A 287,103-nucleotide genomic window follows, 5' to 3' on the forward strand; every position below is an offset into this window, starting at 1 on the left:
AGCCTGGATGAGAGGCAGCGTGTTTGAGCGATGTATGCCTGCTAGCTGAACTCGCAGGCGGAGAACACGCCTGCTAGTGGAACTCGCAGACGGAGAACACGCTGTAAGACTTTCTCGGTTCCCCGAGAGGCCGTCGACGAGGGAACAGCTGATCCAGTTTTGGATGTTGGAGAAATTAAAAGATTTGGAGATAGAAGCAGACTGCACACAAGCAGATATTTTCAGAGAAAATGATACTTCTGCAAGTGAGTAGTATCATAGCTGCCATATCTCCCTACTTCCTTAGGCAAATTGGACCACTCCTCAGCTATTGCTGTTTCCAGTCCAGACCCTTTAATATGAGCACATTATTCTGGATTGAGCCTTCCATATTGTAATGTGTTCTTAGTGTTTACATAAAAAATAACTCATGGGAGTTTTACTTGTTCTGAGGGCAGAACGAGAAAATGATTGGTTTGGAGGGATAGCCAATCAGATTGTAGAGGAGGTGGGTCCAAGCAACTAGAGGAGTTGGGACCAACCAATCAGATGTCTCTAATTGCTTGAACCCACGTCCTCTTCAATCTGATTGGCTATCCCTTTGAACCAATAATTTTCCTTTCTACCCTTAAAAAATAACATTAACAATTAAGTCCTCTCTTTAGGAACAGGAAGAATCTATAGAATGTGAACATGAAAAGGCCTTCAAGGATATTGAGTCCCAGTAACATTACATCTCAATATACCTATTCATATTTTGAAATAGCATTGAAAGGAAAGATGATAACTTTGTATACTTCCATTTTGAAGATCCTATTATTTTAATTGTATGCCTTCTACCCCCGATTTATCTTGCCCCCAACAGACATTCTTGCTTTGTTAGCCTGCCTTTGCCTTGCGGGTCTCATTTGTTTGTTTGTCCATGTTCATCCTGCTCAGGGTAGCGGAATGTTCCTCTTTATTTATTTGTTTGTTCTTTGTTGGGGATTCTGTGTCTGTATATTTTCCCCTTTCTTGTCAGTAAAAAAGGATTACCACTCTAAGAGTATAATGAGTGAAACAGACCTAGAAGTGTATTTACAGGAAAACATCCTGAAATACAATTTATAATTTAAATGTACACATACTCAAAGTATTTTTAAAGTATGTGCAGACTGCTTAAGGGAGAATGACAATTCTAATCTTATGTCAGCTAAACTAACTGGCAGGATTTGTTATGGACATCGATTTACAGACTCATGGAGTGATATTGGAGAACCTGATGATGGCCAGTGTGACCGTGGAGAACCTGATGATGGCCAGTGTGACCGTGGAGAACCTGCTGATTGGTTGGTTTCAGCCTGTAGTGCCTCCTATGAAGATGCTGTCCCCTGAAATGTGCATTAGCAGGTTTGATCCGGGAGCTGTGTGATAGTGCCCCCGCCCCCCCCCAGATACTCACTGTGCATTCCTTTTTGCTCAGTCTGCTGATCAATTGACACTGAGACACTGAAAGACTATTTCACTTAAAATGCAAAGTGTGAATTTAAACATTCGCTTTTGTTTTAGCACCTGCCATGTCTGCACGACTTGGTAATTATTATTTAAAAACAACCAAGTTACATTTATCCACTTATGCTGATCATGTTTGACATAACATATCCTAAAGCAGAGGCAGCAGCTGAGCAAATCTGACATACAGGCCCAGAATTTTCATGAGGGGGCATGAGCGGCATTAGCAGATGCTATACTGGGCGGGGCTTTTTTGGAAATGCTGGATGGGCACCAATGATAACAGAGGAGTGGAGGCGTGACTGTGGCAGAAGTCGTGAGAGTGGCCCATCTAATGCAGCCCGCTTAAACTTACCCACGGACGAGAATTTTTAATGATGTGATATTAATGATTCTAAATGGCACTGACCTTGTTTTCCTTCCTCGATGGAAACCAGCAAAATATGCCTTCTTACACACTTGGCTCATGGAAGATGGGAATCTAATCAGCAAATTGAGACAGTGACTGCAAGTAATTCTCCAGATACAGTACATGTCACACTGTTCATGACTGCGTTTCTTGACATCATGTAATGTGAGGTAGCTCAAGTTCTGAACAGAGGGTTGTTAATTTCCACGGCTGAGTTTGCGTGTCATTCCTTTTCCTCTCCATTTACCCCAGGAAAGGAAGTATATAGATAACAAGCAGGAGTGTGGGAGAGTGACTTACAACCTGCAGACAAATATGTTCTCATTTCGGGTTTCAAGCAACATGATGTTATAGGGAATATCTGGTGGACAGCAGGCATTGCTGTTCCCCACAGCTGACAGCTGATATAAGAAACTTGTTTTCAGGGGCCTCATGGAGTGAATTACCTAAGGATGGTCTCCTATCTACTGCCCAAAGATGATCTCCTGTCTGCTGCCCAATGATGGTCTCCTGTCTACGGCCCAATGATGGTCTCCTGTCTACGGCCCAATGATGGTCTCCTGTCTACGGCCCAATGATGGTCTCCTGTCTGCTGCCCAATGATGGTCTCCTGTCTACGGCCCAAAGATGGTCTCCTGTCTACGGCCCAATGATGGTCTCCTGTCTGCTGCCCAATGATGGTCTCCTGTCTGCTGCCCAATGATGGTCTCCTGTCTACGGCCCAAAGATGGTCTCCTGTCTACAGCCCAAAGATGGTCTCCTGTCTACGGCCCAAAGATGGTCTCCTGTCTGCTGCCCAATGATGGTCTCCTGTCTGCTGCCCAATGATGGTCTCCTGTCTACGGCCCAAAGATGGTCTCCTGTCTACGGCCCAAAGATGGTCTCTCAGGATGAAGCTTTTGAATCTAGTGACATGTAAATTATGGTAAGTAAGGAAATGTAGTACTCAGTGCTTCATATTGAATATTGCATATACAGAGATACCTGTACCCACGAGCGTAATTGGTTTGAAGACACAGCTCATGGGTACAATTTCTCGTGGGTACAAACAATTTTTCCCATAAGGAATAATGGGAACGGGATTAATTGGTTTTACGGCCCCAAAATACCCCCATACAAAACATTTATAGGCACAATAATTGAGTTTTTAGTGACAATATAAGTAGTATTGATTGAGAATGTCATATGTTTCAGCATATTAGACACACGTTCGTCTTTAAATGCATAAAAAACTGCGCTATGGCCATACACGAAAGAGACCTGTAGGCTAGGCTGCTCGGCATACCCTACAGCGAGCAGAAAAATTATTGCTAACAATAAAACATTGAAAAACAAGCCTAAATATTATAGTAAATTGTGTTACTAATAAAAATGTAGAAAGAAAAAGGCAAATTAGTGCTATCACAAATTTACGAAAAATTGCTTACGATACGGTCTATGCGGGAAGGATACATACCTCTTTCCCGTATTGTAACGCACATCACAACACAAGATGCTGTGAGGGACTGACCTCCGCGGACCCACGTGGGCAAGTTTCCCGTGTTCTCCATTGTTTATGCATATAGAGATGACGAGGTGGGCGGGCTCGCGGTACCGCTCGTGGCTCCAAACATTGCTCGTGGGTACAGTGAGATTTCATTAAGTAAAAATGCTTGTGACTCAAGTTACTCGTGGCCTCAGACGCTCGTGGGTACAGGTACCACTGTACTATATTTCGTAGTAGGAAGTTGTTTCGGTCTCCTTCCATCAATCCATGCTCCTTTGATATGTTACCTATGCAAAATTAATCTTTATTATCTGGCAAATTTTCAGAAATAATATTTCAGAAATTTGATTTATTCATTATGCAGATTTGTATTTAGTGGTGGGTCAGGATTGATTTAGTCCAAATGAAAGTAACATCTCTAAAAGGAGGTGCACGTGAGTATAGGGTTCAGTGCTAAACCCACTGGATAAGCTTCACTGGAACAAAAAAGCAGAAAACAGTAAATAAAACGATGGGTGTGATGTAGGGCGGAACGCAGGGTCCAGGGTTAGAGTTTGGTCAGCCCCTTTGCTACTGAGTGCATTAGTTTAAAGTTTGCTGTTAAAGAGACTTCAGAAGCAGGACTTTGGCTATGATACTTATGAGTCTTATCTCTGTGGTGTTACTGTATTTTTGGTGTAATAGCCGCCTTGGGTGCTGAATTACTTAGTAAGGTCTGGTGGGGAAGCGAAATGCTTGAGATATGGGTTAGGAACTGGTTCTGAGATGCATATGATCAAAATCAATTCTTCCTTTAAAAGCAGAAAATAATGAGCAGAGTCAGACTTTTGGCCAGACTAACTTTGGTCTAGGTCTGTCATATTCTGTTAGTGCTACGGTTAGTCAGACATCTGGCCAGGCTAGCTTTGGTCTAGGTCTGTCGTATTCTGTTAGTGCTACGGTTAGTCAGACATCTGGCCAGGCTACCTTTGGTCTAGGTCTGTCGTATTCTTTTAGTGCTACGGTTAGTCAGACATCTGGCCAGGCTAGCTTTGGTCTAGGTCTGTCGTATTCTTTTAGTGCTACGGTTAGTCAGACATCTGGCCAGGCTAGCTTTGGTCTAGGTCTGTCGTATTCTGTTAGTGCTACGGTTAGTCAGACATCTGGCCAGGCTAGCTTTGGTCTAGGTCTGTCGTATTCTGTTAGTGCTACGGTTAGTCAGACATCTGGCCAGGCTAGCTTTGGTCTAGCTCTGTCGTATTCTGTTAGTGCTACGGTTAGTCAGACATCTGGCCAGGCTAGCTTTGGTCTAGGTCTGTCGTATTCTGTTAGTGCTACGGTTAGTCAGACATCTGGCCAGGCTAGCTTTGGTCTAGGTCTGTCGTATTCTGTTAGTGCTACGGTTAGTCAGACATCGGGCCAGGCTAGCTTTGGTCTAGGTCTGTCATATTCAGTTATGAGAGCTCAGAAGTAAAGGATTCTTTTGGCTCCAGGCAACAGGAGAATCTGCAGAAAGGGTCACAGAAGAGCATCACAGGAAAAATGAGGCAAAATCTAACTGCCCTCTGGAGCAGTAACTTCGCAGAAATTCTTGTTACTGGATAATCAGCAAACAGCCGTAATGTAACCACAGTTATGGTCCGATTAGTGCCCAAGGAGGCATTACAAGAAGACAACAGGGCAGCGTTTCCTGCATTTTATAATCCATGTGAGTGCGAAAGGGGGAGAAAATGGTTTTTGATAAAAATGCTTTCAGATGCAGTTTACATTTTCTGAAATGACTTTGTATAATGTAGAAATACATTTTTATTATATTTTGTTCAGTGTATTTAAATCCCTGCGATGGGTTGGCGCCCCATCCTGTCCTGGGTTGTTCTCGGTCTTGTGCCCGTAGCCTCTGGTGACCCCCTGTGACCCTGAATAGGTCAAGCGATTACAGAAAATGGATAGATGGATGGATGGATTTCAATCCTGGGTTAAAAAAAAAAATCACAGTTATTTATTGTGATTATAAATCTCTGGATCCAAGATGTAAGCATTTAATTGGCGAGACTCAGAGTGAACAGCAAAAGCCAAAGTGCAGTATCGTGGCAGCGTGACGAGAGGTACCAGCCAATGGAGGCGTTTCTGAAGAGCCCCAGTGTTCTGGGGGCAGGTGGGCAGAGATGCATGGAGACACTGGGCTTCCCGCCCTGACAGCAGCAGCCCCCTCCTTCCTGCACTCCGGGTCCGGAGCCACACTGTTCACAGCGAACCAATGAATGACGCCGGGGATCCCAGGCTCCGCCCCCACTGTCGTCCACCCACATAAATTGATGAAGCAGACAGGGATCGGACCTGCTAGGGGGATCAGTCTAATCTCCTCATTAGCTCTGACACAGGGCACATGTCAGCAGTTTCCTCTGGGCTGAGCGAAGAGACGTGGAAAATAATTGCAGGAGCTGGTTTAGATAAGACTGGCCATTTGCAAATGACCTAGCTCTCTGAATACATACAAATAACCTGCCGCGTGGCAACGTGGCACCATCGCACAGAGCTGCCGCTCTATCTCTAAATCCCAGAAATAAATATATAACAGATGTTGTTAAGGCAAACAAACAAAAATAGGTACCCCGCCCCCTCCCTAAAACAACACGATGCTGCTATTATAGAATTATGCACTCCTCCTGCTTGTTTTGATTTCCTCCCTGTGGGAGATTCTGAATTCTGGTCTTTTACACTCACATTTTGAAGCCTCAAAAGCCTTTTCTCTGAAACCAGAGCCTCTTCAACTAGCCGGTAAACTCGCAAAGCCCTGCCTCCTGCATCGTTTGTGATCGTTGGCTCGTTCGACAGGATGCTGCCCACTCTATGGACCTGAGAGTTGGGCTTGGGCTGGGTCCCTCTCTGCTGACGGAGCTGGATCTTCAGCACCATGTTCTTCAGGTGTTCTTCAGTGCAGCTCAGATGAGGCAGCCCGACTCACCCCAAGCAAGTCGTTTAGTTAAGTGCTTATTAGCTGCCTTGCTTTGGACACCCTTTCAGGCATTGTGGGGGGAGACCTAAATGGCAGAACCGTCGGCCCTTAAGCATATTAACACACTCAGTATTGGCTCTCTGAGAGTGCAGCTTCATCACATGGGGCAGACAACACCCCCCTCCCCCCCCCCCTCCCGGATCTGACATGGTCCTCATGAAAAGCATCATTAGATTCCAATTTGACCTCAGACTTTATTTTATTTTTTTTAAATAAAACACTTAATCGTCAGCTTCTGTATACCCAATGACAGAAAATGCTTATCCAATCAAGGCGGCAGTGGATCAGGAGGCATTGTGGTGAACACGAGTCAATCACGCACACACACAGCACGTCAGAACTCCTCCACACGGCCGAACTGAGCCCTGCAGCTCTGGGGGTGGTCGGGAGGGGGGGGGGGGTCACTGCTCTGAATTCATCAGCTTCTAATGAGCTTCCGTTCGGAATACATTTTGTTTAGACCTCTTTTTAAATTAAGGGGATCATTACTATGCAGGACAAAGAGCTAAGAGCTAACTCATATGGCAGCATAAATCCTCTCCGTGAGCCTCTGCTTCCTTGTTCTCCGCCTGCTTGACGGTGGCACCATCTCTCTGTGGGCATCTCCTAGGAGCTGGCACAGTGCTGCCATGTTTCGATGTGTGACCATGTGGCGCTTTATCAAGGTCGAAAACGTGCGGAGGGAGTTGTAATAAACCACTTTCATTCCGGTAAAAGCAGAAGATCTAACAAGCCTCTGGAACCTTCTCATACGTATTTCTGAATACCAATCCGTTAATTCGTTGTTATGTATATGCTGGCAAATTTCCATCTTCAGAACATATTTTCATTTAAAGCAAAAAGAAAAAAAAACATAGTGGGTAATTAATTAAGCACATTAACAGATAAACCGGAATACTGAGTGCACCAGATACAAGGCAGCTGACAGCAATGGTTGCTTTGCTCTAATTACGGGAGCCAGTGGAAACAAACAGATCTATAAAGAATGGAATCTGATGGACAGATATGCAGGTTTCAGTGGGGGAGGGGAGGGCAGTCCCTTTCCAAATTGCATCCTGAAAACCTTTAAAAACAGTACATACATAATGGGGGGAGGGGGGAGGCGTTGTCACAGTATTGCTGCACAGAGGGTCAGTTAATGTGGAGTCAGTTAACAGTGCCTCACAGTACCGACAGCTAGAAAAGTGACGATAGCTAGAAAAGTGACGATAGCTAGGAAAGTGACGATAGCTAGAAAAGTGACGACAGCTAGAACAGTGACGATAGCTAGAAAAGTGATGATAGCTAGAAAAATGACGATAGCTGCAATAGCTACCACATCTATACAGAACAATCTGAAATCTTAACTGTTAACTAGAAATCTTCCACTGGGAGATTATTATGTATTAAGCTCTCTCTTCCAAGGAAAAACCTATACCTATACTGGGTTGGACTGGAGTCTCCAAATTGTCAGTCAGACTGACAATTAGGTTTCCACGTGAAGTGAAGCTGCGAGACAGTCGGTCGCCGTCACGAGTGTCTGTCAGTGCCGAGTCGTCGCTGCTCTGTGTGAAGATCAGGGACGTGTCACTCGGAAAAACGAGACAGGGCCCAAGCGACTGTCAGCCACCGCTGATATTCTGTCCTTTCTTCATCATGGGAACAGTCAGCACATTTACAGAGCAGCCTTGAGGTGAAAGTGAGAGAGTTTCCATACAACACCTACCTGTACGTCGGTTGTCGCTGGCTCGGTGGATAGCAACTGCTGCCTCACACTGCCAGGGGGTCATGGGTTCGTGTCCCACCTCTGTTTTATGAATTCGGTGTTTGCATGTTGTCGCTTTGTTGAGTAGGTTTCCTTCTGGTGTCCAAAGACGTGCGGTAGCTTATAGACCCCTGTGAACTAACCCTTGGTGGGGGTATGTGCCCTGTGACGGACTGGCATCCCGTCCAGGGTGTACCCCGACCACCCCCCGCCCCCCCATGCTGCCTGGCTCTAGCCAAGCAGCTGGATTTTTCACCTTCAGTTTCTTCCATATGGGAATACCTGTTGGTTTGGAAGTTAGAATACAAGCCCATCTTTTTGTTAACACTCGTAATATCCAGGCTGTGTTTTCAATAATCCAAATGAAGGTGCAGATTAAATATTGACTCAGATAATTGCTTAGGAATGTTTGCATTTAGATTGGCTCTAAGCGAGTGATAAATCGGGGAAAGTAAGATATCATTCTGGAATAGAGTGAAAGCATAAGCAGCACGGTCAGCGCAGAGTCACATGAGCATGGTGTCACTACGGTTACCCCTGGGAAGTAAGCAGTACAATTAAACTCCAGACAATCAAATTTGCATCACGGAGTGTCAGCAACATTTGTTTGGTGTCGGGTCATATTCAGTTCGCGTATAGCACTGAAGGCTGTGGGTTTGCATCCCCGCATCGCTGCAGGAGATTTCGACATTTATAAATCGCACATTTACCTGGAGTATGTTTTTGTCTTTTCCTCTGAGGTCAATGGGGCTACTCATGCTTGAAATTAGTGATGGGAGATATGAGGCTTTGGACGCCACCAGGCAACTCTCTGTGGGTTTACCTTTGGTACCCGACGGGAAGCAGATGAAACCAGGCGGTGATTGAGGCCGTGCGATAATCCCGGAGAGTGTGGAGTTTCAAGCTCCATGCCGCCCAGCTGTGCTTGTGTCAGTATTTGGTTTTGGTGGCAAGACTTAGGGGTGTGTGATTTGATGATAATAGATCGTGAACAATTAAAATGCTTCCACGATCTGTCTTTACGGAGAGATTGTTAGAATCATGCCACAGTGCACATTCTATCAGTCGCAGTTCTATGGCTCATATGCGCAACTTAAGTTGTTTTGTCAGCAAAATCCTTTTCGACACGCCAATAAACCGATAATAGATATTTGCACCCTCTTCCCAACATGCAATGCGCAACATGAAACACATTCCCTGTTTGGCAACGTAGTGGCGTGGATGACAATAAGGACCCTGGTCCCTGAAAAAGAATTTGACAACAGTCATATGTAACGTAGAGTTTATATTTTCAAAATAAATCACTGGAAAGAGTATGCTCTGCTATTTCTTCTTTTAGGCTTTGTTACCTTATAGGGCTATATATATTTTTTTTAAATAAGGGAATTACTTTTAGTTGTACTGTTCAATAACTTGCAAAATAGTCAACATGAAAAATAATCATATCACGGATCGTGATCCTGTCAGAAAAAAATATATAAATTAATATGATATTTTTGACATATTGCCCACTCTTGCAAGGTTCATTCCAAACGGCGATCACGTAAAAAACACAGACGCTGCCTCCGTGCCCTTTGAAATAGGGGCAAATGATGGTGATGAAGACGGCATGCCTAAAAATAATCAATATTCCAGGTAGACAGATAGGGCATCAAACCGAAATGAAAATGATCAGAAGCAGTCCCCAAATGTAAACAGTCCCCTTGGTTAATGGCCTTTATTGGCAAGTAGCGTTTGCAAGTACATTGTGCATCTTATCTTAATGGATCCCGCCTTTCATGAAAAATCAATGGGAGAATTGAGATGGCATGCCGCCACCCCCATCTGCGGCACGAGCACCACCCCTCGCCCACAACACAGTTCTGTTATGCTGTCCTTCTGAAAAATTGGAGACTTTCTCCCATACCTCTGTTTGTCACATTAGTTCAGGTGACATAACGCTGCACTCCTGTTACGCTCTGCTATAAATTGCTTTTGGTCCAGCTATTAATCTAAAAATAATCCAATAAAAAATGGCGAAATACCCTTTATTCTACTTGAAAACCGCTTTTAGTTCCATCCATCCTCCCACCGATAGGTAATATTTAAAGCAACAAACTTAGTTGGCAGCAGTTTCAATCCCAAATATCTTTAATGGTGTCTAACCCCAAAATTGTGTCTCCAGATGACATCTTGGCAGCCCTCTTTGGGTCAGAACCATGGCCCGGAGAGACAAGGCCAAAATGGCTTCCGGCAAGACAGGAGGTACAGTAGGTGACCTTGACACAGTGGCCTGGAAATTGCTGATGTCAGCATGCTACATGTGTCAGCTGCTCCCCCTAGTGCCTGGAACCCACTCCTTAAGCCCAGAGCTATTTCTCTGAGGTTTGGGATGCCGTCTGAAGCGCATTGAGAAACAGAGCCATTTCATATGGGCAGTTTAGTAGGGAGATTAGCCCTGAAACGGAGCCAGGGTGTACATTCCGATCACGAGAACAGAAACAGTTGCCATCCCCTGAGCGAGGCACCTCGTCCGGATGGCCATGGTGGATCCAGCTGCACGCAAGAGCCGGAATGTGCTAACGTGCGAGCTGATCACTATTTCAGTGCAAAAATGAAGCAAATTACTCTTCTGATGAAAAGAAAAGTATGTGTCCAAAAATAAACAATGGGGGGTAGCAGTTAATCCCCACCTGCATTATTTAGATCAGGGGTGCCCAAATCCAGTCCTGGGGCGCCGGAGCCCTGTGTAGCTTAGTTCTTTCCCTGTTCCACCATGAATGATTCAGCTGAAGAGCTGTGTGGTAATTAGCACAAGGAGTTGAATCAGGTGTGTTAAATGAGGGGAAACCTGAAAATGTGCAGGGCTCCGGCCCCCCAGGACTGGAGTCTGACACCCCTGATTTAGACTCCCAGCTATGGACATGTACACATCCATCCATCCATCTTCTAACTGCTTATGTTGGTCAGAGTTGTGGGGTAAAATGTTCTTATTGTCAGTTATATCATTTTGACCTTAACCAACATCTGGATCTCAGCTGCAAATGTGAAATAATTTCTTACATATATATTTTTTTAGCGACGGTTATCAGCTGTGGTTTGGCTGATCCAGCCCCCACTCACAGGCCCGGCCCTGGATCTGTGACGTTAACCCCCATGCCAACATCTGCCTGTAATGTAACTGAGGATATTCCTGCTATTTGATCTTGTTTTCCCTGGGATACCTGTTTCCCAGGCAATTTAGCCTTCAATACATTGCTGGGAGATACTTTTTTCTTAGCATTTTAAATTAAAATGCAGATGTGAAGTAAAATATACATTATTAATATGATTTATAAACTGGTGCAGCATACTCACACTTGCAGGGCCCTGCTCGGCATGACGTCATGTTCTCCCCGTGTCATGTGGTATGTAGTCCTGTACTTCAAAGTCATGCAGTTATAGGTAAATCACTGACTCTAATTTGCCCATTATGCATGTTCTGTCATGGATTAGCATCCGGTCCAGGGTGAACCCCAGCCTTGTGCTCTGGGCTGCTCGGAATAGACTCCAAGCCCTCTGTGACCCAGTACAGTAGGCGTTCCCAACCTTTTGTTGACTGCAGACCAGCTAATGCTGCACAAATCACAGACCCGGGGGGTTGACTGTGGGGGAGGGGGTCGAATTCATTAAACAAAAAAAAAGCATGGCTTCAAAATATGTCTTTTTTTTTTTTATTGACCCCCAAACCCCCAATGTTCCACAGTCCGGTGGGACATTCCGCCACAGACTGGCCAGCAACAGGGTTTGGAACCCATGCTATACTGGGTAAGCATTTCCCTTTTATTACTTTACAACTAATTTTGCTACACACATTGAAAATGTCTCTATTTGTAGTGCAGGAGCACAAATAAGTTTAGGAAAACAGGAAATTAAACTAGGTTACAAGAGACAAGCCATGATTTGTCTTTTTTGGATCGAGTTGCATCAAGATATTCCTTGAGAAGTACCTGTGAGAGTGAATCAGTGGGGCTTTATGTCAGAGATCCTGCTTCTCCACCTGTGACATGTTCCCAGCCTGGAGAGAAACCTGAAGAAACAGGCCAGCAAAACACTGAGGAAATCTCCCATGTCTCCCTAAAGGACGCACTGTTTTGATTCGTGAGTTTGAATGTTGGTACGGGAGTGAAAGAAGCTCAATCCTGAAATGGGAGGGGATGGCTGCCAAGGTTACAGGTTCATTCAGTGGCTTTTCAGGCTGTCAGTGGAGGGGTTTTATTAAAAAAAACCAGCACAGCAGCAGCATCGTTAGCTCTGTCCTTGGTGACGGTTTTTGTAAACAGCGGCAGGAAGGTGCTGACTTTTCACAGCTGGTGTTTTTAAAAGGAAGCTCAGTGGACTGATGCCTTCCTTATTCATGTGAAAAAGGCAGACCGTGCCCCCCTCCTCGCCCAGGACGGGTTTCACAGGTCCCCCTCCTCGCCTGGGACGGGTTTCTCGCGTCCCCCTCCTCGCCCGGGACGGGTTTCTCAGATCCCCCTCCTCGCCCGGGACGGGGTTCTCGCGTCCCCCTCCTTGCCGGGACGACCATCACAGGTCCCCCTCCTCGCCCGGGACGACCATCACAGGTCCCCCTCCTCGCCCTGGACGGGTTTCTCAGGTCCCCCTCCTCGCCCGGAACGGGCGTCACAGGTCCCCCTCCTCGCCCGGGACGGGTTTCTCGCGTCCCCCTCCTCGCCCGGGACGGGTTTCTCGCGTGCCCCTCCTCGCCCGGGACGGGTTTCTCGCGTCCCCCTCCTTGCCAGGACGGGCGTCACAGGTCCCCCTCCTCGCCCGGGACGGGCGTCACAGGTCCCCCTCCTCGCCCGGGACGACCATCACAGGTCCCCCTCCTCGCCCTGGACGGGTTTCTCAGGTCCCCCTCCTCGCCCGGGACGGGCGTCACAGGTCCCCCTCCTCGCCCGGGACGGGCGTCACAGGTCCCCCTCCTCGCCCGGGACGGGCGTCACAGGTCCCCCTCCTCACCCGGGACGGGTTTCTCGCGTCCCCCTCCTTGCCGGGACGACCATCACAGGTCCCCCTCCTCGCCGGGGACGGGTTTCTCGCATCCCCCGCCTCGCAGGGACGGGAGTCACAGGTCCCCTGATCACTCTGCCTGTCTCTGCATGGGTGTGTTGGCTGCATCTCTGCCATAAACACAAGTGCCTTAGATCTGCTTCCTCTACACTGTGTCTCTCCTGATGCTGACAAACTGATGCTACTCAACTGTGTCCTCCCCCCCTCCCCCCTCGACACAAAACTCTGGCAAAGAGCATCTGCCAAACGATGAATAATAAATAAAAAATAAAATAAACAAAGGAGCACATAAATAAAGAGCTGCAGACTGCCATTTATCACTGACTGGAAACACACCTAATACATTTGTTACTCGTGCTTATTTGTTAACGTAGCATTTGCACAGATACCGGGCCACAGTAAATATCACTGTGTGCCGACACTTTCTGCCGTTTCAGGCTGCTGTCTGCAGCTTGACTTCTGTGTGCATAATGAACTAAATAAATGTAGCACCACCGTGTTTTATCTGGGTTCTTCTAGGTTATGCTGTGTTTATTCTTTTTTTATGGATTATTCTTGCTACGTGATTTGTAATGGTTATAAGCCACTGTGAAACAAACATGCTAATGAAGACCCATACGCTGAATGTTATTCCTGTATGCTAAGTTTCTCCATGAAGCAGAGACCACATTTGGATTCCTTACTCTTGCTACTGCTTTTGCTTCTTTTATCGTTTATTTGTTTGCTGTTTGTTTGTTTGTTTGTTTGTTCGTTTTCTGGTGCATCCAATGCCAGAACATGATGAGCTCTGTTCGCAGTGCAGTGAAGGCCCAAATAACCCAGTCAGTGTTACCCAGAGAAACAGCAGAGTACAGCTCCTGCAAGTTTATGGACAACTGCTAAGTTCCACTCCCTGCCGCTGTAGCCATACGCAAGGAAATAATGAATAAATATCAACCAGTCATACTGTGCATCTTAAACATATGGAATGGCACACTGACCAAGAGAACACCTTAATTAAACCCTAGCTGATAGAATATTTACAAACAAATCAGTGACATTAACGCACTTTACTGGTGTACAATGAGTGCTTGAATTTGGCCAGTACTCACCGATATGCACCGATATCAATAACAAGGGGAGTACCGGCACCTGGTACTCAATAACAAGGGGAGTACCGGCACATGTTTTTCCCCACTTCAAGCACCGTGTATAATAGTTTGGGTGCAGCTGCTGTCACTAAGGCAGATATGCTGACCGTTTCCATTGCTCATTTACGAAAATCGTTTGCCTAATTTTAGTAGAAATGTTAATGGTTAAGATTTGTATACATCAGCATGTGGCTAAATTACAAACAGTTTTCACAAAAAATGTTTCCCTGGGAGGGTGTGAATGACGAGGGCAGCAGCGCATCAGTATTGGGGCGTTCTCCTGTAAAGCTGTCATCCAGGGTGTAATTAGGAATTAATACAAAACTATAGAATAGCGGTTGTGGTATAGCAGTGAGCTTTCATGACATGAACAGCTCATGCCAGGATGGCCAGCAGCTCTCGTCAGACAGTTCAGACTAACAGTCCTTTTTCCCCGACAGCCTCCTTGAGTTGCCTGTGTGGCACTTGCTTGAGGTTTGTACATCACAGCACACTTCTCAGTCTGCCGATTCAAAGACCCAGACAGACTGGAGAGAAAAGCAGCAGCAGAGCCGATACGTTTATCAAAGAAATTCCAGTTCTGATTAAAAAAAAAAATGGAAAACAAAATTTGAGACAAATACTAGTGAATCTGTGCTCTGTTCCTCCACACAGTTTGTCAGAACCATCTGAAGATCACACTGTCTTTGCTGTTCATATTGTCTCTGCAGTGCATTTGATTTTCCTTGTGTCGTGCAGGACTCTTCATGAAATCCCCAGATTAACTGCAAGCTGACATCCTCTCTTCCAGAGCTGGCCAGTGAGTTAGCTTGGCAGATCCTGTATGGTACATTAAGACGTCTGAGAAGGTTGGACTGCCATGCTGGGCTCACCCACTGACCATCTGCGTTCTTGTCTCCATTGTTGACCACATAGCTTCAGCTCGCTATTAGAATCAGAGTCCGACAGTGTTGCATGTTACCAATGGAGTCAATCCCCATGTTACAGCAGGGCATGATGGAGGAGGGGTGGTCTGTGTAGCAGCTCTCCACAAACAGGGTTTTATTAAATAAAAAGGAACACAAAGGGAGAACTAGAAAACAAAAGGACCACAAGGGGTCAAACCAAGGCAGAGTACCACAAAGGAAAAGGAACACAGGTAAGTCATAAAGGATAGGCACAGGGAGCAAGCACAGAAATACAGGAATCAAAACACACACAAAACAACGACCGATTGAAGAACATGACACAGGCAGGCGACTAAAGGACAACTAATGTCGCAGGATGAGGAACAGGTGTCGGCCATAGTCAATTAACTAATCACTGGGAACTTAGGTAACAAGGGACAGGTGAGGGTAATAAAAATCAAACACTACAAATTCAAACACTAAGGCTTTTAAACTGGATTTGATCAAAATTTATCTACTAATCCTGTTGCACCAAACCTTTTACAATTAATCCTGGTTAAAGCTAAACCTCTGGTAATCTTTCCACTCAAACAGGGGTGTCAAACTCCAGTCCTGGGGGGCGGGAGCCCTGCACAGTTTTTGTATTACCTTCATTTAACACACCTGATTCAACTCCTTGTGCTAATTACCACAGAGCTCATAAGCTAAATCATTTGTGGTGGAACAGGGAAAGGATTAAGCTACATAGGGCTCCAGCCCCCCAGGACTGGAGTTTGACACCCCTGCACTAAAACCTAGATTAAATTCAAGTCTGTTGCACCAGTGAATTTAAACCTAGTATAAAGCTGGACTAGCAGTCATATTTAACCCCCCCGAGGAGCTTTATGTCAAGTCTGTTTCAGTTTTATTGACAACATGGCTACATTTCTTTGCTGGATGGGATCAGAGGAAAGAGTCCCATGTAGGAAAATTTTGAGAAAGGTTAGACCCAATTCAGTTTTTTAAAGCAATAGTGAGTTTTCCCAGCGGTATAGATTTACAGTACAATAGTGTGTCATATACCCCAGTGGGAAAGTTGGACCAGCTATCATGCATGTAAGTGAGAGGAATTCTGCTGTACCTCCACTTCTCCAGCTCCTACTAGCTTTGTGTTTTTATGCTACAGGGAGTTATCAGACTGTGGTCAGGGATCTTTTTGGAGTTTGCAAGACCATAGTCTGCAAAAATAGGCATTTTCACACTGCCATGGCTTAATGATTGGTTGACCACAAGCACTAGTGCTGTCATGGAAGTTATGTGGAAGTGCGGAAGAGGTATAGTGGAGCAAAAATTGAGCAGACTGAATTATTTTTGTACCCTAATTACATTTAATGCATCAATTAATACATTTTTGCTTGCGTCTCCATATTTCTGCATTGGAAAATGCGATCGTGAACCAATATACTTACTGTATATCTAATATTGCGGGTGCTGGCAGTGAAACCTGCCAGCGCTTATTAGAGGGATAATGCATTTTATTCTGTGAAAAATGAAAAATCTGCTGCCGAAATTTAATAAGAATCATGAACATGGCGTGGGTCATACAAGTAAAATATAAATAGTAGACTGTGTCCCTTTTTGATTGCGATCGATCCCTCAATACCTAACAAATAACTAACAAAACAACGTTTTTTGTCCTCCACTGTTTTGGTGTGGTGGTGTCGTTTCATATGAAATGTGTGAAGTTTAGCCTTTCTGTTTCTCCCATGCTTATTTTGATTACTAACCCCGGTGGTGAGAGTGGGGAAATTTTTCATAAATGAAAGGATTACTGCTCGATTAATGTCCAAGCTGTGTGTGGAAAAAGTAAAGTAAATCAGCATAACTCAAGCAAAAGTGTGGTAAATGTAGTGGCTTTTATTTTTTAAAAGTGCATGATCCATTTGCATTAACTTTATTTAGGACCATTGAACCCAAATAAATATTTTTTTAATCATACTTTAAACTGGTTCCACTAATCCAGGGTTAAAATTAAGACGTACAACACATCTGATTAATCACACACCAGTTTAAACCTAGATTTACTAATCCTAGATTAAGTCTAAACCAGGATTAATTTAATCCATGTTGGTGCAACCCAGCCCAAGAGATATTTGGAAAACAGGTAAAACAGAATATAACTAAACTAGATACAGAAGGAGTAAATCATAAACAAGGACACAAGTGTAAGAACTTAATATAGTAAAATAAACAATTAACAAGGGACAAAACCAAACTCAAAACTAACAATGGTGGGGATGCCTGGATCATAGCCACACGTTCAACCCAAACAGCTATGCGGTAGCCCGGGTAGTGGGGGGAAAACACTAGGGTAAAACCAAATGGAAATGCCAGCAAGACCTGCAGGGGGGGGTGACGTGACCCATGGGACAGGGCCGGTAAGGTGCCGATCCTGACACCTCCCTACCATTCTTCCACCCCATCTAACCCTCAATGACCTGACTCAGATGCTTTATTATCAATATATCAATGAATGTAAGAACTGTTATGAGGCTCAGATTGAATGCACGCATGCTAAACCTTCACTAGCTCACACAAAGACACCACCTTGTGGGTTTTACAAAGCATCCAGTCTTGTTGAGCGTGAATCCAGTCTTGGTCTATCCCCAGTTCTACTAAAGGAACGAATGAAGAGTAAAATTCCAGGGCAGATAAGTGATGGGTGACGTTTGCAGTGCGTGCTTAAAGATGTGGTCAGTAAGCTGAGGTATCGCTCAGCCGTGACAGCCTATCAGGATGATCTATGTGCTCTTTCTGTCTGTCGTCCGCACCACTGTATAGGAATGAAGTCCCTGAACAGTGTTGCTTTGTCACAGACAAGAAGCCACCCAATGTAATTCCAGCATTAATGGATAAACACAAGACACATGGGCTGTGAGGCTTTGCACAATAACCCACTCCTTTTATTTTGCATCTGAACACAAATATAGATGTAATTGTTCACAGGACTGTTGTAGAAGTAGAATATTGAACTCCGGCAATTTACGAGGAGGATGTTTTATTGTTTGAATTGCAGTGTTTCAGTTGTACCCTGTTGCCACATTTTGCCACAGATGTTTCAGTTGGGTTTCAAAGAGCTCGAACAGCTCATAAATCCAGAGGAGGCAGTGATGACGGCTTGCTTAAAGGCTGCACCTCTGGCTCGGGGCGGTATATTAATAAATGTCAGTGTTGCTGACTTTGTACAGTGCTGAGTCTGTGCACTCACCCCAGGCCAGTGACACCTCCCGTCAGCTCGAATTAAATGGCACCCGGGCAACCTCCTGATGGTGGTGGACACGAGGTCTTTATCCACACTGGGTAGGACAAGGCAGCAGCTTTGACACAGAGAAGACCTTGGCAAAGGTAAGGAATTCCCAAACTGAATGACAATTTTCAGAGTATCAGTCTGGTAAATGGTTTTCTTTTGCCATAACTGTCACTGTCTATCCATTTTCTGTAACCTCTTGTCCTATTCGGGGAAGACAGATTGCAAGACAGATTTACAACCCAGGATGGGGCACAAACCCATCACGGGGAACACCGTTTACACGCACATGCACACCTACAGGCAATTTGGTAACTCCAATTAGCCTCAGCATGCTTTTGGACCCAGAGGAAACCCCACGACGACACGGGGAGAACATGCCAACTCCACACACATGGATCCATGGTGGATGACTTGAGCCCTGGTCCCAAGGTGTGAAGCAACAGTGCTAACCACTGGACCACTGTAGCACTGCACCACCCCATAACTGTCACTGCTTAATAACAGCTTTTTTGTTCATTATATAATCTGCATCTCTAGCATTCCCATTTAGCTTGCCTTTCTTCCTAGACCTTCTTTCCAGTCTAGTTTTCCTTGTATTTCTACGCTTTTCAGGACACTGCTTTTTTTTCTTTGCTTCTCTATCTGTTGGGGGGGGGGGGCTTCACATGAAGCGTCTAATTTGAATAATGTAAATGTCATAACTACTCGCTATTAAGAGTGGCAGTGGCTTCTCTGAGTATCTCAAAGGGCGATACTTTGCTTCTGTAACACAGGAAGGAGACACGTGACGTTCGGTGAAACCAGGCTTTGTCTGACTATAAAGATACACTATTTGGCCAAAAGTATATATGTGGATACCAGCTTTTGCAACACGGAATCCAAGGGTATTAATATGAAGCTGGTCCACCCTTCAGTTCTATAATAGCCTCTGCTCTTCTGGGAAGGCTTTCCATTAGATGTTGGGACATTGCTGGTGGGATTTGCTGCCGTTCAGGGTGGGTATTGATGCTGGGTGATCTGTGAGCTCGTGTGACCGACCACTTCACAACTGAAGTTGCTGTCAGACGGTTTGACCTTCACAGTCGCTTCGCTCGTGGTTGGCCATGGGGGTTTGACCTTCACAGTCACTTCACTCGCGGTTGGTCAGGGGGTTGATGGAATGATGGCATCTTATGATAACAGCAGTTGGAAGGCTATTAACCTCTTCTGTATAAACACCCATTCTGCTGCCATTGTTTGATGCTGGAAACCGATGGCTGAGTGATTAATTATACCTGTATGTCAGCGGTGGGAGTGGCCATTGCCTGGAATTAATAGGGGCGTCCACATAAGGCTGCGGACGCTGGGGCACAGGAAGTCACCTCTTCCCACATTTGTTCAGCCTGTTTCATTGGCAGAGTTTCTCATGTGTTATCTGGCATTGCATCTGTACTGTCTTGGAGAATTTTACCTCTTATTCTCTCCAGGAATTAATCAAGTATCCATCCATCTATCTATCTATCCATCCATCTATCTATCTATCCATCCATCCATCCATCCATCCATCCAAACACCTCATAACACAGTTTTACTGTTTGTCTGGCAATACTTATTCCAATCATTTCTATATTTTTATTATTCAGTGGAAAGCGATACAGTTAATTAAAGCTTAAGCAGACCAGTTCAATGGTTAGGAATGAAATCCAGCGAGCCAAAAAACTCACACAGTATTGAGAGCGTCTTTTCTTGTCCCGCAGGCTAATATATTCCCCTCTCTGAAGTTCATTTTTTAACCTCGGTGGTCCTGCGTGACTCCTTAGCAGAGTGGAGGTCTGGAATGTGAAGTGGACGCTCTCTGCTGCATTGTCTGTGATCCCTTAAGCGGCCGAAAGCGCCCCTCTCAAATTATCTCGTTCTCTGCACCAAACCTCATCTGCATAGTCGCCATGCCGACACACAGAAGGAAACGGGATGTTAGCCAGGTGCTAAACGTGCCCTCGCACCCTCACAATCCTTTTAATCTTTCATCAATCACATTACGATACAGAAAGGACCAGGCCTTATTACCGCATGGTGGAAATTGCTATTTCGGAGAGAAAACAAGTCAGAGAGAGGAGAGGAGGCCGTGAGTGACAAGTGTGATTTGGGTGACTGAAGGACGGAGCCATCATTTGGGTGACATTGTAATTAGAGAAGATGCTCATAAATAAGGCAGATGTGAAATGGAAACAGTGTTGTTTCTCTTCATGAAGCTGTATATGCTGATTTTGAGAGGCATCATGGGTGAGTGTGATTTTCAGTCTTACATTATCAGGCCACACATGATCATTATCAGGCCATACTGATCATGCAAGCTTCCCAGCTGTTGCTGAAATTGGAATTTGTTTACTGGTTAATTCTTAATGGGTTTGAAGTGTGTTATCAGAGGGCTTCAACAATAATGTCTATAGATTTTATGTTCAGTATGTTTTCTTTGAAATATACAGGCATCCTGAAATGAGTAACTGCTTAATTTATGTGTTTATAGATTGGTATTTCACATTCTCAATTATTCTAAAGAGTTGTCACCCCAAGGTTATGGAACAATCTTCCTCCATCTTGCAGATTCTGTTAAAGGTTTTAAAGGTGGCTTAAAACTTTTCTCAGGCTTTTGGGAAAATATGATCCTGTGAAATTGTGTTTTGCTATGTATTGTCTATTTTTAATAGGTTTAGTACGTTTTCTCTGTTTTATGTTTTTTTCTGAATTGTAGTTTTGTACAGTGCTTTGTGACTATTTTGCCTCCAAAAGGCACTTAATAAATAAAGTTTACTTACTTAACAGGTTTGGATTGAAGACTTAAAAACTTAATGGTTCCTTGGATCTTGGCTTGATTCCCAACAGGTTCGTCTCTAATATGTTGCTTATTCAGATTAATTTCTCGTGTGTCTTTCAAATGAGTAATACACACTTAAATTAATGTTTCAGTAAATGCCTTAGCCCTTAACAACCACTTTTCATAATCCTCAACACAAATTGAATGAATTTGCTCTAAGCTTTACTTTGATCTTCATCTTCATTTATCATGCTATAGCAAAAGTATCATTTTCTGAGTAAGAAATTTAACAATTAAGTTACTTGCAAAAAAAAAACTGAATATTAATTCACCAAGGTTGAGAAACATTTTACTGCATGACAATCAAAAAAAAAAGATTTTCACAAACTTTCATAAAACTTGGATGGGGTGGGAAGAATTTGAGCGTGCAGAAGTGTAATAAACATTTTATTTGCTCAGTTTGGTGTACGTGCTTTCGGATTACGATGGGGGGGCGATGCTGATGAGAAACATCACTTTTAAAGTAGGTTATTGGGATTTCGGCCATCTGTAGGCGCCGTGTTCCAAGGGCAAGAAAAGGTGAAGTATCTCATAAACGTACCGCGTGTGGATGTGGATAGAGCTCTGCATAAATCATTATATTATTCAACACTTATGGCTTTTAATTAGCGGTTGTGTCTGGCATGGGTTTGAAGTGTGTTATCATAGGGCTTCAACAATAAGGTCTAAAGATTTTATGTTCAATATGTTTTCTTTGAAATATACAGGCATCCTGGGATGAGTAACTGCTTAATTTATGTGTGTTTATAGATTGGTATTTCACATTCTCAATTATTCTAAAGAGGAAGAGAAGCGAGGGGTAATCAATGGCACTTAATTAAGCAGCGCCGCTACAACGTTTCACTACAATGGCATCGTCTGATGCTAGCGACGGGGGGAGGAGCTTCTGACTTTACAACTCGAGTGATTTTAAACAGTGCAGCTTCACTCTCTTAATACAATGGCTCAATGAAGTCTCAAAATTCATTCACGTAACAGGTAGATGATGACCAATGCAACTTTACGCGGATCCCCAACCTCACCTAGCAAATACTTAAAAAAAAATAAAAAATTATGAAAATCACAGAATAATACAATTTAAAGCCAGTGGATAGTAGAGGTTGACTCTAAGATTCTTTTTTACAAATGGCAGCAAAAGATCATTTAGCACACAACAGCTAAAATGAATATGAACAGTCATTGTCCTAATTATCTAATAAATCTCAACGTGCCGATAAGCATAAATTAAATTATGCTGCCTGAAACTTCTTCAATTAAAATAATACCACATCCCTGCACTCCGACATGGGCTACATTGTTATTTGAAAATGTCACCACAATCTTTGTTGGATTTCCTAATGATTAGCTGTGATCATCTCATTAAGAGACTGAGATCAGTATTGAGTGTGGAGTAATTAAGGGTTTTATGGTGCATGTAATTCAAGTTTCTTGAAGCGATAACCTTGACACAATGTCACCACATGACCCCCCTCCCCCCACACCCACCGTTATCTAGATATCCTACATTTCTTCTGGAGTGTGAATATCTCGAACCATCTTAGTGTATCTGACAATGACTCTGCAGAATTACACATGGCTCTATACTGTGCAAAAAATGTTCAGAATAATAATGAGGTTGACAATTGAAGCTAAATGTGCAATTCCCAGTAATTTGTTTAAGTTCAAGATTTCATTTTTAAATGTTTGTTTTGTTTATCAAAAACTTGTCTATAAAAAACTTTGTTACCCTGATCCCACAGGTCAGAGAACCAAGAAATAAACCGGTGATATCAAAAGACTAACCAAAACCTACCATTTCCTTCCTGATCATGTAGCCAGTATTGTGCTTCAAATTGTGTGTTTGTGAGTGTGTGTGTGCGTGTGTGCGTGCATGTGTGTGCGAGCGGGTTTACCTATCCTTATGGGGACATAATGTCCCCATAACGTGATAAATATCCATTTTTTTTCCCTTATGGAGACCGGTTAAGGTTGTCATAGTTAGCGTTAGCATTTTTCCCATTGAAATGAATGAGCGGTCCCCATAAGGATATGTTTACCCTACATTTGCGTGCTTGTGTGTGTGTGTGTGTGCGTGTGTGTGTTTGTGAGTGTGTGTGTATCTGTGTGTCTGTGTATCTTGGTCTCTCCCAGTATCACGGCCCAGTGACACTCAGCATCATAACAGCAATTCAGCTGCAGCCTAATAGGTTTCAAAGTAAATTTAACTTTTCACACATCTATTCAAAGGCTGTGCGTGATGAAAACTAAATACAGCCAAGCTGAAATTAGCTCCTAGGAATAAAGCCGTGAATTTAATCATGCGCAGGCCCCAAACCTCCGTCTTGTGGCCAGGACAGGTTGAGGCAGAGACTCTCACCAGTCTCCCTGACCCTGGGCAGAGTGTAGAAGCCCATTTCTCAGGGTTAGGGTGCACAAAATATCTGGGAGAAAAAAAACAATACAAGACGTGTATCCTGTGAATGGAGAAAATAGGCTGAATAAACTAAAAACACCAAAACCATGCAGCATTTTACATGTGTTCTATATCGTGCTGTTTAATATGACGGGGTAATTCTAGATGACATTACTGTGCTTTTTATATGGATAGTCAGAAACAGCTTTCTGATCTAATATAGCTGTGTTCCTGGACGAACCGTCTCTCCCTAATGTAGCCTAAGCTCTCTGCTCTTCGCAATTTGTGTGCGCTTTCGACGTGCTCACCTTCGCTGGACACTCCTCTCTGTTTCAATGCCAATCATACATCATTTCTCCTCCACAATAAATCACACGGCCCCCGTGGCGAATCAAAATGCCAGATTTGCAAACACTTCAATACATCATAAACTGTCAGGAGTGTCTTCACACATAGAAAACACTGAAACACAGCAGTGTCGTGTTATCAAAAGGCCCAGCTGGGAACTTACCCGTCAGACTGGTGGAAAGCTGGTGAGCTGGATAGCCTTACTGGGTTGAACCTATGTTGTCTCAGGTGTGAATTTCACATGCTTTCTCTGTTTGTGTCAGATAATTCTGGGGATCTCTTTTACTCCAGTGAGTGTGTGAATGTTTTAATGTTCTGATTCCAGCCAGCCTGGATCATTCTGCCTATAACATAGTGCTTAGGATGGGTTCTGATCCTAACATTAGAGATGCTTACAGAACATTTAAATGCCACTATTTAAAAATGGCATTATCTCAAAGGTTACCTCTCACACAACTGTCATTTAAACTAGCCAAAATCTGAGGTGCCAAGAACACAACTCACAATAAGAACACCCGAATACTCACCTGTCCTTTTTAGTTTGCACTGTACATCTCATTTGATCTTTTTTTGGCAGTGAAATACAAATTAGTTTTGGAAAATACCTTCATAGGCTGTGCATCAGGTTTCATGAAAGTGATCAAGGCTACATGCAAAAAAAATAAAATAAAAATAATGCTTATGTCAGCAGCTGTACAGTAAGTTACCCTCTCTTGAGGTGAATCTAAGGGACCTTTATCCCATGAACGTATTATCAAGCTGTGACCAGATCTGAATGACCCTGAAGATGCACGCGAGGATACTGGCTTTAAATGGATACGAATGTGGTCTGGAAAATGCTGCCACTTGCAGGTATGGATGATTGACGGGTTCGCTTATAAAATTAGCTCTACTGATCTGAGTTACGGAAGAAGAGAGGAGAGCTGCATTCGGCGTTCAACCGCTGGGATCAGATGAACGCAGTCTGTCAAATGTGAACCCTAGTGGGATTCCGTTTCATCTTTCGCTCATCTAGTCTCTTGGCGCAGAAAGGGTGTTTTGTTCCACTGTTCATAATGATTAATAAGGAAAGTCTATATTTGCGGATAATTTTGTAAATACGAAACAGAAACCGCTTCATAAAGAGCGGGTAGCCTGGGTCTCCTCCGAGGAAAACGTGGATTTCGAGCTTGGGTCGAGTCCGTGTCGTGGGCCGGTGAGGGCTTGAGAATACGCCGGTTTATCACAAGGTGTCCTTCAAACCCGTGGGAAATAATAAAAGACCACCTCTCACGGCGTTTTGTCCTGGGATTTAAAGCACATTTTCAGATAATGAATAGATTGGGTAATGAAATGGGCTCCCTGACAGGTCCATAATAGATGCACATAATTAAGCGGCGCGCACGGAGGCGTAGAAACTAATCCGTTGATTTGAAATCACTGGTAGTAAAAATGCTGGTCCTGCAGTATAACATTCATCTTTGCGGATGAGCAGAGTAAGCACTACGTGTAAATGCGGGAAATTGTTATTATTTTTTCATTATTATAATTTCGTAATAGTTATTTAGTCCAGTAACAAAATAATAGACTATCTAATCTAATATGTAATCAAATTTTGCCTTTGAGTGATATAGGGATATGGCATAATGGTATAGTCTAATAATGTTTTCTATCATTAATGTTTAACTTGGCCTTTGGAAAAAAGTGCGCGCCTCCAGCCTGACTTCTGTAGGGAAATGCTCATATATTAATTGTTTCTTCGTCCCAATCACATCCTCGCACTAAAACTATTTCCCGAATAGCTCCGTTTAGTCTGGTCCCGGAGCATCAAGGGCCGGTAATGCCATCAAGCGGCCCCTAACGCTGGCATTAAGGTCCCGCCCGCCTCCGCACGCTGTACCGGGTCACTCCGGCAGCCCGTGTGTGATGTGCATGCTGTTTTCAGCCCCTCACACCCCCGCGGCCCGGTGGTACAGCCGGTGTGGGACGTAGCTGTCAGTCTAGCCCTGCACCGCCCCTCCGCCTCCCATCCTCATTTCATCCTTGTGCGGCTTTTGCGGCTCGTCGGGATCTCACGGCTTGGATGCTGCGCGCCGCATCGCGCTTATTATTATTACTACTATTATTGCTGTTACTACAATCAGCATCATCATTATTATTATTACAGCGGACTGCGGCGTTTTGAAGACCCAGTACTAGTTGGGTTTTAAAGACATCTCTAAGGTCCGATTGCGTGTGAATGCTTCGCCTTTTTCCTGATGATACGGCGTTTCTTAGCGGTTCTACGGCACAACACGGGAAAAAAGTGAAAAGGCTGCCCGCGTTTTGCGTATAAACGGAGGGGAGCGACGGACAGGCGCTGGATGTGTCTGCAGAATGGTAAGACCGTATTCCTGTAGGGGGGAAATGCAATAGTTTGCAAAAACGACCGCCAAGCCCCATGCAGGGGAGAGGGAAGGTTATACTCCGGCTGGGGCTGGGATGCATTCCCGCTTTTGCAGCTCTGAACCGCGGGGCTGAAGTGGGGAAACGCGGCCAACTGCACCTCGGCTCCGGCTCGTTCAGGCGGACTGCGCCGAAATCCGGGGATGGGGAGTGTAATCGGCTTGTTGAAGGCTCCATGCACAACCTGTGGTTCCCACGGCATGTACTTTAGGTGCAGGCGCTTCTACCTCGCAGGGTAGGGAAACGGAGGTTAAGGATGGAGTCCGGTCTGTTAAATTATAGACCGTAAAGGTAGCATCATGCTTAGGGATGGCCGCTTATTATGTGTATAAGGCTGCTTTATACCGCTCGTAGGGCTGATTTACTACCATGTGTGGGGATGCTTTGTACCGTACAGGGCTCCTTTTTTCCACCATGTGTGGGACTGCTTTTACCGTGCGTGGGGTTGCTTTGTTGCCGTGTGTAGGACCGCCTGATCACTGTACCCTAATTAAGTATAAACCAGGCAATGCGTCTAAGCCCTTTTTACTCGCAGTCACTATTTGTATTTTGCAAATGAAACATTCGGGAAATGTTCAGATTAACACCAAGATTGTTAATTATTGTCGTTGTTACTGCTTAAGCTGAGTTCTTCGGGGATGTATCTGGTTAGTTGCCGGGTCAGTGTGTACTAGTAAAGGTGTTGTTTTCCCGCAGATTGGCACGGCTTGGTAGAGTATGTTTCAGACGGGACCATTCACGTATCGCTTCACTCGCGCATTTCAGCAGACCTACCAGCGTGCTTCCCCATACATGCAGTCGCGTTGCAGTAAACAAGCGTATCAGTCAATAACTTCGCAGTCCAGGGCGAAAAATCTGCCTCAAAGCCGCGATAAGCCTTCGAGAAAGACAGAAATCACGATGCTCTGACTGTGTTGGAGCGCAGCTTCATCGCGCTGCCATCCGATGCCAAGATCGACCCATTAATCGCGCTGGGTTGTGCTGCGCTCCTCAGCCCGATGGTCCGCCGTAAGCGCGCACGCATCGCGGTTACTGCTCCAGCTGAAATAAAGACAGTGGCTAAAAGGCGGTGTTTACCAGCGAATATCCACAACATTGTAATAATAATAATAATAATAATAATAAGATTGATTTGTAACACATGCACGCGGGGGGGTGGGGGGGTGGACACACCCACCACAGTGTGGGTGCAGCGCAGCACAAATGTTCACGTTGTGATTTGTCAAAATCCTGCTCCATTATAACATTTAATTTGCCTTCTGATTGCATAATGTCCTCGAAATGTTTCACCATATTTAATGCTTTTTGTAGCAGCCATTCGTAGCAGGCCCTAATAGCCCCCAAGCGTGACGGGCTAAGGCTCTGCGCTTGTATTGTTATTCAGCATATTCACGGGCAGCCTGGCACAATGCAAATTGCACTTTGTTCCGTTATCCTGATAAAATGTTGTCGTACTTTTTAAATGCAAAGCGGCGCCTCCCTGGGCTTTCATTGGCTGCAGTGTGGGGTGCAGAGGCTGGATGAAATCCAAAGCAAAGCGCCCTGTCAGTGCAGAGGGCTGTGAAGCAGTTGGGGATTTGCCTGTCCTCATTGTGGGTGATCCTTCGGGGCGGCGTGGTACATTCATAGGCCCGTCGCCGGCAAACTTCAGTTACCCACACAGTGTTTTTGTGGCTATGGGCGGCACATTGACTGTCTTGGGAGATTTTTAACTTGCATTGTGTTTGTTTAGCGGATGCTTTTATCCAAAGCGACGTACATTTTTGAGAGGAAGCAGGGTTAGACTGTCCCTGGAGCAATTGCTGGTGGTTAAAGGCATTGTTCAAGGGGCCCAACTGTGAAATTACTCTTCAGAGTCGGGGATTTGGACCGATGACCTTTTGATCACAGTCATAGTGTCTTTTCCTGCCGAGCTGCACGCTGCTTTGTTTTATAATAACTTTGTTAGAATGCCTTTGTCTTGTTACATATACGGTCGAGAGCAAAGCTTGGCTCAGGGTCAGCCATTTATCCAGAGCCCCTGTAGTAGTTGGGGTTAAGGCCCTTGCTCAAATGACCAATGAAAATATGCTCACTGTGCCAGTCGCTGGATTTGAACTGGCAACCTTCTGATGATGGGCAGAGTCCTCACCTGCAGGGCCAACACCCCACCTTATGAAAAGCAGATTTATCAGGTGCCACTGAAGCGATATGATGAATTTACGGACAACAATAACTAGGTAATTGTGTATGATGTTGCTTCTGTCACAATTTTTTTTTTTTTTAGCTGACTATTGTTTTGTATTAGTGACTTGAAGCTTTTACTACACAAACAATCGTATTCGTTGGATTTACTTTTTAAACTGGAGAATCAAAGTGAATTCAAGTTAATGCAAAAATCGATATGGTGAATTTGCTGCTATTCACTTTCAGACGAATGAATCAGTCAGTGTTATGTTTCACATAGCTATGAAAATAAAAATCATCGTATTGGTAAAATATAGACTCGGTGCGGCCTGAGCTAAAGGGTATCTAATTATCTTGAGTCTCTCTCCCAGGACAATCGCTAAAGGAAGATAGAAGTCAAGTAGTACCTGACTTACCTTAAAAACCTTAAAAAGACCTGGGAGATTAGCAGTGGCTAGGGCAATATCCGAGAACGGAAGGTAGCCCATTCTCTGGATGGTTAGAATGAGAATGGCTGGTGTAGGTGACAGCATGGCCAGGATGGAAACGGTGGAGACCTCATAGCTGAAGAGGTATGAGCAGGTGACTTCTGAGGCGCTTGTTGTTAAATAGGAGGGATTATGCAGTCTTGCGGGAAGGCCGAGGATGTATGTGAGAGCCTAGGCTGAAAACAGGCAAGATGTTGATTTCCCATCGGACCCCGGGGTAATCATGCGTCCCGCAGCGGGGAACCGGCGTGAACTCGCTGGGTTTGTGAGCCTGGTGAGGCTTTAGCTCACATGGTGCGACTGACTGCAGTGTGAAATAACGCACTATCGCCCCATTCCTCTTCCTAGTGCTGTAGCTTTACCACCAGTCTTCCATGGAAGGTCAACAGATATCTCTAGAGCCGTCTGATTGTAAGAATACCTGGGTGACTAATCATGGCATAAATGCCAACAGCAGGAAGAATAACAACCGTTAAGGCCCTACGATGAGTGGGCTCAAGGCTGCGTCATCCCAGCTCAGCGCCCGGATCCTGCTGGCTCACTCCTAGTCTTGAACAGGATTTTGACTGGAGTAAAGGCCCAACTGTGAAACCGCTCTGCCAGCCGCAGGATTTGAACCAGCAACCTTCCGGTTACAGACTCCTAACCTGCTCAGGACATATTACCTCCAAAAAACGGACTCGAGTCAACCAGGACTCAAACCTGGAAACTTCTGATGCGTAGTCAGATTATCCGTTTTGCCACCAGTCCTGAATATACCTTACAGTACTAACGTTTCAGTCCTGTTCCACTTAGGATGCTGAAATGCAGGACCAGGAGGGAGCTAGATTCCTGATTCTCCAGCCTGTCCATGTGGTCCAGGTATATTCTGTAGAGCAGGGATAGGTGGCCCTGATCCTGGAGTGTTGGTATCCAGCAGGTTTTCTATCCTGCTTGGTCTCTGATGAACCACACCTGATCTCAGGCAAATAATAACTCACGAGGTAGGATGGAAAACCTGTTGGATTCTGGCACTCCGGGATCAGGGTTGCCTATTGTTGCTGTAGAACATTGGGTGCTTAAGTGTTTAGGTGGGAAGGAAACCCACAGAAAGACTGATCAGGCAGAAACCGTGTGTAACAGCAGTGCATGGCCGCCACTGCGTTTCGTCAGTTCACATTTCAAAGCGAACATCATTATCCAGCGAAATTCACAGAGACGCCGTGTGTATCATGTTTAACTCAGAGGGGCTCCCGTGCTCTGAAACACAAGATTATTAAAATTCCGGCTGCTTGTTTCACGTTTGGTGTTCTGTTCTCGGTTGAAGTTAAAGAACCGAAGGCCTCGTCTGACAGAAAGCTGACACCGCGAACATGCGCACACGTGCAGAGAGAGCGAGGGGCATCACAGGCGTGTGAGAGACCTGCGTGGGGTGCTGTGACAGAGCCACGTAGCGTGGGTGAGCACGTGCTAGTGTCTGTGGTGAACTGTGAACGCATGCGTTCTCCTTCCCCTTTCAGCACAGTGCGGATTCTGACGCGGCTCTGTCTGCGGTGACCCGGAATTCCTGATTATGTTCTATGCCTTGTTTGTCTTGCGGCTCTGGGGACTGTTGGAGCGTTTACAGATTTTCAGAGACAAGTCTGGCCGGCCATGACGTTCTGAATGAAGCCTGTCTGTTAACCCTTTCATTCTGCCCCTTTAAGATGCAGCTTGCTTTCATTAGATCTTTAAACGATGACTAATAAAATAATGATCAAATGTGAACAAATGATCAGTTATTTAAATTTAAAAGTCTCCTTGCTCCTACTGAACATAGTTTGCCTCATTTTCCAGTAATAAAGCACTAGTTTTTTTTGTCAGTTATAAATGGTGATTCAACAATAAGGAAATAACTTCTGGCTTATCTTTCAATTATACATATTAAGTCGTGCTTTTTCCCGTTTTCATATTAAAATAAGCAGTGATAGAATGTATAATATATTATTGAAGTTATAACAAAAGTACCTCTGTCTATAAGTGACATTAGAATGTACTAAACCTATTCTGTTAAAATGCTTTAATCATTACAGCATTCTGAATGTGTTGCAGTGAAAATAAAGGAGGTAGTCTCATCTGTGACTGACTTTCCAAACCATTCCAAATGCTGTTATTTTTCTGTACTTTTCTGGGAACGATTTAAAGATTATCTGGCATGTATGCTTAAAAAAATCAACATAACTGAGCCAGTTGTCGCATAATTAGAGTGCGGGATTCTGTTTATTAGTGTTTCTGGAATAATACTTTTGAATGTGACGATTTTCTCACCACACCTGTCCATGTGAGATGTGATTTAATAATGTGGAACAGAATGTTACTTTTTTAAAATAGTGATCTGTATTCCACCTAATTGCTTTTGCCTGATTATTGGGAGGGGAAAAAAAAAACACTCGATAAATTGTCTTTGAATTGCTCGCCCTTAGGCTGAGATGCAGTGCGGTCAACGATCAATGCAAATACAAAGCAGGTCGGATGGTATATATACCGCCAGATAAGAGCCAATCGGATGGATTCGGCCCATCAGAGACTAGAGTTTCTGAGCTGTCCATCGCATTTGTAGTCATTGAATATATCTGGAGATGGGCCTTTGGCATCTGGCAACATGAGCAGCGGTAAGATAGTGACACCAGCTACTTATAGGATCCATCTGTTGTACCTTTAATTAAAGGCATTCAACCACTAGTCCACTAAAATATACAAGTGACTATAAAACTATATAAACAGCAATACATTTTTCTGGTTCTATGGTCACGTTTTTGTGGAATTTGGGTTTTTTTTTTGTCTGTGTTTGTGTCTGCATATTATTTATGATATAGCTCTTGGGTACACAGCGCAAAGCATTCTCTGTTTTAAATTCCTAGGTACAGTTTTGCATATTTTTTCACCCTCAGAAATGTAGCAGTTTTCATATTCAAATGTTTGCTCTGATTTTGATCTCGGTGTTGATTATTAATCTCCTGACTGAATCTGTCTGCGAGTTCACTCCGTAAAAATAAACTTAAAAAGGAGAGGAGGGCGGACAGTATAGAATACTGCAGTAAACAAACATGAAACAGAGTTACCTCTCTCGTTTGGCCCCCGGCGTCTCCATGGAGACTTTGGGTAGCACCTGCCTTCCTGTGTGCCCAGATAAAGTGACATATTGGCCCTGACTCCAGACTGTTCATGAACCTACAGCCCCTACCGTGATGGCTCATGTGGGGATGGGTCCCGACCGTGATGCGCTTTGCCCTGTCAGAACCGCAGTGTGTCACTCGCAGATTTATCCTGTGTCACCCGTGGGCTGTCACGCCGAGGCAGATTAGACCTGCACGGAGGTAAGGCTCTCTGTAATTTTCCCTCTGACTGCACATCGTCACGCCCATCGTGACGTATTGATCCACAGGCACGGCTGCTCTCGCCGATAACCCGTGGACCCAAAAGACTGTGCACCCAAAACTTCCATCCTTCTGTCGAATAACTTTCCAACGTGATCAGAACTTCCTGCGCTTCCCTACATTTTTAGAACAATCCAAAACACAGATTCCGACTTGACGAGTCGTGCGAAAGTGAAAAGCGCAGACAGCTGACATCAGGAGCACTGAGGGAGCGCCAGGCTGACCCTGCTGCTCTTGTGATTTTGCACAACACTTAGTATTGGCTGCTCCAGGTGCTGAGGGATGTGCTCCTGTTTAGCTCTGAGCCGAGACTAGCTGCACCAGTAGGACGTTGGCATTTGCACTTTTGATTATTGCTTTTTGACCCAGTTCCTTTGCTTCACCCCAACCCTAACTAGAGTTTACCCCGAACTTAACATGGGTTCACGTAACCATAACTAGGGTTTATCATAACCCTAACTTGAGTTCACCCTTATGCTAACTAAAGTTTATCCTAAACCTAAACATTCACTCTAACCCTAAATAGCATGCACCCTAACCTTAACCCTAACTAGAATTTACTATGACCTGAATAAGGATTCACCCTGCAGCTCTAACGCGGGTTCACCCTAAATAGATTGTACCCCTTCCCTAAGGAGGATTTACCCTAACCCTGACCTTGTCCCTTCTCACGCTCCCGCCTCCGGGGAATGTGGCATTCCTCCCTCCAGCCCCCTCCCCATCTTGCTCCTGGTCATTGTGGTTCCTGCCTCGTCCCCTTGACCTCATAATCATCTTTGGATCATAGCCCAGTGCTGTCAGTAAAATAGACCATGTTAAGATTAGACCGAAGGAAAGCAGCACAATGGAATCAGCGGCTGTTCTATCAGGCCGAGCAGACGGAGAGCGATGGCGGTACCGTGCCCTGCAGATCAGCGTCGTTAGACCTGTTATATGGGTCTGCTGCACGGGCCCAGTGCACATTAAGGTCAGTAATGGAGCATCCACAGTCACTCAGTCTTACTCTTTGGTAGTCGGAGGATTTGTGGAGATGCTCGTTCCCTGCCTGTCCCTGGAAATGAATTCCTCCCACACCCTATAACACTTTCTGTGCTTGTTTTGTTTATCCTGCCCTCAGAATCATAGGCTGTTCTTCATATTTGACAGTTTGCATTATGCAGGGCTGAAATCTATTAACCCCCCCCTCCCCCCCAAATCAGCAGATTATATGGTGCTAGCTGGTTTATCTCTTTGGTTTAGGTTTAGTGTACCAGTGATGCTCTACTCCATTTAGGGGTGTAAGTAAATGGGAATACATATGTGATTATGTACTTGAATGTATATCTCTTTAAGTTTTATCTATTGAATGTAGTTCAGTAACCATCACAAATACATGCAAAGCCTGAGAAGGTAAGCGTGTCGGGCCGCCAGTTCACCTACAAACTGTCTGTCAGGCTGGTTTACCTTCTCATGACCAGGCACAGGTCAGTCTGGGAACCTAATCTCTTCCGAGCAGAGTATAGAAAGAGCAGACTTCAAGCAAACAGCAGGAAGATAACGAATTACCCTTAAGGCCTTTCTACGCGTGACTGCGGCACGCCTCTCGTACATTAGTGCCTACAAAACGCCTCCTGTTTTTCCCCCCCTGGAGATTGAGCCCCCCTACATGAACTCATTCCCCCTGTGGCATTTCGTCATACACTGGATGGTCTTATGCAAGACAATGAAATGGCAGTTAATTTGTAGGTAATTAGGACCCAGGTGATTTAGCGTTATTGAAGGGGACAGTGCGGAGTGCAGCCGGGTTTTAATGTCACGACGCACCAGGAGAATTTAGAAGAATCATCTCAAGAAGGATCTTTTGCCAGTCTCAGTCCAGACTCTGGGTACTGAAGGCTGTTCAGCTGGTAGCTGGGAGTACAGTACTGAGTGTTCAGTTTCAGTTTTAATGAGCATAAAACATCTCCTGGGCAGGAATAAATAAACAAATGCTTACAGGAGTTTATATAATTCCCTAAATGTATTGGATTTGGTGATTTTTAATTTTGGAATCTGGCATCTTTCAGCACGTTAGAATACCAAAATGCATACACGAGCTTGGGAACTGAAATTGGTTCCTGTTGTCATGGCGACAGATGTGTACTTAAATTCCCATCAGGTTTCTTTTTTTCTTAAAAATTTTGGTATTTGTTTAATTTGGCGACAGCTGGCATCCCCCCCGCCCCCCTCCCCACCCCCAGGAGTTATACGACTTTTTAAAAAAGGTTTATTATGTTATAGCTGTTCCTTGCAGATTCTGACACGCGGTCTTTGTACTTTATCCCGGTTCCCCAAACGCTGCTGAATGAAGAACCTCAGCAGCCGAAGATTCAGTCTGGATCGCTTGATGTCAGCATGTAGAGGTTCCTATCAGCGGATCTGAGGTCTGGAGAAAATGCTCAGTAATTCAGCTCCGCGTTAAGTGATATGGATTTAAGCAATGACATTTCCTACAGCTGTCCCCAAGCAAATTAATAACATGGAGGACTGGCTGATCCGACAAAGTGGCCACATCTGACATTTATTTTAACAGCGGGAAGCAGCCGCGGGGGCCGGTCGGGGCCTGCTGCATGCCGCCCCCCAGTTCCGGGGCTATGGGCTCGGAGCAAATCCGGTTCATTTGATTGAATTATAAATAGTAAGATTCCTTGCGTTGCGTATGAGGTGTGATTCAGTTAGTAATTAGACTGGAAGCTGAAAGACTCCAGTCGGCAGTAAGGAGCGGCCTGGTTCTGAGCTGGTCCTGCCAGATAAACGCCAGGTGCCCATCAGCCCACGGATTAGCGCTGATGAATTCACAGGAAGAGTCGTTTGCAGGATGTAGGAGTGTCTGTCCTGCCCGCGCCGGCTGGCTCTGCTTGATTCTGCCAGCCGATGTAGCAGGTCCTCACTGCCGCGGGGTAGCAGGTCCTAACTGCCACGGGGTAGCAGGTCCTCACTGCAGCGGGGTAACAGGTCCTCACTACAGCGGGGTGGCAGGTCCTCACTGCCGCGTGGTAGCAGGTCCTCACTGCCGCCTGGTAGCAGGTCCTCACTGCAGCGGGGTAGCAGGTCCTCACTGCCACGGGGTAGCAGGTCCTCACTGCAGCGGGGTAGCAGGTCCTCACTGCCGCGGGGTAGCAGGTCCTCACTGCAGCGGGGTAGCAGGTCCTCACTGCAGCGGGGTAGCAGGTCCTCACTGCCACGGGGTAGCAGGTCCTCACTACAGCGGGGTGGCAGGTCCTCACTGCCGCGTGGTAGCAGGTCCTCACTGCAGGCTCCATCGCTGCGTCTTCTCTCTCACATTCTGCCTCTTTTGATGCCCGTGAGCTAAGCAGGCGGTGGAAATGGTGTCAGTGGTTTCGGTTTGCATCCAGCCAGCGATGCGGCTCAGTGGAGGGGCGGCTGTGAGACTCGAAGCAGGAGAGCTGCTGGATGTCTCCCCCTCAGTTGTTTTTTTTTGACATTTCAGGGTGTAAACAAGCATGATCTCTGGGTAAAAATGCTTTTTCCTAATGAAAATCTTCTTAAATAAGCTTTAAAGATTTTATCTGTTTTGATCTGTGTTTTTATCTGTTTTTATTTGTGTTGAGTCACGCACACATGTGGCTTTCATCCTCTTATTGGGGTGGGCGGGGGGGCATCGTCCCAGGGAAGGTCCTCATTATGTGACAGGGAGGAACAGGTATGCAGGTGCGACCTCAGTAACGTCGAGGTACAAAACGTCCCGAGGGCAGAGGTGTATACAGGGGCGGGGTCACAGGGACATTGGATTGCATGGATGGATGGATGGATGGAGGGATGAAAGAGTGAACTGTGTTGGTTTACGGAGATGTATTGCCAGCTTCTCACCTTCTCCAGGGTCTGATATTCTCCGTAGTGATGATGTCATATGGGTGATGCTGGTATCACTTTGGTATCCACCTACCTCCTCTCATATGTTGGTTTATAATTTCAGCTACTGGCTAACCCGATAGCTACCCACAGCCTGAAGGATAGCTTCTCACACACACACACACACACACACACACACACACACACACACACACACACACACACACACACAAAGTTGGTCTTCTTATCTAAATGCAGACCGTCCGTTCAATATCTATGGGAAAAACCCTAATCCCAATCACGACACCCTTAACCTCTACCCATCCCTAACCTTAATCATAAGTAACCAACCCAAATACAAGACTTTTAGCATTTTTACTTTTTTGATTGCAGTCACAGATTTTTATAAAACTGAGGTTATCCAAATGGGGACCTCAAAAGATGTCTCCAAAAGTAGGGAAATTTCAGGATTTACTACACTTTGGGGACAATTTGGTCCTCAAATGTGATTTATGCAAACCCCCCCCCCCCCTACTCCTGTACTCCTATCATTCATTTCTACAGGCATAACCCAAATCCCACCAATGACAACCATAACCTCTACCCAGCCATAGCCTTAACCACAAATAACTAAACAAAATACAAGTCTTTTGGCATTTTTTAGTTTTTTGATTACAGTCTCAGATTTTAATAAAACTTAATCTTAATAAAACCTAAAAAATTGTCTCCACAACATCAAAATAACAAGTTTTTATGACATTGTGGGGACCAAATGTCCCCACAGTGTAATGTATATCTGGACCACACACACACACACCCTCATCCTCAAAAATGTCACTTTGATTTTCTGTCATATCATATATCATATAGCATACCATGTAATCCTGATCTTTGAACATACATATCATTATTAGAAACCTAGTCAGTCGTCAGTTATGAAAATGCTGAATATGGCACTTAAGTTTATAATCCTTATATCCAAGAGATTGTTGCGTTTCATGGTGAATTTCCGACATTCACAGGAGTTATTTGAGAAACCATTCACTTCACACACCTCACAAAAGGTAGCTCTTTCTTCTCGCTGATGGAAGAGAAGACATCGACTTGTGAGCTGAGATGTGTAGATGGGGACGGCTCTGTCCTCGAGCAAGTGTGCGCGAGGGTTTCGCTCCAGGATATACTATTCACTCCAGCTTCACAAAGGATGGTGTGATTTTTATGCAGGTTTCGGTTCTGAAACTAAAAAAAAAAATAGATGAACACTTAAAAAGACCGCAAACGAAGACACAGAGTCATGCGGCAGCATTTAGCCATACCCATTATTCTGGTTACACAGCACAGACACACAAACAATTACTCCAAGTCAATTGAACAATGTGTAAACACAGAATGCAATTAATGACACAAGCTGCAGTATTACATATGCTAACAGTAAATAGAATTAGACGTGCAGTGTGCCTAAACAGAGCTTAGAAATTTGTTTTCTGTTGCTGTTGCTTTTACATTCTGATGATAGCATTTATGTATTAATGATGACCCGTAAATTTCCTAATAAAATGGCATATGTGTTTATGTTGTATTTGCCCTTGTGGAGTAAAAGAATACAATGCTTTTATTGTATCTGTGCATAAAGCGAGTAGAGGTGTAGGAACCAGCTGGACGATACGAGCATCTGCCCCCAATATTTATTTTGGCTTCATCTCCTCCCCAAATAAATAGACCTTCGTATTTATATTAATAAGTTGTGCCCCCCCCCCATAACAAATTCTCTCCTACGCCTCTGGAAACAAGTACAATAGATTTTCTGTCTTTGCATGAGGCTCAGTCATGTAGGACTTTGTACCTGTGAACAAAAGGTTGCTGGTTCAAATCCCATGGTTGGTAGAGTGCTTTTACTGTTGGGCCTTGAGCATTTTTTCTAAGGACTGACCGACCCTGTTTTCTGAATTGTAAATCTGAGAAATAAATAAATGTAAATGTCAGAGACACATAAACATAGTTCAGTGCCAAGCAGCTGTTTCTCATGCTTCCTATTCTGCTGTCCATGATTTGAACCAGCATCCTAACCCTCAGAGCCACACACTCTGCTGTGTGTTGCGCAAATGTGTGTATCCATAGCTAGTGTTGCTCTAAGAGCTCTCCGAGTGAAGGACCTGTCCTGGGCCCTACGACTACTGAATGGTACAAAAGGTCAGACTCTGCTGCTGAATAGAATGTTCTTCACAGAATGAGGTAGGAAATGGTAAGAGGCTGACCTGAAAGCCGGGTGACATTTAAGTCATGGGCTTTGTCATCTTCGAGGATGCTAACTCTCTGCGGTTTTTAGCCCAGAGGACTGAAAAATCCAGACCCTTCTGTTTTTTGGGGTGCGAAAAAGTTGATTGTTAATGGCCGAGTCGGCTTTTTGACCTCATTTCTGTCGGGTGACTGTTTGCACAGCCGCTGCGTATTATTTAATCAAACAATATCAGCTTCTGCTATTCTGTAACCGAATAGTGTGGCATTGTAATGACTGACCTCTCTTGCTCACAATGACAGCTCAGTTCATGGTTGCCGGGTGATGATTGTGTGTAGGCATGATGTGTTTGGATAGGAGATCCCACTATGCACAGCGATCGTGTGTAATAACAGCCCAGTCCCGTCGTGCCTTATTTTAATGCAGCCAGAGCACAAATTATAGCTAATCAGTGTTTTTTTGATTAAGGATGTTGAAAAACAGATAGAATGCACATTGTGAGGTCATGGAGACCAAAAAGCCAAGCTGCTGTGTAATTTACTCGGTCTTGTTCGAGTGCTGAGATTATTGTTCATGTGTCTGAGCAAAACGTCTTTGGGTGGTTCATGTTCTGTCTTGCATGAAATGGACAGTGTCCATTGATATCATATATCAGGGTCTGGGGGCGTTTCCTGGGGTCAGGATGAAGCAAAACTCTTGATTACCTGGAAGATGGATGGAACAGGTGAACTGGTAAATTTGATGTCGCCCCCCCCCCCTCACCTCCAGTTGGCAAAACTCATGACCCTCCCCAATCCTCGAAGGAAGCTGCCAATGGCATGGGAGGGAGTTTGATATTTGGGGGGCACAACTTAATCACGTAACAGCAAAGGTCTGCTTTTAAAGGGGTATGAATCAAGCTAAATTAAATATTGGGGGGATGTATGTCCACCCCAGTTCCCACACCACTGTATACTGCCGGCTCATCTTGTTTATGCTGTTTATTTGTTTATCCTTAATTCTTTTGCTTGAAAATACATTTTAATGAGCATAAATGCTACTTTTTAAGAGGAATGAGAAGGGAGGAGCCAGTGAGTGGGGATTGAATGATCTTTAGCTGCGTAACCTGGTGTGGTGGTGGGGGGGCTGTGTGCCTGCAGCTCCCTGGGGCTTTTAGGGGCAGGGGTGTTCTGAAAGGGGCTTTCTGGTAACTCTTAGAGAGTGCTGGTTGACGGGGTGGGCTGACAGTGCTCTGCGGCTGGCCAAACGTAGGCTTCCTATGAGTGTGAATGGGCACCACGATCCTAGTTGGAAGCGAGCTAATGAGAGCGGCTGCGTGCTGGCAGGACTCGAGCGCTGCGTGTTGTGAAGGGGACGGAAGAGGCCATCCTTCCTGCCTGTGTGTTTTTATTGAACCTGCACCTGGAGCGGACCTGCCTTGAGTAATTCTCCAGGTGGTCTGAAAAGCGCATATGAAAAGTTGGCGGCCAAAGAGATGAATATTGTCACTGGTTGGAGGCCATTGCTGGTGTACCAACAGATGTCGCTTCAAGTCTGGAGTTGGCCGAATCAGTTGTTGGGGTGGTATGTGACTGTGGTTTACAACTCTGTACCCATGATTGGAAGGTCACATGTTTACATTCCATAGTCAGTAGAGTGATGTCACCGTTAGGTCCTCCAGCGAAGGCCCTTAACCCCGATTGCTCCAGGAAGTGTTTGATCCTACTCTCTCAACTGTATGTTGCATTTGATAGAAGTGTTTCATAAATAAAAGTATGACATGCACTTTGCCATCTGATGACCTGCTCATTTGACCCTCTCCTTGATACAGCTGTCCTGTTGCTTTCTATGAGTGTTGAGCATGTTAAGCTTTTTTGTGTTTGCCTGGCCCGGAGGGTTGAATGTGTTGAGGTTTTTGGTGTTTGGCCAGCCTGGAGTGTTGAGCATGTTGAGGTTTTTGGTGTTTACCCAGCCCGCAGTGTTGAGTTCGTTGAGCTTTTTGGTGTTTGCTCGGCCCGGAGTGTTGAGTGTGTTGAGCTTTTTGCCGTTGGCCTGGCCTGGTCTGATTTTCTGGGTTAGCTGTCCGTCATGCACAGGCTATCCACGGTATTGCTTTTTGGAGGTCGTCTCTCTGCTGAAAGGGCACAGTTTTGCACCTCAGTGTGTTCCTCTTTTGCTAAATTAGGGTTATTCTCTTAGTGAGCTTAATGGTTACCTGATGGAAGCTGGTGTGAATGCGATGATGCTGAACTCACACTGGGCTGTGTGTGAAAGCGGGCTATTTTAAGCCCTTTATTGTTAATGCATAGAGTTCATATTGATGGGTTGATGAAGCCTAGATTTAGAAGTAGGTCATTTCTTAATCTGCTGAATGATTTCTGAGGTGCTCCTGGAAAAGGTTAGAATTTGGGATTGGGTTAGGGATAGGTGGGGTTAGGGTTAGGGTTTGGCATTGGGTTAGCGATAGGTGGGGTTAGGGTTAGGGTTTGGCATTTGGTTAGGGATAGGTGGGTTTAGGGTTAGGGTTTGGCATTGGGTTAGCGATAGGTGGGGTTAGGGTTAGGGTTAGGGTTTGGCATTTGGTTAGGGATAGGTGGGGTTAGGGTTAGGGTTTGGCATTGGGTTAGCGATAGGTGGGGTTAGGGTTAGGGTTAGGGTTTGGCATTTGGTTAGGGATAGGTGGGTTTAGGGTTAGGGTTTGGCATTGGGTTAGCGATAGGTGGGGTTAGGGTTAGGGTTAGGGTTTGGCATTTGGTTAGGGATAGGTGGGTTTAGGGTTAGGGTTTGGGATAGACATGCACACTGGAGGCGCTTGGTACAGACGATGGTAGGCCAAGGCACAGCAGGAGACATACATAATTCAGAGAGAATTCACCATAAACACGGAACTATAGCAGTGATACCAGAGCCCCATGAACACAAGTGCCGTGTGACCTCATCACTCTGTGCTGCATGAACACAGGGAGATTTTGACCTCATCATTCTGCGCCATCTTTTGGTCCCCGCAATGTAATATAAACCTAATTCATACACAGACATACACACATACACACACACTATAGGCAAATTAAAGATGCTGTTTTATCTAGCTAGATGTCTTTGGGCTACAGGAGTAAAGCGGAGAGCAAACTCGACACTCTGCCTACTGTGCGGCCTTAATGTTTAAAGCCTAAACGCTGTTGTGTTCAGGCATATCTTTGTGGTGCACAGCTCAGCAAATCAGCGCTCTGTGCCTGTCTCCAGAAGGTCGTGGGTTCAAATCCTGTGGCCAACAGAGTAATTATATCGCCCTGCCCTTGAGCGAGGCCCTTAAACCCCAGCTGCTCCGGGGATGCAGGCTGACCCTCCGCTCTGACCGCAAGCTTTCTTCACTTGTATGACAAAAGCATTGTTGTACAAAAGCATCTGCTAAATGAGAATAAACAATTTGCATTTTCCTTAAAGAATATAATGAAAACATTTATACAAACATAGATCTGGTATAAATTATGCATGACAAGGTGTTCTGGCACCTTGGAATATCGAGGACACTTCATGCTGAGGCAGATTGTGCATTTAAAGACTGCACCTACGGTCGTGTGAAAAAATTAGGACACCCCATTAAATATTTAGTTCTTTATTAAGAAATATCAACATATCAATATTAAATCTTATTTTAAGCTATCTGTAGATAATGGTGATGTAATTTCATCACCGATGCAAAAACAAGAAACAAATTTCCTTATTTAACAAATGAAATTAACTAATTTCTAATTAATTAATTCCAATTCCTACTGAGGAGAACGTTAGGATACCCTATGCCCTAATACAGGGTTATTCAAATCACGGTCCTCGAGGTCCGAGCACTGCGGGTTTTCCAGCCTTCCTTTACCTTTCAGTCAGGTGTGAAGCCTCTGACCAATCAAGATCAGTAATTATTAAACTTACTACCTGGGAGAACTGAAAACAAGGGCTGGATTTGGAATTGAGGTCCAGATTTGAAGAACCCTGCCCTAATAGCTAGTATTTCCCCATTGACTGAAATAACCTCAGTGATACATTTCCTATAACCATCTATCAGTTTCTGACATCGACTGGCAGGAAGTTATCACCTGATGTGGTGCACCTGAGCCTGATTCTAGGCATTGTAATCAGTAATGAATGTGGGGGTGTCCTAACTTTTTCCTCAGTGGAAATTTTCATCTTGGTTAATTTCTTTTGTTAAATAAGTGAATTTGTTTCTTGTTTTTGCATCGGTGATGCAATTACATCACCATTATCTACAGATAACTTAAAATAAGATTTAATATTGATATGTTGATATTTCTTAATAAAGAAGTAAATATTTAATGGGGTGTTCTAATTTTTTCACATGATTGTACCATCAGCAAGCGACTCCATGGTGACGTATGAATGCCGCGACACACAGCAGGATCTGGATTTCAGCGATAAAAACATGGCAACCGACCATAACCGGTTAATTTGGGTAGCTGCATGGTTCCATGACTGTTCACTGAGCTGTCATTGCATCATGAGCTGCGGATGCAGGGGGGAGGGGTGCATCTGGGCCCATGACCCGGTGACATTTGGATCATCATTGAGAACGCAGTGAACAGTGAACAGTAACGAAAAAATTACCGACAAATAATTTCATGCAAACTGATAAAGCTTTATTAACAAAAGCTTGAATTATATCCTTGTATCTGTAGGCTGTATATTTAATGTTAGCATTAGCTAAGCCTCAACATGCATTGTGAGGCAAACTGTGTATCGACAGGTACAGCAATTTAGAAAACGAAATGAAGAGGCAGAAGCTTTTCAGGATCACACGCTTTAAGTCCCACCCTTACGGTGTCCCTCTACGGTTCCCCGCACTGGCATCTTCTTGCAGGGTCACACTCCACGTTGTCATGAGCATCACTAGGAAACCATGATAAACTCCATTTGCTGCCATGATCTTTCTAGCCGTTTCTGCGCTGGTTTGCTCCGCCTCGGACTGGTGCAGCTTGTTAGGTCATAAATCCGATATGCGGAAGCGCTGACTTCTTCACAGCTTCACACAGCATGGAAATGAGGCATTATTTGTTGTTAAAAGTCTCACTTTGGGGCTAACAAGGTTGCCGGCACTCTCTGCTTTAATAGGCCGTGTGCAAGTGTGAGTGTTTGTGTAAAGACATAAACGCTTCGGCTCTGTGTGTGGTCCAGAGTCACCTGCTGTCCATTGACACTTTCCTCCCCATCTGCCGGGTCGGCCGTGGGCGTGTTTGTCTACATGGATGTGAATGTTTCGCTTGGAGGTTGTTTACGACTGGAGCTTTGCTCCGCAGTCAGTGTCCTCGCTGCTGCTCTCCGGCCTCAGTGCTGCATTAATCAGCACGTGGTCGAGGATGGGAGGCAGTGGGAAAGAAGCTCCACTGCATGGTCTACAGCTAAGTACTTTTGCACGATTTTTGGTTGAGTACCGTATTTTTCGGACCATAAGACGCACCTAGTTGTAGTGGAGGGAAATGAAGAAAAAAAAGATTCTGAACCAAATAGTGTCCTACAATATTTTACGTCAACCATGTACAGTGAACAGTAGTCAACAGCAGCATTAAGAACCATTATCACTGTTATTAACAAATAAAGTCAGTAAGAAAACAATAAAAGTACAAAGAAACAAGGAGACACTTCAGTAACAAAAAACTTTCATGTGTATGAATGATCCATTGACACCTGGCCACACCCCTCCCCCCTTTTATGGCGCTGATGGGGATGTATTTGGATCGTGTTTCACCGTTGCGTTGTTCACCAAATTACCATGCGAATGCGATTTGAATACGCGCTAATGCGGCTATTTAGAATGTGAATAGCGATCTTCGGGTGACAGCGGTACTACACGCCCCCGATGCAGGTAAAACAAAGTAAGGGGACATAGTTTATTTTTTTTGCCGATTTAACCTAATTTTAAAAACTGCAATACTTCCGACAATGGACGTTTTGAAAAGAAGACAGATTACGGATTTAGCCAGCGTTTTTTCATGATTCTACATTAAGATTTCAGTGAGAGATAAACTGAAATAGACGTGAGAAGTACGCTGCGTCGCCAACTATGCATTCGACCCCAGAGGGTTAAAGCATGTGAGCAGAGCAATATTCGGACCATAAGACGCAGTGACTTTTTCTCCCCTCTTTTGGGGGAGGAAAAGGTGCGTCTTATGGTCCGAAAAATACGGTAATAATTACAGATAGAAAGAGGTGGAAAGTTCAGGTCCAGAAAGTAAAAATCCAGACCAAGATTTTTTTTCAGCCAACCAGTTGAGTACTCTGTGACTGTGACTCTTTATGCTCAGCTGGTTGGTTGAAACAAAATCTTGGTCTGGATTTTTACTTTCTGGACCTGAACTTTCCAGCTCTGCAAATAGCAGCCCAAGATCAAAAATTATTTAAAGGGCACTTTTAAAACAACAGAGGTGGACCAAAGTGCTGCACAAACATGCAGTAAATAAAAACACAACAAACAAACAAACAAGATACATTGGAATTAGAACAAAAACAGTAAAAGCTGAGAAAAAAATCAGTCACCGCATGCGTGTAACAGTGAATCTCTGGTACACAGCCCCTGTAAGATATATCTTATACCTGTGTGTGTTTGGGAATTAAGCTGGTGATGAAAGTCCGGTTGAGTTGGAAAGATACTGTAGATAACCTGCAAATCCCTGAACTGCACCAGTAATCACAGTCACAACGGGCTTTCTGCAAAACTTACAGCCGCATTGCTGTTAAGTAGTAACGGTAAATGAGCCTGTTATGATTTGTAATTAAACATTCCATATTTAATTAACTGATTTTATCATTAAAGTGCTTTTTATGTATTTCTTCCAGTGTGTTTATTCGGCTGTTCCCTGAAACCAAATTATGCCACGTGAGAATAATCTATCTATATACACGGCAAAACAGGTAATTAGTGTTTTCCTTTCGTTTACCAAAAATAAGCATTGTTCTTGAAATATTCAAATGGTTGTACAGTAATGTTGAATCACGCATAAAATAAAAACCGTCCGAGTGCGAGTAAGCCAACGTGCGTAGGTGTGAAAATGCACATTGAGGGAATGTCTGAGGAAAGAGGGCGACCGTTTGCGGAGAAGTGCCTGTTTCTGGGCTTTCAGATTAATGCTGAGCTGGGAGCCCCCGCCAAGGGATAAATATATATTATAAGGGATTTTAATAGATTAGAAGATTTGGGGGGGGGGGCTTTTCAGTTTAGCTGGGGGTGGCGGTGGTAGTGGGGGTTTAAGCCTTTTTTCCTTTGTGCATTTCAAGGCCCCCAGCCGGTTGAAGCTGCAGTTATTTGATTGTAGGTGGTGAGTTTGTGGGGGGGTGCAAGGGTTTGAATGGGGGATAGGGGGCGCTGCTGAGCACTGGTACCCCAGTGGCGGAGGTAAGACTATGGTTGGTCAGTCAAGCTCATGTGAAAAGGGGAGTGAATTTGGTCTGTGTTCCCGAAGGTCCCCTGTCATCCACGAGCCATCAGGCAGGACTCAGGCAAGCCCTCTCAGGTGGACCCACCTCCTGTTCCTCCGTTCATGAGCTGGAGCATTATGTACCACCAATCTCCAGCCCAGTCTGTCGGCTGTAAGGCAGTGGATTCTGCCCAGAAGGTGCTCCTGTGATGTGGCCGCCTTGACGGCTGCACAGCACCGCCAGAAATATTAGGTCCCCGGAAGAGGAGCAGACATCACCAGTCGCTGTGCGAGTACACAGATGAGCACCTCAAAGTAGACCGGCCAATCTTGTCTGCGGTGGGACGCAGATTCCTATCGTTTGATATGTCTGAGGCAATACGGGCTTTTCCTTCAGGAAGCGAAACCAAACGAAAAGCGGGTTTGATTCGTAAAGAGTCACATAAGGCAGAGGCCAGGAATCCTGCTGCTGCTGCTGTTTTGAAGAGAGCATCTTAAATCCAGCTTTGGGTTGCTTAACTCGTGCCGCTGGCTCACAGAGTCCTTATCAGCGGCCACAGTCAGAGTCAGTGCACAGAGTCACTTCTGCAGTGTTCATAGTTAAGGCACGATTTCATGGACACGATTAAATCCAGAGAATATTTTTAGATTTTATTTTTTATCAAAAACTAATCTTAAGCATCTTATTTAGATTGTTTTAACTGTTTGTGACATTTTATAGTTATTTATTAAGTTTTTACCTTTTTGGTGATTCATTCTGTTTTAATATCTGTATACTCTTGCCATGAATATAACCATAGTTGCTGGCATAGCAGTAAAAGTTAACATGACAGACTAACGTCATTAAATCTTCAGGCATGTTTAGAGTACAGCTCTGAAGCGCAGTTTGATTTTGGTCTTTTAGAATGAATTTAGAAGGAGCTTTAAGAATCTGTTCTTGTGGTGAAAATCCTGTTACATTTTGCTTGGTTATTTCTGTGCTAAAAGTGCGACAGTCAGTATGAGACCTGAAAATCAGCTTGTGCATTAACCTGCGCTAAGTTTAACGAAAGGCACTGAAAATGCAGAGGTGCAGGAGGTGATCAGTAAGTCATGAGAAAATGGAGGAGTTGAAGCTGACAGTGGCTTGATGAAGAAGTCTGCGATGTTGAAGGCTTAAGTTAAGCAGAAAGAAAGGGTCTTTAATGACCCCGTTTGATGTGAATTTTGATGAATTCTTTTCGAGTGTAATGTTGTTTCCCTTAATATCAGGGACAGCTGTACAGTTGCTGGTTTTAAAGCGATTTTGGTCATCTGTTGGCTGCTAGGGACCGGTGGGATTCGTCTCTGGGCCGATTTGGAAATGCAAAATTAATGAATGTTCAGATATGTCCTAAAATCAGACAGGTCCTATTAAGCACTTTGAAATATCTGTCACATCTTTTAATAGACAAATTCACCAACGGAACTCGGCACGACAACAGCTTGTGGGCTGCAGGAGAAGCTTGGAGGATGGATTGAGACGGGGAAATGAGGAGATTAATGACGCGTCGTCTGTGGAGGGTGTCAGCGCTTTAAGAGTCCAGCGGATGATCCGCACCGTTATAAGTGATATCGCAGTGTGTAATTACAGTAACCATTAACTGGTAATGACCTTTACGTATTCAGCTGCCCGTGAGCTTTCTGAGGGGTAACGTACGTCTCTGATAGCTGCAGGAAATTGATTTAAACAATAATAGAAGGAAATCCATCTGTATTGCTGGCTTGGATTAACCACAGCCTGATTTATGGGCTCTGGGCCTGAAGTGAATACAGGGCTTCGAGCCCCTCCCCCTTGCACTCTACTTGGATTCTACTCTTGCAAGTGCAGATACTTGCTTCTCATTGGTTGATTCATTGGTGCAGTCGTCTGGTACTCGATTGGTTCAGTGGTGCAGTTGCCTGCTTCTCATTGGTTGGTTTATTGATGCTGTTAGCTGCTTCTCACTGGTTGGTTTATTGGTGCTGTTAGCTGCTTCTCATTGGTTGGTTCATGAGTGCAGCTACAGTACCTGCTTCTTGTTGGTTGGTTTCCATCAGCTTAAACTGGACAGTGATTGACAGCTCACAGTAAATTCAACCTGGCGTGGGTTTTGAGTTCTCATTTCTCCCATCGCTGGGCAGACCTGTGCAGGAATGACATGGAGGTAATATGTGCAAATCATCTCCTTTGCGCCTCACTGCCAGAGCTCGTATCGCGTATTTGTGGCATTAGATCCCGGCCTGCTATTAACCTGCCACGTAATGTGGGAGTTGGGTAGCAGGGCAGTGTGAAATTATTTGCCACACAGTGCAGCTTCTTCATTTGTGGAATGGCATTCAGCTCAACTGTGAATATTCAATTTGAGTAATCTTCGTCTTCGCCTTTGTCTGGCTGTCGGCTTCAGGCTTTGTCGATAATGCTGAGTAATGGCCCCGCTTCCCATCCGGAAGCGCCCTGCTCTCTCGGCCACTCTCTCCGCGTGGGCGGAGGCGACGGACGAGGAAGCTCAGGGCTTCCCTCTCTGTAAGATCATCCTTGACCTCTGTTCATTCCCACCGAGGAAATTCGCTTTCATGCTCCAGTGGTAAGTGAAACAAAAGGGGGCCTGTATCTGTGGGGGAACAAAGGGATTCTGGGCCGGACTGCTTGCGGGATCGTCATGTGAGCCCCGGTGCGGCTCCAGTCACAGGTGACACTGTCACATTAATAATCCTGACTGAGGCCTGTGCTCCGGCTTTGTCTTCAGTGTTACTGTGTTCCATTTTACATACGCAAGACGCGACGTTGTGGGTCAGGGCTATGGGACACTATAAAACATTTACACACTGCATCTCAGGGCAAATGTCATAGGAAATATCAGTTATTAAGCTGGACTTGCTGATTTTGGTATCGTGACTATTGACAAGCAGAAATTTGGCTGTAGACTGTTTCTTGTTTGGTCTCTAACAGGGGTGTATACAAGGGTGGAGCCACAGAAGCACTGGACCCAGCTGAAAGTTGATTGGTCCCAAGAATACCCCCTCCCCTGTCATTCACAGATCCAAAATGTATCATTGGCTAATCATAAGGTTGGCCCCTCTGCATGAATTTTGGCCCCTCTTGTTCCCCTCCGCCTTAAAAAACATCCGAGCATAGCCTTGGTCTGAGAAAGACCACAGAGAGTCTACCTGTGTTTTTATTATCGCCCAGCACTGAGGGTGAGGCAGGCACCATTTTAGAAAAGCCAGAACAAGTCCTTATCGCTCATGTCCCCTCCCCCGTTAGTCGGCCGGCAGCTCGCTGAGTCAGAGACACGCTGGCCCTCTGAGCGGCTCCCCCAGACGCGCGCAGTGAGCCGTGTCGGGCGGACATGTGCACGGGGGCTATGCTGCAAACTGCACGCGGTTCACCGTGTACCCAGAGCGCGTGACACGCCGGCATGCACCACGCAGACAGCGATTATGACAATGGGCTGCCCTCCATCGGGCTGGGAGACGCCGGCCAAAGGATGCTGGGATATGTAGGCTGCTCTGGGATGGACGTCGAAGTACCTGTCACGTGACACTCCGTAACGCGACCGCGTGATTGACGCCTGGGGGGGGCAGTGGAGGGAGGGAGCGCGTCCATTCTTTTGTACCAGTTGCTTGGTGTGCGATGTTGTCCCCGTTTAATTATGCGTCTTCCCCTAATTAATTAGTCATTGAAACTCCGCACGTGCACGAAGCTGCACGCTTTCCGCACCAGTGAGCTTTCATATGCAGACCTTATCAGGCTGCCTCAAACCCCCCCCCAGACACTGCATTGAAATTCGCTGGAATCAGGCAGCGTGTTTCCTGTCTAGCTGAAGTTCTGAAACATGCATACGTGATGCAAGCTTCTGAATAAGGATATAGGTATTCCAGGTACGCGGAGTCCTGCTTTTGACGTGATGCAGACCTACGGTTTCTTCCTGTGCAGTGACTACTATGCTGCACTTTCCTTTGACATCACCGAGCGGACGGCCTTGTGTTAATTAGCAAAGCTGTCCCGTGATTCAGCTTCTGTGTCGGTGTTTAGCACAGCTTACCTCGGGCTAAAATGACAGAAGGACTGATTTAGAAATACTTGTACTCAGCCTGTACTGCATGTACATCTCGAAGTTTAGCAGTCAGTCTCGCCGTCTGGATTACACCCTGCTTAAGCTCTAGCTATCAAAATATTTGATATTTTGATATATTTTGATATTTGAAAATATTCGACGTGTTAACGATCAGACTGATTGTACGTTGCATTACTTTTTGCAACAAGAGGAGTGTGGATTTAGTAAATTTAAAGGAGAAGATTGCTGTCATAGCTGTTGTGATTATGTGTCAGCAGACGTCATGCAGAGATCGCTGTAGGTTGTGTCCGCTGTTCCCGGTGTTAGAGGTAGGTGGCGCCACTCGTATTGACAGAGTGGTGGCAATTTCCCGGGTCATACATGCTTCGCTGAGCGGCCATGACACCATATGATGCTGAAAACTGTAATGGTCCGGTGTGCTTAGTACTGGATTTTAAACATTAATGCTCAGGCTTTTTTTAAATAGCTTATGCTTTTGTTTGGGGGGGGGGGGGTCATGTTCTTCCTGTTTACCTCTTACACCTGATATCTTCAAACATTTGTTTTCTGCTCTGGATTGTGTTTGTAACCTGAGATCCTGCCCCCTTTGTGCACAGTGTAGCTCATCTTAAGATGCCTGGCCGTAACCTTTGAACCCCAGTTCTGGGCTCGTCGATTAGCAGGAGGGCTCCTCTGCTGTGCCGTAATCTCTCGGCAGATCTCTGTCTTCCCACACGCGTCCTGTGGGCTGTCCTGCCACACCTTCGCCTCTCAGTCAATCATCGAGTCATCAAGGCTGTGTTTGTGTCATGATAAATGCACGCTAATCCCACGTTTTGTGCTTAAATGACAAATGATTTTGATAGCTTGAATAGTTAGGCGGTGAATCGGCAGATGGTACCAAATGCTGCCGCTTTTCGAACCCTGTGAGCTGTGGTTTGCAGTTCAGCCCTCAGGCTGAAACAGGCAGCCACCAGCAGCCCAGTCATCAAAAAAGAAAACAACTGGATCAGCTAAAGGTAGCTAAATGGAGGGTAGCTCTGACTCTGTGCCACTGTTCTGCCGTTCAGCCACGTAATGCAGAACCTCCCCGACATCAGCGGGTTGGACAGATCCCGGATCAGCAGCTGTTGGTGCTCGACCTGTATAGCTTGTTTAGTATAGAAACCGTAGGGAGGTCTACATCTCAGGCAGCTCCAGATTAGGAGGAGACACTTTAAATAAACAATGTTTCAGAAGATCAAGAAGGGGTGCAATTATCCCGAAAACATTACAGACCAAATACAGGCTTGCTGCTTGAGACCAAACAAACTGGTGAAGTGGTAATTAATGGTTGGACAGCCCTCTGTATTAGAGCAGTGCTGATTATGCCAGACAGATCTGTGTGGAGGCTTTCCTCTCCCCAGCTTACGGCTTTAACATTCCTGCCATCTCCAGGTCCTGCCACAGCGCTTTGTACCAACCGGTGTTCAGTCAGTCAAGTTATAATGGAATGAAGCAGTTTTGGGGGACCATGGTGGCCTCACACCTCCGGGACCAGGGTTCGAGTCTCTGCCATTGGCTCCATGTGTGTGGAGTTTGCATGTCCTCCCCATGTCTTCATGGGGTTTCATTTGGTTATTCCAAATTTCCCGCCACAGTCCAAAAACATGCTGAGGTTAATTAGGGTTACTAAGTTGCCCATGTGCCTCGTGTGAGTGAGTGTGCATGGTGAGGGGTTGGTGACCCATCCTGGGTTGACCCCTGCCTTGCACCCCTGGCCTCTGGGATAAGCTCCAGAGATCCCCCATGACCCCAAACAAGACAATTGTTACAGAAAATGGATCAAATAGCTGTTTTTTTCCCCAACACATTGTCACAATGTGCAGGTAATTTATGACGGATTTATAAAAGTACTGCCTGTTCCCAGAAGATTTGTCTTAATCTTTTCATGAATGTGATTGTCGTAGACATACTCCGGTGCGAAAATGTGACGGAGGCAGGGGGGGGGTCGATATTACCCGGCCGCTCCCAGTATGTCTGCAGTTTGGCGGTTGGTGAGAATGTGAAATGGGAGCCCCCCCCCAGGTTCTGTTCGAGGTGGACTTCTCTTTGTTCCCCTCGATGTCAACATTTTAAACATGGTGTGAGCATTTAGCCTCAGTAATGGTGCCTCCCTGGCCCTCCCCATGGCCGGGCTGCTGTGTTGAGGATCAGGTGGCAGGACCAGGTACACACACGCCCACCCCCCAGGATGCTTGGGTTACCTGCGCTGTGTCTCACTGCATTAAGAGGCCGCAGTGAAATAAATGGCCGTCATCTGGATCTGCTCACACCGCCTTAGCTCTGCCTCTGTTCGCTGCCTCTGCTCACTGCCTCTGCTCGCTGCCTCTGCTCGCTGCCTCTGTTCGCTGCCTCTGCTCGCTGCCTCTGCTCGCTGCCTCTGCTCGCTGCCTCTGCTCGCTTATGTGCTATTTTCTCAGGAATATTAGTCCTGCTGTTGGAGCCACCCTACAAATGCATGTCTTCGGCAAACTTATTTTGGAATCAGTGGGTGTTTCTTACTATGTGTACTTCACCATACACTTGTGCTTGTTTACCCATTTTACGTCATTTTCCATTGCTGAAGACCAGTTCCAACACTCAAGAACAGAAGTATGGAAGATGGTAAAAATCCCTGGATGTTGTTCTTGTCCTGTTCCAAATATCCAAGATACATCAGTTGTATCCTCGCCGAACAAGATCAATCACATGATTCTTTGCACCCTAAGTTTGTTTTTGGGAGGCAAGTTAGCAAAACCACGAGTATGATCTTCGTGTTCATTGGTATTGAGAATCATTCGCTGTTTTTTTTCTGCTGTGTGTCTGCCTCTACAGGCAGTTAGCATATGACATTAGCTTTGTAAATAATGGGTGTTTTTTCCCATTTTCTTGACTTTCTGCTTGATAGATGCCCTGCTAGACCCTTATATGACGGGCAGGTCATGCTGACGTGGATCGCTACAGCATGGTAGCCCGCCGATGCCTCATTGATCGCCCGTCGATCGTGCATTGACCTCATTGACCACAGGCAGTGTGAGCTGCACCGGCTTCGTTCCTCGTTTTTGCTGACAAGTGCAGAAACATTCCACCTTGGAGTCTCACTGCATGTTCACTGCATATCGAACAGCATGGGGAGCTGCACTGGGCCTACGTACCCAACAGCTCCATGCTGGGTACACTTACCGATAGATGACTACCCATTTCAAGCTAAATTAATGGGAATCAAATTCAAATTCAAATTCAAAAAACTTTATTTGTCCCCGAGGGGCAATTAAGGCACACAGGGCAGTTGAACAAGGACACAGTGACGTAAAGTGCAACAGTGATGCAGTGTTTAGAAGGTTCTGTGCAAAATTGCAGTCAATCAGGTAGATGGGAACTGAATAAATATGTAGAGGGGGGGATTGTTAGTGGGCATGGGGGGGGGGGGGGGTCAAGTGCAGAATGTTTTAGCAATACGATGTCGTGTGAATGGTCATTACTGCGTATCACTAATGCAAGAGGTAAATATTTTTTGTTTGTTCTAATCCCACCCACTGTCTGCAATTGGCTACACAAGACATCCTGTTTCTTTCGTCACCAGTGCCCTGCAATGTTCGGGAAGTAATAACAAAAGGCTTTGCAATCATGGATGTCTTTGAAGGAGGACTCACTGAACTTGTGCAAAGTTACCCATATTTAAGTGACAGGTCATGTTGAGATTTTAAAGATTAAAGATTTAAAGATTAAAGATTTTAAAGACGCGCAGACAACCTCTCCTTTAGTTGTGTGTCCTTCACCAGTGCTGTGTTTTTTGGTGGCTGACGTGCATTTATTTCCGCTCTGTATGTGGGTCTGCTGCATTGAAAACATTCTGCGCCCTCCAGTTTTGTGGCACGAACAGGGCAGCATCGTATTAAGTATGCGACAGATTGTTTTCACCAACGTGTTCAATTTCTTTTTGTCTGGGCGCCGTTTCAAGTGTCTGGCCACCTTAACACGGTGCAGAGAGACCCCAGGCCTGGACATCCTGATTCTGCCGAGTTTGATTTGTCCCTGGAACGACAAGGGAGGGTCTCCCGTTTCACAGCCGCATTGGTCTCAGGGCTTCCAGCCATCCAGCTAGCAGCAGTATGTGGCTCAGTAGGCTAAGCCCCTGTGCTTGAGATCGGAAGGTTGTTGGTTCGCGCCTTAATATTATTATTATTATTACTGTTATCATCATGAAATAGACACACCCTTACATTGTTCCATTCAGCCTTTACAGGTAAGCATATTCCTGTTTTGTCTGTTTATCCATGACATGTCCCTTAACTAAAGGCATACACACCAAGACATGCTTTACAAATCTTTACAAATCTGTGCACCTTGCTGCTTAACAGAAAACACTGCTTTTAATCAATCGCGGTGATGTCATATGATGAAGACTGTGATTCAGGGGTGTCAAACTGCAGTCCTGGGGGGCCGGAGCCCTGTGTAGCTTAGCTCTTTCCCTGTTCCACCACAAATAATTCAGCTCAAGAGCTGTGTGGTAATTAGCACAAGGAGTTGAATCAGGTGTGTTAAACGAGGGGAAACCCAAAAATGTGCTGGGCTCCGGCCCTCCAGGACTGCAGTTTGACACCTGTGCTGTGATTGGTTAAGGAAGTGAAACACAAGCCCCTCCCTCACTGATCCAGGGGGACATCGAACGCAGCAAAATCAGGACGTGCCCCTAGGCTCCTCTGCTCTCAGCAAGCGGATGTAGTAGGGGACAAGGATGTCCAGTTGACTGCTCAGTTCCTCCTCAGCATACCAAGTATGTTTCGGGGTCTTAATACAAGCATTCTGAGCCAGAGGGTGTAAAAGACTGGTTTTTACCAAACAGGAATTCTGAAAGCCCCCCTCCCCCATGGTGCATGGTATAGCCCTTCCTGCTTTCCTTAATGAAATGGTTTAAACATTTGGGCAATCTGCACCCAAGCCATGATGGACAAATCTCCGGAGCCGTATGAGCCAAACGTGACTCACAGGAGTCTCGCTGTATTTCTGATTTTTAGTTTCTTCAGTTTTCTTTCACATTCCCTAGTTTTCAGATGTTCTTTTTTCCAGAATAATTGTTACTTTTTGTTCCAGGGTATTTTTAGACATGATTCATTTTCCAGGTGTTTTAAACAGTGTGAAAAAGACTTAGGTGTCAGGGATTAGATTTGATGATTTTTGGGAAGTGACAGAAATGTGTTTTAACAGCCCAGGGTTGTGCTAATTGAAGGGTGATTAGGGGGCTTCAGCAAGTGCCGATATACTGTATCTGTGTAACTGATGTATTGTTTTTGCGTAATGTTTTGCATTTTTACAATTGCCACTTAGGTTACTCTGTTTGCTTAGCATTAGGAAGTAAGCATGCGTGCCATTCGCTGATAGAGTGAGCTTGGATGAAAGGAAGCTTGCCATTTGCTGAGAAGGTTAGGCTGGATCACTAAATGGAGGCGGTCAAGGAGCATTGTTTAGGAAGCACAGGTTTATCATGAAGGTGCCCGCCGGCCCTTTCGAGGGGGGGGGGGGGGGGCATTCAGGGTCTGTAAGGATGCCCTCGCACCTCCTCTGAGGTACTGTGATGCACATTTATTAGCCTAGTTGAGATCATTATCCAGAGTGACCTACAGTTTTTACCCGTTTAAACTGCTTTGTATTTTTACGGGAGCGATTCAGGTTAAGCACCCTGTTCTCAGGTTCCTAGTTCGTGTCCCTCCTGGGACATCAGCTGCCAGCAGGCCCCGCTTGTGTGTCCCCCCCCCACCTCCTTGCCTGCTGCCTGACCCCCGGCTCATCGCTGGGACAGGCCTCTGTGGAAACGGCACACATTTGCGGTGATGCTTCCAGACCGTATACAGCGAGAAGCCGCGGAAGCCGTCCCAAATCCCCCAGAGCTGTCGAAGACAATGCTGCTTGCTTGACCTCCGCTCCCGATGGCTTATGGACATTATTATTTGCATGGCGAGGCACTGCACTGCTGATTCAGCTGACTGTCAGCTGCCGGTTTCACGTATATATTCAGTAGGAAAGGCCCCTGCTGTCCAGGGTGGGTCACCCCACTATCTGGCACTTGCACCTACCATGCCACTATGATTATATATTTGAGGCTATATTTGAGGCAGTACTGTTTTCCGGCACGGGACTCAGACCGACAGACGCGAGGCCCTTTCCATTTCCTTTAAGCCGCAAGCTTTCTCCTCGCTCCCTTGCATGTGGCTGTTTGATCTGTCACACACAGCAGTAAGAGAGTGCAGCCGCCGCCTCACGTCTGGCCGCTTTAATGGCTGGATCAGGGAGCGTCTAAAAAGATTCAGTCTCCGGAGAGTGGGGAAGCACTCTCCCATGTGGCACCGTGTGGAATCGCTGGGCATGTGCTGACGCCACAACCCTGTAAACACGGATCATGGCTGCTGATGCAAGCGTGATGTAAACAAAAAAAAACAGGGGGACCAAATCATATGGTTTATGCCTGAGTGCCTCTTTCTGTCCACGCAGCCTATGTTAGCATCTCCCCGTGCAGCCTGTGTCAGCCTCTATCCGTGTAGCTTCTGTCTGTGCAGCTTGTGTCAGCCTTTGTCTGTGCAGCCTGTTTCAGTCTCTGTCCTCGCAGCCTGTCCACACAGTCTCTATTAGCCACTGTCTTTGCACCTTCTGTCAGCCTCTGTCTGAGCAGCCTGTGTCAACCTCTATCCACTCAGCCTCTGTCCACACAGCCTCTGTCGGTCTCTGTCCACGCAGCCAGTGTCAGTCTCTATCCATGCAGCCTGTGTCAGCCTCTGTCTGAGCAGCCTGTGTCAACCTCTGTCCACGCAGCCTATGTTAGCATCTCCCCGTGCAGCCTGTGTCAGCCTCTATCCGTGTAGCTTCTGTCTGTGCAGCTTGTGTCAGCCTTTGTCTGTGCAGCCTGTTTCAGTCTCTGTCCTCGCAGCCTGTCCACACAGTCTCTATTAGCCACTGTCTTTGCACCTTCTGTCAGCTTCTGTTCATGCAGCCTGTGTCAGCCTCTGTCTGAGCAGCCTGTGTCAACCTCTATCCACTCAGCCTCTGTCCACACAGCCTCTGTCGGTCTCTGTCCACGCAGCCGGTGTCAGTCTCTATCCATGCAGCCTGTGTCAGCCTCTGTCCACACAGCCTCTATCGGTCTCTGTCCACGCAGCCGGTGTCGGTCTCTATCCATGCAGCCTGTGTCAGCCTCTGTCCGCGCAGCCTCTGTCAGCCTCTGTCCGTCTCTGTCCGCGCAGCCTGTGGAGGTGGAGAGGATCATCTCTCTATTACAGCATGCCAGCGCTCATATCTTTAAATATATATTTATGGAGGTACCCCTCCAACTGCTGTCTCAGTCCGATTAGATCCTGGAAGGCGCTTGTGGTTCAGGCCGGCGGTGATCAATCCTAATTTACTGCGGAAATTAGATTCATGTATAAAAGATGCAGTGAGCTGACCTGGGAGCTGGGAGGACTCTCCCCCACTGAGCCGTCACTCTGGAGAGGAGCGAAAGGGCCGACAGGTTCGTTAATAGGCCCTGCGGACCTGGCGGGGCCTCTGCCCGGCCACCAAGCCCCACTTTCCTGATTGATTTCGGGTCACCTGAAAGGCAGCATGAGTGCCTGTCTGTCCATCCGTTTGCGTGATGTCTGAGGGACTCTCTGCTCTCCTCCCAGGAGATTGCATGTATGTATCTGCACTGATCTGGGCAGAGTGGGTCAAAAAAACAAACAAACCTTCACTTCAACAGGAAGTAAACTCATCTGTGTCAAAACCTTATTGAGATTATAGTGCAGCCTTTTGTGGGAATCCTTTTAAAATGCGAATAGGTAGAGGAATCTGGGCGGGCGGCGAGTCGTCCAGGAAGCAGTTTCATCTCCGTCTCCAGCCTCGGAGCGATGATGGAACAGCGGAGCGCCGTGTCGTGCCTGGGGATTCGCGGGGGTGGCACTGACACGCGCTCATGGCCGGGGGACGCTTCTGCTCAACTTTGCTAACTCCCCCCATCCCCCCCCCTGCCCGCCTGCCCGCCCCTGGACCTTCTGCCTCTGAAAGGCCTATTATGTTGACTTGAGTGTCTTTGTCCTGTGGGGGCCCAGGGTAACTTTGGGGTTTCGGTTACAGGTTGGCCTTTTTACTGTGTGTTTCATGCTATAGGCAGATGGCCTCGTCCATCTCGCTGACCTCTTCCTGGCAAATAAAAGTTCAGCTTGAGAACTATGTGCTCTCTGTCTGATAGGCTGTCCGGACACAGATCGGTTACGTGATGTGACCCCTTCTTTTAACCCATTAATGTCTGTACCCACATCGTGTTGCATTGTCTGGTTGAATAGGGTAGTTATAAACCCGTAGAGCGTATAAAACGTTTCCCAAGCAGCAATGAGTGAAACTGACATGCAGTTAAGAATAACTAACCTGGAAATTATAATAAATGACTGACAAATTTGGTATATTGTGATATTTTTTTTTTAAATGCACTTTTAGTGTGGTGTCTGCCAACTGCCAGTGTTTCTCCTGAGACGTCTTGATGTTTATTTTCAGAGAAGGCACCGGTTATCCAAGCCTGGCTCTCCAGCGTGATTCATCAGTCTTGCCAGTGCTACCTCCAGCGCTTGTGTGGTTAAGGATTCCTGAAGCAAACAGATAACAATTAAAGATCATCAGAGCCTGTCCTCCTTCCCGGAATACCCTCAACCTCAGTTCGAGGCCAGTGTGTCCCGCTGACTCTCTCCTCGTTAATGTCATCGTTAATGAGAATCCTGCTCGCGCTGACGGTGTGGCGAGAGTGTAGAGCCGTCACAGCGATGGCGGGCCGCCCGCGCCGCACGTTCGAACCGCTACCCAGAAGGGTCCTTGGTGTCAAATCCCTGCAGGGATGTGACCATTTCGTCCACTTTCAGCTGCGTTTGCCCAGAACAGAATTTGACTAGAATCGTGGTTCATTTCAGTCGCATCCTTTCATACTCGATTCATTTTTATTTTAGAATAAAATAATTAATGCTCCTCCCTACTGCAAAATTTCTGTTTGGTGAAATAATTAGCAGAGTTCTGATTTTTCCGGGTATGTGCCGGGTATCTCGGCGTTTCCGTAAATGAGAGCATGTTGCCCTCAGCTATAGTTGGTTTAGATACATACTGTACTCTGGCTGTTTATACAGTGGCTCTGAAACTGTTAATTGCCATCAGCATCATCTGGCTATAAAAAAGAATTTCAGATAATTGTGTTTTTATTTTGCACGTCAAGAGAATTCCGTTATTTATTCTGTCTAATCCAAGGTACACGCGTTTCTCGTGAAACAGCTGTTTACACCAGAACGCCTGGTCCCCGGATTTTGATCCTGCAGCATCTGAATGCTGTTAGTTTATTTCAGATTATTCCTCAGCTCAGGATCTGTTTTTGTCATTTTTTTAAAGGGGCCAGCTTTGATTTGTTGCATTCACGAGCAGCATCTTTTTAAGATGCACCGGAGCATGAAGCCTTTGTTCTGCCACAGCAAAGTGTCGCTTTTAACTAATGTTGTCGGAATGTCAGAATTTGGCATTGAAAGTGGGACGTCTTCAAGGATGGTGTAGCGCGGTCACTGGGGTCACGCTGACCACATTGGCGCAGCTAAATAAACCGCCGGCTAACAAGGACAGCAGGAAGGCGACAGGGCACCGGGTGGCGTCCTCGCTTGATTTACAAGAGTCTGTATAATCTGTGGGGTCTTCATTAGCACCGGGAAGCACCCCTGATGAAACTGCCTGAAAACGATTGCACATGCGGTGCACGCTGCTCGTTAAAAACACATGACGCCACAGGGCTAACGAACAAACAGTCCCGGGCTGGGGAATCGGCAGGCGCAGACGACGGAGGCACGTCCACGGTGGACGGAACGGCAGCCGCGTCTCTGTCGGGTTCTCACTGGACTGGTGGGTCTGGTCAATTAATTAAAAAAAAGCTTGTCATCTCTGGCGTGTGCGAGTACAGAGTGAAACGAAAATATGTCCCTGTTGAAGCCTTGGTGCAACGTTGATGGCAGGACAGACATTGCAACGCTAAAGACTTATTTACATAGTGCAAACAATTCCTGTATAACAATGTTTCCCAACTCGGCCCTTGGGGACCCTCAGATAGCCCAGGTTTTTGCTCCCTCTAAGCTCCTGGTAAAAACGTGGACTGTCTGCGGGTATCCCTGAGGACCGGATTGGGAAACACTGCTGTACAATTATCAATAATTTAAGGGAAGGGGAGACAGAGGCAGAGACAAACTCCTACCTGCATTCACTACCTGACATAAATGTAACAAACACCCCGCATTTAGACAAATGATAAACAGGGACACTACATACACTGGGAAATTAGTGCATGGAAGTGGATGTCTCTGCTTAAAGGGACAGTGCAGTCTCTGCTTAAAGGGGCAGTGCAGTCTCTGCTTAAAGGGACAGTGCTGTCTCTGCTTAAATGGACAGTGCTGTCTCTGCTTAAAGGGGCAGTGCAGTCTCTGCTTAAAGGGACAGTGCAGTGCTTAAAGGGATAGTGCAGTCTCTGCTTAAAGGGATAGTGCAGTCTCTGCTTAAAGGGATAGTGCAGTCTCTGCTTAAAGGAGGCAGTGCAGTCTCTGCTTAAAGGGACAGTGCAGTCTCTGCTTAAAGGAACAGTGCTGCAGATGTAGACAACATTTTGCAGTAGTTTTGCAGATATGGGCAGTACGAGCCTGACAGCCTGTGAGAAAGTGGAGTGTTTATCACTGGGGGCCCAGGGGCTGTGAGAGCCATGCGTCTGTTCCGGGGGCCCCCCCGGTTTTGGGGGAGGGGTAATCCCACCCAGCAGAGCAGGCAGTGTCAGAGGTGAGTGATGCTGCTCCAGACCGCACCACCACCACCGCCGGCAGGATTACTGCCGCTTGATTACTCCTTAGCCGGTATTAGGGCCAGTTTGATCAGAGCCCGCCGTGTAAATCGTATGCGGCTTTGGCGGCGGGGTAATGAGGCCTGATAGGGGTGTGTGGGGCCGCTCCCCGTCTGCTGGGGGCTTATGCGGGGGGGAACGTCTCCTCCGGCGCAGAGTATTTCTGGGGGATTACACCAATTTAATATAAATAATATAAGGTTATGATATGAATATGGGGGTGGTGTGGCTCAGCGGGTTAGGCCTCTGTGTTTATGATCAGCGGGTTGTTGGTTTGAATCCTGTCCTAAACAGAATAATCCTGTGAGGGTTGGGCCCTTGAGCGAGGCCCTTAACTGTCTGAAATGGTCCAGGGGCCCCAGATAAGCAACTGACCCTGTGCTCAGACCCCAGGCTTCGCTCTCAACTGTATGTGTGTGTATATATATATATATATATATATATATATATATATATATATGTCTGTGTCTGTGTGTGGGTCAGAAATACATTACATTGTGGGGACCAAATGGCCCAAAGATGTGATTACAAACCTGTTATTTTGACATTGTGGGGATCATTTTTCAGTTCAATTTTATAAAAATCTGTGACTGCAATCAAAAAACTAGAAATGCCAAAAGTCTTGTATTTCGTTTGGTTACTTATGTTCAAGGTTAGGGCTGGGTAGGGGTTAAGGTCGTCATAGTTGGGATTAGTGTTTTGGCCATAGAAATAGAGAGTCCTCACAAAGATATGAGTACAGGTGTGTGTGTGTGTGTAAAAATGTGTGTATTTGTCTCAAAGGTGAGCATGATGGGATATTCCAATGTACCTGGACCTGCTTTTTCTTTGTCAAATGGCAAACACAAAGCAGCTGGGGTGATGGTGCAGGATGCCTGCGACCCATTGGGCCCGTTTCCTCTGTACTCTTTATCTGCAGCACGGTTTCTAAAAGCCACATTTAAAGCGTCTTCCTGTATGTCCTTTATAAACCCGGAAAGGGCCAGCTGTTCATGCCCCCCTCCACCAGTCGGCATCGGCCTTTACAGAAAACACCTTTCTTCTGGCCTCGCGGTCTGTCCTGGGGGGCAGGGAGTGATTTCGTCAGGGGGCGAGCGACTTTCAGTGGTGCTCAAAGATCCGTGCGGACACCATTCCGGCCAGTCGGGATTCCTTTATGTCCGTGTGTCTCAGATCCTTTGTGGGTCTCTGGGAGGGGGCAGGGGGGCGTGTCTGAGGGGGGCGGTACCCGGCAGCTCCAGCGAGCTGTGCCCGGGAGTCGAGACAGGACCCCCCCCCACCGAGAACAGAGCTCTGCCGGCTTTTGTTCTGATGAAAAACTCATTCACCTTTAATTTGTGAAGTTTGCCGCTCCCCATATCCGGAGGCCGTCCGACCCCCGGAAAGGCGCCTTCGGCTGTGGGAAGGAGCCTTTGAGGGGAACGCAAACAAAACGCGGAATTAAAGGGGAGCCGGCGGAGCAGTGAGCAGGAGAGAGTCGTATCCCGGCAGCAGACAGGACACTTGCCGATTTCTTCTCAATCCCACACGGCACATTTTCCCCGGTGGAGAACTTCTCCGGATGCAGGGGCGTGATGAAGAGTTGCCGCGACCCCAGCAGGTCTGGGCCAAACCCCCCCCCCCCCCCCGAAATCGGCTCCGTGTTACGCACCTCTGGCCTGTGCAGGAGCTTTTCCTGAGCGTGTGTGAGGTAACCGCTTCTGTGATCCTCATCCATGCTGTGACGTGCGATTTTGCTCACTTAACAGATTATTCCTGGAGCTGTGGATTTTTTGGGGGAATACCTCATCTTTTGGTGGGCTTCCTCCAACGTGATCCTGGAACGGCGTTTCCTGCTCTTCATATCTTTCTTTCAGAGCTGAGGGGGAATGATCACGTGTGGACGACCAGGTCCTGTATCCCGGGGATCTGCTCTGTGCCAGCGTCTGATATAAGTCTTTAACTCTGTCATGGCAGCTCCTGTCAGCTTATCCCTGAGTTGCTTGTTTATTTTCAGTTCGTGTCCATGGGGTATGTTTTCCGCTGAGTGTACATGTACAGGTTGTCTGTCAGCTCCGCTGTCAGCTCATACTGGTTGTTTTACCGACAGAGTGACTCCAGCTACCTTTGGGTTTTGTGTGTCTGGGGGCCAGTTTAATCCCCCATCGGTCCCAGAGGTACCATACTGGTGGAGCTGGCTTGTCCACGTCAGTCATTTTGTTAAATCTTTTGCTAATTGGTGAGTTAGCACCCGTGCCGCTGCTGCAGCGAGACACGAGGGGAACCATCTGTCTCCAGCGCCTTGGATCAGCTACGTAAAGCGGATCTTGGCGTATCCGGCTTGCGGGCCGGGGTGCTGGCTCTGCGGTGAGTGTGTGCGGAGGATGAACACCCCAGGCAAAGGGCAAAAGTACGAGGGCATAGTCGCAGGAAGCCGATGTAGGGCAGGACAGAACTGGGAAGGAGTCTCTGTGTTGAAAGGGCTCCTTCCCTCAGCAGCCACATGGTGGCGCTGAGCACAATTCGTTGATTTGCACTGAACTGGGCCAATGCGATTTGCATATACATGGCTCTGTTCAGCCTGCTCTGGGGACCCTGTTCTTCACAAATGGGCCGAGCTGCAGAGAACCGGTTCCATCCCCTGCTGAGCCCCCCCACACAGGGACCCGGGCAGTCTGCACCAAGTAAGCAAGGACCGCCCACAGGGACTCGAGTACTGTAACCTTTGTGGGGGGGAGCTGTGTGGGGTGAGCTGTGTGGAGTGATCTTGGTGGTGTGAGCTGTGTGGGGTGAGCTCTATGGTGTGTGCTGTGTAGGGTGAGCTGTGTGGAGTGATCTTTATGGTGTGAGCTGTGTGGGGTGAGCTGTGTGGAGTGATCTTTATGGTGTGAGCTGTGTGGGGTGAGCTGTGTGGAGTGATCTTTATGGTGTGAGCTGTGTGGGGTGAGCTGTGTGGAGTGATCTCTATGGTGTGACCTGTGTGGGGTGAGTTCTATGGTGTGAGCTGTGTGGAGTGATCTCTATGGTGTGAGCTTTGTGCAGTTTGTGTGTGGGGGGACCTGTGTGTAGTTTGCTGTGTGGGGTGAGTTTTATGCTGCGGTCTTTGACATTTATCCCAGTAATCAGTCTATAGCTGAACTGACTGCAAATCCCAAACTGAAGAAGGTAATTAATTTATCAGCACATTCTCTCTGATTCAATAGTCCCAGTTATTTTTTACCGGCTGTTGACAGCATATTACTTACATCACATGTTCGATTGTACAGGAGCGCCGGTGCGGAAATGATCAATGTCGAAGCACCGCGTCTCTCCCTGTGACCTGCGATGTCTGTTTACATATTCTCCACTTTTAATAAACGGGAGCCCAGGTTTGTAACTGAGCGGCAGGATCCGAGCCACAGTATCCAGAAGGTGTCACTGGGGTGGGAGTGTCACACCCTCCCAGCACCGCATGTCATCTCACACCAGAGTCTTGGTGCTTAACGATCCCGTGAATCTTCAGGAATAGCTTAGTCTCCTGCTCAGGATCCTGATTTCAGGGGCACATCATTACTTCAGACCCCGGGAAGAAGAAAATCTTGGCAGGCAATGAACAGATAGCATGATCCCAAAGAAGAGTAGCACTTTGGCTTTTCACATCCGAGGTTCTGCGGCGCCTCCGCGCGCGGTTCTCCGCGCGCCGTGCCTGTCGCCCGTTTCTTTGCTGAAAGCCTCGTCTGCAGTCCCCTCCGATTCCCATGGCCCCTAGAGTGGCAGGCTTGTCATTTAGAGCTGTTTGCAGTGCCTCTCACCCAACTGCATTTTTTTTAAATGATAAACAATGCGAGTAAATCTTGGAGGGCTCTCCGGTCAGACTGGTGAGGAATCCCGGGCAAGAGGTAGGGCAAGGTGGCATGGAAGTGACCGGCCTTGATTCAGCCCAGGAGAAAGGCTCCTTTTGACGACGGCGAGTGTTCCCCCCTTCGGGGTCCACGAGTCATTAATCACCAGCATCTTTTCAGCCGTCAGCACCAACAAAGGATGACCCGACGCCAACAAAGCCTTCAGCGATAATGAAGACCTTGTTTCGATACAAAGGAGCCAGATATACTTTTCAGAGGCCTGGCGAATTATACAGTATTATAAAACAAATTAATCTGAGGAAGGAGACGAAAGGATGGTAGCTAAGCGTCCCTTCATTCTGGAAACTTCCTATTCAGCTTCATTCAGCCTAGATATTACAATAAGGGTCAGTCTGTCTCCTCTGTGTCGTTTACTCCTGGTAAGTTCAGCTCCGCTGAAAGGATGTTGAAAGCCTGTTTTTTTTGGGAACGGCTTCAGATTTTTTCCTCCCCTCCTGTTTTGTCTGAGTGAAATGCCCGGGGTGCCAGTCTGGGGGGTCCGCTCCGGCCGATCCGGGCCCTCCATCCACAAGCCTCTGAGTCACATGTCATCAGGCTTTTCCCAAACCTGGGGTTTGAACTGCATCCCATGGAAACACACTCGAGTCTGAAGAAAGGCTCTCGTGTTTGTGAACCTTGTGGAAAATGGGAACCCCCCCCCCCCCTTCCCACCCACCCCCTAGGCCTGCCTGAGGGTGTTCAAACAGCGGTCCAGCGGGCAGGCTGCATCTCCTGCTTCAGTGTCAATGGTATACAAGGAAACAGAGGAGCAGAACTCATTAGTATCCAGTTACACATGCATTTAAAGTCATTAGTGCAGTGGGACGGGGGGGAGGTTGATTGTCATTACAATAAGCTGGAGATTAAACTGGAAATGAGCCCCTTTCATTCGGCATTCGGTAGGTGTGATTAGACTTTGAGAACGGGCTGCGTTTCTCTCTAGGTATGAGATGTTAAAGTGGATGGAAAATGGAAGGAACTGCAGCTGCGTGTGAGACTGTGGTGAATCGCGCTAATCATTGGCCGTTACCGGTTCTTAAACACGGCCATGATGGGAGGGTCACATGGAGCGGACTTCTGCCAGAGACCTTTGTGTGATTAATGGGGCATTTTCACAACGCTTAAAGCTGAACAGGTTAATTTAGGTCCGGGTTATAATAATGATTCATACCACGGGCACCTGGCTGAAGTTTTAATGCAAAAGTTATTTCAGGATAGCAGCCAGTGGTGAATCATGAAATGATTAAAACATGGCTGTAATTGAATAGCCAAAACATTTCTTCTTTATTTCTTTGAAAAACGGCACCATGAGTTTAACTAAATATATCTCATCGCATAGGTAAGACGGTGTAATCGCTGTTTGTGTCATGTTGTCCTGCTTTGTTAGGAATCCTCACCCCTGCTGCCCTTAAAAGGGCACTTAGCATCATGCAAATTCATGATTAGATGGATTAATTGGGGGCGGGACCACAGCCCAGTGTTGTTCCTTGTCTGGTAAAACAAACTTGTGTGCGGCCTTATGCTGCAGGTTGCGGGATTAATCCTGATTGATCCTTGCATTTCCCAGATCCTTCCGGCTGAATATCTGGCTCTTTAACAGGGAATTAAGAAGGATAACAAATTATTGTTTGAAAATTGCATTCAGATCCACTGTGTAACCGAGTGCGAAACATTATAACTGGACCAGATTCCGCATCCTTGCACATCCAGGGGAAAACAGGACCACTTGTAGTGGATTTTCAGTCAGTCTCGATACATATGCATCTCGTCCACTCAAGACTTTCCATATGTGTGACAGGAAATTCCTCGTTTTCCCAGCTTGTCCGTCATTTTATCTTGCTGTACATTTCATTTAAAAAATGCAGCCAAGTGTAAATCGCCCGTGACACAATGCAGCCTTGCCAGAACCTCTTCTGTAGCAGCAGAGCTCTTAAGCTCTCTGGAAGGTCTCGTCTGAACGGAGAGCCAGTGAAGGACAGTGGTTCTCTTTTGGATTCCCAGTCTTGATCTTCTTTGATCAACCCCCTGTCCTTTCACAATGGTTATTTTTATTCATGAGGGCTTAGTTCCAGACTTTCCCCGCCTGGGCGCAGTTTGGCTCTTGCCAGACCATCTTCTCTCACGCTTTCTGGCTTATTTTGAGGTGTTATGTTGACTTGAGATGCATCTGCGTAGGACTGCTGGCTTCCTGTCCGTCACGTGATGGAGAGGAATGATCATAAATAAGTGTAAGAAACGGACGGCGTGAGCTGAATTTCTCTGTGGAATTAGCGGCGGCATGCATGTCGTGCAGGGGGAAGGTTTTTTCGAGTGAGTAACCAGCACAGGCTGAGTACTGATATCTCTGCGAGTGAGTATCCAGTACAGGCTGAGTACGGATATCCCTGCGAGTGAGTATCCAGCACAGGCTGAGTATGGATATCTCTGCGAGTGAGTATCCAGCACAGGCTGAGTACAGATATCTCTGCGAGTGAGTATCCAGCACAGGCTGAGTACGGATATCTCTGCGAGTGAGTATCCAGCACATGCTGAGTACGGATATCCCTGTGAGTGAGTATCCAGCACAGGCTGAGTACGGATATCTCTGCGAGTGAGTATCCAGCACAGGTTGAGTACGGATATATCTGCGAGTGAGTATCCAGCACAGGGTGAGTACGGATATCTCTGTGAGTGAGTATCCAGCACCGTCTGAGTACAGATATCTCTGCGAGTGAGTATCCAGCACAGGGTGAGTACGGATATATCTGTGAATGAGTATCCAGCACAGTCTGAGTACAGATATCTTTGTGAGTGAGTATCCAGCACAGGGTGAGTACGGATATCTTTGTGAGTGAGTATCCAGCACAGGCTGAGTATGGATGTCTCTGAAGGGTACAGACAGGCTCAGCTGTACAATGACTCCTCCCATTTAAATGGCCACATTCATAGGCTGTTGAACAAACAGCAAAGAGGCATGTGCTTGTTTAGTCCCAAGGAGGCTGGGTCCTGACTGGCTGCTGTGATTCTCTCTCCTAGACTCTGACTGGCTTCTGTGACTCGCTCTCCCGTAGACTCAGACTGGTTGCTGTGACTCCCTCTCTCCTAAACCCAGACTGGTTGCTGTGACTCCCTCTCCTCTAGACTCTGGCTGCTATGATTAACTCTCCCCTAGACTCAGACTGGCTGCTGTGATTCCCTCTCTCCTAAACCCAGACTGGTTGCTGTGACTCCCTCTCTTCTAGACTCTGGCTGCTGTGATTTCCTCTCTCTTAGACTCTGGCTGGTTGCTGTGATTTTTTTCTCTCCTAGACTCAGACTGGTTTCCGTGACTCTCTCTCTCCTAGACTCTGACTGGCTCCTCTGACTCCCTCTCTTCTAGACTTGCTGGGACTGATTCGCCAACCTTGGACGCTGAAGCGTGTGACGAGGAAACGATGGACCCAAACGAGCACAAACTCTTCCGCTCCCTGACGGCGCGCCGGGACCAGGAGCGTCGCTACGGTGACCCCCCGGCTGATAGCGAGGGCTGCAGGCCGCAGCCCAAGTCCTACAGCTCCAGCGAGACGCTGAAGGCCTTTGACCAAGATGCCAGGCTGGCCTACGGGGGCCTTGTCAAGGACCTTGTGCACCGGGAGGCAGATGAATTCGGGAGACAGGGTGAGGCCCTTCGCTCTCCTTCTTGTTTAAGCGATATGGTGCCGGGACAACGAGAGCAAATGTCATTGTGGGTTATTATCCCCATCACTGTGGTTTTCAGTGTTATGACCTTTAACAAGCATGGAGGAGGGAGCGGAATCATTAACGTCCATCAGACACAGGTTCGATTCAGACTCCCCTGGCGAGAGGGTCTCCATTACTGCCCCCACTGCCTGTAGATCATGCTGTCCAGCCCACGAGAAAACAAACACGGAACTTTCCGGAAAAGTGGTACCAAAGGCTCTGCAGTTCCTAAGATGGGGCTTTAGGCCGCAGAATTTAATTAGCAGTAAATAAGAGGAACACAGTGTTTTTGCGGGAGTTAAATCCTGTTTAGACATTTAGTGCGGCTGAAGCCGAGCTTTATAAATCCACAGGGGGGTGGTGAATGAGAGTTAGAGGGCGGGGACAGTGACATCCGTCAGCACCGAGATGGTCTGCACCGGCGTGGACAGGGAAGGGAGGGCTAACAGAGCCCAGTGCCGCTGAAGCAGTCCAGTCCATCGAGGAGTTTTCTGGAAATATTAGGAAAATCAGGAAGTTATCCCCTGATTTCATACCTTAGAGGTTGGAGCTTAAGGCAAATTTATCCGCTTTCCATCTGTATATACTGTTAAAAACATGTTAGTAATTAAAAATATCAGAGTACACGGTGAGTACCCTCGCTGGTGTCTGGAAAAGCTGGGCTGTGCTCAGCCTGTGTGAGTCGTGAAGATGGTCCTCCTGCCGCATCTGAGAGCGAGCTGAGCTGGACACGCGGGCGGCCACGTCACGGCCTCATGGGTGCATGTCTTCATCCTCGCCCACCGCTCACTGAGGCGTCGCACACACCCTGCACCGCAGCGGGCCGTGAATCTCCTCAGCCGTTACCCATGACATCTGAGCGGCCTCCCCGACCACACTGGTCGTACGCCGTTCGCGATTTCGCACACTGTTGCCGCTGGTGGCTTCAGCGGGTAGGCTTCGTGGAACAGCTGTGCCATGAGAATTAGCATGGGGGGGGGGGGGGGCGTCCCGGGCTCTCTCTGTTTCGCTACCGTACGGACCACACAGGATGATGGAGGTCCAGCAGGCTGTAAAACGTCTGCCGGCTCTGCGCTGAGAGCTCCTCTGCTCATCCCTCCCTCTGGCTGTTTCCCATGGTTACCTGGAGCATTTGCCGGGAATGATGGGCTGTCAGGCTGGGCTGGGGGTGGGGGAAGGGGGCCATTTCACCAAACACACATCCCTCACGCTGTCACACACAGAGGAGGGAGGAGCCACCTGCGCCATGTCCATGGTCCTGCTCCCCCCCCCCCCCATCCCCACCCCCACACCCCCACGCCAAACTGAGGCACTCCCTAGCCCTACACAATTCAGTGCTTTCAGGCCAAATTCAGCATCTTTTTAGGGAGGGGGCAGCATACCCCCTAGATGAGTGCCAGGCCTACAGCTTGATTGGGAACCAAGGTAAGGTTATATATAAATACTGGTGCCAAAGACAGGGGGCACTAGAGAGTAGAGCAGCTGCATGAGGCTGTTTAATTAAAGATCAGCGGTTGGGGCGTGACAGGACCGCGGTGACTGAACATGCCCCCGCTCTGTGCTCCTAGGGGCGGACTTCTCCCTGCGGGACCTGGGCTTCGCGGACGCCATGCCTCCCCGCGTGATGGCCTACCGGACGGAGGTGGGCCTGTCTCATCGCGGCTATGCGCTGGGCGCCGGCTCCGACGTCGACACGGAGACTGAGGGCATGGTGTCACCCGAGCACGCCGTCCGCCTCTGGGGGGGGAGGGGCTCCAAATCGGGCCGGAGCTCCTGCCTGTCCAGCCGGGCCAACTCCAACCTGACGCTGACGGACACGGAGCACGAGAACACAGAGAACGGTAGGCGGGCGCCTCACGCTGGTGATTCCTCACTTTACGCCTTCAGTACTCTGCTCCTGCTGTCTTGTTCGAGTTCGGGTGTCCCGTGTGTCGGGGGGCAGCTTTCTGTTTTGGTTTCATGGTATCGGCCCCAGGACAGTACCCCCGCCAAGCCATCGCCCTTAAGGCATCCGCAAAGTGTGTGTGTGTGTGTGTGTGCGGGAGGGGGGTCTTTGTGAGTTCACATCCCTGTGCCTCTGTCGCTGACCCAGACTGCAGAGGGTCAGATCCCCACGGCCTCGAGTACAAACAGCCCCCCTCCATCTCAGTAAATTTTTTTATATATTGCTTTTCACAAAAGCATGAGGTATTCCGCTGCACAGGATGGTGCATGAAACGGGGAAAGGGGGAAGAAGGAAAGAAAGAAACCACAAGACAACGGAGGAGAGGAACAAAAAATTACAGTTTTAAAAAAACTGCCGTTGTATCAGCAGAGGGAGTGTGCCATCACACGGCATTATCCATCACACGGCATTATCACGCACATACGTGTGTGAGGGCAGCCAGTCACACCTCACAGCAGCTATGTCCTCCAGTAGCAGACAGGACTGTTCAGACGTGGTCCGGGCAGGACGGCAAGGCCCCACACTGGCCACCGTCTCCCGACGCCGGCCAGTCGAGACGCACATTTCAATCTGCTTATTATATGTTAATTATAAGTCTCTCAGAAGCTTAGCCTTCCAGGTCGAACCCGTTTTCCCCGACACGCCGTCTCTTCCTCATTGATGTGCTTTGCTTTAAGACGTTTTCTCTCTTTCTTTCTGCTTGTGTGACTTTTTTAATCAGCAGTGTAAAAGACATAATGAAAACTGACCATAAGACAATTACAGAGTCCCAGTCTCTCGTCTAAAATCGTTTAAAACGATGTTATGACTTAGTGGGCAGCAGTGTTTTAATTAACCAGCCAATTAACAAACACTGTATTTTAATCTTTGGATTCATTGGCCATAACGGTATTATATTGTAATGCATGAGCTTTATTTGGCGGTCTGCTTTAGACGAAACGCCTACTTAATGAATCTCGCGTCAGTAGCTGTGATACAAACACTGCTGCATATCCTCTAGGGTGATGACATCACCACGATGGGCAGAACTTCCTGTGCTTTGTTCAGCCATCTCACAGACCTTCCTCATTACGGGGAGTACTACCAAGATCCCTTTGTACCCACAATGCACTTAAGGCTTTTTTTAAATTAACTTTGCACATTCATTGATTAAGTTCCCAGCCCTGGAAATTAACCCTGTGCGGTCATTCTAATGGAGCGTGGAGCAGAGGTCACTGGCCAGACCGCTCGTTATCACACAGACGGTTCTGACCCATATTAACCCAAAATGGCGGCCTGGGTCACCAATCCATTTAGATGGGACGTGACTGGATGTGACAGAAACAGCCGTCACTGGAAATGTCACTGAGCAAGCAGAAACCAGCAAAACAAGGGCAGGGGCTGACCTCAGATCAGATCATCCGTCTCTTGTTTCCATTATGCTTCACGGTAAACATTTTGCGCCAGTTCGGATCTATACGTAAACGTTGTGGTTGTCGGAACTGTTTTGATGGGAAGGGAAAATTTGGCTGATTTTTAACGACGCCCTCTCACCCCAGCCGAGCGGAGCTGCAGATTAATTGCGGACGAGCCATCCAGTCCGCAGCAGATTTATTAAAGGCAGGTTTTCATTTAGTGGTCCCCTTCTCCCATATGATAATGCGGGGCCTCGCTCCTCTATCTGTGTGTCTGACACTGTCTGCAAGCGGCAATGCAAATTAAGCAATTTGTCTCGCGCAGACGAAAGGCATGCGGGGTGGAGGCTTGATGAGCCGCTCGGTATGGATAGCGCGCGCGGACCACGGCCAGACCAGATAATCAGCATGCGGCATGAGCGCTCGCCACGCTAAACTGTAAACAGTCATTACCAGGCACTAAGTGGGTGTGGGTTATTATAAACATCCTCCGCGGCGCGGTGCCCCCCCATCTGACGCCCGCCCTCACGGGGCCTTCAAAGCCATGTCAAGCAGCGTGTCTGTCACGGTGACCGGGTCCCTCAGTTACAATGGCCTGCAGCTGGCCCAGTAACCGTCGCCTGAGAGGAGGATCTATTTGACTTCTCATTAGCATCGGTGAACTTGGGCTCGTGTTTTCATGGGACTGACATAGAGGCCCCCCCCTTTGGACCCCCCCGCCTCACCATGCCCCTAAATTGTTCTCTGTAATTGTCAGTTGTCATTCACAATAAGGTACATGTACTGACTATATCAGGGGTACTGAACTGGGGGATTCTGGTCCAAAACACATTTTAATCTAAGACTCACGATCCCCTCCCCCTCTCCCGCTCGGCACATTTTATCATCAGCAATCTGCTCAGCCAATTTTATCATCGGAAACCCCCCCTACCACCCCCCTTGAAATATTTTTACTGCTCCATCGCTGGCTGCGGTACCGGCTGGTGAGGCCCGAGCGTGACTCTCATCTCGTGGTTCTGCAGGCCTGCCTTAATCGGAGCTCATCTGGGACGTCGCCGTCCCACTGCGGTTTGGCAGAGCTGCCGCTGGCCTGCGGAATATTTTTCTTTCTTTTAATTTCATTTGCTTTGCTAATGCGTGACCCATAGCGTAACCTGTGCTTCCTCTGAGTCCCAGTGATGGAATGGCTGTGTGTTTGTCTTGTCACTTTATCCTTAAGCCAACATCTGTCAGTGTTTACAGAGAGGCCTCAGAGGGCTGACGACAAAGCAGGCCCATTTTTAAGCGGCTCAGACCTTTCTTCGCAGTGCGTTCGATACCCATTGCAGCGTATTAATTAGATCTCCCGAAATGTGCAGTCATTTCGTGCTGAAAGTTATCATTGACGTTTCCTTTCACTTCTGGGCAGTCTGGGGATCCTTAACTGGAGGTCCGTCTCTGTACGCCAACTAGGGCTTCATCTCACATGAGTTTGAGCCTGATGAGGCAGGCAGTACCTTTAAAAATATGATTCAGTTTGAATGGGAATATGTAAGTTACCTGAACACCTTTAGACAACATGACAACAGATGGCTGCACTGGCCATCACTCAGAGGCATATATAGGGGTGGGGCTGCGGGGCACAGGCCTTAGCTGAAAGCTGATTGGCCCTCGGAATGCCACCACCCTTGTCATGCCCCGTTTTGAAACATATCATTGGTTAATGATGACGTTGGCCCCTCTGTATGAATTATGGCCCCGCTTATGCCTTGGCCCGACCTTAAATACTCAAATACTTTTGACGTACGGGATCCATTCGGCAGCCGTAAGGAGCCACATTTACATCGGCAGGAAATGGCGGGAAATGGAGGGTGGATAATCCCCCCCCCCCCCCCCGTTTCATTTGTAGGGGTGTCATGAATGATGGAAGGAGGTCTGAGCCCCCAGAGAGTCCCTGTGAGAGCCAATAGCACGCTGTCAGAGTGTTAAGGGGGGGAAGCGGCCAGGCGTAGAGTCCCTGCGAGAGCCAATAGCATGCTGTCAGAGTGTTAAGGGGGTATTGAGCAATCGTAGAGTCCTTGTGAGAGCCAATAGCATGCTGTCAGAGTGTTAAGGGGGGGAAGCGGCCAGGCGTACAGTCCCTGCGAGAGCCAATAGCGCGCTGTCAGAGTGTTAAGGGGGGGTACTGGGCAGGCGTAGAGTCCCTGCGAGAGCCAATAGCATGCTGTCAGAGTGTTAAGGGGGTATTGGGCAATCGTAGAGTCCTTGTGAGAGCCAATAGCATGCTGTCAGAGTGTTAAGGGGGGGTACTGGGCAGGCATAGAGTGTGTTGCCAGGTTGTTGAGGGGGGGCACTAGGCAGGAGTAGTTCCTTCAGGGACGTAGCGAACGTGTTTCATGGCCTGCATGTGATCTCCATTAGTGACCCTCATTCACGCTCTCTGTTCATCGAGAGTCGCTCTCTATCTGCAAGGGCTCTAGTACAATAAACCCCCCCCCCCTTTCACAGCTAAAAATGGGCGTATTCTGTCCTTCTGGAAGAGAGCTGCACGTCCCTGTGTCTGTAATTCTCATTTTAGTTTCCCAGTGAGCCTCATGTGGTGACGCTTGCAGCCCATCAGTCACCGTCAGTCAGCGATCAGCTGGGCCTGGTCACAATGGTTTATTTAGCCCTTTTGAGATCTGCTCATAGCCACACAGGGACAGGCCGCACTGCACAGGGACAGGCCACACTGCACAGGGACGGGCAGCAATACACTGGGACAGGCCGCACTGCACAGGGACAGACCGCACTGCCCAGGGACGGACCTCACTTCACAGAGACGGACCACACTGCAGAGGGATAGACCGCACTGCATAAGGACAGGCAAACATCAGTGCTGCTAAATCTCATCTACAGCCTCGCAGGCCTTGATAACCTGATAACTAGTTAATCCAGTTACCGCTGCTAATACGGGACGCCGTACATGTGTGTGAGGCATGAACTAGCTGCCGGAGCAAGAATGCCGGCCGACGGACGGACAGGCACTGAGTCACGCTGACAGACGGCGGATGGTGTCGCTGTAGCTGGAACGTGGTCTGAGAGACGGCGCTGTGACATCACATCGCTCTCCAATCCGGTGCTCTCTCATATACATTCCCTGCCTGTCGCGTTAAAACTCCCAATAAGAAACTTCTAGAAGAATTTGCCTGTCTTCATAATGGCTTATTTTACAGCCTTGTGGAACCATAAATTTTGATTTCTCCACATTACCCGGTCCCCAGTAGATTGTGGACTATAGCATTACTGGAGAGCTAGGGAATCCTGCGGAATGGAGCGTGCGCCCTGCTTCTGGTACTCCGCAGTGCATTTAGATGAAATACAGCCCAGAACGCAGTGAGAGCTGTAATGCAGTGTGCACCCTTCTTGCCTGGGTGAGCATCCCAGGATGCATAATGCGTGTTTCGCGTCGCCCCAGGCCATCCTTCACAGGGCCTGTGGTCTCACTCGTTTACATGTAAAATAAAACCGAAATTCAGTTAAGCAAATGCGCTGTCTGGGAAAATGAACTCTTAAATTGAGAGTTCTTAACAAAGTGGAAAATGCACATTTCAGTCCAGGATATTAGGTAGCATTTGCTGTCTCTGTTAAACGCTTCAAATTGTAAGTAACGTGCCACAATATTTGTCATTTGATCATCTAGTTCTGTCTTTATTAATTAATGTGTTGGAATCGGATATTTGATGCAATATCTGTGTTCTTGAAGTTATGGGCTCAAGTTGTTTGTTGGGGTCAAATTATCAAAGGTTCTTGCAGTAAATTATCATATTTCTTTTTTATTTGTTGTAGCATTTTTTCCTCTCTTCCCCGAAGCTAAATACAAAGAAGTTTGCCAGAAACATCACCCCCTTTTAAAACAAAACTAAGTCGGATTATAAAATACCACTGCTGGAAGAGAGTGGGTCATATAGAGCAGCATTCTCGAGGGATCCCCCAACGGTCTATGTTTCTGCTCCCTCCCAGCTCCCGGGACCAAAAACGTGGGCTGTCTGGGGGGGTCCCTGCAAACCAGGTTGGGAAACACTGCTATAGAGAAGCTCAGGACCAGGGGAGGCTGGTGAGGATTGTCAGGAGGGCTGTCTGTATCATCAGGGGGTCCTGCAGTATTTGTCAGCAGAGCTCAGAGATCAGGAAATAGCATTAGCGCCCACAGATCTGCGTGTTCCTTAATTCATTAGCTGCGCGACTGTAAAAAGATAGACAGAGTACTGCTGTATCTCTGCTGTCGTACCATGTGGCTGGAAACGGATGGGACTGAAGACACCACAGCCGTCCCATTGGGTTCCATTTGTTTTCTTCCAGTATGGAAATAGCTCCGGGTTTGAGCTGGCAGTCAGACCAGTCTTAATTGCACCGGCTCATTAAATAGTGTTTTATTACCTATGGGCGTCATTTGCATCCCCCCCCCTTCCCCGTCCCTGAAAAAACACTCCTGCCTTGGTAATTTGTGCCTAACCCTAACGTATATTACGCCCCCTTGCTGATATTACTGTATCGATCCTTCACAGTTTATGGCCGTTGTCAGAGACAATTTATTAGTTTTCCGATGGAGATCCATTCCCAGGCTGCATTTCCAGCGTCTCCCCTGGATGCGGTTTCCGGCCCATATGCCAGCTCTGTGAGACTGTCCCAGCCTGAATCCCGGCCCGTCAGAGCATCCCGGCCCGTCAGAGCATCCCGGCCTGTATCCCGGCTCTGTCAGAGCATCCTGGCTTGAATCTCTGCTCCGTCAGAGTGTCCCGGCCTGTATCCCAACTCCGTCAGAGTGTCCCGGCCTGTATCCCAACTCCGTCAGAGTGTCCCGGCCTGTATCCCAACTCCGTCAGAGCGTCCCGGCCCATCAGAGCATCCCGGCCCGTCAGAGCATCCCGGCCTGGATTCCAGCTCCATCAGAGCGTCCCGGCCTGTATCCCAGCTCCGTCAGAGCATCCCAGCTCCGTCAGAGCATCCCGGCCCGTCAGAGCGTCCCAGCCTGTATCCCAGCTCTGTCAGAGCATCCCAGCTCCGTCAGAGCATCCCGGCCCGTCAGAGCGTCCCAGCCTGTATCCCAGCTCTGTCAGAGCATCCCAGCTCCGTCAGAGTGTCCCGGCCCGTCAGAGTGTCCCGGCCTGAATCTCTGCTCCGTCAGAGCGTCCCGGCCTGTATCCCAGCTCCATCAGAGCATCCCGGCCCATCAGAGCATCCCGGCCCGTCAGAGCATCCCGGCCTGGATCCCAGCTCCATCAGAGCGTCCCGGCCTGTATCCCAGCTCCGTCAGAGCATCCCAGCTCCGTCAGAGCATCCCGGCCCGTCAGAGCGTCCCAGCCTGTATCCCAGCTCTGTCAGAGCATCCCAGCTCCGTCAGAGTGTCCCGGCCCGTCAGAGTGTCCCGGCCTGAATCTCTGCTCCGTCAGAGCGTCCCGGCCTGTATCCCAGCTCCATCAGAGCATCCCGGCCCGTCAGAGCTTCCCTGCCTGTATCCCAGCTCCATCAGAGCGTCCTGGCCCCTGAGCAAGGCCCTTTACCCCCAACTGCATCTTAAAAAAACATGCATCACTTTGGATAAAAGGTTCTGCTAAATAAGTAAAAAGAAACAAAGTCGCAGTAGATGTGTTATTTATGCAGCATGATAGTATCTCGAAAAGTGAGCCTTTGCAAAGTTGCCAGTGAACCTGTGAGCATTGCTGTGCTAAGAACACTTACAGTATGATGCTGCTCTGAATCTGTAGTGATGAGAATGTCGGCGTAGTTAATGTTTATTTATTTATTTGATTAGAGAAAGCAATTTTCCACTCGAATACTTTTTGGTAGAAACATCTATCAGATAAGTCCCACTTGATGAGGAATTGATTAATGGAAACCTTGGGAGATGAGGGGAAAGCTTAGCTAATTTCCATGAGGTTTGTTGAGTGCACAGTAAACATCTCATGGAGACGTTCGGAACAAGAAGGTTTAATATCAATTAAAGCTCATTGGAGTAAATTACAGCTTTCGGATGAAGGTCTTCGGTGACGATATAACGACCCATTGATATGATGCAGGCTCAGCAGAATTGCACACAAAGCAGCGTGATTTTTATTGAGCCCATTAAAACTGAAGACGTAGACACAGATGCTCTCCATAGGGGGCGCCGACATAAAGGAGAGAGAGAATACTGTGATTTTGTGGCTTTCCATCCTGACCACTCAGCCAGGGCAGACATGCTGGTGTCTCTGATCTCCTGCTGACTTCTGGGTGATGCTGTAACAGACTCAGGCGATGACTGCCTGGCCACCTTCTTGTTATTATACCTTTGGTGTCTAGTTGGACTGATGGGTGTGTCCAGGGCAGCCATGATTAGAAAGCAGGGAGCCAAATGGCTGGGCAGCAAGACAGATGCCGATGTGTCTGCCTGTCACTGTCCTCAGTTTGCAGAAGTGGCAGGCAAGGTGTGTCGCAGTGACTGTCACTGCAGGAGGCCTGGGCTCTGTTTGTGTTACAGTGTGGCCTAAATGGCTATAGCCGTCATACCACCGTAAAATGTTTCCACATTCCCAATAAGGTGTCTCAGTGTCAGTATCCTGTACAGTGTTTGCCATCTTCACAGATTCTGGTCACAGTGCTGCTTGTGATTAGTAGGAACATGCAGTGCAGTGTGGTTAGTAGGAACATGCAGTGCAGTGTGGCTAGTAGGAATACGTGGTGCATTGTGGTACTGTAGGAACACACTGCAGTGTGATTAGTAGGAACACACGGTGCAATGAGGTTAGTAGGAACACACTGTGCAGTGTAATTAGTAGGAACACATGGTGCATTGTGGTTAGTAGGAACACACGGTGCAGTGAGGTTAGTAGGAACACACGGTGCAGTGTGAATAGTAGGAACACATTGTGCAATGAGGTTAGTAGGAACACACGGTGCAGTGAGGTTAGTAGGAACACACGGTGCAGTGTGAATAGTAGGAACACATTGTGCAATGAGGTTAGTAGGAACACTCGGTGCAGTGAGGTTAGTAGGAACACTCGGTGCAGTGTGGCTGACCGAAGCTCTCTGGTAGGTCAGTGAGCAGATCTCAGTGGAAGGGAAGCACATGGCTGTTGACATTTGGGGGGTGGCAGGTCCTATCAAACAGAACAGAACAGCAGAACACAGCAAATACCTTGGGGTGAGGGAGGGGGGGGGCAACGAATTAACTCCCCCCCCCCCTACAGGCTCCAGCACAATTAGCTGAAATGTATCACTGATAATGTAACATTTCCCTTTGAAACATCTCCGTCAGTGTCGCTGTCTCTGATGCTGTGGCTCACGCACTTCAGTCGTCTTTAGAGCAATGCCAAGCTGTTTAATAGGCAGACAGGTGGTTGGTGATGGTTTTGCCCCCCCCCCCCACATTCAGATATGCACCCACCGCACTGGGAGGTGGGGGGCAGTGCACAGGGTGAGGGCTGATTGCTCGGTGAGCTCTCTCATTCTGCGAGTTGGGCTGCAAGACACCAGGTATAGCCATGGGAAAGAGAGCCTGTGTTTTACAGTGACCCGTCCACAATGGGGGCGAGATTCACACCTTCTGCATCTTTAAATGAACTCTGCTGCTTTGCACAGATCATAAATGGTTAATCTCCCCAACCCCCACTGCATACATTGTCTGTGAACCTGTGATTTCCCTCTTTGAATCGGGTAGATGGCGTTCCGTGCCGGGTGCGTTCCGTGCCGGATGCGTTCCGTGCCGGATGCGTTCCGTGCCGGGTGCGTTCCTGCGGCCCCCCAGCTGGTGCCCCCTGTCCAAGGTGATGCCATTCACACTTTCAGCATCCCCTGTTTGTACAGCTACACATTCTGTCGCGTCTTTCCGGGCCGAGTCTCCGCCACAGTGGTAACACCGTGTTTATTCTCCGGCCGCCCTGTGTTTACACTGGGTAACATTTGCTCATGAGGTCAGAGAGAACAGGGGCAGAGAGCACGTCAGCACAGGCACGTCAGCACAGGCACGCCGGTAAGTGCAGGGACCCTTAAGCTGAGATGAATGCTTTAAATGCTTTTTTACAAAAGCAGTAAATCATCCATCCATCTTTCTTAACCACTTACCCAGTCATGTGGTGTGCATGAGGCAGAGGAACTCCCAGTCCATCACAGGACTCACTATGCACTGTTAGGAGTCTCTGATTTGCCTGTTTTTGAACTACGGGAGGAGACTCCCACAAACCTGGGGCAAGATATCCTACCTCCACCAGATTCGAACCCGCAACCCTGGAGTTGTCAGTCCAGTATGCAGGCCAAATACTGCATTGTATTATTCCATTAACAGGGTGGTGCTGATGCTTTCGGATTTACGCTAAAACCTTGCGTCTCTTTGCTATAAATAAAGGATGACGCTCCTCTTTCGATATGTCTGTTGCCTGACGGCGCGTTAATAGGACAACGCACATCAGGGGAGGCGGAGTGTTGGCTGTATGACACTCAGCCAGCTCACACGTTACGACGCACATCCGCTGATTTACAGTTTGACTCCTTGGTGACGTTGGTGGTGCTGTGGCACCTGTTTGCTCCCCCCCCCTCACCCCGCCATGTGCCTAGGGGTTAAAAAACAGTACAGGACTTGTAATTCCTCAGGATGGCTGGAGCTGTGTCTAGCGGCAGAGTTAAGTGACCCTGAGTTTTTCTAGGTGAGGTATGATGGTCAGGTGGCTGTTATTGAGTCTCCATCACCCTCACATTGCTGCTCAGTCCGGCGTTCCCGGTGTCTGTGGGGCTGGTTTACATCCCCAAAGCGATCCTGGGATCACATTCATGCATGCTCCCCTTCTCCCTTGTCCCCATATCCAAAATCACAGGTTGTGTATAATCTGTCTACCTTTCAGCATTTCCTCCAATAACGAAACTTCTTGTCTGGAAATTGCAGAATGGTATTTGCATTAAAATACATACCTTACCTTTAACAGATACTTTTATCCAGAACAACATGCTTTTGAGGAAGCAGCTCAGACAGAACCCAGAGCCATGGATTAAGGGCCTAATGGTCATTGCACTGACCCTGGGATTGAAACCAGCAACCTTCCATTCCCAGGCACAGCAGCTTAACCTGCAGAGCCACATGCCTCCCGCTCGTCTCGTTTCTGTTTCTGATGAACCTGAGCGAAAGCGAGACCAAGGAGGTTTCGCAATTTGAAAAGTGATCCTTGTGTAAAAGCAGCTATCACATCTGATCTGACCGTATGTCTATATCCGGCCGGCCGTTCAGCTTAGATCTCAAGTGTCTAGCAGCCCCCCTTTGCCACATCCTGATCCAAAAGGTGTGCTCCCCCCCCAGCAGAACATCCAGAGCGCTGGCTGGGCCTCGCTGGCACCGTGTTCCTGCCGCTTGACCCGCCTAAATCAAACTGGTTAAGGATTGCCGTCTCAAACTGGATGCAAAGGGAAGATCACTCCGGGTGATGGTCTTCCGGGACTTGTGTTTAACCCACAATGCTTCTGTTGTCTGCCAGCTGAATATATTTGCATATATAAATGGCTTTCTGTGCTCCGGAGTATTCTTGCACCTATATAACAGTTTGAAAGTGACTCCTTTGAGCACTGCCTACACAAAGGCTGAGCCATTACTCAGAGAGCAGCGCAGCGTTGCCGGTGCAGGCCATGTCTCCATATTGAAAGCCATATTGCTACTATCATTGTTTATAATATTAGGAGATGATTCTGCACTGGCAGAGCATCCATGTCCGCAAGCTTTTGCCACGTCACTGATTAACTTTCACACAAATCTAGCCTTGTGGCTCATGCACCGTAGCCGACAGACATCTGCATCCCCCCCCTCGGGGGACTGGTCCACGGATAACCATGGAGACCACGCTCCTTGTTCCCCTCTATCTGCTAATCATGGCCTGGCCGCTCTGCCGGTAATTAGCTGTCTCCCAGGCGGATAGAGATGTGCGCTTCTGGCTGAAGGCTTCAGCTGGCCGCTCCCGGCTAGGCGTCCCTCACAGCAGCCTTTGGGGGGCGCTGCACATGCTCCGCTGACCCGGAACGGGGTGAGAGAATGGAGGAAGAGGCTCATAACAGCTGGCAGGCTTTCTTCCAGCAGCTCGGCTGCTCTTTGAGATGTTATAAAGGCGTGTTTTTCAGCAGCTCTGCAGGGTGAACACACTGGGTCACGTGGCAGTGCTGGGTATAACACACACTCACTGCTGGGCGTAAAACACACTCACTGCTGGGCATAACACACACTCAGTGCTGGGCGTAAAACACACTCACTGCTGGGCATAACACACACTCACTGCTGGGCGTAAAACACACTCAGTGCTGGGCGTAACACACACTCAGTGCTGGGAGTAAAACACACTCACTGCTGGGAGTAAAACACACTCACTGCTGGGCATAACACACACTCAGTGCTGGGCGTAAAACACACTCACTGCTGGGCATAACACACACTCACTGCTGGGCGTAAAACACACTCAGTGCTGGGCGTAACACACACTCAGTGCTGGGAGTAAAACACACTCACTGCTGGGAGTAAAACACAGTCAGTGCTGGGCATAAAACACACTCAGTGCTGGGCGTAAAACACACTCAGTGCTGGGCGTAACACACACTCACTGCTGGGAGTAAAACACACTCACTGCTGGGCATAACACACACTCACTGCTGGGCGTAAAACACACTCACTGCTGGGAGTAAAACACACTCACTGCTGGGCATAACACACACTCACTGCTGGGCGTAAAACACACTCACTGCTGGGAGTAAAACACAGTCAGTGCTGGTTGCAACACACACTGATTGTTGAGCGTAACACACAGTCTGTGCTGAGCACAGCACACACTCGATGATGAGTATAGCACACACTGGGTACTGAGTGTAGCATGCACTCAATGCTGACCATAACACACAGCCTGTGCTGAGCGTAACATACTCAATACTGAGCGTAACACACACTCGGTGCTGAGCGTAACACGCAGGCTGTGCTGAGCGTAACGTACTCAGCGCTAAGTGTTACCCTTGGCTGCTGCCTGCCGATCTCCCCTGCCATCTCCACCCCAGCTAATGAGCCTCTCGATTGGCTGCACTGGCCCGTGTTTCTCTGCTAAGTGTCCACCGGCTCCTGCGAAGTGACTCTCCACAGGCCCCCAGCTCTTTCTCGCTCGCTCTCTCTCTCGCTCTCATGCTGCTCCTTCATCTCTGGCTCCTGTTGTCCTCGCGAGGAGAGAGGGCGTCGTTCAAACCGGCCAATCAGCAGGAGATCCAGCGCTGCACTGGCGATGTCAGCTTGCGGCAGCAATCGCTAGAACTAGATAAGAACACTCTTGGCCTTTTCGAAGTCCGTGTATGCTGTCCAAGTCACAGGATGAGAAGAAACCTGAAATGCCAATTAACAGGGAAAGGCGATTAATGGAGGCAGAGCTCAGTGACGTGGACAGAAAGTGAAGAGAGTCTGCAGTTCACACTACAACACAGGAAGTTGTACTAAGCATGACTTTATATCCCAATTGATGTCACTTGTGAGCAGTTAGAACATTTTCTCTATAACTCTAAGAGAACGCTGGCAAATGTACCTTAATGTCAAAGGCGACCTCATCAACTGGGGGGAGGAGTCCCATCCGTGGGACTGGGGGTGTCCTACGCTTTTGATAAACTGTGGCATTTCACGCTCGTCGACAGTACACTCGGGCTACTGAATTCGGACCTGGCGAGACTCCGTTTTGGGGTCCCCCGATAGAAACAGGTCGCTGAGACACGCTGTCCAGCCTCTGGCTTTTATGAAGGGAAGCTGTGGGCCGCCGTCACACCGAAGCTCAAGCACAACCCTCTTAAAAAGCAACATACGTAGCACTTATGCTAATTTTGCTAATTGCGCACGCTCTGTATCTGCTGCAGAGCGACGTGATGAATGCTAATTCTGAATCCGTCGTCATTTAATCTGGCCTGCTCTCGCCTGCGCAGCCTGCGCAGCCTGCGCAGCCTGCGCAGCAGGGGGGCGACATGGTGTGAGGAGCCAGGAGCTGCTTCCCTTGTGTCGGTGTTTCCGGAGTGAGTCACGCTGCTGCGTGGATGGGATTGCAGCGGGCCGTGTTTATGCGTGAGACAAGCGCAGCTGTGATTTTTATTTTTATTTTCTGGCCCCGTGAGCAGCACCGACTGTGTAATGGGGTCTGGACTGCAAGACGCAAGGCCGCTAATCTACAGATATGCTGTATGGTGACCATGGAGCTCATGGACTTGACTAATGCAGTGATAAGGAAGATAAACAAGGTCTTCCCCACGCACAGTGTACTTTCAAGGGTCCTTGCAGTCAGGGGGGTGGGGGGGGGGGGCTATGTGAGAGGACATAATTAAAAAAAAAAAATGAGCAGAGTGAAACGTGCCACACGACAACCACGGTGACGGCCAGCTATACTGTGTGATGCTGTAGCACCTGTTCCCAGCATACAGTGCCGGCGGTGAGTGCGCCCCCTTCAGGCGTAGCCTAGCTTTGCGTCTAACCTAATGAATTACCCTCCGACGTGTACAGACGGCCGGGCGGGACGTGTGATAGCGGGTAGAAGGTTCCTCTGATTAGCTGTGTAATGCAGATACACTGACCTCCCCACGCCCAGTACGTTCCTCCTCAAACTTAAATTAATCACAGCGATATTGCCATCTAAACGTATAGCGGAACCTTTAAAATCGAGGATGATTAATGGTTTCCCCTTGGATGATTAATTCTCTTAAGTAGCTCTCTCCGTGGTGAGCTTTCTGTTTATTTTATGCGCATGCCTGAATTGTATTTATATTCCCCGTGCGAGGCACATCTTCCAGCAAACAAATCTGTCTTTATTCAGAACTTGAGACAAACACGCCCAAGTCTTTGAAAACATTGGCGGACTTGGCCGGCGCCCCAGCGATCCCGGTCCAGCCACCAGCCCGATCTGTTTATTCAGTGATGCATGACTTTGTCCATCGTCTGAATGTCTGCTATGTTGTCGTCCTTCTTCAGTGTGTGACTCTGTCCCCCCTCCCGTGTTGTCTCTGTTTGTGGTCCACAGGTCCTCCACTGCCTTGCTCATCCGCCTCATCCTCCTCCCCAGTCGAACAGTTCCCCTCTCTCCCACTCCCCCTCCCAGCCAATGAGAGCCAGAGAAGGTTGCTAGGTAGCCGTGTGGCTCAGCCAAGCCGGGACACTGACTCCGAAGATGAGTTTGGCCCCGATTCGTTCTTAGTTAAAGCGGGCCCTGGGAAGCGGGGCCCTCCTTCCACTGCCTCGGCTGACGGTGAGTTTGCCCTCAGACTCTTTGCCTGCTGCCGGCTCGTGAGGCTCCCCGTCGGTGCTAATCCCCCATCTCTCGTGATTGTGGCCAGGGGTGGATTCGCTCGCCGCTTTTTAGCGATGCAGATGGAAGTCAAAATGTCAGCTCTAAGTTTCACCCGGGGTAATCTGGTGGGGGGCTTCTGTGGGGGAGGGCGAAGATGAAAGGCAGGGGAAACTTCAGCCAGAAATGAGATGTTTCCTCTTGAAGCGATTGGCTCCACACAGTGTCTGCATGCCGCCCGGGGCCAGACATGGGTGTCGGGGGCATTATGCACCTCCCTGGTCCTGGTGAGCCGTGACCTTCTCACTTTGGGGGGGGGGGGATTTGCCCTTGCGGCCGTCTGCGGTGCCTCAGGCTTTTCGATTCCTTTATGTCCATCCAAATCGTCACGAGAAACTCGCCAGATGCAGGGCACGTTTTCCCTGTGTCGTGCCTTCGAGACGAGAGGAGCGGACTTGGCGGAACAAACAGAACGGCTGACTCTGTAGTCAGCGAATCAGCGTCCTTATGTTCTCTGGCTCTACGCTTGTTTTCTTACAGAGCTCTGCTCTTTGGTTTGGAAAAAAAAAATCAATAAGTAATCTACCCCCCTTGTGTGCGCGAGCGATATTTTAATGAAATTAAAGCCTCCTCGGTTTCGTCGACTGTTTTACGGCTGGCGTTTTCGTCTGGCGTTTTCGTCTGGCCATCTGGCTGCAGGGTTACTGCCGTGGCAACTTTTTCCATCCTGCCAGAATTTATTTGCTTTTTTACGTTTGTGTGGCATGGAGGGGATTTGTTGCTCCTACATTTCGTTCTCGGTTGCCGTTTGGTCCGAGGTGGTTCTGTTATTTTTTTTACTGCCTGAGGATAAATATGTAAAATATCGTGTGAGGCATGTGTGAAGGACGAAGCCATCGCTTCGAATCGGAGCTTTACGTACGAGCGTATGCCTCGTTTGTGGTGCTACTACAGACAAGCTCCATTAATGACATACTGATATTACTTTAAATAAATAGATTCTCTCCCAGTATTTTGTGAATCACTGGAGCCTAATATGAGCTGAAGGTTAGTCGTGAATTGGTTCTGTTTGTTTTCTGACATTTAGCTAAATCCTTTCAGCACCGGGTGAAGGTGGTGATCGGGTGATCGGCCCGTTTAAGGGCGAGTGGAACAGCATCCGTTTTCCGTGCAGAACCTGCGGCGGGCTCCTGCCCCACCCTCCGTCTGTGGGGCGGGGGGGAGGTGCTTCTGTGCTGTAATTCCAGACTGCCGCCTGTGGGCCCGCAGCCCGGTATCGTTAATGGGATCCTTGGACGATTATGATGCTGCAGAGGTCACTGGAAGCGTAAGCGAATGCCTGACTGTGTGTGTGCCACGTCAGGCACGTGTGTGTGTCTGTGTGTCTTTGTGGGTTATGTATATATTACAATGAGGGGGCCAAATGTCCCCACAATGTGATAAAAGCCTGTTGTTTTGACATTGTGGGGACCAAATCTGTGACTAAATCTGTGACTGCAATCAAAAACATGATGCTAAAAAAATGCCACAAGATTTTGCTTGGTTACTTATGGTCAGTGTTAGGGCTGGGTGGGGGATATGGTTGTCATAGTAGGGATTAGGGTTTAGCTTGTAGAAATGAATGGACAATCCTTACAAATATGAGACCAGGTCTGTGTGTGTGTGTGTGTGTGTGTGTGTGGGGGGGGGGGGGACTGCAGTCATTACTCACTGAGCTGAGCTTGGAGATGGGGGTCTTCTCCCCCCCCACCCCCCTCCGGAGTAATTGGAATCTGCACACAGGCAGCCTGTCCTGAGTGCGTCTTACAGAGTGAGCGAGGTACGTAAATAATTCAGCGGCCTTGGCGGTCGAGCAAAGCAATTGCCGAAATCGGATCGAACTCTGGGGGAGGGGGCTATGGTCACGTGATCCCCTGCCATGCGGTGAGGGCGGGGGGCAGGACTAAGTGGACAGTGATCTGTTCTTGAAACAGCTGACGGCTTAGGTTCCCCCCGCCACACAAATGACACGTGAAGATACGCCTGGAGCACCCTTCCAGAAAGCGCTTCCCTGGCGGGGGGGGGGGGGGGGGGCGGGATGGCACTTCCAGACTCCTCCATCGCAGGGCGAGCGGCCCGCCATGAGAACACCTCTCAAGCATGCACCCCCACTTCTGATTATATGTAAATAAGCAGGATTTATGCTAATAGCTGATTCTGTGAGTCGCTGCTGTGTCACTAGGCATTATTCCTCTACTTAACGGCCTGACCCCATCATGGTCCTTTTTAAATAATAAAGAGACCTTGGTATTTATTCACATACGCACACAAATTAGTTATTTTAATGAATTATTCTGCCTTAAAACGTGTTCTGTGAACCTGCTACTCGGTCCTGCGACACTAAACAACCCTCTATGTTTTTTTTATATATCTCTGTATTTCTGGCACTTGTATAAGTGACACGTTAAGTGCGGCTCTCTTCATTGGATGCTGCCGGAGCCATGAGGGGGCCCTTTTGTGGGTGGGGGGCCCTTGCCAGTTCGTCGTTTCTCAGCTCGGCTACCTGTCACTCACATTAGAGGCTTCCTGTGTGCTGAGGCCTGAGCTATATGTTGATGTCCGTCCACCCATACAGCCATCTGTTATCCGTCTGAAGGTCACTGTGATGCCTGTGCTTTACAGGACACACCATATTATTATTAGGGATCTACGCACCAGCAGTGATGGATCCCTTTCGTTATTATTATTATTATTATTATTATTATCAGGCCTGTCAGAATTATTACATAATTGCGTGATCGCGATTATTTGAGCGACCGTGATTATTTTGCATAATCGCTAGAATCGTCTCCATTCATCTGTATGAAAATAGCGGGATGAGACAGAACTGTCATATTTTCACATTTTCCATAATTATTTCCATGTCTACCGTGTAAGGTTTGACTGGCGCTCGTTTATGACATCATCTCGTTGCGCTCATGAATCAGTCCGTACCACCTACTGTATCTGTACCTCACATGTCTGCATTATTATTATTATTATGATTATTATGATTATTATTATTATTATTATTATTATTATTATTATTATTCAGAGTCCTGCACTGTGTGTTGGTGGCCTGTCTGTCCACAGAGCTGTCGCGAGATTAGATCAGGGTTAATGGCTTAGTGGACGCTTTGATGAATGCATGTCTCTGGCTCTCTGATAAGGGGCTTAGTGTGCCGGCCTTTTAAGGAGGGCTTGTTAACACACCCAGTCATCCCTCATCCCGTGTGTGTGTGTGTGTGTGTGTGTGTCTTTTGCTCTTCAGTTTTACAGGCTATGTAGTAGAGAACCACATGTGCACCTAAGATTGGAGGAGTCTGGAGCTAATGCAAATTACAGTTACAAAATCCAGTTACAATAATGCAGAGTACAGGATGACACAGTACAGGTACTCAATGTAGAGTACAGGATGACAGTACAGATACACACTACAGAGTACAGGATGACACAGTACAGGTACTTAATGTAGAGTACAGGATGACACAGTACAGGTACACACTACAGAGTACAGGATGACACAGTACAGGTACTCAATGTAGAGTACAGGATGACAGTGCAGATACACACTACAGAGTACAGGATGACAGTACAGGTACACACTGCAGAGTACAGGATGACACAGTACAGGTACTCAATGTAGAGTACAGGATGACAGTACAGGTACACACTGCAGAGTACAGGATGACACAGTACAGGTACTCAATGTAGAGTACAGGATGACAGTACAGGTACACACTACAGAGTACAGGATGACAGTACAGGTACACAATGTAGAGTACAGGATGACAGTACAGGTACACTGCAGAGTACAGGATGACACAGAATAGGTATACACTACAGAGTACAGGATGACAGTACAGGTACACTGCAGAGTACAGGATGACACAGAATAGGTATACACTGCAGAGTACAGGATGACAGTACAGGTACACAATGTAGAGTACAGGATGACAGTACAGGTACACTGCAGAGTACAGGATGACACAGAATAGGTATACACTGCAGAGTACAGGATGACAGTACAGGTACACTGCCGAGTACAGGATGACACAGTACAGGTATACACTGCAGAGTACAGGATGACAGTACAGGTACACACTGCCGAGTACAGGATGACACAGTACAGGTATACACTGCAGAGTACAGGATGACAGTACAGGTACACACTGCCGAGTACAGGATGACACAGTACAGGTATACACTGCAGAGTACAGGATGACAGTACAGGTACACACTGCAGAGTACAGGATGACAGTACAGGTACACACTGCCGAGTACAGGATGACACAGTACAGGTACACACTGCAGAGTACAGGATGACAGTACAGGTACACACTGCAGAGTACAGGATGACAGTACAGGTACACACTGCAGAGTACAGGATGACACAGTACAGGTACACACTGCCGAGTACAGGATGACACAGTACAGGTATACACTGCAGAGTACAGGATGACAGTACAGGTACACACTGCAGAGTACAGGATGACAGTACAGGTACACACTGCAGAGTACAGGATGACACAGTACAGGTATACACTGCAGAGTACAGGATGACAGTACAGGTACACTGCCGAGTACAGGATGACACAGTACAGGTATACACTGCAGAGTACAGGATTACAGTACAGGTACACACTGCCGAGTACAGGATGACACAGAATAGGTATACACTGCAGGGTACAGGATGACAGTACAGGTACACTGCCGAGTACAGGATGACACAGTACAGGTATACACTGCAGAGTACAGGATGACACAGTACAGGTACACAATGTAGAGTACAGGATGACACAGTACAGGTATACACTGTAGAGTACATGATGACAGTACAGGTACACTGCAGAGTACAGGATGACAGTACAGGTACACACTACAGAGTACAGGATGACACAGTACAGGTATACACTGTAGAGTACATGATGACACAGTACAGGTACACAATGTAGAGTACAGGATGACAGTACAGGTACACACTACAGAGTACAGGATGACACAGTACAGGTACTCAATGTAGAGTACAGGATGACAAAATACAAGTATACATTGCAGAGTTCAGGCTGATGCACTGCAAGTACACACTGCACAGTCCAGGTTGACACACTACAAGTACACACTAGAGGACAGGATGACGCAGTATAAGTACACACTGACACATGACAAGTACATACTGCAAAGTACAGAATTACACACTGTAAGCAGAGTATTTTCCCTTTACTCCCGCCCGCTAGATCCTCCCCTTGCTGCAGCCAGGGGCCCAGCAGGTGCCTCCCTTACACAGTGTGCCTTTAAGAGTATGAACACTGACTGGGCATAATGGAGCTCTTCCCAGCACGGGCCCCGCGCCTCCGGACACCCCAGCACTGTGTGGTGGCGCTGCCTACCGCTCGCCGCACGCTGTGTCCTCCCCGCTTTCCTTTCCTCTGTTTTTCCGCGGTACAGAGATGCGGATCCCAAGTTATTCAAGCAAATTTCCAGATAATGTCGAATGAGCTCCTCCATCCATAGCGACGGTTACCGAGGAGCGTCCCGAATATTAAACAGATTCATGGAGGCAGTGTAAGCCACAGGTGCATTCTGGGAGGACAGCGCTGGGCCAATGACCTGCCAGTGACCAACCGCAGGCATTTCACTGCATCAGAAATAATCACTTTCTCTTTGTTTGAACGGAAATATCAGTATTAGCACAAGGAACATTTTGAAGTTATATCTGGAAAGACTCATTGGTTCAATGTGCAGATAAGGACAAGATTTTGGAATTTATTTTGGAATTTTATCTTTCAAAAGACAATTGTAAGGTAATTTTCTTCCATAATATGGGTGGAGTATTTGTGAATTTATTAACAAGTCACAATTATTCTAATTCTTTGGGGACTTACCTATGTAGTCATTAACTATTCAGTATTTCAGTAACACTTTATAGTATAGTATTGTGCTATTACTTATGTATTAATTAACCCCAAACTAAGTCTTAGTTACTTATGTTAATTCATCATTAATGAATCGTGACGCATGATTTATTAGATTAGATTAGATTAGATTAGACTTTATTAATCCCACAATGGGGAAATTCTTTGAGAAAACAGCAGCAATAATGAAAAAAGACAGTACAAAAAAATTTATCAAGCAGATACTATACTTGTTACTATATCTATTAATTCTGTAAGACTTCTTGAACCACTAAGGAACTACTGAAGGAACAAGTCAAGAATAACACAATTTAAATACAGACCTCAAGTTTGTTGATTAATGAACAGTGATGTATCTCATGCAGCAGCTATATCTGTACATGACTTGTACTTCAGTAGTAACTGAGTTATTAAGTATTATTAAGTATTTGAGTGTTGCCAGTATTTCTTAGCTGCTTTAATACTTTGTTGTATGCTTCCAATACAGAAAGTCACATATATATATTTTCATATGCAGAGATCAGGTCTGACAGGATCTGCCGTTGGTAGCGTTTGTAATCACTCCAAATATGGAAAGCTGTTATATAGTATTTCATATCTCATTCCTATCGGATCGAATTTAATTGTTAGCTTGTGAATCGAAATCAAATCGAATCAGGGTATCTGTGCCAATACTCATCCTTAGCCTGTAAAGCACTTACCGCCAATCAGCTGGGTAGGCGGAGCGGCCCTCCTTCCTTCCTGTTACCGCCCAATGTTTTATCACTTGTGTGAAAGTCTTTTTATGGAGTCTATGAAAACGCACTGGCTGTTTTTCTCCCCTTTACCCCAAGAGGGACACTGACACAGTGCTGCTGGACACAGATAACAGGCGTGTGTCTCGCCCCCGGCGAGTGAGTCCAGACGGGCAGTAATGCAGCGCTGCTTCGCAGGGAATTTGTCACTTAAGTAGCGAGAGGATGCTGGAGGCTGACCTACCAGGCGTGGTTTTCTGCAGATCTGCATCCTGAAATGGATGCTGTGAAGGCAGCTAGAATTCCCACACGGAGCCACTAATGGGGGTGAAAAATAAACACCCCGGTCAGCAGAACAGCTGGGCGTGGCCCGTGCCCCCCATGCACAAAAAGCTCTTCGCCCTCGCAGAGAAAACGGCGCCGGGGCTTCCGGCTGTTGGCCGCCGGATGGGAGACTTAACGGTGCATTAATCCCTCCTCCGTGAGGGACGCTTAACAATGTATTAATGCATCATCATCAGCGTGGAACAATTAGTGATGCATGACCCCGGTAAGATCTTGACGAGTGCTTTGATCGTTTGTCTGCCGTGTGGCTTTAATCGCTTCCCCTGGCTGCCTGGGCAGGCTAATTGACCGGTGATTCTGTGACCATGTGATCACGCTCCAGTTGGTTGCTAAATGCTGTTTTCCAGGTGCCGGTGTTACCGTGGCATTCCTATGACCATCCATCATCTCGTACGCACACCATCTGTGTTGTGCAGTACGCTTGGGATGCGGGAGCGTGTAGTTATCGCAGAATAGCCATGGCCACTAACGCCGCCACCGCCCCCCCTCCCCCGCCCCGGACGTGTCTCGCGGAGAGCGGGCCAGCCGCCTGTGAAGTTTGATGGCGTGTCTAATCCGCCGAGCCCGATTGGCTCGCCTGCGTGACGCCGTAACTCTGCTGAAGGGCATTCGCAGCCGGCCGCGGGCACTGGCCTGAGTTAGTGACTTTTTTGTAGGGCTCATTAGTTTGGGACGTGCTTGTCTCCCTGAGGTCCTCACATCCATAGGGCGCCCCGACCAAAGAAGGGGGTCAGGAGGTGGCTTCAGGGTCCGACGTTCGCTCTTTTCTCGAGGACAGATAGGAAGTCTTATCTCGCGTGCCATATTTATGTCGCCAGACGATACGGGGGAGGGGGGGTTCAATCAGCAGTGGCCGAGCGAAAGCTACGGCAAGGTGCCAGTGCTGGATCATTGAGCCTCTTGTTATGGGATGAATATTTGCTTCAAGGACCCGCCTGGTACCATGACTGTTATGCCATCCAATAAAAATAAACCCTCGACCTTGAACTACATTTTACTGTGTCTGTGAAGCTGCCTGAGAGAAAATGACTGAAGCCGTAAACCCATGTGGCCGGGAAACATGATTAGTGTCATTACTGGGGTTTCAGGCCTGCAGCTTTTCTGAGTTTTAATTTTACAGAACCATAGATCTTTTAGTGAATTAGTCAGTGAATCAGCAAATACTCTCAGTCTATCAAAAACCAGGCTTGGTTTAATTATTAATCTGTTTTTAATTTCCCACTTATACACAAATAGAGTACTATAATAATGATTCAATAAGAGGCTTGACTGAACTAAATGCTGTATTGTGGCTGTGTGTATATCCTGTTTATGAAAAGACCCCCAAAAATCCTTTCAGCTGCCTTGTAATCCCGTTAATTTATTTTGTTTCATCGCTTTTGAAAACAGCAGCTAAAAAGATACGGGCTGCTAATTAAGACACCCCTTTAATTTTAAATTCACAACATAAACAACAGTTACAGTGACACCAAGCAAGGTGTAATGACCCACTGTGACTCCTTCCGGGCTGTAGGTTCGAATGTGTGGTTCCCAGTCATTTCCTCCAGAGGCCTTTTATGCTTCCACACCCTACACGCCTGGGGCATCGCTAGCAGGCCAATGGGAACATGAGCCAGTGCAATATGATAGCATGTACAATACCAGTCAAAAGCCTGGAGACACCTACTGAAGCTACTGTGTTTTTCAAAAGTATAAAACGACCCTAAGCACAGCTCGAGGTTATGTAGTAAGTATTATCCTGTGAAACAGGATAGAGATGGAGTGCTGTGACAGATGACCTGGCCCCCACAATCCCCCCCAACCTAAACCCTATAGAGCTGGTTTGGGATGAGTTGGATCAAAGAGTGAGAAAGCCAACTTTTGCCCAGAACTCGTGGAAACTCCTTCAGGACTGTTGGAGAAGGAGGCTACATCTGGAAGCTGGTTGAAAGAATGCCAAGAGTCTGCAATGCTGTCATGGAAGAGTCTAAAATGTGACAGATTTGTGAGATGTTGAACACCTGCTCTTGGTCATTGCAATTTTTGACATGTATTACTTACCTTGAGGTCTGTGACTATAAAGTTAATAACATAGTCCAGACTTTTGACTGGTATTGTGTCATTTAGCTAATGGTGGACGCACCCCTGGGTCTTGCCTTCCTGAAGGTTATCTGCAAATATGGACTGTAAACAGTCTCTTGTTCTGGAGGAGTCATTAAGTCAGTTTTCTGTGATCTTTAGAAGATCCACTGCAGAGGATCTAACAGTACGTAAATTTGATTGATGCTTGGTAGCTGCACAGTGCATTTGTATGTGTGTGGATTTAATACGGATCTCCTACTGGGGACCGAGCAGCATAATAACGTGCAATCATGGATAATTATCCAAGCCAGCATTTATAAGTGTCTCCTGTCTGTCTGCGGTGGTTTGTAAAATATGAGCTTTGCCACCAGTAACACATTTGTGTTCCCTCATCCTGACTCTCTCTCTGAGAAGCTGTAATTCACAAACTGACTTCGATATCCAGAGCAACCAAAACAGGAAAATCAGGGGCACAGTCTCTTCTGACAGACTGACTATACGGCATGAACAAGCTAAAGAGCACTTCATGTAAATGAAATGTTTTAAACCTCTTATTCCTGGTTTTCCAGAACGCTGTGGATTACTTTATTTAAAATTGGTTTCCTTCCCTTTCAGCCTGATTTCTGTCATGCTTACCAGTCAGGCTGCCCCTCCTGGTACCTGTTCCCATTCCTCAGCTCGTCACTCTCCTTTTGGAAGTGAGGAGCTGCTGATTGGTGTAATAAGAAAGCCTTCATTAGTGAGGCAGCCCGTGGTGGGAGCTCAGGGTGGTCTAGCTGCTCATACGACACCTCTCTCTGTTAACGCCTTCTTCCAGTAGCAAATTTGTAGCTGGCGACTTGATTTCCCATCATGCTTTGTGAGCCAAAGTTTCCAACTGAAACTGTTTGGCTGTTTTCTGTTTACAAAGCCTTAAGTTGCATGTGATTGTAAACTGATAAGATAAACTGTTTTTTTTTTTTTTACAATTGTAATACCAATACTTATTTATCTGGCGCTTTTATTGAAAGTAATTTACAGTAGAGAGACAGGTTATAGTTTGACAGGTTATAATGTGGGATTTGAACCCATAAACATTGCATTGTTAGCAGAATACTTTATTTGTCATCTACTTCACCATCTGCTTCTGTTATTCTTACTGTTCAATCCTGCCTAACAGTTATTTTGTCACTACAACCATCATTTTATTATGATTTGCTACTTTTTCAGACGATACATGAGATTTATGTATTTTTTATTTTTATAGATTCATTAAAGAGTGATCCAGTACTAATGTACTGGTTTTCAGGTGCTTTAGGATAATCCACTTTGGTTACAACAGATAAATGATGATACCGTCTGCATCATGACGGTACGGCAGCTCGGGCTGGTGAGGCACACGCCGCTGTCTGACCGTGCGGCTCAGGAAGACCTGAAGCTGAGTCCCACCTCGGCCAGTTCCTCTGCATATTAAGAGCAGTGTACTGAATGTGTACTGCCCCCTCCCGTGTTCAGTAGATGCTGGGATCAGTTTGCGCTGGTGCCTGTGTAAACTCTGAGGGGCATTTTGTTTTGTGTGCCCATGCTGTGCGGTGGCACTCCGCTAGCTGCCTCGCATGCTAATGTCTCTCTTCTTGTAGGGCTGTGCTGCAGCTCGCCGGGAAAGAGCCGACTCCATTAACGGGTGAAAATAGTGTGAATTCCAATCTTCTTTAACTTTCTCATTGAGGAGCACACCGAGGAATCTTGGGAGCCCCGTCTTCTGATGCTGTCCTTAGCGTGCTGAGAGTGACCTTGAGTTATGTTGGGTCTGACCTCGCTGGAGGCATGTTGGGTCTGACAATGATTGTGATTCTTTCTCCAGTTGCTACTGCATTGTGTTCTTGGGTTTGCTTCTGACAATCTAATAGCAGTGGTGAGTTCAGCTCTGAACACTGTGGACCAATCCCTAAACACGGAGAGGCCAACTCTGAGCACTCAGAGGCCAGTTCAGAACATCGTGAACCCATCTCTGAACACTTGGCAGGCAATCACTGAACTCTGTCAAGCCATGCAAGGTTGTCAGTGTTGAGCAGCTCCCAAATAGGAAATAAAACTGTTTGTGGACTAGTGCCTGGTGAGCTGAAGCAAAGATATTATTGACTGGTTTGTTGTACCGAAGCGGGTAAATCTTTTAAACCAGTATCCATCAAGTTAAAAATGTCAAAACATGGACATTTTCTACTCATGACGAATCAGATGGGCATGAGATCAAATGGAATGGGGCAAGAAACGTATAGGCATTTGCACAAAGCGATGTTCTCGTCCTGACCGTGCGCGATTACCGTGCGTTGACATGGCCGTCAATGGCCCTCATGGCCTGCAGGGGGCGAGCTAACGGTTCACAGGCAAAAGTGAGGTAGCATTCAGCCCCATGCTGGAGAACATAGACTCAAGGCCAGAGGGGCTCTGATGTACCCTAAAAAATCCTGAGCTTTTCCAGGCCGATCTTGTTGATCTAAATGGTGGGGGTGTGGCCTGGAGGGGCAGTCTTCCTGATGCCTTGTGGTAAACAGCCTGTGGGGGGGGGGGGGGGCTCAGGGCTGCTATTAACCCCCCGCAACGCCCAGCACACCTGCTGCCTGAGCAGACCGATTCACGCGGAGATGCGGCCAGCATGAGTCATGGCGCTGCAGGCTGGCTGCTCGCTAACGGCAAACCCGCCGGGTCTCACTCTGATCCCGCTACTTCTGAACCATAGACACCACATATCTCTTAAGATCCAATTGGACAGAAAATGACATATATTTAATTGAGTATGAACTCAGTCGTCCATTGGTGTGGTTAAAGATTGTAACTGCTAAGAGTTGATTGTAGTTTTGCCGCCACGCCCCCTGCAGTCCCGGGGGTGTTACGACCCCCAAGGAGAGCGGAGGAGGATACTCATTGTTTGAAAGACAAGCAGAGGATGTGAATCATGGGAAAGATTGGACATGTTTGGCAGTTTTTTTCTAATAATGAAAAACATTTTATTTTTTTATTAAAATATCTTATACATAAACAGTGAATTTACCGTAAATGGGGATATTCAGCACTGATTTAGGTAACATGAAGTGCAAAGAATAAAATGGCACTAACTGTTGTGTTGTTGTGTGTTGTGTCCCCCCCCATATTCTAGATGGTACATTTCAGAGCCACCCCCGACTCCGGAGCCCACCGCCCTCCCACTCCCACACGCCCAGTCAGCACCACGCGGCCTCTGCCAACTCTCTCAACAGGGGGAACTACACTCCACGGAGCAACCCCAGCCCTACCCCGACAGACGGCTCTGTCCCTGCCGAGGGCTCAGCCAGTGTCCAGGAGTCCGGCAGCACCCAGGACAACTGGCTCCTCAACAGCAACATACCCCTGGAGACTAGGTACCGAGGAAGACCCCCTCAATGAACTGTGTTAATCTTATGGTTTCCGAAGGTCACTCCTGGATACCAAACCTCTGTGTCCATGTCATGGTTTCAGAAGGTCACTCCTGGAGACCAAACCTCTGTGTCCATGTCATGGTTTCAGAAGGTCACTCCTGGAGACCAAACCTCTGTGTCCATGTCATGGTTTCAGAAGGTCACTCCTGGAGACCAAACCTCTGTGTCCATGTCATGGTTTCAGAAGGTCACTCCTGGAGACCAAACCTCTGTGTCCATGTCATGGTTTCAGAAGGTCACTCCTGGAGACCAAACCTCTGTGTCCATGTCATGGTTTCAGAAGGTCACTCCTGGAGACCAAACCTCTGTGTCCATGTCATGGTTTCAGAAGGTCACTCCTGGAGACCAAACCTCTGTGTCCATGTCATGGTTTCAGAAGGTCAGTCCTGCTGGCCAATCCTGTCGTTTTTTTCCTGTCTGCTATGTGGATTTTGCTTTTCATTGTGACACCACTAAAGAAGATGTTTCCCCAATATTTCAGACGGGTTTCCTCCAGTCTGGGCTCCATCCTGCCTGCTTTGCTGTGCAACAGAAAAACACTGTTTTTCTTTCCGTTGGAAAGTTAGCACGCTAACAGCCTGGAAGGCAGTGAATTCCTTCAGCTGTGTAATTACAATCATGTTGCCTGCGAGGCTGCACCTCCCCCCCCCCCCCATCAGGCATCTGGCTTTTATTTATTTGATATCAATCGACTTTCAGTTCCCCCACCATATTTCTCAACAGGAGGCTGTCATGTGAAGTAGATCAGTTGAGTGTTGTTCTAAGTGGAAAGGCGTCTGTACGATTAATTTGATTCTGAGGGGCTGTTCCCGAGTACGGGGATGAGAATTCGTTGACGCCGGGCAAAGATACAAGGCTGCCTGCCCGCCCCACGAGAAGCAGGCTGGATTTAGAGGGCATTTCAGACCCACACAGCTCGTTGGCACACTGTAGCCAAGCAGAGCAAATTAGACTCCTGTTGCCTGCCAGTGCCAACGTTAGCAGGATGAGGCCACTTACGGATGAGCGATGGGGAAAAACCACTGAGATCTTCACTGCGACCAGGCCATGGGATTCCTCTCGCTCCCTTTTTCACGCTCGCCGCCGTACAATAACTATTGGCCTCCAAAGAGACTTAAATTGACAAGAGAATTACTGAGTTAATTTAGCGGACGATTAATCCGGCTACAGGATTTCAGACTGTTCCCCTCACGCCAGCGGATATCTGAGATGGTCCAGTCAACAGGAAAATGAACATTAATGCTGGTTTTGGAGGGACAGTCAGTGGTGTAATGAACGATTAACTTGGAATAATATACAAGGCACAGGTATACCCAAAGGAGTAAAAAACAGATGGCGAGAGAGGAGTAGGGCGTCACTGGAAAAATGCGTCTGAGTGATGTGAATTAACCGTTTTCACAGAATACCATCAATTATTAGGATACCGCTGGAAAAAAATGGGAGCCATTAGCAATGTCCACAAGGACCCTGAAACATCTTCTGTCATTTTGATGTCGTTAATGGCGTTATAATGACTCTGCTCTGCCGTTTTATAAAGGGAACAGACTGGTCCTGATAAATTTTGCGCTTCTGTGGCTAAACCTGGCCACCAGAGAAAGGCCCGTCACTAGGCTCTCTCTACCCCCTGTCAAGATCCTTTCCTTCGTTTAAGATCCGAATTCTCCCGCCCTGGCCCGCATCAGAGGTAGCAGCCATCGCTCGAGCAGAGAACGGGGACAGGCGGAATGCAAACAATCCTGAAGCTGATGAGTCCTATCGCTGTGTGACAGGGACTCATTTCTGCAGTGTCACGGAGCGTGATTTCCCAGAAGGCACCGCGTGACACGTGCGGCTCGCCCTGACTCTTCTCCCCTATATTGTATGCCTGCTTCTGCAAATCAGCAACGCTGTCAGATGCGTGACATATGTGTCGTTTATAGCGTTTGTATGCTTTGTGAAACCTGTGTTACACGCTCTGCTTTGTGCTGTTGAACTGTACTGTGACCCCTGACGGCTAATTGAAAGCGATGCCTTTTTTTTCTTCTGACCTCGACCACAAAGGAGCCAGAATACTCTATTGTTTATCAGAGAAGAGCAAGAGGCATTCAGAAAAGGGCAGGGATCATTCAATGCAAGGTACGGGGCTTTGCGGTGGGCTGGTGACCCCGCCCTTCAAGGCTGGCAGCGCGGGGGCTGGATGTTAACCGTGCGAGTGACACGCCGGCGGCACAGCTGTCCGCGCCGCGACATCCTTGTCCATTTCACCGTATTGTCTTGTGTGTCGACTACGTAGGTGTCTCCTCTCGCTGGTCGTTCCCCACACCTGTGTGTCTTCTTGCATGCTTATCTCATCCCAGCACCTTCCATCTCTCCCATCTCTGCATAGAAAAGTAGCAAAGCAGACATTGATAGAAACGTTGGCGGCCAGCGTTGTTGAGATGGACAGTCTGGCGGCCGGCCGCCGTGGCGTCGAGCGCAGCGACGGGTACGTGGCACAGCACGTCCTTCGGACCCACCTCTGCGTGTGCTGTCCGCAGGCTGCTCTAGTCTGGCCCCTAGTGATGTGGTTCCACATAAACATCACGAGCTGCTCTCGCCACAACTGCCTCTAATATCGTATTTGTGCCGTTATTTTTTTTGGCATGGTTTGGTAACGGGATTGAAAAGCTCTTTATTAATGCCAGTGTGTGAATTATTAAATACGATCCGTGTACCAAAGCTAATTGGATCTATTATCACAGTTACGGAAGAATTGGTACTGTGAGTGGCTAATGCATGAAAAGCTCATCTTTTCATTTAGAATACGTTTCAAATTTATTTTATATTTGCAACACACTTTCCAAATTGCTGATTGGTGACAGGCAGGTAGGCAGTCAGACAGACAGACACAGTTAGACGGACAGACAGTTAGACGGACAGACAGACAGTGTCAGACAGACAGACACTGTTAGACGGACAGACAGTTAGACGGACAGACAGACAGTGTCAGACAGACAGACACTGTTAGACAGACAGACAGTTAGACGGACAGACAGACAGTGTCAGACAGACACTGTTAGACAGACAGACAGACACTGTTAGACGGACAGACAGACAGTGTCAGACAGACAGACAGTTAGACGGACAGACAGACAGTGTCAGACAGACAGACACTGTTAGACGGGCAGGCAGTTAGACGGACAGAGAGACAGTATCAGACAGACATACAGTTAGACGGACAGACAGACAGTGTCAGACAGACAGACACTGTTAGACGGACAGACAGACACGGGCAGGCAGTTAGACGGACAGACAGACAGTGTCAGACAGACCGACGGGCATTACAGTCTCAGCTCGTTACGTAAAGCCCCTTACATAAGTGACCTCTTTCATAAACAGCAGGGGTCTCCTAAGGCATCATACGGGACTGTCATCAGACCATGCCTGACAATCCACTCAGTTTCAGCCCCCCCCACCCCCCACCTGTGCTCCCTGTCAGGAAATGTGCCTCCAGGTGGTTCCATGTGTGCCCCGTGTCATACGCCCTGTATCTGTACTCGCATCCATATCCAGTCCATTAAAACAGTCTGTAAATGTCAGACGCAAGTGACCCTGTTGCTGTGGGCTGGGGGGCTGGAGGCAGGACTTCTGACACAGATTGTGCGGTGTGCCCCCCCCCCCCCCCCGCCCAGTAGAGATCAGCTATTAGCCCTTAAGTACAGCAGCACTGTGTTCCGTTTGCAGACACTTCCTGTTCAAACCTGGGGGCACCTCGCCCATGTACTGCACCACCAGCCCCGGCTACCCGCTGACCTCCAGCACGGTGTACTCCCCCCCGCCCCGCCCGCTGCCCCGCAGCACCTTCTCGCGGCCCACCTTCAGCCTGAAAAAGCCTTATCAGTACTGCACCTGGAAGTGTGCCGCTTTGGGCGCCATCCTCATCTCCGCCATGCTGGTCTTCCTGCTGGCCTACTTCATCGGTGAGTGTTTTTCCGCCCCCGTCCCCGTCGTTTCCCCCGAGGGCAGAGGCCTGGCCTGCCCCCCTCCCGTCCACAGGGCTCAGCAAACCCGCCGCTCCTCAGCACAAACACGCATCCGGCACGCTTCCCGCGCAGTGCGCAGTGCGCAGTGACCCGGCTCCCGCGTCTCCTTCCAGAGGTGCCACGCCGCTTCCCTGGGTAACAGGCAGCTGCAAGACGATATGGAGTGAAACCGAATTAATCTGAGGGATATTGTGTAGTTTTACTTTTCGCAGAAAAGTAGGAAATGTGCTTTGGGCTTCTACATAGATAGATCGTTGCGGGTACGTTTTGGGGCTCAACGATAGGGATCCATCGAAAGTCCTTGTTATTCAGTCAGGATGCCATCCCTGAAAGAAAGTGACATTAAACCATAAAAGCCAAATGGAAACGCGTATTTTATCCAACATGTGAGCGCGACCTAATATCCTTCTGGCTCTCCCACTGTGGCCCAGCTGACTCTCTTAAGCATAAACACAGCAGGTACTCCAGTCTGGGTCAGGCGGGCTTTACTTCCTGAGGTTTTTGCAGACGCAGGATGCCCCAGATCCAGCTGCTATCCTGCCTGTTGCCGTATGTGATGTAAGACGGACGGGCCGTCCCTGGAGAGATAGCGTACATTTTAAATACACTGTGCTCTGTTCAGACTGGGGCGGGGCAGGGGGAGCTGAAATCCCAGGCATGCACGGGGAGATTGAGCACACCTCCAGTTAGACGTGGAGCACGCTCTGACCTGGCAGTGAGCCAGAGAAGCACACTAGGTTAATGGAGCTAAATTACGCGATGTAATTACCCCAAAAAGATGGAAATCTGAGACCGTCTCCCCTGTGCACCACAAGTAAACACTTTGGAAACCTGAAATCTGGGTTTAAAATCAGGAATAAGGAGCGTGTTTAATTAAACGGTGATGAGAAAAATATATTTAACTTCAAGTGCAATTAATTATTGAACCCCGTAATTGGTGACTCCGGCTGGGCTGCCTAATGAAGCCGCGTACTGCGGCTGTGACGGATGTTTTGACTAGGACTCCGTTTTCCTCTGTTGCTCCGTGACACGGCTTCTCTTGTTGGCCTTGTGAAGCTGCAGATGTAGCCGTTTGCCATTTTGCACCATTAACTCCCGTCTTGGGATTCTGGTTAATAAGGACAGCTGGGTCTCGCTGGGGTCCATCCATCCCATTGTTGCTGAGGGCTTGACAGAGGGTCAGAAGGATCTAATCGCTTCTTTTAAAAAATACAAATACATCTGAATTGGCTGGGTGTTCCCCATTAGCATGGGCTGAGGCTGATGGCGTTGGGGCGTCTTGGGGCTCGTTAATAAAAGGTTGCTGGTGTTTATTTTTAATTACCCCTGACTAATGAATGAACCGGTCAGCTGTCCTGCCCTTTGTTTCACAAACGGTCCGGAAACGCAGAAAAGAAAAGGAAATTCAGTAGGTGGATCTGACGTAAAGACCAGGCGTCTGTCATCCCCCGGACAGCTGGATGAATCCTTTATAAGCTGTCAATAGATTCATAATGAGTAAGATGAGAATGTCATGACAGGGCAGCCTGAGACATCAGCACTAAGGCTCACATTTTCAACTCGAGAGATCTTCACCAGCATTAGAGAAAGACAGATTAACGCTTCAGATTCGCTGGCATGCTTTCCTGCTGAGAGTCTGCTTTTCGCTCATGTTTTTCAGACATCAACCCTCAATAGTGCCCCTGAAAGATGAGGGACTTTTGGGGTTTGTCCCAGTGAGCTGGTACCAGTGGCAGAACGTCGTTCTTGTGAGACAGACACACGTGATCTCGGAAGGTCTGAATGTCGAAAGGCTCCTGTTAATGGTTAATGACCCTATAACCTGCGTTAAACATGTTCATGTGACGCAGGTTCCATAAATGCAGGACCGACGCTGATGTTTACTTAAAGAGATCACTGATGAATTGAAGAGCAAATTTCTAAATCTCGCTCAGGCCCTTATTTTGTGTTCCAGTGACCTAAAGTCAGGCTTTTTCATCATATGTTACCGAATTGGGAACCAAATCTCAGTCAGTCCTCATTTAATCCAGCAAAGAACCGAGGGAGTCCACAGAGATCTTCTGAAAAATGTATCCTGTGGACTGAGTGAGTGTTGTAAATTTGCTCTTCAGCTGGGTGGCGCTGTAGAGCACATTGATACTCAGGGTAGAAGCCCGATTCGTTGTTGACTGCGACTACATCAATTTTCCATATACTGCTGGGAAGTTTAAGGGGTCCGTAAGTCATTATTCCCGCAGTGACATGTGACCGCGTACATCGGTGTGTCGGAATGATGCTGGAGTCGGCTCCCTTTAAGGGATCTGATGAGTCTTGCTGCTGTGAGTTACCGCGGTAACCCTGCTCATCACCGCTGTGCATGCTGATGACCCTGCTGGCGTGCCGGGGCGGTCTGGGTATCGGAGCGTGGGCTGCCATTCCCAGCTCCGTGCGACAGGAGCAGTTGGGCGCGCTGTCAGAGATGCAGCAGCCACTCATGCGAGGAAGGCAGATGAATTAATTAGCCATATGCTTGGAAACATGCGCAGTCCACGTTTGGGCCGATATCAGCGGGCCGAGGTTGAGGCCCATTTCGGCCGCCCTCCTGCCCCGTCCAGCAGCTAATACGCCCACGGTTAATGGAGGCTGGACTGTGACCAGCTTCAGAGCGGTCGACTTGCAGGGGGTGTTTGATGTGCCCCCCCGGCAAACAGGCTGTAGCACTATGTCAGATTCACGCCGGTCACCAGCCTCTGCATTTCGCAGGCACTCTGTGTGCCGGCAGGGCTGCCGTGGGGGGCAATGTGTGGTAAAAATGCGGTATTTATCGTGATACTGTTTGGAATAAGGACCCCTGTGTGGTGAATCACCGTGTTTATGGTGGTACTGCTTGGAATCCAGATTCCTGTGTGGTAAAACATGGTGTTTATGGTGGTACCGCTTGGAATCCAGATTCCTGTGTGGTAAAACATGGTGTTTATGGTGGTACTGCTTGGAATCCAGATTCCTGTGTGGTAAAACATGGTGTTTATGGTGGTACTGCTTGGAATCCAGATTCCTGTGTGGTAAAACGTGGTGTTTATGGTGGTACCGCTGTGAAAGCGTCCACAGAAACCTGGAGATGAAATAGAGAGAAAAATGAATCAAGTGAGGTGTCGCCGACGAGCGTGTAATTAGCATGACAGCAGAATTTTCTTGGGAGCCACTCATTTCACAGAAGAGCTGCTTCGTTTCACGTTTCCATTGGCAAAACAGACATTGCGGGGGGCGAGGTGTGTGGGGCTGATGTTTGGGATGCTGGACGGCCAGTACCATCTGCAGGACTGCACTAGAAGTATGTGGGGAAGTTATGTTTCCGGGTAATGTGTGGGGGAGCAGATGGCAGGCTCCATAATGGCCCTCCAGAAGAGCGGTTACCTGGACACCAGCTGGCAGCTGGCCTGGGGGAGGGCTGCTCCCCCCCACCTGCAACCGTGGGTGATGTGAAGCCCCAAACCACCACCAAAGTCAAGGGAACAAGATGGTGCAGCAGGCCATCTGTCTCTCAGCAGGGTGTGCCAGGCTGACCTCTGCAGCTGACTCCAGAGTGACCGTACGGGGCGGGGCCTTGCCTTATGATCACTCCATCTTACCCATAATTCCCGGCTTTGCTTCCGTTTTAGTCCGCAGGCGCAATTCCGCTCGTTAGGAACATGCGAAACTTCTGAGTTTGAAATCTGATCGGGGAGCAGTTTGTAGCGGTCTGCAGAATGACTATTGATTTAGCCGACCTGAGGAAATTGCTTTTATCCTTCATTGCGGCGTTTATGACCGACCTCATAATTTCGGTCGGATTTTGAGCCGTGCGTAAATGAGGAGTGTAGCTTCCTGGCCTTTAATGAGAGGAGGGTCTGTGCCTCCCTCCGAACCAGCGGCCTCCCCCTGTCTCTCCCCGTGTCTCTCCGGTTTCCGTCTCCTGGTTTGTTCACCGGCAGTGCAGCCAAGGTCGAAATACTCGTATGGCTCTCGGTTAAAAACGGGATGGTCGCGGAGGCGTGCGTGTGCAGATCAGGGTAGCCGGCATGAGAGGCTACTGAACAGCCATCCGTAGTAAATAGTAACAAGTGCAGAGTCGATCATGAAGGTCCGAAGCAGTGGCCATTATTTGGGGTGAAATCCCAGCGTCACCAAGTCAGCAAGGGCCATCTTTAATCCCTTTTTACGTCCCATGAAAGCTACAATAAGACATGTTGGATTTTACTATCCCCTCTTCTGCAAATACATCCCGAAATCAATATAACCATTTTTCACACGTGACGTGACTTATACTGTATATGTAATTTTAATTCAAAGAAACATTTGTGTGCAGAAATGTGTTCATCTGTACATTTTTAAAATTAATTTTAATGATCATATGAGGCAGTACAAAAAGATCAGTCTGTCTTTTGCCCAGTTCTGCATTAGACATATGGCGCCGTCTTCACATTAACAACTTAAAATGCTGCTCAGTGGTTAATTACCCCGCCGTGGCCTGTCTCCTGTGTCGTTTCACACTCAAAAACACGTAATCGGGGGGAGGGAGGGTGGGTCATGTTCCACTACCAGCTGCTCTCCTCGGAGACAGAGTAAAGTTAAGGTAAACCAAGGTAAAACGCATAGTGAAGCAGTAAATCCAGGTTAGCGGCTGAACGGCGCATAAAACGGTGTCACAGTTTATCCAGCGAATGGAGTTTATTCAGGGTATGCCTAATTAAAGCCAAGTGAAGGAATGAAACTATTTCAAAAGACAATTTAATTAAATTCAGTTGCATTCATATAAATCGTGACTCTTCAAGGTATGATTTCGGTCACAGCACTGAATGTGCGTCTTTCTGCATTTTGATTAAAAAAAAAATCACTTCAGTTTTGAACTGAAGGCGAAGTAATTAGTGGCTGGTAACGTTTGGGCAGCGCTAAACGACGGCGTGTCGGCAAACGGCAGCCCCTCTGCCTTTCCCAGTCTTTCCCAGTCTTTCCCAGACTTCTTATTTTACCCGTAGCTCATTTGCCTGCCAGTCAGTTCAAGACCCTGAGACAATGAATGTAACGTCAGCCCCCCCCCCCCCGCCACCCCCCACCTCTTCCATCCTCACCGGCAGCTGCGTAGTGAACCTCTGTTCACCTCTGCTTCACACGCTCGCTCTCTCTGGGGCAGCCCCCCCCCCAGTCCGGGCCACACTCCATCACCATGCCCCCAAAGAGTCCTCCGTCTGTATTTCGGTTCAGTGTAACGCCCTGCGCCGCCCCTCGCAGATCCGCCTTTGTCTCCTCCTGCTGATTTCACCGTTTCCTTGTGTTCCTGCATTCAGGACAGGCCTGTGACTGCGCAGCATTTTGGCCGAATCAGCGAAACGCAGACACTGAACGCCTTAGGTCATTTATTACTTTGTCACTCCTCTACAGTTCCCTTTCTTCTCTTGTTTGTCACTGGATCGTCACCCCCCCCCCCCCCTTCAAAGCTTTCTGCCCTGAATGTTTCCGTCCGCAGTCTTTGAGTTTCCTCGGCACTCCGTGTTATCTGTGGGATTTTATGACGCTAATGTGGTTTTTAATCGTCCTCTTGTACAATCAAGGGTTTTGAATAATGCAGAAGTCGCCTGCAAACATTTCACCGGCGTCTGAATCTGAATATGGGCCGGGTCCACCCTGGCGCGTCAGCTGGGCCTTTCAGACCCGCCCCCTGGATTCTGATTGGATGACTGTGGTCACCTGTTGCAGCCATGCACCTGTTTGGGCTCAACTGGCACCTGCAGCCTGTGCAACGGCAGGTATTCCAGCTGGTGGAAGACGGTACAGGCGGCGCTTCTGCACCCACGGACCTGGGCCTGCCGCCTCTGGGGAACACCGCCCTGGAGCTGCCCGACCGGGGAGACAGGGAGGAGGGTATGTAGCTCCTTCACGTCTGCTTTGCATCAGCTGACATATATCCATGGGTCAAAGGGTAAAGGTCACCAGGCATAACAGTGCGCTGGTGTGGGAGATCCATGCAGTCAGACCGGGTATTTCCTGTTACGTACTACCCTGTGCCGCAGTATAAAACCTCGTGCGTAACATCTGCCGGGTCCTGAGCTTGGAATCACATGTTTATATATCTCCCGAAAGGCTCTTCTGTTTTTCAGCTTTTAAAAACCCCCAGTTGCATCCGTAGAAAAATCCAGAAAGCCGGCGCTGCCGGAATATCACTGTTTATTCTTGCTGGCAAATGAGGCGGCTCTGGTGACAGTGCGTCCAGGAGATGGAGCGCCGTTAGAAGTGCCGTTACCCTGAAGGGATGCGCTCCTTTCATCTCTTAAATTGGGCGCGTCTTCTGGCAGCAGAAGAAAGCGGCTAACGAACAAACGGCGTGGAATGATTTACGCTCAGAGAGCGAGCTCTACCCCGCAGCCTGAGAAATGGGCCCCGTTTATGTAATTAATAAGCTCCGCACAACGGCGGGACATTAGGATGGTGCTGCTACGGACAACGCAGAAAGGTAGAAAAGTTTGAGTAAATAATGCTGAGGGCAGATTAAGGTCACAGCGTGTTTGCCAGCCGAAGAGGTGAGTAATCAATAACCGTTTTATTCATTGTGTTGCTTAAGTATTACTCGGAGGCCATTTAATCCTGCTTCGTGCTGTACGAGCACTAGGGAAGGTGTGGCACTTCAGTTTTGATTTGCTAATCAATCCTTTCGTTCGACTGCCTTTGATCTCCGGAGCAAATGTCACGGACGTTTTTGCTTTTCCCCGAGCCCGGGTGCTGAGTACTTTAAGCTGTGAGGACGGAGGTCTGTAGGCAGACTCTGTAGGCAGACGGGGACCTGCGCATCGCAGCCCGAGTGGCGAGATGGAGAGCGCCATCTGGCACTGCGCAGCGCGTGACCGCCGTCTGTGGCCGGGCCCCGCGCGCTCTCTTACGAGCATGTCTGCTTTAATGGATATCACTGCTGCAACGAAGCCCTCTACATATGTAAGCAGATGGCCGACTCTCCATCAGGTCTTGTGAGGAAGGTGCCTCACGAAGAAGATGGAAGTCTACACCTGGCCATATGCTTGCTTGCACTTGTGGGAAACCCTTCCCATTTCCTACGGAATACGAAATTGCGTTTATGACTCACTGGGTCTTTGGGAGCCTTTCCTTCTCTGCATGGCTAATGAGATTAATTAGCAGGGTGGTCAGGCTGATTGGCTTCCCTGTAGACCCCCTCGCTGTTGTATTTAGCCGTTACTCCTCTGGTCGATGGACCGAATGCGCTGACGAGCGATACGACGCCTCGCTTGCAGATGACAGCTTCATCGACTCGGGCGAGATCGACGTGGGCCGCAGGATCGCGCACAGCATCCCTCCCGGCGTCTTCTGGAGGTGCCAGATCTTCGTGGACCATCCCATGTACCTTAAGTTCAACGTGTCTCTGAGCAAAAACGCCCTGGTGGGGATCTACGGGCGGAGGGGCTTGGCCCCCTCCCACACACAGGTGAGGCGACGCACGTGCTGGAAGGTTGTTGGTTTATATCACAATCCTAACCACCTGCTGTAGTTGCTGTAAATGGGCTACTTAGCTGAGCTGCTCCAGCTGCGCAGACGGGGCTGCCGTCTGAGTGCAGCACAGCATCGTAAGACAGACAAGCAGACACTGAAACATTCACGTTCCTAAAAGCTGCGTACCCCACATGGGTTCCCAGTCCAGGGAAATGTTATTTGGGTAATCTGTACTGAATTAATGAATTACTAATAATCTCATTATGTATGGTTAGTTAATTAATTGAACGATGAAGAATGGCTCGATGAAGAATGGCCCCCCCCCCCCTCCTCGTGGGCTCCTCACGCCCTCCGCGGCTTCACGCCGGCCGCCCATGTATCAGCAGGAATCATCCGTGCCGCACGTTAACCTCATCGATCGTCTCGCAGCCAGCCGTGGGTGCTCGTTATCACCGCGGATTTGGGGCGATCTCTCAATTTCACATATTCCGACCGGCTGCGATCTACATTTATTCGGACGGAGGCGATCGATTACGGACCGAAGGTGTACGTGCGGGGACTGGCAGAGAGAGGGACCATTTCCCGAAATAAATGCACATGATGAACAACAGCAAGCAACGTCGTGATGCTACAGTAGGTAGCAGTTAGCAGACCTTCCTGCTGAACTGGGATCTGTGGCAGCGGTCGCTCCTCTTACTGCCTGATAAATGTGATTTCTGCCACTGCTGGTTCTGCCCCTGAAGAGCTGCTTTCTCCTTCAGTAAACACCTTGTCTTATAAAGTTGAGCAATTCTGCATTTAATTCTTGGGGAGGCAGTTTCACCTTGGCATGATTAGCGCTGGCTGCGATTAGCGCTTGGCGTGATCCCCCCGGTCCGGTGCGTGACCCTGTCTCCCTGGCTCTGCCTCTCCCCAGTTTGACTTTGTGGAGCTGCTGGACGGCCGTCGTCTCCTGGGCCAGGAGGCGCGTGCCCTAGAGGCCCCCAACACACAGCCTGTCAGCCTGGCCCCTTTGGGGAGCCACGACACGGGATTCATCCAGTATATGGACTCAGGAATCTGGCACCTGGCCGTCTACAACGATGGCAAGGAGGCCGAGCAGGTCTCCTTCATCGCCACGCCTGTAGGTAAGCTCTGCGGGGGGGGGGTGCAGGATGATGCAGGATCCAGGTCAGGCCAGGGGCAGGGGGTTGATGGGGAGGGGTGGGGGCATTTGAAGCAGAAAAGGAGCAAGCAAATTTAGACGTCAAAAAAGCAGCGAAAATGACCGACCCCCCCACACACACAGGTAGATGATTGCAATAATTGACTAAATTGTTTGGAACTGAGGATTTTTCACAAAAGCTTAAAAGCTGTTCTGTGAAGGAAAAAAACTCTGATTTTGGATTTTCTAGTAGAAAGATGTAATATCATGTAGCATTTTATGCTATAATACAAATTGGGTATGGGCTGTCACGCTACATATATACACACAGTGGTACCTTGACTCACGAGTGTCCCAACTAAGGAGTTTTTTGAGATACGGGTCGTCTCCCGGCTGATTTTTTGCTTTGAGTTGAGAGCTAAAAATGGGGTTAGGAGCCAGCTTCAGATACCCCACCGCTAGCTGGCGCAGTGAGCCAGCTTCAGATACCCCACCGCTAGCTGGCGCAGTGAGCCAGCTTCAGATACCCCACCGTTAGCTGGCGCAGTGAGCCAGCTTCAGATACCCCACCGCTAGCTGGCGCAGTGAGCCAGCTTCAGATACCCCACCGCTAGCTGGCGCAGTGAGCCAGCTTCAGATACCCCACCGCTAGCTGGCGCAGTGAGCCAGCTTCAGATACCCCACCGCTAGCTGGCGCAGTGAGCCAGCTTCAGATACCCCACCTCTAGCTGGCGCAGTGAACGCCGCAGTGAACGCCGCAGCATCTACACAGCACCCCGTGTCTCACTCGTTCACTTTAAGCGGTTAGCTCGCAGTGGACAGGTTTTTATAGAAACCCCCCACAGATGAACGTGAGGAAAGCGTGCCGAAACGGGCAAAAATCAGCGAATAAGACTCAGTTATTCAGTTCAGCCTGTCTCCTACACCTTCGTCAGTTTCTTCAAGGCGTCTGATCTCCAAGGCAAATGCCGTGCATTATACTTAATAAAACCAGTTTATTGCAGTACATTCTATTGTATTGTGGTTTTATACAATACTCGTTATTTATAAGCATATTTTTCTAATTTAAAAATGTTTTTTTTAAGGCTCCAGATCTGATTAGTGGCATTTCAATTAATTTCAATGGGGAAAATTGATTTGACATACGAGTAATTTGAGTTACGAGCTCCGTCATGGAACGAATGAAACTCGTAAGTCAAGGCATCACTCTGTGTGTGTCCGTGTGTGTGTGTGTGTGTATATATATATATATATATATATATATATATATACACATTGTTTACATATATTCATATACAGTAAAATCCCCTTATAACGGACTTCAAGGGCTCTGGCTAAACAGTCCATTATATCCAAAGTCTGTTATATGCAGAGTTGCTGTATAGCCAGAACACAACTACAGGACGCCATTTACTCATGCCACACCCCAGCAGACACACTTGTGGTATAGATTATCATATTGTACATGTAATAATCCAACTTTACCTGACCAGATGCGTGACTATTAATTATATATTAATATAATTATATTAATCATATATATATATGAATGTATGCAAAAACAATGTTGCTTGTATCTACATTGACCAGCAGAGTAATTACACCAGTGTCAGCAAACTGACAGTACATAAATAAACATGGAAGTTCTGGTGGTTTTACTCATTTAAAAGCATGCCGTCTCCTTATTGAATCATCCACTCGGACTGAAAGCCGAAAGCCTGCCACCCGTCTTTCTGCTTGGGTAGCAGTTTGTCTGGGAGGAGTATCGGCCCCCAGGAATATCAGACGGGGCCCCCACCTTGCCCCTGCCCCCGCTTTCTCTGCTCTCCCTCCCTTAAAGACTCGGCTGATTTGAGGAGTGATATGTTGCCTAGTTGTCCACACCTACCGCCTGTATCACTCCTGCCTCAGCTCAAAGCTAAATGCTATTTCTGAAAAGCAGGCATCTCTGCAAATGGCCTGTAAATGCATGTAAATGCACATACTAATCGCTGTGGTTTCATCTGTAGCTCTCCTGCTTAAGTTTCTACTCAAAGTCATACTGATTGGAAAATCAAATGGCGTCACTCAGGATTTTAAGGTGGGGCCAATGATTTGTTTTGAATCTGTGAGTGAGAGGTGAGGGGCACTCTGGGGGGCAATCAGCTTTCAGCTGGGTCCTGTGGCCCCGCCCCTGTACACGCCCCTGGTACTGCTCAGCGTTGCAGCCGGTTCTCATGTCCATGACACTGGTGCTGTTACTGCCTTAACCAGCCAGCCTGCCCATTAAATTGATGCTTTCTGCTTCCTGCCGTCAGGAGCAGCTACAGGGCTTGGCTTTGCACTGTAGAGAGATAGTCAGTGAATAAAACACTGTCTTTGTGTTTGAGGCACCGTCCACCTTAGCAGTCAGAGTGGAGTGACCTGCTGCTCTCGGGCTGTGTGGCTCGTGTCGGGCCGTGCCCCCCCCGCCCCCCCCCCCTGCCCCCTCGCCTCGGCACTGTGCCTCAGGAGCTGTAAGCTCCTTTAACGCCAGACACTCACTCAGACCTCGTGAGATCACGCCCACGTGCAAACTGCTACAATATTCTCTGTAACTGAAATGGGCCTTTTGGGACTTTTGGCGATGTTTATGTCGGGGGGGTGGGGAGGGATCCGCCTTCCCGCCTCAAGCCGTGTGCTTGTAACGTCCCAGCATGCTTTGCTGTGTCCTTTCAGACTCCATAGATGACTGTCCCAATAACTGCTTTGGTAACGGGGACTGCGTGTCAGGGACCTGCCATTGTTTCTCCGGCTTCCGGGGCCCCGACTGCGGCCGAGGTGAGACTGATCCTTTGTCTCTGCATTCTGCATTTTCCTCTGCCCCCCCCCCCTACATACACACACAAACATGGCTTCCCCCTTAGGCTTCCCCTTTTGCTGCTGCTTTCTTTATTCTCAGTCAGTGCCGGTCGAAGATCATGTGGCTACCCTAGGAAAACTTCACCATTGCTTTCCCCACGTGGGGGACGATCAATTTTGGTGCTGGTCAATGCTCTTAGGTGGCCGCCCATATCGCCCGATGGCTTGCCTGGCACTGTTCTCTGTATATGTCCATACTGTAATGTCTTTAGACTGCCATCTTTAATCAAAAGCTGTGCTTAGAGACCCCAGACCCCGCATCAGAGCCAATCAGGGGCAGCGGCATGCTTTTCCTGCTGCCTTTTATAGCCCTGGCGGTCTTGTCTGGTGCCCAGGGCCCGTTTGGCTCTTCACTCGCCGGCAGCCGTCGATAATGCAGGATCGCTGCACCTGATCGTCTCCTCTGCGTTAATCTGACTCTAAAGATGACGATGAAGATCAGTGCCGTTCCTTGTGTGACCATCTGCCCCCGTCTCTCTGCTGCTCCGGCTGGTGCGTGTGGGCTCTGCGGCCGCTCTCCCCCCTCAGCCTCCTGCCCGGTGCTGTGCAGCGGTAACGGTCAGTACCTGAAAGGCCGCTGCGTGTGTCACAGCGGGTGGAAGTCAGCCGAGTGCGACGTGCCCACCAGTCAGTGCATCGACCTCTCCTGCAGTCACCATGGCACCTGCATCGCCGGAACCTGCATCTGTAACCCTGGTTACAAGGGCGAGAACTGCGAGCAAGGTAACTGCCTTCACTCCGGAGTCTGTCGCACCAGCTCCAAGGGGCCCGACGCCCTGTCAGCGATTTTAAAGCGTTTCTTCTCTGTGAGCATGAATGTGTATTGGTCATGGATAAATATGCAAAAAAAGATCTTATTCAACACAAGCGCTGAGCAGATACCTGAACTGTCACCCAGGCTGTTAGGGTGAGTGTCTAAATCACTTATCGTCTGTTGTGGGACAGGAGAAGGACTTTTTTCTCTTAAACGCGGTGAGAAACGTGACTTTTTCCCAAAGGTGGCCTCCTGTGCCAGTCGTGTATTTAGCTTTTCTTGGACGAGCGCGTCTGTTTTCTCAGGGCCTCCGTTAGTGATGCAAACGCCTCCTTTGTGTCCCGCGGAATCCCCTCAGCGCGGCCAGAGTCAGCCGCTAATCCCGTCACATGCCGGCTGCTGCGCGTTCGCTCCGGCCCGGAGACGGCGGTCATGTCGCTGTCGCTTTTGGCAGCTCCCCTTTCAAGATGAAAAATGGGCCCTGGGATTATGATAAATAGGGGCCCCTGACATTGATGGCCCCCACCCCTTTTTGATGCTAAAGTTAGGCGTGGGGGGGGTGGGGGTGGTATGGATGGGGCTCTCCTCTGGTATTCCTACCTTTCTTGTGTGCGACCTTCATCCGGAATGATTAATGGCCAGTGAGGAGCCTTTTGTCAGTCAGCCTATGATCTCTGTGCCGTGAGCTCAGACCATCTGCCGTGGGACGGGCGCATTCCTGCTTTCCCGCACCTCCTTCGCTCACGTCCTTGTCGTCGCGGTGACGTGGTTTTCGCAACCCATCCGGAGGCAGCCCCAGCGAGATATCCCCGTTGCAGCCTGCGTTTGGGGCAGCTACTGTATGTGGCTGTCGGCCCTATTTGACAGAAAAATGCAATATTTTTTTATTATTCGTGTTGTTGATTTCCTTCGGGCCATCCATCCATCCATCTATCTATCTATCTATCTATCTATCTATCTATCTATCTATCTGTCTAGCTGTCTATCTATCTGTCTATCTATCTATCTATCATCTATTTCATTTTGAAGTTGTTCTTTAATTAAATTAGCACTGGGTATCATTAACATACACAGGGTAGAATAATCTACAGTACCATGCTACACTGAGATGTTACTCTAACACTGTGGCCCGTCGCCTCTGCAGACCACTCACTGGCAGCACCTGCCTCTCTCTCTTTCTCCCCCCCAGTGGATTGCCTGGACCCGACATGCTCCGGGAGGGGGGTATGCGTCAGGGGGCAGTGTCACTGCCTGGCGGGCTGGGGGGGGCCCGGCTGTGAGAGTGCCCGCACCTCCTGCTTGGACCAATGTTCGGGACACGGCACGTTCCTGCCAGATACAGGAACCTGCAGCTGCCACCCGCACTGGACCGGCCAGGACTGCTCTACCGGTGAGAGGCGTCCTTGGGGGTCGCTGGGAACACCATTCGCGTCCGTCATGGCGTCTGTCACGACGTCTGTCACAGCATCTGTGGCCCGTGTGTCTGTCTGTCTGTCAGTCTGTGTATCTGAGTGCCTGTGTGTTTTTCCGTCTGTCTGTGACTCCATGTGTTTGTGAGACTGTGAATCTTTGTCTGTGGCTCTGTGAGTCCACGTGTCTCTCTCCGTCCATCTGTCAATATGTGTGTCTGTCAGTTTGTCTGTCTGTGAGCCTGTGCGTCTCTGTGTGTGTCTGTCAGTCTGTCTGCCGTGTGTGAGTGTGAGTGTGTGTCTGTGAGCTTGTGTGTCTGTGTGTCCCCGTGTCCGTCTGTTGTGATGTGGGCCGTCCTCGTTTCCTGGCCCTGCTCCTGTTCTGTGTTTTTCTTTGTTTTATCGCCTCATTTCTGGTGTGAAACGTAAACAGGTTCTGTTCCTGAATACCTCACTGCTCCATGCCTGCTCTGTCAGTGTTTAAATGCTTTTAAGTCATTATGTCTCGGGGACTTTTGAAGCGATTCTCAGCTTGATATCAGCAGGTCGGTAGTGTGTGGGAAAGTACCCCGGGAAACGAGTGTGGAGAGGGGGGCGGTGAAGCCCGTCTCCTAAAGCAGCGCCGGGCCCACAGAGCTGAACTCTCCCTGGGTCTGGGGCTCTCCCACGCCACACCTGGCTCTCTGCATACTTGTGATGTCGTCACACCGCAGATGTGCAGACATGCGCTGTGAATCTGATGCGGGTTTTGTTCCTTGTTCTTGGCCTTGTCCTCCTGGAACCTGAGAAGAAAATGAAAAACAAGCCTTTTACCCATCCTCAGGACGGAGAAGAGAGACACATGGCTGGTCCTAGTGTCCTGCTATAACTCCCTGTTGATGTCACAGTCTGACAGGGGACTCAAATGACAAAAGTGACTCATTTTCAGAATTGCGACATGTGCTTTAATTTAATATCGCGCCGCTGCTGGATCTCGGCGCCCTCGCTGCTCAGTAAACCCCGGTGCAGCACCAACAAGCAGGGTTTGCTTTTCCAGGGACGTGCTCTTTGGAACTTTCCGGAAAGCAGCGGGAGCTTTCGGCCCCCCACAGTGACGAGGGCCAGCCCTTGCCGTTTCACACTTACACGTCTCTAGCCATCTGCTCTGTTGCATCATGCGCTTCTACTGCGAAGATTAAAACGGCTCCACAGCGGACTTTCTGCTCTTCATCAGCTCACCGCCGCTGGTGTGGTCGGGACCAGCTCTCATTGGCTGGCGGCGAACAAACGGCAGCTACATCCTGTCAATGCACATATGTATTATGGGTGGCTAATAAATCCGCCACACGATGATTGGCAGTCGAGAACACAGCAGCTATTGCATCCGGGTTCTCCAGAGACGTCGTGGACTGGAAGTCCCCGGCCAGATGCATACGGGGTGGCCAGCATCAGATGGACGTCAGCCTGTTCGCACCTCATTGCCTTGCGTCTTTTAGTGCCAAAGCTGGGCTTATTTGGGGGTGCTGTGTGGCTCTGCAGCTTAGGACTGTGCTTGTGATCAGAAGGTTGTTGGTTCTAATCCCAGGGTCAGCAGAGTGCTCCTTGAGCATGACCCTTAACCGCAGCTGCTCCCAGGACTGTCTGAGACTGATTCCTCAATTGTGTGACGTTTTAGATGAAAGCATCTGTTGAATAAGTAAATGTAAATGTCTCCACCTGTAGTCAATCCCGTGCAGCAAGGTCTCAGCAGGCGGCCCGTCCAGTGCTCGCTGCAGGGGTGCCTTTGGTCATTCTCAGCCGACCCGGAGTCCACGTCGTGACAGCGGCAGATCGAAGTTAATTTTGCAAAAACGAGCGCCACATTTCACAGCTGCCTCGTGGCTTAAGGCTGCCATCAGCCAGCCCGCCTTTGCATTGCTGCAGTTTCATCATTGTTGAATAACCCCTTTTTTGAAACGGATCAGATTTCCGTCTCCATTTTAATATAAAAATGCAAGCAGGAGACATGACATCCGTGGAGAAATCCCGGGCCGGCAGATAAAGGCAGCGGCTGCTCTGTGCCTCTTTAGCTCCGGTCGAGCCCTCGCTCCCTCTCACGTGGTAAATAATACATCGAGCGCGGCCGCCGATTCTCCGCGGGTACAGGCAGAGGCGTGCCCCCTGCCGCGTCCCCTGCTGACCCGCGTGCGACTCATCCAGGCCCGCTTCTTCGTAAATGTTCCGCGACGGCTTGGCCTGGGTATCGTAGTCGGCGGCGGCTTGTAAAAGAGGAGAGCCCGTTTAGAAGTCAGGACCGCCAGGGTTCAAGGGGTCAGCAACTCTACAAAGATCAGGCGTCCGTTTCCGTTTTAGCCCCCACCTCTGGCACATCAGGATATGCCCCTCCCCCCCCGAGAACCTGGTGTTTATTTATTAAAGGAAAACCGATCGCCTCGGTATCTCTAAAGTCCAGATTTTTGGGGGTTTTTTTGCGCATGGAATGTCAGTGCTGGGATTTCAGAATTCAAGATGGCTGCGCCCTTTATCAACAGAAGTTAATGCTGTAGTTTTGTACTGTCTGTTAGCACTTACGTCTTATTTGTGTCTCATTAATTTGGTCGTACACACAGTCCTGTCCAACTGCTATCTGTGGACATCTTTGGTGGACATGCAAGTGTTTTTATGCACAAAATATCACGCAACGTGTTGTTATCAACTGATATTGCTCACATGGCTAACAGGTAACTGGGCTAGAACTGGGGCCTGTTTCACAAAGTATGATATCCCTCTTTGCCGGATAAATTGTCGGATTTAAAGGTAATCTGGGCTAAATGTAAGTGAACGAAGACAAAAGCATTTTAAAATGGGGTGTGTTAAATCTGGCTAAGCAAAAAATTGCTTTTAAACAGGTCCCTGGTATTGCTAAATAGCTGACTTGGGTGGGGGGGGGGTGGTGCAAAAAATGTGAGCAGTGTGACGCCCCCCATTTGGTGGCTCTGGATGTTGAGGAGCCTCACAGAATGCTCCCCCAGGATCTCCTCCTCCTTTCAGACCTCCGGGGTGTGACTGCACCCCCTAAATAATCACTCCCGCCTTCCTTCCCACCCCCTCCATTCTTTCCCAGAGATCTGTGCAGCAGACTGCGGCGGTCATGGCGTCTGCGTGTCGGGGGCCTGCCGCTGCGATGACGGCTGGGCGGGTGCCGCCTGCGACCAGAGGGCATGCCACTCCCGCTGCGACGAGCACGGCACCTGCAAGGACGGCCGCTGCGAGTGCAGCCCTGGCTGGAACGGCGAACACTGCACCATTGGTAGGGGGTGTGGCCGGGGGCAGGGCTTGGTGTGGGGGCGTGGCCAATGGGAGCATGATCGGTGTGTGGCTCTGTGCGTGTGAGTCCTGCGCCGGTGCATGAGCGGCTTGGCTGAGCGCGTGCGGGACGCGGGAATGCTTCCGGAAGCCTTGCCCTTGGTGTCCGTCCGCCCCGCTCGGCCGCAGAGATGTTTCTGGAAGTCCTGTGAGGTGTCGTCTCCGATGAGTCCTGGCTGTCCTCCCACCTGCTGTGTTTCTGCTCGGTGACTCCGTTCCCTGAATCGCTTTCGCTGACGACACCGATGCGACCGAAAAGCAGCACCAGTGCAGATCCCGTCCACCTGAGCGCATGGTAATGACTGCAGCTTTACCCAGAGCTGAAGGAGCGTTTGAGCCCCCTCGCACTGCGAGAAGGGGAGCTGCCTCCCTGAGCCGTCCATATCCATCCCTCTTCTGGGATTTGCCAAGAGAGAATGTTTTGGTAGAGAGACAAGGCCGTCACGGGCGTTTATGCTGAAACCGTTCTAATTTTTTTAAAAGCTTACATTTAGTTTGCTCCAAAGCTGCATAACCAAACCAAATCCCCAAATCTGTTCGTAAGGGAGTCCCCGGAAATCTCCGCCCTCATGTCACCCCCTTCCACACCCTCCAATCCCATTCCTGGGGATCTCCCGGAGACACACGTGGACTGACACGGCTCTTTGACAATTTTTTTTTTCCCCAGCCTGTGACATTTTCAATCACTACCTGTTTACCAGAGCCTGTGGCTCCGCCCCCTTACACGGGAATGAGGTTTAATATACTGTTCTGGTACCCTGTGGCATGGAGAGAAGTGTCAGATGCCAAGAACATCACCCAGGAGACCAGAAGCCAGATGTTTGCAGCTGCAGTTGCCGTGGCGAAACATTCCGTGTGTGGTGGCTCTGGTGAACAGGCTCTGGTTGGCTAGCCCTCCCTCTGTGCCCCGCCCCCTGGTGTCCGCATGGCCTCTGGCATGTGGAGCATGTGCTGTGTTTCTGTGTGTTGATCTCAGCCCTCGTTCCGGGTTCCAGCCTCCCTTATATGTCCTTGTCTTTTATCCCCTAAGCTCACTATCTGGATAAGGTAGTGAAAGGTATGGCATTCCTACTTCCTCTGTGTTTCGTTTGCTTGTCTGTCCGTTTCCTACCACAAATCATCGAGCTCACGGGCCACAGTCCAAGCTCCACGACCGAGCTTCTCCTGCACACACGCCCCACACGTGCCCCTCCTCCATCCGACACCTGCATCATGCTGCTGCGCTCCCGCTGTCTGGATGCCCTCCTCCGGTCCTGACAGAGCAGGACGTTATTGTACCTCGCCGTGAGTCCTGCTGCCACACCCTTGGGGCCTTTAGAGGGGTGGTTGTGAAGGGTGGGGCTGTTTACCCCACCCTTGCAGAGGAGCATGGTTTTCCACCTCTTCATACTACCGCAGAGGCATATTGTGTGCAGTGACCCCTTCGGCCACTAGGGCGGCGGTGTTGGTTGGTTTGGATTCAGTCCTCCAGGGGGCTGCTTCTGAATCATTTATTAAAAACAGCCCGGCAATGTGTCTATGTGTCTCCACTGTGGGCCATTCGCATCCAGGGGGCGCTGATAGGGGGCGAGGTAAAGCGACCATCCCAGGCATGTGTTCTTCAGCGCTACTGTTTAGCCTGGCTCCTAGGGGGGGCATTGCTGCTGTGGTAACACATGCTTATCTGCTAGTGCAGTCTGGGCCTCTGAAAGCCACTACTGTGCCCCCCCCCCCCACCCACCAAGACAGGAGCTTAAGCTCTGAAATATCTCTGCGCCTAACCCTCATGCTTGCTGCCTGGTGAACTTGAAAATGCGACATATTCCTGTCTGAGAAATAATCTGTCCGGCTGATGCGACAAGACCACAGTGCCCAGCAGGGTGCCCCCCCCCCCCCCCACCATTGTGCGTGTTGCGTGTGAGTTTGTTTCTCAGAGAGGGCCGATCGCAAGTCCACACCCTGTGCTCCAGTTTCGCCCTCATGGGGCTGGTCCAGCACGGCCCGTCTCCACGGCAGCGTGTGATGTGCACGCCACGAGATCGCCGCTCCGAACTAGGTCAGGAGAAGCGTACATGCTATGCTAATGTGTAACGTGTCAGGGCTCTGTATTTCAAAGGCTGCTCTCTGCCTGCATTTACTGTGGGGGGTTGGGGGGGCGGGGGCTGGATCAAACGGGATCCGATGAGTGCCGTGGGTAGACGAAAGAGAATGAGTGATCACCCAACAGTCCTGTTGTCACAGCGACGGCGGCCGGCCCTGGGGCCCTCTGACGCCGAGCCTGGGTTGGTCTCTGCGACTTTAAAGCAGTGCTTCTCAGACCAGTCCTCGCGGACCTCAAGCCGGTCCACGTTTTTTCTCCCTCCAATCTCCCATCCAATCAAGAACACAGAATACCTGTCACAGGTGGGCTGGGACCTGGGAGGGACCAAAAACGTGGACTGTCTGGGAGTCCCCAAGGACTGGGTAGGGAAACCCTGCCTTAAACGAATCCCGCCCCTCCGTCCCGTGAGACATTGCACAGGGTCCGTGAAGAGGCAGCAACCCCACGTCGCCCCCCTCAGGGCCAATGCGAGTACAGCTAGTTGTCAGGGGGGAGGGGCTCCAGCAGAATGCAGCAGGCTGCCGGCATCCCTCACCTCCCTCCCTCGTGGTGATGCTTCCGCTTCTCCCTGTGTCTGCAGAGGGCTGTCCCGGCTTGTGTAACGGCAATGGCAGGTGCACTCTGGGTAACAGCGGCTGGTATTGCGTCTGCCAGCTGGGATGGAGGGGGCCCGGCTGCGACATGTCCATGGAGACGGCCTGCAGCGACGGCAAGGATAACGATGGAGGTAGAGTCTGCTCAGCACACTGCTTACATGCAGAGACCCCCGGGGCATTACACACATGCACACGCCCTCCGCAGTATTATAAACATGCACTCACCATTCTGAGTCCCACAATCTAAGTCCTACCATCTCAGTCCTGCAATCTGAGTCCTGAATCTCACAGTTTGTGTCCCGCAGTCTGAGTTCTACAGTTTGAATCCTGCAATCTAAGTGCTACTGAGTCTAAGTCCCACAGTCTATGTCCTACTATCTGAGTCCCACAATCAGACTCCTACTATGTGAGTCCCACAGTCTGTGTCCTTCTGTCTGAGTCCTACCTTCTGTGTCCCACAGTTTGAGTCCTACCGTCTGAAACCCACAATCTGACTCCTACCATCTGAGTCCTGCAGTCTCAGTCCCGCCGTGCTCATCACAGTTCAGATCTGGTCTCTATCTCTGGATGCCTCCCTTGTTAGAGCAGATTGGAGGAAGCATGCAGAGTCATTCCATCCCTCCTGTCATCCTTCCTTCCCTATCTCCTGTCATCCCTCCTTCCATCCCTCCTGTCATCCCTCCTTCCCTCTCTCCTGTCATCCCTCCTCCCATCCCTCCTGTCATCCCTCCTTCCCTCTCTCCTTTCATCCCTCCTCCCATCCCTCCTGTCATCCCTCCTTCCCTCTCTCCTGTCATCCCTCCTCCCATCCCTCCTGTTGTCCCTCTTCCTGCTCTGAGCAGCTGCTCTGTCTGCAGCAGGTGTGTCTGACACACTGGTTTTGCTTTGCCGTGCAGATGGCCTGGCGGACTGCATGGATCCGGACTGCTGCCTCCAGACGTCCTGCCACAGCACTTCCCTGTGTGTGGGCTCCCCCGACCCGCTGGACATCATCCAGGAGACTCAGGTCCACACCGCCCAGAGCCGCCTGCGCTCCTTCTACGACCGGGTGCAGTTCTTGGTGGGCAAGGACAGCACGCATGTCATCCCTGGAGCGAACCCCTTCAAGGGCAGGTCAGTGCTTCTGCTTGCCCACCTCTGCTCTGCATTCAGCTGGTGGATTAGCAGATGACTTTGTTCATGTGATCACATAAGGCCAGATCTTTCTTGTTGGGCTCCTTCTGCTCCCACGGTGCCTGGATAGTGCTGCTTCTCCCAGCTCCGATACGTTAAGCCAGCGTTTCCCAATCCGGTCCTCGGGAACCCACAGACAGTCCACCTCCTGAGAGCAGAGAGGGAGCAGAAATGCAGACTGTCTGGCAGGGATCTTGGAGGGAGCAAAAACATGGACCGCCTATGGGCCCCCGAGGACCAGATTGGGAAATACTTACATTAAGCTTTACAGGACCACCTCTGTTTCTGAGCGCCTTCGTTTAGCTTCATTTAGCTTAGGCTTGCAGCTCTCACTAAGGTAGCCTGACAGGGACAAACAGAGCGGATGTCCTATCTGGGCAAAAGCAGAGGAAATTCCTGGAAATTCACAGCAGGTTAAGATGGTTAAGAAGGTTAAGTACTGTCCTGTGTGAAACCTTCCCCATCTCACTTGCTGTGTGTAAGTTCACTGTGGTCCTGGGGAATGTTGTTTCATGCCAATGTATACCTGTGTATGGACGGCACAACAGAGAAGCCCAGTTTGCCGGGCTTGAGTTGATGTGACTGGACTTGAAATGCACCTTGTGGCAGCTGGGAAAGGGGCCATCCTGTGTTAACAGCTCCCTAAACACTGAAGAAAAGGGGCTGGTCATATGAAGAGAAGCCAGACATACTCCTCTGGTGACAGGTAGCTGTTGTGTCTTCATGCATTTCAAAGACTTCTGTAGTCCTGCGTCATAAATGCCCGAGCACCTTCTCCTTTTGGCCGAAGGACTGAAGTGCAGTCACCTTTTCATGAGCTTCTACATGCCCCTTTTCGATCTCCAACAATCACGTTCGAGCACCCGCCCTACAAAAAGTCTCTGCACAGCAGGGGATGGGCTTTCCTAACCCTAAACCTAACCCTAACCCCTTGTAGCTCCAGCACGTGGACAATCCGTGCCCATAATCCCCCAGATGTGTCACATTAGTCCATGTCCCGGTCCCCCTCTTCCGTAGTACCTCTCTCTGTCAGGTACTGGTTTGTTCGATTCACAGTGTTATAACTGCACCTGTAGTCAAGTCCCTCCTGAGAAGTGAGTGAAGACAGTCTGATGTGGACTCCAAGCTCTACCCATATTCCCGAGGACAGTCCCCAGTTGCAGTTCGTCACCAGCTGCGCTTTAGATGACGTCTGTTCCTCGCAGACTAGCATCTGGGGTGCCGGCGCATCCTGTCACCTGATCAGTCCACCATCGATCTGTAACCGCTGGGCCCTTGCTGTAAAGCATGTCACCTCTGTCTGCCACCACAAGCACATGTGACTAGGTGTACGGTGTCAGCCCAACATCCTTCAGCGTGCGGCCGAGATGGATGCCATCTCCATAGCACTGTGACACCTGCGGGGATGTTAGTGCTGATAACTGGGGGCGGCGAGTTACACAAGGTCATAAAGAACCCCACCCCCCCAATACCCTTTCAGATGAGCAGACTCCCAGAATAAAATGGGCAATGTGGGTAATTAAAATTAAAAGCCAAAAAGTCGTTCTCTCCGGATGGAGGGGGCTCTCTGCCAACAGGCGTGGCGGGGCCAGAGAAGACGCCTCTCTGCTTGTTTGCAGAGTACAAGGTTCGACATCTTAGATCTGCTGAGGTCTCCTGGAGGGAAAGACAGCAGACTGAATTAGCATCGAGCCCCATTCCCGGTGGCCACCACGCCACGTCTAAGTGTTATTGCCGCGAGAAAGGACAAGCGGGGAGCACAAGGGGGAGACCGCGCCACGGGTGTAGCCGAAAGGAGTACAGACACGTGCAGCCTAACACAGGCTAACACAGCTTAACACAACCTAACAAAGCCTTACACAGCCCAGCACAGCCTAACTAAGAACATCAAAACCTAATGCAGCCCAGCATAGGCTAACACAGCCTTTTCTCGGTCCAACAGAATCTAGCACAACTTAACACAGCCAACCACAACCTAACACAGCCTGACACAGCTCAGCACAGCTTGGCCTGTGTGGCATATACCTGTTGGATGCCTGTGTGTCTGTGGTTGCCAGGTTACAGTAAAGTTAGGTGACCGATGACTAACTGCATCTCATTGGGTCAGTTGTCAACCTTCAATTGAAATTTCGCTCTCTGAATTTGTCCGTTTTCCCATCTTAAAACCCCATAAATGACATATTTTTCTGAGTTCAACCTAAGGCCCTTGCCCCATCCTCTGCAGGCTGGTTCGCCCCCCCAGTACGTCCCCCCCACCAGCCCATTTTCTGCAGGCTGCTACGCCCTCACTGATCCCTCTGCGGCTGTAGGGCTGCTGTCTTCCAGCTCTTATCTCTTTGCTTTGACCTTGGAGGGAGCAGTGAAAGATGATCCAGGACAGGGCGCTTGCGATTGAAATCGCACTTTCTGGCCACCGTGGGGCGCCGCGAGTGTGTGTTTCGGGATGTGGCCCGCCCTGACCTCTGACCCCCGTCTCCATCTCCCTCCCAGCCATGTCTGCGTGATCCGAGGGCAGGTGCTGACCTCCGACGGGACACCCCTGGTGGGTGTGAACATCAGCTTCGTTGGGTACCCAGCTTTCGGATATACTGTCACCAGGCAGGATGGCAGGTGAGCCCCCCCCCCGGCTTCCTCCTCCTCCTCCCCCCCTTCATCTCCCTCCCATGCCAGCGGCCGCTCTCTGGAGCCCGAGCGCTAATGAGGCCCTGCGGCTCTCCCTGTGCCCGGCGCCGTCTGTGCCTGTGCCTGGACGGGCTCCTCCGCCACCGACTTCACAAGCAGCACCCAGGAGCCTCCTGCTTTGATTCCATCCTTCTCTGCTGCTCTCTGCTCTCCTCTGACTTCATTACGCCCGTCTTCTCCTCATCTCCCATGACTCTCCTTCTCTCTCCTCATACACCCCCGTCTCCCTCTCCCTCTGTTGCAGCTCCCCGGTCCTGTTTTGCTGTTTCGCTGCCCTTTCTCCGTCATCCGCCTCTCCCTCCCAGCATACCTGTAAACACAGCTCCCCCCTCCCCTTCCCCATAAATCCGCCTCCCCCCCAATCACGGTAAACAGAATCAGCGCAGCATGAAATCAGGTCCGCACCTGCTCATCCAAGCAGAAGCCGGAAAGCACTCCTGCATTCTCCTGCTATTATGCAGCCCCCCCCCCTCTTTTGTAATTGTCCGGGGGGCTTAGCTCTGACTTAGACTGTCTCCCCATCAGCCGAAAGCCTTGCATGGGATCTTCTGACACAGCCTGGATTTTCTCCCGGGCTTTAGTGGAGGTGAATGGGGAGCAGATTCATGGCTTTTCCTCTTCCTTACATTGCGGCATGAATGCGCTATCCAGCTGCCGGCGGGGGGGTCGGAACTGACCCCCACTGCTGATTGATCACGGGATCTGCTGTCAGCGAGCCCCTGACCCTCTTTCCGGTGACAAGGATCGCTCTCTGGGAGAGAAGGGGTGATGCAAACAACTAAATACAGACGAAATACTGCGTGACTCATAGAACGTTACTTTTAGTCAGGGAACGTCATGTATGACCAGCACACATTACATGTGGTCAGGGAACATTATTTATGGACAGTGAACATGACATACAGTTAATGAACGTCACGCACACTTATTGATTCTGTGTGTACATTCAGCAAACGTTACATATGTACATTGAAAGATGCATAATGTCAGTGATTGATACAGACAGTCAATGAAAGATACCGTCAGTGAATCATACTTGCAGTCAGTGAGCGGTCCTCATAGTCAGTCAGTAAGCAGTCCTCACACTCACTGAGCAGTCCTTAGGGTCAGTGAGCAGTTCTTGTGGTCAGTGAGCAGTTCTTATGATCAGTGAGCGGTCCTTACAGTTAGTCAGCAGTCCTCACGGTCAGTGAGCGGTTCTTATGGTCAGTGAGCGGTCCTTAGAGTTAGTCAGCAGTCCTCACGGTCAGTGAGCGGTTCTTATGGTCAGTGAGCGGTCCTTACAGTTAGTCAGCAGTCCTCACGGTCAGTGAGCGGTTCTTATGGTCAGTGAGCGGTCCTTAGAGTTAGTCAGCAGTCCTCACGGTCAGTGAGCGGTTCTTATGGTCAGTGAGCGGTCCTTAGAGTTAGTCAGCAGTCCTCACGGTCAGTGAGCGGTTCTTATGGTCAGTGAGCGGTCCTTAGAGTTAGTCAGCAGTCCTCACGGTCAGTGAGCGGTTCTTATGGTCAGTGAGCGGCCCTTAGAGTTAGTCAGCAGTCCTTACAGTGAGTGAGCGGTTCTTATGGTCAGTGAGCGGCCCTTAGAGTTAGTCAGCAGTCCTCACGGTCAGTGAGAGGTTCTTATGGTCAGTGAGCGGTCCTTACAGTTAGTCAGCAGTCCTCATGGTCAGTGAGCGGTTCTTATGGTCAGTGAGCGGTCCTTACAGTTAGTCAGCAGTCCTCATGGTCAGTGAGCGGTTCTTATGGTCAGTGAGCGGTCCTTAGAGTTAGTCAGCAGTCCTCACGGTCAGTGAGCGGTTCTTATGGTCAGTGAGCGGCCCTTAGAGTTAGTCAGCAGTCCTTACAGTCAGTGAGCGGGTCGCACTGCCAGTGAAGCACGTACAGGTGCAGCTGAACGTCAGCACAAGGAATGCGTGATGCTGGCCCCCCCAAACAAGGGCAGCCCCATGTTTACCTCGCCAGCCAATGAGGTGGCCTTTGAATAGCTCTGCACCTGGGAATCCCTCACGATTTGCACTGCAGGCCCCCAGATTGGCTTCCGTCACGCCCCCTTTCTTCCCAGGCGTGGGTCTTCGCTGGGAGACCCGGTCGCTCCCCAGGGTGCCGTGGATATCCCCGCACTAATTGCCTCTTGAAAAGCGACAGCATGCAAAGCAGGTGTGGCCTCCCAGTTATTAAATCGGCAGGTAAATGAATCACGCGGAAGACTGGCCGCCGTGGGGGGGGGGGGGGCTTCTTTAGCCGCCTCTCAGCAGAGCAGTTTAATTACATCATGGAACTCTCACACTAATCGGAGGCCTGTCGGTGGTCGGCCCCGGACGGATACCTGTCACTGACTGCGCTTCGCCCTGCTCGCCACAGCTCTTCCCTGCTTTGGGAGCCGGCAGCGCCGTTATTAGACACACTGTCTCCTTTCCTGAACTGAGGTGTTTCTTGGTGCCGCCCTGGTGTTGAAAATGTGTTAATACAACAGCATCCAGCAAACTGATCTATCACCTCCCAGATGTTTGTACACCCGTGAAAATGTTACATGGTATTTAAAAGCTGTGTGTTTATGCTGTGGAACTGGAATGGTTGATCTAAATGAAAATGACCAGGAAGTGGACTGGGAAAGTGCACGACCACATGTGAGCTAAAGCATTATGGGTTTTTTTTTTTTGCCCAGCTTTGACTTGGTAACCAACGGTGGCATCGCCCTCACGCTGCGGTTTGAACGTGCCCCCTTCATCACACTGGAGCACACGCTGTGGTTGCCATGGGGACGCTTCTTCGTCATGGACACCGTGGTAATGAGGCACGAGGAGAATGACATCCCCAGCTGCGACGTGAGCGGCTTCACGCGGCCCAGCCCCGTGGTGTCGCCAGCGCCACTCACCGCCTTCGCCGGCTCCTGCTCCGAGAGGGGCCCCACGGCCCCCGAGATCCAGGCGAGTGTCACATCACATGTGTTTCCCTCTCGTCTATCTCTGTCACATGACGGGCAGTGTGTGGGTAAGGCCTCTGCACCTGTAATCAGAAGGGCATGGGTTCGAATCCCAATCTCTTCAGTATGGTCACACTTCTTATGGATCTATGGGTTAGATCTTTGTGTCTCTGACCGGAAGGTCACTGGTTTAAATCCTGACCTCGCCAGAATAGTCACCTCTCCTTTGGGCCCTTAAGCAAAGCCCTTAACCTCCAAAATGCTCCAGGGGCCCCAGATAAATGGCGTGACCCTGTGTTCAGATCCTGCACTCTGCACTGTGTCACAAAGGAGGGCAAGACGGGATATTCCAGTGTACCTGTGCAAGTGGCAGATAAAGCATGATTTCTCTGGTTCTGCAGCGGGACTCTGCTCACGCCTGGGCTGCTGAAAACAAGGGGCTCTCAGATCCATACCTGCAACTGGCCTGCAAATCGTAATTCAATTCTGCATCGTAGCAGACGCTGTATTGTATCTCCTAAAAGTAATTGACCCGAGCTGTACAGTCCAATTGAGGACGAGGCTCCTCCTGGCGGGGCGCTGATTAGATTTCTCACGGGAAGGGAGTAGGAGCTGCAGGCGAGTGGAGTTCTCAGCACGCAGGAGCGCGAGTTAGCGGCCAGGCTGGGGCCCGGTCTTCAGGCGAGTCACATATGTCTCTTTGTCTGGCCGCTAAAGACGCGGCTCGCCTTGTTTTCGCGAGATTAATGACTCGCCGAGCGCCCGGAGTGTGGGGCGGCTCTCTTTCCTGGGGGGGCTCCTTCAGATGAGGGTGGCGACTCAAACTGCACGCACGCTTGAATCGCCTCCGGCTAATTGGTCCATGCTGAATAGCCGCGAGGCGGTCCGCCGGCATCCGTTAATGAACGCGGGCCCATCCCTAGGAGCTGGCTGGCACCCATCCGGTAAAAGGTGCCGGCGCTGAGCTCCAGGTTCGGCTCGTCTTCCTGCAGGAGTAAAACAATATCGCCCTTTTTTCAGGCTCCAAAGGCGGTGAGAATTCATCGCTATCGATTGGGGGGGTGGGGTGGAGAATGCAGCCGCAGTCACTCCCGCGATGTCATTCCATCCCCAGGAGGGGGTCGGCTACTCCCTCGGCATGCTGGGATACTTGACCCTCACGCCTTCGCCGGTGTTCTTAAGTTCAGCCTGTTGTGGCTTGGAGCCGCGTGCGGTGGTGTTGAGCATGTCCCCGATGGTCCCCTGACGCTCCCCCCCCCCCCCCCCCGCCCCGCCCCCCACAGGCCATCCAGGAAGAGATCCGCATCCCTGGCACAGACGTGAAGCTGAACTACCTGAGCAGTCGCACGCCCGGGTATAAGTCGATCCTGCGCATCACGCTGAGCCACGCCGCCATCCCCTTCAACCTGATGAAGGTGCACCTCACTGTGGCCGTAGAGGGCAGGCTGCTCCGCAAGTGGTTCCCCGCCGCGCCCGACCTCACCTACAGCTTTGTGTGGGATAAGGCCGACGTCTACAACCAGAAGGTGTATGGCTTGAGCGAGGCTTTTGGTGAGCTATCTGCCGCGCCTAGGGGTGGGGGGTCACTCTCTGCCTCCCCCCAGTTAATGCTCCGTTTGACTCCCCCCACAGTGTCGGTAGGTTACGAGTACGAGTCGTGCCCCGACCTGATCCTGTGGGAGAAGCGGACCGCCGTCTTGCAGGGCTACGAGAGTGATGCTTCTAACCTCGGCGGCTGGTCGCTGGACAAACATCAAGCCCTCAACATCCAGAGTGGTGAGCCTCCACCTCGCCGCCTCACAAAGCGACACTCACCATGTGCAACTCAATCCATCTGTGTCCCAGTGTTTGACACAGCGCCCCCTTCTGAACCCCTTCTGAATTATCCGTTGTTCCCCGAGCCTAAAGCTCCTTTTTATCTTTGTGCCAATTTGTCCGTCTGTCGAAAAGTGACATAATTCCGGCAACTTCCGAAATAGTCTTCTGCCTAACTAATTATGGTGTCATTTTCCATCCAGGCTAGGTGAGAGGGCCCAATTTTATTATTGCTGGGGAATTGCACCTCAATGCTGGGGGGAGACAGAGCTCTCTGCGCTCCTGTCAAGCGGAAGGGCCGGCCGCTGACTGTCAGCCGGCTGTTATCGGAGGAAATGAGCCGTAGTTGCATGAAATGCGTGCGCAGGCTGTGCAGTCTGTCATCGGCGGCCCTGGCAGGGCAGGGAGGCCTCTTCCTCCTTCTGCACGCCCGCCAAGTCTCCGTCCAGGTGTCTGCCAGCGCCTGTTTTTAAACAGCAGCATTAGCTCAGAGATACACGTCTTCCGTGGGACAGTCCAGCGCTTTGGGGACGGGCTGACGCACCTCTCACTCCCCGCAGGCGTCCTGCACAAGGGCAATGGCGAGAACGTCTTCATCTCCCAGCAGCCCCCGGTCATCGGCAGCATCATGGGCAACGGCCGTCACCGCAGCATCTCCTGCCCCAGCTGCAACGGCCTTGCCGACGGCAACAAACTGCTGGCCCCTGTGGCCCTGGCCTTTGGCTCCGACGGCAGCCTCTACGTGGGCGACTTCAACTACGTGCGTCGCATCTTCCCCACGGGGAACGTCAGCAGCGTGCTGGAGCTCAGGTAGTGGCTTTGAGAGGCTCCGCCCCTTGGGTGGAGGCTCCGCCCTCGGCCAAAGGCCATTCGTGCAAAAGCAACTGTGCTGCCTCTCCTTCCGTTTCAACGATTTTTTTCTCTCTCTGTCTCTCTCTCCCTTGTTTCCTGCTGCATCTGGCTTCTTCTGTCAGAAATAAAGATTTCAGGCATAGGTAAGGAGCTACGGATGTTCTTCCTCAAACACGAAAGTGTGCAGCTCCCTGTACTGTGCATGTAAACATGTTCACGTGCTTTATAAGCCTCGTAAGAATTCCTGCCGTTTCTTTCCGCTAACAAGCGACTCGTCCCCATTTTGTTAAATCAAGCCCCAACGGAATACGTGTGAATTAATGTACTCAGGAGGTTTGCAGGTGCATTAATGCAGCAGACATTCAATCTTATTCTCCACTATAGCTAGAATTATTTACAGACTGTTGTTGGCTGTTGTTTGAGGCCGTTCTGTTCTTAATGGGCCTTGTTACTGCATCATCAGGTATTTCCAAAATAATTGGACCTTCTTTGCCAAAACGGCATCCAGCTCTGCATTTGTCTGAGCCTTTATCATATCGAACAATAACTGCATCTTAAAGTCCGATTCGATGAGAAAAATGTTAAAAGCTGTGCCGCAGAATGACCGAGTGGAAGATATAGGGACATTTTAGGCTACTGCAGATGACAACACATTTAGGTCATGGGTCTGAGATGCGAGTCAGACCCCCTTTTCAAACCCTTTGGGTGAGATGGGCCACATTCAGGCCCAGCTCTCATTCCTGACACAGCCCTCAGATCTATGGGTGGTGTTCGCTGGGAGCTGATCCGGGACAGAAACTCCCATCTTCTTCTTTAAATTTGGAAACGTGCTTTTTTTGTAAGAAGGCCAACAGCTGAAATCACAGGCAGCCCGCAAGGAGAACAGTTTAAGATAATAATCTGGATGGTAATAGACGGAGAGATCGAGATAATGGTGTTTTCACTTTGCATGTGTGTGTGTTTCTGTTTCTGCGTGTGTGCCACTGTCCTTTGTGTAAAAGTGGGCTATAGTGTTGATATAAGTGATATTGGGTTGAGCAGAAATGGGTGTTAAATACAGATCCCACCGGGGGATTAGATCCTTTTAAGAGGAAGATTGTGATCTCGCAAAACGGTTCGGGCTGTTCAAACTGAAGCTGCAGATAGTGGAAATGCATAGTCAAGTGCTTGTGATGCAGGAGCAAGTAGAGTGATAACGGGAAGTCATCCCGGCCGGATGAAACATGCCAAAGGCTCCACACGGGACCTGCCGGGGTACGGAACAAGAGACGGGGATGCGGAACACGAGTTCCTCTGATAAAGTGGGCGGGGGGATCAGCCTGGCTGCTCGCAGCCCCCGGGGGGGTCTCGCTGCGGCCTTCCCATGTAACTAGCATTTCATCCCAGTCACTGAACGTGTGGGTTCGTGAAGGTCAGCCTCAATCCACAGCTATTTAATTTACCGTTTCGGTACTAGACATCAAGAAGTGTGTCAGTGTGTCACTTTGATGCCTTATTCTTTGATGTCTGTGTGTAGAATCACAAAGCGAAGCCATGAGCTTTTGGAGGGGTGTGGCTTAGCGATGCTAGGATGCTGTACTCATGATCGGAAGGTCATCAGTTCAAATCCCAGGGTCGGCAGAGTGGATGCAGAATGAGGGATAGGATGCTGTACTTATCATCAGAAGGTCATCAGTTCAAATCCCAGGATCAGCAGAGTGATTTCACCTTAGGGTGCCTGAGCAAGGCCTTTAATCCCCAATTGCTGCAGATCAGTCGGACCCAGGACTGATTCTAGGATTTAACCCTTTGGGTCCACGTCCCCAGTTGAGTTTCCACTTTAAAACTGAAAAATACAGGATGCTGAGTCGGGGTAGCGGATTCCCCAACTATCAAAAATACAGGACAAATCACTCAAAGGTTTTTGGAAAAATCATATTTCAGGTGGGTCAAGACATAATAATGAAGTGGCTGAAGCCCCCCTAAATATGGCATGAAGCGCCTGCACATCGTTTGGATAAAAGTGTCTAAAATGTGATCGTCGGGCTTTCCTTCCTAGACAGTCGAAGGCACTGGAAGGTGAAGGCAGCATGCATTAAAGTGCATTCTGCGCTCTTTACCTCACTGTCACGTGCAGTGAAGCACAGAGGCTCTTGGCCAGTCCCACTGTACCCAGGCCCTTACCGTCCTCGGCAGCACAGCACATTCCAGTGCACAGTTAACATTCAATCACCCTCCGTGAGTCAGATTTTGCCAGTGTAGGGAATACAGATGGACCGCGGCTTTCTTGATGAAGGTCACTGCATACCTTCCTCACTCTTGTGCGTGCTGCTGCCCAAGCGAGAGCAGACGACTGCCGAAACATGCACGGGAGCGTGTCTGAGTCATGCCTTGGGTCCGGATAGTCCGCAGCCGTGCCATAACAACATGAATAACAATAGGAAATTGATAAGAACTTTTACCATACTTTAGTTCAGCAACTTTTCTTTTGTGAGAAATGTTAACACAGCTGTTCTGTGGAAAAGAGTGGTGCATGGCTAATTGGGTTTGGACACTGTGCCTGTGATCAGTAGGTCATTGGTTCAATTCCCACGGTTGGCGGAATGATTTTGCCATTGGGCCCTTGAGCAAGGCCCTTAATGCCCAGTTGCTCCAGGGACTAGCTGACCCTGCTTTCTGAAAAATGTGTGTCATTCTGGATAAAAGCATTTGCTAAATAAAGACACACACACACTCTCCCTCTCTCTCTCTCTCTCTCTCTCTCTCGTGGTCAGCATTACCTAGCAGTGGAGAACCCATCCCCTAAATGACACACTTTAAGCTTGTAAACCTAATGTAAAGGATGGTGTCCAGCGTGTTAAGGCTTTCTTTCTCGTCTTTGTTGCTGGACTGAGATGGCCTAGAGAGACATGGCCCAGACCTACTGTAGAAGGTCAGCTGAGAGGCGGCGCAGCATCTGACTGGCCCCCTGCTTGCTCTTCTGGAAGGTCCCGTCAGGTTATGGAGGCTGACACTGAGCAGCCTGGGGCAAACGTCCAGAGAACTTGACAGAAATCTCCCATTCTTATCCGGTTTGAATCACCGGCCGTCACTGCCAAGACTTTTTATAATGATAATTGCATCTGGCAGGACTGTGTCAAAGTGATGGCTCAGATTCTAACAATGCAGATCGCTTTAAAGGTTGAAGGGATCGCACATCCCAGCTGTCACATCCATGTTTCTTCCACATTTCTTTACTTTTCTAAGAATAATTGTGACTGAAGTTTTTTTCTAAATGTTCTCAAAGCCTAATACATTAACTTCTGCATAGATGATCGGGTTAATTAATCAAGGTGATGATGTAGTAGAACTGGTGGCTAAATTTGGTGTCTGGCTTCAGTGTTCTGGAAGGTTTAAAGAGCAGACAGGTAATTTTAACCACCAGCAGACAGCAGATTGCCAGATTGTCTGCTTGAAGTACAGTGTTTACTTGTGGACACAAATGTGTTTCTGTGTGAGTGCCCCCTAGGGGAGATTCAGGTTAACTACCAACATGGACATTTTTCAGCATGCTCACCTTGAGGCGAGAAACTCACTGTACAAATTCAACAGGCAAAGAACGGGGACAACGGCCATCAAATCAACATTGTAATACAGCCATCATTTATAGTTTCCTTGGCAGAAGTGAAAATTTCAGGTCCAGAAAGTAAAAATCCAGACTGAGATTTTGTTTCAACCAACCAGTTGAGTATAAAGAGTCACAGTCATGAAGCTCTCAGCTGATATTGATATAAACTAGAAACAGGACTAACTGTATAAATTGCATCTTTTCTTTCATCTTTTTTTTCACGTGTAGTGCTGATGCTTGTATTTTATACCAGATTTTATATCAGAGGTAGATAATTCAGGTCCAGAAAATAAAAATCCAGACCAAGATTTTGTTTCAACCAATCAGTTGAATACTCATTGACTGTGACTCTGCTCAGTTGATTGGTTGAAACAAAATCTTGGTCTGGACCTGAACGATCCACCTCTGTTCCTTGGTGGAGAATTTGTACCATACTGAGATGTATGGAAACTTTGTGGTGACTGTTAACCATCTTCATTTTTATTTTGGATTTTCATTGTTAGTTTTTTTTAATATTTGACTGTATTTAAGTATGTAATGGCAGCAGAATAAGCTTTTTATCCTGAACCTGTTTGTGACACCCAGGTGAAGTGTGCATACTCCATAGCTGGCTAGACTGTATCCGGGCCTGAAATCCACTCCTTTCACGATTTGTGCACTATTTCTGTGTGACCGACGGACTGATTTGTTTTTGGTTTTAGCAACAGTCCTGCGCACAAGTATTACCTGGCCACCTGCCCCATGTTGGGCACTGTGTTCCTCTCGGACACAAGCAGCAGAAAAGTCTTCAAGGTCAAGTCCCTGACTGCAGCGAAGGACGTGGCCAAAAACCAGGAGCTGGTTGCAGGAACGGGGGACCAGTGTCTCCCCTTCGACGAGACTCGCTGTGGGGATGGGGGCAAGGCCGTGGAAGCCACACTCACCAACCCGAGAGGTAGGAAGAGCAGCCTCAACATGGAGACACAACTTGTTCTCAGAAGGTTGTTGGTTTGAATCCCACCTGGGAGCCACACTGACCCACTAAAAGTTTGGGATGTGAATCTGAGATAGGGCAGTTCTGCTGAACCATCCAAGTGAAGGCTTACACCTGACTGCTCCCGTAACTGTCCATGGCTGAGAGTGACATATCTGAAGCAAATGTGCTATGGAATGTAATTATGGGATGTCAGGTGGTGTCAGCTGGGGCGAGTGATGGTGATGTGCAGCTGTACCTGTCACAGGTGAGAGCCGGCGAGCCCCCGGTTGAGAGTCCCTGAGGTGGCGTTCTTTGCTAACCCTGAACATCGTTTCCTGGCCTGCGGGCAAAATGATATGAATCAAAAATGCATTAAAAATATTGTCTCTGTCCATGACCGTCATTCTGGAGATATTTAGAGCAGGCAGGTTCCTCTGAGACGCTAAATCTCATTTGCTGTGGCCAGCGGGGGGGACTGGGCCGGGGTGGCCGGGTGGCCAGACAGACAAGGGTAGCTATTTGGGAGCTGTCATCGGAGAGACGTTGGCCTAGACACCCACCTGCATCGAGAGAATCGGTGTGGAAATAGCAGGGCAAGGGAGCAGGCCTGTTCTTCACGAGACGATCATCCAGAGCTTTCGTGCCCTTAAGAAGATAAATTAAGAAGGGAATTCGGCAGCTTGGTCAGCTTCTGTTTCTGATTGTCACCTGCAAATTAACACGGTAAAAGGTTTCTGGGAGGGACTTGACCACACGGCTATCTGATTGGACAGGCAGCGGGCGTGCGGTAGGGAGGACTCCAGAGTACGACATCAGTGCATTTTACCATATCGACTCTATTTGGCCTTTGAAATGCTACTTATCTGATTTCAGAGCAATAAAGAAAAGAAGATTCTCAGTTAAGGGATTGTCATCGTTGCTTTTGTTCAGCATTGTTAGGTTTATCGCTGTGTTTGGGATAAAATGATTATATTAGCTGATGTTAAATGCCCGGCATTATCTTGCACTGCAAGTGGTATGTGCCACTTACTGAGAATATGAGAACAGAGCATGGTGATGGTGCCATTCTCTGTATGCAGGGTGACCTTATTTAGAGGGTGACAATGAAGGAACCACCTGAACATCAGCTTCTGGCTTTCACCATGTCCACCTCCTCACCACAGGCATTGCCGTAGACAAGTTCGGCTTGGTCTACTTCGTGGACGGCACCATGATCCGCCGGATCGACCAGAATGGGATCATCTCCACGTTCCTGGGTTCCAATGACCTGACCTCGGCCAGGCCCCTCAGCTGTGACTCTGTGATGGACATCTCCCAGGTACCCCTGAAGCACCTTTGGGTTTGGAACCCAAACCCAAAGGGTTAACACTATAACGACTGTCATTTAAGTCTGGGCTCACTCTGATGGCTTCCCTCGTAAAGCTGGAACCAGCTTCAGTCTGGTTTTCCTGGTCTGTCCGTTCAGTGGTTTCTCCTGTATATACAGACACGCCCCAGGTTGCGATGGGCCTGTGTTTCGACTTTACGATCGATATTCCAATTCCATTCTGTTTTTTACACTTTCAGTACATTATTCAATAAATTATATGAGATAGTCAACATTTTATTATAAAATAGACTTTGTATTAATGATTTTGCCCAACTGTAGGCTGTTGGGCTGGCTCTTTTATGATACAGTAAGTGTCCTAAGCATGTTTAAGGTAAGCTAGGCTAGGCTATGATGTTTGTTAGGTTAGGTGGACTGTATTAAAATGCAGTACGTTATTTTCACCTTACGATAGCTTTATCGGAACGTAACTCCATTGTAACCCAGGGAGTGTCTGTACTGTATTTAGATAAAAATCTTTATTTGTAGCTAATGATCCCTCATTTGGGTGCTAATGATCACTTGATTGATGAGAGGCGGGCTGCATTCGATTCCATTTGACAGAGTCGTGCAGAAACGTGCGGACAGAAACGTGCAGACAGGCCCGGCAGTCCGAATGGCTCTCCTCGAACCCGCCTTCTGCAGCCAAATCTCGAGGGCTGCCTTCCACCGCCCCTCTGTCCTGCTGCAAAAGCGGCTTTCCTGCTTCACAAGGTTGTTTGTGGCCCCTGGCAAGTCGCTCCACAGGACCTCAGATGCTGCTTGAAAGTGGTTTTATTTTTGTGCAAATCTGCAGTGCGACACAGAGTGGGGAATCGCCCCCGGCTGCCTTCCCCGAATTCCCTCCTAATGGTCCCTTTGGGGTCCCGTCAGGCGGCCCCCTGCGCCAAGCCCTGGCCCGCGGGTGCGAGGTGCCGCAGTGGGTTTGCCATGGCTCTCCTTAAGGAGTCATCACCCCAACAGAGCTCTCCAATACCCCATCCTGCTCCTACTCCCACACGCTGCCCCGCTTTGTATTAGAGACCCTAAACGGTTAATCACCATGAAGCCTCTTAGAAGCGACACGATTGCATTTTGGGACAGAAGTGTGTTTGTCTTGATGAACTTGGAGTTTCACCAGTGGGTTTGGGATATTTGTGACCTCCTAGTGAGCTTGAAGTCAGAGAAGAAAACCACACCATGAAACATGATTACTTGAAGCCCATCTTCACCCCAAGGACGCTCTGAGCTCCTCGAAGCGCGTTGAAGACGCTGTGAAGAGCGTCCAGTCCGAAACGATAAGCAAAGGCGCTTAAACCATGTCTCATGGACGATTCGCCAGGCGTTTTGTGGCTGGTTAAATATGAGATTATTCTTTCCTTGTTTGCTTTTATAAATACCATCTCCTTTCTCGCTTCCTCTCAAAGTCTAAAAATCATCCATACAGCACGAGTGAGACATGACACTTTCTCCCTCATCAAATATTAAACTACCAGCATTGACAATTAATGGATCTGGAAAAAAAACCTCAGATTCCTCTGTTGTCCAAGTGAATGCATCTGTTTTATTTCTTTTCTTGTTGACTGAGAAAGCAGTTTTTGAACCAAGCTGCCACCAAAAATCGCCCCCTGACCATAAGCCTCTGACACTGTCACATTCCACAAATTGACCCTGAATTTTGACGTCTTCGTGTCACATGAAGCTTGTCACGCGAGCAGTGAAGATGTCCCTTTGACATTCATGACCTTGTCAATGATAACAGGAGTGTGAGAGTAATGTGTAAGAGTAATGTGTAAAGTTAGGGTTAGCCAGCGCACAGTGTGGTGAGCGTGCACATATGGTCCTGCTTTTCAGCGAGATTCAGTTGCTAATGGCACACTAACATAATCAATGCCAAAAAGCAACAAAATATAAAACAAAAACAAAATTACATGAAATTCCTTCCAGAATATTCAGAAAGTATGGAGATAGGAGGTGCTGATCCAGCTGGTGGTTGGAGTACACCCTGCTGGTGTTGGAGTACACCCTGCTGGTGTTGGAGTACACCCTGCTGGTGGTTGGAGTACACCCGGCTGGTGTTTGAGTACACCCGGCTGGTGGTTGGAGTACACCCGGCTGGTGTTTGAGTACACCCGGCTGGTGGTTGGAGTACACCCGGCTGGTGTTTGAGTACACCAGGCTGGTGGTTGGAGTACACCCGGCTGGTGTTGGAGTACACCCGGCTGGTGTTGGAGTACACCCGACTGGTGGTTGGAGTACACCCGGCTGGTGTTGGAGTACACCCGGCTGGTGTTGGAGTACACCCGGCTGGTGGTTAGAGTATACCCGGCTGGTGTTGGAGTACACTGAGATTCCTGGCTATGCCTTATCGAGAGGCAGGTGAGCCCATGTGGGGGCTGAGAGGAGCTGGAATAGAACAGACGCAGTCGTTGTTGGGACAGGGTCCTAACAAGTCGTTGTTCAATGTTGGGACAGGGTCAGCACTACCTCACCCATTTTCAGCTGACGGAGAGGCCTACTTTCCATGGCAATGGGGGCTCCTTCTGGGCTTTTTAAAAGGCTGATCTCCCCAATGCAGATCTTGGCAGGACCACAGGGCCACTATATATGAGGGAAAGAGAGTAAGATCTTGGGGTTTTGTGCACCACGACAGGAGCACCCTCATGGAGGCTAGTATGTCTGAATGGTTCGTTCTTTCTTTCTTTCTTTCTTTCTTTCTTTCTTTCTTTCTTTCTCTCTTTCTTTCTTTTTCTTTCCTTCCTTCCTTCCTTCCACTTAATTCTGTGTGTATGGTATTGTACCCCATGTACCACAACACACCCGTGAAAAGCGCCTTGGAGTGACTCTGTTGTGAAAGGCGCTATATAAAAATAAATTGAATTGAACTTGACACCCGCACATACAAACGGGCTGGGTCTCTCTGCTCTTTACCTCCTGGAAGGTAGATCTGGGAACCCCTGCCCCTGTATTCCTGAATCAGTGTGTGTGAAGCTTGGACGTTCTTCAGATGTTCCTCTAGCTTCATCTGGCTCCTCTGGTTCGCTTTGATGGTCCAGAGGCATGTCGTCCAGGTTTATTGATGATGGTCATTCCTCCTTGGAGTGTGATAGTGTGAAGGATCTACCGTGCTGGAGAAGCATACCTCCACTATAAAGTCACTGCCTCAATGTCCGTGTTATAAACCACGAGTAACAGAAAAATGTTTCAGCCCCTTTTAGTCTTTGGCTCGGAGGAGAAATTTAATTTTGTAACCTCACCTCTTTTTTATTCAGCACAGAGGCAGTTTCCGAGCCCTTTTTATTTCATAAGTCATGAATTTCATTTTATGCGGCTCTTCGCCGACACGCCGCTTAAGGGACGTGCTGAAGGCTGGTCCTTCTCGCTGGTTACCCCCCTCCCCACGCGTTTTACCATCAAAGGTCAAATGTGCATCGCAACATTCAACCCGAAATGGATTCTTTAAATTGAAACAGTCAGTATTTTATCGTGAAACACAAAACTAGGCTTTTTCCTCAGGCTGCTGGCTCTTCATAAATAAATCTTCACCTCGTTAAGATGTCCCACTGAAACGCTCCAGTTCAGCCCCGTTAATGTGGCTTGACTCGTGTTCTGGTCTTGCGGCATTAATTGTAGTAATTATTCTTACTTGTTGTTTCACTGTTTAGGTATTAGAATCTCCATAGACTGTGTTTCTTGGGCTTTGTGACTGTGTCCGAGGTTTTTCATTAATGCTCTCTTTTACCATCCCAATTTAATGATAATGTCACACCTCCCACTACCCCTGTTTCTCATACATGAAGCAGAACAGACATCAACTTCTTAAGAATATCCAAATCTCACTGCAGCTTCCAGACTCGAGTGTCGAAAGTGTTTTTCTATTAAGCAGAGGTGTGTTTTCACATACGTTCTCATCTTGGATGCTGGTCATTTTCACTAAGGTAGTCATGCTTGTCTTCGTTGTGGGGCGAGGTCACACCGCAGAGCTGAAATCCAGTCTCAGTGTTCAGACACTGGTATTGCCTTAGTGGAAAAAGACGTAGAGAAGGAGGTTCAAAGTTTAGCTGGAGTCCCAGTAACTGACAGCTGCTTTGCCTGTAAAACCAGTTCAATGTGATGTGATTTTTGAATAGCTGAAGAAGGAGATGCTTTATACTAATAAGCATTATCATCTTCTGCATGAGGGCTTTGCTCATTCTGGGTAAGAAAGGAATTACTCAAGAAAAACTAAAAAAGAAAGTGCAGTCTCTGTGGGTTGATAAGGGTTGGCTTTCTTGGTTGCACAGGTTGTGTATGATCTATGGTGTGGTCCAGTTGGCTTCATCTGATACTGTGACTTGGCACTTTCCTCCTGACGTTATGGTGTTATCTACTATGATCTGGGTTCTTCAGGCATACTGCCATTATTCCACACTTATCAGAAGCTCGGAACTTCCATAAGTTTCTCAAAGTCACAGGAAAATAACTGTTTCTACTTTTTTCCCCGCTGTAAAAGTCAGTTTTGTGCAAATAGAGGAGCATTTTCAGTTGCTCCTACACCTCCAAGAGTTTGTCTCTTTGATTTTGAGATTAGATAAACATGAGAGATGGTGAAACACTGGTGCCTCTCGTTCTCAGGTTCGCCTGGAATGGCCCACCGACTTGGCCGTCAGCCCTATGGAAAACTCGCTCTACGTCCTCGATAACAACGTGGTCCTCCAGATAGCCGAGAACCATCAGGTGCGCATCGTGGCTGGTCGTCCCATGCACTGCCAGGTCCCAGGCATCGACCACTTCCTGCTCAGCAAGGTAGCCATCCACGCCACCCTGGAGTCCGCCACCGCGCTGGCCGTGTCCCACAGCGGCGTCCTCTACATCGCCGAATCGGATGAGAAGAAGATAAACCGTGTGCGACAGGTGTCCACAAGCGGCGAGATCTCATTGGTCGCCGGGGCACCCAGCGGCTGCGACTGCAAGAACGACGCCAACTGCGACTGCTATTCAGGCGACGAGGCCTACGCCAAGGATGCCAAGCTCAACCAGCCCTCCTCGCTGGCCGTATCCCCTGACGGGCAGCTCTTCATCGCCGACCTGGCCAACGTACGGATCCGCTACGTCCGCATCAACAAGCCCTACCTGAGCCCCCTGAACCTGTACGAGGTCGCCTCTCCCATCGATGACGAGCTCTACCTGTTCGACGCCAACGGCAGCCAAATCTACACACAGAGCCTGACCACGGGAGACCACCTATACAACATCACCTACACCGGAGAGGGTCAGATCAGCAGCATCACTGACAAGAACAAGAATGTCGTGAACATCCGGAGAGATTCGGCGGGAATGCCGCTCTGGATACAGGCCTCGAACAGCCAGACCTTCTGGGTGACTCTGGGGACTAACAGTGCCCTCAAAAGCATAGCAGCCCAAGGCCAGGAGCTGGCCTCCATGACATACCACGGAAGCTCGGGGTTGCTGGCCACAAAGACCGATGAAAACGGATGGACCACCTTCTACGAGTGAGTACAGGGGACATCTTTGTCGTGTTTACTTTTAAGCTATTGGCAGTGTTGTTGCAGGACTCATGACACTTGATTTACTGAAAGCTTACCAGAATGCCCCTCATTCCCAGCCTCCCTAACATTTCTTATACACATACCTCCGCCGTCCTCTAGAGGGCGTGGGCTGCCAAAAAGCTTTAGATGATAGACAGCAGCCTGCTGCTGAGCGCTTAAACGGCAAGAGGCTCCTACTGAAGTGTTTCCCCCTCAGTATTAATGCTAAACTCTCTTCAGCTGTGTTATTATTTAATACTCGAGTGAGCCTGGTAGGAGATGTTATATTTTCGGAGAACTGGACAGCTTTCCATTATCCTCCGTGTAAAAAGTACCGTGAGCGGCCGTAATTAAAATTCTGTCCTTACTTCATTTAGTTCACACGTAGACTGACTTTTTTCCGAACCGGATAACAGCTTTCAATAAGTAATGAAAATAAATCTTTACTTTCCATTAATGGGTTTTCCTAATCGGGCCGCCCGTGTGCGACGCAGTGCTGCTAATCAAAAAGAAGCTGAATGATGTAGACTGGCCTGGGAACAGCCTCTCTCTCTCTCTCTCTCCTCTCTCTCTCTCTCTCTCTCTGTCTCTCTCTCACACACCTGTAATCCACTGTAAGACTTGGACTGTTTACTTAGAGAGAAGACTTAAGCATGATATTTCCCTACAGGCAGGACTTAGTCTTTCATGTATAATTTAACCCCAATAAGGACTTTACCTTGTTTTACCGTAATTAGCTCGGAAGGTCACGTTGCCACCTGAGGGTCGGACCTGTAATTTCCTTGCTTCGGAGCTGTACAGACCCCGCCATTAATCTCCAGATAATCAAGTGTTTAACAGTGTTTCCACTCAGTCAGACGTTTTATCATGCTCTCTGCCTGAAATTAATTAAGTCCTGTACCAGTCATTTAGCTTTTAGATACAATTTAATTTAGCAATTGTGAAGGGCCACTTCAAAAAGGGACAGACAGACCTGCGATCTCACACATGTTTTTTTGTCAAGCCCCCAGCTACACTGGGGGGAAAGGGGGGGGGCTTTTAGATTATGTCAGCACTGGTGCCGGTAGATAACTTTATAAATGCTTGTTGGGTGTCCCCGTCTGTCATTAAGGGGATGCTCTGTTACATGGGTGTGCAGGTACAGTCTGTAGCGTGGGTGTGTATGTACGGTCTGTAACGTGGGTGTGCATGTGCGGTCTGTGACGCGGGTGTGTAGGTGTGGTCTGTGACGCGGGTGTGTAGGTGTGGTCTGCGACGCGGGTGTGTAGGGGTGGTCTGTGACATGGGTGTGTAGGTGTGGTCTGTGACGCAGGTGTGTAGGTGTGGTCTGCGACGCGGGTGTGTAGGTGCTTTCTGTGACGTGGGTGTGGTCTGTAACGTGGGTGTGCATATGCGGTCTGTAACACGGGTGTGTAGGTGTGGTCTGTAACGTGGGTGTGTAGGTATGGTCTGTAACACGGGTGTGTAGGTACAGTCTGTCACGTGGGTGTGTAGGTGCGGTCTGTACGCGGGTATATGTGGAAGGGGCTTGTCTTCCTCCATCATCTCCCCTGACGGCTTTTTCCATCTCGCCTGCGCAGGTATGACAGCCACGGCCGGCTCACCAACATCACCTACCCCACCGGGCAGGTCAGCAGCTTCCACACCCACCTGGACAACTCGGTCAGGGTGCAGACCGAGGGATCCAGCAAGGAGGACATCATCATCACCACCAACCTGTCTGCTTCCGGCACTTTCTACACCTTGACCCAGGGTAAGTATCTTTCGTGCTTGACGGCAACGCTGTGGTGAGAACAGAGTTAAACTCACGCCCATGTACTGCTTTAAATACCAGTCGGCCAGCTTGGGACCGTCCTGTTTTCTGAAGGAAACAGATAGAAAACGAGACCTTTCGTGCTCATAGGACGTCGTTTCCTGGCGCCAGGCCCACGAATTTCCTATATAGCATGAATTTTTGATACCCTGCTCCTGAGCCCCCACCATATTGATTAACTATTGAACCCTCCCGTCTCACTTTGTTGGAGGCCGTAAAGGTTTTTCCATGGTAACACTTTAATTTGATGAATGCCACCCCTCGGGCATCGATCCCCTCCCCCCGACGGGGACCCGTCTGAAAGGCGAGATGATAACCCGTGGGGCTGGCGGTAATAGGCAGGCCGGCCCGGTGGCCTCATAGCGGTGACCTTGCAGCGGGACACTCGTCTGGCGGGGAGGCCCCCCCGTTAATTAATTCACCATTGTCCGGTTCGCTCGCTGACACCTCAGTAATCACGCGGTGACATGGGTCACCTTGTCCCTGCATGCCGCTTCCGTGTTCGTGCGCGCGGGCCCTTTCCTCCCACCTGTGGGGGGACAGAGGAGGAGTCAGCAACTCAGATGTTATAATCTGAAAATAATTGCACGTATTCTCAGCACGGAATCGATACATGTAAGTGTAACCAGGAGTTAAAACTTCAATCATGCTAGGCAGTTTCCCTACATCAAGTTGGGTAACTCAAAACAGTCATCATTTACCCATAATTACCAACGTTATTACTAAGTTATTTCTGATAAATGTCCACCAGCATTTTGACAGCTAAAAGTCCCAGATGAAAGAGCTCATATTCGCTAAAACAACTGAGAGTGTTTTTTGGTTCGGCTGCGTATTTCTGCTGATCCGTGTCCTTCTGCATTATTCTCTCACCGGACTTTAAGTAGGTCCTCTCCACGCTCAGAAAGCACCTTCTAAAAAGTTGCATCCGCACAGAAACCCACTTTGAGCAGATTCACACTCCATCAAGTTTCTGTACCTTGCAAATGTTTAGCAATCCAAGTGTTTGCACGATTCTTAAACAGAATGCAACCTGATGTTTAAAACTCCGTCCTGCGTATGTATATATCTAAAAATGTGTTTTTTTTTAAATATGTGCCGTGGTCTAATTAGTCTCCTCTCTGGCAACGAATGAAATCACAGCGGTCCTTAATGAACAAGGAATTCATCAAAGCTGCGGCGTCCTTCCGACGCGAGGCCAAGTGGGTCTTGGCGATGAATGTTGAAGGGGTTTTAAAAGGCTACATTTTTCACCCATATCTACCTGGGGGCTCAATTCACCCACCTGGGGACGGAGACGGCCAGTGACAGAATTATGTGCCGTCTCCCATCTACCGCTAATTGAGCCTTCGTAATTTCCTACTCATTTCATGAGCTTCTGACACTTTCGTGGGGCTATGGAAGCAATTAAACTGACAAATTGCACTTTGTTGGCATAGACTGGTTGGCCAGACGAGGACTGCTACCTTATCGGAGTTATGCTAATTCCGAGGATGGAAAAGGCTTCTTGTCAAATTAAACAGTCTTGAACCAAAACCAGCTTTTGCTGGGTCTTAAGTGGAGTTTATTTCTTCAGTCTCTGTGATTAAATGTCGTGGCAGCGATGTCTTGGTCTTTCATTCGCTCGTTCAGGACATCGTACTAAATTGAGCTCAGCGTACGTTTCTGAGCAGAATCGCTCCTGCCAAGCGTTAATGGATTTCCCCGGAGCTTTACGGTTTTTCACGATGACAAACCTCACTAGGGTGAAATTTGCTCTCTCGCGCGGTTTGAAGTCCTCCCTAAAACTCACCGCCCAGCCGCGTCTGTCGCTTTGCCTAGCGTTCTCATCGTTGGCACGCTGTTATCACGCTGACTGGAGAATTTGGTCACTTTACTAATTTCAAGGTTTTTTTATTTGTGTCCCCGTGAACCACTTGGGGGTTCGCTGGTATATAGAACAGCGTAAAATGATCAAGTACAGCACAATCGGCACATAGCCTGCAGCCATGTTGGGGTTGTTAAGTGGGTTTTCTATAAATAACGTCCACCAGTCCTCTTTAGCTCTGCGGGAGACTGGGGTAAATGAAAACACCACGTGGTGCTTCTCATCATTTTTGAATTTTTACATGTAAGCAAAGAGAAACAGGTACTTGAACTGTTGAGGCTGCACCAGGAACCCTCCACAGGAACATCTCCACACCGACACGTTGACAGCACAGAGGGACTCTATCTTCATCTTCCTATCTACCCACGCAGGTCTTCAGTTCAACAGCTGACATGATTCTGCTGTCGCGAGCTACTCTGATGTGACGGATGTCGCAGCAAGGGCCCGATCGGGGGTCTTTGTGAGATACACATGTAGGACATTGATTGGAGGGGGGGGGTCCATGTCAGGGTTAACCTGAGTTAGTCGCAGTTTAGGGGAAGGTGGTGATTGAGAAGACAGGGAGCAGAATAGGTCAAGATGAGTGTGTTTGATATGGAAAGGAACACCATAGACCACGGCAAAAGCGCTCCAGGTGGGAGAAGGCCGTGATTGGAGCAGTTACCTGAAGGAACCTTTGAAGTTTCACTCATCATGAAATTCTTGTCAAGTGTCTTGTGCTTTGTGATTACTGCCCAGTAGTTCAGAGAGTGACTGACGATGGTACTGACACATTTATTCAGTGAAAGTCTCCAAACTGCCTGTTCCATTCTGGCTACGAGGCAAAAGGTCTGCATTAAGCACAATTCTGGGCTGCCTGGTGTAACCAGTAGGTGGTTGACTCTCGTCCCTCCAGACCAGGTGCGGAACAGCTACTCTGTGGGTCTGGATGGCTCGCTGCAGCTGGTGCTGGCCAACGGCATGGAGGTGACCCTGCACACGGAGCCCCACCTTCTGGCGGGAACCGTCATCCCTACCGTCAGCCGCAGGAACGTCACCCTGCCCATCGACAACGGCCTCAACCTGGTGGAGTGGCGGCAGCGCAAGGAGCAGGCACGCGGTCAGGTGACCGTGTATGGGCGGAGACTGCGGGTGAGTATGCGGGAGCATGGGGAGGGCATGAGGCTCAGTGCGTTAGGCCTCTATGCCTGGGATCGGAAGGTCACCGGTTCAAATCCCATCTTTGGCAAAATAGTCACATGTCTGTTGACCCTTAAGAAAGGTCTTTACCCCCCCCCAAACAAAAGAAAAATGCCCCAGGGGTGACACACACACACACACATATATATATCGAATATATATGTTAGTGTAGTATGTTTCAAAGATGGGATATGCAAAACAAAACATTTCAATGTACCTGCAAATGGCAACTGAAGCATCATTTCATACACATGCACAGACAACTGAGAAGGATGGAATCTGAGGGACTGAACATCTGTCGCTATGGTGACCTTTTCCTCACATTGAGGCTGAGCTCTTTCTGATGGTCCTCCCTGTAGAGGAGTAAAGGTGGAGCCCAGATAAGAGGAGAAGCAAAAACATACATCTTAGTCCCCAGGATGCCGCCTGTGTAAACAGGTCCTCTGCAAGGTCACATGATATGTAAGCTTCAGGGTTTGCTATCAGAAGCACATGTGACTCCAGGGGTAATTCTGGGACTCATTAAGATGGGGGGATGGGCTTAGAGGAGCCATAATTCATACAGAGGGGCCAGCAGTTCTATTATTTGATGACGTGTTTTGAATAAGTGAGTGACAGGGCATTCTGGGAGCCAATCAACTTTCAGCCTGAGCCAATGCCCCTGTGACCTCACCCGCAGTATATTCGGTTGCATGATGGGCGCGCACCCTTCATCATGACTGGGACGTCAGCATAGCTGTGAGTCAGTGAGAAAGGGATGGCTGCTTGAATCTTGACAGGATAATCACTGGCTACCCCGGACAGGCGGCCACGAGGCACTCGATCCGCGGGAGCCAGCTGGCACACGGGCCCAGCTTTACGAGACGACCACTTAACGATGACACACCGGAGCGCTACGGGTGTGACGCGGTCTGCGATTTCCCCATCAGACCACAGGGCCCAGGGTGGTGCTGGGCGACCATGTCCTTCTGCTATGTCAGCGAATCGGCTTGCAGAAGGAACCGCCGGCGCACAGAAATCCGAGAACGTGACAGACGAGTCGAGACTTTTCTCCTCATGTCGGTTTGTTGGGGTCTCATTACGATGGCGGGTTTTACACTCAGCAGGTAGCTGGTGTTGGTCTGGCCGGTTGTGTAAAGCCTCCTCAGACGGGCCGTGTTTGTCGTAAGAGGCTCCCTGGCTGGTGTCTCAAACTGCGGGGCTCTACTTGTGATCCGTACAGTAAAGTGAGACACATTATCCTTCTTGACTGTACCCGTCCAGGGCCCCGCATCCTGCTCTCCTTCAGAATATCCTATTTACGGAATTCGTCCAAGTTAGAGAAGTTCCCAGGAGACGGATTGTGCTCTCGCGGGCCCGGCAAGCCCAAGGAGCTTTTTCAGTCTTTGGCCCGAGCCTGACTCCTGGAAGCGTTTTGTCTCTCTCACCACTGTGTCCTGGAAAATCTCGCTCACCATTTACGGGGGGGGGAGTAGCCTTTTGACGGTGAGCCGTGCCGCACGACCGGGGCGTTTGAGGACATCTGTGCACGTCAGAGTTTGAGGGTGGCTAACAACATTTTCTGCCTTAGCGATGTTCATTCCTCTCTGTTGTTGTAGCCGATGATTAACGATGGGAACAGACCAGCCGATCCTAGTCCTCGTTATGAGACCCCCTCCCGCCCAATTTCCTATTACCTGACCTCTTAATTAATTTGTCCGGGCTTTTCAAAAGAGATGCAGATCTCGGTCTGCCTGCTAGTTAACAGCTAGTTCACCTTCGTGATAAATCTTGTGCAGGTGCGTCTGTGCTAATTAAAAAATCAAAGTTTTTTTGCAACAAATGAGAAGCATAAATCAGTGCTTAACGACGTGGGTGAGGCCACACTAGATATGGGCTTAATTACGTTATGGTAAACAATGCAGCGAGGCTGCGGACCTCGCCGCTGATGAAGGCGCCCCCCCCCCTTCCCCGGCCCCCTCCCGCACGCAACCACTTCCCGCCCAACGGCGTAATTAGCCGTTTCTGCCTCTGACTTTCTGCGTTAGCGTTTTCTCAGCCATGCTCTTCAGCTGAGTGTATGAACTCGATGCTAACAATCATTAGCGTGCGTGAGGCTCTCCGTGTCCCACCAGCACTTTGAAGGGTAAATGACTAACCCCCCCCCCCCCCCCTTTTCCTGGCACACACCTTTAACACCTCCCGCTGGCTCTCTCTTTCTCGCTTCTGTCATCTCGAACCTTCACATCTCTTTGTGGTTCTTAGGCTGTCAGATCTGTCTCCATTCCTGCTTCAGGGCAAGCTTTTAAAAGAGTAAACAAGACTAAGCACAGCTATTCTGGCAGCCGAGGTTTCCATCTGGAGCATGTGACCCCCGCCATGACACATAGAGGATCATTGGATGGGGGCTGTAGGTTGTTGCGACCCCTAGGTCTCCATCTCCTGAGTGAACACGCCAGCAGGGTTTTGTCCTAGTATAAAATTATGCCCTCAGTTGCCTATTAGTGACATATTTTCCATGCTTGACGCACAGGGAAATTCGGTGTGGCCATCTAGACGGGGCTGAGTCCTCCGCTCGCCGCCTCCGACTGTGCCAAAGTCCCCATGGGTTTCTCTTATCTACAGCAAGTTGAAACAATGAGTTCTTGGGCTCTTGCTGCATTGCCCGTGAAGTGTGAACAGGGGCCACCTGGCCATTTGAGTGACTCTCAGACAGGCTCACTGCCGACTGACGTGTCGGCGCCCTCCTCGAATTACCGCTCGCGAAGAACGCCTCTCTATTCCGATCACAGCTGGGATCAAGGCCGCGATACCGCATGCATTAAAAAGGAGAGAAACCGGAGCGATTCTCAGCGAAGTGTCATTCACACGTCGTTTGGATGCAGGTGCCGCTCCAGAGCGAGAGGAATGTTGTCTCCTTGTGATAATGCTTATCTGAAAGCTCAGGGACGGTTCAATGGTTGCCGAGCATTGGGTGGATTGGACTGCCGCTGTTTCGCTGAATAAACCGAGACACGCGCTAATTCTTCTAATCACAGCGACGTCGCTTGAAGTTGAAGCTCTTGACACCTCTGTACCACGGTTAGGGATGATGGCCGCATATTACAGGCAGAAAGATCTCGCAAACAGTGACTCTGATGATGCATGAGGGTGTGGATTCCTTAAAAATGCCCCGGGACGTGAGACTTTCGTTGACAAGCGGCCTTCGTCACAGAACCTTCTTTCATTTCCACAGGTGCATAACAGGAACCTGCTCTCGTTGGACTTTGACCGCATCACCAGGACGGAGAAGGTGTATGACGACCACAGGAAGTTCATGCTGCGCATCCACTACGACCAGGCGGGCCGGCCAACGCTCTGGGCCCCCAGCAGCCGCCTCAATGGTGTCAACGTCACCTACTCCCCCGGGGGGCAGGTGGCAGGGATCCAGCGGGGCACCATGTCTGTGCGCATGGAGTACGACCGCAACGGGCGCATCGTGTCGCAGACATTCGCCGATGGAAAGTCTTGGAGCTACACTTACCTCGAGAAGGTAGAGATCACTCTGCATTACAGTGGTACATTTCACAAGTCACGTTCTCCAAAGAGAGTTTAATAAAAAGTAAGAGCAAGCAAGACCTTCGACAAAGATCAGAAACTGGTTAAATATACCATGGCGCTGCCAAATGCTAAAATCTGATTGGTCAGAAGTCCATTTCCTGCTTGTCCTACTCAGAGTCAGAGGGGGTCCAGAGCCTATATGAACAAGGCAGGGAACAACCCAGGACAGAGCACCAACCTATCACAGGGCAGACTCACATACCATTCACTCACACATGCATACCAATTGGCATTTGGTAACTCCAGTTAGCCTCAGTGTGTGTTTGAACTGTGGGGGGAAATCTGAGTACCCAGAGGAATCTCCATGACAACACAGGGAGAACATGCAAACCCCACATACAGGGAATTCTGGTGGAGACTCAAACCTACTGTACGTGCCAGAGGTGTGAGGCCACTGTGCTAACCACTGCACCCCTTGGTCGGAAGTGTGTCGATTAATTTTCTGTAGCCGTACACATACAGCCAACCAGGCGAATCAGTAAAAAGTAAATCAATGTGCTATTATAATCCCTAATTCCAAGTAATGTTATGTAAAATTGCCAAACACAATGTAAAATTAACAGAAACTACATTAACTGTTATTTGGAAGTAGGTAGTAGTGGGGTAACTGTCGCTTACTACTGGTTAATGAGGCTGAAGACTTTTGAGGCGAGAGGGGAGATTTGCATACAGATTTACCACAGTGAAGGCCCTTCCACGTCTTTAACACGCCATTTACTTCCCAACAAGATGTTTTCATCACGCTGCTACCCAACTGATGTGGCGTAACGCTGAGGGATTCTGGACTCAGATGAGTATCCCAAAATTTCACATCAAAAGAAATGGAGTCTCTCATTTGACACAGAATATTACTTCAGATGATACTTTTCTAAATCTTCCTTCTGATCCATATAAATATTTTTCATCTGAAAATAGATTTTTTTTTTTTAAGTGATGAATGGCCTCTTAGGTTTTGCAACATTTGAAAGTCATGAGACTAGCAGCAATTTTAGACATTCATTGGGGGATTTAGGAAAGGAAAAGAGGACAGAAATATTTAACAAGAATTACTAATGAAACAGTAATTCAAGCCTGAGCTATTGTCATAGAGGGTACATCTGGAAATATGCTTATCTTTTAAACATGAGAACATATGTTTTTTATTTTGATTAATTAAAGACGCATTAGTTACTTATTTATGTGGGTGGCACCTCACACTGCCAGGGTGGTGGGCATGAATCCATCCTCTTCCTTTTGCGTGCCCCCTGCTGTCGTGTTCTTTCCTCCACAGTCCGCAAACAAGCTAAAATAACGTTACTGCATGACTGAGTGTGCTTCCCAGGATTGGCCAGTCAGAACTCGGATTCCATCACCGGGTTTTGACATTGGGAGGATGTATGCATAGGTCCCTGGGTTTGTGTCCAATCAGCTGCTGTTAATTTCCTTCACCTGCCTCTTTCGTTCCTCCCCTACAGTCCATGGTGCTCCTGCTCTACAGCCAGAGACAGTACATCTTTGAGTTTGATAAGAACGACCGTCTCTCTTCTGTGACCATGCCCAACGTTGCCCGCCAGACTCTGGAGACCACCCGTTCCATCGGTTACTATAGAAACACCTACCGAGCCCCCGAAGGTAACAGCTCAGTGCTGCAGGACTTCAGCGAGGATGGGGAGTTGCTGCAGACCACTTACCTGGCTACTGGGAGGCGCGTCATCTACAAGTACGGCAAGCTGTCCAAGCTGCTCGAAGTTCTGTATGACACGTCACGCGTGGCCTTCACATACGATGAGGCCTCGGGCATGCTGAAGACCGTCAACTTGCAGAGCGAAGGCTTTACCTGCACCATACGCTACCGGCAAATGGGCCCACTCATCGACCGGCAGATCTTTCGCTTCAGCGAGGAAGGCATGGTCAACGCCCGTTTCGACTACAACTACGACAACAGCTTCCGGGTGACGAGCATGCAGGCCGTCATCAATGAGACACCGCTGCCTATCGACCTGTACCGTTATGACGACGTGTCCGGCAAGACCGAGCAGTTCGGCAAGTTCGGGGTGATCTACTACGACATCAACCAGATCATCACCACGGCCGTCATGACACACACCAAGCACTTCGACGCCTACGGGCGCGTGAAGGAGGTGCAGTACGAAATCTTCCGCTCGCTCATGTTCTGGATGATGGTGCAGTACGACAACATGGGCCGGGTGGTCGGCAAGGAGCTCAAGGTGGGACCATATGCCAACACCTCCCGCTACTCCTATGAGTACGACGCCGACGGCCAGCTACAGGTGGTGTCCATCAACGACAAACCCCTCTGGAGATACAGCTATGACTTAAATGGGAACCTGCACCTGCTTAGCCCTGGCAACAGTGCTCGGCTCATCCCGCTCCGCTATGACCTGAGGGACCGCATAACCAGGCTGGGGGACATCCAGTACAGGATGGATGAAGATGGCTTCCTCAGGCAAAGGGGAAGCGAGTACTTCGAGTACAACTCTGCCGGACTGCTGGTGAAGGTTTACAGCAAAGTGAACAGCTGGAGCATCCGGTATCGCTACGACGGCCTCGGCCGCAGGGTGTCCAGCAAGAGCAGCAGTGGGCAGCACCTGCAGTTCTTCTATGCCGACCTCTCCAGCCCCACCAGGGTCACACACATGTACAATCACTCCAGCTCGGAGATCACCTCCCTCTACTATGACCTGCAAGGGCACCTCTTTGCTATGGAGCTGAGCAGCGGCGACGAGTTCTACGTGGCGTGCGACAACATCGGCACGCCGCTGGCCGTCTTCAGCGGCACAGGCCAGATGATCAAGCAGATCCTGCACACGGCCTACGGCGAGGTCTACATGGACTCCAACCCCAGCCTGCAGCTCATCGTCGGCTACCAGGGAGGTCTCTACGACCCCCTCACCAAGCTGGTCCACCTGGGGCGCAAGGATTATGACGTGCTGGCCGGCCGCTGGACCACGCCGGACCACGACGTGTGGAGGCGTCTCAACAGCGAGAACATCGCCCCTTTCAACCTGTACATGTTCAAGAACAACAACCCCATCAGCAACAGCCATGAGATCAGGTGCTACATGACAGGTGAGAGGCTGGCGCCGCACAAAGCCGCACACGGGTCCGGCTCCCGAGGTGAGGGTTACGGTGCAGGAGACGCTGATGCTTTGTATTCTTTGCATCATTATCCTCCCCTGGCTTATCGCTGAATGATTTTCATTTTCCAAACAGTCAGGAGGAACAGTGTGGCGCAGCACCCTCCCGTCCCTAAGAGATGACATTATTCCGCAGCGTCCGGGTGGGGGGCCAGCGAGAAGACAGGTGGACACAATGGGGAACGGCAGAACAAAGGGACACAAAGGAACACGCTTTGTAATGCAGAGCCCGTGACAGCTGGGAGGGGGATATCGGGCCGCCCTCCCCGGGGAATACTTCGCGGTGCACATTCGGCAAGCCGGCAAAAGCGTGATTATAGTTTGCATAGCATCACCCTGAGATAGTCGGTTTGGATCATCTCTAAAATGCTGCAACGGGACGAGACAGAGATCTGGTTAAGTCCGATTAGAGCAGTTGTGGCCCCCTGTCTTCTTACCCACCTCCCTTGTACAGAGAATTTTATATACAGTACATTAATGGGCAAAAGTCTTAGGCAGCCAGAGAAAATGTTTAGCTTCACGTTGATATAAAAGCATGATATTATACCTGCTAAAACATGTTAGCTTAGCCATTTCGAAACCTCTGCTGAAAATCACCCCAGAATTTGCAGCAGCCATCCACTACACCCAGGTGTTTTTTGACCCGACCGCTAACACACCTCGTATAGCTAATCAATATCCCATTGACTTTTCTAATTAAATTAATTAATTAAATGTGCTGGTGTTTAAATTTAATGAATACATGTAATGGCTAGGGTGCCCCTGAGGAGAGGTTTGGGAGCTGAAGCGCTGTTCATCTAGCCATCCAACAAGACGTCAGGAACTCCTCGAAGAACGGAAGACATTTTTACTAGTTTTTATTGCGTATTTCTTAATTTGCACATGTTCTAATGCTAAATTGTGTTTTCTGTTCTGAGCAAAAGTGCACTTAATACCCGGACAAATGGCTTTAAACATTTCTCTTGACTGCCTAAGACTTTTGCACACTCCTGTATTTAGGGGTCTCTGTAAAACGCTGCCTCCGTGAGACTGTCAGGGTATCCATGGGTGTCCCTGCCGTAGGGTGACATAGCTGTCATTTCCTCCGGCTCCAGCACACGGACACACTGTGCGTGTCCTCCCGCGTACGACCACGCCGTCAAATACCCAGCTTAAGAGCGAGCAGCTCTGCCTTCGCTGTTAAGCTCTGCGCCGGAAGCTGAATGTTAAACAGAGTCTCCCGTATTTGGATATACGCAAGGCCCTCTCTGTAGTGACTGATAGTTCAGACATTTCTGTTCTATCTCCGCGGATTAAGGGGGTCTTTTTATTGTACTTAAACAAATCTCCAGTATAGGGAGCTGTGTCAGCCTCTACGATACAGGGACAACGAAAAGCTCGTTTCGGGTTGATGGTGATCTCTTAACGTCAGCAAAAAGTGAGCTAAATGGAGAAAAAAAAAATCACCTTCATGTAATGGTGTTTAGGTCAAGTCGTTGCTCATTACAGAACGTCATTTTTAAACTACTGACCTTTTCATGAAGGAAAAAAGCGGGTTAGGGATTAAGGTACGAAGTCGTCAAAATTAACGACCTGTTGGAGTTTCTTTCGGAAATGGCCTTTGCTTCCGAAACATAGGAGTGAGGATCGTCGGTCCGGTACCTGCCCATAAAAAGCAGTCTCTAAAGGTTATTCAGGCTGCATCCATAGCATGAATTATGTGCCGATGGTGAAGGCAGCTGGCCTTTGGCGTGGCAGCTACCTGAATGCGAGGCGATGTCCGTGCAGGGAATGGCGAAAGGGCACCGACACAAGGCTGGTAAAAGGCAGTGCGGCGTTCGCAACATGGCCCCCCCGCAGGTGTCTTCAGGCGGGAGTAGAAGCCCAGCATGAGAGGATTCCTAAGATCCGGGGGTTTGTGCTCTTTCATGTGTCTGTCACAGACAGATGGACTCTCAGTAACCTGGTGGCTGATTTTCAATGTCTTTGAATAGAATAACTTGGGCCGGTTTTACTGTAAGGGTGCTGAATTGCCTTCAGCATAGACTGACATCCACTAAAAACCCGCTTAACCAGTGTTCCCCAAAGCCAGTCCACAGGGGCCCCCAGACAGCCTATATTTTTGTTCCATCCCACCTCCCAGCCAATCAAGAACACCGATCACCTGGTACAGACGTGTTGGGAGCTGGGAAAGCAAATATGTGGCCTGTCTGGGAGTCCCCCGAGGACTGGGATGGGAAGTATTGATTTTAAAAAACCATTCAGCAGGTTCACACACGATGTCGTCCTGCTGTTGGTCTGTTTTTAATCCATCTTTGTTTTGAGGGTGTGGAACCTGCTGAGGCTGATCCTGGATCTCAGCTTCTTAGAATCCAGATCCATGTTACCATAAGAGTGCAGTTTATATTCTGCATATAGATGTGTGTGTCTCGTCATCTTAAAACCATATAGAAACTTAGAAAGTAACTTCACTTGGGAGAGAACCATACAGACTGATGTCGTATTGGAAATGCTGCATGTCTTGCGGTGACCTAAGAAGACAGACGACTCCATTCCCCCGAAAGCCTGTAGGATCTGTTCAGCCTGCGCTTCGCTCCGCTCGCCTTCACGCGTGTGTTTGCCTTCACGCGTGTTCTCGCCTTCACGCGTGTGCTCGCCTCCTCGTCCCCTCATTCGCTCTCTGTCTCGTCCTGCCACAGATGTCAACAGCTGGCTGCTGACTTTTGGCTTCCAGCTGTACAACGTCATTCCCGGATATGCGAAGCCCAACACGGAGACCATGGAGCCGTCGTACGAGCTGGTCCGGACACAGATAAAGACCCAGGAGTGGGACAGCACTAGGGTAAGTTCCTCTAGAAGAGGCCACAGCAGTCTCCTACTTTCAGTAATATTCATCAGGGTTTTGGCTCTTTAATTAGGGGGTGGGTGGGGGCCTGTGTCGATTCTCCTGCCCTGAAAGGAGTTCCCTCCTCCCGTCCTCTACCCCAGACATTGATTTGAGACTCGCCTCTCAATTTCACACTCTACCAAATAGGAACCAGACGCCCTGAAATGCCGCATTTATCAGGCTCCTCAATCGCCTTCGAGTCCCTTGAATAATTGAGGAGTTTGCCGCTGTCTTCCTGGGCCGCCTTCCAGATGGACGGCTTGCAGAAGCCGCACGCCCCGTGCGCTTTCAGTCGGTTTTACGATGCCGGCAAATGCAGGCGATCCTTTCTGCTGAAAAATGGGGCCCTGTAGGTTCTCCACAGATCCCCACGACCCCGCAGTTTCCATGCCGATGATTCTGAACACGATAAGGCCTGTTTCAGATCACTTCCGTACCTTATGTTACTCAGCCCATGCTATCTATGAGCCAGGATGGTATCCGTCACACCAGCAGCGGGACTGAGACCTCGATATGGCTTTTGAAATGGATACACGGTATCATTAGGGTTATTTTTGAAGACGTGTGGTAGCACTGCAGCATTTTCTGCTTGGAGGTTGCCCAGAAGGTCTTCTCACAAGAAGGACTCCCTCACTGACACAATGAAATATCTGAAGATGGTCTTTGGAAGGCATTAGTCCATATGAAGTTAATATACAGCCATGGAAAAAATTAAGAGACCACAGCACAGTCATTTCACTCATTTCTCAGTTTATGGATCTGCGTCTGTGAATAATGAATAATATATATATATATATATATATATATATATATATATATACACTCACCTAAAGGATTATTAGGAACACCTGTTCAATTTCTCATTAATGCAATTATCTAATCAACCAATCACATGGCAGTTGCTTCAATGCATTTAGGGGTGTGGTCCTGGTCAAGACAATCTCCTGAACTCCAAACTGAATGTCAGAATGGGAAAGAAAGGTGATTTAAGCAATTTTGAGCGTGGCATGGTTGTTGGTGCCAGACGGGCCGGTCTGAGGATTTCACAATCTGCTCAGTTACTGGGATTTTCACGCACAACCATTTCTAGGATTTACAAAGAATGGTGTGCAAAGGGAAAAACATCCAGTATGCGGCAGTCCTGTGGGCGAAAATGCCTTGCTGATGCTAGAGGTCAGAGGAGAATGGGCCGACTGATTCAAGCTGATAGAAGAGCAACTTTGACTGAAATAACTACTCGTTACAACCGAGGTATGCAGCAAAGCATTTGTGAAGCCACAACACGCACAACCTTGAGGCGGATGGGCTACAACAGCAGAAGACCCCACCGGGTACCACTCATCTCCACTACAAATAGGAAAAAGAGGCTACAATTTGCACGAGCTCACCAAAATTGGACAGTTGAAGACTGGAAAAATGTTGCCTGGTCTGATGAGTCTCGATTTCTATTGAGACATTCAAATGGTAGAGTCAGAATTTGGCGTAAACAGAATGAGAACATGGATCCATCATGCCTTGTTACCACTGTGCAGGCTGGTAGTGGTGGTGTAATGGTGTGGGGGATGTTTTCTTGGCACACTTTAGGCCCCTTAGTGCCAATTGGGCATCCTTTAAATGCCACGGCCTACCTGAGCATTGTTTCTGACCATGTCCATCCCTTTATGACCACCATGTACCCATCCTCTGATGGCTACTTCCAGCAGGATAATGCACCATGTCACAAAGCTCGAATAATTTCAAATTGGTTTCTTGAACATGACAATGAGTTCACTGTACTAAAATGGCCCCCACAGTCTTCAGATCTCAACCCAATAGAGCATCTTTGGGATGTGGTGGAACGGGAGCTTCGTGCCCTGGATGTGCATCCCACAAATCTCCATCAACTGCAAGATGCTATCCTATCAATATGGGCCAACATTTCTAAAGAATGCTTTCAGCACCTTGTTGAATCAATGCCACGTAGAATTAAGGCAGTTCTGAAGGCGAAAGGGGGTCAAACACCATATTAGTATGGTGTTCCTAATAATCCTTTAGGTGAGTGTATATATATATATATATATGCAAACTGCAACCTGGTTCTTCTCTGCTTCTCATTAATGAAGGGCTTCTTCCTTGCTTTATGGGATTTCAGTCCTGCTTCTAGGAGCCTGATATGAACTGTCCTAGCAGTGCACTTCACACTTGCACTTAATGTTTCCCATTCCCTTTGAAGGTCACTTGATGTCATTGTCTGATTCATGAGAAACTGTCAGATAAGTTGACAGTCATCTCCGGCATTAGAAAGTCGCTTCTGCCCTTTACCTGGCTGGTTTCTGGTCGTTCCCGGTGTCTCCTGCTTCACCTTATTCTTAAGTTCTGCTGTCTTAGAAATTTTGAACCTGGAAGCAACCTGCTGCTCAGCATAGCTCTCTGTCAGCAGAACCACGATTAAATCAGAATTTAAAAATGCAGATTTGTTTAAAAATATAGCGTGGTCTTTCCATGGCTGTATATTCCTCAGTGGTCGGGACAGAAGCCAGAAGATCTGTGATTTGGAAAGAAGACCAACCCAGCTGTTAGCTACTGCTCTACCTTTGTATGACTGTGTCTTACATCTTTTTCCTAATCTTTCCAGCTGCTTTGGTGACGTGACCTGGATGGAATGATCAGGGTTCACTTGCACCACTGTGACATTCTTATTATTTATAATCCTCCAAATACCAAACGAACACTAAATATGAATGGAGGTGTAGATACTAGCGAGGTGGTCAGGTCTGGTCCAGAGGTATGATTTCAGCTGCTATTTACTGATGAACAAAGACAAGCGTAGACCAGCTGTGAATGATCAGCAGACATTGCTGAGGAGAAGATTAACAGCCATCTGGGCTGTGAATGATGATTTATGGCTGGTCCTGTCCTCTGTGAGGTCTTATCAGGACCTCCTGGAGACATCAATATGGCGTGAAAGACAGAAACACAAAAAAGGAAAATTCTCTCAGGAAGTGCGAGACCGTCCTACATTCGGGCTTCAGCCATCGACCTTTCCAATAGCGTGCACCTGTGAGCCTGTGCAGGACAATTGATTTTGAAAGTAATTCGGTATTTCCACATTGTCTGAGAGGCTACAGAAATTGAATGGAAACGATCCGTCATCCATTGAGAAAGACCATCAGAGGTGTCACCCGCATTGAGGAGCCGGGATTAAATCAACACTGCCAGCCTCCCCACATCTGTCCCCGCAACACGACCGGCCTCCTCTATTAGGAGGACCGCGGCTTTATCTCGTCGATGTCAGATTGAGGTCACCCGCCGGCTCCCAAGGAGAAAGCAGGCAAAATCCGCTAATTTTGTGTTAGCCTGAAGTAAAATTTTGTTGTCACCAATGTACCGAGCTTCGGATGAGTAATTTGAAAGGCTGGGGTGCAATCTGCAAGTTTGTTTTATTAAAGAGGCTGTTTTTGGTAACTTTGCAGCCACTAATGCGATTAATTCGCCTCTCCTATTTTCGAGAGTCTGGCTGACTCTTATGTTTTGACGCTTGTTTATCTTGGCGAATTCCTGCGCTGGAAGGGAAAGACGCGTCCTTATCGAATCCAATTATGCATGCGCCGCTGGGCACGGTGTCACGCAGACGGGCTGCGTGACGCAGCCGCTGCAGAGCCAGATCCTCGTCTGCGGTCAGTGATTCAGCCAGCCATTGCGGGCAGGAGTCTGGGCATGTCCTGCACCTATCAGCAGAGAGCTGAAGGTGAACCTTGGTCTCCAAGGACTAAATTGGTGTTAAGGCAGGATGGACGGCCGGATGGAGGGGCACCACCCCCACGCAGTTCCCAAACCCACTTCACTCGCTTAGCTTTTGGGGCGGGTGTCTCAGATACCATGACTGCCCACTGCCTGCTGGGCCAACAGCGGGCATGCCAGCGTTGTTGGAAAGACAGATTTAGTAACAGTAGCTGCTATGGCTTGACAGCTCGGGAACATCGCCCCCTGGAGGGCTGGGGGAGCAATGCGGCACTGCTCAGTTTGTTCCGCCACAGGCTGTGACTCCAGCTCACTTCTTAAAGGACATTAGAGACGCCGCTGCAGCCAGTCTGTTTCTGTGGGCTGAGACTTGGCAGACGTTTCATAAGGAGCTGTTTTTATGATTTTGGCTATAAACAGGCAGGAGGGAGTCTGTCGGGCAGCGGCACGCGGCGGGGGTCACGCGGCCACCCGCTTTACGCATCTTCGGAGAGCGAGTTGAGGGTTTCTGTGGATTTCCAGCTCTAGTGTGCTTTAAAAGGTGGTATTTAGGGCCAGAAAGACAACTTGATTCTTCGCGGTATATAATACAGGCATTTTGCCTGGCGACTTTAAAGGCTAACGTGAGATAGGGTTCCTCAGCTGCTCAGCGGGTCGCTGACAAGTGACGTGACCCTGATATCTCTGCACTTAACTGGGCCCAGCTAATGGCCACTGCGGGCTGTATTTATATATGCTGTGAAAAGCGGGGCTCTGGCTGCAGAGGGCACCTGTTTGACATCCCTAAGAGATTTAGGTGGACGGCGCGCATTACAAAGCCGCCTTCTCTGCTGTACGACCCCCGGCCTGCTTCTCTCCTGCTTAGCTGGGGTTTGGTGAGCAGCCAAACAAATGTTTGCTCAGCTTCTGCTTGGATTCTCGCGTCCGGTGGAGGAGGTGTATAAATTCGCGGCGGAAGGAGAGCGAGGGTCCGTGTTAAGCACGTACGCGGCAGCTGTGTTCACGATGCGGGCCTTCATCACCGCGGTCCTCCTCATCGTGCCATGAGAGCCCCACGTGCCGTCAGCAGAGTCCCAGGACCCCTGCCGTCTTTTCTGATGAGAACGAGTTAGAATAATTCCCATTCCCACTGGGAATCATTCCTGTTGGGTTTTGCCGACGTGATGCCAGCATGTATAAGAGCCAGTGTGGAAAGCCAGTAAACCAGACAGATCCAGGCAGGCGGAACAGCGGCAAGCCCCAGTGCGCCTCACTGCTTTATCCGCACATGCCCATGTGGGGGCGTCACTCTCAGGACGGAACTAATGAGCCGTCCAATGTGGAGGCCCCGTGTTAAAAAGAGGTTTCCTGCTTCCTCAACCAATAAAAATTTGCCAAGTAGGGAGAATATCCAGGGAGCGAGGTGAGACATTTGAAAAGAGGGTGGAGATGAGCAGAGCAGTGACGGATGCACTGGGGTGGAGGCATGGAAGGGATGTGCTCTCTGACTGTGTGGGCTTGATCTGGCATTGATTGAGACTGTCTTGTTTTGCAGTCGGTGCTGGGCGTGCAGTGCGAGGTTCAGAGGCAGCTGAAGGACTTCGTCAAGTTGGAGCAATTCGGAGCCATCTACGGTATGAGCAGCGCTGGCTGCCCCGCCCCCCAGGGGGCGGTCTTCTTCGCCTCAACAGCTTCCATATTCGGCAAGGGCGTGAAGTTCGCCATCCGTGATGGCCAGGTGGCCACTGACATTATCAGCGTGGCCAGCGAGGATGGCCGTAGGCTGGCAACCATCCTGAACAAAGCCCTGTACCTGCGAGATCTGCACTTCACCATCGACGGCGTCGACACACACTATTTCATCAAGATGGGCCCCGTGGAGGCGGACCTGGCCCTGCTGGGCATGACGTCGGGACGCCGCACGCTGGAGACGGGCGTCAACGCCACCGTGGCGCAGGTCAATGCCGTGGTGGGCGGCCGGACTCGACGAACCACCGACATCCAGCTGCAGCACGGCGCGCTGAGCCTTAACGTGCGCTACGGCAGCAGTCTGGATGAGGAGAGGGCCCGCGTGCTGGAGCTGGCCCGCCACAGGGCTGTGGCCCAGGCCTGGGCCCAGGAGCGCCAGCGGCTGCAGGATGGCGAGGACAGTTCTCGCCCCTGGGCTGACGCAGAGCGGCAACAGCTGCTCAGTTCCGGCCGGGTGCCGGGATACGACGGCTACCACGTGGTGTCGGTGGAGCAGTACCCGGAGCTGGCAGATAGCATCAGTAACATCCACTTCCTGAGACAGAGCGAGATGGGCCGCAGGTGACATGACCGCCCCCCACAGGCCGAGCGTTTGGGAACACTTGCCAAAGACAGCTGCACACGTTCCATTCCCGTTCACGGCCCGGTTCCATTGACCGTGGTCGAAGTTTGTGCGTTTTGAAGGCTACACGGGCGATCCCGCCGTATCTCGATTCCCCCAGCCTAAGATTCCTTTCTGTCTTTGTCCTCCTGGGGGGAATCACCATTGTTGGAGGAATGTGGTGCCACTTGGAGGTGACCTGTGACTCGCTATTCGCTTTCCCGTACCCGGCCAAATCCCTTCTAAACCGCTGCTTTTTTATTGACGGTGTGACCAGCCGGAGCCTCAGTCTGCACCAGTCAGATGTGGCCCCACCCCATCCCCCCCAACGTCGTCCAAAGCTTTGCTATGTCGCAATTCCACATGATCTTTCAAAATAAAAAAAATAAAATTAAAAAAAGACAGATGATCTGAACTGTGGCCTCTCTGCTCGCCGCCAGTGCGGAGAGGTTGACCATTAACCAATTTAGATGGCTGTCTTTCACTGGCTGTCTTTCACTGGCTGTCTTTAGATTGCCATGTGATTGGGAGAGACCAGAACCTCCAGTCCTGTATCATTCTAAACAAAAGCATCCTGTTTTTCTCCTGAATTAAATGCAGTGTCGGATTTGCAAGGAAAGACTGTAGCTTACACGAGAGACGGTCAGAAGAGATTCCCGTGTTTCTCAAACTCCCTCACAGTCAGTAGAGAGGTTGCGATGATTCCAGCAAGTCCTGTCAGTTTTGTGGGACATGCAGTTCTGTGCAGAAGGTATTTTCCCTGAATGTTTTTTTAATTTCGTTATTGAGTTTTTTATATATATACACATATATATAAAGATACAGTATAACAAATGTGACTTCAGAAATGTGAACTCTCGTCTCTTTTATTGCTATCTGTTGTACTTGAACAATTAAAAGGGTGTTTACACACTTAAAGTATGAACATGTTTGGGGAACTTTTTTGTTAACGAATATTTATTTGTAAAAGACATTTTCTCATTTTGCATCCATGAACAACATGATAAAAGGGATTTTGAGCATTATTAATACTTATAAGTGCTTTTATCGCTATAATTTAACGAGTTGTATATGTATGTGTGGAAACGTTTAGTTTTGTACTGAAATGAGTCCTTCCAAGTTAAGTACTCAGAGTCTGTTGGCGCTTTTCCACTGTAATACAGGAACCGACCAGTAGTTACAGTGCGGTTCCAGCTCGCTTCGGATTCCACTGCAGAAGAGTCAGTTCAGTAAAGGCGTTGCCGGGTTTGGAGAACGACAGTGACGTAAAACTGAAGAGATGCTCATTAGCTGTTCTCACTGTGTACATCATGATTTACTATCTGCAATTGTTATTATTTTCTTTTTACTATGTGCTAATTTCTGCCAGCATGTCTGTGAGAATTAGCATTCACGTGTAAATTTTCGTTACGTATCCGTTGCGTTCAGCTTTTCTGTAGTATGTTTTGAAGTAGGAAGTTGTAAATGTTCAAGGTTTGAGTTTTCGGGAATACATCGCAATGTGCGACGTTACTAATAATGAATAATATGTAGAATATACCCTTTTTTCCTTCAGATAATCCATGAATATTGATGCAGATCACCGGTATCTCCGTGCATTTCGACCAATCTGGCCGGCTTTGGTCACGCTTTCGGCCCTCCTAGTAAGCAGGTCCAGGTTACGGCTTGGGTACGCGCTGGACACGGCCTGCATACTTTGCAATGGAAAGCTGCCAGGTCGCAGCACTGGGTGGGTATGGCTTGGTTCTTGGTGGCAGTGGAAAAGCGCTTTTTTAAATTGGAGAATGTGCTGTTGTATTTAAATTCTCCCCGTGTTTACACTGTAAAGGTTGTAATTCTTCCATTTCCGTGCTGATGCTCAAAGAGTCTTTCTGTGAACGTGACGTGGGACTTTGTTATGGATGATCTGCAGGGATCTTTGTCACGTATTATCCAGCTCATCAGATGATGGGTTTCTCATGAGGAAACAGCACATCACTACCGCATCTTCACAGACATCAGATCAGAGTTTGAGTGCTCGTGTGCAGAGCAGGCCTGGGAATCTCCCTTCATAGGCCTCCCTGGTGGGGCTCCCTGGGGGAGGGGGGAGGGGATGTCAGCATATGGAAGCTCTCATCCTGGAAAATGTGGCCCTGCAGTGCCCCTTGTGCCCATAGCTGGGATTACATGCCCCACCCTACATTGGACAGATTTGCCTTCCTGTAACATAGTCGATGAGCAGACTGCCCCCCACTGACCCCGGGCTGGGGGGGTGGAGGTGTTCCGGATTTACAAACGGGACAGTCAGCCTCATGTAGCTTCCTCTGAAACTTTTTTATTTTATTACTATGATTTTACTTTTGGATTCATTTGAATTTTTTTCATTTAATTTCTGTTGTATTACTGTTGCCTTTTATGGATGAAAGCTCAGTGTACCCCCCCCCCCCCCCACAAAGCCCTTCCTTGTAGTGAATTTGTTTTTTTTCATTTGTTTGTTTTGCTTTTTGTTCTCAATGTGACGTTTCAAGCACTGTCCCCGTGCCTGAAATGGTGGATCTCTGTCAGTAACCTGTCAGTGTGCAAACTTCAGCTTCTCTGTGTAGTGTGCAGGTCCAAATAAAAGAAAAATATTTTTTTTACATCTGTTTTTCGATTTTTCTTTTGTTTTGTGGTGCCAAGTGAGCGCAACGCACAGGGGTGACAGCCATGTCCCTCTGGCCCCATAACTGAGTGACTGATGACTGACATGTCCTGTGGTGCAGAGAGAGGTTCGGGTTCAAGGGGAGGTAGAGCTGAAAGTGCTGAACTTGTTGGGTTCTGTAGGACTCAGTCACATATGCTTCTGTGCAAGCCATCAGCTGTCATTGTGTGCTGTGCTGAGCTGTGTGCTGTGCTGTGCTGACCTGTGTGCTGAGCTGAGCTGTGTGCTGAGCTGTGACCTGTGTGCTGTGCTGTGCTGAGCTGTGTGCTGTGCTGAGCTGAGCTGAGCTGTGTGCTGAGCTGTGTGCTGTGCTGTGTGCTGAGCTGTGCTGACCTGTGTGCTGTGTTGTGCTGAGCTGAGCTGTGTGCTGAGCTGTATGCTGTGCTGTGCTGAGCTGAGCTGATCTGTGCTGTCTTACAGCATGCCATCATGTATAATTTACAGGCATGACCTCATGAAATTACAAATAGCAAAGGCTAAGACCTTGGTATTGTGTGTGTGTGTGTGTGTGTGTGTGTGTGTGTGTGTGTGTGTGTGTGACCATGGCTGCATGCCCCTGCCTTCTGCCCTGTCCTCCCTGGATGAGACCCCAGGCCCCACAGCGGCAAAACGAGCACGGAGAAAAGGTTACACTCTCTTTCCAGGTGAATATCTCCGCACGTTTCTTTACTCCCAGTTTTTCTGCAAATGATGATGTCAGGGAAGAAGTGGTGGATCTGTGGGCCTTTTATAAACAGCAGGTGGCGCAGTGATTAAGGAGCCACACTTCAAACAAAATGACTGCACTGCGGCGCACCAGGAAAGCATCTACATGCGAATTACTCCAAGAAATATCCTACTGTGAATCACTTGAGCTGGGTAATAGTGTTTAATAAGCAAATAAATGAAAATGAAGAATGTGTCTAATTAGTGGGGTTCTACAAGCTGCTGTAGCGTGGAGATTATCCTAGCGAGATTTGTGTAGACATAATGGATGGAGGTATGGGGTCTTGGGTATTACAGACAGCTCAGGGCGCTGTGGGCTGAGCGGTTGTAGATGGTCGCTTCACCGTGAGGAATCTCGCCATGCCAGACTTGTCATATTTCCCTTTTTTGCGGCGTGGTTGACAGGTGGTACAGGCAATGCTGGTGAGTGTGTTCAAGTCCCTGCCACGTCTTTGGCATGGCTCGCACGCACCTCCTAATTAAAACTTGGCAATCGCCGTAATCCGAGTAGATTAATTTTAGCAAATGTCTGCCTGCTTGAGAACTCACCAGAGAGAGTTTCTTCGGGAAAGTTTCATTAGAAGTAATCCACTAGTTTAAATGTAAATGAGATCAGCGTTCGCAGGCAGTAGGCCGAGGCCGCAAGACGCTCGTGGAAATTATATTCCCATCTTTGCGGACGCATTTCTATAAACGATACGAATTGCGGTGATTGTTAATGAAATATGTAAGCATGATCATGTGTGGTGCCTGAATCTCTTTGAGGAAGCAGGACCAAGGCTATAGCCAGAATGGCAGGCTTGTAAGCACTTTAAAACAGGAGGGAAGACTTACCACACCTCTGTGAGAAGCTTCTGCGCTCAGTGTCAAGGGTTCAGTTCCTTAACTACTAATTACTGTCTCTGTTTAGTAAGCGTTTGCTGTGACCCGCGTACGGCTCTGACCCGATTCCAGGCGATGCTTCTGGCTCATTATGGCCACTTGAGAGAGTCCCACTTCGCTTCCGCGGCTGCTCTTTGGAAACTTTCTGGAAAGTGCCACAGGTTACGGGGTGGCGGCGTCTTCCAAGGGGCGTCACGCGGCGACCGGCTCAGCCTCTGCTCCCAATTATGCAAATCCACCGCCGGGCCACAGGGCATCTCCTTATTTTCAGCCAAGTGACTCCACACCGCGCCTCCGCTGTGTTTCCAGAAGGATGAATAGAGGACGTGAGTCCATTAACTGGCTGCGGCCCTGGACATCATCTGTACTGCTTCCTCTATCATATCAGTTCGATTTGAGTTCATTTAAGGGTGATTTCTGAAGGCTCTACCATCACAATAATCAAAATAATGACCCTTTTTCCCCTGTGACTCGTATGTTGTGTTGGTTTCAGTAATTCTTCGGCGAGGGCATTTTAAAGTCCTCCCTTCAAGCACAAATAACACGATTTCATGCCCTGTTTTTGCTGGTTTTATCAAAAGCACCATTGATTTGGTTATTATGCTAGGATGTCTGCGAGTTACTAGGGCTGGAAGATAGGACATTAATGGACGTCATGTAAGATTTATATGCGAATATGAAGGTAAAGAGCATAGCAGACATTTCATTAAAATAGTGGCATTTTAGGTAATAATATAAAATAATTATTTATTCCAGAGCTGATATTTATTGGATGCAACCTATGGCATAATCTGACGAAGAAGGACTAGGTTTTCTCAGACCATCCATGCGGTAGGTGGCCAAACATAAACCATATTCCGAGGTTCCCTACACACTCACTGCTCTAGAACATCGTGACGGCAGCCTGTTGGTCTTTGGTTAGGGATCATTCCGGAAGACTCCATCTGCTTCCTCTCATACAGAGCGGCGATGGGGTGGGGGAGAGCATGTGCCAACGATACACTAACCGGGGTGGGCTCGAAGGCTTCTGACGTCTGCTTTTCATCTCACGGCACAGCTGTGCCGGTCCGAAGAGCGACGGCTGCGAGCCGGCCTTCTCTGTGACAGTCACGCACCGACAAAATTTAACGACAACGCTCAGCCACTGAAGCCTGTTTAAATATTTACGGAGCCCTTCTGCTTGTCGTCCCGCTTATTCTTGCGTCCTTGGTTAGTTAAGCGTGGTTAGGTAGTGCCACTGAATATTTATCTTCCCTAGTCCTCGTCAGAGCCCTGCTGTTAGTGGTTGTTGAGCCCCAAGAACAATATGGCTACATCTCTCTGGCAGACACTCATCCAGAATCATCATATGTCCTCAGAATGTGTCAGGGACTGTTCTGCTTGATCTACGCTCAGCTGTGCAGAAGGTCTCAGATCCAGAGCTGCGGTGCAAACAATGTCCTGCAGACAAATAGGGCTTGTAGGTGCCTATGCAGCAGAGAGTTACGGTGACAGGATTCCGCTCGTTCTTGTCCCCTTATCACGCTCTGACACAAAGCCGATGGACACAGCCCTGCATTAACTAGGCCTTCTATCAGCATTACCGGATCCCTGCTGATTAAGTAGGTACCCAAGGTTGCCAGGGCGATGGCACTGTACGCCCCCTGCTGGTGGCCTCCATGCATTGGTGGTACCTTTTTAGCTCATGGTAGTTTTGCTTACACAAAAATGTTCTGTGGGCAGAAGGAAAAATGACTGGTTCGGAGTGATAACCAATAATCAGATTGTGGAGGCGGTGGGTCCAACCAATCAGGTGCCTCCTCCAGTTTATGGACCCACCTACTCTAGAATCTGATTTTCCCTTTGCACCAATCATTTTTATTTCTGCCCTCAGAACATTTTTGTGTAAGTAAAACTCCCACCAGCACCTTTTTAATGACACACTATGTTAGTGTTCCATGTCACCGCACGGCAAGCTGCTCGTTGTGTATAAAAATGGCCGCCTTCCCTCGTTCCTGTCTTCCTGCGCACGCCCCGTCGTCTTTGGTCTCTGCCTTCTCCTTAGTGTTTAGAGGCACAGCTGCCGAGCTGCCAGTGACAATTCAGCGAATTGCAGTGCCCGGATTCTGGGCGGAGCCAGCGATGGGTTGGGTAAGTGACTCCGCCCTCAGCACGGCATGCAGCATTACAAAGGTCAAACAAATGACCTTCAGCCTCCATTCCAAGTACACTAATGAGAGTGGGTCAGTATGCAGCTCAGTGGGTCACAAGTTCGAATCCCATCCCTGGCAGATTCATTACAAGGTCCTGTGGAGGTTCTATGGTCACTCCATCGTTATTCTCGTTAGCTTGTAGGGGTGGGGAGTGGCTCAGTGCCTTAGGCCACTGTAATTGGAGGGTTGTTGGTTTGAATCCTGTCATTGGCTGTATAGTCACCTCTCTGTTGGGCCATTGAGCAAGGCCCTTAACCCCACCCCCCCTAAATTCCCCAAAGGTGCTGGATAAGTTGCCTGACCCTGTGCTTTGACCCCAAGTTTCATTCTCAGTTATGTGTCTGTAAATATATGTCTCAAAGCTGAGCATGATGGGATAAATGAAAAGAGGCACTCCAGTGTACCAGTACTTGTACAAATGGTAAATAAAGCATAATTCCCATCCTGCTGCTGTCACTCTATTTTCTGTTCAAGCACAGATTGACGCCAAATCCTTTATAAAGCCCGACCTGAATAGCTCGATACTGTCTGAAAATGCCTCTCTTGTCTTGCACCATGAGAACCGGAGCCCATAACAAGCTGGATGAGAAAGCAGCAAACGTGATAACCAGTGGCTCCCCATCCCCAGGATCAGAATGGAGAGAGGGGCAGGGTCATCTGAGCTAAATATGGGGGCCGTAGCCCAGATGCCCCCCCCCCCCCCCCCCCGGGACACGTCAGCACCCCGCCATGCCTGTGAGTTCTGACAGGTGTGAATGGAGGAGGCGCTCTGCGGAGGTGTCACCATGACCCCAGGCATGGCTCTGCGTGGGGAGAGGACATCTTTATTAAGCCGATTATCCTTCATGTCAAGCGATGGCAGTTCCAGAAGTGCGTGGGGTCCGCCCTAACCCCGGCAGAATGTGGGATCGGAGCGGGTGGGCTGCTATTGTGACGCCTAATATTCAGAATCATACAGAACAGGAACAGGTAACTTTCCGTCTAATGGTATTAAGGATGAACACAACGTGACCCAGTTTCCATCACTTCGGGTCTGGAGTGTTATTGTTTTAAATGGATTCTTAATAGTCCCCCCCCCACCCCACCCCCCAGTTTGAGTAGGGGGGGGGGGGGGTGCAGCCTATTCACGGCTCCCAGCTGTCTTCAGACATCCAGCCTCCCCACTAAGCGAGAAGGTTAATTCAGCCAATTAGGGGAATAATTAGTGTGATTGATTACTTAGATGCTCAGGAGGAATGAACCTGCAGGAAGCCCCCCCCCAGGGAGCCGTACTCACATGTCCCAGGAGGAGCCGCCAAAAACAAGGCTTCCACAACAGCGGAAGAGTCCGGAACACCTCAGATTCAGGAGATGCCTGCGCCGGCTGAAGTAGGTCTCTCCAGAAGTACAGGAGAGGCAGCAAAAAAGCTGAGTCCTGCTAACCTTCCCCTCCCCGCCCCGCCCCACCCCGCCGGGCCCCTCCGGCACCTTCTCCAGATGGCCTGGCCCCCACTCCATCCCAGGGTGCACAGCAGCATCTAAAGGCCCTTAATCATGTTTCCTGAGCTCATCCAGCAGCTCTGTGACCTCGTGCCTTGAGTGCGTGTGGTTTGGCGCAGTTCTCCCTGAGTGCCTGCAGGGGGCGTGCGGTGTACCGTGTCCTCCTCAAGGGCTGTCAGTAAGAACCAAAGCAGCAGGCGCCGTCCTTTCTTACCTGATTTGGTGTTCATTAGCTAAACTCGCAGACTGTGTGAATAACGCTTCCTCGGCAAGCCCTCTAGCAAATCGTAACCGTCAGCCAATCAGGTAGCCTGCTTTCTCAGCTGCGGTTTGCTTGAAGGAAACGTAAGGTTGGAACACAGTGCTCTGATGGAGATATCAGCTGTCTCCTGTATCCATAGCTGCCCGTTGCCTGATTATTCATGTCCGTCTTCCTTAACAAGGGGAACGTCGGCGTGAAAATCCACAGCCAGCCAATATGGTGATGATTCCCTAACCTGCTTTTTTTTTTTAATTTTTTTTTAATGCAGGTTCTCACTCTGTAAATCCCCCAGTTAAAATAAAAAAGCTAGCCAACTTGGTTCAGGTAAGCTGCTCATTAAAATCTCCCGAGGGGTTATTTCTGTTGAACCTTTAGGTGGGAATTTAAATGGATCGCTTGTGTAAATGTACAGTTCTGTAAATGAGGAACCAGGAAAATGTGAAGGCTTATGTAAGTCACTGTGCAGGAGGAGCTCTGGATAAGATCATTACGCGCTGCTGAAGGTTCCCTCCCTGACTCCATGTGGCCAAAAACATCCTGAATTGTACAAATAAACATTTGCGGTTCATAATGACTTTGGCAGAAGAAGTTCAGTCTCCCACTGAGAATACACCTTCAGCACCAGGAAGGTGCCAGAGACTCGATAATTTTAAAAAAAAACGGCCGTTCTGTGTTTCTTACATGTTTTTTTAATCGGCCTGTGGATGAATTTCCAGTGAAGTCAAGCCTCAGAGGTTGCAATCAGCTAATGAAGGTCAAACTGGTCTCCTGCGTAGCTGCTTGGTGGGGGGGTTAAAAGGTGCAGAGGAACATTACGTCACCTGGGGGCGACGGCAGAGGACTTGGCGGCGGGCCAAGCAGGAACGGCACCGGGGTACCGCGGAATGTTTAGCACTTGAATTAATATTCACATTCATTATTCTGACTTTTCCTTTCAGGGACGCAGATTTCATCTGCATTTTTCATGCCGTACCGTTTCCAGTTCAAGAGCAGATTATACGGCGAGACCGGGTCATGTAGGATACACTGCGGTCCGCAGTGGAACTGGAGGTGGCCGAATCACTGCTAAAAGCTGCATAGCGTGAACGTCCACTGCTATGGCGTCTGAGCACAGTAGGTCATTCTAGAAATGAGCTGAGTGATAATTAATGGTGGGCCTAATTAAAGAGGAACTGATAAACTAAAATGGCATAATTGTTCAGGAAGTCAGCTGAGATAGCGGCAGAGCAGCAAACGTTTATCACAAAAGACCTTCCTGTTCGGATTACAGAGAAGCACGTCGGCTGGTCACTGGGCAGAGTGCAGATGTTGCTTTCGTGAGACACTTCAGTAAGTGGCACAGCTGCAGTTTGAGGTGTACACAGCACATCGCCCGTCATGTTTCGTGGGCACCACATCGACGCACCGAGTGGTCTGTGGCTCCTTCAGTGAGAGAAGGTCAGTGTTTTATAAAATCACGGAGCCGCGACAGAGATCTTCATTCTGAGCGTCACCTTAAAGTCAAAATGTCAGAATCTGGAAGTTTGTGTTTCTTTCTCTGTAAAGATCCACCTGGAGACGCCGCACTTCATTTATACACTTTCAAGTTGTCTATTCATTTTTTATTTTCCTTATATCTGTCATCTCCGGTATAAGTAATGATTGGATCCTTTAGTTGTACAAGTAAACTGGAATGCTTCTTTTCACATATCCCATAATACTCTCCTTTAAGATCAAAGCTTGGTGTTCATTGATAGGGGCAGGTCATTTATTCAGCAGCTCTGGAGCATTTTGCTGCGTTAAGAGCCTTACTGAAGGACTGAGCACTAATTTGACCATTCAGCCAAGACTTGAACCGACAACCTCCCGGTCACAGGCACAAAGATACAGTGGCATAACCCACTGACCCACTCTGTACTTAATCAAATGCATGTTCAAAATCAGCTCTTCAAAGCCCCACCTTTTGGGGTTGAGCCAATACTGAATGCCAAAAAACAAACAAAATAGATTAACAGAAAAGAAGCATTTCCAATATAAACAATCTTGGGGGGGAGGGGCACCATATGGTACAGGGGGCTAAGGCTCTATGACTGTGATCAGAAGGTTGCTGCTTCAAGCTCAGCCTCTCCAGAATAGCTACGTGTCTGTGGGCCCTTGAGTTTGGCCCTGTGTGTCATGGTGAGCAAGATGGGGTAGGCAAAAAGAGAATCTGCCCACAAGAAATCAATGAAGTGTTATTATTATTAAGAAACTATTGCATTTAAATGAGATAAAATAACAAAGAATGGCAGTGAATTACATTATTTAGCAGATCCCATTCCCTCTATAATTACATTCATCATCCTACATTCCTTGTGGAAGTCAGGTTTTCTGTCTTTGCTTGCCCGTATTAATTCTCGCTCGTTTTCATTCTCTGTGTTTACGGACACAGGTGGGTCTTAGTCTGCGGCTTTTACGCCATTATTTTAGTTGTGCTGCTGGCTATTTATATACATCTAACAGCTGCTGAGCGTGGTGGCTCTCTCGCACGCGCCGTCTTTTCTCACGGGCAGTGAATTATGCAGCTTGTGATCTGGTGTATAACCATAGACGGCGTGACGCTTATGTGTTATGCTGCCCCATATATGATCAGCGCACCCCCCCCTCCTTAAAGGGCTCACTTTCTGCTTCGGTTCCGCGGTGCACAGAGAACGTGCATTGAAATTCACATCACACAATATGGACCTTGGGGGGGGGGGGCGGTGTGGCGGAGAAGTTCAGCAGAAGCACCAGCTGTCCTCTGCCGCTCCCCCTCGCTGCTTTCCTGCAGTTTTTATGTTTTGCAAGATTTTTCAGAGACACAAAGCTCAAAGGAGCAGTTCTGCGGTTATTTCTTGAGTCAAAGTTTAATGTGTCGACACTGCAAGGGAAAAACTTTTCTACAAACAATTTACAGGCAATTTACAGTAGGTGGATTTTCACCACACTGCAATTAATGCATCTTATCGTGACAGAAATGCAGTGTTAGAAATATTTTCATCATACACTTACATCAGCAACCCGTGGATTGAATAAAAGGTGAAAATGCTTTTCACATTCACAGAAAATTCATCAATGTGTGTGAAGTTTGCATGCTCTCCCTTTTTCTCTGGTTTCCCACTGTGGTGCAGAGAGATGCAGTTAGTCTTATTGGTGTCAGCAAATTGCTTGTTGAGTGTGAGGGTGGGTGTTTTGTAATAGACTGGCATCCCATCCAGCATGTCCCCCAGCTCCGTGTCCTGTGATGGTCTGGCATCCCGTCCAGGGTGTCCCCCGGTCCCATGCCCCGTGATGCCGCAGATGGGTCCCAGCCCCCCCCCCCCCCCTCCCCCCCGCAAACCTGGCCAGGATAAGCAGTTGGAGGATGGATGGAGGACGGAAACCTGCCTCAGTTTTGAAAAGGCTGCTCCTTATCAGGCTTGCACAAACCCCAGCATTCAGGAGATATCTGTATCTGAGGAGGCATCGCCCTCATGAAGCTCATGAAACATTAAGCAATGACAAGGATCAATACTGAGAACCCAACCCGGGCCGCTTGCTCACCGCACCACCTCACGTGAGAGCGGAAGACCTCAAAGTTCCCTTTAAAAATGTCCATTGTCCTTATTTCGTTTAGAGCTTTCAAGACATTCGCGATGGTGGGCGAACAAAATAATGACACCAGACTGATGCTACAGAAGTGAGCTCTGAGTGTCAGGATGCGATCCCAATCTAGTCTAGGTCTAGTCGACCCCGGGACACACGATGCCAAAGCAGGCTGCACATCCGGCCCGCTATGAGCTTTTGGATGATGCAGTGGCGATTCTAGAACATTTCAGCTGGGGGGGGGGGCATAGATTGAGGCCAGTTGTTCTGTTAGGGGGGGCAGATGCATTTGACCTGAATGTCCTCCAAGTATTACTTACACAAGATTGCCAGCATTAAGAAGCAAAAGACGATTCTGAAAACCGTTGATATTTATGCGATGCTTTGCAGTCACGTTTTACAATTTTTACAAATATATAACTCGCTCTGATTTCTTTAGAGTGTCTTGCTTCCACTAACTTGATTATCTTTTTCTGTCGTTAACTTTTCACCAATTGAAGCAACGTGACCACCTGGTGCACACTTACGTTTGTGTTCCGCCTGTTCCAAGGACACAATTTTAGCCCACATATATAAATGCAAATAATAATAATGGTAATAATTATAATGCTACATTTATTTCAGACCCAAGTAGCATACGTATTTGGGGGGGGTATCATCCCAGTGGCAGTTCTAGGGACAGGCCGGGTGGGGGGGGGGCAGTGTCCCTGTGACAACATACCTGTCCCCCCCACCCCCCCCCTCCCGGCCCACCCCTAGAACCTCCCCTGGCATCATGCCGTCTTCCACACTCTGATTCACCTTCCGCCACCCTTCTGTCCCCAGGAGCCTGTGTCTGTTCGCATGTGACGAGCCACACCCAAGCAGTCACATGACCCCATGCAGACCACGCCCCTTAGAGAGCCACCAATAGCCCTTCTTGTGAGGGATGCAAATATCCTGCCAGGCCAACAGTGGCTTAGAAAGGGGGGGGGGGGGTGTCGATATGAGAAGAAGCACAGGCTAAAAGACCTGATTAATCCCAAGTAAGTGGCTGCACCCTGAGTGGGACCTTAATGCCCTACCCCTCCACTGAGCCCCAGGCTTTCGCAACAAGAACCTTTGCGTTTCAGAGCTAATCACATATCGACCCACCAAACAACAGCGGCAATGAACGCGACCCACGCCCTGCCAGGCTCAGCAGATGTGTGCTCGACATTGATCTCGCAGCACTGGAAGATTCACAGTGATGACTTTCTTAGAAAGAGATGCACTGACCACACGGCAAAAATTACTGTAAAATAACACCAGCGGTGCAGTGCTGGACCGGGGCGGGAAGGAACACTCACTGTACACTCAAAATAAACTGAGACGTCTTTAGTTTAGCAAGAGATAGGGCCAGCAATCATCTGCGCCAGCAATTTCAGTGCTTTTAACCTCCACACTGAAGGGCATTTCATTGCAGGTCGTTTGTTAATTCGTGGCAGGATGAAATAAAATATATTTCTTAAATGTCAATATGATATGTAGATTTACAGTTGTGTAATATTAAACAGAAAAAACTAAATAACGACTGATTCACCAGAGTGAAACTGTGCACTCTATGTATATAAGTAATATCTACATGCAATTAGCCTTCCACGGTAGATCAGCAACGCAGCTCGATGCAATGCAATATGCAAAGCGTCCACGCTGAAGTTAGCGCTCCATCTGGTGGCCAAACTAGGCGCTGCATGATGACCTTGGATGCTTGAGGCATACGAATGATTCAGCTCATTGGCGTCTTATTTTCATCAGCTCATCAGTCGCAACAGGAGGAGATAAAACATGTAATGTCACTGAATGTGCATAATTACAGAAGAGTTCATTACAAAGCAAAGCAAGCGAAACCAACATTGAGGTCATTAATGAAATGGCGTAAAAATAACGCCTATGCGGTCACCATCTGAGGTCCTTATTGTTCCTGTTTTTTTTCTGTATGTTTATACCTAGAATATTTCCGTTTTACATATATATGGTCATAGTTACGTTTGATCAGATGGCTTTAATTACAGTAGGATTACTTGATGTTTGGATGTAAATACAAGTAGGTTTATAAATGGCGCTCTCGGGGGTGCAATCTTATTTACCGAACTCCTCCATGCATACACTCCCCAAGGTCCCATATGGCGCGTCACGTCTCCGCATGATGCTAAGTAGTAACTTATCCAGTGAGAAATTGGCCAAGTGTTGGCGGCGTATGCCGTACGCGGAGGAGAGGTCACATCACCGCGTGTGGTCGCCCCGGCCTGTAGGGGGCGTACCTGCCGGAAAGACACGCATGAGCGGTCCGTGCTCTTGCCAGAGGCGCCCGGTGGCATTTCCGCGGCTGCACAGCTTGGTTTCTCGTTCTCCTGCTGGCGGAGTACCGCCGTTCTACCTGTGCAGACTGCGGAGGCGGACGCGGCTGACTGCCTTTCACACGCAGCCGAGGCCCCGGCTAACGACCCTGGCGGCTGGCTGCGTGCTGGAAACCATCCATCTAGTCATCAGCAAATGGATGATCGTCAAAACACGACTGTCAGCCCCCGCGGGTCTGACTGAAGCACTTCGGTCTTGCCGATGGTGTCTAATTTCAAGAAGTGAGGGTGGGCTCTGCTGTTTGCGCTCCTGTTCGGCTAATTGCACAATTCTACTCCCCTTTTTAGCTGTAGCACAGTGTTAACTTGAGCTTAGTAACAGTTCCGCATAGCTGTATTGAAATGCCGTGGACTAAGCTTATGGGAAGGGAGACTTGCCGGGTCTGTTCTGCAGTCTTATCCTAATATCTGTCTTACGTAACCGCTGGCAATATGTGGATATCAGCTTCACCAACCGCCACGGTTGTGTTTTTACATACCGATTGAAATGCAAATATTTATTTGCGAAAGTTGGGTCGTTTTCCTTGCTGCCCCGTCTCACGTTGAGCTAGATCACCTACACTCCGCCGGATTCATTTGCATGGTGGGTGAAACTGTCTGCAGAATCATTACGAGGGAGAGGCGGCTATATTAAGGCCGACATGACTGACTTGACCTATTAATTTAAAGTGTCAAAATGATGTATGGAAGCCGCTCTTACTCTGATTAATTATCCAGTTGGCTTTGTGGTGCCGCCAGAGCTCAGTGAGCTGCTGGAACTGCGCTGCTGTGTTTGCTGTAAATGGTGCCCTTGCCTGCAGTTACAGTATTATGCTGGTAGGTACCAGGGTGTTTAAGTATTTAGAAGCTTAACTATTAACTATTCTTTGGCACACTAAATATTATCCATCCAGTTTCTGAAACCACTTAATCACAACTGGGGGGGGGGGACCGGAGCTAAATATTATTATTATTCTTACTATTAATAGGCCTAATTATAATTTATTATTCTTGTACTTTGTTTGTGTGCTTGTGTAAAGTCTCTCAGCTGTGAGATGCAAACGTCTCGGGTGACCGGCCAGTTGTACTTAGGTGGGCTTCCCACCAACTTAGAACTGCAGCCCCCCCCCCTCCCTTTTTTTTGTTGGTACACTGTTTCCACTAAATGTCATATTTACAAGGCATACAAGGCAGGGAACAACCCAGGATGGGGCACCAACTCATCCCAGGGTACAGTCACACACCATTCACTCACACCAGCACACCAATAGGCAATTTGGTAACTCTAATTAAACTCAGCATGTTTCGGCGGCGGGGGGTCTGGAGTACCTGAAGGAAACCCCACAATGACACGAGGAGAACATGCAAACTCCACACACATGGAACCATGGCAAAGACTCAAACTGTGGTCCCAGAAATAATGTGAGGCGACAGTCCTGACCACTGCACCACTGTGCCCCCCCGTATAAATTATCCGGACTATTCCGTCATGTCAAAGCCTTTTAGGTGCCAAACTCAGTGCTGGGGTCTAGCTGCAGGTAGAGGGCTGTGTGTACCGTTTTAAAGCACAAAGTAGCTATACCTATTATTCCTGGCAAATATCTAAGGAAGGTTGTTAAATAAGTGATGGTCGCGCTGTGAGGTGCTTTTCTGGGCGGGAGGCTTTTGTAACTGAATGTCGCTCCTGATCTTCCACCTGTGTCACCTTCAGAACCTGCTGCTCGCCGCAGCCAAACACAGATCCGAGGATTGCAGCAAATACCTCCATCAGAGGAAGGAGCTTATCGGTGAGCCAGTACACGGCACGGAGCCCCCTCGACACGCAAATGCCGACAGTGCAGGACGGGCCACACGGGGGCGATGGCGGACCCTATTTTTACTTTACCGATATGGTTTTACAGACCAAGACACGTTATTTTGTAGGGTCCTCACCACGTCTTCACAACGTTAACATTTTTATATAGGTTTGTTTATATATATATATATATATATATATATATATATATATATATATATATATATATATAAACAAACAAACCATTATATATGCAATATATAATTCTAAATAATTATATTATAATATATATTTAAATCCCGCGATCCAGTACGATAAGCGGGTTGGATAATGGGTGGATGGATATATATTTAAATATGAATAATGCATTTATTCCATATTTCAGTCATCTCACTTTATTAACATCAAAAACTTTCATAACATTAGAATGTTGTTATTAAATGTTAAAGTCAACATTAACAAGCAAATTCATCCGCTTCAGGTCCCTGCTCCATTTCCCTTGTATCTCTCACTGCAGCATCATCCTAGGAGAACACAGAAGAAATAGTTACAGAAGACCATACAGTAGTTTACCTCAAACTGAATACATTCATTAGATAACCTTGTATGGTATGACTGGGATAGGTGTTATGAACCATGCATGTAAGAACACAGATATGTCTTAATGATATTTTTGTAACTATTCAGTGTTAAGATAATCATTTACATTTACAGCATTTAGCAGATGCTCATATTTCCATTTTCTAAATTCAGGGACAGTCTCCCTGAAGCAAGTTGGGGTTAAGGGTCTTGCTCAGAGACCGAATGACGGTAGTGCCATATTTTGTTTGACCCACATTTTGTCACTGGATTTGCTAAGGAGTAATATTTTAGTATGAAAAAGTATTCTTTATACAGAGGTCTATTTTACAGTGTTAATGTGGAGGCAAATGCCTTACCATTTTTCTTCTGTATGCCAGGTTTTTTAACTATATCCTGTTGAGTCTCACATGGTTTCTCCCATATCACTTGTTCATGTGATGGGGAGGGTGCAGATATTTGTTGTAATCCTTGGATTGCATTCTGAAAGTCATACTGCATCCTCTCTAACTTCATCATAATTCTCTTTTCAGAAGCCTCAATAAAGCTCTTGATAGCTGGGGTGTGGGGGGGGGGGGATTAATTTAACAGTGTAAGTGTAAAATACTTAAATTCCCCTTTAAGCAACCATTTGAGGTCTTACAAGACCATGGAGCCAAGCATATGGCTCGGCAAAACATACATTTCAAAATGTATGCAGAAAGGCAATATGTGGCATAAGCAGACCAATTCTGCTATGAGCCTTGAAAACAAAATAACTAAATGTAACTAAACAAATGCTTGTGTGGTTTTGAAGTGATACACAATTAGTTGGCAGATGCTCTCATCCAAAGCGCCTTTCAGGTGTGATCAAAACAACTGAGTAAGATGTGTAAAAGTCAGGATACAGCCAGATTTGAACCAAAAAACACTTGGGTCATATCAGAGTATCCTACCACTAGAACGCCGTTCTGTGATGAAGGTGGTATTTCCCAATCATTACCCCTAAAACCATGGGAAGGAGTGTAGGGTAAGGTGAGAGACCTCAAATAGATAGGTGATAATCCACTGACTGTTCTGCGGGAAAATTGTAGGAGTCTTAAATACTGACATATGCTTCTACTGGGAACTAGTGCTGCCCCAAACGATTCTTCTTTAAATGATTAATGTAGCGATTTTTTTTTCTCTATTTGACTAATAATAGTCGATTACGTCAAATAGTCGTCCTAACCCTACTGGGAACCAATAGAGTAAGATGAAAGGGGGAGTGACATGTGAACATCTCGATTGATTGAATGCATTTTGAAGTATCTACAGTGGCTTGGAAGTGCATGGAAAGAAGGCCCATAAATGGACCTTCCTTGCAATAGTATAAATTAGAAATGACTATACCTTGTAAGTTGGCATCATGCATTGAAGAGATAGTAGGTATGACAACTGGTGATGAACAAACTTAACACAAGACATAAAATACAGTTCAATTATAACATTTGTTTGTAAAAAAAAAAACACCAGACATCAAATAATTATACTGTGCTATGTAATTAAACACTTACATTCGGGGGGGAGCAGGCAGTGCAGCTCCATGCTCTTTTTCTGTGACAGTATCATCATATAAATCGAATTATATAAACGTGATTCATTTTCAATATGAAAGTATTTTAAAAAATACAATTCTAGTACCTTGTGAACTTCCCCTGTCCAAAGAAGAACTCATAGTACCTAGTGGGATATCCGCAAGATAAAGTTTTACTAATTAGAAAATAATAGCCTTATGCTCTTCATTCAAAACTTTGCAGTGAATTTCTTTTGACAAGCTAATCAGAGTAATGCAGGGTTTGTTACACTGGGTTCTATATTAAGGTTGTATTGGCTGCTATATTTAGTGCAATGTTTATGCATGCTCTGAGATTTTGTAAGTGAATGTTGGAATTTCCTGTTGTCACTTTACTTCAAATGTGTATTACTTAAAGTACTTACACCTAGCTTTATTTTTCCTTCGCAACAGGAACTCTTCATCTGTGTTAATGGGAAAATAATAATTACAAGTAAACAATGTAATCAATCAGTATGAGGAGAATTCAAACATTTCATTGCCATACTCACATTCGTTTAATGAAGATAGATCATTTGGTTGCATCACAATCACTGATTTTATGGTAGTAAGTTACTTATTTAATGGAGTAATGCAACCCAATTTTGCTACTTTTTTAAATGTCAGAATGTAATAGAACCTTCACTTGAGGAGTCCTCTATAAATCTTGCAGGACGCCTCACCTTCCTCACACTGCCCCTATTGGACTCAATATTAGATGTTTCAAGTCCTTTTTGTGCCCTGTCCCTTGACAATTGATAGTTGTCTGTGGATAAAGCAATTTGGCATAAACAATAAAAATCCCTCACAGTAAACAACAGCACCTGTACATGATTAGAGAAAATCATCACTACCGTGTCCAATGAAAAAGCAGGATTGCAATAAAAATTACCTGCAAACGTGAAGACTCTGATTTGGTATTTAAGCCATAGTTGTTTGTCTGCCATATCCCCTCTTTTCACCATTTTGGCAGCGTTGTTTTGCGGCTAATAGCAATATAGCTCCTGTCAATGTCAGACGCAAAAGAACACAAAAATGAACAAAATATAGAAAAAAAGATGTTGACATTAATATGAAAAGTTCTTCTTCATAGTTTACATTTTACTTTCCTTTTCCTTGTATCTGTCCTTTTTCATGTTTTACCCCATTTACTTTTTCCAGCCAAGACGATGGTATTACATCAACCGAATTTTCCCTCAGAAAGTGAACAACTGCAAAACGTTGATCAACCTAAAATTTAAAAATAAAATGCATCTAACAACTTTTCAGTGATAGAACTGTTTGTCAAAAGCAATTAAAGCACATTTACCAAGAGTCAGAGATAATGTAGAATGGCAAGCACAACTCTAGTTCCGTGATTCTCTTCAATAATGATTGTCCTCTGTTCCAAGCAGTCTTCAGATACAGTTTTCATTTGTGCGTTTCTCACATGCACTCTGTACGCTCCAATCAAACAAGAGTCACAAGGGCTGAGAAATAACGGCTCGACCTGTTCATAGATTCTACATTCTTCCATTTCTTCCTCTCAGAAACAACTGAAACCACTTCACAACAAGATGTTTCTTTTAGCATGAATGTGTTGTTGGGATACTTTAGACCAACTGCATCTTCCTTAGTTTGTCTGCTTTTGGTTTGAATTAAAACTCTGCTCTCCTCGATTCTTTTCACGACTTGAGTAAGAGGACGTCTTTCAGAGCGAATTAGTTTTTTAAGCTCCTGTAGATAGTTTTCAAAACGAAAGGCACTGCAACTATCCAAACATCCAAATTCTTTTGCATCTTCTGTGATGTGAATCAAAGAGTGGACATTGTACACCAAGAAGCCTTCCCCATATAAAAATCGCCCTTGTTCCACAAAAAACACAAGTAATTCTTGCACATACTAACTGTAGCGCTGAGCGAGTTTTGGGGAGACAAGCATGCATAGAGCTTCGCTAAAGGTCATGAAATGCTCAAAGAACTGGTCTGGAAGAATTCCTTTAAGAACCACCTTTCCTGTGTACAAAGCGAACTGGCGAAATTCTGTTGCTTTCCATCTTTCAAGTTCTTCCAAACCACGTGGCTTCCTTGCAAAACATCTTGGCATAGCACTCCTTAGCTGATTTAATCTATGACTAACTTCTTTTATCTGCACAGGAGATAGTCTTACTGTGGAATGGCCTCTTGTCCACAAGACCAGCAATTTTCTCATAACTCCTAGACAACACTGATGAATGTAGTAAACGGGAAAACACCTGATGTCAATTGGAAGATTACAGAAAGGGGAAATCTTTTCCTTTTGATGATGTTCTGCATACGTTTGTTCTCTGAAAGTCAGATCAGTCCGCAGCGTCAGATTTGTCTCCTCCTCATAAGTCATTCTACCAAGCCATCTTCCCCTTTGTATACATCTATCACAGCCATAATAACCAGAGTACTGCTTTACACATTTCATCATGGCCTTTGCTAGGGCATCACAAATAATGCACCTAATGTGTACTGCTAGATTTCTCCCTTCCAACTCGATTCCAGTTTCTAGTAAGTTAGCCAGATCACAAACCGTATCACTAATGAAGTCCATAGATGTAGGTTTTGATGAAGCCACTGCAAGCGATAATGGAAAGACAGACACTAAGTCAAGATCAATAGAGCACAAAACTGGCCAGAGTGCTCGGTTGTTGCTTTTAAACAGTGGTAGCCCATCCAAATTTAAAGAAATTTCCAAAGTATTCAAGGACTTTAGCATGGCTGAAGGGTAGGACTGCAAATGATCTAGGATTCTTTGTCTGACATCAAACTTAACATATTCTACCCCTGACACATTTTGTATTTGAATTGCCTGTGTTTCCCATTAATGTTCTTGCAGTGGTAGGCAGATCAGAATGTCCATGTTTTACCAGTACTTTCAGAAGAGAGTCAACTGCATTGTGCTTGACATTAAACATAGCCACCCATCTGGCTAATTCTTCCCTCAGAGAACTACTGCCTGAATAACGTCCTTCACTTTCTGATTCTGAATCGCTCACTTCTGCAGCATTATGAACTTGATCTTGAGAAGAAAAATCACAACAAGAAGCAGTTTGGGTCCTGAAACAAATTCAGCTGTCCTTGACCTAGTTCACCATCAACATCATGGTTGCTTCCATAGTCAACAAAGTCATCTCTTCCATCTGAAGTGTTTTTTTATGTGATTGAGACACTCTTGCCCAAATCCGATTATACTGTCGTTTCTTGTGTATGGTTTTGAAGGAAACAGACCTGAATATTTGTCTCTGAAGAAAAATAACATTACTACCACTTACGATGCAAGTTTAGTTATAGTAGTAATTAATTCATAAGAATAAAATTTAATAAACTTTAATGTTTTTAATAGCTTTGCCTTTCAAAATAACTTTTGTAAATAAATGAAAAATAACTTACCTTCTCAGTATTCATATTCTCCTGAAAATGTGTCAATATGTAGAGAACTTTACTTAACATAAAAGAGACAAAATACATACATAAAAATGGCCCCACATTGCAATCCTTAAACAAGAGGTTATCTATTGCAGTTCTATTGAACCACTTCCAGCATGCCTAGTATACTTTTACATGAGATGGGACAGATTTGGTGAAGCAAAATCAAATCAAACTTAATTTGTGCCCTTTGTTTATACATACATACAGTACATACATATAAACTAGAGATGCATTTCTGCAAGAAAATGCTGTGATTCCTCAAGTGTTGTAGTGAAAACTGGCCCAGTAGAAAGTCATATTAAATTGTATTGACGTGAATGGGGAATAAACGAGGGGTGATAAAAGCAAGTAAAAGAGTGCGGGTCGAAAGAGACAGATGTGTGTTCAGGAGGTGGCCTCTAAATGGGGAAAACGAATAGGCTCATAAGGGGAAAATAAGCCACAGAAAAAGAATGGATGGAAAGACGAATGAGGGTTATGGCGGTTACAGATATGCGCCCTCGAATCACGTCAAATTTGATGGCTTTATGAAGTGAGGCGGCTGCCCATGTTAGTCTATGGGCTAACGGACGAAAAAATGGACAGAACTCGCGAACGAGTGCAAGAACGTGTTTACACGCACCGCACAGTATAGGTCTCACATTTCTGTGACTTACTACGTTAACAATGTTAATGCCATTTTGTAATCGTTTAATTAATTTCGTTTCATATGTTCTGTCGGTTTAGTGACATTTTGCGCCAGAGCCACTTAAACAGCAGTGGTCTCTCTCTCTCAAGATATGAGCGTTTGTAGCAGATGTTAATGCCGCGTCGACAGAGATATACTGTAGGCTCGATCGTATTTAAGAGAGAGGGACCACTGTTTAAGAGGCTCATTTGTGGCCAAATGTCTTTTTTTTTGTATTTTAATGTATATATATATATATATATACATTTTAGTAAAACTATACATTTGATTTGACAGAATCTGTCCGATTCTGGTCCGCCAGAGCTGCAAGTAACGTTTCATTCGGCGGGCTTCCGATTTTGGTCCGCCAGGTAACGTTTTATTCACAATGTATGGCGGGCGTTCGATTTTCCTCCGCCACGTAACGTTTCATGCAGAACTTTAGGCAGAGGGTTTGGGGATGTTGTGAATGTTACAGACAGGTCATATTTTACAAATACGTTCTTCAGGCGTCTAATTTTGATCCTATCGCATAATACTGCCTAAACGTCTTCAACTTATTCATTTTAAAGAGGTTTTGAGTGACGATACATGGGAACAAGCATTTAAATAATTTCACATGCCACACCCGACAGAGATAGCGGCTTGCATTTAAGCACTTTAGCTCATAATGAAATGTAACCTAATGGAAAATTTATAACAAACGATTTCCTGGTGCATGTCCTTCTACAACTTGTCTGTGAATTATGGACGCATTCAGAGCGTATAAGAACAGCGCGCGCTTACAACTGAAAATAATTATCATACTTGACCTGGCAACACTATTTTCTGATTAGCTGATAGGTTGCTAGGTCATGACAGTTGTATGCGCTAAGCAGAGCTATTGGCCTGCGCCTCGTCTCGCGAGCTTTATCGCTTCTCGGCGTGTGAATTATCAGGTGTGGTGTGTGAAATTGGGTGCGTTCGACTTGGGCTGTCTGCAGCTGATCTGACTTGGAGCGCGATCTGCCTGCGGCTGCATGGGTGGAATATAAACGGACTGCAGTCAAGTCGGACAAACTTCTTGTCGTAGTGTGCGAGACCCGACTGCATTGGCCACACTGCCAGAAGGGTGCAGATAAAGCTTGGCCTATACAAATATCACCACATGCACGTACATTACTTCTTTTACAATAACCAACTCCTGATCCAAACTGTTAGCAGTGAAAAAAATAAACTATTGTGTATAGTGGCTCTATGTAAAAAGAAAAATGATCAAATACATTTATTTCAAGGATTCAAAGACTAAAATCGGACGTCCGCCTAACGTTGTGAATAAAACGTCACCTGGCGGACTAAAATAGGACGTCGCCTAACATTGTGAATAAAACGTTACCTGGCGGACTAAAATCGGACGTCCGCCTAACGTTGTGAATGAAACGTTACTGGGCGGACCAAAATCGGACGTCCGTCTAACATTGTGAATGAAACGTTTACGGGCGGACTAAAATCGGACGTCCGCCTAACGTTGTGAACGAAACGTTCCCTGGCGGACCAAAATCGGACGTCCGCCTAACATTGTGAATGAAACGTTACCTGACGAACTAAAATCGGACGTCTGCCTAACGTTGTGAATGTAACGCGTTACCTGGCCGACCAAAATCGGACGTCCAAAAGACGTCGCTTGTTAGCTGGTATCATTAATCGATATTTAGGTCTAGATTACATTTATTTGTTTGGCAATCGTTTTTGTTTTAAACGACATACAAGCGAGGTACCTAAGAATAACCTAGACAAACAAAAAAATAAAAGGAAGAAGTTGTTACTGTCTGTAAGCAACAATAACTTTCCAATACTTAGGCCTATAATGATCTGATCAACATATTCGGTCTTGCAATATATAAATAGCTAATAAATAAATAACTATTTCCCTAATGAATGATGAACGTATATGAAACCGTATCTGTACATAAGTCATACAGCATTGCATTTCTAAAAGCTACTTTTCGGTATTGTTGCAATTCCTAATCGGCGGAACCACGTTCACCTGAACCAGCGGCTTTAAAAGGAGTCACCTCGCACTCCTCGGCGCGAGGTATTGTTGATCTCTATGCGACATACTGAGCGTTTATCTCTTTGTCTCCTTTGCAGCCCTAGCCCAGTCCTCCCGTGTTGGTCCCGTTCCTCCCCGCTTCCCCGACTCCCGCTCGTGTTCGCCTGTCCCACCTCTTGTGACCCCCCTCGGCTTGACTTCACCGGCTTCTCCGACCCCTTGCTTCGTGCCCCGTTCACGTCTCCGGATCGCCCCCTCCAACTCTGTTTGCCTGGTCTGAAAATAAAAGTCCGTACTTCCCACGACAGCCCCGCTCTCCCGTGTGCTCTATCCGTTGACTCACATTATGAAATGATATTATTAATTATGTTATTCCTACTATTCCTTACTGGTTAAACAGTTGGGCGGATTATTATCGTGTCTTCCATAAACATCTTCCTATCTTGATTTAGTTAATAGCTTGATATAAAATGTGACCTTTTTTGTCCACAAGATGGCGTACTCCAACGACTGACAGTAGACAGCGACTGTCTACTCCCAATGTGTAGATTGTATCATTTGGTCAGTTAATGCCAAACCAGATATAAACTAACCGTGTTGTTGCTGGTCTGTATTCACGAGTAGTATTTAAATATTGAAGTTATTAGGAAAAACAGAGCTGAAAACAAGCAGAATGTCTTAGGCTAGTGTGAATGACTTTAAACTGGGTTGCACGACTAACCAGCAGATGTAGCTGCTGGTCCAGTTGCAGCTTCTACCCCAAAGAGGAGAGTGAAGCTGTAGAATCCCGTAGGGGGAAGCGTGCGGGATGCGCCCGGCTCGGCTCGGCGCAGCTCGTCTCGGCTACGGCGCATCATCCGGCACTTTCGCTTTCTGCTCAGTTACGTGAAACCTGCGCGCTTCTCTGCTGAGATGATCCCTCACGCCGGGCTGCTTTTATACTTAAGCCAGTAAACACAGCGCCCGTCCCCAGGGCTCTGTAGGAAGCGTCCCGTTTACTGGCTTTTTCTTTGTGGGCGGTCTTTGATATTTTTTAAGAAATCAAACATCCTTTGCGGAACTTTTATGGGGCAGAACTGTAGCCGCGGAGCAGTTTTTGCCCGTCGGCACCCGAACCTTTAGCCGGAGCGGCCGGACACCGTGGGCGGGGTCCGAAGTGTGGAGCCAGCGGTCGGAGTCCGCCGCTACATTGCCTCCCGACGGGAGGTAGGCAAAGGACGGGCGCGGTGGATGGCTGCCTGGATCGTAGCGGAGCGCGTCCGGCGGGGGTCGAGCCGCCGGTTCCCGGTGTGAAGTGGCCGGGATTCGGCAGTGAGTCATTGGGCTGTTCGAGCGCAGATCGCCGCTGAGGTTTTATTGTGGGGCTGCCGAGAAGCTCAGCCTCACCATGAGCGGAGGAGAGATTGTCTGCCAAGGCTGGCTGAGGAAGTCACCGCCGGAGAAGAAACTCCGCAGATACGTGAGTATATTGTTATAAAAGAAGCGCTCTACTTTGCGCCCCTTTCCCATTCTCTGCCACTTTCTTTGGGGGTGAGGGGGCTATAATGGATCGAGCCGCAGGAACCGGACCGGTGCGCACATACGGCATGGTGCGTTTGTGTTTACACTTACAAAGACCGTGTATGGACAGGTGCTCGGTGCTTTGAACACAATAAAAACACCGGCAGACACAGGTAAAGTGTCACGCCGGACGCAGAGATGGCCCGGTGTTTGCATTTTGGCGCATTCACACCAAATCTTATAAAGTAAATTACAGGGAGTTAAATATGCGGAAAATTATCGATTCATGATCATTTTAGGATGCTGAGAATAGACGAAGTTGATGCATTTAATGGGGATTTTGAAAGGGTGTGGTATGGGCTGATCACAGACCTTAAATGACCAGTGATCTGCTGGTGCTTTTCCAGGCGGTCAGTCTGTGGCCCCAGATGGGGAGTTGAAGGGAGGTCAGGATCGCCGTGCCTGGGGTTCACAGCCAGCCCCCCCTGCGTGCTAGATGTATGACCAGGTGTGAAATATCCTCCCCTACATCAAGTATGAGATATGACTCATTTAGGGGGCATGACTGCAGGACGTTGCTCTGTTTTCCTTTAGACTAATACGGGGAGCTTTACTCCCTCCCCACAGAAGCTGTATATCGACGTGTGAGACAGTCCGGATCTGCCATGGCTGCGGCATCATTTCGTGAAGCAGCTGCACATAAAAACACGTTTAACTTTTGCATGATATCATTTCTATTCCTGTCCATTAAGTGATTAAAACAGTTTGTTTAACGAAATACCATATGTCCCGGTTGGGCGAAAGGCCGGCATGTTAGCCTTATTTAAACCGGCTTTTTCCTGGCTGACATCTTAATTAACCCTGATAGAAATGTTCATTTAAAGCGTCGCACGGTTTAAATCACGTGGCCAGGTTTCCTACATTGACTTTGGCTGTAAACGGTAATGGTTATTTTAAAATGAATGTTGTTGTCTTTGAAGAGGCTGAACTAAATATTTGGAAACATCCATCTTGTTACAAGTATTTGTAACAACATCTGCTATTCTCTGACATTTTAAAATGTTACTTTTTAGCAATTAAATGCGAATAACTCTTAAATACACCAGAATATCGATGATATAAAGGTTAACTTTTCACTCTTAGCTGCAGATTTTTTATCATTGTTTTTCGTACTCATCGTAGAAAATCAGCACAGACACCGCATCTCGTGATTGTACCGGGTAATAGACTATTATTTTTTCTGTAGAATAAAGTAAGAAGTTGGGTTTCTAGAGTCCCCATCTGTGTGTGATGTAGACGTGTTCCAGCCCCTTTGCTTTTGTAACCGAGGCCTCGTTATAGGAGTGAATCTGTGCTTTTGTCACGGCCCATTGCTGCTTAAACACATCAGGTTTCTCTGCTCTCTTGGCAGCGATCGCCCTGAAATGGCCGCCGGGGGCCGCATGCGGAAAGTCCCGCATGTGTTTGATTGTAATCAGGAGGCTGCCCTTTGAGAAGTCACCTGTGCCTCATTTGGCGTTGAACGCTACATGAACGTCTGCCTTTTCGTCCTCGTTTGCTCTTAAAAATCCTCCCTACCTATAGAGCAGCACCTCTTGGAGTCATTCCCAGATTGGTCTGCGTGGTTCGTGTCCACCAAGAGTCCTGGAAAATGTAACGATAGTTAAACTATTGTAGCATAGTAGGGCGGGGATTGGACATGAAAATTTGCTTTCTGGAAAAATTTACAGAATCATCTCAATGTCTTGAATACCAATTTGATACCATTCAATTTATGCAAATGAACACTAAATAGAAGAGAAAATGAAATATTAGTTAAACTGCAAAGTTTAACTCCCATTTCTCCAGGTGACCATTTTAACAATATGTATGAAGGTATTTATATCTACAGTTAATAGTCATTTGTTTCATTGAATCATCTGAACAATGTCTCAACTAAAATGTCTCATTCTCACATCATCCATCCATTAAAAAAGCCTCTTCTCTAATTCTGTACTCCCAGACCAGCCTATGAATGTGCCGGCTGTGCGCTGTGTAATCCTGTAGGTGGCTCCGTTTTTTGGCAGGACGGTCGTGCATAGTGGGGCGCTCGCCATGGGGTGAGCAGAGCGAGCCGGGATTCGCACCCGTGGCCGGTGCCCTGCGAGGCAACGGTGCTACCAGCCAAGTGACCATGGCACCCGTATGTCACGTCTAGCTGCTGCCAGTTTCTTCATGGTCCTGCCGGTCTGGTGCTGAAGCCCCTGTCCTCGGAGGTCTGTGCTGGCCGTGCTGGAGACAGCTAACCTGTATGCTGTATGAGCCCTTTGGTGCCAGACACTGGGACTGCAAGGTGTTAATGTTGGCTGATGTAGTCGGCATGCAGCAGTACCGAGGGAGCAGGGGTTACTGACGCCATGGGGGGGGCTGGAATGGCCCCCCTCTGTGAGCGTGCATGCTCCCCCGGGAGGCGTCCCATCACGTCCCACACGTGTTTGGGGGTGGGAGGGGGGACGCTCTTCCTGCCGGGCTTCCTTGTGGCTTGCAGGACACCAGGGCGGCTGTCATCTTTGAGATGTGTTTGTGTGTGTGTGTGTGTGTGTGTCGTGTGTGTGTGTTTTGTCCTCGTTTTCTTGTTCTCAGTTTTTGTCGTGACATTTTATTGACCTGTTAAACAACGTTTAAAATGTGAGAAGATGAAAAGCAAGTTTCAAAAAAGCGCAACGTCTGGTGTCAGCTAAATAAAAGCCGGGGTCAGCAGTCCATGGTGCCTCTGGTCCCCCCGCTGACTGCCTCTGTCGCTTCCTCTTCCGAGGCAGCCGCTGATCTGCCAGCCCCGCCTCCGTCTCTCATGTCCGGCCCGGCTACAGTTTTTGCTGCACTCCGGCAAGAATGCTGTCACGAAAGCCAAAAACGGAGCGATCCGACCTGCAAATAATCCTGCCTGGATTTCCCATCAGGGATCGACACTCCTAGCTGAAGCTAGGTTTGGGCGGTATTACAGTATACCGCGGTATTTTGGCTATGCCAAGATATTTTGAAATCTTGCCGAATTTTTCGTGGAAACCCCATCTTCAAACTTCAGCACATGTTTGTCACGAGGAATTCAAAATTCCGGAATGCTGCTGTTTTTGGAAACACTGTCAAAATACTGTATACTGTGGTATAATATCTGTGTCACCCCCGAGTCCCTTGCTGCCATCCTGTTGTCTTGCTTTCCAGCCTCTTCTCATGGCTGGTGGGGCTGTAGCAGAAACCTTCATATTGGGGGTGGGCTGGCAGCGTTGTTTCCACGGGGTTCTTCGGGAAGGTCTTGCCCTGGGATGTGTCTGGCCTCCCAGTTCCTGCAGCACTTGTTCCGCCCCACGTCTGGCTGGAAACACACAGGGAGGGCGCAGCCATCTGTGGCCCCCAGGAGCTGTATGGCTTTCCCGTCAAAGGCCCGTAAGGCCATGAATGAAAATTCCCACAAAGCTGAAGGGCGGATCTCATTTAAATCATTAAAAATTTAAGCAATCAGAACCATATCCACCTTTTGATCAGCACAAGCACACCTGCTTTTTCTGGCGTTGCGGCGTCATCTGTGTTACGAAAGCAGGAGTCTAACACGAGCGGAACCTCATTAACGTGGCAGAACGTGGTCCCTCTCCTCTCAAAGCCCCCTGCTGTGGTCGACCTGACACCCCTGTAAGCTGTACGGTGGAACGTGGCATCTCCAGCAGATGTTTTCTATAAAGTTTGAAGGAAGCTGCCGTCCTGAGGAGAACAGGGAGCTGACATGGCTGTCAGTCAGAGAAGGAGTGTAATCAGAATAAAAGTGTGCGGATCGTGCCGGGTCAGTGACGTCACACGCACTCTGTGTTGTTTAAGTGCCGGTTTGGGTCCCACTGGGATTTCACTGCCACTTAAAAGCCTCGCACGCTCTTAATCTTCCCACGTCATGGCAAACACGTCGCAGTTCAATGTTTGCTGATGTTCTCAGCGTGTGTTCTCTCCACAGTGTGATGTCAGCGTCCGCCCCCCCACCCCCCCCCCATTTATCCTGTCACCCACTGACCATGTTCTGTCGCTCTCGCCTCTACGTCTGAGGCTCCGTGTAGTGATCATGGATACTACGTGACACACGCTTGACCATCCCCCCCACCTTAGTGAGCTCTCTCCTCCTTAATACGGGCACATCTGTGGGTGTGAGTCTCCTCCCCCACATGTGTCGAGTACCCTCGGGGGGGCTCTTAGAGCCAATCACCCAAATGGGCTCTGAACGGCTCCACTATTATTGAGCAGTGTTAAGACTGGGGGGGGGGGGGGCGCAGTGTGATTTATGCTCAGACGGCTGACCGCACTCTTACTGATGATGTCACACATCTGGAACCAGCCTCCTCAGTTTGAGTCCCCTGTCTTCGGCTACCCTGCTTATTTCTGTTGGGGATATTTCAGTTGGGCTTCACCAGCCTTACCTGATGTAATGGTTTCACGCTACCCGTCCAGCTGACATGCTTGGATAACAAGGCATTTAGCTTGGTAGTTCCTGTTATGCATGCAAAGGGACAGTTTCCCAAGGTAGTTGTTGCAATCTTAATGGTTGAAAATCAAGAGCGACTAACCTGTTTGATGAGGTTTCGTGCATCTCCCTTGTTTGCATTTATTCAAAGCAGCCTGGCCCCACCTTTAAGCCCGCGTGCTGTTTACTGCTAACGCTTTCGCCCCCAGGAAGCAATTGGCACGCAGAGGCGTCGAACGGGCAGCCCGGCGTCACTCTGTAAGCCGCAGACCTCAGACCCTGACCCACTTCCCGTTTTCCATCGTCTCCAGGGCGTGAGCCGCTCGAGACCGGCTGCACCGCTGGGGCTGCAGGCGCTCCCCTGACAGGTCTGAATGTTCTGTTCTGTGGAGGCCAAGTCACTGGGTCGCCAGGGAGAGGTCAAGGGTCACTGATGTACAGTACCTCAGGTGCTGATTAAACCTGACTGGTGGCACATTTATCTGGGTTAAAAGCCTTTAACCCTGCGATCAGACCCCAAGCTCTCCTCTCAGCTGTATGCATACTGTATATGTGTCTGTCTGTCTGCCTCAAAGCAGAGCATGATGGGATATGCAGAAAGAACCATTCCAGTGTACCAGTACTTGTGCAAATGGCCAATAAACGTTTTTTTCCTTTTCATTTCAGTAAAAGATTCACATAAGCATAAAGAAGTTAAACAATGCAGGTTATGTCCCTCATACATACGGATGGGGAGGGTCCAAGCATTGGCAGGCTGCCCCAGGCAGCGGATGAGCCCCCTAGATGGGCCGACAGTGCGCCGGTTACTTATTTTAGCTAATTAAGTTAATGGTAGCTGGGCGGGAGTGTGGGGTCCTTTATGCTGTCCGTGTGATAGGAAATTACGAGATCTCCAGGGAGCCTTAAATAGCCCGCAGCGCTGCATGTTAAGTAGCTGGTGCAATTTTAGTGGCGTTTGCGCGTGGGTATGCCTTCTGTCCTCAGACGCGGCCCATCGATACGTGGTTTGGATCCCTCGCGATGTCATCTGCGAGCCCAGAAGCCCGAGCGACCCTCCCGCAGAGTCACGGCAAGCCGCGCCGTGCGTCAGTGAGCTAAACCCTGGAGCAGCTGCAGTCCGGGGAAGTGTAAATGTCAGGACTGGGACATGTGATGCTGTCCCATTCATACGGCTGTCTGTGTCCCATTCAGGGGACTGGTTCCTCCCCCCACAGAGCATCTATTCAGCTTCACACAGCCCCCCCCCCCCCCATCGACAGGAGCGCTGGCGTGACGGGGAAGTGAGCTCATGGCTCTGTGCGTGTGTGAGTCTGTGACACCAAGCCAGATTAGTTTAAAAACAAGCGAGTGAGGAATACACGCAGGTCAAAACCACTCTCATAAACACAGCGGCTCCTGCCGTATGCACAAGCACAGCAGCCACGTGGCCGTGTTCATTGACACGAGAGGTTCTGCTCTCGTCGAAGTGTTGACGTGTCCCTTTGACTCAGGATGTGTGGCTTACCAGTACCTGTTTACTATGTCGCAGTCGATGATTGGCCTGATTGCATGGTGGGTGTGGCCACTGCGGTACTACCCACATAAACGGGGGACCCGTAGCGTTTATGTACGGAGTGACGCCGCTTGGGATTTGACGTGGAGTGGAAGAAAGCACGAGTCCCAGGTCACGTCTGTCTCCATATCCCTGGTGACTATTTGGCACCGACGACACTCCAGGTGTTCAAACATCCTCATTTCTTACTGGGGGATGTTGTGTGGCTCAGTGCTTTAGGACACTGTGTGTGTTATCAGAAGGTTGCTGGTTCAAATCCTAGGGTCAGTTTTAGCCCTGCCTTCAAAAACTCTAGGAAATGTCTGACCCTGATTTCTCAAAAAATATGCTTTGCTTTAAATAAACTTATTTGCCAAATGGTGGTGTTATGGCGAGGTTATTTCTTACTGAAATCTTAACATGGCCTGCCATGGGGTCTCATCCTGCCATAGGAGCCCGGACCACGGGGCGAGGTGAACACCACAAAGTCTTCTGAAGCATTCTCTGCTGGTCCCATCGTTTGCTGGGGTGTTGAATTCATATGCCTGGGGGGGAGAAGGTTAGGGATGATTCTGTCTTGTGAAAGAGTTCAGTCGAACTCATATGCCTATCGCAGCCAATCATGTCGCACTCGGTGCTCTGCTTGGGATTTCACCCTGAATAGGGGAATGAATCAGAGGGAAATGAATGGGGCCTGATTGTCACTTCCCCGGTCCCGCGTGCCATCTCACGCCTACGCCTCTCTCAGCTGGAGGGAGCCGGCTCGTTCGTCGCCGTTTTTTCTGAATGATCTGACACATCTGCGTTTGAAATAGATGCAGATGTCTTTGATGAAGCACGGGGAAGAGCTGCTTCATGATTGCAGCTTGTCTGCGTTATTTAGCTCTCTGTACCGAAGTTCAGAATGGCATCGGCTGGTCTGCCTCGCCAGCGAAGCCCTATTACCCTTCAGTGTCCTCATCCTGGAGCGTGTTGTGGCCCAGGTAGCCATGACAAAAGGAGTGGTGCTCCATGACTATCTCCCGTCTGCTGGAGGCTTTCTGAAGTCTGTCTGAACAATTCATTCAGAGACCCTAGATCTGTTTCGTTGACATGACAGCAGGATGTGGGGGCGTCTTCCACAGAACTTCACCTTGCCATCTCTTACTCCCTCCCTGTCCAAGACTGACTCCGACGTAAGTTCGGCCTGTGTGACTACGATCAGGAATATCTGGATTTGGCGATCATGTGGGCTTGTTTGTTTCTGGGAATATTTCTTAAAAGTCCCCCGCTACCTGCACGAAACGCCTCAAGACCCGTTGGTTTCAGGAATATCTCTGCAACCATTCATCGTGTTCCCCGAATGTTCATCATTCTGGTCATCAAATAGTAGTCTTATTAGGTTCTAGCTTTGTTGGAAGATGTAAATAGAATGTTTGGATGTGGATTGCATGTTTGTGCTTGACGTTAACGAGCAGCTGTCCGTCTCAAGTTGCACAGCCGAATGGGATTCCCGTATGCGGCTGCCTGGAGATTATTTATAGGACCGGTGGCTGACGGCAGCACCGCGGGCCCTCCGGTCGCCCATGTGCGGAGACCGACGACACGGCGGCCATGTCTTTACTGCCTGTTCCAAAGCTCGGGGCCTCGGATGACCCCGGCCCGCTCCTGGCTTTCTGTCCCCGAGCCGCTCCCTTCCAGGATGTCAGCCATCGCGCTGGGATTCATCAGAGCCGCGTTTCTCTGGTTACAGAGCCGGCCGCGCTGTCATCCGATTCTGCCAGCTCCACCGATTCTGGGAACGGGTGGTCAGTGTTACATGCCGCTGCACCTATCCAGAGTCACCTTGGAAATGAAAGAAAAATGTGGGTCCTTTGTATGCTCTAGAAATGCTGTTTATGGGAAATGAATTCACCTCTGTGTGTATCGTCAGACTGCTGTGGCATGCAGCATGTGTGTTTGGGGATGGCTGGTTGGCAATAGCAGCAGAAACATTCCCAAGGAAGTGCGGCATTTAGCTTGTCCCTAAGAAACCTGCTTATTTACCTTATGTTTAATTGGTTCCCGGACCGCAATGGCCCATACAGTGGTTCGTTAACACTTGTTTTGATTGATATTCTACTCTTTGCCTGTCTTAACTTCCTTCCCGGTGTGGCTTCCACATTCTTTCAAAATGCGTTTGAGATGTAGATGAACTTGGATAAGGGACCTTCCATTTGCATGCTAGATTGATCGAGGCTTAAAGCTACAGCGTCTTGTTTTCTCTCCCGGGGGGAGTCTCGTCGAGCGTGCATTAGCCAGCCGTCCTATCTACAGGTGCTTCGGGAGACGCGCCATCGTTCTTCAGATATTTACTCTGGCCTTGTTTTGAGCTGTAGGTCTCAGGAGGCACAGCCTATTGTTAGGCCGTGTGCACGTGTCGGGGAAGCCTGTGCTTCAGGGCACTGCTCTGCTACCTTTCCATAGTAATGGTGTAGTAATCCGCATGAGTAACTGCATCGTCATCACAGGATATGTAGCGTTAGCATGAGTAAATGGGAAACGGTGTCATTGTTTTGTTGTTGCTGTTAACAACAACAACTACTATAATGGTAATCATTTCTATTATATAACTCAGAATATTTTCATGCTATCTAGGTATGTCTCGATCCACTTTTTTGGTATCCCGATCCAATCTTGTAATAAATATATATACTGAGACGGCAGGCATCGGTGCATATCTCACTGAAGTAAGCCACACAATTACGTGGTATTTTTTCTTGTTTCCACAAGTGCCTAATTAGATTAATTGCATTAAATGATGCTGTTGCAAACTCGTCTCGAAAAGATGCCCTTGCAGATGTTTTAGGTTGCTGTTAGGCGACTGAGTTTCCAGTTTAAAGAATTTCCACGCAACTGACGTCTGTAGTTTCAAGCCATGCGTCTCAGGTTTACTTCCGCGTGTGACAGAACCCTGCAATCTGCTCAACTGATGTAAAGTGTGTGGATGTGGGACATTAATGAGACAGAGCTTTGGATCGGGCCGTGGTAGCCAATCCTGATTGGTTTAAAAAAAATAGAAAATGCCTGGATCGACCCCAGTCTGAATCTTTGATATGGGCTTGGGACATCATTGGTTCTGTTGTTTTTTTGTAGCAAACAGGCTGTGTGTTTTGGGGAGTTTAACGATGCGTCGCTGCGTCATGCGTGCATCCATCCCTGCTGAGCCAAGCTGCAACTTGACCATTCACACCGCGGCAGGGAGGGAGGGCGTGGCCATGAGGCTGGAGAGGAGCCGATTGGCTCATGGACCGTGCATGTACATCTAATCGCCGCTCTTTGTGCTCAGCTTGCCGGAGTTCCCCATGCGGTAATGGGCTCTCATTCTGCCATCCCCCCCCCCCACCCCCCTTCCCAGAGTGAACATTTTGCACGGAAAATACTAGTGAAGAAGATCCGTGTTTGAACCACTGAACGGAGGTCAGGCTACATCTGCTGTGTGACACGGAGGCCTGATGTCTGAGGTTCTGGCAGGCAGATGGGCAGACGGAGAATGGAGGACGGAGGACGGGCACCATCCTGATGTCCCTGCGGAAAGTGGGCGCCCCTGTTTGCGTAGCGTGTTTGCTCACCTGTATGTAAACATACCCTTACGGGGGGGGGGGGGGGGGTCTCTTATTGGCAGCATGCCCTACTATGCTCTGTCTGCTATGTGGCTGGTGGGAGGTGTCCCATCCTGGAGCAGAACCTGAGCTTTTCACAGGAGGTGGGACGATTCGAAGGGCCTCCGAGTGATGGGGGCCCTAAACACTTTGGAACATAATTGGATTAGTGTGGGTTGGGGGTCCGATACGAGATACTTTCAGGGGCCCAGAATCTGTAGCAGTGCCCCTGACTATGGATACATTATTGTGTCTGTGCTCCCTCCCCCACCTCATATTTTCATCATGTAAGTAAGGGGTCTCATCTCATGCCTCCCTTCTCTCTGGGGTCCCTGGCTCACAGGAGGTTGACCCCCCCCAGCAGGATAGCTTGTTACTCTCCCTGCTCCTGGCTCTTGTTTACTCACTTGACAGTCTTCTTTTCGGTCTTTGTTCTGCTGCCTTAGAGAACCAGTTTGTTGGAGAGCTGCGTTGACTTGTCGGCGTCTTAAGTCGCTTTCACAGGAAAAGCTGTTCAGATGCTGCCTGGCCGGGCCCCCGGCCCCCACAGGCGCCCCCCCCTGCAGGGGCGAGACGTGGGCTGCTGTTATGGCAACAGCCCTGCACCTGTGCTTCTGTTGTGCCCGACGCCCATGCCCCCGCGCTCAGCTCTTATCGGCACTATCTGCGTGTGACGTTCACCGCAGAGTTTGTGCACGCCGGCTCCCGACTTCGCAGGAATTTTGAGCGTCCTGCGAGTGTGGGGGCAGCGGACGTGCTGCGGAGAACGTGGAGGCCGGTGCAGTCTGGGCTCGCCTGATTGCGAGCGCGTGGTGTCTGAGTTCCTAAATGCGCGGTGATAGGGTTGGGAGACCCCGTGAGGGGGGGTGCCGCACATGTTTTTGTCACGATCCGCAGTGGCTAGTGGCATGCCACTGTCACGGTGCGTGTTTTGGTCACAGGGTCACAGGTGCCTTGTTATGTAACCTCAGCTGGCATTAGCTAGCCAGGGTTCTTCCTGGCGGGGGGGGGGGCTCCGTTTCGCTTCCCCCAACTGGCTCAGCAGTGGGTGAAACTGAAGCGTGGCGGAGTGGGCGGGGGGGTGGCAGCTGGGCAGTTCTGCCGCGGCACCTGCAGGCCGCTGATGGGGAGACTGGGCCAAAAACAGAGCGGGAGGTGGCCAAGGCTCCAGGGCTGGTCCGGCAGCCCCCTCAACCCCCAATTCTGTATTTTTTCCCTCTTTCTCTCTCTTTAACCCACCTGACATTTCAGCCGTGCCGTCGCCCTGCAGCACAGATCGCATAAACAAACTGCTCCCCAGCCGCAGAGTTTGAGATGGCAGATATTCCCCCCCCCCTCACAAACAGCTGTTCCATCGCTAGTCCTGCTCGGTCTGTGTCACCCTTATCTGCCTGTCACTGCTGCAGAAATGAGCCCTGCGTGTTATCAGATGGCTCGCCTTTGATACTCTTGTTTTTATCCTGTGTAATTTCCTTTCCGTGTCTCTCTGGTATGATGAAGCATTAGCCCCACCCATCCAGCAGGATGACGGCACGAATCCTGGGAGCCCGTTCGGGTTTTTCCCCAGAGCCAGTACTGACACAGGGTCTGCTGTGTGAGGCCAGCCGTGACCCGTAACCCCATGACGGTGTGCAGCCCTCGCCCCCGCTCTATCCCACAATGCCGTGTGTGACAGGCCGCTTTATTGGCTGAGCTCAAAGTACGGGGTGCTTCGTTTGGGAGCACCGTCCTGTCACCAAGCAGACCTCCGAAACTCCGAGCGTTTTCACCATCCTGCTTGATCGTCCTATTAAAAGTCAGACGTCTGGGCAGTCTGTCCCTCCTCCTGACACGGCGGTCTACCCAGCAGATATGTAGCACAGCGCCCCCTACCTCCAGCTGCCATGAATCTCACATGTGCTGCACATCTGTGTGTGTGTGTGTGTGCATGTGTGTGTGTGTGCATGTGTGTGTGTGTGTGTGTGTGTGTGTGTGTGTGTGTGTGTGCGCGCGCAGATGGCCCAGCTAACCAGAAAAAAAAAAACACTTTGGCTCGTGTTCAGAGGAGAGTTTGGTCCGGGTCTCATTTAAAAATGCCTCTGAGAGGAGAGTGAGTAGTAGCCCGGCCCACAGTGTCACTCGAAACGTCACCGTGCTTCTATTAATGACAACCAACATAGCAGCTGCTTGTTTATTATTACCAAAGGTCGTGTCACCTACCCCTAACCAACCCCAGTGGTACATTGCTGAGGCAGCCGACCAATCGGAGCGAGGGGCCAGCATCAGGATTACCAATTGGGTGTGTCCCCTGTTCCTTTGCCAGTGGAGACAGAATGAAGGGGTTAATAAATAAGGAAGAACGTCTCCGCTAAGCTTGGACTGGGGGCAGGAGGATGTGGGGCAGCCGGCCGGCCAGCTGGGTGGCGTGTGGCCGCTGGCTTCCTGCCGCCTAGTCACCCCCCCCCCGCCCCCCCGACGCGGACACAAAGGGCGCCGGCCACTCAGCCGCGAGGCCGGAAGCGTTTGGCTGGCCATTTTCCAGGGCCCCCCCCTCACTTTCGTGTGTATCTGCTGGGAAGACCTGGATCCTGCTCAGCCCCTGCCTCCCCCTCCCCCCAGGGTGTGTGGGGCCGCCTTCAAAACAGCCCCCTGCTTTACGCTGGGTTTCACTCCTGTGACAAAGCCTCCCAGCACCCCTGAAACAGGGGGCTTTGTCACATGATCCCCCCCAGCTGATTTCTGGGGTGCTGCCTGTCTGAGTGTAGCATGGGCTGACTGCTGCGTCTGCCTGCTATCCTCATGGAGGATCACTAGGGGGCGCCGTTCTCCGGTCAGGTGGCTGGTTGGGGTGTTTTCGTCTGTGCCGCTAAGCTCCCATCTCCCGCCAAGAGCAGGGGTGTTGTGGCCCCACGCACCTGCCTCAACTGATCTCTTTAACTTCCTGCTCCAGTTCCTGCCCCCCCGCTCCTCCCCCCCCGTCACTCTGCCATACATGACGCAATGGCGAGGTAATGAGTGACAGTCTGGCACGGTCTCCCCACCCATCCCCCCCTAGAGATCCCACTATGCATCCTCTTGCTCAGGCTTTGACTACAGTTAACGCCAGTATGACGGCGATGTGTGTCTGTCCACATCCCGGCCTCATCTCTCTCTCCCTCTCCCTCTCCTTCATGCTCAGGCCTGGAAGAAGCGGTGGTTTGTCCTCCGTAGCGGCCGCATGAGCGGCGACCTGAATGCCCTGGAGTATTACAAGAACGACCACTCGAAGAAGCCCATCCGCGTCATCGACCTGGACTGCTGCGAGCAGGTGGACGCTGGGCTCACCTTCAAGCGTAAGGACTTCCAGGACAGCTTCGTCTTCGACATCAGGACCTCGGACCGCACCTTCTACCTGGTGGCTGAGACGGAGGAGGAGATGAACAAGTGGGTTAGGGCCATCTGTCAGCTCTGTGGCTTCAACCAGGCCGAGGAGAACTATGGTACGGGTCGACACCCCGCCCCCGTCCGTGAGTGACTGACGTGCTTGTTTGCTGTGCCGGGCGTGCCCTGTGGGTGCTCTCTGTCTGCCCTGGATATTGGAGTCACACGCAACCCTTAACAAACATTATCTGTCTCTGCTGTTTATGGTACCGGGGGCCTCTGTCCTAATAATGTCCATGATGTGCGGGATAAGATGAGGTTTGACTGGGACTTGCCCCCCCCCCCCCTCCCTTTTTAGCCTCTGCTCTGGGGGTGTCACTGCTGTGTGTTTCACCTAGAAGGGCCACCACAGCACAGTGACCCCTGTTGCCCCCCCTATGGGTATGGAGGGTGAATTCTCTACCCCTTTCCCGCCTCTTTTCACATGAGACCTGAGGAGTCAGAGTGGGGGGGGGGGGTTGGCGTCAGTTAGGTCAGATGGGATAGAAATTCTTTATTTATACAGATTCCTGGAAAAGAAAGCGTTCCCCCGGCCAACGTAAACATACACATGGCTGGGCGGCGCGCTGAGGAGTGACGCGCTCTGTTTGATAAAACTGTCCTGTGTGTTTTGCAAGTTAAAAATCATATATTAAAGATGGCAGGCCTCGGCTCAGCACTTCAGAAAATGCGCTAAATCCTCCATAACTTCATTTTATTCTTCCTCCAGTGTCTTTGAATGTAAAAATTAGTGTTGCAACCCCCCCTCCCTCAAACCCTTTCACCTCAGACACTGTGATTAGGAAGCTCATCGGAGAAGATGCAAAAGGGCGGGGCCGCCAAGGTCACATAAGCCACACCCCTTGGCCTGGTCAGCCATGTCTGTAGTACATGTAGTACTTCAGCCATGTCTGAAGTAACTGGAAATAGTAACCGGTCCAGTTGTATCCCTCTTCGGCGCCATGTCCCGTCGCATCTGGGCCCATCCCGTGTGTGGTGAAGCAGCGCTTCAGGTTCCTGCTCACGCCAGTGCTGGCCTCAACCCGCCCCCAGCTCTCAGTGGCGTGTCTGGAGGGGTCATGCGTCAGCCCAGACCCACCCCCTCATCGCAGTCACGCCTCCTCAAAGCAGGAGGTTCTGCGGTGCTGGAGCTGGCGAGCAGCCAGGGTGCGTGCTGTGAGCGGCATACGGGGAGGGGGGTGTCCGTCTGGCTGGCTTCGCCACCTGCAGACCGCCCCCCCACCGGCTCCTTACGCGTCTCCTCGCGCGAGGCTCACACCCCGCCTGCCAATGCTCTGGCAGTCTCATAACCTCCTGGATCTTTCCAAAGATGCTCGTTAGACGCGGTCTGGCGTGCGTCGTCTCCCAGGGCTCTACTCCATATCGAGCGTGTGCCGCAGGATCCTCCAATCAGAGTTACAGAAAGTAATAAACAAACCTTTACGAGCCAAGCTGTGAACGACTGACCAGCCTGTAGAGTCTAGGTCCAAAGTTAAATTGCTGTGCCCCCCCAATTCACAGGCAGGTTAGCCTTTTCCACATGGTGGGGGGTCTCTGGGCTCAGCTCGGCCTGCCGTATGGGAGCCTAGCTTGGGGTGACCTACCAGAACAAACTAAAAACCTTGTCAGATGTCCCCCCCCGCCCTCCCACGTCCCGACACGCTGTGTAGCACAGACCTCACTGTATGGTCCCCGTTGCTAATTATTAGAGTGTAAATCTGTCTGCACCCCCCACCTGCCAAAGGCCCCTCCCATAATCCACCCAGCAGTGGTGCGTCCTGGCACCATGAACCCCGGGGGCCGCGTACACGTGAGGTCAGCCAAAGGCCGTCGCCGTGAGAGCTCACCGTGGCCCCGCCCCCACTGTGGCCCCGCCCCCACCGAGCATCCTTCACAGTCATTGATTCCCGTCGTAATGGCGCGATGCGGCAAAGCTCTCCGGGCCGGGTCACCGGTGCTGCGGCGCTGTCTGACTGGGTAGCCCGGCACTGCGAGCTCCACCCCCTCTCCATGTCGCCATGGCAGCGGCAAGGGATGGGGGCAATGTGCTTTCCATCAGCGATCTCCTGACAGCAGCGGGGAATGAGAGCCCCTTCTCCAGGCCTCTCGATGGTGCGCACACACACACACACACACACACACACACACACACACAGGCACACAGGCACACACACACACACACACACAGTCTTTTTACTGCCCGGAAAATGGCGTTGTGTTGTTTCCTTACTTTGACTCGAAGCATCTCCCTCCCTTGCCACTGAGGGTTTTGGGGGTGAACGTTCTCTAACTGGCCCGAAAGTCTGTGGGCTCCGTTTCAGCCATGAGCAGAGCGCCCCCTGTCTGAAGCTGTCTGCAGCCCCCCGCTTTTACCGCCCGCTGCAGCAAGCGCCGATGATTCAGCCATTTCACAAAGATGTCTCTCCAAGCGAAACCTCAGTGTTTTTATTGACCGGGAGCAGACCGGGGGGGGGGGGCTGAGGTGTGTGTCGCCGCCCCCTGGCCAGCCCTTGTCGTCGCAGCACGCTCTGAGGGTGCAGCTGACTGCGTTCAGCTCCCTGCGTGACGCGGGGTGTCTACACAGCGTGTGGCGTTTGTTCTGTCCAGCTGGCCGCTAACAGGGAGGGATTGATACAGATTCCCCCAGCAGACCGCTTTGTGTCTCTGGAGTGAGGGTGGGGGGGTGACAAAGCACCATTGTGGGGGGAGCACGATTCCCGTATGTTGCGCCTCCTGCATCCAATAAATGACTCTGTCACTGTTCATAAGTCCCCTTAGCATTGAGAGAGAAGCTAAGAAGGGATGGACACTTGCGTTCTGATGACATGGATGCAGGTTTGTGTGTGAAAGACACACAAACGGATCCTGACTCGTGTGCTTTTCCACTAGTCCTGGACTAGTCTGGTTTTTCAGACGCTACGATCGATCGTACATAACCAGCTGTGGGGTTACGTGATTATCTGTTTCGAATGTGCGCCCCGCAGCTTTTAGGCTAATGAAGAGGGTGGGGCCATTTCCCGCCGGGAAGACCGAGCAGAGTGCTTCACCGTGGCCAGATTGATCATTTATTCCATTAGTGTCTGTGATGTGACATGATAGCCCTCCCTCCCAAATGCAGGATCGCTGCAGCCTGTGCAGTAATGAACCCCCCCCCCCCACACACACACACACACACACACACACACACACACATACCCCCACTGTCTCCCTGACCGCGTGACCGTGCCTATTCCGGGGACAGGCGAGTGGAGAGGATCGGATCAGTTTCAACAGGGCCGTTCCCACTGCTCCTCTCGGGTGGGGGGGGGGGGGGCGCTCATTCTCGCTGTGGATCGATACTTCGGAGTCTGTCAGTGCCGGCTGAAGCTCGCTCAGAGAGATGGGAGCTTTTATGGCCTTTCTGGGCCACAGCGGAGGCAGCTCTTAGTACCACTGACCTCACATAACAATACGATAATCCAGGCTCAGCCCAAGCTCCCCCCCCCCCCCCGCTTATGGGGCCAGGAAGTCCTAGTTCATGGTGCCCCCGGCGTGCTTGTAACCCAGTTTGTCTGGGACTGCACCCCCACGCTGCCGAGACGACGTCCTGTCGACATGCCACAGTTATCACGTTAGCGCTTAACGCCCCGGGTTCAGTGGCTGCGCTCAGCAACAAAAGTATGTGCGTGTGTGAGGTTGCCCGGGCAACGGGCCTCACTCGGACCAGCTGAAGATGGGGTGAGGCCCTGCCTGTTTCCCCAGAGAGGTGCAAGGCTGTAGAAATAGGCTGGGTTAATGTAGGGTGCCTGCTCTGGGCGGGGCGGTAATGTAATCATTAGCATGACGAGATCACAGTGGAAAGCACCCTGGGGTGGGGGGGGGGGGGGGGCTGGACTGAGTCCTGTTCTATTTCCAGGCACCAGCTCCTACATCTTTGTTTACGCCGCCGATCTGGAGAGCGGAGCTCACGTGACGTGCCAGGCTGCCCCTGGCTGGAAAGTGGGCGGAGCCATTGTTTATCTGCTGCTGTGGCCCCGCCCCCCTCCGGGGGGCTCCCCCCGTGGTGCGCATGGCATGGCACGCTGATTGAGTTACGAGGGCATGCAGAGAGGCATTAAATGAAAGGCTGCAGTGTTCCTCCTGCAGGACCTGATTTAATTTCCCCCGCCTTTGACTCCATCGATCCGGTCAGAAGAGGACGGTCTGCAGGCCCAGGAAATCCACACAGCAGCATGGTATCTCGGTGGCTTGGGAGCGTGGTTAGAGCGCCCTCCTCTGGTGAGGACTGAGTTTGTGCCTCCCTCTTCTGTGAGGATCTCTGAGTAGGTTTCCCAAAGCCCGGGGGCGTATACTTTTTGCTGAGGTGTGAGTGAATGTCAATGAATGCTGGTTTGCTTTCACACTCCTGGTGCGCTCTACTGCTTCTGATTTGGCTTGTTCTGATTGGATAACTGGAAATGGTGCGATTCATCTTCCTGGGTGTCTGTTATTATCGTAAGTGCCCTTCTCACCCCCCCCCCATCCCGCTCTCTCTCGCTGGAAGCAGACGGCGGCAGGACCGTGGCCGGAGCCTCCCACACACCGCGTTCGCTGGCTGCCGAGCTGGGCGCCCCGTTCAGCTCTCTGATTGGTGACCGCAAGTCCACGTTGCCCGCTCACTCCAGCCAGCCTGTCCTGTTCACCTTCGACATCCCCGCGCTGCACGTCCAGGGCCCCCTGTCCAACAGCGTCCCCCAGGACTACCTGTTCCTGCACCAGTGCATGAGCAGGAAGTCTGAGAGCGCTCGGTAGGTGTTGACCGCCCCCTGACGGTCTTGACCGTATTAACCTTAGTATTTGCTCAGCAGGAGAGTGCAGAGTGGACTGTTTCCTGGAATGGTGATGACAGCGGACATGCTTGTTTTCTGCTTGTGATTTAAAAGTGGAAAAAAAAAACAAAAAAAACAAATGCATGAGCTTCTTGCATGAAGGGATGCCCTTCACGTGACTGCCCCGGCTGGTTTTCGTGTTTGGGTTCCTGGCCAGGGGCATGTAGTGTAATGTGTTGCTGGCCAGAGGGCATCTGAAAGGTGTGAGGCTTAGCGCCAGTGTGGCCGGTACCATTTGTGATTAACATCGTGAACATGACTACCCCTAGTGGCGGCGGGTTGAACTGCATTTGTCTATTAGACGATCATGAAGGTTTTCTAGGAATGGATGTGTGGGTACTGTGGGCGGGATTTGGCTGCGCTCTCTGTGAGCAGCCCCTGCCGTTGGCCGTCTCCTCGCTCGCCGGTGCTGCGCCTGACAGCTGTCTGTATTCCCTGCAGGAGTGCCAGCTTCTCCCAGGCCACCCGGGGCAGCCTCCTATCGGGCAGTGACTCTCCCTCGCAGAGGGTCTCTCGCGGCTTCCCCCACTGCCTGAACGGCACCGGCGCCCAGACTCACGGCTTCTACAGCCTGCCTAAACCGGGCCGCCACCCCAGCCGAGCCTCTACGACGCAGCCCGAGAGCCCGCGGGACTCCTGTTGCGACGTGGCCAAAGGCCCCAGCTGGGACTGGGGGGGCTCGGAGGTGTACACCTTTAAGACCCCCAACAACGCGCTGGCCGCGTCTCTCTGTGCTGACGGGGACCCGCCCCCTGATAACCGACACCCCCCCACCCCTCCCAGCTCCTTCTACCAGACCCCCCGCACCTTCGACAAGAATCACAACGCTGTGTCGGTCTCCGACGGCCCGGCTGCCCCCCCTCCCCGGCCCCCCAAGCCCGGCCAGCGGGCCGAACAGTGCCGGGCCGGCTCGGGAGCTCCCGCCGTTGAGGCTACGTCCGTCGGCCCTCGTCGAAACACACTTCCTGCCGTGGAGAACATCAGGCTTCACAGAGGTACTACCTGGGGCCGGACAGGTCGCCGGCCCCTCCTGCTTTGCATCCCCCCCCCCCCAGTCAGCTGAGTGTGGCCCCAATGGCGCTCCTGTCTCCCAGCATCGTTCCCGGTGTATTACGGGTGCAGCTGCTTTCCTCCTTCACCTCTACGACTCTCCCCCCTCTCAGGCTCCTCCTTCGAGAACAGCGAGCACCCGCCGCGGCAGATCTACTTTGCCAGCGCCGGTCAGTCGGCCGAGTCCGTCAACGAGATCCTCTGCCCGTACCTGGTAAGTGTGAGCCAGAAGCGACCAGCAGGGGCCCTTGCCTTGCGGAAGGGGTGCTGCTTACGGTCCTGCCTCAGCTCTCACTGAATCGGCCTCCAGCACAACATATATAGATAAAAAGCCAGAGTAGATGTTGTAAAAGTAAACAACGATGGCGTGTCTAGAATGGGCCGTGATGGGAGCTTAATTAAACCTTAATTCTGGGCTGAGTGAGTCCAGCCCAAGCAAAGCAGACCCATTCGCTGAGGACCAGTCATGTACCTGTTTGCTTTCCACCCGCTTGGGTGCCCCCACCAAAGCGAGCGGCTCCCCCTGCCTGTGAGGCGTGGAGTTACTCACTGATGTGCCCCCCCAGCAGCGGCCGGGGCTGCCCCTCAAGCGCTCCGACAGCAGTGATTCGGATGATAACTACGTGCCCATGAACCCGGGTTCGGGGGCGTCGCCCTCCTTCGGCGCCCTACCTGACAGCCCGCAGAACGTCTACATCCCCATGAGTCCCAGGCCGCACCACTTCGACTTCCCGAGCTTTTCCGCCACGCTGCCGGCACGGAAGGGCAGCTCAGCCTCGCTCTGCCAGCGGCCGGGCCGCCTGAGCGACGTGACCCCGCCCCCCATCAACCGCAACCTCAAGCCTGACAGGAGGGGTATGGCCCGCCGCCCCCCCAACATACCCGTCCACGAATTTTCATTTTAGGTGGTTTGGGAAAACCCATTTATATTCATGGAAGAAGCTATCTGATTGGCCAGTGTACATGCTTCCATCAACATTTGCTACCTGTTTTTTCAGTGGTTAGAGAAATGCTACCTGATTGGCCAATGAACTCTGTCTAAGGCATTCACTGGCCAATCAGGTTAGCGCTTCTCTCAAGAAAATAAATGAGTTTTCCCCATACCTCCCTGTAAAATGAGAATCTGTACATCTGACCCCCCCTCTGTGTCTAGCGCGCCCCGTCCCGCTCGACCTGCGCAGCAGCAGCATCATCGACGAGCTGCCCTTTAAGAGCCCCGTCACCCTGTCCTGGACCCGGCCTGTGTGAGTGAGCCGCCGTGTCCCCTCAGCCAGCGTATGTGTCTGCCGCAGCTTACCGTGTGCCCCCCTCCCTCACAGGCCCGTCGCCAGCACGGTGTGCCGGCCCTCATCCACCCAGAGCGTCACCAGCACCGACTCCGCGGACAGCGAGGAGAACTACGTGGCGATGGTGAGTCCGCCATGCCAGCAGCACGGGGGCGCGTGTCACTGGCCATCGCTCGTGTGACCCCGGCTGTCCCTCTGTCAGCAGAACCCAACGTCTGCGTCCCCGGCGGCCAGTGGCACCGGCAGTCCAGCCCCCAGGAAGAGCGGCAACGTGGACTACCTGGCTCTGGACTTCCAGGCCGGCTCCCCGAACCCACACAGGAAGGTAGTGTCCGGAGGTCTCACCGCCGTTTTCTGTCGCTGTCGTGAACCCTGACTGGCTACTCTGTTGGAGAGTGGAATGTATTCTGATTGGTTGATGTATTGAATGAATTTTGATTGGCTGCTGTATTACAGAGCGGAACGAATTCTGATTGACTGGGACAGTGTGTGGCTCAGCGGGTTGGAATCTTTGATCAGAAGGTTGCCAGTTCAAATCCCAATGTCATGAGTGCCTGTCTGACCCTGCCTATTCAATTGTACATATTGCACATGGCGCATGTAAATGTCTTGAATGAATTCTGATATATTGAAGGAATTCAGACTACTGTGTTGAAGATCGAATTCTGATTGCTTGATGTCTGGGTCAAACCATGTCATCTTCCCTGTCTGCCAGCCGTCCACATCCTCCGTGTCCCTGGACGAGAAGGTGGATTACGTACAGGTGGACAAAGAGAAGACTCAGGCCCTCCAGAGCACCATGCAAGAGTGGACGGATGTCCGGCAGTCCTCCGAGCCCACGAAGGGCCTAAAGTCCTGACAGGGGCCGTCTGTGATGGTGTGAAGCCCCGCTGTCCCGTGTGCATGGTCCCTGTCGACGAGGACTCGTAGGACTGAGACTGCCAGTGGCACCCGGCCGCATACCCCTCCTCCGTATGCCCGCCTCGCGCCGAGGCTGCACCAGAAGGCCGCTCTGATCCCACGGCTGCGCCAGTGAGCTTCACCTGCCTTATGCAAATTATATAGGACTGTAATCCGAGGTCCCAGTCAGCCTGGGTGTGACGGGCCGTACACCCTGCGTGCCTGCTAATGTGTATGTATGTATATCGCTTTAATGGCGCTTAGGTAATTAGACTACAAAGGGTCTTTTACCCATCTTCTTCCTGCCTCTGGGTTCAGCGTCTCCGTGCACCAATGTTCAATGACTCCACATCTCGTTTATTGAGTAATCCGTTTCGCTTCAAGATGCTATCCAGACTGAGGTTCCCACGTGTCCAACTCTGGTTGGAAAACTCAAGTCCGTGCAATCATTTCTGATCCATTCACTGTAAACTGCATCCCCCCCCCCCCCATTCACGTGCCACGCAGGTACTAAGATTTCTGGGGGAGATGGTCTCTCTGAGCTACATGAGTCTCTCTGAGCTACATGAGTCTCTCTGAGCTACATGAGTCTCTCTGAGCTACAGCATGGGAAAATACAGGGATATTCCTAAAAACACACACACACTGAAAGTGTGAACTGAAATCACTTCATCCCCTGCAGGATGGTCTGCATGGCCTAGCTGAGGGTGCTCCAGTCCTGCGAGCCGCTGAAGATTCCCATCACACGCCGTTCTATCGGAGCAGCCTCATTAAGATGTGTTCGCTCTAGTTACAAGGGTCACTCCGCTGATAATTGCAATCTAAGTGCTGTTTTGGCGTGAAAGGAAGTGACCGTTATTAACACGTCTGCCCTGGGTCTGCCCTACAGTGCCCCACCAATGCCCAGAGCTGCTGGATTCTCCAGATGCAGCTAGCTGAGCCGTGTTTATCTCTTACACACGCATGGAAGGGCGGCGAAAACGCTGCGGACGCAGAACGTGGAGCCTCTTGATATGGCGGCCGAACCCAGCGGCCTGTGCTGTGAATATAATACCCCAATACCTGATACCCATCCACCGCCCACATAACCGAGCATGGCATTTGTTTACTGATAGGTATATCAGCAAGGTGACGCCACTAGTGCATCAGGATTAATTACAGGCCTTCTATTCTACCCTTGCCCCCCCTCCCCAATTCATCACACTTATGGAGCCATAAAAATGATCCCTGATAAATATGGAGGCATTCTGGGCTGACTGGCAGCCTGTCTTTCACCGGGCTGCTGTGTTTATGACTTATTTCTGGCTTCTTAATCGAGTCTGCCGGTCTGTGGATGAGATTCCTAAAATGTCGATGAAGCTAGAAGCGGTTCACATTGACCCTACCTTAACTAGCGTAGGTTACCAAGTTTGGTAAACATGTTGAGTGACAGGATTTATTAGAGGTCTGGCTCGCTAATGAATGCAGAAGCTTGTAGGATCTCATATGCACGATATCCAAAATAAAAGGGGAGTTCACAAATGACCTTCATCTCCCAGGGGTTCAGTCAGGCCAGCCGCCCGCCTTTCTCCATGCACCAGCGGGTCATTTTGTGGAAACGGTCCAAGCTGCAGATTGTGAAGAGCACGATGCTGGCAAGCTAATTCCTCAGCAGATGTGAAGTGTGCCGTTGTCAGCCGGGTGGATCTGCTGGGGCGCACGGATGTCGAGCAGACGGGCCGCTCGCGACAGACCAGCGCAGTCTGCCCGGGAGGTTTGCGTACGTCTGCCCTGACGGGGAGAGGTCGGGACAAAGCGGCTCGCCGAAGGTGGTCACCCGAGCTGCAGGCCAAGTGGCGCATCGGTGAAATGCGGCAAATTTCTCCCGACAGGTGATGTTTGCTGAGCTCGCTAACAAGGGGTCGTTGTGTAGGAAGTGGCATGTAAACAAAGCCCTGCTGTCACCCTGGTGACGATGCCACGGCGAATGACACTGCAGAAACAGGCCTGTCCTGTCCTGCCCTCTCTTCTCAAAGGGATTCATTTTCACTTCCGCTACCATCCATCCATCTTCTAACAGCTTATCTCGGTCAGGATCGAGCCTGTCCTTCACTTCTATTCAGAAAAATAGCCAGCTATGTAACACTTCATATTAATCCACGGTAACGCCGCATTAGTCCAGGTCGGGGTGCCATGTTTTAGCTAAGTGGTTATACGTTTAACCTTAAGATAAAACGAAGCGACGAGCGTGCTCTTTCCTTCGTTTCCATGTGTTCTGCACTGATATTTATCCAAATCAGGTTTTAGTGTGACGTGTATGATGTACTACTAATAATATGCGGTTATAATAATATACTGTTACCTTTTGTAATTAAATTACAGGGTGTGAAACAGACGTTTAATTTATGGTTTTTTAAACTGTATATGGAGTAGGTCTGTGTAAAGTTCTAGTCTCAGACTGGTGTGTGTCAGGATGAATGAAATGTGTAGTATGTTTACTTTTGTCATTCATGGAGAGAAGCCATTTTCTTTTTTGATGCCTTATTACTCTGCAATGTTTTGGTGGTTTCTTAGGTTGGGATTCGTCTCGCTGTTGTGCGTGTACCATGCCGGTTTGATAATCGCTGGCTGCCCTGGATGAACAGTGCTCCCTGTCTTCCTGATCTGGTTGCTAATGTGCTTCACTTGGGTCCCATAGTTCCCGAGCCAATGGGTCGCTCATGAGGGAGGGCTGACGTAATCCAGTTGAACTGGGTTCTGGTTTTAATAATTGAAATATGATGTTGCGTGTCTTTTCTGTGGAGGGGAAAAGCAGAGACCTCTTTTTTTTCTCCCCCAAAGAAAATGTGTATGTGAAGAATACAAAATATAGCAGTGTCTCTGGTGTGTGCCGTCACTGTGCCCGGGGACGCCCTCCGTGGCCCGGTACTGTGCCCGGGGACGCCCTCCGTGGCCCGGTACTGTGCCCGGGGACGCCCTCTGTGGCCCGTCACTGTGCCCGGGGACGCCCTCCGTGGCCCGGTACTGTGTTTAGTTCTTTACTAGGCTGTCATTTCCAGTGGCGTATGACTTGTTTGTTACTGTTCTGCAGCATTCCTATCCTCTTGTGAAAAGCTAGTGATTAATTTATGCATTTCTGTATGTTGTCATTATTAAAATGGGAGTGAAGAGCACTGACGAGTTCGGATCTGCTAACGTCGGCCAACGTGCTGTGTCTTGGTTTGTGGTGCGTTTGCAGACGGGGATGTCTGGGCTAATAGCGAGACTCCTTATCCTGTACTATCTGAGAAAATAAACGATGCACTATACAGATTTCCAGAGTCCAGAGCTGCTGTTGGTTATGCTGGGTGAAGTGGGTGTGATCTCTCTCTCTCTCTTTCTGTCTGTCTCTCTCTCCGTCTCACTCACTCACATTCTTTCTCTCACTCACTCACACACTTTCTCTCATACGCACTCCTTTCTGATGAGGGTGTGGCTTGAGTGATTGTTGCCTGGAAGGGTATTAATTCCACTTCCTACTTCCAATATGGATGAAAATCGGAGAGGAGAGCTGGACTGGGCAAATCACACACCGTTGCTGAATTTCAACACCATATTTTTAAAAACTTTTTGTCCAGATAAAAATGGTGCCCATTAGTGCATATCTATGTATCGTGCTTTTGTGACAGTTTCATGGTAGTAAAGACACGGCCAGACATTCGCCATGACCTGCTTGTATGGACGACATTTTATGTTCAGAATTGGTCTTAGGTATATTTATCAGGTCCTCTCATTTGTATATGTCTCCATTTACTGCAGGGCTGGCCAATCTTATCCAGAAAGGGCAGCTGTGTGTGCAGGTTTTTGCTGCAGTTCCCTAATTAAATGACTAATTAGAGGACTGATTCGATGAAGAGTCCTCACACCTGGGTTAGAACAGTTGACCTAAAGGTTACCCCTGAAACCTGCATGCACACTGGCCCTTGGTGAATAAGATTGCCCACCCCTGAACTACTGAATACTCGCTGGCCGTTAAAAATCATTTGAGCAGTTTGACTGCCATAGTTTTCTCACTACTAGTGTTGCATAGCTATGGATTTTCATGTTCAGGTTCAGTTACTGCTAACACATTTCTACTAGGTTTGCAGTTTCCATCATAAAAACACGGGTAACTAACTAATGGGTCCGAGTAAAACAGGCTTTTTAAGTTTACGGCCGGCTTTAGCACAAGCAGCCCAACTCCGCCGATCCTGACACGGCCAATGGCGTCGTCGGCCCCATCACTGCATCCTTCTCTAGCTGGCGCCTGGTGATGATGTCAGTAATGAACATGGCGGACTGTATCTTAATTTTGACCAAAATGGGTTAAGTACGTAATAAGATGTCAGTGGCAGGCTTGCTCAGCTCCCCTCCCACTCACATACTGGTTGGTTTCCAACAGGCGGATTCAGGCTTGGTGGAAATCTCTTGGCCAAAGTGCTCCTTTTTAGGTGTTTTGGTGGTTACTGGGGAGACAGTGATGTTATACCTCAAAGGCGTGGTTGCAGCTGCAGAAGCTCAGCCTGGAGCTCTGTTTGTCCTTCGTAAAGAGTGATTGTTTTTACTTTTTTTTTTTTTTTTACTTTTGTGTTTACACAATCTCTGCTGCTTTTGGTTCCGTCCCATACTGGGCATATACCGGTTGAACTGAGTGCAGGACATGCCCCAGGTTACTCCTGTGTTCTGGACGTTTCTGGACCGTGACGAATGTGTTCGCTATGTGAAGTCTGATTCAGACTTTTTAAATGTACTGAAGACGGCGGTGTTTCTCACTCCTATTTCAGTTTTTAAAGCACGTCAGAATACAAATACATTAAGCCTCGTATTTTAATCCTTGAGAGGGGGTTATAAAAGAGCCTGCTAGTGATATACAGCTCCTGCCGGCATTCGCATAACTGTAATTTGACTAATTGGACGAGCTGGACAAACTCGAGTCGCAATATCCCTTATCACCGTGGTTCTGGAGAAGATGGGACTTTCCGATTCCAGGGCTGCGGTGTGATTCATGCCAACGGAAGAACGCTGTCGCCCCCTACTGGCCGCCAGGGAATTTTCCAGTCCTGGGATGACAGCAAAGTCTATTCAGCGTAAAACAAAACAATACAGGATTCTAAACATTTGCCAAAAAGTATGAACTTTTACATTGATTCATATATCTGAGCTCCAGATGTCCAAATGTTGTAATATCCAGCTAAACTGTCTTTCCCTTGAGAGTGATCTGTCGAATGCACTAGTGACTGAAGCCAAAATAAACCCAAAAACTTCGCAAAACAAGGAAAGCACTGAAAAGTTTTACATGCTGAAAAATTTCCTGTGATTTTGTCAGTTTAAAGGCATTCAAGTCTCTATTACTTAGCAGTTAGACTGATTTAAAGTGTTTTAACGTTATAAGGATTTAATTTCCTTAATGTTCCTTAATGCATTTTATTGCACTACCTTCGGTGTTTTCCCTTCAACTTTTCTGTTAGCTTCACGCATTTCCCCGTGCGAAGGATATTGTTCTTACCGTACAGAATGTGACCTGTAAATGACTGTAAATTAAACAGTAACCCAAACCCAGCTGAGCTATTTGAGTTTTGTTTATATATTGCATTTGAGCCTTTGATCACTTCTTTTCTTTTCTTTCTTTCTACGGTAATGAATTGCCACTCATTCGTATCAGGTGCCATATGGGGTCACTAAAATTCCTTTTTTTTCTGTATTTGTCTTGCCCTGTCTTGTCTTTTACTGCACCCTTCTTCTGTCCTTCATGTGCACCGTTGCTGGTCTTCTTGTCCCCCTTATCCACCTGTCCTGGACCCTGCAGCTGTAACACAACAATTCCGCTGCGTTCCTCGGAACATGTGACAGTAAAACTTGAAACTAGACCTTTTTACATTTGTTTTTTACAAACACTTCTATGCTGCTAAACACTACGCAATAAACTATTTGCAGCCGTAAGTCGTCCCCCCTCCTTTTTTTACGCTAAGCAGGCGTAAAGCTTGAGTAGAGCATTGTGGCCCCGAATCGGGGCGCGGACTCCCGGTGAGGCGCAAGGCGGCGCCCTGCTCGCAATCTGGCCGCCTTTTCCTTTCCGTTTCCACGAGTTAAGTTTAGAAATGAAAGTCCGCTCCGCTTTCCCTGCACTGTGCCCTATTATTCGGAGCGCAGAGAGAGCAGCAGCAACAGCAGCACGGATTCGGCTCCTGCGCCTCGCCATGCTCCGGGCGTCCGGGGACTGCATGGGGCCGGCACGGTCACAGCCCGGCGCTGCTCTCATCCAGCCGGCTTCTGTGTGACTATGGGCGAGTGGTAGGGAGTTTGGGGGTGGAATCCAAAGAGCAGAGGGATTCCGGCTATCCTTATGGGATCTATGCTTATACAGACAGATTTTTCCCCCCTTCACTGCAAAATGCTACCTATAATAATCCTTTATTTTATTCATGAATTTCGATTCATTAATTTAGATTTGTTCGGTTACGCTTTAACGTTTTGTCTGTTGCTGGTTTAGTAAATCTAGTTAATGTAAACCTGGTTGCGTATCTTTTGAGCTCAGACTTTTTTCTCCACATATATTTTTTTTAATCGGAGTAATTTTCCATCCATCTTCTATCCGGGTGGCGGAGAGAGGTTGTTGTATTTTTAATTATCTCTTGATCAGAGCCGATTTGGTTCCCATGCGAGTTGCTGGACATTATGTTTCGTTATTCAGGTTACTTTCGTTCTGTCATACTAAGGACCGCTCATATATTTAAGGCAAAGGCTGCCGCTTTAAGGCGCATTCAGTATTTTCACCGCGCACCATAGTAGAGCTGTGCCCACCGGCAGCATGGGTGATGCCGCCCCTCCGCAACCCCCGGCCAGCGCCTTCGTCCCGCGGCTGCACGGCGCCATCGTGGAGCGCCTCCGCGCCCGGATCGCCCTGTGCCGGAGGCACCACTCCAGCTGCGAGAGCCGCTACCAGCGTGGCCAGGCTGAGAACTCGGACCGGGAACACGAAAGCACGCTGCACCTCCTGAGCATCGTGCAGCAGGGCTCGGGGAGCCGCAAGGTGAAGGGGAGCCGCGCATCTGCCCAGCAGCAGGCGGAGAGCAGCGGCCGGCTGAACGGGGAGCAGAAGCCGCAAAGCGGCGCAGGCGCGGAGCCCCGGAGCAGCACGCGGATCGCCGTGAGTGGCCCCTCATATGCATGCATGCTGCCAAAGTGCCTTATATCAATGCGGTGGTCACTACTATGCTTTAGATAAAGAACTTTTAAACAGAACGAGTGACCCTCCATCTACACAGCTGTCAGTTTACCTGAGTTGTAAAATCCACCGCCCGCCTTCCTCACAAGACAAAATGTCATTTCTAATAGCCAAATCTTCGTAGGTAATACGGGTTTTGGCAAAGCGCTGCTGACTTGCCATTAACTTTAAAACTTCGTGCTGCGCGCTGGTGCTGCATCTGCAGCTGGTGAGAGGGTGATGCCTGTTATACCTTTGAACCCGAATTTGTTTGGCAGCTAAACAGACGGTTCTTAAACAGAATCCGTAAATGCGGGTCCTCACAGCCTTCGGAACATTATTTCGCTGTTTTCCAAAGGCAGTCTTAAGGCATCCTATCGGGGACGCAAGGGAATAATATTCAAATGTACTCTGTGTTAAAATCAGTTTAATCAAAGCGAGAGTTCAGGATTCTTTTAATTAACCCGGGTCCTGGGTGCCATTTGCTGTTCAAAAGCCAGCCACCTCTGTCACTTGTTTAGACTGAGCAGTGTCACACGCAGTGTCCCCGTGAAGACCCACGCTGTTCTGTATGGCCTAGGAGTGGGTGGGACTAAGCCTCACACCATGCAGCCTGGGGTACCACCCAGCGAGGGTCACCTGCAGGTACTATTTTGGGCTGGAATGTGCAGATGCCCACCTTAAGCAGCCCGTGAATTGTGTTGCCATGAAGCTCTGAACATCTCCTATCCTGGGAGATAGAATTAACCAAAATGGGTTCAGAATATGTCATTCTTAATGTGTGATGCTGCGTTTGCAAATGGATGCCAACATGGACCACCTCTGTGTGCGTTGTTCCATGCTGCATCTGTGGTTTACCATTTCATTCTTGCTTTGGAATTATTTGGAATTTTTAAAGCTTAATGCCAGAGATGCTCCACAGTTTTGGTCAATAATGTAGATACTCATTCTTCTTTGCACTTGCTTTTGTCTGATACCCAACGTTACTTATGATTATGAACATGTGTATCCCCCCCCCCCCCCCGATGTCCAGTTTCCTCAAAAATATATGTTTTGACACAAATCTCTTATATAAGTATGGATCTCAGAGTAACTCTCTGGGGGCTTAAAAAGCCAAGTTACAACTTTTGTAGAGTCCAGCTGCTGTGTAGTTTTATTGTGTAGTAGGGTGAAAAGTTTATGCTTGTCACACTGCAAACAAAGGTCTTTGAATGTTACTGAAAGATTTACATATTTGAGTAAATAAGTGCACAGAGGGTTGAGGAAGGACAACTATTTTTCAGGCTTGGTGTGTTTTCTTAGGGGGAAAGATGGTTTGTCAGGTTTTTCCTGGCAGACTGGGAGAGTGCGCCTGTGTGTGCGTGAGAGAGGCGGGGGGGCGGGGGCGGGGGAGGTGATCTAGCGTGCATCTGAAGCGTCTCTTGCCAAGCGCTGTGGTTTGTCCTCTCGGCCTGAAACGAGAGCTCCGTGGGAACTTGAGTCGACAGGTAATGTAAGTTCATGTCATTCTGCGTCCAAGCAGGAGTGGAGAGAAACACCTGCGCTGCATTTTCCCACCATGCCGGCGTGGGGGGGTTTGAACCCTACGGCAAAATTAAATGTCCCTCCAGAAACAGGCTTTTCTAGTTGTCACTGCGCTCCTGTAGCAGAACAGAATGGGCTGGGCTTTTCGTCCAGCTTTATGCAGCAAGTGGCCCCCTGATCCTGACGCTGGGCTTGGCCCCCTGGTCTTGGGGTCGGGCTATTGCTCGGAATGTGAGGTTGAAGCGATGTCACAGGCAGGTCGGAGTTCAAACGCTGTTTACTTTAGAGCTCAGGGTGCTTTCTCCACGCTGGGCCGAGATCGCCTCGTTCCCATGCCCCAGTTTCACACCACCTCTCTGAATGTCTACAATTCTTCTTCCTCAGCCCCGCGGTCTGCTCCCCACGCTGGCTGTGCTGTGCTCCTGTCTGCTGACCCCTGTCTGTTTACTAGGTGTCTGGAGAAATTTGTGTTACGCGGGTTACGAGCTGTCCCAGAACCTTCTGATGAAGGACTCGATTCCCGAAGCTCCTTACGTTATATGCTTCATTAAATCTGCAGGAACTGAAGTGAGCCACCACTATTAACCTGCGCACACCCAAAGTGTAATTCACCACGAGAACACCATGTGGCGCTGTGGAATAGTATGTGCATTTTTGACCCCCCTGTTCCCTACGGCCTGTATGCTGCTCATCTTCTCAACTTTTTGTTCGGGCCTCTGCTAGGTGACTTCAGAGACACAAACACCATCTTCTCTCTCACCGTAGAAACCGATTTGTTATAGAGATAATACAACAGCGTGCAGTTGGGTGACACACACGCTACCCTCGTTCATCTTCTGCTAGTGGAGATGCTGTTTGACAAGCCTAATGAACAGCCGTTCGTCTGTCTGGCCAGAGACGTTAGAATGGGAGGAACTGTAGCCATCGTCAGCCGAGACTGAGGACTCCTCCTCGTGGAGCAGAGCCTGGGATCTCCTCTCTCGCTTTTGCTCCTTAAAGGAGCCCTCAGTCGTATTGGTAACACAGTGGTGAGTAAGCTAGCATTGCCCTCGGTGACGGCGTGTCGTCAGCCATTCAGGAACGCCTCACCGCTCTTCTGTCCGCGTATGGCCTGTAGCAGCACAGTCCGCTCGTCTTCACCATTATCGGGTCTGGTACCTGGGCTGGGCCAGCGGAAGGTGACGACTGAGCATCATATTAGCTGAATGACTGTAATAGCATGCAGCAGTTAGATACTGTTAGATACTGAAACTCCCACGTTCTGTTCCTGGCAGCAGGAAATGACACGCGTCCCTCTGGGCCTGCTGTCCCCCGACGCGGCCCACAGCTTCAGCTGCTGTGAATTAAGGCTCTGCTGTGGGAACGTGTGTGGAGTGAGAGCAAGCAGCAAACTGACCGGTGTTCTGGGGAAGAGGGGCGGGCTCAAGCCCAGGCTTGCCTGGGAGTCCGAGGAGGGGAGAGGAGAGGAGAGGAGAGGAAAGGAGAGGAGAGGGCAGAACATCCCCCTACTCGGACTTGGGGAGAGCGTCTGAATCCCTGAAGGTGGGTCAGTCTGCTCTCCCATCACCCTACTCCTCCTTCTAGGGTGGCACAGCCGCTCTCGCACCTCCTCTTTCTCCTCTTGTCTCCTCTTTTCTCCTCTCCCCCTTTCCCATGCTTTCTTCTCTCAGGCAAAGTGCTCTTCGAGCCTCGAAGCCGCTCGCCTTCCTGTCCAGCTGGGACCATGACGTACGACAGAGGGAGGGTACCAGAGGGAGAGAGAATTCCCATGTCACTCCCACCCTCCCTGACCCCCCCCTCCCCCAATCCACCCCCACCTTCCTTCCTGTTCTGTTTTTAGGCTCGGCTGCATATATTTTCCACCTCCGGCTAAGAAGTCTGCCTGTGAACGGTGTTGCCATTCCCAGGAATATTTCACCCGGAACATCAGATATTCAGCATCCTTCTCCTTGCACCCGTGTTTAATTTGATGGCCATGGACACTGGAAGGCAGCTGCCTCCCAGGAAGGCCTGTGGGTCTGACTGAGTGTCGCCGCCCTGCTGTCTGGTGGCTGTTTTGCTCTGGCACCTTGCCACTCCCTTCTGTCTGACCAGAGGATTATGGGAATCCGCACACTTTTCCCTGAAGGCCTTTGAGTCTATTGCGTTTTCCCCATTTTAGATGGCAGGCCGTCGCTGTGCCTTGCGTGCGTGTTGAGGTGGGTCTGGGCTCTGGAGATGAAAGGCTCAGTTCAGGCCTACGTATGTCCTGCGACCTGGTGCCTTGTGCTGTTTTGACTTGCTTGTTGATATTACTGGGAACTCTATCGCTCCGTGTTATGTCTCAGGCAGATAACAAGCGAGCCGTTCCCGCAGAGTCTGAGAAAGAGCTGGTGGCTGGTCATGTGATACCCTCCCCCCGCTCTCCAGTTGTTCGACATGGAGCCACAGGCAGGATCTCGCAGGCGGAGCCGATGAGCGAAGACATGTTTCCGACACTTAATGGTACCGTGTACTCTGTAGCACCCCTGAGGGGAGCTGAGCTGAGCTCGTTCTGCTCTGACATGTTCCCGCAGCTCTGTGCCGTCATGAAGTGCTCTTTGAACCACGCCTCGGTTTGACTTGAGCCATATTGATGGTGCCTGATGCAGCTACAGGCCATGATCTCTCTTGCAGCGGGATACGACTGCTGCACTTTGGGTGAACTGTCCTACTTCACGGAGTCACTTCAGATTACACAGGGAATGCCTCTAGAGGGCGTAGGTTAGCCCATGCCCAGCTGCCCCGCCCTGCCCTCCACGCTCCGCCCTCCCTGATGTCCATTGGGGTTCTGTCTGGTTGGGTGTAGGTATGATGCTCCTCATGAACAGCGGATGTGCACTACAAGCCAGAAGCTCCTTAGATGGGCTCCCCTAGACCTCAGCCCTGCCACTACCCTGCCGGCGATAACGCATCCTAGGTGGTGATGTCATCGCGGCCGTATCCATGTGACCACACCCGTGGCTTAACTCAGAAAGCCCTCGTAGAGGATGTGGATGCCATGCAGGGTCAAGGAGTAGCGGTAGTGGCTTCATGGTGTCCTTCACCACAGTATTTATTAACTGTTCAGCAGGTTTGATCTCTGCACCTGTGATCGGAAGGTTGCCAGTTTTCACCCTCTGACGGGCTGCTGCTGTTTATCTTGCCACGACACTTTTATGCTTCTGGACTTTAGGGAGGATTATGGAACCCGATTCTCTGCACCCATTCCACCGCTGCTGGCTGGAGCACATGAATTTGGCTTAAAAAAAAATATATATTTTATGAGAAGGGTGACTGTCTCGTGTTTGAAATAGATAGTGCTCCCTAGTGCTGGGGAGGATTCTTTGACTTCTAAAGGATGGCTGCTATTAGTAATTTGCTGTGAGCCAGCCCACGCAGAATTCCACTCAGATATGAGTGGCGTTTATACAGACCCACTCATTCAAGCCAGCTCCAAAAATGAGAATCTCATCCTTCATGATTAAAGGTGTAAAAGTTTCTCCTCATTGCAGATTTATGCTGCAGGAATCTGACTGCTGCCGTTTTTCCACAAAATCTGAGCTTTTCAGCTGAAGTGGGACCCATGTCATTGTGGGGGCGTGCGTCCTTGCCCAGGACTGCTCAGTGCTGGGGGGGGACTCTCTCGCCATTCCCCCACTGCAGGGAGGGGGGAGGGAGCAGCCTCACCTTAGAAAATGCTTGGTCTGAGCTAACAATGCCATTAAATGCCAGACCGGAGTGTAAAAGCAGACCCAGGAAGTGGAGGCCGACCCTGGGAACAGTACACCTCTGTGAGACTCAATACGACGAGGGCTTGTTTCATGGCCAAAAGAATGGGGCCCGGCCTGCCGGCGGGGAGGGGGGGGGGGGGCTCTCTCTGCGGATTCAGGCTTCCCGTTCACACGCAGAACCTGTGAAAACCACACAGCTCTCCACATACTCCTGCAGTTTACCCAAATGGATTTCAGCAGTGAGGCGTTCGAGGAACTCGGATAAAATCATATTCACTAAAGTCCTTGTAAGCACGGCCAGGCCGAAGCGGGAAAGGCAAGCAGCCATCCCACTCTCGCTATGGTTAAAGCTGGCCATGTCGGCATTTTTTTTTTCTTCATATTTTCTCTCTTTTTTTCTTTGTGGCAGTTACAAAAGCTACTGTGCCTTTATAGATGTGATTGAGTGGTTAACATGAGATGTACAAAGTGTTTTTACTCGAATAAAGTGAGGATGCAACATTCACCAAACAAGTTAAGTTCTATCTACTGTTTTCCGAGAAAAGTTCTCAGACATTTAAAGTAATGGGTTGGTGGCACCGTCCTTGATCACCGCCAGCTTTGGTGAAGTTCGTTAGCTCTTTAACGGGCAGCTGTTTATAAAGTCTTGTCACTTTTCGTAGGCGCCCGCTGCAGTGCCCAGAATTAGGGCACACATGTGTTGGAAACCAACCACAGAAATCTCCTTTGCCGTGCCAAATTTCCTTTGGTCAGACCATTTCGAGAATTTACTAGATAGCACCACTGTGTTTATAGCAGTCTGTGGAATGTGTGGTTTCAACACAGAGTCAAAAACATGTGTTGGTGTCCATCCATGTTCATGTCCCGCTGCTTATGGAGTACAGGGTCATGCTGGGTTCGTATCCCAGGCAGCATCACCAGGTTCAAGGCTGGGCTCACCATGGACGGGATGCCAGTCCATCACAGGGCACTGGGCTAGGGGACACCCTAAATGGGATGCCAGTCCATCACAGGGCACTGGGCTGGGGGACATGCTGGATGGGATTCCAGTCCATCAAAGGTCACATACAAAGTACAGTGACATACTTCGGGGAATTTAGAGTGGCCAGACTAGCCGACTGCATGTCATTGCTATGGGACAGAAAAGCATGCAAACACCCCATGCTCTGGGGGAGGGGGGGGGGGGGGTACATGCTCGCACATTAGCCACATTGTTCAGGAAAGAGTGGCCCTTATTTACACAGTGACTTGCCTGAAATGGGGAGGGGCTTGTGCGTCTTACATCACCAGAAAAACTCAGGTGTAGCTTGTGTCTGTTCCAGTTTTACCGTCCCTCCCAGAATCCTCTCCTCTGTTGGGCACATACCTTCACAGGTTGATTATATCTGTGGGGCAGCCTAGTGAATGCCCATTCAGACTCTCTCTGACTCTGCCTGGCCACACTCACATCAAAGATGCAGCAAACTGTTTTCCTGTGAATAATCCCCCCCCCCCCCATGACTAAGACTGAGTCTTCACTGCGCCAGTGGGAAATAATTTGACTTAGACATCACAGTGACGGCAGCATGAAATCACGACGACAAAAAATGTCACAGGAGGGCAGTGAGGCAGCTCGTTTTATTTTCACTGAAGATCACACACCCTCTACGAGTGTGTATATATGTGTGTGTGTGTGTGTGTGTGTGTGTGTGTGTGTGTGACGATAGGTGAACGAAAAGTTCAGGGAGTCAGGAAGGGTCTCGTCTCCTTGTTACCACCTTCGTTATCACATCTAGATAATGGCAGCACAGACTGGGTTTGACTAATTGGTGAAACTTTTACTTGATGACAAGAATCTGGGGGGTTGGGATGTTTGCTTATATAATTCTCACGTGGACTAATTTTGATTAAGGTCTGTAGCCGGCGATTCACACGTAATCCTCCTCTTCCAGGAAGACCTTTCGTGCTGGAGCCTCCAAGGACCAACCATTGTGTGACAGAGGAATAATTAGGAGCTGTCACTATTCCGGAAGCCAGTAGCGTAAGTCCTGGGTCAGTAGTCAGCTTTGAGGACATGCTACCTAGATATTCGCCGGGAAGGTAAAGTGACAAAGCATCCTTGGATGGGGGGGGGGGGGATGGCTGGCAATCCGGGCAGCATATCAATCAGGGCTTTCCAGGAGCTGCCCTGTAAACAGCCTGCCCCCCCCCACCATGAAGCAGGTCACCTGATCGTCGCGCTGTTACGTCAGTGATCCCTGCATCGTGCCTTCAAACCTCCTGTTCGCTGACCATGTTTGATCGTCAGCGGGAGGTATCTTGGCGATACCTTGCCGATGAAATTTTAGAATAGTGATGCTTTTAGGAATATCGTCAAAATGCCTTATACCACAGAATAATGTCTGGGAGGTATAACAGTGTAAAATTCTATATGCCGCCTCAGCCTAGGGAACTTTCCATTCCTTCTGCAGATGAGGTGAAAGTCTTTGCAAAGGAGCTTAAATGTGAGCAGAGCGTCTGACGCAGTGTGTCAGCGCTGCCGGGCGTTCCAGGGCGGACAGCAACCCCAGCCCACAGGCTTATCTTACTCTCCCCGTCCAGGGGCCGGCCTATGGCCAATCGCTGTTTTATGTTAATTAAAATTACTTGCCTGGATTCATCCCCAATGTGTGATATTCCTCCTGATTAATCTCAGGGAAAATGGTAAACAAACCCTTGGCTTTCTGCTGTTTTTGTTTCGTGGATGGAAATGACACATACATTACCCTGGTACTACCTTTGCATCTCCTGGGAGGTGGATCTAATGGAGATGCGTCGCTATGTCCCCACTGTCAGGGACGTAAGATCTCAGCAGGTCCACCAGGGACATCTCGACGTCGTTGCTGTTTAATCCTATTCCTCCGATAGGACAAATAATTCAGGCAGCAAAGAATTTACAAAGTTCAAACCGAACACTTCGGCCCTGAGAACTGAAACTGGTTTTCAATGAGATCGTGTTAACTAACCTCCAAGGATTCTGCACGGTTTGCTTTCAAAAGGAGTGAGTTTTAGCCGTAGGCAAATGAGGAGAGCCCCAGCCTGCTGAAAGGAGGTCCAAACAAGGAAGAAAGACTCATGAACGTGCACGGCATCTGAGCTCATTAGATGTTAATCAGAAAATCTATTTTCAGTCGCTGATCTATTCGAGATCTGTCCTGAGGATTTGTGGGTAAATGAGTGATGTGTGTGTATATAGGATATTATCTTGCAGCGTTGAGCTTTCCGCTCTGACTGTGCGCCCTTCCCTCTGCCCCAGGATGACCCAGCTGTGCACAGTAACATAAGCACCCCAGTAATGTCACTGCCGCTCTCTACTAGACTCTCGTTGCTAAAGCTACCGGCCGCGCTGTGCAATCTCCCCGTAGGGAGCGATGCATCACATGGGCATCTCTACTCAGCAGCTCCCGGGGGGGGGTCACCAGCATGTTCTCTCCGAAGGTCAGCGAATGGGGGGGGTCATCAGCAATGTTGGGGAAGTTCCTCACAAAAGTAATCCATTACAGGCGGAGGTATAAAGTTCAGGTCCAGAAGGTACAAATACAGACCAAAATTTTGTTTCAACCAACCAGTTGAATATACAAGGTCACATTCACATAGTTTTCAACTGGATGGTTGAAACAAAACTTTAGTCTGGATTTCTACTTTTTGGACCTGAACTTTCTGTCTCTTGTCTGTAATGGATTACTTTTGTGAGTACCTTCTCCATCACTGGCCATCAGGGGTTGTGTGTGAAGCCCTTTCTCTCAGACCCTAGCCTCCTCGGAAGCATCTTCAGGGTTTCATGTATCCGTTGCCCTTTGAATTAGCCTACCATAGTCTTTACCCTGTTTCTCTTGCCAAGTCAGTCTCCTCTCAAGGCTTTCCCGCTTGTCCTGCTCCCTGGTCCCCATAAACTCTCGGCTCTGATCAGTACCGATTGCTAGGTAACTCGATAGTAGTGTTATTCCTTGGTCTGGCCGTCTACAGAGAGGGTAAGCTGGAAGCTGAGCTGCGTGATGGCAATTAGCATAAAACCAGCTGAAAGAACAAAGGCACTGAAATGTCACTGAAAAAAGCCGGATAGCGCAGAGGAGAGCCGCACTGCCGCAACACACTGCAGCACTGATGAATAAAGCTGAATGTAAATGAAGGTGCCTGATGGTAATTCAGGACTCCAGGTCCTCGCATGAACCTGCAGGTAATATGCAGACAGAGCTGTGTACAGGGGTGGGGCCACAGGGGCACCGGCCCCAGCTGAAAGCTGATTGGCCTGTGGAGTGTCTCCTCCTCTGTCATTCGCTGACTCTAAACATGTCACAGGTTAATAAGGTTGGCCCCACTGCATAAATTACACCCTCCCCCCAATCAGAAAAAAGTCATAGAATCTTTCTTGTTCCAGTGGCAATGTGGTCCTGTCTGTGAGAGCTTCACTCACATGATCCACATGTGTGAATATTTAATGCGCACCTCACAGGCTCGGTGCCCCGGTAAACATGAGGTGCACCAGTGCTGCCCTCTACACCACTGCTTCTTTTTATCCAAGCACTTTGGTTATATTCCAGTGACGGTACAGCCGCAGTTACTCCAGTCCGCCGCCTTAACCACATCTGAGCTATGCTGTGTTTTTGTGTGAGAGATCAGTGCTTTGCCAAGTTTTTTGGGCAGTGGTGGTCTAATGGTTAAGGAAGTGCACTTGTAATTGAAAGGTTGCTGGTTCAAATCCCCACCCAGTAAGGTATCACTGAAGTACCCTTAGCAAGGTACCGCCCCCAAGCACTACTGCCGCCTGTTGTGTCACAATGTCACATATGGGTTGAATGCAGAAGACACATTTTGTTGCGGCGTGTCAACAATGACCACTGATATTCTAAATTCCTGCATTTTGCTTGTTGTACTTTAAGCCTGTATGTCTTACTCAAACTCATTTTTGCAGCTTCATGGAACCTTGAGGAGAAAGATAGAAGGACATCCTCCGGAATACAACCCCAAACTGAACAGGCTATCAGGCGAGGTTCTAAGCTCCGTCTACAAGCGTCTCTGCGTGGAGGGAAATGCTCTGGGGGACCCCGGCTATGTCTTTGGCGATGAGCCGGCCACATCCGGAAACCACCTGATGGGTCACTCTATGAGCAGGAAGGACAGCGACAGGACCTCCCAGGGTATCGGAGAGTGCCGGGACCTCTTCAGCTTGACCCTCAAGGAGATGAAGAAGGAGCCGGAAGAGGTTCACTCATGCGGTAGCGCCGTTGGCGGAGGAGGAGGCGTGGTCTTTGGCTTCAAGGAGGAATGCGGTGGTCAGATCGACCCCGACCTGCAGGAACTCTTTGATGAGCTCACCAAATCCGTACCCCCATTGAGTGACCCGGACTTTGAGAAGATTCTCAAGCAGGATGACTCCTTCAGCCTGGATCTGGATGGAGCAGGTTCCCTGGCCGTGGGTGAGCCGTGTCCTCCCATGCAGAAGGTCATTAAGGTTGAGTACTCGCCCGGCTATGTGCAGGACCCCGGGGGCTCTCCTGGGCCGGACTTCCCCATGGCGGCTAGCTCCTCTACATCTCGCGGTGCCCCGATAACCGCCGGCTCCAGCCAGGACAGCCAAGGATCCTCAGGAGCATCCAGGGGCCTGGCAGCCTGGCTGCAGGTGTCCCATGCAGAGCAGCTGAAGCAGATGGCGGCCAACCAGGTGCCCGCCATGCTGCATGTCCGCCAGCAGGGGGCGCTCTGTTGGCCACCTGAGCTGTCGACGACACTGGGCCTGGCTGCCGGGTGCCAGTCTGGGAGCAGAACCCAGGGCCCTCCCTTGGCACCTCTGAATGAGAGCCTGGTCGAGCTCAGCAGACATGGAGGTCCGAGCTTTAAGGACTGTAATAGGTCAGACTCTGTCAGCCTGCGGGGCTCCATGATGGCCGCCCCCCAGAGGAAGCAGCAGCACTCTATAGCCGCCCAGAGCCAGAACCCTCCAGGACACTTCCGGAACCAGCACTTACCCATCCCGGTGTCGCCGGGCCTGGCTCAGAAGAGGCTCACAGGGCTCCATCTTCAGCCGGACCAGCAGAGACAGGTAGGAAGAGGCCTCACACTCTCCTCCGTAACAATAATCCTGTAGCTACCTTATCCCTAGCTCAGTGCGTTAGAACACTGTGTCTGTGATCAGAAGGTCACCAATTCAAACCCCATGGTCAACACTCTGATATTGCCCCAAATTTACTGTCTTTGTTAAAGAAAATGTATATTTCTTACATACATGTCAGGGTGGTTTACTTTACAAACTCATGAAGAGGCGTTACAATGAAATCACTGAGGTTTAATTTATCAAGCTGGCTCTGATTAACAACTTTGTCACTAATATATTTAACGACATTAATCGTTTTGTCCAAAATGTGACTTGTGATTGGCTGGCATCCTGAAAGCAGTGTCCCTGCCTCTAATTGACACAGCTGCAGCTGCCTGGACTCTGGTTTCATCCAGACAAGAGCCCCTTTAATATGTATTTCCTCTGGAGGCTTTCCGGAGCTGCTGCGAGATGGATTCTCACAGCAGAGCTTGCTAATTGGGGCCCCTCGACTAGCAGGGAGCAGGGCCATGGAAAAGCCCCATTATCACCTGCCGGTCACTGCTCTGCCCTCAGAGGCAGGATGTTCCGCCTCATTTGGGCGCATTTCCTCTGATACCGCGTAGGGATTTTGGCCCCCTATACTGATCCGAGTCATTTAATATTGTCTGCCAAAACTGAGTCATTATCCAATATTTATACAGGGAACCTCGATTCTTGAATGTTTCACATCTCACACAATTCAGTTCTCGACCATATTGTTCAGTTAAAAAAAATGTCCCTGTTGTCGAACGTGTCGGTTTCGGTTCTCGACCAACCAGCCCTTCCTCCCTAGAACCTGTCTGCCGCGGGGTCCTAAGAAGGTTAGTGATAGTAGCAAACCAAAAACGTTAAGTCGTGAGAACCACGCTAGAGCTTAAAAGGGCCGTAATTGTACCCCATTAGCTCTTCACAGTACAGGAAAAGTGCTGTTAAATTTTCATCTATTTCATGTATTTATGAGTTCTAAAGTTTTCATTTATGGTTTTAGCATTAGGAATGTATTTATACAGGTTTAAATAGGCAGTTTAAATAGTCATTTGGGGGTCTGGAACGGATTAATCCAATTTACAATATTTTGTATTTTTTATTTATTTGGTTTTCGACTAAATAAGTTGTCGAACAGCCTTCTGGAGCAGATTAAGTTCAAGAGCCGAGGTTCCGCTTGCATAATGCAGTTCCACAGTGCACGCTTCAAGTACACTGAAGTTATTAACATAAATTCAATGTACATGCATCCAAACTCTCTTAATGGGTTATTTATACATACACACGCACACACACACACACACACACAAACAAAGTACACTAAATAGGTACACTTAGTACAACATTATAGTAAAACAACAAATGCAACATAGCAAAGCAATCTCAAGTGGTGTAGCAGCTTAATATAAGCATGAAGACTCTTTTTTATAGTATCCTCCAGTGTGTGTTGCTTCGCTGCAGCCGTTTCCTGTTAGCCGAGTGAACTCGCGGTATTCCGCAGAGTGTTTATTTTTTAGGTGCTGTATCAAATTGGCAGGATTGATCGCAGCTCTGTTACTACTGCCTTGCGAAATGCTCGCCTTGCAGACATTAAAGGTGGCAGCTAATTTTTTTCAATTTACAATGTGTCCACACTGCAGACATTTCAGCCACAGCTACTGTGCTGAAAGCACTGGGCTAAGGTTTGTACTCAGAACCAATTACGATCAAATAAAAAATGCAGGCACCGGCTTGGAGTGGGACGTCCCTGATTTGTGGTTTTGTTTAAGGTGTAGAGCCACATTAGTGCTTGGTACACGTTGGCAAAAAGCCCCCGATGATGAATGCAGAAAGATGAATGTGAACACCCCCATGTGGAAGGCAGGCCAGAAGGAGGATCGAGACTGACAGCATGGATGTATCTCCAACACCACACCAGGTCTTTGGTGCCCTTCCTCAGCAAAACAAAGTAGTATAAAGTTAAAACATAGTACCACAATCCCAGTGGAACAGGAAGGAGGGCCTTGTTCCGTTTGAGACCTTCGGGGTCTGTGTGCCGCACAGCTGTGGTCACCCATAGACAAGAGGGCTGAAGTGTTCTACAGTTTTGACATCTGGTCAGGCTACAAATCCTTGAACAAACAAAGTATCTTCCCATTAGGTCAGTGTGTCAGTGTGAGCCTTTTTCCACTGGTGCTTAGCGGGTTTGGATGCTGTACCTGTGAACAGAAGGTTGCTGGTTCAAATCCTGGGGTGGGCAGAGTGATGTCACCATTGGGCCCTTAACCCCCATTGCTCAAGGGACCGTCTGACCCTGCTCTCTCAATTATACATCGCTTTGGTTCTGCTAAGTCTAAGTGTAAAATAGCTATAAATGCAGTGACATCGAATCAGTCGCCTGAACACATATGAATTTTAAGACCGTGACCGTGGCTGCTTGACAGTGACCGCCTGAGCCCCCCTCTCTCTGATGGTCTCCTTACAGCCCCCGCGCCGTGAGGTGAGGGTGGCGAGTTGTTCCTCGACGCTGTGAACACAGCGCTCCTTCCCTGGGAAAGGAACCCTCTTGCCAAGTCGGAATGCCAGAGCCTTCCCTTGGGACAATGTCCCGGCTGCCGATTGGACGAGCCGTGGTGTGAGAATCTAGCACGAGGCCTCAGTACCCTTCGCTAGAGGCGCTCATTCTAGGGGGTGGGGGTGGGGGTGTGCCACACATGGTGGCAGTTAAAGCAGCCAGCAGCGGACGGGTAGAGCTAAAGGCCGTCGTGATTAATCGCGGTGTGTGTGACTCAGCACTGGCTGCTGTGGGCAGGTAATGGAGCAATCGGCAGGGACTCTCTCTCTCTCTCTCTCTCTCTCTCTCGTTAGGATTTATGAGATCAGAGTAAGGCTCAATGACCTAGTCAGAGTGCAACAGCCCCCAGGAGGCCTCTAGGGGTTACTCTGCGTGGTTGGCTGATGGTACACTGCTCTATAAGCACCACTGTTTCCCGCATGTCCTTTATACGCTGCTCAGCACCGTCGCCACGGCGATCCTCAATGCCTCCCATCTCCCGATCGCTCTTTGTTAAAGCATTGCATTCCTCGAGATGCAGTTTTTGGCTTTTCCAGCCCTGTCGGCTCTGTGTATCTAAGGGGGCACAAAGGAGAAAGGAGGAGGCTCTCGAACCTTAGGGGTCACGACGCAGACGTTCAGGGTCAGAATGAGTCCGCTGCATGTGTGTGCGCCCCTTATTTGGGGTTTTAGGGTGTGCACTCAAAAGGGCCGCATTTCCTGTAAAGGAAGAAAATGCTGTGTTACATAAATGTGTAAATCGCTAAGTCTATAACAGTCAGTGGATAGCTGGTAGGGGTTTGATGTCAACTGGTTCTGTTCAAGCTTTCGTGATACCTGCAGACAAAATATAAAATCTAAACAGCACTCTGTGTCATAAAGCATTCCAGGGCTTCATGTTGGTTTTGAACTAATTTAACTTTACATACAAATTTGCTGAGGTTTAAATCAAACCCAGAGAATATTAGTGAGTGTGACTTGACTGTGTTGTACACATAACTCTACTGTATGCAGTGTAGTATGAATGAATTTTAGTTGCATTTATACAGCCCTTTTCAACACACCCAAAGTGCTTTACAGAAGCAATGGGGAGCCACTTCAACCACCACCACTGGATGGCGGACACTGGATGCACCAGTACACAGTGGCTAAGGTGGTGAAGGGGCAGGAGAGAATTCATCAGTTAGATAGAGGGGATGATTAGGAGGCCGGATTTGATAGGGTCACAGTTGGTAGCTTTAGCCGGGACATCAGGACAACACCCCTACTGGGAAAGATGCCCAGGGATCTTTTATGACCTCAGAGGGTCAGGACCTTTTACATCTCATCCGAAGGGGACAGCAATGTCCCCGTCACTGCACTGGGGCACTGGAATCCACACAGACCACACTAACCTGTTGGTCACACCAACACCTTTTCCAGCAGCAACCAAGCTTTCCTAGTCGGTCTCCCATCTAAATACTGGCCAGGCCCAAACCTGCATAGCTTTAGATGGATAACCTAGTCTGAACTGCAGGTGCTATGGCTGCTGACATTGCTAATGTTTTCATGTCAGTTCTTCATTAATGATGGACAGAACCTTGGTCTGCTTTGAGCAGCTGGAGGACCCTTCCTCTGAGCGCGGGCCCAGTCTGGCTGCATTGGGCTTTGGCCTTGGACAGGGGCTCCAGTGTGATGCAGAGCCGCAGTCTGTTCCCAGAAGGGCCACGCGTTCAGGCACTCCTCTGCTGCGGGAGGAACATTTTCCCAGCAGATACGTTAAACTGAGAAGCCGTTTGTCTGTAAGCTAGAAAATGCATCCTCTTCCCCTCAGCCTGGTCCCCCCCCCCCCCCCCGTGGGAAACGCACCCCTCATCCATATTCACATTCTAGAGCTCTGATGTCATCAAGCGTGTGTGAAGCTTCAAATTAGTTTTTGCACTGCTGAATGCTGCCCTCTACTGGGCAAATATCTAAATTGCATTGATGCATTCCACCTATCCATTTTCTGACGATACTTATCCTATTCAGGTTTAAGGGGGTACGGAACTTACGGGTGCAAGACAAGGAACAACCCAGGATGGGGCACCGACCCATCGCAGGGCACACTCACACACACCTATGGATATCTTGGTAACTCCAATTAGCCTTAGCATATTTTTTGGACTGGGTGGGTACAGAGGAAACCCCACAATGATGCGGGTAGAACATGCAAACATCACGCGGACGCACACGCAGTGGAGACTCGAACCCTTCATTTCGTTACCTAAATGATGATTATGCATCTAAAGCCCTATTTGGACAGGATTAGTTTTATCTAGGAAAGTTCATCATCTGGATGGTATAAGATATGTGTATATTTTCCCCAAATCAACATGAAACCAATTCCGTCCACTGATGTTAAAGTCAGAGTTAGTGTGTCTAGAAAGCAAAAGTTAACAGAATGTTCATTTCTGGGTAACCTATCCCTGTCATATACTAATGAAATGACTGATCCTCCATTGGGTCCTAAGGCAAGGCCCTTGATTGCTTGAGGTTCTGGCTGATCCTACTGTCTTCTCTATACCAGATTCATGAGGTGGCCTCCAGGGATGCTTTTCCAGCTGTTCTGAAGAAGTTCTCACATATATGCTGAGCACTCCTTTCATATACTAATGAAACAGAATAAAAACAGAACCTTTTCCCCTCCCAACCATGCAGTAGCTTACAAAGCAGTGTACTCAGTGTCGCACTGCTCTGCACTTCCTGAAAACACTAAGGCAGAAGCGGCTGTAGGTGTAGGTCGTCAGTTTAGGTGGAAAACGCACTACCCAATCAAGCTCCATTTAGTGAAAGAAGTTTGTTTGCTGAAATACATTAGATTCGCTTCAGAATTTTGACTTTGGAGGCTTGTAATAAATTCATTACAACACTTGGTTCCGACCAAAAAATCTGACAGGGCAAGAGACTTTCTATCAGGGTATAACTGCCCTCGGACATTTCACTTCAGCTTTACAGGTGAATCATTTGTCTCTTCTCCTCCAACACGGAGCAAAGGTTCATATGTATTCCGTTTTGTTGGATTTATTTTGATCTGTTTCGGATTTTAAGTTTTTATATCTCCATAAAATCTGTATGTGATTGAGTTTATTCTCACTCGCTGCTTACTGCTGTCCTTTTAAGGCAGGGGTGTCAAACTCCAGTCCTGGGGGGCCGGAGCCCTGTGTAGCTTAGTTATTTCCCTGTTCCCACACAAATGATTCAGCTCAAGAGCTGTGAGGTAATTAGCACAAGGAGTTGAATCAGATGTGTTAAATGAGGGGAAACCCAAAAATGTGCAGGGCTACGGCCCCCCAGGACTGCAGTCTGACACCCCTGTTTTGAGGTGTCTGCTAATAAATGATCTCTTTGCCACTCGAGCGCCACAATATTTTATTTATTAGGCCTGCGGCATGGTTTTCATTTACGAAGTTATTCCGTTAAAAAGCTGGCTAGTTGTTTCACCACTAGAACCGGCAATATCAGTAATCAAGTGAATTTTCCGGGTATGCGGAAGGTTTGGAGCGATAGCTGGTCCCACTTTCGCAGACGTCATGGGAACTATTTTTCTTTGTGGAGGCCCATAAATGGCTTGCGGCCTCGTGCCAAAGACCGAATCACAGGCGTGATATTTTGGAATACAAAATAATAATGACACGTTATCGCTTAATTATTACTTTGCGTCCCCTCTTCAAACCGCATAGTAGTGATGTGGTTATCCTTTACTTTTGAGTAATCGTTACTACAGAGTACTCGCCAGTCCAGTATTCATTATTTAATACTCGTTACTACAATGAACTTAAGATGTACATATATCTTCTGTTGTTAGAACGGTGATGGGCGACTAATTACCCCGGCCAGTCAGTGCAGTTAACCAACCCCACCCATCAGACTCGTATGTGGGCCATACAACATGCAGTCAATGAGCGCAGACTTCAGATAATGGAAACCAGCTGCAACTGCATGCCAGCCAGAGCTGCCGCAAACAACAGTCTGCAAGGCGAGTGCCGATTGGGCGGTTTTTGATCAGTCATTTCGTTACTGTCAGCAACGAATTCTTGAACGTCTGAATACTCGTAACGATTCGTTACAGCCTGTATTCGTTACTTACTTACTCGCTACTACTCAAATCTACACCACTACCAGGGCTAGATATAAGGATTTAGGAGGGCACAGCCACTTTGGCCTTGGCTATTCATATTTTTTCTAGGGCACAAGGCCATTAAGCCTGGGCACAAGGCCAAAATCTGGAGTAAAAATGTTTTTTTCATTTATTTAAATTTCATAGGACACCTCGGGCCTAGTGGAGGAATTTTATTTCCATAAAGGATGCATTTTTTTTATTTTCAAAAAAGCAGAAACTTTCCAAAAAGGCATTGGGCCAATACTGAGTCACTAATTACCAATTACTGTAATTACCAAGTTTAGACAACCTACGCAATACGACCTTCGATTTGAGACAGAATATATATATATATATATGTCACCATGCCTCGGAAAGATCGAGAACGTAAAAGAAAGCAAGCTGAACTCGCGGCTATTGCCGCAAAATGTTGCAAATTATCTACTTTGTTCAGGTAAGTGTCAGATGGTGATGGTGTTTTTTGAAATAAAGCTATATATATATATATATATATATATATATATATATATATATATATATATATATATATATATATATATATATATAGCTTTATTTCAAAAAACAAAATCCAACAATAAAGGAGCCGTCAATATTTTTGTATTTGTTTGCTCAGAACACCCGTATTCTTTTAGTGTACATGACAATTGACTTGACGTTCGTTTTTTGCACACTGCACGTTACCAGTCCTATATCCTCCCAGCAGAGCTTGGTACTTCTCTGAGTCAAATCTGCTCTGCCTCGGCAAATGTTTTTTTACAACACCATCTGACACTTACCTGAACAAAGTAGATAATTTGCAACATTTTGCGGCAATAGCCGCGAGTTCAGCTTGCTTTCTTTTACGTTCTCGATCTTTCCGAGGCATGGTGACAGCATAAGCAGCAGACGACAACTACACGATGATTACCGAAGAGGACACCTATCTGTTATTCGGAAACCGTCGGATGGCTTTTCCAATCAAAAACGCAACCCCCGATGATGCACCATTGTCATTGCTGTGGCTCCATAGTAGGCTGGACGATACATACCGTACCAGCCAATCATGCGACGAACACATGATCGTATTAGTCCAGAATTCATTGCGGTTCATTCAGTAGTTGGGAATTACGAGATGTGTGGGTCGACCTCGTTTCTCGTATCGAAGGTTGGGTTCGGGTTCAGTACAGATGCATCGATTGTTGACGAGGTAAAGTGGACCGTGTCGTGCGCAAGTCTTTTGTATAATGAACGTTACTTTCGGTAAAAAGGGGGCATACGGCCAGACAAACATTAAAGGCAGGCCAATCTTGGCCATAAGGTACTTCAATTTTGAGGAGGCGTGCGGCCAATTTTGAAAGGCACGACGGCCATTGGCCGCGGTGCCGCGGCTTATGTCTAGCCCTGCACTACCGCATAGCACTTAGAACAAGCTTTGTATGCACACAGGACCGTCAACCTGTCAATACAGGGACAAACATTGCACTTTGATCACAATGATTAGCAGAATTTGCTGTGGTGTTGATGGCAGTATGTAAATACAGTTGAAACCGCCTATAACGATCATGGTTATAGTGATCAACCCCTTACACAGATCAAAAAGCTTGGGAAAGAATCATTCCGGTACGAATACTGTTTAAGCTAATTCTTTATAGTAATCAAGTAGTCTGCTTACAGTGTTCATTTTGGGTGTTTTTAAACATGACAAGGAACGAACAAAACTGTGGTTTTTTTTTTTTTTTTTTTTTTACTGCTTTGCCTTGTGGTAACCCGTCTGCTTCTAACGAGCTAGCTGAGGCCAATGCTGCGTGCACAGAAAACATGACGGGAAAAAAGAAAGTCATTTTCTCTGTGACAAATATAGACTTATCAGTGCGAAACTGCAATAAGTGCTTTGAGACTATAACATTGTAAAAATGCGCTGTATAAATATTATTGAATATTATGCATAATAGTGTACTGTATTATAGTGTATTTGATTTATACACAGTTCAGTAATTCATTTGTAGTCATTTGAAATGAATAAAATTAAGTAAACAGCGACGCTGTCTGTTTACCTTATATTCATGAATACTAAATATACATGTCAGTTAGATGGTAATCTGCCTGAGTCATAAAGAAAATTTGTTATAAAGATCATCCACTTAGTGATCAATTTCACCCAGACAGACTGAATCACTATAAATGGTTTCCACTATAGTTAATTTGTAATCGATAAAATGTCAGTTACTGTGGCGATGTAGGCCTACTTTGGTGCAGACAAAGGTTTGACAGCAAGTGCTGGCTGCACTAAAACCAGTTCATTCATTTGTTTACTTCTCAGGAGAAGATGAACGTCCCAGACCACCTGGCCTGTCACTTATCCAACCCTCCTCCCGATTACAAGCAGCCAAGAGCGAACCTGGCTGAAGTGGTGCAGACTAACCATTACTCAGGTGCCCCCCCGCTCCTCGCCGTCAGCGTTCTGAAGGAGGCACTGTGCGAGGCGTCACGTCCAGCTTATTCCGTTGTACTTTTTTTTTTAATCCAGGTGACATTTCTGCAAGCTCCCCGCAGACACCCTTGAGCACTGTGTCCACTCTCAGTGGTTTCTATGGAAACCATCTCCTGGTCTGTCAGGACGCCAAGGTGACGGCATCATCCAGCAGCAAACGATACACCAGCGGACCGGAGTACCACCAGGGGGCCTATGGGCGCCCCACCAACATGAACCGGCTGGAGCAGCAGGGAGATCCCCTGCGGCCGGTGACCCGGGAGGGACCCATGGGGCACAGAGGGGACACCATGGTGACCAACAGCATGGCGGCTTCCACTGCCGGCTGGGACCTGCCCCCCGTGCCCAGGGCCTTTCCGGACATGCGTCACGGCAATTTCGAGAGCCATCCGTTCTCCCACATCGCCATGGCCATGCTGCCCGTGAACGGGCTGCCCGTGGGCGCGGCCAGGGAGCCTGTGCCCAGGGTGAGTCAAGTACACAGTCTCACCACAGGGGGGCGCTTTTCAGGCCCAGGCAACACACACGGTCGCCATAGCGGGAGCCAGAGCCTGAATTTCCTGCCCGACGGCGATGGAGTAGGGCCCGGTGGCTCTGCCGAGTCGGACTTTATCGACTCACTGCTCAAGTCTGGTTCCGGGAACGACGACTGGATGAAAGACATCAACCTAGACGAGATCCTGGGTGGGCACACTTAGCCCGAAGGACGTACGACATCCCCAGAAACTGAAATCATGCCTATGTCGGCATGAACTATGTTTTTATACTTCAGCTTAACTATTTTTAACTCTTATCAGACATGTATCCCTATGTATATCCATAACATAAGGCAGTTATTCCAGAGGTAATCACGTTTTTTTTTTTTTTTTTTTACCCTGTGTAGAGTGAAAGGGCCTTTTTGCACCCATGCTAATTGCTTTGTAAATTATACCCCTTCAAAGTATTTCAGGTGTGTGGGCTGGTCTGTGTTTCTGGGGGCAAGTATGACTGAAAAATGAGGCTGGAAGTTCGGCTTTGGTCAGATGACCCTGATAGTCGTACACTAGTAATGGCCAAATGAAATTCATGAACCATTTTCTGTATTTTTTGACCCCACTAGATGGCGGTGTTGGTTTGGGGGCATGAAATTAGCCTTTTTTGAATAGAGAGCACCATCTAGTGGTGTCAGAAAATACAGAAACTGGTTCATGAAGCTTCATTTGGCCATCACCAGCGTACATGTCAGGCCAGAGGCGAGACCCGGTGAGCGTGATGAGCGTATACTAGTGATGGACAAAATGACACTTCATGACCAACTAGATGGTGCTCTCTGTTCAAAAATGGACACAAAGCATGCCCCAAATGAAACCAAGAGCACCATCCAGTGGGGGCACAAAATAAACACAGCAAACGGATCATGAAGCATTATTTTATCTATCACTAGCATACACACCTGGCCCGGAATGTTCCAGCAAGCCCACCATGGATATAGACATGGGGGGGGGGGGCGACCATATACCATATACAGGTTTCTTAAGGAGTACTGGATTTAGGGAGGAAGAAAAACCAGTTACCACAAAGTATATACTTTATTCCAGAGCAATTAAAAAAAAAAGAATATAAAGAAATGTAACAAATCATGGTTCATACACATGCACATACATCTACGATGAACAGATCATTGTTACTAGATATAACTTTTTCTTGTGCATTTAGAAATAGCTCAATACCAAACCATTAAATTGTGTGATTAGTACTATCACTACATAGGAATAGTATGCCTTTTACTATATAGTCTGACAATAACACACTACTATACTAAGGAAGAAAAAAAAAAAGATAAAACAGCAATTAGGTCTGCAGAGGTGTGCAAAGTGGGCACTGTTGTACTACTGGCTTAGAAAAGATGAACTTGCATTGTTTACCTTCAACCTGCCTTACTGCCTCCACTCACATCGCAGACCTTCTGAAAGGAGAAAAGATGGCGTCGGCATGAGGCAGGCAGACTGCAGCGAGTCCCGTTCTGGCTCGATGCGGCCGCACGCACCCGGAAAGGCATCACTGGCACACGGCGGCCGCGCGTGTCGCTCATCACGAGGATTAACAGGCGCTGGGACTGTCACTCAAAGCAAAAATGTAGTGTTCGATCGCTCTAGAAAAGTGATAGCATGTTCGATTGCACGCTTCCTGTCTCCAAACCAAACATCGGCATTAAAACACTTGCAGGAATATCTCTCCTCAGACATCTAGTCATAAAAATGAACATATCCACAAGCTTATCCCATCCAGACAGCACAAACACATCCTCAAATACACCAAAAAACAAACACCATCTCATCAATGAATACTCTATAGCATGAGGTCCTGGCCCTAGTTCATCCTATTCCTAATTTCTTTAAAAAATAAAAAATCTACCTTTAAATGTAAAGGGATATTTACAGAGACATTTCATGAACTTGCTGAATAACACAGTGCGATTCACACCCAGATCCTTCTGTAACCTACTGGCCCGGCCTTAACAGGGACAGGACACAGGATAACACTCTTTGGAAGCTGTGACAGGTTCAAAGCTCGCCGGAAATGCTTTACCCCTCACGAAAAAGGGTCCCACTGTTCAGCTATGATTGCAGGAAGTCCATCCTCTCCCTCGAAAACGACCATCTGACCAGCTGAAATGTGTACCGGCAGCTTCCGTCACGGTCCCGTGAACGTGGGATTGCTGAAGTGGGCACTGGCAGCGTGCGAATGTGGGGGGGGGGGTCACCACCGCTGGGTTCCTGGGACATGACAGCCTTACAGGAAACAAAGTGCCTTGGCAACAGAAAGAAGTGATTGCGACGTCCAAGAAGACTGTATGGTGTAAACGGGAGGCAAGTCAGAATGGGGAGGGGGATTACAAAAAAAATATATACTAACATATCAGGCTTAAATAAGACTGAAATATGAAGAACAAAAAAACCCAAATCCCCATTAATACATAAAACATTAAAAACATATTTGAGATTAAAATGTGTGGGTACAAGAGTTAAGCTGATTTTGTTCGACGAAACATTCCATTTTGCGTAACTGCACGCACGGCCTGCACGTCCCTCTCAGTAGGACTCAGGAGTATTTACTTGTGAGCACAGCCAGGCAGCAGCACTGACTGGTTTCGCCAGCAGAGGGCAGCATTCCAAGCCAGTACAAAGTCAAGCTCACTTTTGGTTACTCAGGCTCATTAAAAACACACTACAGAAAACAGGAGTGAATAACAAGCTATGGAGGAGAAGAGTTCTCTGCGTTTCGCCACGTCTTGCGTGTCATCGCGGTGACCGGCAGCAGTCTGACCACAGTCCCCACCAGAAGTTCAGCACTGCTCCTTCTGGGTAACAACTCGAGGGGGCCTCGAAACAGGGACCTGGGGAGCTCGAAACAGCGTCAACTCTCGGGTCAAGCATAAAAATACGTCAACAGCCGGTTGCGTAGTAAGACCACGCACGACCGACCACTCCGTCTCATCTCTTCACCCACACGCAGGGTTAAAAAGTTTCAAAAATAAAAAAATAAAAAAAAAAACTGGATGCCAGGTATCGCAGGCTGAAATTGGCAGCAGTTCATAGATGGCAGACTCTTGGCAGGGCAGGGTTGGGGGCAGGGCCAGGCCACACCCCTCTACAACCACGTCAGGAAGCTCTCCTTGTCGATTTTGGTGGCCGCAAGCACGGATTCCATGTCGTTAAGGATGTCGGAGCTGAGGGCCTCCTGCAGGCTGGGCATCAGCTCTTCGCCCTCCACAGCCATGCTCTCACCCTCCAGCGTGCCCAGGTCCACGTTGGTGCCCGGAATGGTGTCCAGGTAGTCGGGGAAGCGGCTAGGCTGTGTTGCCATGGAAGCAGGACCTAGGGCGTCCCCTGGGGGCCACCAACACAGAACAGGGCATTAATATGACTTTGCCCCTGACGTTACCAATATAAGCATAATCGGGGGGGGGTACAGAGTCCACACTATACCAGTGTCCATCTCGTCCACGCTGTTGAGGAAGTCATCGGGGGTGCGGGGCACGCTGTAGCTGCTCATGCTGAGGCCGCTGTCTGTGCTCTCGTCCCGCGAGTGGTAGGTGCCGCTGAGGGGGGGGGGGGGGGGGGGTGGGGGGTGAAGCTCACATTAATGCATGATTACTAGACCAATCCAGACCAGAATGGCCGGGAGCACACAAGCAGAACGTCAGGGTGAGCTGTTAAATGGGAGGCATACTACATACTTTCCCACAATGCAATGCAGAGCATTGAACACAAGGCCCACGGCACTAAAGGGGGCTTGCAAATTGATACCACTAACCCCCCCCCCCCCCCCTGCAGGACAGCACACCTTTAACACAAGGGAGGGGACTTTTCTCCAGGCATTTCTATGGAGAATGGGAAGGTTAGCATCCCCTGCTAGTTAGCTTAGTCTCTAGGGATTCTGCATGGCCTTATATTAGGGCTGGGCGATACCACGTCGATATTAAATCGCGGGTGTGCAATAAATCACCAGGGCTTCAGGTGACAGGCGAAACATTTGGCTGGACACCAGCTTTCTGGTACTATATGAACATTTATTTACATCCACAATTTGTTAAGCAGATTAGTAGTGCGGCTACAATATTAATGAGGTATTTTATGACACCCAGAAGTTAGTAATCAGTATAAATTCTGCATATCCTTACATTTAATTAACATGTCAGACTTTAAATTGCAAAAACTACTACCACGCCGGCTTTTCACCTTGTTAAGCCACAGGATGGCGAGCCGAGCTGAAGCACTGAAGTATACCAAACCATACCAAGCCACAGTATACCAAGCCACAGTATACCAAACTAGGACTGTGATGTGCTCCGCTAACCGAATGTAAATAAAGTTAATTAAACATAAGGATATGCCAAATTCACAGTGATTACTTTTCAGCGTCACAAAATCTCATTAATACTTAAGCCATACTACTAACCTGCTTACTAAATTGTGTGCGTAAATAAACGTTAGCATAGTACCAAAAAGCTGGTGCCCGGGCAAATGGTGATTATTATGCATGTGCGATATACAGTGGTACCTCGGTTCTCAAACTCACTAGAACTCGAATTTCTTGAAAGTCGAACAAACCAGTTTGACCTAGAACTCCATCTGAATATCAAAAGTCGAACCGTGAACGCTGACCGAATATAAATTGTACGCGCAAGGAAATGAGTAATACTACAATGCAATTCTTACTTGAATGCCTTCTTCACAGACTGGACGATTAACAAAATAAAGCAGCGCAACATTACAGTAACTAACAATAAATAAACCACTACCTTACGTGTACTATTATAGCATTTATGTCATTTATTTAAACTTAATTTTACCAGGTAAATTAACTGAAAACCAGTTCTCACTGCTTTACGTGATATTCGGGAGAAATAGATTACGCATCGGAACTGCCTGGGATACAAACATCATGCGTGTAACTAAACACTTCAGCCAATAAGGGCAAAGGTGTGTCGTCACGGAGGCGGTTCCAGTTTGTGCAGCCGGATGAGAGGTCGCAATGCATCTAACCGTAATGCATTGCGTCAGGATCAGAATGCGTTGCTGTAACCCAGCGCTGTAAGCAAGTCGAATGCACCCAATAACAGGACTGAGGACTGATTGGCTGAAGAGTCCTCACACCTGGGTTTGAACAGCTGACCTACAGCTTATCCGAAAAACCAGCATACACACCGGCCCTTTGCGAATAAGATTGGCCACCCCCGGTTTAAATGCTAAAAAAAAAAAAAAAAAATTTTGCTGTAATTCTGGCGGATCGGGAACCAATTCATTGGTTTTCCATTATTTCTTATGGGAAAAACTTGATCAGAACTAGGATTCGGTCCGGAACGGATTAAGTTCGAGGACCGATGTACCACTGTAATATCGTTGCAGTATCACGCAGCCCTACCTTAAACACTCCGGTTAAAAACTGCAGTTCCTCCCATCAACTGCCCATCACTTTTCAGTCATGCCCTTGTCACCCCTTCTGCCCCAATGGGCCCACATCACAGCCCGGAAGGACACAGCCCCAGTTTTTATGTTTCCCCTCTTGTCTAGACTGCCAGCAGAGGGCGACAGAGCGCAGGTCAGGTCATGTGTGGTTAAACCCCATCTACTCTACAGTTTCCATTTTGGCCACAATAAGACCTCCATTTAAAGAAAAGTCCATGAAAACTGTTTTGGGGGACTGAACAAGGATTCATAAATTATGCTACAGTGTTAGCTATGCACGTTGTTCCATGCGTCACACCAGAAGCATAACAATGTGGGATTTCAGCTGAGTTCGTTACCCACTCAGCAACATTACAGGTGAAACGACCCCTTTTAGACAAACGCACCTCTGAGAGACACCCCCCCCCCCCCCCCCCCCCCCAACACGGCACTGCCCTGCTCACCTATTCAGGAAGGGATCAGAGCTGTTGGTCGTCATGGTCCTGCCATCCTGAGCCATGCTGGGAGAGATGCTGCTTTGGGTGCCCCCTTCCTGCTCCAGGCTGCTCGGCAGCTGCGTACGCAGAGTCAGTTCCTGAAACCCAGAGTCATACTAAACCTTCAGAGCGGAACGAGGCTGACTGAGGGCTCCCCCTAGTGGTGAGGGTATGCAGGGACGATGCAGGCAGCTTACATCACCTATACCCCCTCCCCCAAAGACCAGGGGTAGCATACCACACCGAGCCTGATATCAGGCCGACTCCCACCAGGAACCAATCACACTGCCAAAAACAACCTCTTAAAATGTCAGGTTCCCTCTGATTTGCTTCCAGCTAAGGGTATGATCAAGGTTTCTCCTCGAGGATTATAAATTGAAAGCAAGACGTGCAGATGGTGCATAAAAGCAGTCACTGGTGGAGATCAGCACCGTTACCTCCTATGCTTCACAGCAGCCCCGTAAACGGCAGGCGGTATTTTATGGGCACAGCTGGCGGAGCGCCCTCTGGCTGACATCCTGCGCATTACATCACAAGGCACTCACTCTAAAGCGGTTACAGACGGCGTTTCCACGACAGAGGTCCAGAGCAGAGCCCTGCCATCACTGGACATACAGGACAAGGTGCTGCTATTCCAGAAATTTGATAAATGGACACTGGATAGTATGTTATTAGATGAGAGAAGACAACTATGGGCTCTGAAGACGTGCCTTTGTAAAGCAATTTGGCTTCCTGCACAAACCAGACGTCGCTGGGTTGCGAAGCAGCGCTTCCACCCGTCTGATCAAACACACGCCACGGTCCAGCCTCGGTTACGATCGCAGTTCCGATAATTCTTAAAAAAACCGACAGATCACTCGGGTCTCATGTCACCAGGCAGGGTAATCATGCAGATTTGACGCGTCTCTAATCCATCCCTGGGTACAGCCTGTCCGGCAGCCATTGACCCAATTACGATTATCTTCACACGGAGGAAATCAGGGGAAAGCAGCAGGGGCGGGCCCCGCGAGGCCCTGAGGGGCCCAACCCTTACCTGGGGCCTCTGGCGGAGAAGCTCCTGCTGCTTCAGCCGCAGCCGCTCCTTCTCCATCTGCAGCTGCTGGAGCCTCAGCTGGCTGCCGCCGCCCTGGGGACTGGCCGGCACGGCCTGGGGAGGCTTGCCGGGGGCGCTCTGGCTCATCCGCTGCTGGTTCAGGCCTGGGGGTTGAGGGAGAGGTTTAGGGTGCGGGGCAGCAGAGCAGGAGACGTGACTGCGGCCGGTGACGGAGGCGCGCTTCCTCCTCTGACGGTGTCCAGCAGAGGGCGCTCTGGTCTTTAGCCCTTTAGCTCATGACACCGACACAGACAAACCTGAAGGAGGCGCAAGCCAGCAAGCACCCCTGCTACTGCAGGCATTTAAATGTATTTTTTTTTTAGAAGATAAGGCGGCACTTGTGGAGAGAAAAGAGAATCAGGGAGGCCTCAGGCACAGCTAACAGCCTACAAACATGCATGTCTGGCTGTTCCACCCCCCGCCGCTGCCCCTCTCCCCGCCCTCTTACACCATCTCCGGCATGAATGGGAACCGGCCTGAGGCAGTACTGGGAGTGGTGGGGGCTTCACCCAGGCCACCGCCCCCTGCTGGGGGGATCAGGTTACCACACCCCAGCCATCTCCCCTCACAGCTCGGCCCAAGGTTTCATTATGTGAGCAGTTTTCTCAGGGTGGCTGGTGGTGCAGAGGATTGTGGGTGAAGTCCAGCTTCAGACTGGGGCGGGGAGGGAGTCATAGTGCTGGGCCTGAGCCGACCGACCACACCGGCAGCCTAACAGTGAACTGAGAGCCACCCCCACCCCCCGGGAACAGCCCACAGGGGGGGTGGAGAGACAGAGGTGGTGCCGAAGGCCAAGGAAGATAAGGGGCAGCCAACTGCTATCTGCCTTTTGTCTCCAAAAGGGGGGGGTGGGGGACGACGACAGCACAGCCGCTGGGGGGGGGAATATTCACCTGGCTCTCTGTAAACCCAGTGGCCTTGCCGGCCCACGGCAAGCGCCCCCACACGCCCTCACAGCGGCGGGGGCTGAAATTACATCTCCCAGTGATTTTTAAATTTAGGCGACGGCGAGGCCTTCACCTCATGACAGAGTGGGAGCTCCGCCGGCTCAGGAGCAAGATGGCTGCCACCGAGGGAGCCGGGCGAGGAGCAGGAGCGGGAGCGGGAGCCGGGCGAGGAGCGGGAGCCGCGCCGTGGCCGACCCACCGCTCCTTCACTCCTCAGGGGGAAAGCGGCATGCTTTTTCCATCTGCCTTTTCTTTTCATCCCTTTCTCTTTCTTCCTCTTTCACATTCCCTCTCCCTGCCCCCCCCCCCCCCCCCCAACCCCCCACCCCCCACACACACACTGAGGCTTTTTCACTGAAAAGGTCTGGAACAGATTAAGAGCCGGACCACGGAGAGGGGAGGGAGGGGGTGGGCGCTGGCAAGGGTTCAAGCCCGTCTGAATCGGCAGCAGAGTGGGACTCTCCCTGCGGTGGGCCTCACGGGGGGAGGGGGGGTTCAGACGCTGACAGACCTCCGTTAAAGGCGCTCTGCCTCTTTTCCACACAGAGCCCAGGCAGAGGACTGAGCCTCAGCACAGCCTGACAAGCAGGGACAGGCTCATGGGGGGGTTGGGTTGGGGTTAAATAACGGTGTAGGTGGTACAATACGAAACCTACAATCACCTTTCTGTTTCGGAGCAATACGAAGCACCAAGAGTTTTAGGAAATCCTTTGACTCCACTTACCGGCGCTCTGAACCAAGAGCCACACCGAGAAAAAAAATTGTGAAACCAACACTGGACCCAAACAGATCCTGCCTGAAGGTACAACAGCCACAAGTAAGAGGTACCATCGCCACGCACTCGGACAAAAGCGGTGGAGTGAAACAGCAGTCTGTCCGCTCGCCCGGCCCAAGAGAGCCGGCAAACCACAAGGCTTCAAAGGCGGCCCGTACACACAGAAATGAGCCCTTAAGAGCGGTGAGTCAGGGCTCCAGCGACAGCCAGGCTCCACGATGCTTCCACAACAGCCTGAACACCTAGGGGCTCTCAGCTCGGGCTGACTCACCATGAGCCAGGCAAGGACCAATCAGGAGGGCGTACCCAACCACCAACTCCATTCCCAACACCCCGCACCACTCAGTCCCACATAGGTGCAGAGAGACACACGCTATCCCGCCTGTGCAGCAGAGGCAGCAGACTGTGACGTAACTGTGCAAACATCTGTACGGCACATGCTGTTCAAAGCCACTCTGCTAAAACAACCTAATGAACTTTTCTGCAACTAATTTTTAAAGAGTTGATTACTGCTTTCAGGTAACTTGCATATCCTAACACCCACATAACTTTAGAATGCAGCACTGGAGACTGATCCATTTGCTCTTAACACGGACGAAAAGCAGGATTAAGGAGGAATTGATTTACAGGGTCACAGGTAACTAGGGACAGGACGGCGCTTACTGTAGCGTGAGTCGAGTCGGGGGTCCAGCCATGAGGTGGTCTTGTTCTTGTGATTAATGTAGTAAATCTCTCCCTCTGGGGTGACGGCCTGCTCCCAGCCTTCAGGAAGGGTACCTGAGCAGACGGCACGATGAATCTTCACAGACTAAACAAAGGCAGTGAAAATCTACAAAATCAGCCCCATTACGGTAAGTACTGGGAGATCAAGAATCATCCAGCAAATTGGTGATTTCACTTGCCAAAAAGGTGTCCCTAAAAATTGCCATCTTGGTGTGGAGCAGGTCCTGAACTAGCCTGACCCGGCCTGGCCTGACCGACACTCGATAACCACCACCGACAATGTGACCGACCACAAATTGACCGTACGGTCGCTGGTGCTGAGCAGCGCTGCCCTGCACAAGCGGTCACACATCGCCCTGGCAGACGGCAGCCATGGAAACATGACGCAGAATGACCTCAGTCTAATCCAGACGAGAAGAAAGATCCGAGAACAATTGAGAGGCCACTAGCTTTGAAAAGCGGAGGCCCGCTTGGGGCGGCCACCTTGACGTGTCTTCCCAAACACCGTGCACACAGCGACCATTAACCAAAAACAGACACTGTGTGGCGCTCTAACTCACCAAGGACAAAGTTAGCTGTTAGCCATTCTGTCAAGCAAGGCCCATTAGCTGTTTCAGATCAATTATCACCACAAGTCACTGAAAAATGGACCGGGTCAAGGTGCTGGTTATGGGAAACAAAGCTGTCAAGATGCCTTCGGTCTACATGAAGACCCCCTTAAAAAGCACAACAGCTACACGGTGGGGCTGCTCTTAAAGCCTAAGGTCTAAGCTCTTCTGTAAAAGAACATCTCACAAACACCTTGAGAATTCTTCTAAAGCCCTATATAGCGCGACTCTAATCAGGTGAAATGTGACACTTAAAGCAAGATGTCGCTTGCAAGTGCAAGAGCAAGCCAGGAAAGTATGGACCTTCTAAACCCGAAGACAATAGTGCAGGACACAGAGTGCTTCAACGTTCGAATGTGCCCAGATCCAAGGGCGACGTCAGAGCAGAGCCCACAGCAAGGGCTCAACTGCTGAAGAAAGTAAGCGGAGATGCAAGCAGCCCTTACCAGAGCTGGAGGACATGATGTTCTGCTGTACAGACACAGGGCTGTTGGGAGAGGTCTGGTTCATCTGCATCATGGCCTTGCGCGGGTCCTGCCAGGTGGTGGACTGGTCAATATGGCTGCAGAGAAGAATACAATGTCAACGGCGGTCAGATAATCAAAGTGTCAGGGAAAGACAAACAATACTCAATTTTAAGGCAACAAGCATCAGCTTTAACTTAAATACTTGAGGTTGGCGGTTGAGTCTCTGACCAAACCTCTCCCACCCAACCTCCCCACGTGTCCCTAAACTCCCAAGGTTCCCGAGTTTGAGGAGCTGAGATGTTCCTGGCACGCATACAGAATGCCGTTTGGAAAGAACTCTAAGTGGGACGACAGAAGACTGAATATCCGCCGTCGTCCAGTCAAGTTTCCAAAATACTGATTTATGGCACTTAAACTGTTTTGCCTGCATGGCTAAATATAGAAGTAAAACACCAGGAGTCTTTTTTCAATAATCTCACGACTGCAGCCTGCAGACCCCCTGAAACGGCCCGGAGAGACACATTTGAAACTTTCGCTGTGAATTAACTTTGCTCTTAATTCGCAGGCAAAATACAAATGATGGAATCCAGAAGGAGCTCTGTTTATGACCATGAGGACAGCCTTCTCATCAGTGCTGCCACAGACCACACACGGTCAGCACCCCCCGCCGCCCCTCCGCTGAGCAAGCCCTGAGTCACCCCCCGTTACACCTTCTGCATTTGCATTTTCTGTGGTTCTGCAGCCTATTCCATCCACTCCCACCCTCCAAAGCACCCAGCACCCCCTGTAATTTGTTACACTTGGTGGGAAGCAATCAGTCACGTTTTTAGCTTGAGAGAGAGACTGCAGAATGGCTGGCTAATAGTCTGCGTTACACAAACACACCCTTTTGGATTTCCAGTCAGTCATATCTTTGGTTAACGGTTTCGCAACTGGTCCAGGACCTTAAATAGGCGGGCCGACAACGGTGCAATTTCTGTGTTTGGGTGTGTGTGCTTAGAGGGGAATCTGCCTAGCCTTTTTTTTTTTTTTTATAAAAAATTTTTAAAAAAAGGGAGGAAGAGGAGGAACAGACCAGGGTGCCGTGGGGGCTGGGCGGATGGGGGGGCTGGTAATTAGCGCTGCCGATTTTCAGGACTTGATTCAGCGACTTAAAGGCAGGAGAGGAAGGCGCTCTATTGAAGGAGGGTCAGTCCCAGGCTAGGGGCAGGGGGCCCGTTTGCCGGGAAACCTCCTGAACACAGAGGAGAGTCGGGGTCTTTAACAGGCTGGCGCCACACAGACAAAGACTCAGACTGAGCTGGAACAAGAGGCCACTACACAAGTGGCACTTTAACACCTCAAGGAAGCAATACGTGCATACAGGGGCCCCGGAGAGCTCGGGGGACCAGCCGGGCCCCGGGAAACCGAGGACAGTCTCCGCCGGGCCCCCACCCGGCATGCGAGCCACGGGCCATGACGCGGATCAGGTTACAGCGCAACAGCAAACACACGCAGGCAGAGGAGCGGAATCTGATTGTTTTGGTGCAAAGGAGCAAGCGGCGAGAGCGCATGCGGCAAGCAGGCGGGGAGCAAACGGACACGGCGACTGCGGTGAGGCCGGCCTGCCTGCCCTCCATCGCGGCAGAGCCCTGAGTCAGCACTTCTACTCACACAAAGACCCCCATTTTCAATCCCCCACCCACCACCCCCCCCTCTCTGCTTTACTGATCAAAGGAGCAGCCAAGATCTGCCCCACCCCCCAATACCAGCAGGAGCTCAGGGGAAGGAGGTGGGGGAGAAGAGACCAGCCCGGGCGAGAGAGGGGCCCCTTAGAGAGGGGGGAGGGAGGGAGGGAGGGAGGACGACAATATAACAAAAAATAAAGGAGGGGGGGCCCACACAGACACCCAGAACGGAAGCAATCCCTCCGAACACTGCTGGTCAGTAGAGCTGCTCTGATCCGGTTTCAGACCCAACCCCCCCACACTCCAGCCTGGAAACTGACACGCACGAGAGGATCGGGGACAGGGACAGACTGGCTGGGGGGGGGGGGGGGGAGGACACAGGGACACTACCTTTGATGGGGCGCAAGACGCAGAGCGAGGAAATCTTAGCTTAGTTTCCAACATGACTGACTTCTACAACTTATTTTCAGTTCGGCACCCTAACACCAGCATTCACAGCAAACAGTCAGCTGGGGGGGGGGGCAACTCCCCCATTCCACAGTGATAAACACTGACATCACAGGCATATCACAACACCAGACTCAGTCGGTGGGAGGGGACGACCCTCTGTTCACTGCCACGGGGGCCATGACTCTTTTGCCTGTGGAGGTTTTTTTTTTTTTCCATGGAAAATGCCAGAACGAATCCGAAGGAAGGCTCTGTCCAAACATGCAGCACAGGATGTTAAAAATACCGACTCGGATGTGTGACGGAGGCAGAGCTGAAAGCCTGCGTGATGTTGGTCGTGCGCCGGCGCGATGACGTCACGCACGGAGCAGGGGGGAATTCCACAACACGGAGCTGGCTGCGTTATTGGCACGGAGGACCCCCCGCTGCTCCTCCGCCTTCCAAACCACCACCGGCGCCACGTGACATCGGGGCGAGGACGGCGGGTTAATGCAACAACCAACATCATGTCCAACCACTAAAGAAACTCAGTGACCTCATCTGGGTCATGCATGAGGTCTACTACTACTAACTGTACCATCATGTTTTGGGTCAGTTGGGTTAACCCATCAACGTCCAGACAGCATTCTTAAGTGTTTAACCAAGTTAAACAGTTTAGTCAATGGAGTAGTGGCAAACCTACGAGAAGCTCAAACTGGGTACTAACGTGGCTCCAACCCGATTGGCCACGTAGAGTTACCATCCAACAAATGAAAAGCACCGACGGCACTCAAGCCATCCGAAGCACTGCGGGGATTACGGAGCATCCCTGTGATCCCACATTTACATCTCATTAGTGAAGTAACCCCTCCCTCCTCCACCCATCCCGCCAGGGCGTGGGAAAAATCGCAGCCACTCCCACACCACCTCCACCAAGCGCCTCCCCAAGTTGTGTCATCATCATGGAGGTCTTTAAGGGTTTTTAAGAGGCAAACCCAGACGGTTTGGTGTCCCAAGAAAACAACATTGATCAAATTAATCTTGTTTAACTTGATCAAGCTCTACCATACCAACATGCCCCAATATCAACATCACTGCACCTCCAGGATGATGTTTCTACTGACGCGTGGCTGAGAAACATTCATAAAGGCTCTTTGAGAGGCATGGCAAGAGTCCAGCTGGTGTGTCACTTTTTACAGTGACATTATAACCCTCAGGCTACCCTCTGGAACCCTACTGTGAAGGTCCGGCACAGGGAGAGAAGGTTAATTCCCAGGGCTGGTAAATAAGCTACCACATTCAGTCATTCATCAACCAGCTTGGATAATCAGGACCATTGACACACACACACACACACACACACACACACACACACACACAAATGGGTCTATCTCCGAGTTACCTGAAGAGAAACACCATCGACTTTAATTTAATTAAATGAAATTATCTTTTAGTAGCTATCTACACGAGTTAAGGTACATTGGAATTCTTCTCATTGCAGACCCCATCTTGCTCTTTATACCTTGGGGGTGACAGCGCAGGGTCAGCTAGCGTGCAGCATCCCTAGAGATGGGGGTTAAGGGCCTTGCTCTAGGGCCCATGGACATGTGACTGCCAAGGCCAGGGTTTAAACCAGCGACCTTCCGATCAAGGAAGAGGGGTTTAGCCTGCTGAGCCACACGGCGATAGCAGGTGTCCGCCTATGAGTCTTTAGCAGCAGCCTCCCAACTGGATACAGGGCAGGAAAACTGCGTCTTAGGACGTACTCATACTAGTCGAACCCACTAGCCATCGCTAACCATGCCTGTATACGGAACACAGACATGACAATAATGATGGGACGGACACACACATGCACATTACACCTGAAATGAAACTGGAAGGAACAGATCCAATAGGCTGTACAGATTGAGTAATTTCTTCTGCCTTCTTCTGTTCATCTGCTTAATAAACTTTTTTTTTAAAAAAAAAACATCCTCTGCAGTGCATTATGTTTGATTATCTATCTGCTTAAAACACAGCGTAGCATAATAACCTGCAGGTACAGATGCTAGTTCGGTGATGCTAACGTAGCCTGATAGCTATAACATTTTGCTATATTACTCTATACTTCAAGCTAGGAAGATCATATTTAATTAGCTGACATTTTTGTGTTCTATACAGCATGATACATGCAATTGACATAGGGTATCACAGTTTCGGCAGTGGTTCATGCACGAGTCCACGGTTCTGATTTTATGGTTAGCGTTATTAGCGTTAGCGATGTCTGTAAGTGTAAATAGTACCAGTACTAAAGAAATGTAATATCGAACAGCTTTCAAAAATGTGCAACCAGAGTGCCTTTCCAGTACCAGTATACACTAGTCAACTGCTAAACTCAGATATTCGGTAAAACATGAGACTACTTTATACTTTTTACGTGCAGCATAAAAAATTTATAAATAAAGATAAATAAAAATCACTACATTGTGTACATGATAAATCTGTGCGTGTCATTGTACCCAAAATGACTCCAAATAAGGCAAACTTGACAATAATCATGAATTCCATCCTGCCGTGCGATAGCACTTTCCTTCCTACATCTTCAAGACAGAAAACTCACACAGTGATGACGAAAGTGTGCTCGGGCCAGGATGGTTAAGCGCAATGTGAGCGCGGGCCAGCTGGGGAGTAGGGAGGGGGGCAATCGTGCTTGGGCAACCAGACCAAGTGTGAGAACGCCCTCAGAGCTGTCAGCAATGCTCAGGGTGGAAGTAGCTATCATATAGGCAAAGAGGGACCAGGAATGGGTTCCTTACCCAACCAGACCATCCGAAGCTATGCTTCATAAGGGGCAGTTTTCCCAGTAAAGAACTTGGATTTTTAAAGTATATTTACTTTTATGAATAGCAAAAAACCACTGGCCTGCCATCGACAGTGGACCCAGGCCACATTACCGATTTCCTGCCAATACGACGATCAGTCCAAGATAGTGATTATCGTAACACACTCGGTTATTTTCAAATGCTCTAACCACACAGATAAACCCCACAGCACCAAATAACGAGCCCTGAAATAAGGGTCAGATTTTGGGCTGGAATTCTGGTGCAGGGATGCAAAGTCGGCACCACGTCCACACTGGGCCCGAGATAAACGAAATCTGCTCCGTCAGCAGGACATCATCAAGGGAGATTATTAGCCGGGTCTTTTTGACCCCATTGTGGATTTAAGTTTCTCTTTGGAGGAAAACTCACATCAGCCAGGTTTCCTGACAAAACATCATATTCAGCGTCTGTCTGCAGCGGGCCGAGGCCCCGATTCGCCTCAGTGCTTTTCTGGGTGGATGTCCTGCTATTTCGTAATCCTAGACAGCATCCAGGCACAAAGTTCCATAGTTTTTGTTTTTTTTTATTATTAGGCACAACATTAGCTGCTTTGCAACTGGCTCATAAAAATATTTTTAAAAATAAAAATGTAGAACCAGTGCAAGGTCAGAAAGGCAGATTACAAAGTCAGGAGTTTGGATGCTTCAGTAACACACAGACACTTTGCAGGCTCCTTTAACTAGGGAATACAAGTCTCCATTTATCAGGAAGCAAACATATATAAAAGCCCAAATCATTCTCTATTCTTGAGCAAAACAGCTTTAAGATGCACAAAATAGAGAAATACATTAACTACCACCAACTGGCCCAAAAATTGTTACCAAAAGCCCGATATCCTTCCAAATCCCCAAATAATACTGTAATACAAGCATAAACACAGCAAAATGCACGGACTGAACACTGCAGTGCACAGTAGAGCTCATTGACGACAGTAGGGGCATTGAGCGCAGCTTCTGCATCCATACTTCAGTAAACAGAAGGTCGTGCCTTGCCCTACTCTCTGAGTGTACCAAGCCGACAGGCGGGATTTCAACAGGAAGAGGCTTGTCTGAGCAAAGGCTGCACACACACACACACACACACACACACACACACACACAAATGTTTAACCAACACATGCAAACCCAAAGCAGTGCCTCATATAGTCCTACAGCGCCCATGTTACAAAACCAGCCCCTAAATGTGGGCAAACAGTTACTCAGGACTGCAGGACAGTGTCTGCAAGGACCCTCCCCCTCCTTCTGGAGAAGCCGTCAAAGTCCACATAACCACCACCATTGCTTGGTGAACTTCCAGGAAGGGCGTGGGTGGTCTCAGGGACACCTCGAACTAGCACCAACTCTACTACATTCGCAGGGCAGTTTGACCTTAGCCCACTAAGACTGCCTGAGTGCTTATGAACCACGCAAAAGCAGTGGCAATGTCGCTCCCCATTTGGTCTCTTAGTGGATGCTGTCGATGGTACCTCGGCCATATGGATGTTTCAAGACATTTCAGCAGCGAACCAGTCTAAAGGACAGCAAACCTGGGAGCAACAATACCAGGTCTCTCGTCTTAAAATGCTTAGGGGTCATGCAACTACGCTAAGCAGCACCCCGAACTTGTCCCTAGTGTGTGTCCAGGATACGCAGGTAGACGACTATAATCAGCAGAGTTAAGATTAACTGGCAGGCCATGGAAATGTAGTTTGGTCGATGGAGCAGAAGCTGTAAGATGAGAATAAACACCCAGGATATCGCGACGGCACAAGCAAGTCTAATTCAGCCCAAGAACACAGAGGAAGTCATCTAGCATCGCAAACAAAGAATCAGGAAGCTGTTGATGAATGAGAAGGGTACCCTGTGGGAAAGTTGACCACAGGCATGACTCAGGTCAGCAAGAAGAAAGAGAAACACCCCCCCCCTCCACAAACAAAGAGCAAAGGGGGAGGGAACTGGCTACAGGGCAACGCATGGACTCCCCACCCTGGTCTGTGCATTCGACCACTTAAGGCAGAGCAGGCAAAGATCAAACGCTACTCAAGCAAGGCACAGGAAAGGAAACCCAAACAGGAGAGCTGGGGTATGCCTGGGCTACACTGCTTACTGAAGGCAACCCCACCCAAGAATCCATAGCCAAAGGGAAGACTGGAAGATGAGACTGATCGCAACAAGACCTGCACTTTGTTCCCCTCCATTTTTTACTTAACTGCAGGAATTTAATTTGGTTTGATTTAACTTCAAAATCTTCTGCTAAGATCTTGCATGTGGAGCTTCCAAGGTTAAGCCGCCTCATTATGCAGAACTGCACACAGCTGCAGAGGCTGCAAACGTTTGCGGTGGTCTTCTCAGCGGCCGAGCTCGGGTTTGTTTACTCCACCCTCGCCCCTCCCCCACCCTCCCAATTCAGCAGGGCCAACCCCTGAAAGCAACAGATGTTCTGCAGATGTTGCGTTTCAAACACATCTGTGTTTCGGGGTTTTTTTTTGCAAGGGTAATCATATCTATCTTCATCCAATTGCAGACTGGCGGCCCAAATTGGTGGGAGAATCACCGATTTCAGAACAGGCCGGCTTTACTTCCCCGCCTCTCTGAGGAGAACATTGTGTTTTCTGGAGCAGCAGCCAGAACTACCGAGTGACGTAGTAACTCCTGCAGACGTCTCGCTTCCTGCCACAAGTCCTGACTGCTCCAGAACTTTTCCGTTTCGGTAAACAAACGGCGTTTGCGTAGCCGCGCGGTTAACAACAAACGAGGACGGTCAAATTTATCCGTCCTGCTGATATTCCAGCAGGCGCCCACTAAGAAACCTAAAAATAACATCAGACAAAAGGGGTACGAATAGGATTCATCAGGAAGCTTGAGTTGGTCTATGGTGAAGTCATTCCTTCCCGGCAGGCCGTCTCACTGCACGGCACCATGACAGAGTCCCATTTCAGCACTCCGCCCACCTCCAAGGCTATCTCCCGAGCTGATTTTGAAGCCGCAGCGAGCAGGAGAGCAGCCGATTGCTCATCCAGTGGACAGATGAGTTTTCCAGACGCTAATGTTCACGACAGCCTCCAGCTCCATACAGAAGACCATTGTTTGGGCCGAAACCTGAGCCCAAGATTAAGACACCAAGCACACCAACCTGCTGTCTCTGTGTGTGTCTCAGAGTGATAGAGGTGGGGGTTTTGGGGGGGGGGGGCTGCCCAGAAATCACAGAACAATGATTTCAGCTGGCTAATGGAAGTCAGAGGATATCTTAAGAACTTACATTAAATAACTTCAGTAACATCTGAACAAACAAGGTTCTTAGCTGCAGCCTGTCTATAAATGCAAAGCATGAATATTTCCAGTATGTCTGCCACGTTCCAGTCCAAGCGGCGGAACCCAAAACGATGCAAGAGACCTCTCAGTGCCACCTACTTATTTATTCCCACAGACGTAAGCAAAGGAACTTGACGGAAAGGAGCGATCCCTTCTGAAACCAACAACTCGGGTCTGTGCAGCAGATGGGATGGCAAAAGTAGCAGATCAGAGACTGGCAATAAAAATACTGGTTTTAGTGTAATCCAGTTAGCAGGAGAACTCTTCTGGTCGGGTTCTCCGTTTGCGCTGGATTTGCACAGCAGGACGTCAGTTCCAGACTGAATAAATAAATTGGTAAATAAAGCAGATTGTTCAGCCCTCACTCAGTGCCTTCAGACACTACAGTGCATCTCCAGGAGCCTCAAGGGGGCAACTAGCTAAACAGCAGCTCACAGGTATCCCGGGCCTGCAGAGATTAAACAGCAAGCTGCCAGCAGCCCTTCAAAGAGTGTCTCTGCACAGACTGGCCTTACAGGAAGCAGCCATTTTAAATATGGACAAGCAGCAGTATTTCCCAGTAACGACTAATGTTACATCATCGGGGCAATTAGTCCAACGCACTTTTACAGATACAAATTACATATGGCACTTCAGGTACTTATTCTGACTGACAGGGAGGACGAATTTTGCCCTTGAAAACACAGCGAGTGACTGATTTTCATGTTGGGGAACCACCGCACAGAAGGGAGGCACGTGGAGAATCGGACCTGAGCAGCGCTGCCTGGGAGAGCGGCGGAGCTGAGAGGAGCGGGGCCGGTGCTTACTTGAGGAAGTATCTCTGTCCGGAGGAGGTCTTGGCCATCTCCCAGCCTGGGGGGAGGGGCACGTCATCGGGGATCTCGAAGGACGATTGGCGGAGGTGCTGCGGAGAGGCCCCCGGCGGTGCCAGACCGGCCAATGAGCTGGGAGAGACCGTGCCGAGCTGGAGGGAGGCCGGTGAGGAGTGAGCCCTGACATGCTGGGGAGTGAGCGAGCCAGCAGTGCCTGCATCTGTACTTGCCTGGAGGGAGGAGGAGGAGGAGGAGAAGGGGGGCAGACGCCGGGGGAAGGGGAGAGGGGTGACGCAGAGGTCTGTTACCAGCATTTAACACACAGTCATGCTTTCATCCAGAGCAATAAACAAACATTAACCCTTCAAAAGGAGAGCCCAGGTTTGCATTTAATAATGAAACTGCACTCAAAAAAAAAAAATAACCAAAAAACTCAGTAGTACTACTGCACAACTGACACGACTACAGGTTACCTGATAACATGACTGGCTGCCACTTGAGGGCAAGGCAATCCCACTCTGATCCTTAAAAAACAGGCACCACGGGGAAACCCCAGCATTTACTTTAAATCACCGACGAGGAAGATCCTGTTCCACTACAAAATCTGTTTTGGTCACACCTCCGACAGAACCCTGGTGGCCAGACTTTATTCACAAACCGTACCCAACCAACAGTGCCAATGCTCCTGTTTTAACTGGCCGCGCGCCAGTAAGGAAGGTGTATTTGCAAAGCAAACACCGAAAAGCGCCCCAGCTTGTGAACGCGAACCAGCGCGGACTCTGCCGTCTCCGGCCATTCCTGCAGCTTCCAGGGCCAGCATGGTCTGCTGCAGCCAAAGGGGCGTCCCACAATATCCCAGGACGGGGTATCTTTAGGTTTTAGTGTTAGGAAAACCTCGGCAGAAATGGAAGGATGTATGTAAAGCAACAGGCAGGCAGCCTTACACGGCGTTTGGCGAGCTTTTTACACATACAAGCCCGTGACCTTTACCGCAAATAACAGGGCTGAAGGAGCACGGAGCCCCGCGATCTGCTCGACGTGACGGACAGCAGCCGATGGGCTTCCTGCCCCAATCCTACCCCCTCTGCTCCCCACGGAGTCCATGAGCCTCCTCAGCCCAGGAAAAGTTACTCCCAACACTGCCCCCCCCCCCCTCCTTCGGCGTTTCCTGTGGCGTCTAGAAATTCTCCTTACACTTTCCATGGAAAAGCACAATGTTCCCAGATATGCAAACGCGGAGCGGCTTTTTATGACTTTAAGGAAGAAGACGCAGGGTGGCTGAAACGATCGTACCTGTCTGGAGTGCGACTTGGGCTCGGGAGGCTTGAAGAAGGAGTCGGGGAGTTTCCTCATCCTCATGGGCACCGACTGCGGCACCACGGCGTTTTTCGGGTTCATCACGGCGTTAAAAAGCGCCTCCAGGTCCGTCTCGGAGTCGCCTCGGACGTGCACGATCTGGTGGCCCGCCGGAGGGTTGTGCTGGCTCGGATCCATACTTACACGGGGGACGCAAGTAAGCTTACAAATAACTAGAACCAACCTGGGAAAAAGTTCCGAAAAACAAGCAAAAAAAAAACTTCGGAGGGGCCCCAGCTATTGGACTAAATCAATGAAAAAGTTTATGGCGACGCCAAGACGTGAGATATTTCTCCTAAGGGGCTCCTCCTGGTCCGGGATCCTGGAGAAAAGTGATTAAAAGTTTGGTGGAGCGTCTCTGCCCAGGCTACGGTCCGGCCCCGGCGTATAGTATGTCCCCCTCTCGGTTAATCTGAAACTTCTCCCCCAGTGAAGAAACAAACACTGCAAGCTGTATGCGAGCTTTTATTATTTTTATCATTCAGTACTTTAGCTTTTGGGGGCAGACAGAGCTCCTCAGCCGGGAAAAATCACCGCAGCGCACATTGCAAATCACAGCGCCCCGCACCGAGCCGCGCTCCGCCTGGGTAACTTCGTCCTCAACTTTGACTGGGACACCAAACTTTATTACTCATGTGATCCTTGACTCAGAGAAAGGAGGAGTTTGGAGGAGGGGGGGGGTGGGGGCCCGTTAAAGTCATATCATTGCTTTTGTGTGCGTGTTTTTCTTTTTTTTGTTACTTTCCTATTGCAGGGACGTTGTCAACGTGAGCAACATGTCACACAAGCCGACTGACCTCCCACTCGCTGTTTACTGTTGGCAGGCGTCCTTATGCTAATCTCTTTTGATTTCAGCTTTACCTTAATTTTACTGCAACCATCGGATGACTTTAAAATGTGCTCTCTCTCTTTAGGCCTATATAATTATAAAGAGATTATATTATGTGCATTGCCTATTTATATGAAATAAAGGTGTACAATTCGATATATTCAAATGAATAAAATATTGTTTACTTTATGTTATATAAATTACGGGGTAAATAAACATATGGTTTACACTTTGGATTTGATGTCCCAGATTCTAATGAACTCATAAACACTGAAGACAAAACGTTGTTTCTTCATTATGGCGCTTCTGAAAATTACTCCCATGCAGGTTCCCATAATTGTTATGTAAATTCCGCTCTTCCTTCTATTGAAAAATCATTTTGTGAAGAACCAGCCTTTCTGGATGTAGGCTAGAGGCTGTACATCAGCCCCTTAAACCCGTTTCACTTTCTCTCTTTCTTTCTTTCTCTCTCTCTCTCTCTCTCTCACACACACACACACACACACACTCACACACACACTCTCTCTCTCTCTGTATCTGTCCTTTCCAGCTAAATCCTAAAACGTGGCAACCCTCATTCATTCGTCATCGCAATGAAATATTTTTAAGTGCTTTAATTATATCGTGACACATAGCAGGCCACCCTGGTAAAATGTAAAGCCCACGGAGGAAGACCCACCCAGACACGCCTACTACAAAACCACTGCTTCTTAAAACTACACAAAACCACACAGAGGAACCATCGCTGATAACCCAAACACACTCCAGTGGTAGTTTTAGACAGTGAACATTACTAGGCTGTTAGTGCATGCATAGGTAGGCCTATATATTGCGTGAGTAAGTTGGTTAGCGTACATTATCTTTCATGTTCCTACTATATCTAGTTCTCACCTGCCTCTGGGATTTCGCAAAAACCCTCCATCTGGGAAATCAGAGTTAGTATAGTGAGTGTCTGATATTTCTGGCAGACAGTATGATGAGCTGGGAGTCTTTGCACTAGAGGCACAAATATTTAATTCAGATTAATGCTGTGTGCTGCCCTAAAGGCCCTCAGTTATAAAGCAGCTTAAGGCCTTCAGAATGCTTGCCAGGGTCCTTTCAAGCTCACGTCACCATTATCAGTCGCAACTGGCTGTGCATCGCAAGCATATCGGGGTATTTTCGCAGTCATAAACACAGGAAGTGTAATCTGCATTTAATTTAGTATGAAATGAGGACATTTGTATATCTTTAATCCACATAAAGAAAATTCTTCATTCTAAATTTCATGCCATCGTGATGTCAACAGAGGTAGGGGTATTGACGCATTAATTGTGATTCTCTGTGCTTATCAATCGATTGTGCACATCGCAGGGAGCCTATTAAACGAGTTTCAGATATGAATGAAGACAAAGGAAGGTGCTGCTGACGAGGCTGTACTGAGAACCTGTTCTCCTGGTGTGTTCTCAGCCAGGTGCCAGATTCCTAAGACACACTTTGGCCTCCTCTGCCTTCCAGCGCAAGTCAGGGCACGCAGATGTAAAAGAGGCTCACTGGAAGGACAACGCGGGAATCGTTAACCACAGCGTTAGCCACAGAGAACTTACTCAGTAGCGCCTTTCTGCGAAGGTTGTGGGTTTCAATCCCAAATTGAAGCTGTTTTGAGCTCAGGGTGCTGAATGATTCAACCAAAGCACTTGTGTAGCTACCAGTGATAGTCTTTTGGAGAAATTATCTTAATATCACCAAAGCAAGAGGGCTTGCTGAATAACCCCACCCACCCCCCAGCACCCCTGACCACAGGGAGCAGATATAAACATTGTAACACTTCCCTCTGCTGTAAGTCACTTTGAATAAAAGCATCAGGTGGATAAATAATCCAGCCCCCACCACTTTGGACTTTCCTGCTAAATAAGTCAGTGCCTGGTCCCCCGTGGATGCTGCTGCCCATTTGAGATAAGAGAAAAATCTCACTGGCAGTTAAAACCTACAGGAAGTGAAAATACAGTGTATGAGTAGCAGACTAGGAGTTGACACATCTCTCGGCGTGAGCAGTGAAGCCCGACCGCAAAACCACTACTGCAGGTTTCTGTCGGAAGCCTAACGACGGAAGCCTCCGGCAAAATGCCAATGGAAGTCCCGCCGGGCTTTAATGAGGTGGTGCCACACGTCCCTGAGATGAGATGACTGTGACCAATGCTCAGCATGATAGTGACAGATCCAGTAGGTACCAGTATATCTTGTAGATCGAGACTGACAGACTCATAGGTAAAACAAAGTGGGGCAGTGGAAGCTGCAGACTCCTACGCTCATTGGCCGTCACCTGGGCTTGCTTTGCCTCAGCCAATGAGAGACGAGTTTACAGATTCGACTGGAGTCCTCTGAGTCTTTGAAACATCTCAGTTAGTCATTGTTCAACTGCAGCAACGTAGCTCACCGAGCAGCCGCTGAATACAGTGTTTTATTATTATGCAGCATCAATAATGAGCAGAATTAGCATTTGCATGCGTTTCTTTCTGGTCCAATTAACATCTGAATGAATAACCATTGATCCGTTGTGAATTACTCTGGTATTCCACCCGTAAATGAACAAATGCGTGCATTTGACCCATTTAAGGAAAAAGCAAATATAGATATCCTATGTAATTAAGCATGATGACAGTAGCTGCATAATATTCATCTATCCATTTTCCCCCAGGACTGGACTGTATCCCAGGGAATATAGGGCAGAGACAGGGGTGACCTGGATGGGAATCCAGTCACACTCTGCAGATTGTATATAGATGCAAACACCCACATAGACCAGTGTTTCCCAACACAGTCCTTGGGGACCCACAGCCGGTCCATGTTTTTGCTTCCTCCCATTGAGTCCATGTTTTTGCTCCCTCCCAGCTTCCTGCCAAATACCCCACATTTTTGCTCAGGCAGCTGAGAGGGAGCAAAAACGTGGACCGTCTGCAGGTCCCCAAGGTCCGGGCTGGAAAACACTACCTTAAGACATACCACCAAATGTGACATACTAGAAACTTGAAAAATATGGCTTGGGGCATGATTAGAATTGATATCCACCCACCACAACACCCACACCCAAGCATCCCCCGCTCCGTGGAAGTTCAAGTAGGACATGATGAACCACTGCTTCTGCCTCAGGCCAAGGTGCAATCAAACAGAGCAGCTGCTACAGGACTCCAGCCTGGGAGAAAGGCAGGAGCCAGTTGGACCAGCCCCACACCGTAGAGGGGGGGACAGGACCAGCCTCTCCCAGGCAGGATACCGTTGCATGATGCACCGCATGTGGAACCCCATGCATATTGGAAGCATACAACAGCTTGTCTTGAGATATATTTTATTAGCTTAGCAGATTTCCACAGTGACAATATCATCAAGTCAAGTAGGTTCATTTGTCGTTTCAGGCATGTACACAGTATACAGTGAAGCAAGACATTATTCCTCCAGGACCAAGGTGCACAAAAAAAGGACAGAAACAACACAGGGCTACACAAGTGCAATTCACAGGACAAGACAGCATACAGTGCAGTCGACAGCAGTGACCGTGCTGCTCTGAAACGCATATTTGAATAAACAGTGTTATTGCAGATACAGTATTTATGACTTATACTGCATTTTACCAGCAAGATGGCAATAAATAGTAAATTAAAGTGCAAAACTGCAAACGATAGTAGCAGTAGGACAGAAGTGTGCAGTATATAAGAAATCTAAGACCACAGACGGGGTGCTGTGTGGTTCTGGTGGGCTAAGGATCTCTGCTTGTGTCTGGAAGGTTGCTGGTTTGAATCCCATGGCCAAAAGACTGATCATATCACCACTCGGTCCTTATCCCCTGTGTTCTTTGCTTTATACACTCATATACAAGCACCCAGCCGAAAACAGAGAAGACATTCTCTGGAAGGGAAGTCAAGTGTTTACCTTACATAAGACGTGAACAAGCAACGTACCAAGAAGCGGGACCTGGTCAGTTGTTTGTGCTGCATGATACATGATACACTGGACCAGGCAGCCCTAATGCAGCAGACAAGGCGAGCGCCTTGCTGGGTGCTCCTTCTAGGAACAGACTTTACAGTAAATGCATCATGCCTGATTTGTGTAGACAAGGGAAGGGCTTCCACACAGCCTGGACAGTGTCACTTGAAGAACTGGAGCTTGGTGGGCATGCTCAGGGTGCAGGTCTCGCGGTCTGCCGCGGATACACGGCCGTATGGGTTACAATTCCATGTACGTCTTTCCTCTGACAACGAAAATGCGCATAAATAATTATATCCTGTGTTTGTCGAGGCATGTGAACCCAGCAGCGAACGCCTTCCCGCTGCACAGGACACATGTTCAGTGGGTATTATGGTATTTTTAGCCAGCCAAGCGGAGTAACACTCCAGGGCGAAGTGGGGAGTGGGGGCGAGCGGGGGGAGAGAGACGACCTCCAAACGGCTTCCAGCTTGGTGCCTGAGACGCACGCGCAAGCTAGGACACGCACAAGAGTGTAGCTGGCAGACTGATTCTTCTCATATTCGCAGACATTGTAAGAATACCCACTGCTGTCTCTGAACAGCGTCCAGGTGGACCCGGGGACATTGTCTTGGAGAAAGACTAAGGTAGCTGGCTGTCGAACACAAATGCCAAGGAGACTTTTTTTCCCCCATCATTTCAGATTTATGTCAATTTGCACTTATTTATTTAGCAGAGATTTTTATCCAGTTTGAGGAACAAGGCCAGACAGTCCCTGAAGCGACTGTGGGTTAAGAGTCGTACTCAGGGGCCAAACATTACAATCACTCTGCCGACCCTGGGATTTGAACCATTGACCTTCCAATCCCAAGCAGAGCCGTCTACCCCACTGAGCCGCCCAACGCCCCTCATTATGCAATAAAGCAATGAAAAATCAATGACCTCATGATGGTCACCAAGCCGTTCCGCCTTCTCCAGCTACCTGCAGGAAGGTTCTCTGAATGCTCATTTTGACCTGCTTGATCTTGACCCAGGAGTCTTTCAGCAAAACTCCATGAAGCAGAGATTTCAGGTCCAGAAAGTAGAAATCCAGACCAAGATTTTGTTTCAACCGACCAGTAGAGCATAAAGAGTCACAGTGACAGAGTACTCAACTGGTTGGTTGAAGCAAAATCTTGGTCTGGATTTCTACTTTCTGGACCCAAACCATCCGCTTTTCCCTCTCCAGGCTGGCACAGGGCCCAGCACCAGCCTTCCATTTCTGTGCAAGTGTTGCCTAAGCTGGAAAATAAAGCAAGTGGCCATTTTTATGAAAAACAAGCTTCGCTGTGAAGAAATGTAGCTGAAGAATTCACCCATGGCCAGGAGCTGACGGCCATTTCACATGTGAGTGTAATACGGCTCATTGGCTTTGTGTCAACCGAGTGAAACGCAGCTAAACCCAGCCATGTGTAGCTATCTCAGACGCAAAATACACTTCTGAATTCAGTAATTTAACTGTACATTGACCAATCTCCCTTTCTGGTATGTCCTTAGTATGTTCTGTTTAAATGGACTTCAGGGATGATTCAGCAGCCCAGAAAACAGCTGTTGTGCTCCAAGGTATTAAGTCAGCCTTCTAAACAGTCTGCGCCCCCTAGTGACAAGTTAGAGACACGCAGGTTTATATCGGGCTTCACACGGCTCTGTGCCGGTGTTTTCCTTTGCGTGTAAATAGTGTGCAAAATGGCTATCGGAATTCCGGAGAGGCGGCTGCTGCTGTACTGCTTCGCGCTGCGGACAGAGGGCGCCCCTGAACCACTGCTCCATCCTTGCCAAATCACCTCAGGTCTGCAAGCCACCGGTCTGTTAACTCAGCCCTGCACTGTCTGTGACAGGTGGTGCAATTTGTTTGGGAAAAATGAAAAGTCTAGCAGCAAGATCTGACACATTTACATTCTTTTAAAACATTCCTTTCACAATTTTTTTTTTTTACCGTTTTATTGAGGGAATGTAAAATGAGCTCGCTCCTGTCTCATGTGGACAGACCTGATTGTTCTGATGAGAGAATCAAGGTGAGTCAATTCATCCAGAAAAATAAATTTGTTTAAAAATAATAAATACAGAACTGTGCAAAAGTCTGAGGGAGTAACAGAAAATTCTTTCAATTATTTTCGCGTTGAAATAAAACTATATGATATTACCTCTGTCAAAGTGTGTTAGTCCTTAATCATGTAAAAATTTCTCCTAATGTCACCCCCGGTATTTGCAGCAACCATCCAATATGCCCATGTAATTTTTGACTTGACCACTAGCATACCTCATATGGCAAATCAATACTCGGTGACGATTTAAATGAATTAAGTGAGCTGGTGGTGAAGTTTAACAAAAACTTGGAATGACTGAGGTGGGAAATGAAAGCGGTGTCCATCTAGCCGTCCAACAAGGTATCAGTGACTATTTTGGAGAACAGGAGAAAATCCTGTTAGTTTTTATTGTTTTACTCATAATTTGCACATGTTCTACTATTAAATGGTGTTTTTCATTCTGAGAAAATATACACTTACTACCCAGATAAATAGCTTTAGAAATTTCCTATGACGGCTTAAGACTTTTGTGCAAGACTGTACATTTACAGTAAATGATTCATACACGGTGATATGATTAACGCACGTCAGTTTGAGCCAGGTAAGCCTATTTGTGGACGTCATTTCGGTAAGTGCAGTGCTTTATATAATTAATCTCGCTAATTGCTATGAAAATGCCCCCCCCCCTCCCAAAAAAAGCTAGAAAAGAAGCTAAGGAAAGAAGAGAAGGTAAAGAAAGCAATCACAATAGAAAAGAAGAAGGTAATCGTGCAGAAAAATTAAAATTATAGTGGCGTTCGTGTGACTCGCTAATAGGCCTATGTACAGCATGTCGAAATCCACCATCTCAACAATCGTAGAAATCTTACCTTCCATTTCATCCTTCCTGTCCTCCCTTCCTGCAAGCCAAAGACCTCAACTTCAATGGTAAGTACAGTAGGAAATTGTTGTTTCTAGCAGGTTAGGCATATTTTATAACGTTTTGGTGAGTATACACTAGTAAAGTTATTTGTGTTTCTGGTATATTGCGCACTTCATTCAACCCTTTTTTATTATGAAAAGGTTAGGTAAGGGGTGCTTTGGGGGGTTCGGTACGCATTATGGGAAGGCTATTATTTCTCATGGGGAAAATAGTCGTAACTTACGACCAACTTGAATTACGATCAGCCCTCGCGAACCAATTGAGTTCGTAAGTCGAGGGTCCACTGTATAACTATAATTAATTTTAATTGAACTTAATACGTTCAAATTGCATTTTTAATTCGACCAGTAGGAGGCGCAATTGCACCACGGTAAAATCGTCGATGCTGGCGGCTGTGCACCCGTCTGTTTCACTGCACTTATTAAGCAGTCAGGTCCTCAGGATCTACGGCTTGGAACAAACTCGTCTCGTTCGAGCTTGTAAGCACTTCTCCAGCCGACAGCTATTTGGACCCAGTGTGCGATATGATATCTATATTTGCCTTGCCCTGCGCGTTCTGTCTTGGTGGGACCGTCTGAGGACATCCACGCTTTGGTTGCACATCTTATGGCTGCTCCCAGGGCATCGTAAAGTCGACCCTAAGTGCTGTGAGCTGATGTGCGTTGGGAGGGGAGGTGCAGTGCCTTGATCTGCACCAGTGTGTGTCACCTCCTGCCCCCGTGCAAGTAGAATGGGGGGTGGGCACACCATGTTCATGGCTGGACTAAATACATGCAAAAAGCTCTGTTTATTGGTGTGTATATATACATGTGTGTGTGTGTGTATGTATATATGTTATGACATTGTTAATGTTGCAAATGACTATCACTGCTGGAAATGGCTGTTTTTAATGGAATATCTACATAGGTGTACAGAGGCCCATTATCAGTAACGATTAGTCCTGCGTTCCAGTGGAATGTTGTGTTTTGCTAAAACAAGTTTATCATTTAAAAGGTTAACTGATCAATTATGTTAGCACAGATGAAAATTGTTGTGCCAATTAAAGAAGTTGAGTATCTGGAGCATCAGCAACTGTGGGTTCAATTACAAGCTCAAAATGGTCAGAAAAAAAGCACTTTCTTCTGAACCTCATCAGTCTATTCTTGTTCTGAAATATGAAGGCTATTCCATACGAGATATTACCAGGAAGCTGAAGATCTCGTACAATGCTGTGTAATCAGATTCTGGTTCTGATTCTGATTCACCGAGCAGCACAAACTGGCTCTAAGCACAACAGGAAGAGGAGAGAGAGGCCCTGGTGCTCAACTGAGCGAGAAGACAAATATATTAAAGTGCGTAGTTTGAGAAACAGACGCCTCATAGGCCTTCCGCTGGCAGCTTCATTAAATATAACCTGCAAAAGACCAGTCCCAACGTCAACAGTGACGAGGCAACTCCGGGATCTGGCCGTCTAGGCAGAATTGCAAAGAAAAAGCCGTATCTCAGAATGGCCAATAAAAAGAAAAGACTGAGATGGGCAAATGAACACAGAAACTGGACAGAGGAAGATCGGAAAAAGTGCTATGGATAGATGAATCTCAGTCTGAGGTGTTTGGATCATGAAGAAGAAAGTTTGTGAGACGCAGATCAAATGAAAAGACGCTGGAGGAGAGCTTGGCGACATCTGTCAAGCGTGGTGGAGGCGATGTGATGGTCTGGGGCTGCTTTGGTGATGGTAAAGTGGGAGATTTGTATAGGGATCCTGAAGGAAGAGGGCTATCACTCCATTCTGCAAAGCCATGCCATACCCTGTGGACGCTGCATAATTTGAGGCATTTTCGTCCTACAACAGTAAAACAATGACCCAAACACAGCTCCAAACTATGCAAGAACTATTTAGGGAAGAAGCAGGCAGCTGATATTCTGTGTATAATGGAGTGACCAGCACAGTCACCTGATCTCAACTCAATTGAGCTGTTATGGGAGCCACTTGATCGAATGGTATGTAAGAAGTGCCCATCAAGCCAACCCAACCTGTGGGAGGCGCTCCCGGAAGCACGGGGTGAAATCTCATCAGATCTATGGTGTATCCCAGTCTTCTTTCCTGTGCTGCTTGGTGTTTGGGTCCAGGCCCCCCACTCCATAACCAGGATAAGCAGCTGGAAAGCAGATTATGTTTTGGAAACACAGGATGATCCTGAACTGCTCTTCCACTAGGGGGTGCTATTTCCCATGCAAAGCACCGTTTTGCTGTGCAGGCTTCCTAAGCCATTTTCAGTAACTGCTTCTCCTCTCTGCTCTCTGCTTTCAGCATGGCCTGTGGCAGGAAGCTGTCTGTCATGGCATTAAATCTCTGGGTACAACCACAGCGCTGGGGACTTGTAACAAAGACACAAAGTAGCCGGACGCTTTTCCTCCATGGGAAGACATCAGCATTGTCTAATCTTTTCTTGGGGTCGCAACATATAAAGGTTAAAAATCAGAAACATTCAGGCTGAAATACATGATTTTTTTTGTAGATCACAATGTCTAAACAAAGAAGACTCATTACCACACTGCACATATATTTTTATAGATACAGTGATTTTGTAATAAATAACCATTTGTTTTAACTTTATATGATATATTTTTATTATTAACATTAATAATTAATATTGGAATGTCTATTTGTTCAGAGCAATGATTTTTAAATTAACAACGTGTTATGAAATTTAAGATTTGAAGAGATGTCTTTCACCTACTGGTAAAAAGAATTATTCATTTTATTAGTATAAATATTTTAAATGTTGCCTACAGGTACAACTGAGCCTCTCTTCATCAGGGGAGACCTTCTGAAGCACTGGTCTGTTATCCAGCTGACTAGAAAGAGGTCTGAGCGTGCTCAGTCTGCATCTGGGAGGAGAAGAGCTGGTCTAGAGTCTCATTCCTGTCAGTGGGAAAGCGGCTGGAGATGGACAGAGGATAGGCAGGGCGCCTCCAGTCTCCCATCTCACATTCACTCATTCTCAGTAGTCTTGGTTATAAGGTAACTGGAAATAAAATTTAAAAATACAATTTTAAATAAACCTAGTTAATATGGAACAATAAGAGTTTGTAAATGTTTTATCGTAGCTGTCAGACAGCATACGGATCTTCTTCCTTGGGGAATCAGTTTGTTGTGCTTTTTGCTTGTTTGTTTGTCCTGACATGCCTGTGAGGACCACTATTCCAGACCGAAAAAGATACAGGAAACTGGTGAAAGCAGCTTCTGTCATATGCACGGGAACATTGTGAACTTTCATAATGATAAATGAGGCCTACATTGTCTGTTTATTTAGCAACACGTGATTCTAGAAATTTAATATTAGATCATATGCAAATTATGAGTAAAACAATAAAAACTAAAAGAAATTTCTTCAGTTCTCCAAAATAGTCACTGATACCTTGTTGGACGGCTAGATGGACACCACTTCACTTCCCAAACCTCTCCTCAGGGGCACCTCAGTCATTCCAAGTATTTGTTAAATTTCACCACCAGCTCACTTAATTCATTAATGAAACTAGTTTTAAATTGTCACCGAGGTATTGATTTGCCATATGAGGTGTGCTAGTGGTCAAAAACTACATGGGCATATTGGATTGTTGCTGCAAATACTGGAGTGACAGTAGGAGAGATTCTTACATGATTAAAGACTAACACACTTTGACAGATGTAATATAGTTTAACATCAACATGAAGATCATTTAAAGAATTTTCTGTGACTTTTGCATAGTACTGCATATGTAAGATGCCATATTAAATGTTTAGAGGTAGGCCTAGGTATCATGTCATTTCATCTAGGTTCACCATAGGAAGTCTCTGCCCTTAGATGTTCTCTAGCTGATGACGGGCCAATGTAATTACTTCTGGCAGTCAAGTTCTGAAGAAAACACAGTTCAACAATCTTCCACACGGTGGCACTATTGAGTCCAGCAATTTTTCAAACGTTCCCCATAACCCATAAAACCACATTATCGCGAAGAGGCACTTACCCAGTTTGAGGCATGGCGTCATACAACACTGAAGCTAAATGGTACATACTGGTACCTTTCATGCAACCTGAACACATATAATATTAACTTGTAGGTTATCATAAGCCACAAACACACACGCATACAGTAAACCAAAACAACCCAGTTACCAAACACGCAGTTTCCAAAGCTGGGGTGTCATATGGCATACTGGTGTGCGTCACTCAGTAACCCGTGCAAGGCCGTGCTGATACTGTTGTGACATTGAGCGTCACTTGTTGTGAGGTTCAGTTATCACCACAACGAGGAACAAGGAAGCACGACATGTGTGTTAAGGCGTATAACTCGCATAAATCCAACGGAAGCACGCGCGTGTGACTGTGCGCAAACAATGATGTCACATAGATACGGACACGCAATACTGAACGCGGCTGCATTTACTTTAATGTCTGTTCTATCACACTGATGTTTATGGGAAGCCAGGTTGTCATGGAAACAAAATTAGATCTCGGAGATGTCAGACATGAAAAAAGAGTAATATCTTTGGTCACTGTGACATTCTTAGTGTGATTTCCATCTATCGCCCTACTCTTTTAGAGTAGTTAAGAAAAACTACATCTCTTTTGAAAGACATTTTCTGAGCATCGGTAGAATGGGCTGATGGAGAGATCAAAAACAGATGTTTAGTAGGAAAGTACAGGCGATGAACAGGTGATGCAGGCTACAGGTAGGAAAGATAGATATTTTTTTGTCATCTGTTCCCATTAGCTGTTTGCCTTGCGCTGCTTAGATGACCCGTCACACTAATGATTCCGGTTGGCCTATTTATATATAAAAGTTGCCCGATTGGCACCGAGCGTAACGATGTAAAATCAGAGAAGATGCGCCTGTCTGTCTTCTAAATCGACCGTCTTCAATCGGGTCTCTGCGACCGGCTTCACAAGACAGGTTAAGGCGTCCGAGGAAGCGAAAGACCCCGGTGCCCTAAAATGTCAGGATGACTCCTGATGTCTGAGGGCTCTTCACAGTCCAGAAAACAGAATAATGGCTGCCATCAGCAGCGAGACGCTGCCTGGGGGTGTTTGGCAGAAGCGCTGCAGTTTTTCCAGATAGAATTTAATTTCGAGCGCCGCAATCAGATCTGAAAAGCTATGCATTTGCATTTCCAGACGGTGAAAAAAATCTCTGCTCAGTTCAATTTGTCAGATTATATTTCTGCTATATAATTGACCCCTTTCACACAGATACTTGATGATGGAATATAGGTAACGTCAACATGCATGGCATTTAATGCACGGACTGTTTGGAAGTGGTACAGCGGGTAAGCAGTATAAGGACTGATTTCATTCATGACTATACCTGTATAATGAGAAGACATTATTTACGACAGGCCGCTTTAGTCCCAATATTCCTGCCCGCGGTGCTTCAGTTTGACGTTTCTCATTTAGTTTCATTCGATGATAATAATTGTATTTTTTTTATCAGACGTTATAGTATATGTGAGGACCATACAAAGTTTTTAAGTTTTAAACGAGGAGAGATATTAACCTGAAAGGCAGTTTTCATTTAACTTTCAACTTTAATCGCCACCCGCTTCCACCACCCCGCCGGTCCATAACTACACCACAGTTAAAAGCAGGGCCCCTCTTACAGATGCAACTGCTCAACGGCCTCCGACCATGGAAATGGGCCTCCGACCATGGAAATGGGCCTCCGGGTAAATCTGATACACATGCAGGGGGCCCGTAATATATCGAATATGGGTGTCTGTTATAAGTCCGAATATATTTATCACAATTGGTGTATTTCGACTTTCCCCCGCAGAAAACATCCTTGGCAACATTGGAAGGTCAAGCCCGACATTGTTTTCAGCCCGGATACACAGAAACAATCCTCAAATAGAGCAGAACGGAAAGTGCTCAAAGACAAGTGATCTGAAGTGGCTCGTCCCCTCTAGTTTTCAGCCTGTTACCTAGTTACTAGCAGTGATCAACAGTAGATCATCTGAAGAGGAGTAAGCATGAACTGATAACAAACCTGGACAGTCACATTGCCTTGAGGTACTCATATTTAGAGCTACGACCGAAAACGTATTCTAATCAGGTGCTGTGGCATTATGGTGACCACACAATATGTGATCATCATTAGTAGGATCCCAGATAATGATTAAAATCTAACCAATAAATACAGCACGCAATTCTGCGCTCCGAAAAACTACCGATCGCACCAAATATATGATAGGTCTCTGAGGCAGTCTCGATTTTGAATAGATTATACCAGAAATGGTGTTGAAACTAGACAAAAATGTGGCCAGTGTTTTCATGTTTATATGCTTATCGTTAAAAGAACAGTCACACGTACACCACATGGGTAAAACTGTACTATGAAAATGATTGTTTGTGATATTTACAATCCCCGCAACACTACAGAGCAGAAATAAAAAATCAGTGCGACTTTACGCGTTTAAGTCCAAACCAGAGGATTAAGGTTTTGAAAGGGATTTATATACCACGGCTGGAAAAGAAAGAGAGGACTTCCTTGAGTATGAGCAGTACAGGGTGCGTGCTCCTCTCAAGTGGGAGACACTCTTCTGCAGAGTCAAAGGCAAATCAGATAAGCATGGCAGACGGAGCCAAAGTCGAGAGAGAATCCGTCTCCAAACCGACTCACGGACGGTCCGCCGCCGACGCTAATCCCAGCCAAGTAACCAGAAACTTAATTCCAGTCAAGATCGACAGTTTTGACAGTTATATGGATGAACTGTTTTGTCAGGGAGCGGGTTCAGGTGGTAAAGCCATGGTCGGTAGCCTGTTGTCTCCCGTGCGTAATGTGGACGCACTGTCTCTTACACCTTGCTCCAGGAGTGAGCAGGCGATCTGGCAAGCGAGCACAGAAATTACCGGACTTCGGGGCAAACATGCGGGGAAAACCCCAAAAGCTGAACCCCAGCCCTGGACATCTCCAGAAAGGCTGCACCAGACGGGGGAACAACCTGCGTTAATAGACAGGGAGCAAAAAGAAACTTTGGAAACTCTGATCGGAGAAGCCAGCTCAGCAGTTCATTTGGAAAAGTTTATGACAGACAAGCAAACGTTCGGGGTGGAAGCACAATCTTCTCATTTCGACTTTTCCGCAAATTTACTGCATCTGAACGCGGCAAACGGCACCGCAGCGCCTCAACAACTCGACTTTCCGGGAAGCCTTTCGGTGCTTCGCTCCTGTCCGGCTAACGAACAGACGCTTTTCGGCGAGGGCAGCACTTTAGGGATCGCACTGCCGCTCGTCCCCCAGATCAAGGCAGATCCCGGCGACCTGCCGCCTCTTACCGATGACAGAGCCGCGGACGGGGACGTGATGGGTTACGCGCAAAGCCTGGCGATGCTCGCCGATCCGTGCAGGATGGTAGCGGCGTCTGCGCTTTGGCGACAGGCAGGTCTGCCGGAGGATCAGCACCAGGACGCGGCTCTGTCCCCGTGTAGGACCTCCGGCGCTCCGGACACCTACAGCGCCTATATTGGGTAAGATATCTGGTACACCAAAAACAATAAACTTTGAAATGTTGAATCAGATTAAAATACTTTAAGTAATCGATCACACGAAATATTTGAAGTTCCCTCTGTAAATAATTGATTCAGTTTAACCAGTAAGAAAAAGGTTCCATAAACATAAATAAAAAAGTTATTTTTAATGAGCAAACGAATAATGTTAAACCATTGAAATGAGAAGAAACACACTGAACGAACAACAACAACTTTGTTGTATTTTTTTAGTGTTGTATGTAGCGTACGCGCAATTTTCTGGGTATGATTTAGGGTAGCCTACACCGGCTATTGTGGTTAAATAATTTCTAGTACAGCAAAGTAGTGCTTGAGAACTTCTCGTCAATTTACAAGGGCTTATTATCTAATTAAACCGTATTAAATAAATACGCCATTACTTATAAAGTCTTATACGGTGAATGGTAATTCATCACCGGTTATCCCTATCAGTAATTATATTAACGGTATCGTTTAGATGGCGGGCAGAATTATTTAGCATGGTAGAAATATATATATATATATATATATATATATATATATATATATATATATATATATATATATATATATATATATATATATATATATATATATATCTCGATGTTTATCTTTAAACGTTAGACATCGACACAGAGAATTAAGCATGCTTACATTAACCTAAGAGGGATCAGTTGAGTGAATTGTGGAAAGGGATTTTTTTTGTGACAGTGGCATTGCACAGAAACAGAGCTGCCGTCTTCCTTGCAGCGTGTTACCCCAGCGGGTGTGTTTCATCTGTGGGGACGAAGCTTCTGGGTGTCATTACGGCGTCCTGACCTGCGGGAGCTGCAAGGTGTTCTTCAAGAGGGCTGTAGAGGGTGAGAGGCCGCCTTATTGCGGAGTACCTTTACATGCGGAGGGCTCCCCCTAGTGACCCTTGAAAGGTTTACCCCCGTCGGTCCGAATTCACTGATGGATAGAAGTGTTATGCTGTGATACGATGTCCCAAAGCTAGCTACAGAAAGAGTTCTCCGTAGGACGGGCGCTTTAAACAACAATCAGAGGTTCGGAAATATTTCTGATCAGTGACAACCTGACTGTGATTAAAGACACACTGGTACAGACAGTAACCAGCATTACAAGAATGTCCCCCATTCACAGTGAAAACCAAAAAACATACATGTTGCGCTCGAGCGAATAACCAGGTTCCTCGTTACTATTCAGCAGCTGTCTGATGTAGTTCTGTTCCTGAAGGCCCTTCATCCGGGACTGGGCGTTATCTGGCAGAGGCTGATACCAGTGTCCCTCGCTGTCCGTGATTATGTCACCATGTCCTCTCAGCCTTGCCTGAGGCTGTGTGTAATGTAACACCCTTGATTAAAAAGTGCACCCCCCCCCCCCCCCAGCAGCACCACCCCCCCTTGGGTGCCCTCTTCCTCACTCAGCCTGAGAGGTGGTTACGAGGTAGCTGCCAGTTAATAGTTTAGCAGACAGATTTTGATAACATTCCCCTTTTGTGCAGGTCACCAGAAATATTTGTGTGCTGGACGGAATGATTGCATCGTGGATAAGATTCGCAGGAAAAACTGCCCGGCATGCCGACTGAGGAAGTGCTACCAGGCGGGAATGATGCTGGGAGGTACCATGTGAAGACTGTCTGGCTCTGATTGGATAATAACTTAAAAATACCACGCCCACTTTACATTACACTGCCTTCCAGGCAATAGTGTGGCTCCGCCCACCAAGACGGCCCCTCTGAGCACAGAGCCACGCCCACCACATAGCCCCACACTCAGTGGGTTTGAACCCACATTTCTCCTATCCAGCAGGGCCGGCTCTAGCTATTGGCAGACTAGGCAGTTGCCTAGGGCCCCCAAATTACCTGTGCAGCGGAGGAGTGAAATGATTATTAGGTTTCTTGGTAGGGGGGCCTCCCAAATAAAGCTTTGCCTATGGCTCCTGAAAACATAGACCCACCCCTGCTATGTGGTCCTCAAGAAAACCTCTTTAAAACAGGCTCGCTGGAGGGCAATTGATCTATAATGTCAATTTTAGTGTTCAACCACTCATTAACTGAATATTATAAGTCACTGTTTAGGACATCATCAGCTGCAACAATAGAGGTCTGTAGACAGACTAAACTTTGCTCATCCCCAAAGGAGGAATTCTACTTGAAAATGCGGCTGTAACTATAAGATTTCATCATAGATTCCAGATGAACTACAGTAGCATCTGTTACCTGTAACCCAAGCATGTCCTTCGCAGGTCGGAAACTGAAGAAGTTCGGCACGCTGAAAGCCGTGGGTCTGACTCAGGCCCTGGCCGTCCCTTCCCCGTCGGGCCGCTCCTGCGACGGCCAGGCTCTGCAGTCCTGGTCCTGCTTCCCCACCTTACAGGAGCTCAGATTCTCCCCACAAATCATTAGTATCCTGGAGAACATCGAACCTGAGATGGTGTACTCTGGCTATGATAACAGCCAGCCGGATCTTCCCCATCTCCTGCTGAGCAGCCTCAACAGGCTGTGCGAGAGGCAGCTGCTCTGGATCGTGAGATGGTCTAAGTCATTGCCAGGTAAGCGCTTCTGGTCACGAGAAGCCAGACAAACCCTTTAAACCAATTGAATTCTGAGAAGTAACATTGGGCTTGACTGAGACTGAAACATTTGATCTTTCTTTTTTCAAAGGCTTTCGCAGTTTGCACATCAATGATCAAATGTCCCTCATCCAGTACTCCTGGATGAGTCTGATGTTGTTCTCTCTTGGTTGGAGATCATTTCAGAACGTCACCAAAGAGTATCTGTACTTCGCTCCCGATCTTGTTCTGCATGAGTGAGTTTTACCCTGAGTGCCCCCGCCCCCCCCCCCTCGTCCTGCAGTCAGGACTTCATCCCGCAGACCCTCAGAGTAACCCTTTGTTTTGCATCTCACATGCTTCCAGGGACAGAATGCGACGATCCCCCATATCTGAGCTGTGTATAGCCATGCAGTTCATCCCTCAGGAATTTGCTAACCTGCAAGTGACAAAGGAAGAGTTCCTCTGCATGAAGGCTCTGATATTGCTCAACACAGGTAGGTCTGGCCAACTTGATTAGCTTCTTTCTCGCCTGAAGATGCTTCACCCCACCCTTATTCCTCTGTAAGTAGTAATTCCAAACATGCCAGACCTCACTGCTGTCTGTCAGGAGAAAGCAGGAAGCTAATCTATCAGGCGTGAGATGGTACTTAGAAGCTCACACTCACCATACAGCTTATCATGAATGAACTGGGGAACGTGGCCTTTGCCTAATTACCTGCCCGTCCACCTCCAGTGCCACTGGAGGGCCTGAGGAGCCAGGAGCACTTTGACTCCATGCGACAGAGCTACATCCGTGAGCTCCGCAGGGCCGTCCAGCTGAAGGAGGAGGAGGGAGTGCTGATTTACTCCCAGCGCTTCTACCAGCTGACCAAACTGATGGACGCCATGCACGAGGTACGACCTCCATCCGACGCTTCTCTCAGCGGTTTGGGTCTTTTACTGGGTGGCTGGATTGATTCTGCAAAATTCACCGGGTTCTTGTGCCGTTTTTTCACGATGGGCCACCCTCAGAACATTGCATTCGGCGCAGGGTTATGCCATTTGATGATATTATATCGCGAGAGGTTCAAATGTCTCCACGATCTGTCCTTACGGGGAGATGGTTAGTATCGCGCTACAGCACACATTCCATCAGTTGCAGTCCTATGGCAGTCCTACACGCATCTTTTGTCAGCCAAAAGTGTTTCAACACACCAATAAACTAGTAATATCAAATAGCGGGTCGTGCTTTGGTTCTCTTCCTCTCTCCCTTTGGTGCTCTGGTCCCGACATGCAACACGTTCTCTATTTGGCAACATAGCGTCACAGACGACATGGAGGAGTGGGTCTCTGCAAAGAATTTGACATAGATTTTTTTCTTTTTTAGGTTTTGTTACCTTATATGGCTATATTTTTTAAAATATGCGAATTAGTTTGGTTGCACAGGTCAGTAACTTTTAAAACAGTCTTAAAAATGAACATGAAAAAGAATCGCAATAGGATCGTGCATTGTGATCTCGTCTGAAAAAAATTGACATGATATTTTTTATTTTTGCCACATCGCCCAGCCCTAATTCAGAGTTCCTTTCATGTGCTATTCATAGATGTGTCTGTGCTGTAGCTCATCCCGACATTGACAGATTTTTTCCCCGGCTTGTCCGCACAGATAGTGAAGAAGGTGAATTTGTACTGCCTGAGCACCTTCATCCAAGCGGACACCCTCCAGGTGGAATTTCCCGAGATGATGTCAGAGGTCATCTCCTCCCAGTTGCCCAAGATATTAGCGGGCATGGTGAAACCCCTCCTTTTCCACGCAAAGTGACGTCACAGCGCCAGAAGGTCAGGAGCCATCCGTGATGGATCAAGGGAAAGACCGTTATCTCTCGTCCTGAAGCGGATGTAATACAGAATCCTTGTAGGGAGTCATTTCCACTGTAGACATATAACTAATATCACTCAAAAATGAGCATCTGTTATTTTTCGATATGATATCTTATGTTTTACACGTCATTCTGCCTCGTGGGTCTCATACGTGTTCTCAGTGCAACACGGGTTTCAGAAATAACAGGGTGAGTCGGGACAGGGTCAGAATTTAATAAAGGACTCAAATTCAATAGCATAGATGAAGTGAAGGAAAACAGTTTGTACTTGGATGTGTATATAGTGTTTTCATGGAAACTCCTGTGTAAGCCTGTCAAGTAGCTGTGTGGGAGTGCAAACGTGACTTTTACGGCGACCCCCCCCCCCCCCCCCCCCCGATGGTCCCGTGCTTATCTGGTCTCACACAAGACAAACAGTGATGCTTACGGCAGTCATTATAAGAACCTTACGGCCTGTTTTGTCTTTTCGCTAAAATGCAACATTTTGCTCCAAAATCATATTATAAACAGCTGTTTGTAACATTACTGTGATGTTTCTCAGCTCTTAAAAGTGTTCTGTAAATTATGTTTATGGACTGTTTTGGATTAAGATGTTTTCTACAGTTTTAATATATTCCTAAAAGGATTGTGCTTTGACTCCTTAAAGAAAATAATCATGGTGTTGGCTGACTATTATCTGTACCTCTTGCATATTTATTTACTACAGAATGGGTTAAATAAAACTCTATTTCCGCTCATTATTTTCCTACGATGTGCATTATTCCAGCTTTGGATGGATTTACTAGGGAGTATTCTTCCGGAATCAGCAGTCAAGGTCACTCCACATTCTCAGGCTCCAGTCACAGCCTTCCAGTTGTTTTGCTCTGTTAATTTTCACATTTCACATTCCATTCACATAAGCCGAGTCCCTAAATATGGATTACGTGACGCTCGTTTAAGATAAAACACTAAAGAATACATAAATGTTTCTACTCGGGAAAATTATTGATTTCATCTCATTTCCTTGTTTTATCCGGAATTTTTCCACCTTATTTCGGTTTGTGTTCCACATTTAATTGGTGAATTTCCGTGTCACGGCAGCGTTTATAACAGAGGTTGGTGAGAAGTAGAATTTCATGGCACAACGTGGCATCATTCATGCCAACATTTCAAGTTATTCTCTAAACGGGCCCTTAATGAAGTGAGTGTCGATCCACCGTCTTCACGGTCATCAAAACAAAACTGGGGGAGCCCAGAGCTGCTGTGTTTGATAAGCAGTGACCGTACACGTCATTTGTGCTGTGTAATTAGCAACATACATTGGAGAAAAGGAACACTGTTACCATGGCGACCACAACGCCTAGGACTCGAGGTCTTGCGAGGTCCTAGAGGAAGGCCGCCGGACAGTGGGGGGGCTTGGCCATCGTGTGGCGCCATAGCCTCCCCGGATCTCTTGACGGATACAATACGAGCAGTAATGTGTGTGAACGCATCTCCGAAGGTCAGCATGTTCCATGCAGATATAGAGCGATAGCGAGTCGCCGAGTAACAAGAAAGGAACGTCAGGGAACCGCCGGACAGAACCGCCTGAGATTCCGCAACTGCGCCGTTAAACTTGCCGAAGCGAGCCGGCGGCTTTGGGGGATTAGCCCGCCCCCATCTCCGCGGATGCCTTTGCGCTGGAACAGAGAGCGGGAATTGGAACCTCCCCATTGGGAGGTCACTGTGACCTGGAGGACGGCCTGGTGGAGGACCAGCTCATCTATCTGGTGGTAATGAATCAGGAAAGAACATTCCAGAGAAGAATGCCTTAAAGGAACAGCCAAACCACAAAGACGACACAGCGATCGGCCGTTGGAATGCTGTGTAGCTTGAAGTTGACAGAACCTTCTGTCTGTCTAGTTTAGGTCGCTTGTGTTTTTAAGCATTTTTCCATAGAACGCTCCCCTACAGAACGTGAGGGTGGGACCACAAGCCTGAGAACCGCTCGGGTCTTTAGCGGCGTTACGCTCAGCCCCCCAGGGGTGTTCGTCAAAAGCCCATGGTGTAACACAATTTCAGGGATATCTCACAAAAACAGAACCCCCAAATAACCTAATTAATGGTCCTGATAAATTTGATTAGTTACAAAAAGACAAACAATATAATTAGCATGTAACACTTTAGGGATGCAGGGGTCTGGAGCCTATGGCCACAATAGGGCACTCACATTCACAAGTGGGCAATTTGGCAAATCCTATTCACCATTGCATGTTTTTAGACTGGGGGGGGGGGATTGGAAACCAGGAGGTAGCCTGAGAAAATGCAAACTCCACACATGTAGAACCAGGGTGGAGATTCAAACACTGGACTCCAGAGGTGTGTGAGGAAACTGCTAACTACTGCACCATAACGCCCCCCAGCCCAGGTAACAGTCATGATACTAAAAAGAAAAAAAATCAAGTTATATGTACACATAAATGATTGAAGAACAACAAATTTGCTTTTAATGGGGACTGATCAGTCAAAAAGGAATTATACATGTCAGAGAATGATGCCCCCTGCTGACCAGGCTACAGAACACAGTGATTCAGGGTCAGCGTGCTTTGGGGGCACGATTTTCCTGAAACGGCCTTCCGAAAGTAAGAACGTTCAGGGAAACCTTGCACTAACAAGGGTGCCTTCGAATAAAAAACAGCAAATGAAGCGTCCCTCTCTCCGTCGCGTCGGCCGCAAGGTGAAGGATTCACCTTTCCCCAAATCGGGGCTAAATATTTCACAGACGCCAGACCCGTCTCCGTCGTAAAATGTGGGCTTTTCGTTTATGACACGCGGGATGAGGCACAAATCCCATTCCTTCTGTTAAAACCCCCATCCAGCTGTTTCCTTTACTGAGGTAGCTAAGGAAACCGTTCAGCTTTCCGGCGACAGGTATCACAGAGGCCAACAAAAGTTTGTGAGTTTAAGGAGATCCAGGAGCTCGGTGTCACGGCCGTGACAAGGGAGGTATGGGCCAGTACACAGGTCTGCCCAGGGGTAAAATTATTCTCCATGAGTACTGAGTCAGGTGAACAAATAAAATAAGTTACTTGGGATGTCTGTCCCAAATATAAAAAGTTAAACAGAAAACAGAGCTTTAACATACCGGGGGGAGGATAAGGGAAATGTTATCTGCTGCATAAGCCACGCCCCCTGGGTCACATCAACCCCGTCGCCGTTAGTGACTAACTGTGCCTGACGGAGACGCAGTAAATCAGAAGTGCACTTTGGGAGCGGCTTTAATTCGGGACAGCCTCTGATCGCTAACAGCTGTCCCACGGACCGCGAGGGTGACAGATGCACCCCAAAGCATTCCGCCGCCAAGGAGGAGCCATTACCGCAGTAGCTGCAGCCTCGTTTTGATGTGAAAATAACAACATTGGACGCAGGGTATGAATACTAATGCTAACTGCTATCAGAGTTCTGGTTCTGGTGTTTCACAACGTGAATTTTGGGCCTTCGTAGAGCCAGCCGGAAAACAGAGGATGAGGCAGAGGATGAAGTACACCGCGTTCCCTACTGTGGGTCTAACAGCTGGGAGCCATTTCCCACCGAGTCCAGCTGCCCATGGGATCTCTGTTTGGGATGAAGATCGTGCTGGGGTGGCGTCTCTGTGCCGTCCCACTGGGCGAAGCTGAATGTCTCATGTCCTGAAAGACAGCAAACGCACATCAAATGAATCACACGGCGCCCGAAAGAGGAAATTCAGACACAAGGCTTTAAATCAGCGATAGACAACCCAGATCCTGGAGTGCCAGAATCCAGCAGGTTTTCCATCCTACCTGATGAGTCACTATCTGATGAGCCTGAGATCAGCTGTGGTTCATCAGAGACCAGGTAGGATAGAAAACCTGCTGGATGCTGGCACTCCAGCATCAAGGCTGCCCACCCCAGCTCTAAATTCTTGTAAATTCTCCAGCCATCATCAGCTGTCTCAATCAGTGTGAATCTTCATTATCTGCGTTATTAAGTGACAGCCAGTCACAACAGATTTGGACACGTGTCTCGTGCAGGTTTGGCCATTAATGACCTGAGTTTGATTCTTAAGGGATTTCCAGAAACATCCAGTTATAGTGATGAACACGTGTGAAGATTTAGCACATTATTTTACCTAAAAGGTGCTGATCTCCATGGCTGGCAATGCAGCGCCTGGATAATTAAAGGCAAATGCTAATTATACCTTTGGCGTCAGGCCATGGTTTCTGGCATGGGAAGAACAGGTCCTTTGGACCCACGTATTTGAGTTCTTCCAGACTTTGTGGTGTGTTGACGGGTCGGGGATTTGGGGACGCTAGTCCATCCACTAAGCTCCTGAAATCGCAGGTTCGGCCATAGCTCTCAGTATCCTTGTGGCTGTTCTGGTGGAACATCTCAGCAGTGAGATGTTGAAAGGATGAATGGTCATGCTCCAGGGGATACGTGGAGAGTCTGCGCATCCAGCTCAGAGGGTTGCCACTGGGATCACCTGGGAGCCAAAAAAGCACAGAAGCAGGGAGATGGGGATCAGCTGACCGTACACCCAGATCAGGCCGGACAAATGGAGACCACGATGACAATGACAGTGAGATGACAGTCAAGACGCCACCAGCATGACACAGGTAGAGGGACAGGGCTTCACCAGCTCACCCTTGGTACTGGCCTGCCACGACACCAGGCTTTTGCTCCGGTGTCTCTTGGTGCCTGTAGAGAGCCGCATGCCACGACTCCGCAGGAAGCTGGGCCGAGGCTGGAGCAGGACACGGGCCTCTTCCTGGTCCTGGGCCTTTAGGAAGATCTGGAGTGGACAACAAGAAAGACCAGCTTTTAGCCAGTCGTCATCCATTACCATCGCCGAGAGCCTTCAGGAAGTGCAAATGAAAACCTACATCCGAGGGAGACATCTCCACTCTGGGCTACCATTTCACATCACAAACGGCCGTTTCCGTTATCTGACCACTTGCCATAAATGATCTGAAACAAAACACCTGCGTGCCGTGTAGCTCATGCTGAATGAGCTGCGATCACCAGTGGGTTTTCATAAAGACTAGCGAGCCATAAAATCGGCCCAAGCTGCTGTCGCTAATGCATTTGGAGTGTTTTTCCCTCACAGTTTAACACAAAAGAAAACACATTCAATTCAGCCTGTGTGACGAATTCAATCAAGGCTTAGAAATTAAAAGCTCAGCGGGAACATAAACACACTTGGTGTGGGGGACTGCCACACCGGGCTGGCTTTCGCTGGGGATTCATTACAAAACAGCACACGTCATCAGCCAGGTGTAGAAGGTCATCCACCACCCACTGCTAAAGCATGTCAGGTAAGGAGAAATGGATCTTCAGACTTGCCTTCTCATAGTTTTCAATCAGAATTTCCACCGCTAGGTTCTGGAACTTGATGTTCATTGTGGCCGCCACCGTCTCCTCGTGTGACCGCATTAGCGTTGGCCCAAAGACCACGCCCAGGTTGGGTACGGTCATCAGGTTCACCCGGCTCTGAGCGGAGACCCTGGAAACGGGTGAGAGACGGCTCACAATGCAGCCTTATCTCGATTCTGACAAACTGTGACTATTCTTGTTTTCTGGAGAAGATCAGGATGACTGCTGGAGGAGGCGTACCTGACCAGGTGTCCAATCAGAAGGCCCAGCATCTCCATGTTTTTCTCTGGCAGCTTTTGAACCAGGGCTTGCACTGTGGTGACCCTGTAGTCCAAATCGTCTGACTCTGTGAGGGAAAATGTCACATGTACCCAATTCATCAAGGGGCCAAATGTTTGGAAGTGTCAAGAAAAGTTGAGCCAAGGACTCCAGAAATAATGATGCCCAAAATGGCAGAGAGTAAATCACGTCACAGCTGATGTACGCTATGGCTGAAAGGATCAGATCACTTACTGACAGCCAAGATGAAATCCTTGTGTAGCTTGTAAGTCATAAGGGGCTCACTGAGACATCTGGAGAAAGACAGTCAAACAGGGGCACTGGGATGGGAACAGGCCTCTAACTCACACGGGAGCAGGCCTCTCACTCTCACGGGAGCAGACCACTCACTTGGTTTGAGTGCATGCCACTCATTTGGTTCAAGAGCAGGCCTCTCACTCGCTTCAGGAGTAGATCTCTCACTCAGACAGGGGCAGGCCTCTGACTCACTTCAGGAATAGGCCTCTGACTCACACGGGGGCAGGCCTCTGACTCTCACGGGAGCAGACCTCTGACTCTCATGGGAGCAGGCCTCTCACTCTCACGGGGGCTGGCCTCTCACTCTCACGGGGGCAGACCTCTCACTCTCACAGGGGCAGGCCTCTCACTTGCTTCGGGAGCAGGCCTCTCACTCACACAAGGGCAGACCTCTCACTCACACGGGAGCAGGCCTTTCACTCATATGGGGGAAGCCCTCTCACTTGCTTCAGGGACAGGCCTCTCACTCGCACGGGCCTCTTAATCATACAGCCCAACTGGTATACCATTTACGGCTTCAAAAACATGGACACAGGACATAACCAGGCGTTGGTGGCTCACCTGAGGTAGCGTTTCAGACCACTACAGATAGTCTTGTTGTCCCAGACACATGGATCCAAATCCATGTCTGGGGAAGCCTTAGGAGCTGCAAGGAAACATGCAGGTTACAATGTTTATGGTGCTGTGACCTCATGGCGGGTTTCCCATTCAGAATGACGCCGGCTGATGTGACGTAGGACGATCCTCCAGGGCAGTAAGGCAGCAGTCTGTCTCTCTTACCAAACACTGTCGACATCAGCCGCTGGACTCTGGAGCTGACGCCTTCGGTTCTATAGAGCCCCACCGCGTTAAGGCCTGGGTGTGGAACATAAACAATTGATTTTTTAATAATAATTGATACCTTATATTACTGCATTTTGGGTCTTTTCAGAGCCGAGCTGGAACCAGACACAGTTTCTGGAGAAGGAACGTACAAGGAACGTACATTTCACCACGTTTGGTTTTGGGCAGTGGATCGTAAGACAGCGAACTACGGTGAAGGTTTCAGCGAACGTTACAGTAATCCAGAAGAAACATGGAGAGCGGCCAGTGCTTCACAAACCTCAGACTATACCACCTTTCGTAACATAGGTTTCATTGTTCACATTTAACGAACAGTTTCTTTGAAACTCAATCTCATGTAGCACTTGGGAAGTAAGATGGCACATTTTCAAAGACTCACCCCTCTCTTCGACCAACGTGATGCTCTTCTTTACGAAGTTAAAGCCGGTCTCATTTAACAGCGCTGCAGAGAACGGGGACACCAGTGTCATTAAAGCACACACAGGGGGTGTTGGTCACATCTCACATACGAGCCCAATTCCAATGAAGTTGGGACGTTGTGCAAATTGTGAATAAAAACAGAATACAATGATATGGAAATCTCATAAGCTCATATTTTATTCATAACAAAACATAGAAAACACATCAAATGTTTAATCTGAGAAATTGTATCATTTTAAGGAAAAGATAAGGTAATTTTTAATGTCATGGCAGCAACACGTCTCAAAAAAGTTGGGACAAGGCCATGTTTAACACTGGATGGCATCACCTCTTCTTTTAACAACAGTCTGTAAACGTCTGGGGACTGAGGAGATCAGTTGCTCAAGGTTTGGGAGAGGAATGTTGTCCCATTCTTGTCAGATACAGGGTTCTAGTTTCTCAACTGTCCTAGGTCTTCTGTGTCGTAATTTTAATTTTAATTTTAATGTTCTCAATGAGTGAAAGATCTGGACCACTGGCAGGCTAGTTCAGTACCCGGACCCTTCTTCTATGAATCCATTATGTTGTAATTGATGCAGTGTGTGGTTTGGCATTGCCATGTTGGAAAATGGAAGGTCTTCCCTGAAAGAGATGTCTTCTGGATGGCAGTATATGTTTCTCTAGAACCTGGATATACCTTTCAGCGTTGATGGTGCCTTTCCAGATATGCAAGCTGCCCATGCCATATGTACTAATGCACCCCAATCACATCAGAGATGCTGGCTTTTGAACTGAGCGCCGATAACACGCTGGGTGGTCCTTCTCCTCTTTAGTCTGGATGATTTGAAAATGAATTTCAAATTTAGATTCGTCTGACCACAGAACAGTTTTCCACTTAGCCACAGTCCATTTTAAATGAGCTTTGGCCCAGAGAAGATGTCAGCACTTCTGGATCATGTTCAAATACAGCTTCTTCTTTGAGTTTTAACTGGCATCTTTGGATGGCACGGCGAATTGTGTTCACTGATAACGTTTTCTGGAAATATTCCTGAGCCCATTTAGTGATTTCCATTGCAGAATCATGCCTATTTGTGAGGCAGTGCTGCCTAAGGGCCCGAAGATCATGGGCATCCAGAATACTTGTCCCTTACACAGAGATTTCTCCAGATTCTCTGAGTCTTTTGATTATATTATGTACTGTAGATGATGATATTTTCAACCTCTTTGCAATTTTACACCAAGGAACTTTTTTCCTGAAATTGCTCCACTGTTTGTCGATGCAGTATTAGGGGGATTGGTGATCCTCTGTCCATCTTTACTTCTGAAAGACACTGCAACTCTAAGATGCACTTTTTATACCCAATTTACCTAATTATTTGCAAATTGTTCCTCCAGCTGTTGGGTTTTTGTACCACTAACTTTTCCAGCCTCCTACTGCCCCCATCCCAACTTTTTTCAGACGTGTTGCTGTCATGAAATTCAAAATGAGCCAATATTTTTCACTAAATAGCAAAATGTCTCACTTTAAACATTTTACATGTTTTATATGTTCTGTTTCATGAATAAGATATCAGTTTATGAGATTTCTATGTCATTGCATTCTGCTGTTATTTACAATTTACCCTACGTCCCAACTTCATTGGAATTGGGGTTGTACCTGAAGGTCACCCCTCCCAGGGCTACGGGGGTCATTAAACTAAAACAGTACCCAATGAAACTCACTTTCCTCGTTATTACT

At 48.6% G+C, this 287,103-nt stretch overlaps 6 protein-coding genes and 1 long non-coding RNA gene across 38 annotated transcripts in view; 4 read left to right on the forward strand and 3 right to left on the reverse strand.

Annotated features, from left to right (window-relative positions):
• The first annotated feature begins 26,073 nt into the window (after positions 1-26,073).
• On the forward strand, positions 26,074-165,192 carry tenm4 (teneurin transmembrane protein 4). 11 transcript variants are annotated; one of them, XM_023807297.2, is made up of 33 exons: positions 26,074-26,396; positions 68,146-68,423; positions 70,055-70,327; positions 84,818-85,042; positions 97,291-97,531; positions 99,629-99,703; positions 99,954-100,052; positions 101,291-101,526; positions 107,302-107,466; positions 108,846-109,036; positions 109,958-110,168; positions 112,883-112,984; positions 113,594-113,788; positions 115,009-115,209; positions 118,311-118,496; positions 119,583-119,609; positions 121,213-121,359; positions 122,125-122,341; positions 124,892-125,011; positions 127,749-128,010; positions 129,290-129,557; positions 129,639-129,782; positions 130,382-130,631; positions 130,796-130,816; positions 134,961-135,193; positions 136,378-136,532; positions 141,174-142,051; positions 143,668-143,840; positions 146,660-146,895; positions 150,158-150,454; positions 151,977-153,591; positions 156,338-156,480; positions 161,780-165,192. In XM_023807297.2, the coding sequence occupies exons 2-33, from the start codon at positions 68,201-68,203 to the stop codon at positions 162,536-162,538; spliced, it is 8,568 nt and encodes a 2,855-aa protein (XP_023663065.1). In that variant the 5' UTR covers positions 26,074-26,396; positions 68,146-68,200; the 3' UTR covers positions 162,539-165,192. The 11 variants fall into 11 exon arrangements, with proteins under 11 accessions (XP_023663065.1, XP_072557355.1, XP_072557356.1 ...); XM_072701254.1 differs by lacking the exon at positions 130,796-130,816; XM_072701255.1 differs by lacking the exon at positions 119,583-119,609.
• Positions 165,193-178,887: 13,695 nt separating this feature from the next.
• Positions 178,888-187,616, reverse strand: LOC111841483 (uncharacterized). 19 transcript variants are annotated; one of them, XR_011983282.1, is made up of 11 exons: positions 187,518-187,615; positions 184,059-184,079; positions 181,813-181,890; positions 181,553-181,664; positions 181,344-181,426; positions 181,047-181,085; positions 180,750-180,788; positions 180,623-180,662; positions 180,459-180,518; positions 179,447-179,644; positions 178,888-179,032 (listed from the first exon to the last, which is right to left on the reverse strand). It is a non-coding gene; the product is annotated as an uncharacterized lncRNA (long non-coding RNA). The 19 variants fall into 19 exon arrangements; XR_002837686.2 differs by having other exon boundaries at positions 181,804-181,890; XR_002837681.2 differs by lacking the exons at positions 181,813-181,890; positions 187,518-187,615 and adding exons at positions 186,970-187,072; positions 187,186-187,297.
• Positions 187,360-215,283, forward strand: gab2 (GRB2-associated binding protein 2). 3 transcript variants are annotated; one of them, XM_023807244.2, is made up of 10 exons: positions 187,360-188,255; positions 201,085-201,385; positions 205,831-206,071; positions 206,594-207,147; positions 207,316-207,416; positions 207,772-208,057; positions 208,356-208,446; positions 208,522-208,612; positions 208,691-208,813; positions 209,204-215,283. In XM_023807244.2, the coding sequence occupies exons 1-10, from the start codon at positions 188,184-188,186 to the stop codon at positions 209,345-209,347; spliced, it is 2,004 nt and encodes a 667-aa protein (XP_023663012.1). In that variant the 5' UTR covers positions 187,360-188,183; the 3' UTR covers positions 209,348-215,283. The 3 variants fall into 3 exon arrangements, with proteins under 3 accessions (XP_023663012.1, XP_023663009.1, XP_023663011.1); XM_023807241.2 differs by having other exon boundaries at positions 207,769-208,057; positions 209,204-215,282; XM_023807243.2 differs by having other exon boundaries at positions 187,361-188,255; positions 207,769-208,057; positions 208,694-208,813; positions 209,204-215,282.
• Positions 215,284-215,376: 93 nt separating this feature from the next.
• On the forward strand, positions 215,377-238,007 carry maml2 (mastermind like transcriptional coactivator 2). The gene is made up of 4 exons (XM_023807145.2): positions 215,377-216,532; positions 226,775-227,902; positions 236,894-237,005; positions 237,101-238,007. The coding sequence occupies exons 1-4, from the start codon at positions 216,194-216,196 to the stop codon at positions 237,760-237,762; spliced, it is 2,241 nt and encodes a 746-aa protein (XP_023662913.1). The 5' UTR covers positions 215,377-216,193; the 3' UTR covers positions 237,763-238,007.
• Positions 238,008-238,613: 606 nt separating this feature from the next.
• yap1 (Yes1 associated transcriptional regulator) lies at positions 238,614-259,149 on the reverse strand. 2 transcript variants are annotated; one of them, XM_023807146.2, is made up of 8 exons: positions 258,457-259,145; positions 257,158-257,393; positions 248,084-248,199; positions 246,970-247,083; positions 244,525-244,688; positions 243,459-243,589; positions 241,033-241,145; positions 238,614-240,933 (listed from the first exon to the last, which is right to left on the reverse strand). In XM_023807146.2, exons 1-8 carry the CDS (start codon positions 258,655-258,657, stop codon positions 240,695-240,697), a joined length of 1,314 nt encoding a protein of 437 aa, XP_023662914.1. In that variant the 5' UTR covers positions 258,658-259,145; the 3' UTR covers positions 238,614-240,694. The 2 variants fall into 2 exon arrangements, with proteins under 2 accessions (XP_023662914.1, XP_023662915.1); XM_023807147.2 differs by lacking the exon at positions 246,970-247,083 and having other exon boundaries at positions 258,457-259,149.
• Positions 259,150-272,750: 13,601 nt separating this feature from the next.
• pgr (progesterone receptor) lies at positions 272,751-278,932 on the forward strand. The gene is made up of 8 exons (XM_023807142.2): positions 272,751-273,762; positions 274,531-274,640; positions 275,285-275,401; positions 276,028-276,333; positions 276,446-276,590; positions 276,700-276,830; positions 277,070-277,230; positions 277,982-278,932. The coding sequence occupies exons 1-8, from the start codon at positions 272,789-272,791 to the stop codon at positions 278,135-278,137; spliced, it is 2,100 nt and encodes a 699-aa protein (XP_023662910.1). The 5' UTR covers positions 272,751-272,788; the 3' UTR covers positions 278,138-278,932.
• Positions 278,933-280,637: 1,705 nt separating this feature from the next.
• The window catches only part of arhgap42b (Rho GTPase activating protein 42b), a 27,422-nt gene continuing 20,956 nt past the window's right edge, over positions 280,638-287,103 (reverse strand). Inside the window, exons 12-21 of the mRNA XM_023807141.2 lie at positions 287,088-287,103; positions 285,346-285,408; positions 284,904-284,978; positions 284,685-284,769; positions 284,061-284,119; positions 283,788-283,893; positions 283,518-283,677; positions 282,819-282,966; positions 282,373-282,657; positions 280,638-281,842 (exon numbers count right to left, since the gene is read on the reverse strand). The exon at positions 287,088-287,103 is cut by the window's right edge and continues 24 nt beyond it. Of these exons, the coding sequence (XP_023662909.1) occupies positions 281,709-281,842; positions 282,373-282,657; positions 282,819-282,966; positions 283,518-283,677; positions 283,788-283,893; positions 284,061-284,119; positions 284,685-284,769; positions 284,904-284,978; positions 285,346-285,408; positions 287,088-287,103 (1,131 nt within the window). The 3' untranslated portion in view covers positions 280,638-281,708. The remainder of the gene's footprint in view (positions 281,843-282,372; positions 282,658-282,818; positions 282,967-283,517; positions 283,678-283,787; positions 283,894-284,060; positions 284,120-284,684; positions 284,770-284,903; positions 284,979-285,345; positions 285,409-287,087) is intronic.

This window comes from Paramormyrops kingsleyae, chromosome 17, assembly GCF_048594095.1.
Source record: "Paramormyrops kingsleyae isolate MSU_618 chromosome 17, PKINGS_0.4, whole genome shotgun sequence".
NCBI lineage: Eukaryota > Metazoa > Chordata > Actinopteri > Osteoglossiformes > Mormyridae > Paramormyrops > Paramormyrops kingsleyae.

What these genes read in the sequence shown, in the direction of transcription:
- yap1 (XM_023807146.2), bottom strand. Translation starts at nt 258,657, where the DNA reads ATGGATCCGAGCCAGCACAACCCTCCGGCGGGCCACCAGATCGTGCAC. An exon ending in GGACAGAGATACTTCCTCAA is followed by an intron (nt 248,200 to 257,157) that starts GTAAGCACCGGC and finishes TCTTCTCTGCAG; the next exon opens with CCATATTGACCAGTCCACCA. An exon ending in CGTGGACGAGATGGACACTG is followed by an intron (nt 240,934 to 241,032) that starts GTATAGTGTGGA and finishes GGTGGCCCCCAG; the next exon opens with GGGACGCCCTAGGTCCTGCT.
- gab2 (XM_023807241.2), top strand. Translation starts at nt 188,184, where the DNA reads ATGAGCGGAGGAGAGATTGTCTGCCAAGGCTGGCTGAGGAAGTCACCG. An exon ending in CCAGGCCGAGGAGAACTATG is followed by an intron (nt 201,386 to 205,830) that starts GTACGGGTCGAC and finishes CGCTGGAAGCAG; the next exon opens with ACGGCGGCAGGACCGTGGCC. An exon ending in AGGAGAACTACGTGGCGATG is followed by an intron (nt 208,613 to 208,690) that starts GTGAGTCCGCCA and finishes TCCCTCTGTCAG; the next exon opens with CAGAACCCAACGTCTGCGTC.
- tenm4 (XM_023807297.2), top strand. Translation starts at nt 68,201, where the DNA reads ATGGACCCAAACGAGCACAAACTCTTCCGCTCCCTGACGGCGCGCCGG. An exon ending in GGCGTCGAGCGCAGCGACGG is followed by an intron (nt 100,053 to 101,290) that starts GTACGTGGCACA and finishes TTCCGTTTGCAG; the next exon opens with ACACTTCCTGTTCAAACCTG. An exon ending in AGCCCTCAACATCCAGAGTG is followed by an intron (nt 129,783 to 130,381) that starts GTGAGCCTCCAC and finishes CACTCCCCGCAG; the next exon opens with GCGTCCTGCACAAGGGCAAT.
- pgr (XM_023807142.2), top strand. Translation starts at nt 272,789, where the DNA reads ATGAGCAGTACAGGGTGCGTGCTCCTCTCAAGTGGGAGACACTCTTCT. An exon ending in CTTCAAGAGGGCTGTAGAGG is followed by an intron (nt 274,641 to 275,284) that starts GTGAGAGGCCGC and finishes CCTTTTGTGCAG; the next exon opens with GTCACCAGAAATATTTGTGT. An exon ending in GGCGGGAATGATGCTGGGAG is followed by an intron (nt 275,402 to 276,027) that starts GTACCATGTGAA and finishes TGTCCTTCGCAG; the next exon opens with GTCGGAAACTGAAGAAGTTC.
- maml2 (XM_023807145.2), top strand. Translation starts at nt 216,194, where the DNA reads ATGGGTGATGCCGCCCCTCCGCAACCCCCGGCCAGCGCCTTCGTCCCG. An exon ending in AGCCGGACCAGCAGAGACAG is followed by an intron (nt 227,903 to 236,893) that starts GTAGGAAGAGGC and finishes TTTACTTCTCAG; the next exon opens with GAGAAGATGAACGTCCCAGA. An exon ending in GCAGACTAACCATTACTCAG is followed by an intron (nt 237,006 to 237,100) that starts GTGCCCCCCCGC and finishes TTTTTAATCCAG; the next exon opens with GTGACATTTCTGCAAGCTCC.